The following is a 277,120-nucleotide window of genomic DNA, read 5'->3' as shown; positions in this document are numbered from 1 at the left end:
GTTATCGGTTATTGCGAGAGTTTCGAGCCCTCCAAATAGAGATAATGAAGGTGATGGCCACAATGATAATTACAGGGTATTTGTGGATTTCTTAGACTTTAATTTGTTTCTCTCTTTGATCGGCTAACCCACGGCGGACTAACTAGAGGTAAGTAGTAAGTAGCGCTTGCAAATTGCATTCTCCATTTGACTCTTTTTGTACCGTGCCATGCCATCGGTGGGAACCGAAAGGTGGAGAGCGCTGGGAAGCAACAATGGGAGAGACGGGTTACTTTCGGTAAAGGTGATAGGCACTTCTTGTAACACCGTCCCCTGCCTTTAGGTGATAAGCACTGCAGGAAAGCTGGTGTTCCACTAACCCAGATCACAGTACTGCCACAATTACTTATGCAGTCCTCCTAAATTTCATATACTTGAATTTGCGATTTTTTTCAACCGATCGTGTGAATACAGTGACATAGCGACAGGTTGCTGATGGTGGTTTTCCTGGCGGGGATTCATCTGATGCCAAGTTTAGAGGGAGGTTGGCGAGCGGTAGGTGGGACTGACAGAGGAGGCGGGCACGTGACTGCAAGGCGGCGGGGATGCCGCTAACATAAGTGATGGAGGACCGCTAGATGGGCTAGTACTAAGGTAAAGGAGGCAAGTCGACAATCTGGATAGATGAGAGGAAGAGGCTAGAGCGGAGGAGCCTCGGTGACACGCGACAGTCAGGCAGAAGCGAGAGGAAGAAGACGACACTAGGAAGAAAAGAATAACGTCCAACTAATCTTAATCGCACAGTAAAAATCATCGACTGAGATCAACACTATTTTTAGCCGCTGAAATATAGCATCACCCTTAGTGTTATGCAATTCACCCGTAGCTTTGCTCATGCTCTTTGACTGATCCCTCTTGCTAGGCAGCTTCCTAGCTGGCTAGGTTCGTGGCTCGTATCCTACGCGATACTTTGCGTCTGGACATGCGAAGTGTCTCTCAGCGTCTCACTGTCGCAGTCGGAATGAGCCAAGATCGCAGGTAACCTTCCTCGATCCCTTGTCAGATCGATCGATCGATCCCTGGCGCTGTATTTATGTAGGAAGCGCATGTACATGTACTACCCATAATATGTATATATGAGCACAGCTTGCTACGCTAAGGAACTAATTAATTCCGTGCATGGATGGATGACGATGCAGCAAACACGTAGAACTAGACGCCGAATCGACAGTAGCTTGTGAAATGGGGGAATCGACAGTAGCACTCTGCCGCGGCAAGACGAGCTAGGCAGCTGCTGCCAAAACGGCAAAACACGCTAGGTATTCGTGCGTCCGACGAGCGGTTCGAACACGATCGGAAGGCAGTTTCTTCTCCGAATGCGATGAGGAGCTCCACAAACCCTGCCGTCGCGATAAAACGAGAGAGAGAGAGAGAGAGAGAGAGAGAGAGAGAGAGAGAGAGAGAGAGAGAGAGAGAGAGAGAGAGAGAGAGAGGGCGGATAGGGGAGGAGTTCGGCAAGGCGTTTGTTGCTCTCCGTTCTTGCAATGCTCGAGACCGCCGGCGGCGGCCAAGCCCAGCAGCACCGCAGCAACAGCAAGCAAGAAAGCGAGCTAGGCCGGGTGATAAAGCAACGGGGTCATTGCCAGGGCTCGCAGAGCCAAGCTTCCTGTCGCTCGGGATCGTCGGCAGCGAGGAACGCCAAATTGTTACTATCCCTTATTATATATATGAATTTGTATAATCCAGTATACACATGTTCCTTCCATCCCGTTTAATGATAAACATGAGATTTCGCCAGGAAAGGGCTTAACTTCTTGACCTTGCTAATCTTCTGGAAGATTCAGTTGTCCCGCAACGAGTTGGTTTTCCATAATCACCGTATTTATCCGAACTCTCTGGTGGCTATAGTTTGTAATGAAGTCGAATGTTGGTGCGGGACTAGGACGAAACATCTAGCAGTACTCAGAGAACGGTTGTTTATATTTAGCCCTATAATCTAATCTACGATAACTCTTAGTCTTGTAGCTTGCCTTGGCCTCATGCCGGGGGCTTCGCAGGTCGTTGTGTAATCTCAAATATTATTTTTACTTAATTCAAGGATACGTAGCTCTCCTACGTATTTTAGAAAAAAAAGATTTCACCATGCCTAAGCTTAACTAATCAAAATAAAATGATGCAACCATTTAAAAAAGCAAAACGAAATAAGAAAATTGTTGTACTTACACATAAAACACATCAACCAGTTGCTATAAAGGCAAGTGCACTAGCAAACAATTCAGCAATCGTGAACCGTGTGAATACAGTAAGTATGATTATTCCTGCAATAATCCCAACAGCAAGGAGGCCCTGTAGAAACCGAACAAAAGTCGGCAAGTCAGTTGTCAACAAGAAAACTTTTTTCGTGTTGTTTCTGCTGACACATTTTGAGTTTGAAATTGAAATTCGAAAGAGTGCTAAAACACCCCATGGAGTTTCCGTAATTTTCCAGGTTGATTTGATCCCCGAGCGGAATGTGAACACACAACTACACCCTAAAGGTGGATTGAAGCGAATACATCATAGTGTTGGACCCCATCCGTATTTTTAAGGATCCATGTCAGTCCAAATGCAGCCAGAAATACAAGGGGGGAAACAGAACTGATCTAGATCTAAGAGCAGTCCTGTTAAGACAAAAAGTAGATCAAGATAGAACCTTTGATAGATGAACCTACCGCTGCCATAGTTTCATATATTGGCCTAATTATGTTCTCCAGACATGAGGTGGAACCATCACTAGTACAACTCTTTGTGCTTTGCAGGTTCAGCTTCAGATGAATCAAGAATCCCATCGAGTTCCTTTGATATCTTACTATATGCCAGTAATGGCATTAAGCTGAATAAACTGCAGTACTGTACAACAGCACATTGCTAGAGAAACACAGAGAACTTATTTGCCTGATAAGGATATATATACAATCACAGCAACAAAAGGAGCCAAGCTCAAGTTTTGACATAAAATGCAAATTTGGTTACTCAAGGACAGTGTTTTGTTCCATCAGATGAATTAATCTATTTTTCTGCCGGAAGTGAGGAACTATACAAAAAGAATATCAGTTTGATACCTATTTTTGGCACATAGCAAACTTCCATCAATCTTATAGCACAACAATTGCTATCCAGGAACACAAATGTTCCATGAAAGAAAGGCAGCTCAGCAAAAAGGCCAAGTAGTCCATCATTAACAATATCAGTTATTCTTACAGTACTCCAAAATTAAACATGAAAGGAGCACCTTGCCAAGGAGAAAGCTAAGATAAATGTTTGCTGCATTCAACCATATCAGTCTTCCTCAACCAACTGATAAGACCATCTACATAAAGGTCCAGACTATACTGAACTCATTTCTAATGTTGTCTCTCTGAAACTACTACTACAACAACAACAACAACAAAGCCTTTCAGTCCCAAACAAGTTAGGGTAGACTAGAGATGAAACCCAACATTCGCAGCACTTGGAAAAAGGCCCAACCATATCAGTCTCTGAAACTACACCAAAAGAAAAAGGCCAGCACTTGATTGGACGGGAAGGGACTCACATTGTGGAAAATGTAGCACAGGCATTCTGGGAGGAAACGAACATTCGCAGCTTCACCCCAAATCAGAAAGTAGAGCTCAACCAAGCTGTTTTTTCTGTTCTTATTTACTGCTTCAAGGCACCCAAAGAAAAGGTGGTAACTGGTAAGCTTCCTGAAAGATTATAGCATGCACACAGAAAGCTCCCCCACAAGTATTTAAATTACCTGGTCCACACAACACGCTTGCCCAAGTAACTACACCATTTTATGTAGTTGTCCAGAACTTTGCAAAAAAACTTCTGTGACAGCCCTCTCGTCGATTTTCTGCAAGAGCCAATGTCCCATATAGTGTGTGTTTCATATATACACATAGAATTTACTGACAAATGGACACAAAAGATTATTGGCAAAGATTACGTACATGTCAAATGTCTGAAGTTTACTAGCAACACATTACACAACAACAATCAACCTAGGCATTACTGATTAATAATTATGTAAAACCCATTCATTACTTCAGGATTCGATTTCCTTTGACAAAACTTCAATCTCCCAAGGAAATTGTACTAACAGAACTAGATTGAGAGGTAATAGGCTTCTAAATTTGTATGCGATAAACTAACAAACACAAAAACTGATTATCCATATTTTCATCTTTTGTTCTACAAACCAAGCTTAATTTACATGAATTACACACAGGAAGCTAAGCAATAGATGAAAAATACTTCAGCAAGGCCATTGTGAGACATCCAGCTACAGTTCATACAGTTTTCAAGACTGGGTTTATGGCAAACGTTGTTACTGTCTCATAAATCCTACGATGGAAACCTTGTCAATGCCACACTTATTTAGTAAAACCTAGAACCAGATGATAAGTTGTCTAATAAAAAGAGCAAAAGAACTCACTGGTTCTGTCCCAACAGGCAGGCTGAGCTGGGACTGAGCACTGGCTAGGGAAAGTATGACATTTTCACGCTGGTTCCGAATATTATCATCCTCGAAGAACCACCCAACCGGATTAGATACTCAATACAAAGGCAATATAAAATTGGATCACGAATTAGAGGACAAACAATTGGATCAGCAGCTAAAGAGAAAGAAATAACTTCCTGCACAGTTTCTTAATGAGTAATTGAGCCATATAATACAAGATCATCAGGTCAAGCATTACAAACCACAAACTTTTGCAACAGAGTCTAAGACGAATCAGGACACTTGGTTCAGTTGACTTGTTTTTGAAAAAGGTTCTTGTATGAATCGTAATGTGAGAACATCTGCATAATATCAAATTGTCCATGTCCAAACCAATATAACAGAGTAACCCAGTGTCTCAAGACTCAAGGTGGCTTGTCAACAAGCAAAAGAAAGCTGTCAACAGGCCAAGGCCAGTTAGTGTTCTAGTCCTTTGACGCTTCCAAAGTAGAGTACAAGCACTAAGCAACTTACATGTGTTTTTGGCAAAGCTTTCATTTATGCCAGATCTGAGCACAGATTGCCCCATAATAATATTAGCTAAATATCACGGTGCATGACATCACAAGACAACTATGCTGCTCAGAACGAACAGCAGTTTAACTGTAGCATATGTACATGCAGGATAAATTATTAAACCATTCAAAACATTTTCCTTACCTAGAATCCAAATACATATTGCAAAAGGTCAAAAATGACCTTTTGTCTTAGCTGTGGTGCATCATAAGGGAACCGTGGCAGATCCACACAGTTTTGAATTGCCGCTGTTGCAGCCCTGACCTAATAAAATTGCACGAAATTTTTGTCAACAACACAATGATATTTTTAAATCTGTTAAGGCATGACAAGAAAATGAAAGAGCTCTTGAGTCTTTAGTACCACCATAGACAACTAATGTTGTAATTTGTACCACCTATTTTCTGCTCTTTATTAGCTACAAGTAAATCCCAAAAACATTTTAATGCTCCGGCAATCAAAGTAATGATTCAGAAACATGTCACTGTCCAAAACATTTATTTATGACAGGTGGGAGTAGAGAAAAACAGTGGGAAGTATATAGCTATATACATATGCATTGACTGCATGGTTCATTTCACTGCAGAAACTGAAATTATAAAAAAGAAAGATTAATACCTGGGGAAAACCCAATGATATTTGCCACCAATGATGGTGCATCAAGGGGTACAATATTGTACGGCATAAGTTCACCTGGCAGGGTTGCATCAGATCTTTTGTTTTTTTATCTGAAAAAATCCAATGCAAAAGAATAACAGTTCAATAATAAAACAGCAAGTACACTGGGAATGCGATCAGATGCAAAATCATGAAAATGATTCCTGAGAATTCTTGCGAAAGAGTAAAGGAAAAGGTCACGAATTACCTCTAGAATTTGCCTACCAAGTCTATCAGTAGGTGATTGGCCAACAAGAATTTCCAGAACATCAAGCAAACCTCAAGGTAGCATAAACCTTTCTCATTTCCACAGCTCTGGTTCCCATCCTGATCATAGCAAACAAAATTGAATACTGATGAGTAATATCATAATGTACAAAAGATGTTTCGCCATGCATAAGGCCATCTCCAGCAGATACTCTAAAAATACACCCCCTATAATACTATTACAGCATCCTTCAATACTATTACAGTATTCCCTATTTTTTTCATCTCCAACAGCTATCTTATTTTCTACCTTTCGTTACTCTCATCCTCCTCTCGGTCCCACGTGCATCATCAGTCAACAGTGATACAGACTCCCGTTTCTATCGGTATTTTTGCCGAGCAATACTGGAACCCGCTTCCCTGTAGCCGTTGGAGATTCGTTTTTGCCGAAGCTGTTGGAGACGATACGGCATGCAAGGATCGGCAAAAGGACAGGAGTACAGTGATACGGAGAGGGATACCGATGCTCCTGGACATGGCCTAACACAAGGGAAAGTAAGTACTAGAGGAATATAGTAGTTAGGAGGGGGGGGGGTAGGCCGAACAGCTTTCAATGCATTAAGAAAGAGAATAATTAAAAATAGACAGCATAGCCAAAAGGCAAATTTCGATGCATACTATGTACTAAAAGCCCCTGACTCCCTCAGTCTCTCCTGCTCTAATTGCAGGTCATCAATCCGCCGACTGTTGTATTCCAGATAGAAATTCCACAGGACTTGAATGCCATTTTGTCAGTCAATTGAAGCCCCATCCTTCTTAGCAAGTTTTTGCTGCCAAATGCCGTGATATCCATGGAAGTTAGAAATGTTTAACTGGGAAAGAGACTGAACGGAAATGGAAGTAATTAGTATGTGTAGTCATGTGGTACAATGAGAGCAAGCATACACCTTGATCACAGATGCTAAACCGGTCTTGAATTGTAAAACTACTCGCCCCTCGCTGCTGGGATCCAGGTTTTGAGCCATTGCGTATGCTTGGTCGCGGACTGGAGAGCAACGAGAAAAGATATGTGTTGCAACGATATCAAAACACCAGCCTTAATAAAGCTACCGATTTCCATTACTCAAAAACCCTTGATTAAATTTTGCCAGGGGAAATTCTACTAGTTTGTCTCTCATTCTTGTTGTTAAATCTATCTGATCTACTCTGCTGCTGCTGTGTTTCCCAAGTGACCAGAGGACCGGAATCAAGAACAAGTCAGCAACACTAAAAACCTGATTTTGCAATATCAGTCTATCATAGCGCCTGGAAACCCCACTCACTCCGACTGAGTATCCTTTGATGACCCAAGGATTATCTCAACACCAAGCAAATTAGTTGAACCGAAATCAGCAGTTCGAAAACCCCACCCAGATCTGTAATTAGCCCACAAATCAGCCGCCACACGGCAGGCACAGCAGCTAGCTGCAACGAAACTCCATGGATCCTTGCTAACTAGCCCAACAGAGCGACACAGATAAACGCGAGAGAGAAGAGGGGCGTACGGATCGGATCCGAGCGACGTTGGCTTGGGGCCCTCGTCTTCGATGTTGGTGGCGGTCTGGAGCCTCCGCGCGGGCGGCGACGGCAGCCCCAGGTGACAGTTCGGCATGCCATTACTTTTCATTTTCTTTTTCCCTCTCGAGGCATGAAAAGACCAGAATGGCCTCCCTCCCCTCTCCTGAGCCCGACGACGACGACGACGACAGAGGAGACAGGCAACAACGACCACGAGCTACCCAGCCCAGCCCTCCACCTCCACTCTCGCCACGAGGTTCGCCGAATCTAGTGCTGTGGTGGGGGCCGGCGACCACCGTCCTCCGCCTCTGCTTCTTCTTCTTCTTCGCCGCCCAACTGACACGTAGCAATCATAGGTTCAAGTCAGCTAAAATGCCACCCAACTGACGGCGGTCAGGCCAGGCATTTCTTTCAAAAGCTGCATGAATTGGATCCTCACCACCGCCTCCGATGCCAACCTTCGTGCCCTCTACCCCACGGTGCTGCCTATGAAGTGAGTTCAGTCGTCGGACTGTCGGAGGAGATTCGTTTCCCGCCGGTGCATCCGTCGAGGCCTCTGAGCGAGGAAGAAGAAGAAAAGGGTCTCCTTCGGCAATTCCTCGGTGCCAATCTCATTTACCGTCCCCGGCGGTCGTTATTTCGTTTACCGACCACCAATTGCTGTCTCGACGGAGCACCGCCGCGTCCTGGTTGTTCCCTGCGCTCTCCCTCACGTTACCCATACGGAGACCTCCGGGCCGGCCGCAAGCCTGTGTACGGTGTCGGTGCGGTGAGTCCCTCGCCGGCCGCATTCCGAGGAGGCGCTGTACGTCGCCAAACGCCGGGCCTTCTCCATCTTGGCCGTGGACACCTTGGCCTTGCCGCGCTCGTGCGCCAGCTCCTTCTCCGCGAGGCGTCGAGCGGCGTCGCAAATGCGCTAGTCATGTCAAGCGGTTCCTCGGCGCGCACCGCTGCGAAGCCCGTCTGTGCCGTCCCGTTGCAGGCGGTCGAAATTTTACTGTCGTCAAGTTCAAGCGGCGATGGCGGTGGCGGCGGCGGGACATGGCTCTTCTTCGCATGCGTACGAGCAGTAGTTGATGCTGAAAAAGAAATTCTGGCCATAGCTGCCCATGGCAGAGCCGTAGCCCCCCGTCGTACTCATACTCCAGCTTGGGCCATAGTTGCATGGCGGAGCGTGCCTACAACGACACGGCCGTTTGTGGCATCGGGGGTAGGGCTGTCATCAAGCTGTTCTCGACCGAGCTCGTCGCCTCAGTTTGAGTTTGATAGAAATTGGAGCCGAGTTTACCATCAAGTTCGAGCTTCGACTTGTTGGGTCTCAAACCATGTGTATGCAGTGACGTAATTTTGAGGTTAGATAATTAAACTTTATATTGATTGTGAGGTTAAAAAAATAAACTTAGTTAAAATGAATGCGCACCTGCTTTGCCTCAACGGATAACAGTTGTAGTTAGCCGAGTTTTTGACGAGCTATTCGAGCTCGACAAGCTTGTAAGCTTATGGTTAGACTTAAGTTTGGCTTGTTAAGGTCTTGAGTCAAATTCGAATCAAACTTATAACGAATCGAGTTAAGTAGCTCGCGAGTCTTAAGCTTTTTTTAATAACCCTGATTGGAAGGGATGTTAGCATCGTGAATTTTAGGTCTCGAGACTAGTAGGCACCTTTACTTAATTATGTACTCTCTTCGTTAAAAACACATAACACTTTTATTTTTTAATGCTCTTTAATATATAACTTTGATCATTATTTTTTATTAAAATATATAATAACAAATAATATTATAAAAAGTATTTTTTAAGATAAATTTGCACGTATGATTTTTATATTTTTGAACTAAATATATTAGAAGCTAGTTACGATTAAAATTTTAAATTTTTGATCGGATTGTAGTTAAAGCCTAAGTATTTAGGATCAGGAGGAGTACTTATTATAGGCCCATGCATGTTTAAATGGAGAAAACTCGGTCAAAGGGGCGAAGAAATTCTTAGGCGCGAGTGACCAGAATGAGGTTGAGATCTTGGGCCTTCCGGGGAGAGCCAGGCGGCAAGCTGTGTTTAGCGATCGCCAAGGCCGACGCCGAGCAGCAGCCGCCGGCATTGGCAGGTGGGTCAGCGCCGGATGCGTTGCCGGAACAGCAGCAAGACGGTGCATAATGCATGATCTAGGATGTCATGAGCCGTTTGGTTGTGACAAATCAGTGAGCACGTCTAATCCACATTGCAAAAAGAAATTGCAAAATACGAGTTGCAGGTTTCAAATATCAAATACTCCTAAAGCACAAGGCTATTATAATTATCATCGACATTAAAATCAGTGCGAAGAGCAAGGATGTAGACAAGTGTGAACATGACATATTTGAAACTCATACTGCTACTAGTATAGATTCTTAGCATAGTTGTCTCGGAGATTTGTCAGTTTGTCACCAGAGCAACTTGTCAAATGATTAAACGAGCCCCGAACATCCTCTGAATCAAATACTGCCTCCGTCTCAAAATATAAGATGTTTTAAGATTTTTTTTTAAAAAAATCAAATTTTATAAATTTTAACCAATAATTAATTAAATTATACATATATTTTAATATACAAAAGTTACACCAATAAATCTGTATTTTGTAGTTCTTTTAATAAGATATTAATTTTATAGTAATTAGCAATATATTATAAAATAAATTAATAATCAAAATATACTTTCAAAGATTTTTTAAAATCCTTATCAGTCTTATATTTTAGGACGGAAAGAGTATATATAAAAAAGATACCGTGAGTTAGCACCAGGATGCTAACTAACTGTGACAAATATGACACAACAACCATAACAAAACAACAAAACCGATGTTCTAAATAAGTTGGGATAGATTAGAGTTCCATTCATATGAAGACTGATAATAATAATAATAATAATAATAATAATAATAAATATACTAATAATAGTTAAAAAATGATAATAATAATAAATATACTAATAAAAAAACCGACTATATAAAAAGATGATGATAATAATAATAATAATAATAATAATAAATATACTAATAATAGTTAAAAAAAATATGACACCAGACAAAATTAGAAATGTTGGTGAGTTCATGATAGTATTAGATGCCATTTCTTCAGTTTTTATCAGCTGTAAGTTCGAAATAAATACATCATCTCCCAAGACTTCCATTCATACAATTGACGGAGCAAAGCCACATGGACACCATCTGACAAAAATGCGCGAACATTCAGAAACGAGGCAGAATCAGCGCAAGGTGAAGAAGACCAACTCTCGGAAATCAGAAGCGATTCCTTGTTAGGTGATTATGTCTCAGTTTTACAGGTCTGCACCTACGGACATAGAGCTCACTATAGAAAGAAATCACAATCCATGAGTCTGGCAACACACGCAACATGTTAAAACGCTCTCTAGAACTGTTGTATGCCCGGACCCCCACAGCGCTCGAACACAAGCTCAGCCAGTCCGAACTGCTTACTCCACATCGAGTTAGGATACGGGCACGCGAAACTTGTCTCGCAACAGTGAAGAAGCCACTATAACAGGGGTACAGGGCTCAGTAGGTGTTCTGGTGCTGCCAGCTCGGGTGAGACGGCTGCGATGGCGCGGTCTGGAAGCCGTTCAGGCTGCCATCAGCCAAGTTCTGGGGGTGCTCCTGCGTAAGACCACCCTGAGAGCTGTAGAAAGTTGGGTACCCATGACCTCCAAATTGGGAGGGTTGTGGCTGCTGCGCCTGGCGAAAGCCACCCTGCTGACTCTGTCCCTGGTAACCATAGAAGTGGCTAGGCGGAAGTGCTGACGCTGCTCTTGACCCCGAGCCATGAAGCCACATTGCAGAGTTGTCGCCCTGTAAGAAAGACCAAAAATCAACATTTCTCTACGGACTAAACATCAATCAACTGAGATGAAATTAATAAAGCCAGATAGCACAAAAAAATTTCCAAGGTTACATGAGGCAACCGGCGGCAATTACCTGCTGTAGGGCCATGTATTGACTGGTATCTTTGTATTGTCTGCTCAACGCTTCATCAAACCCAAGAGGTGTTGATGCAGAGCCAGTACTCTGGTTAAGGGTGAAATTTGCTGGAAGATTACTAGAGCTTCCAAAGCCTCCATAACCAGACATGACTGACGAAGGTTGTTGTTGTAAGCCTGTAGCAGACAGGTTGTTCTTGTACTCTGGTATCGAGTACTTCATACCAGATCCAGGCACAGCAGCAGCAGACTGATGGAACGGCCCATTACTTGGGTATGCTTGCTGGAATGCAGCTGATGGTAGGTAAGCAGCATAGTTTTGAGCCAAATATGGATAGCCAATTATGTTTGCAAAAGGTGTAAGAGGTACAGTTGGCTGAGAGTAAGGGTGAGCAGCTAATTGCTGAGGGAGAGGAGGCCCTGTCGCAATGCTTGTATTTGGAAGATTCTGTGTGGACTGAGTGTTGGAGAAAACTCCTGTTTTCAGAGCCTGGGAAACATGTTCACAAATACAGACTTAGCAAAAGGAAAATGAGACAATACTAATACCAAGCAATACATACAACATCAAAAACCTGGATGTCAATACTTAAAATAATAAAGTTCGACATTCCCCGAAAAGAAAATCAACAGGACAACTTCAGAATCTATAATTTCCCATTTTAATCAGGATAGATTTGGCTACCTACTAATTTTATATCACTGATCTAGGATGCTGCTTCTATGAATTTTCTGGTTAACTTAATAATCGATATTGACTGGTCAAGCATGTGCATGGGAACTGGATTTTTCTAACACTGGCACAGCCACGTAAATCCATTTCTACATGAGATAAAGAATACAAGCCATTTCATAACATTCTAAAGATACAATATAATGACATATATATCGAAATGAAGGAAGTCAGAAAAAGATGAATCAAATATTTAACTAACCTCCTGCATGGAGATGGCCGGTCTAGGATTAGTAGTTGAACCAGTGTTATATTTTGCTGCCAGATAAGGTGGTAGAGAAAATTCTAAGTCATGAAGAGTTGATTGATTGGACCCCAATAGGCTAGTGCTCAACGGATTTGCTTGCTGGGGGAACAAATGACGAGAGTGAGAATTGTGCACAAGCATAATCAAGTGGATCAAATAAATATACAGGCAGATAAATAAATTCTAGCATAATACTTTTCAGTAAGAATAAGGAAGTTTGACACGAAATACACCAGATATGGCCGTATGGGAACCAGGAAAAAAAACATCTGGTCTCAATGATTCCAGAAATGACCAATGTTTTTCAGAAGCGACAAATTTAAGGCAAAGTACTTGTTTTGTACAGCGAGCAAAGTCCTTTCTTCCCTTTATGGTTTATTTTCCAATAAAGTAAAACTAGTACATGTCTCCTAATGGTTTATTTTCCTATAAGGAGTTGACCATTACCAGCAGTAACTGGCCAGAAAAGAAATTCTAATTCCACCTTCTGAATCCTTATTTCAAAGGAATTAGTGTAAGATAAGATGGTTTCAGGAAGATTGCATATTTCACATACACTTAGTAAGAAAACTGTAATTTCTCATCTAGTTATCTTTTTTTTTCTCAAAAGGCAGTTCAAGCTTTTTTTCTTAGATAAAAAGGGAAAATATGCTGTGCAGAAGACCAATTTGGTGAACAGGTACAAAAAACTACTTCAGGGTGTTGTTTACAAGATGGGTGGATGAGTTACAAGCATCATTTTTCACACTTCTTCACCAAATTACCTTTCATTACCATTGTTCAAAAAATCGGTGATCGGTAGCTGCTCGGCTGGCCGGGAGTAGGGAGTAATCGGTTAATCTAGGATTAACTGAATTAATCGATCAACCATTAATCGGTTGGTATAAAAACACGTGATCCAGACAGACCCTTTCGGCCGCTTGGCCCACACACGCGCAGCGGCTTGAGCACCGGCACACCTCCATGGCGCTTGTGACGTCAGCCTAGAGAAGCGGCTCCCGACCCAATCTTCCTCCTCACCGCGCACCGGCTCGAAGCAACGTGGAGATGCAATCTAAGCCGTCCAAGAGAATTCAATGGTTCACCGCCATTTTCGCCCGGATCAAAAAACACGACGCACTCCCAGGAACCCTAACCCTAATCACTTTTCGCCCCTTTCCATTTCAGCTGCGCCGCCCGCGAGAGAGAGAACGAGAGCGGCAGCCCGTGAGGTTCCTAGCGGCGCAAGGCCGCCGGCGAGAGCCAAGCGGAGGAGGCATGACGGCGCTGCCCAGGCCTACCCACCAGCGCGCGCTAGCGACTAAGGTCACGTGTGGCCCCATCGGTGGAGCTATGGTGGCGCCCAACGCACGTGCGGTGAAAAGGGAGGAGGTGCTCCAGCGAAGCCCGACACTCAAAAGGAGATGGCGACCGTGGGGAGACCACCAAACTGAGAAACTCGCGTGCGCGCCACAAACGCCGAGAAGGATGGGTCCCCGCCTGTGAGAAGGACATGAGATGGCAACGGTCCTCCTCGACGACAACGACAGCAAGCATAAGATAAGTCTCACGATGCCTGCCCCGATGGGATTTCTTGAGGTAGGGTTCAAGATTTTGGGATGTTAATTTGGGGAATTTTACAACTAGGGTTTCGGATTTGGAGGGGTTTGGGGATGTTGACCACCGATTAATCGGCCAGCCGATTATCGGCTTATACGCTAATCTACTCGTTGCCCTACCGATCACCGATTACTTGGCTGATCAGCAAATTTTTTCATCACTGTTGATTACCAAATATTTTGGATAGCTTAGAAAGCAAGACCAAAACACAACATATTACTTGAATTTGCTTAACATAAAGCAAAAAGGACAACTCTAATGGGTCCTTAATTACTTTAATTTACAAAGCAACCTTTTTAAAACAGCAAACATCAAAAGAAAACTACATAGTGACCAAATATGCTCCCCAGCTATATATATGATTGCCTTACTACAAAAGGTGATATTTCAATTACCTCCGCTGGATTAATATAAGATAGCCAACACTAAACTTTAATGCCTTTCTGTGATCCAGAACACAATTCATAAGAGCAAATTTCAAAAACAACACTAACTTTGTTGACATTTCATATCAACCTGATGCTTTTCTTCAACATTGTATTACATGTTTTATTGTCTATGACCATGTAGATTATACTGAACATTGCATGCAGATACAACATAGCACTAGACACAGACAATGGAATATCAGTTGTCATTGCTGTACGAAAGATCAAAAGAGGGGCCAGCTTACCATCAAGTTTGATAGATGGGAAAGAGTGTGTGCTTGGTTGTTTCCTTGTGGGTCCTCCATTGCGCTTGGCTGTGATGTGTTCGTGTTCGAATATGCATGACTTGATGCGGATGACAGGTCATACTGAAGACCAGATGGATCAAGTACTTCCTGCCTCAGCACATCAGCCTGTGAGACAGAAGGTGCATCAACATTCTCCATGGTAGCTCCCATAAGGGCCTCAAGGTTCTCGTTTGCTGATGAATTCACAGCACCAGTGTCATAGTAATCTTGATTCCTGCAACAGGCAACTTCACAGTGTCAATAGTCCTTTTACAAAGAGATGCAACCAGTGCAGCGAAACAACAAAAACAGCTGTAAAGCGCTTGACCTTGCATCTATTTGATCTACTGGTGCAGATTCCCCCCCAACAGGCAACTCCGCATTGCTATCAGTGGTCTTTTGTGGGAGGAAACCCGAAAATGCACCGGACTCAAAACTGCCAAAGCTCAAACTAGCACATTCTGTGTTTGTAACTTGCAAATGATCAGGAATTATCACTGCAGGGTTATCTTCGGCAAAATTATTTGCAGCTAACTCTTCATTATGTAGGCTTAGACTCTGGAAGTTTGCTGCTGCTGCTGATACATCAGCATTGGAATCCTCAACTGCAAGGAGATGCCATGATTAGAAGTTACAAATATAAATTGAGAGCTATAAAAGGAATCAGAACTCATTGCAGACCATGCCAACAAGCTTATTCAGCATTAAAATCAAGACCAAGCTACCACAACACAACATGGTTTGTAAAAATGTTTAATGAACAGCACGACATGTGAAGCAATTTATGCATACAATGCATGCTGCATGGATAAGCTCAAAAGTGTAAAAAAAACTAGAAGCGGCATAACTTTCCTTTTTTTTTTGGAAGCACAGAATAACCTGCCAGTCCAAAGTTTATTATAAAAAATAAACAGTATGATGTCTAGAGTTATTTAATATGCATGAACTATCATATATGTTCTTAAAAAAACTAACTATATGTTATCTCTCTCAGTCCAGAGAGATTGATTATTTGGCTCTTTATTTGTTCCTACCTTCCGGATTATGCTTACAAGTATCATTGCACAGATAAATTCATCCTGCTCAGGGTGAAATATACAGCTGATGAGGTGAGACTAGCAGACAAATGGTAGATAAGCCATTTGCACTGAACCATCATTAGATATTTGAATTATTTTACCATAATGACTTATAATTAACCCAGTCTTTCTTTAATTTTAACCAAGACTGACCAACCTTTTAGTGGAATATCAAAAGCATCTTCTATAGAAGATGTTGTACTGTTTTATCCATAGCTAGTGAATAGAAAACAGTGACAACATATCCAGGTTCTCCACATGGAACAGGATAAAAGGATGTTTCAAAAATAAAGATATGGCCTCTCAGATGATTAACCAACAGAAGCTAAGCGGATTTTCTACAATTAGTTCTACACTCACCTTCACCCTCTGTGTAAGAAAACTGCTGAGGCTGGTAGGAACTCGAGTTCTTCAATAATCCATCATTATATTCAGAATTACCTTTATCATGTTCCAAGTGTCTCTCAGAAGCAGTTACTGGTCTCACTGCCGAAGTGTCATTTTCATCTAAATGTGAATTTTCATGTGAGTGAACCACACAATCAACCAGCGTAGATGACTGTAACAATGCCTCATATGGGTCACCAGACGTCTCAGGGAAGGAGGATTGATTCACTGATGGTGGCTCGTCTTGTGAGGACCAGTCATTCCCATATGTGTGCTTGTTGTCAGCGGCAGAATGACTGTAATTCTTAACCTGAACAGAATCTTGGACAGGAGGTAATCCCTGGTCAAGCTCTGTTGGCGAAGCTGTGCTGGCAGATTGTTTCGGATTCTGGCTTAAGGTGTTTGGCAAAGATGGGTACTGTCCAGCATATCCTCTGTCAGCTGTAACCACAGGTTTGCTAGAATGCTTTGCCTGAGGCCTACCCATTTTCACAATATCAGCCATCGACAACTGACCTGGCGTCCCAGACCAACCTTGCTGAAACCCAGATGATGATTGCAATGGTACTGCTGGTCCATCAGCAATATGTTTGTTTGCAGAGGAACTGCAGGAGACAAGAGAGGACATGAATATCCAACAGAATGTAAATAAAAAGCAAATAATCTGAAATCGTCCACAAATACAACAAAAAAGGAGGTTTTTAGCAATAGGCATCCTTCCAACATCTGAAAAACATATTGTTGATTCTGACCAACCACGATATTACAGATTATGTTGTCGCCAACAACATCATGCCATAATCCAAATCAAAATGAACTACCCAACAAAAGAATAAGTTCAAGTCCAAAACAAAGAAGTTAATGGAAAGGACTCAAGCTATCCTAAGATGTTTTTCAACATGGCAGGAGAATCAACGGTAACATATCTAGGCATCTCAAAGGCCATCAATAAGAAGATTTGAGTGGAAATGTAGATCAAAGTAGATGTAGGTTTGCCAAAAAAAAAGGATAAAAAGCACAGATATCATCCTTCGAATAGATAGCAGAAGGGATGCTTTTCTTACCTTGGAATTGTTTGCTTCTGATTGGAATTAGTAGATGGCATACCAGGTCCCGAGACTGATGATTTTGAGGCCGCATTATCTGATTTTGAGAATGAGACAAACAGAGGTTCAGAAGGAATAACAACCAAGAACAATAGCCTTGAAGGTAAAGGGTGTTCATTCTATTACCAATGGAGCTCGAGTGTACAGAACTGTTCCGTGCACCACGATCCGCACCACCTCTAGCGCCTCGACTTGTAGAATTATTTGCTGATCGAGATCTTGGTTCGGGAATCTCTTTAATCTATGTAAATGCCCAAAACTATAGTTGTTATTTCTACTAAGAGTAGAGCTTTTTCTAAACAGCCCCAAAATTGTAGTTGAATATCCTAAATTTTGGTGAAATGAATCATGCAGAATAAAAAGAATTGATAATGTAGACATAGAAAGATTTTTTTATTCATCTAGCAAAACCATACGATACAAGATGATTAGCTACCAATTTATACGTAGCCCAACCAAAAGTTATAAAACGAAGTGACCATTTGAGGAACATAGGGTAATCATTTGAGAAAAAAGTTCTGTGTCAACTGACCTCCTTTTTCTTGTCGCGCTTGCTCTTTACCTCTTGAAAAGTATCTGAAAATAATAATAATAATAATAGTGGTAAATGAGATATCAATGTTCATAAATGTGTTGGATTCCATTAACATAACAAATCAATCTTGGTATTACTGCCATATACACATAATGTAAGCTAATGAACAAAACGGCAGGATGGAATTGGTATAACAAGATCAGATGATATCCAAACAGCCATTTAAATTGACAACAAACAACAACATCAACGACAACAAAGTCTTTAGTCCCAAGCAAGTTGAGGTAGGCTAAAGATGATTCCGACAAGAGCCACAAATAAAAAGGATCAAAAGTAAAAAAGAAAGTAGTTGTAGCAATAGTAAACTCAAATTTGTATCCACGTTAATAGGTTGCAGAAGTACTTCGCTAAGTTTAATAAGCCACGATGTATTCATAAAATCCAAAACTATACCTTCACTAAGTTCGGTTTTCTCACGTCTTTAAAAATTGCGCTGAACTTCACAAATCAAAGAAAAGCATGCAGTCTGAACTCTCAGGTAGTACAAAGTTTACCCTACAGTACCAGTACTAAAATATAAGCTCATAAACTCTTCCTGAAGCAAATATATAAACATAGTGTAAATTAAAAACTAAAAGCAAAAGCAGCAAAAATCATTCTTCTTATGCATATGAATGATGAGAACTAACAAAAGAAGATGAAACATCCCACTGGTCCGAATTTGACGAGTTCAACACAGCCTAAAAAGTAAAAATAAGACGTATATCTGAGACGAAACCCAAGGCATACACACCTTCCTCTAGATTTTATAACCAGATGATAGGAAACAGAATCTAAAAGAGTAAAAGTTCAAAATAAGATAAGAAAAATCCCTTACACTTTTTTCAAAAAGTCTTAAAAAATAAACCCTATCCCTGAAACTCCCATATGAAGTAAATAAAGATTGCAAAAACAGCAATTACATATATCCTTATTTCCCATCCATGATATAACAGAAATAGATAGACAGTACTCATCCCACAGCAATACAGCAATGATTAACAGATCTCGGATAAATATAGGCAACAAAACAAGCAGCTTAGCGGTGTTTCCACTTTTGAAACTTAACTAAAATGACAATCCAGAAGGTCCACCTCCTTTCCCAGTCTAAAGGCTGCCTTTCTAAACCTGCTAGCTAAATTTACCACAACGGTCCTTTCTAAATCTAGTAGGTAAACTTACCGCAATCGTCCAAGAATCAAATATCAATTGACGAACTTGTGTCAATTTCCCTCCCACGTTGGAAAGCCAAAAGGTCCCGACAAATTCAGCTCACTTATCTTCCGTTCTCCCAAGTCCCAAGCTGATTTCGGTGTCCACATTCTCCTCACCATCAACACATTACATCGGAGAATAACAAGTCCTCCTCACAGAACAGCCACAAAAAGTGGAGCATTCTTCAAGTGATTGGCTGACTGACAATTTACACCATAGTAGACTCAAAAGGAGGAACAGCAGAGACATAACCAGAATCTACCTACACGCTCATCCAAAAATGGAAACTCTTACCACTATTAGTATTTAGCAGTAAATCTAAAACAGAAACCCTAAATAGGGTCAAATGAGAAGAATATTTGCCACAGTCCTTACAACTCCTAAAATCTAAGACTACAATTTGATACCGAATTAGATAGCTAAAATCGTGATGACAGAACTCAGAGCCCCGAAAAAAGAAAAAGCAAGACAGGTTCATCAGATTCCCACTAATCCGTAGAGGCGGCGCTCTCAGAACGCAACATTCACGGCGACGAATCGCCCCAGATCGACAAGAGCACGCTGGTCCAAGACCCATCCAAACCCTAACTGACGTTCTCTCCAACTCCATCGCGCATCCACGGAATAACCGGTGACGGAACAGCTAAAAAGGAACCAAATCGTGGGAGTAGGGGAGACAGCGCGTGCCGGGCCCGAACCTTGGGAGAGGAGGCGGCTGACCGCCTCGTCGGGGTCCATGCCGCACTCGCGCAGCGCGGCGTAGATCTCCGCCTCGGGGCGGTTCACGATCTCCTTCAGGCTCTGCACCAGCTTCCTCGAAGCGGCTGGGACGGGCGCCGCCGCCCCTTTCCCTACGGTTCCCCCGCCGCTCATCCTCGCTGCCGGGATCCCCTCCTCGCCGGGAAACCCCTCGTACTAGGGAACAGGGAGACGAGACGAGACGAGGCGCGGCCCGGCGTTGCGGCGGCGGCTGGTGGTGGTGGTAGCTTCGGGTTCGGCTTGGGTTCGCTTTGCTCTCTCCCACGCAACGCAACGCAACGCAACGGCGGCCTAATTCCAAAACCCTTCCTCCCCCTCCTCCGCTGCGCCCGTTTATATAGCTGGACAAAGGCTGAATGGATGGATTACGGAGAAGGGGTTAATAAGGGGTGTCTAATTCTCGCGCACGTCATCAGGCACGGTCTTGTGTGATTTCGGATAGCAAAACTATAATCACGCGGGTTAGTAGATATTTTTTTCCTTGTCTTCTTCTGCTTCTTTTTTCTCTAATGGCTCGCCCCCACCTCGTCCTTCTTGATCTGTTCATGCTCCTCCTCCTCCTTTTTCGGCGAGCTCGCTCCCACCCCGCCCTCCTCCATTGTCTTCGGCGGCTTCCCGCTGCCGGATCCGCCACCATCGACTGTCGTCATGCTAACCTGGATCCGCCTCAGCCGCCCCTCTCCACCTCCTCCGCCTCAACGGTTGCCGCCCCAGACCTCCCTTTAGACCTGCTGGGACCTCGAACCCTAACTCTGAACCTCAAATCCTAACCATAACTCTAACCCAGACCTCCCTCGTCGGCCACCAGCCACGACCGACCCGGACACAGATGAGCACATCGTGACTTCCCAAGTCGCGCGCGCTCGTATCAGTCTTTTCGGTTAATAAGGGATCCGAATCCCCTGACTTTAGGGGTTTGAAGTCACGTTTAAACAGTAAAATACGAGATAATAAACAGTACCATAACTTTAAATACCGTAGCAAAAGCGTTATAGCAGTAGTATTGTAGCAATTTCGTTATTTATTGTTCTAATTTTACTGTTCATAATACGTTGTAGCATTGAATCTAGTCCATCCATTTGCAATCTATCAGTCTACAGGGCTTTGAAGTCACCTGACTTCACCTATGAATGAAGTCAGAGGATCCGAGTTAGTTAATAAGAGGCGTAACTCTTTTCATGAACGTGTTTGATACAAGGTATGCAGTATTTACTGTGGGTCTCTATTTTTGTTCTAAGGACGCCATATATATGATTTGTAAGGACCTTTTATCCTTTATGCTATAGTTTGTATTGCCCGAGTTTAACCATCATAACTCATAAATTGAGTATATCTTATAAGTAACGGATGCACCGTCAGGCTATAGATATATTGTTTGAGTTCGATCGTTGTTAATCGAGAATATCTTTGAGGGAATGTTCCCTCATAGCGTGTATTTCACTCGGGTAGACGGTAATAAGTGTGCCAAAGTTGAAGTCATTTGTGTAAGGAGACAATAATGAATGTGCTCTAGTTTGTATTGCTCAAGTTCAACCATCATAAAGCAATTATATATTATAAGCAACGGATGCACCTCCAGGTTGTAGCTACATGTTTGAGTTTGACCGCCGTTAATCGATAATATCTTTGAGTGAATGATCCCTCGGAATGTCTTTTACTTGGATAGACGTTAATGAGTGTGCCAAAGTTGAGGTCATTAGTGCAATTTGATGTTAATGAGTGTGCTGAAGGAGTGTGTCTTTTACTCGGGTAAACGTTAATGAGTGTGCTTTAGTTTATATTGTTCGAGTTTGATCATCATAAATCGAGTATATTTTATAAGCAACTAATGCACCGATAGGGTGTAGCTGTATTGTTTGAGTTTGACCATAATTAATCAATATATTCGAGGGAATACTCGCTCAGAGCATGTTTTTTACTTAGGTAGACATTAATGAGTGTGCCAAAGTTGAGGTCATTGGCACAATATAATGTTAATGGGTGTGCTTTAGTTTGTGTTGTCCGAGTTTTACCCTCATAAATCAAGTATATCTTATAAGCAGCAGATGCACCGCTAGATTGTAGTTGTATTGTTTGACTTTAATCATCATTAATCGGGAATATCATTGAGCGAATGCTCCCTCGAATAGTGTCTTTTACTCAGGTAGTCATTAATGAGTGTGCCAACGTGAGGTCATTGGCACAATGTGATGTTAATGGGTGTACTTTAGTTTGTATTGTCCAAGTTTTACCATCATAAATCAAGTATATCTTATAAACAACGGATGCACCATTAGGCTGTAGCTATATTGTTTGAGTTTAATCATCATTAATCGAGAATACCATTGAGTGAATGATCTCTTGAATAGTGTATTTTACTCAGGTAGTCATCAATGAGTGTACCAAAGTTGAGGTCATTGGCACAATGTGACGTTAATGAGTGTGCTTTAGTTTGTGTTGTTCAAGTTTTACCATCATAAATCCAAGTATATCTTATAAGCAGCAGATACACCATCAGGCTATAGCTGTATTGTTTGAGTTTAATCATCGTTAATCGAAAATATCATTGAGCGAATGCTCCCTGAAATAGTGTGTTTTACTCGGGTAGTCACTAATGAGTGTGCTAAAGTTGAGGTCATTGAAGCAATGATACATTGGCGTTTGACGATAAATTTGGAATCCTCATTACCATTGACCATTTTGTGGGGAGGCGTAAATAAGCGTGTCAAAGCTAAGGTCATTGCACAGTAAGATGTTGACAATAAATTTGGTAACATCTTCTAATCAAAAGTTTAGGACCCTAGATATTTGGTCATATATAGGATTACTTATTGATGATGTTGCAAACTACGAGTTTAATGGCATGTAGTGGGCGATGTTAACAACAGCTCATGAAAAGAGGTCAAGTCACGCGACCAAGTTAGGTTGGGTTGGTGGTGATGCTCGGGAACAGGAGCGGAGTGGCAACAACGGCACCCAACCATTGGTGCTAAAAACAGGTAGCAGTAGAATTAATGCCGTTAAGGGCATCTTCAATGTATAGTACCGCCCTTGGTTCTAAGCATGGTCCACTGAACTCATGAAAACACCACAATATATAGGACTTTATTGGGCCATAAGCTAGGTGCCAATCCAAAATAACAATAATAAATGGTCCCATTCCAACCACCATTTCTTCACACGAGGTCAAATCCCCTTTCACCCCTATCCCTGTTCCCTCTCCATGCCAACAGAGCATGGAAACTCGACCCCCACCTCCACGTTAGCAAATCGCTCCCTATCTGCATCCTCCATGGTGACAGAATGGCCATCTCCCAATCTCATGTGCTGGATCTAAAGGAGATGGCACTGACAACCCCATCCCCACCTTCACATCGATGGATTTGGAGCAAATTATCATCGGAACGCTGATCGGGTGCCGACGGCGCCGTTCCCTACCTCTATGGGTTGGATTTGTTGGCGGTGTCGAGGGACTCATCCCACACCTCCACATAGTTGAACCCGAGCAAACATGGGCACATTGAGGAGGAGGATGGCATCACTGGCCTAGTGCAGCTCATAACGGCGGCGACATCCTCGACCGCATGCTATTCCTTGCTTCCTTTTTTTCAATCGGTGGTGACAAATCAACTATCATGCGCTATGAGATGTGGTGTCATTTTTTATTCCATGGAGACAGGTCTCGAGCATGGAGTCAGCTCCTAGTCTTTTTTTTTTGCTTTAACCGACTGGCACAATGTACATAACTTGATCACAAGGAATTAGGACCATATTTCGGAGCACATTGGAGATGCCCTAACAACTATACTTGGCTGGTAAAAGCATGCACATCCGTTACCCTCTAAATTAGGTGTCAAGGTAGCTACCTAGCATCACCTCCCTTTTAACAACATCCCTCTTTTAACAACATCCCTTAGCATCCCATCATAGGTGCTAAGATAATTTAAAATATTTAATTTTATTATTAAAATAAAGTTAGCACCGGTAGCAAACTTTAGCATCAATGTCATGCATTTTAGCCGTAGCACACATGCCTACATCTTAAAGTTTCAAGTGACAATTCTGCAAAACAAATATGTAGAGTGGCAAAACCGTGAAACCCGTTATTTAGAGTGACAAAATTCCAGATCTCTTGCTATTGGGGCTGCCAATCCATGACCACTCTACGGCTATTTGGTTCATGGTCTGGCCTCCCCCCCCCCCTTCACATATAGCGCATGGCCAGATCTGTAGACTATTCCCAAGGGATTCCCGTCGTGGGCGAAAATTCCGTCGTGAAGGGATTTTCATTCCCTTCAGCGCTCCAACGGTTTACCTTCACGGTTCCCATCATGAAGGGATTCCCAGGGTCATTCCCTTCAGGACAGGATTCTCTCTCATTTCTCTTCGCGATTCCCCTCGAAGAGAAGCTGTTGGAGATGAGAGAAAATAAAGGGAATGGGAACAGGAAAGGGAATCGGGAAGTGAACGAAATGAAGGGAATATGGTTGAAAATGATCTAAGGTACCATACACTTCAACACGGACGTGAAAGGAAGGAAAGGAGTAAAAATAGCCATTCAGACAAATATTTTCATGGTTTGAGATGAAGAGGTTAAATACAGAAAAAACACTTCTTTGTTGGAACGGTGAAGTATGTGAGTTTGCCTCAGAGGGGGTTTAGGGGCTGTTTGGTAGAACTCAAGCTCTAAAATCCATACAGGATTTAAACCTTATAGAATAAAAATGTATGATTTAAACATCTATTTTTAGTCTAAAATAAAAAAATATGGCTTAATCAAATACCATTAATTTTCTCATAGCTTAAGATCCAATAATTTCTAGAGTTAGAGATGAACAGATCTAAGAATTTTTGGAGTTGAAGCTCTGACAAACATATACTTACAATGAACACAAGTTTTAATCTGATTCTGGTCAACATATGATCTATATGACACTGGATATGTCCCTAGGCTTTGATTGTCTCTAGAAGAGTCAACAAAATAAAGCGTAAAAAACCAAATAATAAAATAAAAGCAAAGAGTTTATCGCTCTTTCCTTGACTTAATTACTCTCAAATTTTTTTTACCATGAGCCCATGGCCATTCCATTTTTTTGTCTTCGTGTTTACTTGATGTCTAGAGCATGTATATCTATTGGTGCAAGGAGAAGCTAAAGGAGAGAGAACTGAGTTAGACAATAAAAATGCCCTTGCATGAGATACCATTAGGCACCTTTCATTTTGTTATTACCATATTCAATGGTATAAGCAAGTCTCGGTAGCTAAGTTAATGGAATCGTTTCCCACCAATATTTTCTTTCAGGTGGTATCTAACCGGCTTGAAATTGATCGCGTGAAATTAATTGACGGTATATCTCACCAACATCACTTTGTCGTGAGACTGAGATGATTTTGAATGGAGCTTAAATCAAAAGGGAAGGTTCATAGTTAGCTCATTGTACAAAGTCATTGTGCAAGGGGATGAACCAATACATAATAGTCAAATGTGGAAATTAAAACTACCTTTAAAAATTAAAATATTCCTTTGTTATTTACTCAAGGATGTTCTATTAAGAAATAATAACTTAAGTAAAAGATAATGGCTCGAAAATCAGAAGTGTTATTTCACATAATTGAGACAATTAAGCATATTTTCTTCGATTGTCGTTTAGCACATTCTGCATGGTTTATAGTCAATGTGGCATAGAATCTTTACCAATCACGAAGTATTCAAAATATGTTTGGGATTTGACTTCAGGGTCTTAGTAAAAATTGAAAGGATGTATAATGGCAGTGTCAGTCACATTATGTTGGTCTATATAACTATGCAGAAATGATAGCCTTTAACAAGAGAAAATATATTTCTCTTTTACATATTATTTTTGCTTGTACACATTAGTTTTGTTCGTGGTATGCACTACACCGACAGGAGCAACATGAACTGGTTACTACAATGTATATAAGACTGGAGTAGGCAGCTAAAGAACTCTTTATCTAGTTTGAATGACACTCTAGACTTTGTATCCAAGCCCAAGCAGAATAACCTCAAATGAAAGAAGGTGTTGCCATCTTGTCAGACTCTTAATTATTTTGTGTCTCAGGCATCTTATTGCTCTATTGGTTTGACTATGTCACGTAGAACTTAGGAGTAAACACTTAAGTGATTATATCAATTTGATGTAACCATGAGAGTTAATAAAACTCTATTTTCAAAAAAAAATATCAGCTAATATTATGTGGTCAAAACAGAGCACAATTGAATGGTGAAGCAGGTGATTGAAGGAGGAGCACAAATTTTATCTTTGTAGTGATGTCTCAGAAACAGTAGTACCGACGAAAGCTCTTGTATTTTCAGCATTTCAGTACAGCAGATGCATATTTGTGATATATCTCTTTAGATTTGGTGATACAAGGACGACAGGCGTGCGTTTCATAATGTCATGTCATGGAGGTTGTAACAGATGGATGGCTCTTCATGTCATGGAGGTTGTATGATATAGATGGCTCTTCATGTTGTGATGTTGGCTAAGTTATTCAATATTTTAGTATGTAGCCTAAGTAAGGTCTCCCCTGTAAAATTTGGATAACCTCTAAAGGAGAACATAAAGCAAATTGGAATACCATTTAAATTGGTTATGGGCATAGTGACTGACTTCATACAGGAAACACATAATCTGCATTAAAAAAAGAATAAGAATCTTAACTATAGCTAACTATGCTGAACATGGATCTGAGTTATTAAACGAAAAACGATATGGACATTAAGTTGGAAACCTATATTGGGCTGGCCATTTACAAAATGGATGATTAAAGGATAGCGGCAAGGATCACCTATCCTTTTTCAAGAACACAAGTATCATACATCGCCAAATTTTTGAACTTCCCTACCGGCTGGACCACCAACTCATTCCTTCCACTTGCAAGCTTCAATATAAATTAATGAAATAAAAATACAAAAAGAATACTGAAGAATAGGCATCATACATATTGGCAAGAGCTAGAAAAGATTTGTTAGAATATAACAAACAGGAATAGACCGTGGATAGAAATCAGAACATGATAAGCAATTAATTAATAAACATCTAAACACGGTATGGAAAGAGAACAAATCACTCTAAAGACTTTAAAAACTACACTGAGTAGGATTTAAAAACAAAGAGGCTAAAAATCCTTATCAAAATGGAAAAAAATGAAGATGGATCATATGGAAATGACTATAATCCCTCAAGAGCCACCATGAAACTTAGAAACTACAATTATCTATCTGAAAACTCACGATACACAACCGCAATAATTCCCCAAGCAGTACCATAGCAATATTAACCAACAATAAGAAAACTAAGGGCATATGAGACCAGATCACACAACAAAATTATAATGTGTGTGAGATCAGATATTATGTGTAAGATCAGGTTCAAAGCAAAAGTATTTAACATAAAACCGTTTGCCTCATTGGCATGTGATGTTCTCATATTCAATTTGTGCAGAGAAGGTGAATGGAGCAAAATTATCATATCATATCTTTGCAAAGAAAGTTTTCATGTAACTGTTCGATATGATACTTTGATGTTCTGTTTACAATCATTTGGATTAACTTGAGTGCAAAAACATGGACTTAAATTAGATCTAGAAGATGCATCAACTATAAAATGAACAACCTCCGTATGTGGATGGACAAAACTAAACTTCAGTTCAAAAAATCCACGCAACAAAGATTTCATTTAAATTTACCAACAACTAGCAAAGACAACAAATCAACGTCTATGAGACGGCTTGTGAACTGTACTGAAAATTTTATAAGATGGATCCTTGAAACGGGAGTAATGTTCTTGCAGTTTCTATAATGCAACCATGCATTGTTTAATCCATCAAGTGGTTGCGTAGGAATTATGACTATCATCTCTACTCCAAATAGATGCAAATTCAAAAAAACTAAAACTACATATAAGCGAGTGAAAGGGTACATAATCTACCTTCAGAAGATCTTAGTGTGTGGGAGGACCTTCCAGATCCAACAATATATTACCCATGCGGAACATAAAAACAGATGCAAACCTTAGAAATGAGATTTCTTACAGGAGTTCTATGATCCATTAAGTGCTAGTTGCTAATATCCACAAAGATAGATAGATCTTCGTTCCAATAGCTATTATTCAGAATCTCGAGTATAGTTAAAACACTACACAATGATATGAGAGCAAGGCATGTAATTTTTTTTCATTTTGGACTGGCAAATAGAAACAGTTCTTAAAAAACCCGAGACACATAACTGGATGCCACTAAAATAGACACATCAACTACTTCGAAGCAACAGTGTGGCAGAACATGTAAAAGGGAGATAAATGAAGCCACGTTTTGCAATCCCTGGAGGAACGGAAAAGGCACGGTTAGTGTTGCAGTATGTGAACTTCGTTATTATATCTGTCTGCAAAACAACCACAAAAGGATAGAGTAAGGAGAAGCTAAACAATCCTCAGAACGTACACCCCAAAAAATATCCCAAGAAAAATTGAGAACTTAATTATCATAGCAAGGCGTCAGATCCAAATCATGTAGCACACATGACTCTTCTTTGGTCTGATGGGAAGGATACAATTTGGAGCGGATCAAAGAAACAAAGAAGAAAAAATGGACCTCATCTATACTCATCCTTTGCAAGGAAATGGTCTCTCTGGTCATCTTGGTAGCAGCTAGCATAGATCCTGCCTCATTCCTCTGATTCTCTCCCAAGGGCCTTCGGAGATAATACCTGCATGTGGCAACGTAAATGATGAGTTGTCTGATGGTCTAATGCAGTTAGCATATGACTATAGAGTACAACTGCATATAACTTTGATAAGCGTTTTGCAGCAATGTGGATCAGCAAAACACGTGCACATAAAGATGACAGCAGGAACATGATGTCTCTGCTCAGTCCCGATATAAGCCTCCAGTAGGCCATAGATGTGCTTGTCATTTGTCAAAAAATAAAATCCTATCTAGATGGAATATATGAGAAGCTACAATCTGAATGACCACCCTGAGTGAACACCATGGTGGTTCAACATATTGGAAGATGACACTGAAATTGGTGGTAACTTGCTTCAATCTGACATTATCTTGTACCACTGAAATAAGTTCAGAAAATGGAAAAAAAAAGTAAGAATATCAAGAACGTAATGATTCTCTGCTTGTATCATAACGTAATAAAAAAATCAGATCAAAAATTAATCCTTCAAAGGGAATTTAATCAGATGATTTGCGGATATCTTCAAATGACTCGTGGTCATCAAAAGGACTCTCTATGCAGATAACTTCAAAGTTTCTACAACTATCCTGGTGATATAACTCGAAATAACTTAGTTACAGACAGATTTATTTTTAGTTACCTGAAGGAGAAATATGCGCTGATAACTGTAAACTCCATTTACACTCCGCGATTCGTATTGTCTAAGAAAAATGTATATATATTACTCTACTGTCCTATCTAATAACAGTTCATAGTCCTATCCAAACCATGTTAGCCAACTTCAATGATGGCATGCAGAATTGATGGCATTGTAATCCACTATTGACGTTTAACATCCATATACAACGCATCAACTGCGAATAAAGATTAAGACTAGCTTTTCCATCTAAAAGAATGTCGAGCAAGCTGGTTTGACTGAAGCACCCCATCTAAAAAGCTGTGTACTAAAATTGTAGCTTCACATCTGTGTACAGAGTGCAGGTCAAAAAGCACAAGCGAAATTGGTCATAAGTTCACATCGATTTGCCAAGCAAAAGCAAGCAAAGATCACGTTAACAACTGAAATTAAACCATAATATGTCAGAGCTTCGTTTTCTACCTATATCGAATATCGGTTGCGCAATAGCTCGACTAGTCCGATCGAAGTAATTCCTCAACAATTTAGCATGCAGCTGAAACAGGGCCTCTACTGTTCCCCCCCCCCCCCCCCCCCCCCCGGCTTGTTCGAGGTATGGGTTCACGGGGAGCAGGATTTTAGAATTTATGTCAACCTAGAATGACACTCAAAGAATGAGATATTTAATAATTTGTTACTCTTAAGATGTGAGTAGCAATAGATTTACCATTCCGGTCCACTGTCAATTAATCAGTTAACCCTGCATATCAATGAGAGTTAGAATTGCCACTTTTTAAAAATGGTAAAAAGTTAAATACCTTAAAGAGAAGTTGAACAGAACTGAATAGTGTTAGTTCCATAATCTCCATCAGGTAAGCAGATGTCTCACACATAACTCGGCATAAAGGGAAACAAGAATTGAGCAGACTATAGATCCGTTTCGCATTCCCTATGATGCTTCGTCTAATTGATGTCAAATGTAGAATCAACAAAATCTGATGCACTAGATTGCCTAGTTACACAAAAATTTCACTATAGCATGCAGACATATGACTTATTAGTATGGTTTATTTGCGTTAAGATTCATGCTAGAGAGAGTAAGTGAAAATCTGAGTACTAGTTATAAGAGATGAACGACTAAGTTAGACTATGTGCGTAAGGTCATGCCGAGTTGTATTTCGTCAGCCAAACAGTCAGTACTCTGCACAGCAGCACAAGAATCGCCTACAGATAGCTACTATGTCTCAGGCCTCAGCTTCATTGCATTATATGCACTTGACTGTTTAGCACACTCCAACTGAACACATCCCATGGCCAAAGCGTTCAATCTGTTCCAAAACTGTAAGGCTTTGGTGCTAAGGAGGGCAGAGGCGAGAGTGGAATTAATCGTCGCCGGGAAGTGGGCGCGGCATGTGGTCGGTGCCGGATTTAATACCGAAGCTGCGCGGCACGCTGGCAAAGCCGAGCGTTCCTCCCAGTCCTAGCTGCGTGGCTCCGGTTGGCCTCTTGGAGTCGCCTCCGGCCATGCCAGTGGCTGATATAGCCGGAGGATGTACCGGCACCTGTGTTCCGCTGTGCTTTAAGGTGAGAAGGGACTGCCTCCGGCCATGCTGGATAGGCCTCAGCGACGGCGGAGATCGCCGGAGGCCCGGAGGATGTTCGGGCACTCCGTTTCCTAGAGCCTTCTCGTATATCTCGGTCGTTTTTTTAGTTTCTGTTCATGTCGGCACGTTGCTTGTCCGATTCTGTCGATCGCCACTTGCAAGGCATGGAGGGTGGGGCGTGAAGAGCTGGAGAGAGCAATGGGCGAAGAGCGAGAATGAGGACGACTCGCCGGAGATTGAAGTGATCGGAATCACCGGTGATTTGCAGTGGCTTCAAATTGAGGCGTCGCCAACGAACCCTGCCATGGGTACCCGCGCAAAATTTGCAGACTAGAACCGACCACCGGCCGAGTGATACCAGAAAGTATTGTTCTGAGCAAACACCCGATTGCTCAAGCAAAATCGACGGCAAAAGGAAAAAGATAAGCTTTAGTAGACACGAGACGATGAACACAACAAATCTTTCTCCGATAAATCCTCGTATTTTACATCATGGTACAAATTGAAACCAGTGCGCGCTCACTTCCGGACACCTTCGGATCGCAGTCGTCGCATGCGCCTCACTTACCGGGCACGAAGTTGGTGGCGTAGGCCCAGGCATTGTTGTTGACGGGGTCAGAAAGGTGGTCGGCGAGGTTCTCGAGCGGGCCTTTGCCGGTGACGATGGCCTGCACGAAGAAGCCGAACATGGAGAACATGGCGAGGCGACCGTTCTTGAGCTCCTTGACCTTGAGCTCGGCGAAGGCCTCAGGGTCGTCGGCCAAGCCGAGCGGGTCGAAGCTGCCACCGGGGTAGAGCGGGTCGATGACCTCACCGAGCGGACCACCGGCAATGCGATAGCCCTCGACGGCGCCCATGAGCACGACTTGGCACGCCCAGATGGCCAGGATGCTCTGGGCGTGGATCAGGCTCGGGTTGCCAAGGTAGTCCAGGCCACCCTCGCTGAAGATCTGGGAACCAGCCTTGAACCACACGGCCTCGCCGAACTTGACGCCGTTGCGGGCGAGCAGCTCCGGGAACACGCAGCCGAGCGCGCCTAGCATGGCCCAGCGGCTGTGGATCACCTCCAACTCGCGGTTCTTGGCGAATGTCTCAGGGTCGGCCGAGAGCCCGGCGGTGTCCCACCCGTAGTCACCGGGGAACTCGCCAGTCAGGTAGCTCGGGGGCTCGCCGGAGAGCGGGCCGAGGTAGAGCACGCGGTCGGGACCGTACCACGGGCTGCCGGAGGCGGCCGGCTTGGGCTTCGCCGCGGTCTTGCGCATGGTCACGCGGGCCTCGCCGAAGAGAGCCAACGATGACACGTTGACATTCTTGCCGGCGAAGACCGGGGAAGAGAGGGCCATGGTGGTGGTCGCCATTGCACTGCTTCTTGTGTGTTATTCAAGAGTGAGACTTGAGCTTCCAGATGGCTTGAGATGTGTGGAGACGACGACGGTATTTAAAGCAGTGGAGTGAACCAAGCAGATTGGCTGCAGCGTGCAATCTATCTTGAACGTTGCCAAGAGAGACAGAAAAATCTGTTGCTTCGATGCTATTGGTGTATTTGGGATCCTGGAACACTTGGCGCAATGGGATTATTGGAGCCTCAAGCAGATGAGATGCTTGTGGCTAGCGCTAGGAATCTCCTTGGAGAGGGGTGATTGGCCGCCCTGGATTTTGTGGTGGTTGTGGATTTTTCTTCAGACTTCTTGAGATGCCACAGATGCACTACCTCCTGTGTTGATACTTTTGCAAGTGAGCGGTCACTTGGGAGGCATGTTTCACCCGTGAGGAACGGTTAGAAACCAAAGTGTTAGCGAAAGCGATTGTCTTGGTGACAGTGAGACAAGTGAAACATGTTGGTCTCCATTCTAATGGTTATTGCAGTTCTACACTACTTCCTTCTCCGAACCTCAATTGACAATTGACATTTCCGTGTTGCTGTTTACAACCACTAGAAATTTCTGCGCTTCAAAAAAATCGCCATATTTATTGGATTAAACCTGCAAGTACGCAGTAACTTTCAGAAATTGGTGTCCAATGTTCAGAGAGTAAAACGATACGAATGCAAAGCATCTGTGCCTTTGCCATTTCTCCATCAGCTTCAGCTTCAGCAATCATGGGCTAGGCCTCCTCCAATTGCCCAGTAATGAGGCCACTTCCGGCCGAGTCGGTTCACGGGCCAGCCCAAGGCTTTTTACAGCCGCATCCACGGGCGAGACTCGAGAATCGCATCACATGAACAGCACATGTCCTGCACATCGCTTGCGCCCGTGGCAGGAAAACCCCCGGCCCAAACCGTCCGTCCGCCACTACTCGCAACGCTCCAAACCTCGGTACACCGCACGCAACGGAAAAAAAGCACCTTTTGGCACCAAATCACAGCAAAAAACACGCAACTTTTCCCACGGAACCACCGCAAAAGCACAGCTCGGCAGCAGCAAGACCAGCCTCACGCGGGCACGCCGACCCCTTCTCGTGAAGCGCCCGCAACGCCAGGCCGCCCCTGTGTTTGCGCGCGATCAGTTCGCCTCGCCGAGTCATCGGATGGTTCAGATGCCGACAGAATCACACGAGCCCGAGCCGAGTCCCACCTGGCCAAGTGGCCAACGCAAAAGCAAGCAAGGACCGGCGCGCCCGCCCGTCCGTCCGTGCGTTCCCTCGTGGCAGGCGACGGGAACGTGCGGCCCCTCGTGGACCGTTGCCTCCCCGCCGCGGCGGGTACGGCCGTCCGCGGACTCTCCCCTGCTCGCGACTTTTAATCAAAGCGGCTCACTCGCCCATCGCTCGTCACCATCACATCACAGCCTCGCAGCTCACGGCTGCCACTCCACTCCAGTCCTCGAGGACGAAACGAACTTCTCCAGGATCCTAGAGATCCCGGCTCGGAGGGACAATCCCGCTTGGAGGAATGCCCATCTCGATGCGCCTCGCGATCCCGGCGCTCGTCGCGCCGCCGCGGCTTAGGGTGCGAGCGGCCGGGAATGGGTGCGCTCCCGTCGCGCGCGTCGCCCTGCGGACGGACGCGCTCAGGTGAGGCCTTGGGGGCTTGGGGCTGTGCGCCCTCGGCCTCGGCCCGTCGACTTTTGTGTAACTAACCCACGCTGCCGTGGTGTTGTTCATTTGTGCAGGGGATGCGCCTCGCTGCCCCTGAAGCCGCAGCCGCTGGGCGCGGGCGAGGGCCAGCCGTGCCGGCGCCGGGAGGCCGCCACCGTGTGCCACTCGTCGGCGCACCTGAACGCGCAGACGATGCAATGGATCTCCGCCGGGGCCAGCGCGTGAGTGCCTCCTTGCTCGCCACCCAAAAGTCTCTCTCTCTCTCTCTCTCTCTCTCTCTCTCTCTCTCTCTCTCTCTCTCTCTCTCTCTCTCTCTCTCTCTCTCCACCCAAAAGTCCCCCCCCCCCCTCTCTCTCAGAATACGTAGGAGAATTTCCACTCTTAATGCGATGGATGCGATTTACCCATTCAAAAGTATGCGCCTTTTTGTGCCTTGCATCCGTTCGCTATTTTGTCTCTGAGGAACCTGAGCTATTTGCCAGTGTTGACATGCTGATAGCTGCTAGCCCGTAGTCGATTGTAAGACGTCCCATCCTGTGAATTGTGGTTTTGATTGGATGAAGTGATGAATGAACATTGCAAGGGCATGACACCAGGTGCTTAGATTAAATATGTTCATGCACTGATCCTTTTAGAGCGGGACAGCGGGTAAAGGTCTAGCTAGTGCTACGAACTAGCGCTAAACTCCAAAAATTGTCGTCCTAGGATGTGTGGAACTAACAATATCTCTATGGATGTTTATTGTTCATACTAAAAGGTACGAGCAGATCTGTCTTGATTTTCCCTGTAGAATTATATTAGGCAAATATGGCAGACTTTTCATATCATGGTATTCAGAGGTTGGTTCACTTGCCATGACCACTTAGCTTTCTTGTGATGTTCGTGTTTTGATGAGGATGAACAAACACGTAAAAAAGTAACGCGAAGGTCAACTAGCTTCAGATCTTTGATGAGTTACTAGAACTGTTCATGTCGTTTAAACAATTCTTCTTGATGATGGACAGTCAGGTAAACATGGAATTAACAGAAAGACAGTCTATATGGAAAGTCAGGAACTGCATCCTGTGGAATTTCTATTGTGCAACTTATTTAGTGACTATGACGAAATACTAGGGACTGTGAAACACATACACAGTTTAACGTCGCTACCCTGTATGATTACTATTTAAGCACTTATACTATTTTGTCTTTTGCAGAGTGCTATTGCTTGTTAAAGGCACGGCCATACACAAATCTTTCCTTGTGCCGTTTTTTGCTCTGCAAGCACCTTGCAGCATAATCTCATGGATCAAGTAAGATGCTGCTATTGGTGGAAACAATCGTTTGATATATTTTTTTCTATCTTCCTTTGTCTGCAATGTATAATGGATGTTTTTAGTTCTAAAATGAGAATACTCTCTTGAGGCCTACTTATTTTATGGTATCAAAATCCATTGCCAGGAGTGACTATGGCCAGTGGACTGCTTTTCTTGCTCTTTTGGTGCGCTTGTTCTTCTTCATTCCAGGTAGAGTAACAAACAAGATTCCTATAAGGTTACTCATGGTGAACTTTCTTTTGTCCTGCTAAAAAAAGTTCTCATATTTTTGGCGAGATAATGGACCACTTGCATTTAAAATACCTCTATACAGCCTGAATTGAGATATGTTACACGTTTACAGTTGCTTATACCTACATCTGACTATCATAGGTGAACTGGAGCTTCCGTTGTCAACGATGCTGCTTGTGAGTGTTGCTCCTTACCAGTTGATGAATCTGAGGTATGGAACATTTCAACATTCTTCCTGTTTCGTTAATACAAACATTTCTTATGCACATCCTTGTGACCTTTATTTGCATATTCTTTGTCAACTATAAATATAATTCTTTTCAGTGCTACTCACCAAGTAACCATCTTGCCATCACACTACTGTACTCTGTTCTGTGTGTTGTATGTGAATAGCAGCAAGCATGTATGTATCTATCTGACAACGGAACCGCTTCACATTTTCTCACTATTTCAGTTTATGTCTTGATTGTGAGGTGTATAAGCGTATTGTTGAGGCCACGTGTTAGTGAGGCATGGAGTAGCATATCGCAACACCGCTTGAGGACTCGCATATTCTCAACTTTCCCTCGCGAAAGTTGTCATTTGTTTTTGCTCATGCACACCAATTCCTATTTTCCATGTACAGGGGAACTCAAGGTGGTGCAGTACTGTCTTTGGCAATAGCCGGGTATCTCGCTTTTCAGCACTTCACCAGGGTGGGAGGTTTAGGCAAAGTCTTTGAGCAGGGATCAATAATTGCAACCTTGGCCATCATCTGCATCACAGTTATCCCACTGATGTTGCTGTTCTGATCTGGATTAAGCTGGCAATAGTTTGCGCCTCTTTGTGGACGCAGAGGGACGGTTAATGTTATGCAACATTCTATCAGACTTCCTAGCTCCTTTTCCCAAATAAAAATGATGTGTGGTATAGTGTACTAGTATATGCACTGATATATCCTAATGTATGGTATGGTTTCCCAAAAAAATTTGATACCGTAGTAGCAGCGAGTGTTCTTCATTGGTTAGTGTTTTTTCTCCTTGTTGACTCTCTTGTTCACTTGTATATAAAAATCTTGGCATCTGCTGGTCCGGGCGAATTGACAAAACACATGATAATATGGAACGGGCACCTTTGTTCCTACCTGAGTGAATGCATTGCATAGAGTGGTTGTTAAACCACATGTGATCCCATTTAGGCGTCGTTTTGTAAAACTAACCCAATTTCTATGGGCTGGCCATGGCCCAAACACCCCTGGCCCAAGGCCTGCTCGGGCCGAAGTGGGGGCAAGCTAGGGTTTTCAACCCTAGCCGCCGCTGCTGTTGCCCGAGCCCACATGTTGCGCGGTGCGTAAAGATGGCCAAATGGGCCAATCGGGCCGGCCCGGCACGGGCCCATCTCGGCACGGCCCGAAATCGGCACGGCCCGATTGGCCCATTTACTGTTACGGGCCGTGCCGTGCCGGCCCGCGTGCCGAGCCGTCGGCCCACGGCACGGCCCAACTGTCACCGTGCCGTGCCGGGCCGGCCCACGGCACGGTCGGCACGATGGGCCCGGCCGGCACGATGGGCCCGTTCGGCACGATGGGCCCGTTCGGCACGGTGGAGGCACGATAGGCCCGTTTGGCACGACGGGCCCGATCGGCACGGTGGAGGCACGACGGGCCAGGTCGGCACGGGAAGGCACGACGGGCCCGGCCGGCACGGGAAGGCACGACGGGCCCGGCCGGCACGGTGGAGGCACGTTGGGCCCGTCAGCACTCAAAAAAATAGGAAAAAAATCAAAAATAATAGCTAAAAAATCAAAAAAACAATAAAAAATATGGAAAATAAATACATAACATCTTTATTGATTGGTTGCCTCGTTAAAAACCTTTCTACTAGAAGGAAAAAAGAGTACAACCAATGATTATGCTCCGAAAATTACATGGTTTCATTAGAAACCCCAGAATTTTGCTTGCAATTTTTCATATGCTTCCTCAAGTGTCCCGTTCCATGTGAAGATCTGGCACCTATTTCTATACTGCATATATTACACTTAGCAAATCTTACCTGTTCCCCGTTAATTTCTTTGAAGACCTTTTCAAAATGTTGCCACACTTGAGACCATACACCTGAGTTCTCGGCGCCTTGATCCATGAATTGAAATATGGAATTAGTTTCTTGATGTGAAGTGAATACTGGCTACTTGGCTAGCAAATAGGAAAAGAGAGATGGGTGGGCAGGGTGGAGTTTGAGATGGAGTAGATGGTATTTATAGGGATGAGAGGAGAGGTAGGTGGGGGTGGGGCCGCGGGGGGTATTTTAAAAAAATAAACAAAAAACATGAATAAAAAAACTTAGAAATAATAGGGGCACATGATTAATTCTAAAAATGAGCTTTATTGATAGGTTGCCTCATTAAAAACCTTTCTAGCAAAGGAAAAAAGAGTACAACCTAGCTCAGAAAATTTAAAATTACATGTTCTCATCAGCATCTAGATACAAATTTTGGAATGATTCTTCAAGCTCAGTATTTTCTGCAGTGTGTTGCATTCGTGCTTCAGCTTGTTCCCAATCCTTTACTATGGTGAGTATTTCAACCATCTCACTTGACAGATTTGTTCTTCTCTCTTCGATTATCCTTCCTGTAAGACTGAAGGCAGCCTCAGAAGAAACTGTAGATACAGGAACCGTTAACAAATCTCGCGCTAACAGTGAAAGAACTGGATAATTCGTCTTGTGCTCATGCCACCATTGCAGTATGTTGAAGTTTTCTTGTTCGTGGCTGATAACGTCACTGTCGATGAAGGTAGTTAGCTCCCCTCCGGATGTTGGAATTCCGGTGCCCGTAGACGATCGTGACGAAGAGTCTGAACTTCTTGATGAAGAACCTGCACCAAATATTTTTCCCCACGTTGTCGTCTTCTTACTTGTTGTGGGTGCTAGTGGAGGTCGTTGCAGGCGAACTCCGCCATACTTTGTTTCATATTTACTATAAACTTCGAATAACTTAGAACGAACATTAGTATAATAATTAGAATAATCATGGCCAAGAGCATCACCTAGAATTGCGAGAACTCTACAGAAAGCTGCAATTTTAGCTCTAGGATCTAAAATAAAGGCAAAAGCGTATAACAAAGGAATTTCTTTCCAATACTTTAAGAATTTAGATTTCATAGGAACTACACAATCTCTTAAAAGATTGTCATTTTCATAGTTGTTTAAATGAGTAGCAATTTCAACAATATTATGCACTACTAAACAAGATGTTGGATAATAAACTCCTGATAAACTCACAGTTGAATCATAAAAAAATTCAAGAAACTCCAGTATCCTTTCAGCAACATACCAATGCGCTTCCGTGAGTAAAGTTTGACCCCCATGCTGATGGTAATGTGTATGAATAAACACACCAAATGTGCTCTTATATGGTATCAAATTTTTAAGCATCAAGAAAGTAGAGTTCCATCTCACCGGCATGTCCAGAGCAAACTTACGTGGACGCACACCCATTGCAACACAATACTGTTTATATGCTGCAATTCGTTGGTTAGAGGAGTTCACAAAAGATATTGCAGTACGAAAATCTTCTAAGTATCGCGATAACCTCTTCAAACCGGATTTTACTATAAGATTGATAATATGACAAGCACAACGTTGATGTAACAAGAAAGATTCAGCATAGGTACTAAACAACGGAGTAAGAATATCCATTGCTCTAGAATTTGCACCGGCATTATCTAAAGTGATAGAAAATATTTTATTCGTGAGGCCAAAGTCTGCAACTACTTGAGATATTTTTTCAGCAATATTTTCACCGGTATGCGCGTTGTCAATCAAGCGAAAACCTATTATTCTCTTTTCTAATTCCCAATCATTATTAACAAAATGAGCAACCACACTAAGATAATCCTCTCTAGCCCTACCTGCCCATATGTCCGAGGTCAAAGCAACTGAAAATGTACATGTTTGCAACATTTCTTTAAGTTTGCTACGACACGTATTGTAGTATTTTACCATATCCCTACTAGTTGTCTGTCTAGAAACATGCGTGAACCTAGGATTATGAGCTTGCTTAATGTAATCTTCAAATGCAGCAGACTCACCGATATTGAGTGGTAGATCCGCTCTTGCAATGAAGCGACATAGCTCTTTTCGAGCATTGGCAGAGTCGTACTCCCAATGATGAACAGAGCCGTCGGGGTTGTACTGCAACACCGTCTGCTTCATGGCTGCTCCACTCTTTCGCTTGCAACTTATGGCGTGCCTCTTCAAGTGCCCCGTTCCACCCGAGGGCTTTGCAGATAATTCATTTTTACAAATATAACACTTAGCATACCTGACACTTACCCCATCTTTCTCTTTGTAGATCCTTTCAAAGTCTTGCCAAACATCGGAAGTACCGGCTCTTGATCTTTTAGACCCGCTGCTTGCTAATGTGTGCGCACTTGTAGAGCCTGACGATGGCACTCCTGCTGCATCACCTGGATCTGGATGTGAACCAACCGGAGGTTCACCGTCGGGTCCATCATCACCTGCAGCACTAGTATCAAAGGGGCCGTAGTCCCCTGTGAGTCCTTGGAGAAAAAAATCATGATCTATGGATGTATCATGATCACCGGCATCCATGATCAATGTCGAATGACACTACAAAAATTGCAAATATTCAGAGTTAGAAATAATCAAATAATAAAACTAATAATAAAATAAGACTCAACAACGATGCAAAAAAATCACCAAGATTTCTTCAACTTCAAGATAGCAAATCAGCAGGATGACGATTTTGGAATTGCTCGGATTTTTTTGCAATAATTCAAACTAATTTTGCCAAATTATCGCTAATTCTCACGAACTTTGAGACAAGAATGAGAGGAGGAAACAAGAGAGAAAATGGTGTTGCTGGTGTGGAATGGAAGGGCAAGGTGCTCCTCTATTTATAGGTGAAAAATGGTGATTTTTGCAATTTTTTTCGAATTTTTTGGAGCTCAAACGGTCACAAAACGGCTATAAAATTCAAAAATATCGGGTTAACGGGTTAAACGGGCCGTTCCCGGCCCGTTTAACCCGTTAACCCGCGTGCCCCCGCCGGCCCATCGTGCCCCACGTGCCGGCCGGGCCGTGCCCCCCCGCGGTGGGCCGTGCCGTGCCGTGCCGGCCCGGCCGTGCCGTGGGCCGCCGCGTGCCGAGCCGGCACGGTGGGCCGTGCCGTGCCGGGCCGACCGTGCCGTGATGGGCCGGCCGTGCCGTGATGGGCCGCCGCGTGCCGTGCCGGCCCGGCCCGGCCGTGCCTCCTGGGCCAACCGTGCCTGAGCCGGGCCGTGCCGGGCCGTGCCGTGCCCGTGCCGCCCGTGGGCCGGGCCGTGCCGTGCCGGCCCGTCTCAGCCGGGCCGTGCCGTGCCGGCCCGCCGTGCCGCGCGCTCGGCCCAGGCACGGCCCGTGGCCTCGTGCCGTGCCGGCCCGGCCCATCTCGGCTCGGGCCGGGCCGTGCCTGGGCCGTGCCTACAGTTCCGTGCCTCGGGCCGGCCCAATAAGCACGGCCCATTTGGCCATCTTTAGCGGTGCGTGTGCGGCAGTGCGCGACAATGTGATGCGACGAGCGGAGGAGTGCAGCACATCGGCCGTGCAGTAGCCGGAGCAAGTTTGGTAAAGAGTCCCTCTACTTGGGAGAGAAGTTTGGTAAAGAGCCCACACCGGGTGAAACACGGAAGAGGGTGTCCGGTGGGCCTCACCCCTTGACGCGCCTGGCTCGGCTCAGCCTCCCCTAGCGGGGTCGGCTTCACAACAATAGGAACTCAAAACTTCTCCTGTTGGATGTGAGATTTCTATAGAAGGGGAAGCCTATTTAAAGTAGCATGGAATAGTGCTTGTAGAAAAAATCTTGCCTTTAACTTTGTGCCATAGGCATACCTAGAGGAGGTTCCAAGACACTCGTGTAGTCGTGCTTGTGAACATTGCACCTGAGGCTTCATCAGTTCGGGACATTTACTCAATGAATTTGCATAAGGGTTAATGTTGGCGAGATTGTAGTCCCTAGACATCAAACACAGCAAGTTGGCACTGAACAAGCGTATGTACTCTTCTACTTTCATCATCTTTTCTGCCAAACCCAATGAAGAAAATGGGAAAACTTAATGCAAAACTTGCTTGCACCATTCTTCTGCTTCAATGTTATCACCGAGCAAATGGGAAAGTCTATCCCACGACGCGTCCGATGCTCACATTAGCGTGCAACCCCACTAGGGACGAAGATGATGAGCGCTGCTAGGGTTAGGGTTATGGGGGCCTGCCAGGTGATAAGAATTGTTAGACTCTGATACCCATAATTATGCGTAGCAGCTCATCGGATCCAGTTATGATATTGCAGTATGGCACGAGTGTACACCATATCAAGAACGATTGCAGTATGAATCTCGTAGAAGCAACCATGACAAAAAGATAAGATTGTCGCTCTCTCACAACCCTACTCGAGCCGTGAGGACCCTTGGATTCTTTTCCATACATGAATCTAATGCTAAAGAATTAGGTAGCCTAATCCTCTTAAGCGCTCCTAATTGCCCTTACAAGCATTAGATGAGACTTTGTGTTGGTTTAACTTTTTTTTTTTTTTTTTTGCTCATATTACATCCACCCCTTTGTTTATATAGTTCCCTCCAAGACGTTTTCTCTTTCAAGTAGGAGTCCTACACTCCTAGTAGGATTTGGTGCTCATCACCTAGTAGAATTAGAAATCCTAATGTCACATCTCAAGAGACCTAATCGAGTAGAATTTGAGTCACCGTACAATCGGTTCTGAAATCTCCTCCATGTCGACCAAAATGTAGCCAGGTAACGGGATCGCCAGTCAGCGCTAGGACCAAAATGCACGGTATTGACACAGGAGGACGGAGCCGGTGGCTGCTACCAAGATGAACCCAAACTTTGGCCTTTGGTTTTCAAAGATGAAACAAATTCTTTGCTTTCAGATCGGCTGCAATGACAAAGATGCCCCTTTTCATTTTGATCGGCTGCCAAGTTGATCGCTTGTAGAGTATTTTGTAAAATCTGAAATTCCTGTAAGACTGAGAAGTTAGTGGAGTATGGAATATTGAAATAGGTCTCACGAAATGTTGAACATAGTGTTTTTTCGAAAAGTTGAATGAGATCTTTAGAATCAATGAATTTGGTTTTCGAAGTTTTTGAATCAGGTATTTTAAATTGTTGAATGCATTATGATACAAATTTATAAACCTTAATCACATGAATTAAATTGTGTATGGAATATAAACAAAATCGAAAAGAAAAAAACTGGAAAGAAAATTGGAAGAAACTTTTTTTAAGGGAATCGAAAAGAAACTAGCAACCAACTTCGGCAGTTCGGTCTTCTGAATTTGGTGCAGCTCGTTCATGGGGAATAATAATAACTTGTGGTTCAAAGTTTTTATATATATATTCGCTTGTGGTTCAAAGTTTATATACGTTAATTTCATATGAACAAATTCAAAGCCTGCGGAAACTACCAAAGAGTCCATTTTTAAAAAAAAACTGGTGTTATTATAGTATACAATAAGGTGCTTGGAGGAGATGTTCATGAAAAAAAATGGGTTTTTTTCTCAACTGCACTGGTGCATGCGCTTAGAGGAGGACGAGTGCTTATTTAAACATCAGTACTTATATTAATGCTAATAAGATAGTTAATCATCTTTAAGCAAATGTAGACTTTATTTGTATTGAAAATTTTAATTTTTATGTAAATGTCTAACACTCTCTTTCTTAAACATCTAGCCACAAACACTTAATATTGTTCACACCCTTAGTTAAACTTTAGATAGTGTTTGGTTAGAGAGCTATTGGGATGAGATGACTTTATCAATATATTTAAGAATGTGATAAATACAGATGCTTATTTGGTAATAGAGATGAAACAATCCTATTTTAGGATCTTAGGACTATCGTCATCCTCATATCCCAAATGAGATGATTGTATTTCAAAAAAATTCTAGGATCCCTTCTTCCAGCATCTTGAAGGAATATATCTATGTGGGAGCCATTCCATCATACATCGCTCTCCATCATACATCCCTGTGGGAGATCTCTGCCGTTAGCTAGGCTTGCATATTGATGCGAAAGGCATCGTTATTTGGGATGGATTTTCCAAGAGGCATAATCGACACAGAAAACCAAATATTCATGTTCGAACTGCTCACACAGGAAAGCAAATAACGCTGTGGCTTTCCAAATCGACAGTAGAGTTTCACCCCCTTAAACCTTAGCTGATCATTAGCTGGCGAGCTCAGCTCAAAACTTACGAGGAAGAAACCACCCAGAATGCAAACAACAAATAGGAACAAGATCAGCATAATGACAGAAGGAACAAGCAATGCAGGTAAGAAGACATGACATAAATTTTCTCTTTAATTCCCCAGTCTCAGACTAATCCACTGGTACCACATAGGAAGCCTCAGATTCTCAAATTTCATTTTTGTTTGCTCAAACGTCCAGTACCACAACATCGTGATCCACAAATGTCCAATTCCATCTCAAATTGTTACATGTATCAAACATGGAACAACAGCCCGCAGTAGGTACCACATGTCTCGAATGCATTTCAAAATTCAGGTCGACCACACGAGGGCATGGATCATTACATGCACCCGAGTACTTATTACCGAAGCAACAGATTGGCATGAGCATAGAAAATGGCAAAGTCCCATGTACAAAACTTGGAACTTCTCATTGTACTCATTACTTGTCCTTGCCTTCGGTGCTATCCTGGTTCTGGCTCGCATCCTCTGTAGGCGAATTGACACCCTCTGCAAGTCAAAGGTGATGCTTGTAATGATGATGGTGTACTCATACGAAATTGCTACTTGGCATCTCATGACATGGAGTACCTTCGTTCTCAGCAGATGAAGAGGGGAATCGACGTGAACGAGCTTGCTGTTGAGTAGGCTGAAGAAGAATGAAAAACATTTAAGCCAAGAAATTAATTTGGTATAAAAATTTCATAACAGACAGAAGAATTTAAGTGAAGAAAATGTATTTGTATACTCAATTCAGTGTGACTGCTGGGCCAAAAACTGAATACAAATATTTAGGTGTAATTATTAGAAAGTATCAACAGTACATTCTTATAAGCAATAAGGGTTAGTTTTAGCACCTGCCATTTTGGTCGAAGTGCTTCAAGTGGTCCTTTAGGTTTTTGAGGATTTCCTCCTTGCTGCAGGATACAAGGATCAGATGAATACGATTCTATTGTAAGAGCTGCATTGGTTATCCAACACAGCGCATGGTTGAAATTTAGTTTTAGCTTCTCAAAATATCAGTACAATACCTTGCCCAGAGCCCAATCAGCAGAATCGAAGTAAGCTCGTTCATGGTCCTGTAAGACATTTAAACACAGGTAAAGGAACATGGTTATAAATTAAATTAAACTCTTAAGTTGTTTGACTGGTTAATGTATAGATTACGTAAATTGTATCTGTACAAAAGGGCACAAAATTTCTAAGGCAATGATAGTAACCTTGGATATAAGTGGTGGCTTTCTGGGCACTATTCCTCCATATTTTTTCTTGATTGCTACTTCCTGCAAATACTCAGTTAAATCGCATTGTGCAAAAGGATAAAAGAGTTTCACAAATAGAAGCTAAATTAGGAAAACCATACAGATGAAAACATGCGATTGTGCAAAAATGCTAGGATTAAAATCACAATTGTTAAAAAACCACGATACCTCTTGTTGTGGTGATGGCATACCATCTCCTTCATTCGGATCAGGAGTTTCTACTTTCTCATCAGAAACATCTCCTTCAGGCCTCACTTTATTAGCAATATCATCAGATGGCTTCCCCGACATACCGCACTCAGAGATGTCCAGACCAGCTGCAAGCAGATAGATTTTTTATCAGATAATTTATCTTCAAACCACAAAAATTATCCGGTATAAGCACCATAGCATGCCCAAAATGGATAAGAAATCTGAAACAGATGCTGAACACGTTGTCTCACATTCGAACTTGATGTAGTGATATGGGGAATATGTTTCCATAGGTAACTAAGTGTTAAGATATCACAGTAGAAGACACATACAAATCTGCTCTGGCGTAATAGTAAAAGAGCACAGTAAAAGACACAAACGACCAACTTTACCTGCCACTAGTAAGATTTTGCATATGTCCTAACTCCTAACACTAAATTTAAAATTAGGATGCTATATGTTGCACCAAGATTACTGCTATGTCAGGTACCAGGAGAAGTAGGAAACTGTACAATGCCAATATTTTGGACAAGGCTGACGTCCTTGAAATGGCTAGAGAAGAGCAGCCCAACCTGGTACAGAATTGTTCCCAAGACAAACACAGTTCTCAATGGGCTGAGTAAATATCGACACAGTATTAATTAATTACGGCTCTATTCAGGAAGAATACCAGTGCTACAGAACATAAACAACTGACAATAAGTATTAAGTAGAAAAGACTCATGAAAGTATGAAACACAATGCATAAACGTAGCCACTTCCCACCACAACCCGCTCCCCCTCCGTCCTATTTCACCTCACATCTGAGCAATGTACAATAAACCTCTCATTTACAACGAGCAACGGAGCAAGGTCAAATCCTTACCATTACCGGTCAGCATTGCACATTGCATTCAACAAAATAGCATACCAGAAGCACATCAATGTGGTCAAATAAAGCTAACGAAAATCCGAATCGCACCGGGTCTAAAAATTTATTAATCACACCCAAATTCGAGGCCCCACTTTGAAAGCGCATTTGAGAGTCTTCCAAGTGATTTGTTGTGCGGAGCCTAGCCGTGTGAGCACGCAACACTGATCCGCACGATTCCAACTCCTGTTCTACGGTTGAGACCATCCAATCTCCACACCAGGGAGTGCATGCGCAGCCGTGCAGGTTAGGTTCAACAGCACCCGCGCCTCGGATCCCAAGTCCTGTGGCGTCCACTGAGATCGATCCTGCTCGCGCTGAAGAAGAGAGCCTAATCGAACCGAACCAGGGCCGTGGATGGATGGATTGGATCAGTACGGTGTCGTGGAGCAAGGGAATCCGCTACTAAGTGATGGAGAGAAATGGAGATTTGGATTTGATTCATCACAGCAGTTAAAAAATCTCCCAGAAAAATCCACCCAAATCCAATCAGTTTAGGGTCCTTACCAACAAAACGAATCAATCCCAAGTCCGGATCGATCTCCACACGACGCCGATCCAGTAGCAGTATGGGGGAGGACAACGGCGAAGATTACGAGCGAAGAGTTTCTTCGCGATGGCTGGCGTGCTCCGGCGAGCTCCGGTGGCTGGATGGGGGGTTCGACGGCGCGCCGGCGAAGAACAGAACGACGGTGGGATGCTCTGAGCCTCTGAGCTTTGTGGTCTAGTTTTCTCTTCTTTTTCCTTATTTATGACTGATAGAGTTGGCATTTTCCAGGTCGGGCTGGCTGACCGGTGAAAATGGAACTTTTTTATTTTTGTATTTTTTAAATCAAAAAATAGAAATATATACATTGATTTAAAAAAATTATAAATCTGAACTCATATTGCTAATTGAAAGCGTGACAAGTTTAAAAATTAAATAATATTCCGTACAAATACTCTTAAAATTCAAACCATTATTGAAAGTCATGAAAAATTCAATTTTTTCATGATGGTGAAATGTCACCTTAAGTCTAAATTTGTAATTTTTGAAAAAAATATATATATATTTATAATTTTTTATTTAAAATATAAAATAAAAATAAATTATCGACCGAGGGGTAGCCCAACATCGGCCAGCCCACTAGCCTAATAGAAGTGGGCCTACAACCTACAATCCAAAGACCGACATGTGGGCCCTTCAAACGCACACTGGTTCGTGGGCCATACATTTTTCGTAAGACTTTAAATATTAGAGTTTTTTTCCCCAAACCCTAAAGCCCCCTCCTCCCGTTCTCAGCCTAGCCCTAACCCACCCTCGCGCCGCCGCCACCTCCAACCTCCGGATCCAACCCGCCGCCGCCGCCGCCGCAAATATGGGCTTCGATGTGGGCTTCGTCCCCTTCAACTCCGACGGCTGGGGTCCTCCTGATGCTGCAGCTGTCCCGCCGTCCCTGGGCGGCGGCGCCTCCATCCCCTTCGCGCCCTTCTCCCGCTCCGACAAGCTGGGCCGCATCGCCGACTGGACGCGCAACCCCGCCGGCCCCGCCGCCCTCGCCGCGGCCTCCCGCGACTCCGTCTTCGACTTCACCTCCGTCGACGACTCCCTCGTTGCCGGGGCCGAGGACTCCTCGTACCGTCTCGTCGACACCAAGCCACCGCCGCGCCAACCGCGCTTCGGCCCCAAGTGGCGCTTCAACCAACGACCGCAGCTCCCGCAGCGCCAAGACGAGGAGGTGGAGGCGCGCCGCCGCGAGGCCGAGAAGGAGCGCGCCCGCCGCGACCGCCTCTTCCAGAACAATCGCTCCCACCACCACCCCTTTTTCCGGGGCAACCAAACCTCGTCGGCCAAGCCCTCGGTAGACATCCAGCCTGACTGGACCATGCGTGAGCAGATCCCCTTCGCGAACTTCACCAAGCTCTCCTTCTCCGTCGCTGACCAGCCCGAGGACCTCCTGTTCTGCGGCGCCGTCGAGTACTACAGCCGCGCCTATGACCGCGTCAACCCCAAGGCCGCGCGCCGTCTCGAGCGCTTCAAGTCCCGCAATTTCTTCAAGGTCACCACCACCGACGACCCTGTCATCCGCCGCCTCGCCGAGGAGGACAAAGCCACAGTGTTTGCCACTGATGTCATCCTCGCCGCGCTTATGTGTACGCCCCGCAGCATCCACTCATGGGACATTGTCGTTCAGCGCGTGGGCAACAAGCTCTTCTTTGACAAGCGTGATGGCTCCCAGCTCGATCTGCTCACTGTCAATGAGACTGCCCAGGAGCAGCTCCCTGAGAACAAGGAGGACATCAACTCGTCTCACTCGCTTGCTGTCGAGGCCACCTACATCAACCAGAACTTCTCGCAGCAGGTGCTGCACCGTGATGGTGAGAAGGTTACCTTTGATGAGCCTAACCCATTTGCTTCTGAGGGTGAGGAGGCAGCATCTGTTGGCTACCGCTACCGCCGCTGGAAGCTGGATGATGAGATAAGCCTTGTTGCTCGGTGTGAGGTACATGCTGTCAATGCTGATCCAGCTGGTGGTCGCCAGTTCCTTACCCTCAATGCTCTCAATGAGTTTGATCCTAAGATTACTGGTGTTGACTGGAGGCAGAAGCTTGAGACACAACGTGGGGCTGTCCTTGCTACAGAGCTCAAGAACAATGCAAACAAACTTGCTCGATGGACTGCCCAGGCTTTGCTTGCTGGTGCTGACATGATGAAGTTGGGGTATGTGTCACGGGTTCACCCTCGTGATCACTTCAACCATTCCATACTTACTGTGATGGGGTATAAGCCAAGGGATTTTGCTACACAGATCAACCTTAACACTTCAAACATGTGGGGAATCGTCAAGTCAATTGTGGACATCTGCATGAAGTTTGAAGAGGGCAAGTATGTGCTTGTGAAAGATCCAGCGAAGCCGCAGGTGAGGATCTATGAGGTGCCTTCTGATGCGTTTGAGAATGATTATGTTGAAGAGCCACTTCCAGAGGAGGAGCAGGTTCGCCCACTTGCAGATGTTGATGCCACTGCAGAAGAAATGGATGCAGCTGCTGAGGCAGAGGCCAACAATGCATCAGCTGCTAATGGTGGCCAGGGTGAGAAGAGCGCAGAGGCTACTGCCGTTTGAAGGGTATAAAGGTTCTGTTCCCTTTGCAAGATAGGTCTTTTTTTGGGCTAATTATCTGTTTTGATGGATACCTTAAAGAGTTGAACTGCCTGTTATTGGCACATTGTCTCGTTTTGGTCAATGAGAAAACCGTTGCTCCCGTTTTTCATGCTTAGGCATGCTAAGTTTTGTTAGCACACCTCGTTTAAAATTAATGACTATGTTGGTAGTTTAATATCGTCTCTGCTACCATGTTTCTGTGTTTGAACTTTGAGTCCTCTTGAATATCTGTTTCATGAGCCTTGTCAACAGATGCATCGTTAAGTCTTCTAATTATAATTGGTTATGTTTGGATTTTTCATATTAGTTATCTTGTAATTGGTTAAATGCTTCACTTGAACACTGGTTGCAATGGCTTGAATATGTTGCTGCTGGTGCATTCTAGTTTTTTTTATCTGCTGGTGCATTCTAGTTGAAATAAGACTAAAGAGGGCTTTGAATCCTCCTTTGTTCACTAAGTTTATGCTTGCAATACCTCCTAATATAGCAAACCAACATTGGCTTTCACTACCATGCGACTATTTGGCAAACCATAGACCTTGGCGCACAAATCCCAGATGAATCCTAGTCACACTGTCGCGTATATGCAATTATGCACTGCAAGCTGCTTGATTGCAACATGTTTACACTTGACCTTTTCACATCTTGTGACCTGACTGCAAGTTTATAGTGTTTCCGACTACATTTTGCATGTTCATGTCTTGCATTTCTCACATTGAGGCTTGAGAGTGTTTAGTTTTAGATATATGCATACAGGAATTTACTCCTTTCATCCTCGTTTGTGAGTTTTGTCAGTCATGATAATCCTGGAGATCTGAAATATGGTTTGTTAAAGGAAGACATGATCCTCGTATTTCCTTGGCAGTTTAATGTTCAAATACAAGTTTAGCCATACTAGTTTAAATACAGGTGTAACACCACGTCTTCAAAATTCGTTTACAGCCAGTCCACCTGTGAGGTGGGCACATACCACATGTGGATTGGGCTGTAAGCGGATTTGGAGGCAGATGTTACAACAGGTTCAGCCATACTCGTCCTTTAGGGACACTGAAGCGTGTGTGGAAGCGTTCTTGAAATATCTAAAGCTAATTGGTTATGATCCCTTCTCGTCGTCTTAGCCTACACAGCATGTGTGGAAGCTTGTAACCAAATCACCAAATATGCTGCAAAACTTTTACATTTGTCGTCCTATCACTTACTTTTCTATTCGGTAATCTGCAATACAATCTAGTTGTGTTTCGGAATTTGCCCCCTTTGTACGGAGAGCAGGCCATCAATCGGCTGCAGCTCTGGAACCCATCACCCATTCGGCCGAGTCCGCCGGGCTCAGTGACTGAGTCCGCACAAATTCATCCGAACTTTTATGAATACATATACAAAGTACATGTGCATGTTTGATTAAGTAACTGAAACATTATAAAGTAACTCACTTTTTAATCAAGTAACATAGAGTTGGAAATAATTTTAGATATTATTAAAACACATGAGAGGAATATTAGTGATTTTTTCTAGAGTTTTAGAAAGTTCTTATTTTGAAACGATTTTTTTAAAATGCATTTATCATGAATTATAGGTCCTAGAGAAAAAAATTTAACTTTGAAGCACGGCAACCGTCTAAATAGAGAAAGAGGAAAAGAAAAAATTAGGAAAAAAAGGGCGGGTAAGATGTCTGATTCTGTAAATCTTTTTATTAGAGTATATTTATTTAATTATTTATGTTAGAAAATATAAAAATAAAAAATTCTCCCTTGTGACACCTGAATTATGATGAAAGCCTGGATGGTGACTTTTGAGGAGAGATCAATCGGCCGATATGTAACCTCCGCAAATCGCGGCCCGTTTCTCTTCTTGGCGAACCAGCTCGCCCACCGACACCGAGGTTGTCATCTACTCTCGTGTGTCTTTGCACCTCGCTCGGTCGCCACGGTTGGACCGTACACCAGACACCCGGCACACTGGCCCGGAACTCCATCGGTGGCTGTTCAAACTTCAAAGTCAAAAAAAAATTACAATTTTTTTTTACCAGCGAAAAGATCAAAATTTGTGAAATTAGATTATTTTTCATCTTTTTCCTCTATAGGTCTCACATGTCAGTATTTTTTTTTCAAAATTAGATATTCCGTTTGCTTCTGAAATCTTATTCGCTCCTTCAAACACCAGACACCCGGCACACTGGCCCGGAACTCCATCGGTGGCTGTTCAAACTTCAAAGTCAAAAAAAATTTACAATTTTTTTTTTTACCAGCGAAAAGATCAAAATTTGTGAAATTAGATTATTTTTCATCTTTTTCCTCTATAGGTCTCACATGTCAGTATTTTTTTTTCAAAATTAGATATTCCGTTTGATTCTGAAATCTTATTCGCTCCTTCAAAGCCCTTTCTCTGCAACCCACAGAACGTTCGGGAGTGCCTCTCGTAACCAATCCTTTCCGTCGCTGTCTGCAAATGCTCATACAGTTAGACATCGCGTCGCGGTGCATCATCGATCAGCAGCTCCCGCGTTCGTCTGACGGCTCCGTATGTTGTGTGTGCTCTCCAATTGCACTATACGTGGCTGGCTTACCCAGCAAATGTTCAGTTACATGACACCCATGGCACACCCAGTTTTGACTACTACTACTACCACTGAGGCACCGCGAGAAACTGATGGACAAAGCGCGTGCCACCGCTGCCTCGATTTCGCCTCGGCTCAAGCACCCCGGAGCCGAAAGAGAGGAAAAATCACAGCACTCTCGCAGCCAAATCACCAGTGAAAAACCATGACATTTGGCAGCCTCACTAAGGGGCGGATCAACATTGAGGCTAGACGTGCATAGGATATTGAATAATTTTTATTTTCAGTTATAGATCATATATATTAGGTCCTTTATGGTACCTCTGACTTAACAAATGGAAAACATATATATTTAACTTAATAAGTGAAATATTTGGTTATTTTTGTTCTTAGTCTATCACTAAGCCTCACAGTGTGCTAGTACAAACGAAACTAAGATCCTTTCGCACCATGCTGATGAAAAAAGAGGAAGCCGCCACCGAAGATGGCGATAGATGACTTGTACCGAATTCAACATGTAAGCTATGGATCACGATCCTCTGACTTTAATGTTACCGTGATTTCATCACTAACGTACGGATTTAGCTCCATACGTTATTGACAAACAGTAAAATCCGAGATCCTGATCCACAAACTAAAGGGGAGGCGGAGTGCCCGACCACAACAGCGTAGGACAAGAGGAGGTACCATCAGAGAAATGGCACGGGCACAAGCACTGGCTCCTATCGCTCCCTTCCTTCCGGAGAGCAGCGAAGAAAGTGACCAGATCAGATGGGGTCCTGATAATTGACACATTGACCATGCTCCTCGCTTCCTCCATGCCCCGGCGGCCCCTGCGCTTGCCAAGCTCCTCTATTCCTGTCCATACGTACCACACGTCCGCATCAAAATAATTTGGATGTGAGCGCCCAGCTAGAAAGCGACGACACGAAGCCGAAATGAGCGGATCTTCTCTGCGTCATCGTATCATCGAGACATCTACAACAATCCATGTCAGCCAAACGTAAGAATGTATATATCATATTTTTGTCTATTGTAGAGTTAATATATTTAGATAGAAAAACTATCTAATATTCCATCCGTTCATAAATAGTAGATATTTTTTTATAGTCAAACTTTATATAATTTGACTAATATTTAATTAAATTATAAAAATATCTAGTATATAAAAATTATACACATATACTCACAATTCAAAATGATTTCATACTATATAGTTTTTATAGTTATACATGATATATTTTGTAAAAAAATCTTAGTCAAAATCTAACTTCAAAAACCGAAAAAAATACAGCTACTATTTCTTAATGGAGGGAGCAGTGTAAGACTGTTTATAATGCATTACAATATATATGTAGGCTTTAACACCTATTATATGTAGACCTGCTTTAAATTAGGAGTAAATGATATAACTAATTGGTTAAAAGAATCATATATTGTATCATCTATGGATAATTTTTATAACTGGCATTTGACTGCATTGCTCCTACCGGCAAGCGGCGGCGGTCACTCACCAGCCACCCCCGTACATACGGAATCACAGACAGTGAGACGGGACGCGTCAAGCTGCAGCAGCCGTCGTGCTGCGTCGCATTGCAGACGTGCTTTTCCTGGCGGATACCGGCACACCGCCACGGCGCCACGTACGGCCGCATATGGAGCCGTCGCACGTCGGGACAAGGGAGCGTAGGTTCGGTCTCGCCTGTCGTGGCTCTCGAGGCGTGCGTCACTGCTGAGTGCTGACCAGTTGGTGTGTGTGTGGCACCTGCTGCGAAGAGAGGCATGCATCACTCGGTGTGCGTGCGTACACGTGTACGCGATCCGATCGAGCGGCTGCAGATACGCCCCGTATAGATCCTTAGATATTTTGGTTCTCTATGGAATGGATTCTAAGCCTCTGAATCGGTGGGTGGGTGGCTCAACGGCTCAATTCGGCGCAGAGGAGGAAAAGGAAAAAAAAGAAGAAAAAAAAGAGAAAGAAGAGGAAAAGGAACCTATAATTTTTTAATGTATTGATATAGTATGGGCAAGATATCTTTAATAATTTAATGTAGGCATGCAATCCGACACTGCTAATCCCCGCGTGCAAGGAGGTTTCGCGTGCCACCCCAACAGCCCCCTCTTTTCCTTTTTTGGAAATTTTTTCCCTCCTGTCTTTCTTTTTTGGAAAACTTTACAAGAGAAAATTTTGGTTTAATCTTTTTTAGAAAAAGTGTGCACGAGAAAAGCACAGCTCAAAAAAGTTTTAAGAAAAAAATAATGAGAATTTTCGTTAAAAAATTACGTAGGCCTCAGGCAATAGTCATGTGTTTCGAGCGCGGAAATTTTCCCATGCAATCAGTGCAGTATGAGGAAACGTCCGCCAGCCATTCCTTTGGAGAGACAAAAAGGGACGGATAGAGAAAGCTGACCAATCAATGGCCGACAGCCAATTTTCCAAAAAAAAAAAAAAACGGCCGACAGTTGCGTGCGCAATGAATTGGCGGGTAGCGAAGGCGAGCGCTTGCATGTCGTGCGTCTCGTTTTGCCGTAGACTACAGCCTGATCGATGCTCGGTGTTGACTGTGCAAAGCATCCACGTGCCGTGAAACCCACTCGCGAAATCAACCGCCCCCTCGCATGGCGCCATCGGCTGATCACAGTACTCGGCGGACCGAGCACGGCGCCCGCCGAGCCGCGCCGCGCCGCGCCGCGCTGCCCGGAGCCGGAGGGTGCTGCGGTCGGCGCCCGCGCGTCCGTTTCTCCACATCAGAGCACGCGGTCTCAGGCGTGTTCCGCATGCCGATTCGCTCACCCCGCACAGACCACATGCGGCTTCGGACACATGCGCGTGGCCCGGCGGATCGCACGCCGATCGAGCGCGACCGGCAGACGGAGACCGCCAGGGGCCGTGCGGGCGGCGCACATGCGAACATGCCCGGGATCTCGGCATGTGCGCCGTGGGGTATAGCTCGTACTCACGGGGTGGAAGTTTTGGCACCCCACCACAGCTGTAAGTTTTATTCGGAGCTCGTTTGACTATAAGGTCTGATCTTATATATTTACAATTTAAATTTAATTTATATTATCATACATAGTAAAAGTTATTATAAAATTTATGTGGATCAAGAAAAATTATATACAAGAAAACAAGAAAAAATATAAATTATTATATATCACGCTATAAATTAAATATAGACTAAAAATACATAAAACCAAGGTTTAATAATATTATTTTCTCCCGATGGTAGAAGCCACGTTGACAAGGGACGCCTTTCTCGCTCTAAGATGAGGACGATGGACCGATGGCAGCTAGCCACGCTGATTGAGTTGAGAAATATCTACGCGGTTGAGCTGAGGAGCTGAGGCTGCGGAGGCCTCAGGAGCATGAGGGCGATGCTCCACGGTGGAGCTGAGCCCAATGAGGACTCATGCCTTCGTCCCGTCTCAAATCTTGAATCTCTAATGAAAACCGTGCAGAATCACAAAATTTTTAAAAAATAAAAGCTAAGGCTCCCGAGCCATTCCAATTCACACGCTGCGAGGGATCGGTGCTCAGTCAACGTGTGTGCGTGATCCATGCCGCTTATAATTTAATCGCTGCCCCAGCAACTGACAATATCCGGATCCGGCAGGTTCCATCTGCTAGCACCTCAACGTCAAGCTCTTGAGGACGGCGTGTTGATAGAGGAAGTGTGACTGGTCGTGTTCTTAACAGTACCACGTCCATTGGGAGACTCAGATGAGAGCATGTTGGGCCCAGTTTATATACTCGTTAACTCCTTTTGAGTTTTGATTGGCGTGTGAAGATACAATGATTGATATATATACATATCACCGTCCGGTAACTGTTTATTGAAGAATACCGGGCACATGCTTATTACTTTTGCAATGTATGCTTTCAAAGAAGGCTAAATTTTGTTTCACACCTATCTCTAATTCCAAGGGAGCTAATATACTAGTTTACCTACTCAAGAACTATATACCATGCTTTGCCAGCACACCTACTCCATCGATTGGTGCCACCGACACCCCACCTTCTCACTTTGGCGTGTTCCATAGTGTCATAGTGACGCCACTAAAACTATATGCATAACATATATATATAGACAAAATTGGACGAACAACTTGATCGATCACAGTTTCATATATGGAGAAAGATAATATATATCAATGGACCCTTTGCCTAAAAAAATTGTATCCGAGGAGCCCACTGAGGTGAGTGGGCTAGCCAACTTAGGTGTGACGGGAACTATTTCCTCTGACGTAAGGTCATATGAACGTAGTTACTGCATGTAGACTCACGCGTGTAAGGGCTCATATATCGATGACCACGTTACAATGTCAGAGAATCTCAATCGGATGAGATTCCTCCCTTCTACAAATTTATTGAAAGATATGTCTCTCCCTTCCGATCACATTTAGTTAAAAAAAATTATTGCATCTACCATATTAAAGATGGCCAAATAAATCGTGTTTACTAGACTGACCCGAGGCAGGATACTGTAGACACGGCTCAGTCACGGCACGGCTCGAGCCGAGACGGGCTGGACTGGCACGGCATGAGGCCACATATGGTGGCTGGTCCGAGCGCGTGGCATGACGTGCGGGCACGGCTAGGCATGATCCAGCCCAACACGTATAGGTCCAATTATTTTCTATTTTCTATATATATTTTAATTTTATAGTTACTTTCTATATTTTATCTCATTTTTATCTATTTTTTTATATTTTAATTTTGTAGTTATTTTTTTATTTTATCGGATCTGCTGTGCCGACAGGTTACCTGTGTGCCATTGACCACTCGTGGCGTCGTATCCGTTGTGCCCGTCGGGCCGACTATGCCGCCAGACCGCAATCGTGTCTGGACCAGTCCGATACGACACGGTGTCCGACGAGCCGTACAGTGGACCGAGAGGGAGGCATGTGGACTAACACGGCACGACTCAAGCTAGACCCATACCGGGCCAGCCCGCGTGGCCCATTTGACTATACATCCTATTAGAAAAATCTCAATATAGGTCACAAGGGTCAAGAGACCGAGGTAAAATTATGCAACAAACCTACACTACTTTTTGTTGAGAAATCAACAACCCTACTCGGACGCTGCATGTAACTTGCTTAAAACAGACATGTGAACCCATTATCGAAATTATCCTGCCCACAACAAAAGTTAAGACTTAACCACCGACTCGTGCAACTGCAAGGCAGAGACGACGCAGAGTCATGCCGCTGGAAAAAAGATTTCAGAATCCGAAGCGTGCCTAAACTATTCCAACAAGTTGCTTCAACGAGAGAGCAAAAGCATGTGTGCCACGCAACAGTTTAATCAGAAAGGGTCAGTGGCCAAGCATCGAGGTGATAGCGAAAATTGCACCATTAACACAAGGGATAGTTGGGGTATCGGCCTCACGCTTCAGCGCCGACTGAACGCACCACCTACTCCACCAGGGAGGGGCCTGTCACGCTGGGAATAGGAAACTTCCCACTAGCCCTTACGCACATATATTTTTATTAAAATCAATTATTTATGTTAGAATTTATATTAAAGGGTTAGAAAAAAATAAAATAGATAAGAATCAATAAATAAATGAATATCAGATAAAAATAATAAATAGACGAGATAGTTAATACGCCCATACAACATATAAAATTGCATTTCTCAGCATGTCACTAGCAAAATTGTACCGCACGGAATGGTACTTGGCTGGATCCCAGGTCACATTCATTACAGAAACTCCAATAAGATTCTAGACACATATGCTGCGGAGAATCATGATTATTTTCCTTGAATCATAGAGAAGAATCAAGGTTGCGAGTATAAGGAATATTCCATTTTCACGTTGGCGATGACCTATAATATTGGCCCCCCCTAAAGCTTGATGAAGTTAAATAAGACTATAAATTTCATGTTTAACTCTCATAATTAGAGTCTAAACCTATGCAATGCCTAATTCATAAGCAAGTTTTTTCTTCTTATTTTTCGCCGGATTGCTTATCCAAACAATTATAAATTTCAAGTATTTTTATTTATTGTTTTGAGGCGTTCAAGACACATATTCTGGACATGTAAAATAAACCTTATCCGCATAGCGAGTTAAACCCTGCAAGGCAAAGCCACGTCAAACCCAGCTAGGCAACGGAAGGCATCCAGTAAGAAAAATAGTACCAAAACTACCCCTAATATATCCCCGGAATTACTACATGTACCACAAACAAGCTCAGCTTCCACTCGAGGGGCAGAGCCGTCCACCTACCGAAAGAACACCCACCCCTGCACCGCACCACGGCGAGCGGCATATAACCAAGCGGCTCTGCTGCTCCCCGTCCATCTCCTCCTCGTCTTCCTTGCCCGCGATTTCGCTGCGGATTAAAGCGGGCAAGACTTCACTTCTCCAGCGAGATCTCTCGCAGCGGCCGGCGGTCTCCAACCATGCCCGAGGCAAATGCGGGCGGGCTCGCGCAGGCGGAGCAGCGGAAGAAGGTGGGAGACCTCGGTTCCGGAGTGAAAGATTGCTTCTTTTCTGCCTTCTTGCTGCCATGGATGTGGAGTCCTGCGGGGTTCGTGGGCGGTGGTGCCGTGAGCTGTGGCTCTCGTGGTGGATAAGGATATGGCCTTGGCCTTTATCTTTTCCGGATTGGATAGGCTGGAGCTGCTGGTTTTGCCGGGGATTCCTTGCGGTTCTGATCCAAACTATGTTGCTTCCTGTGGGCGAGGATTTGCTTCCTGTGATAATGGGATTTACCATAGTGATTTCTTGCCTTCTTAGGAGATCCTGTCTTATCCGAATTATCCTCGTCTTCCTCAAAATCCTCCTTGGCGTATCTGCAAGAAATCCACTCTGTCTTCAGTTAAGGCATCGAATCCCCAAATTTTGGGCTCTTTTTACGCTATAGTTAAGGGGGCACGGTAATTCTTGTTTACCACGCAACACCGGTGAATGAGGAGTCTTGGTAAACGGGTATTGGATTCGGTGACTTGGTATGTTTATCCTAATACATGTCGGCGTATTTTCTTTCTCTAGTTGACAAGGATAGCTTAGCGCTGCACATATAATCCGTGGCCACTAGGGATGCTTATTTACTGATGGTTCAAGCCGAGGAAGGTATTTACAGTGGTGATCATTAGCCTTGACCAAGGGCTTGAGCGATCATTTGTTCTTTGGCTGAAGGCAAAGGTCAGTCTACGTTGGGTCAGAGGGGGTAGAGGCTGCAGTGTTTTGGCGTTTGAGTTATTTTGATTGCTGGCCTCAGTTTGTGGTGTGGCGTGGGTGAGTAGAAATCAGGCTAAGACTCTACTGTTTCATTGGTTTACTTAGTGATAAGAAACTTTCTCTTGGCGCATCTCAGAATCTGTAGTTGTCCCTTGCTATCTCTGGAAGAGTCGTTGCATATGTTCCTCTTGGGGATTTCATCTCTATGCTTATTTTTGCTGTGGAAATTGTTTGAATCAGGTATTCCAGTTTGGTATAACCGTATAAGTTTCTTGCTGAAGTAACCACATTAGGATTCTGCTAGGGCCATCTAAAATAATGCACCAAAACTTCTTTTGGTGTTTCAGCTGTTTAACAGACGAAGAAGATGTAATTCCGTTGAATTTCTCCCCCTTTTCCAAGCCAAATGTCATTGCCTGCATTCTGTAATAGTTGACTTTGACATATCTTTCAGAACAAGAACGTTTATTTTGTGAAACGTAGAACAAGAAAGTTTATGGTGTGCACATTGTTAACGTTTTCACTATTAAACTTTCAGAATTCACCAGAGATGGATTTCTTCAGTGAATATGGCGATGCCAACAGATACAAAATTCAGGAAATCATTGGTAAAGGAAGTTACGGGGTTGTTTGTTCAGCTATTGACCAACATACTGGTGACAAGGTAGCAATCAAGAAAATACAGAATATCTTTGAGCATCTATCTGACGCTGCTAGGATCCTCCGTGAGATCAAGCTGCTTCGGCTTCTAAGGCATCCTGATATTGTTGAGATCAAACATGTAATGTTACCTCCATCGAGAAGGGACTTCAGAGATATTTATGTTGTCTTTGAACTGATGGATACCGACCTCCACCAAGTTATTAAGGCTAACGATGACTTAACAAAGGAACACCACCAGTTCTTTCTCTATCAGATGCTTCGTGCATTGAAATATATCCATACCGGTATGCAACTTCAGAGATTCCTTATTTCCCCTGAAAGGTCTTCTAAGCTCTATTCATAGTGTGATGATGCTGCTTTTCTGTTTTCAATCAGGAGTATGAATGGTTCTGAGTTCTGATTAGCATTTGCACACAAATTCCACTTTGCTAATAAACGACAAGGACTTGTTTTGTACTCCTCATTCTTTATAGTAGTTGTTTCTCCTACCTATCCCACTATTGTCATGTGTGTATCGTGTTCTTGATCATTCCTTTGCTTTCTCATGTTAGCTTTGAGGCTTTGATTACGTAGTATTCTGTTATTTGTGTCGAAAAAAGAAAATATCTTGCACATTCTCCGTGCTTAGATGGAAATATAAATGCATATACTCTTGATGTTAAAAATACCCTAGCAAACTTAGCAAATTTAATTTGCATTCTATGAGTAGATACATCAATTCCTGAACTTCTTTGCGATAATTTCGTTGCACACACTTTCAGTTTATTAATTTCTTTTGTGTAAATCCTTATTTAGATTCTGCGAGATTGAAATGTGTGTACTGTTTTTACATCGAATCTGCCATATGCATTTTCATCTCTGTCATAGAGCAGACTGTTGAGCTATTCTCTGATGACTTGTTTATTTGGCTGCAGCTAATGTTTACCATCGTGATTTAAAGCCAAAAAATATATTAGCAAATGCTAACTGCAAACTCAAGATATGTGATTTTGGACTAGCAAGAGTTGCGTTTAATGACTCTCCTACCACAGTTTTCTGGACGGTATGTTATTTCATCAGTTTCACTATATTTGATTCACGATACTTCATTTTTTATCAAATCCTCTATGACAACAAGAATCCTACTTGAAAATGACTTGAAACTGAAGTCTACTTGAAACTGAAGTCTCACTGTTTGCTTCAAAATGACTTGCAGGACTATGTTGCTACTAGATGGTACAGGGCTCCCGAGCTGTGTGGGTCTTTCTTTTCTAAGGTATAATCAATTTCCTAATACTTCAGCTTTGCTTATTATTGCAATTGTTTGTGCTGCCTTTTTATTTTTATAGCCTAAGAAATATATTTAGTTTTAGTTATATTCAGCTAATGTTGAATATCTATGCTTTTATCCCATATCACCATGTGGATTTTTGTTATTAAGTTGATTCTTTTGTGCAGTATTCACCAGCTATTGATATATGGAGCATTGGTTGCATTTTTGCGGAGATTTTGACTGGAAAGCCTTTATTTCCTGGTAAAAATGTGGTTCACCAGTTGGATTTGATGACTGATCTCTTGGGCACACCATCAACAGATACTATTTCGCGGGTATGATTTATTGTTTATGGAAATATCAACATATTCAATACTCAAGCATAAATGATTACAGAGTCTCAAATGTTTTTGTTCCTACAACTGCAGATTCGAAATGAGAAAGCAAGGAGGTATCTGAGCAGCATGAGGAGGAAACAGCCGGTACCCTTTTCAGAGAAGTTCCCCAAAGCAGATCCTTCAGCGCTCAAGCTCTTACAAAGGCTTCTAGCATTTGATCCTAAGGATCGACCGACTGCTGAAGAGGTAGGTTTGTCTTAATGAAACATATATTTTATGTTTGCACTGCTATCGTTCGTGTTAATTCACAGAATAATATTATAACAATAAGTGTGTTGCATGCATGATCAGGCGCTGGCTGATCCCTATTTTAAAGGCATTGCAAAAGTGGAGAGGGAACCATCTTGCCAGCCAATTTCAAAGATGGAATTTGAGTTTGAACGGAGACAGTTTACTAAAGAGGACGTCAAGGAACTTATATTCCGGGAGATACTGGAGTACCATCCTCAACTACTAAAGGATTACATGAATGGCTCTGAAAAAACAAGCTTTCTATATCCTAGGTTTTTTACCTTGACCATATCTTTTAGTTTCTTTTCCCTCTTGTTATTTTGTTTCTACACGGTAGTATTCACTACATATGTCCTTAATAGTTCTTGATTCTCTTTTATTATGCAGTGCTGTCGACAATTTCCGGAGGCAATTTGCTAGCTTAGAAGAAAATGGAGGGAGGAATGGCACATTCGACAGGAAGCATGTTTCTCTCCCAAGGTAGCTTCATTGATTTTTTTCCCCATTGTTTTCCAATGATTTGTTCTTCCATGTATTAATTATGTTGAAATTGAGAAAAAAACGGTAAAATGTGTTAGTTACTTATAGGATTTTCTGCCATGTACATGGCATCTAACGTATTGGACGATGGGCTGGGGTATCACAAAATCCAGAATTTTTTTGCTCTAACTTGACTTCTGACCTTGATTGGCTGCTTGCAGGACTACAACCGTTCACTCCACTCCAATTGCTCCGAAGGAAGGTCCGGCTGCAACATCCCAGGTTCCTCAAAGGATTCCAACAGGTCAGTGTTTCTCTTTACTGGTGACTACCCAGCAGCCTTTATCCGATAGCATTGATCTGACATGTTTCATCTTTGCCAATCTTGCAGCTAGACCAGGAAGAGTGGTTGGCCCAGTACTACCATTCGAGAAAGCAAGCGTTACTGATCCACACAATGCGCGAAGGGTGGCAAAGAATCCAGTGGTTCTTCCAGCAACCACCAACCCATCAGTCTACTGCTACCACCTGAAGCCGGACTGCTCCGACAGACAGCATCAACAGGAGCTTGAGAAAGATCGCCTGCAGTATAGGCCAGGGCAACATCTCGTGGATGCCAAGGTGGTGCCTGAGATGGCCCGGGGCATGGGGTCGTCACGATACTATGTTTCGAAGGGGGTACCCAAAGCTGATCTGACAGACAGAGCTGCCCTCCAGCAGGGGAGCATGCTACACGGTATTGCTCCCTTCAATGGGATCACGGCGGTCGCCGGTGCTCTTCACTATGGAGTTACAAGTTTGTACTAGAGCAAATGGCCAGTCTGTTCATTGTGCTTGCCCTTGCTTGAGGTTGAGGGTAATAAGATTGGAACCGGAGCGACGCTCCAGCTGCCCTTCCAGTTGGAAATTCAGAGCGCCGACGGAAGGTGCTTGCCTGATCAACTATGCAAGCGTCCTGAAAGGATTTTTATGGCGAGCGCTGTCTTTTTTTTCTTTTTCGAATACGCAAGAGAATTGCGTGTCATTATATTAAGATAAAGAGATAACTAAGTACAAAATCGTACCGATGACCGGGTTAGTTTTTAGTTACATTTACGCCCTGGTCTAATAGACGCTACCCCGACCTAGGACTCACCGCATCAAGATCCTCGGACCAGCTGCTCCCCCCACGCACCACATTCGTTGCTGTTGTTTGATAAGCAATGTGCCAATGATCTCGTGCCAATTTTGTGTTCTTCCTGATGCCCCAAAAAGTGTAAAAGGAAGGAGGGTGAAAGGGTAGGGGTGAAAATTCTCAGAGTCGGTTTTGAAGAAGGGGAAGGATTATCCATCTAAAAAAGGTTGTGGATATGTGTATATTACAACATTAATTTTGTATTTAACTATTTGAAATAGTCCGCTTCATGTTCAAGGAATAGCTTTATGCATGTTACGTCAGGTAAAAACGTCCTTGCGGGGAAAAAATATGAAGAAAAATGCTAAAAGCCTCTTTCGAACACATGAAACAAATGAAACAACACGAGAATTTTAGAGAGAGGGGGGGGGGGGATATTTGCATTCGACGGAAAGAAATCTTCGAAAATTTCAATGAAAACACCACAAGCAGTATAAGTCAGAATGGAAGGATCGAGGATAGAATTATAGTGATTTCTCATTATGATTTTAGGACATTGATACCGGCTACTACTGGCTTTGTATTCCCGCTGGAGTAGAGCCGGCAAAACCTAAGACTAGGGATGGCAATCGGATACGATAGGTACGGGCAGTGCTCATCCATGCCTGTACTTATCGTTTTACCTGCCCACTGGTGAAGTGGCTGGCTCTAAACTCGTCGCCCGCAGGTATACCCGTTTACTCGTGGGGCGGTGGGGCGGGTTGGGGCAGGATGGCAGTGCGAGATGTGGCAGCACGACGTGGCGTGGCGGGGCGAGGCGTGGGGCGGCGGCGTGATGAGGTGGGGTGGCGGGGTTGGCTGACGTGATGGGGCTACGCGGGGTGGCAGGGTTGGTCATCACGATGGGGATGAGCAGGGTGGTAGGGCTGGCCTGCGCGGGTCGACGCGACGAGGCTACGTGGGGTGGCGGGACTCGCATGCGTGGGGCGACAGGGCTCGCATGTCAGTTCTTAAGGCATTCGGCCCAGCTCAGGACCCAACCGCGACTAACCGCATCGAGAAATCATGGCATCTTGGTCCAGAACGCCTCGAACTGGAAACGACGGCGACTGGGCGTGCGCAAGGATGTAGAGAGCAAGAGGGGATAGTGGTCGGAGCAGTCAGTTGACAGCGCTTGCAAGAAGCATTCCGGGAACACAGTCTCCCAATCCGTGGAGACCAACGCCCTGTCCAGGCGTACGAGCGTGGGGTTTGATGGTTCATTCGACCACGTGTAGCAGCGCCCAAAGAGTTGTAAGTCCTTCAGCTCATGTTCATTGATGAAATGTCGGAACCTCGCAATAGACCGTCGATTGATATTGCCATTGTTTTTGTCGGAAGCAGCAGCAACCATGTTGAAGTCCCCGAATAACAGCCAGGGTCCCATCTGGGACGCTCGTATTTCCACAAGCTCGGCGAGGAAGCAAGTCTTGAGAGCCTCATAAGTAGAGCCTTATACAGCCGTCAAGAGGAATGGAGGCTCGTCCGGCAACGAAAGCATGACGCTAATGGAGAAGCTTCGCACTTGAACAATAGACATGGACAACGGCTGACGACAAGCCACAAGGATGCCCCCTCTAGTCTCGGCAGCCGGCAAAAAAGAGTAGGCAGAGAAAGCGGATCCACACATCTCGTTAACGAGGAAGGGCGAGATTACATCAAGTTTGGTTTCTAACAAACACACAACCGAAACGTTGTGATCCACTAACTGCGTACATACAACGTCACGTCGGGCTCGGCTGTTAAGCCCGCGGACATTCCAGCACATGAAGTTATGGTTATCCATCAAGAACCATCAGCGGGAAGGAGCGGCACCTAGCATGCCGGATCATCGTCGGCGACCGAAGCAGTCGAGGTCGCGCAGCCGTGGTTGGGGAATTACTCACGGATCGCCTTAAGGTGCGAGTCAGACAAAGGCCTCTCGAATAACTGAAAGTATTCCTGGCGGAGCTGTGGAGTGATCGATTCTCCATCCCGAAGGAGACCAAGCCTCTTCATCGGAAGAGCCTCCCCGCGCTTGGAGGGACGGAGAGCAGAGAGGCCGGTGCGAGCTGCAATGCGATTGCTTTGTCTTGGGCCTTGAACAGAACTTGACGGCCGGCGCTGTTAGGGGAGTCGGGACTTCCTTGGTGAGACGTTGTAGAAAGGAAAGCACCGGTGTTTGGGCATAGGTAGGCGGCGGTGCGACGTCTGAGCTCCTGCTGCCGGCAGGGGCGGAACCAGTTGCCGAACCGAGCGATCACTGCTGCTCGTCGTCCAGAGCGAGTGCCAGGCCTTGATGCTGATCCCCGCACAGCACGGCAGAATGCGTACCTTCATTAATTCACAAAAAGAATTGAGAAAACTCAGAAACTCGGCAGCAGAGTCAGAGCCATTCTAACAAGTACAGTAGCTGCTTTCGACTTCAGAAGAATCTCAAGACCTTCTTTGAGTTCACTACTCAAGACATGTTCCACTTTCTCTTCATGGTCGATGAGAGTCTTGTATGGTATTCTCATCACTTTTTTTCTTGACAGTGAAGAGTTCGCCAGAAATTTTTTTGAAGAGCTGAAAATGACAGGTTTGGAGGGCAAGTGAGAGTGTGAGACTAAAAGTTCGGACATATCACTAAGGGCTGTTGTTTCACCAAAAGGAAACGAAGAATGAGATACTTTCCCATAACCGACACTCGGGCAGCGTAGAAAAAGGGTGTTACCTTTCAATTTGTTTGCTAATATACAATGCACTGCATGCCGGAACAACTGGAAGTCAATGCACCCAATCTGCTCTGCAAGTGAAGCCTTCTGGACCTTGTCTCCTGATACAAAACCTTCCAGAACATGGCCCTGGTCCATTTCAGAAAGCACCATCTTTGCTGCAATTACACGACGTTGCAACTTCTTCCTGTCCTTCCACTCCTGTGTCAATCCAAACTGGGTCGTGTACTCATGCAGTATTTGAAAAGAGAACACAATACAAAACATCAAAATGGCTGAGATCATCACATTGATTTTTGTTAGAACCTAAAGCATGAGAGTTCAATGACTTCATCACATCTGTTCATTAAACTAAATGCTACATATAAATCTGCAAAACTTCAATAGCCAGGACAGCTGCTGCTATCAACATTTCAGTACTGAGGTATTCTTTGTTTCTTTTAAGATGCAAATCATGACTGTAGATGGGAACATGGCATGCAAGAAAAGGATGATGCAGACCTAATCATCGCATGCCTTTCTTTCTTCGATCTCTTATCAGAACGTGAATTGAGCTCAAGCAGTCCTTTTGGAGGTGTAATCCAGATCTCTCCTTTCCATATCAACATCAGGTACAATTTCTTCAGCAAATGGAATCTAAGCATGCTCATGTGACGAAGTTGAATCTTGTTTTTCTGAATTTGGCTCAAGCAGTGCCCTCAGCAGAGCCAATCATCACCTGTAGAAGATCTCCACCTCCAAAATTGAAAACCTGAGCAACTGTTCCTACAAGCTTGCCAGTGTCCTGTGAGACGAACAAATTTCAAGCCTGCCTGTGCCCATCTTGCAGCTTCACTTTCTAATGGAACTCAACAAATGAAGCAACACGAACTTGAAAATAAAACATGTTGCAAGACATGTACCTTGACAATAACTCTCATGCCAACAAGGTCGAGTGAATAGAATTCATCTTCCTCAATTTCTGGCCTATCTCCAGCTTTCACAAGTATAGCTGAACCAACTATTTGCCTAGCCTAAAAAGAGAATGACAAACGAATCGTATCAGAAGCTAAGTGTATGGCTAGATAAGGTAAAGCAGTGAGACATCGCACGCTACTCAAAGAACAATTATATGCCAGAGACGTGCACGGCAAACAAAACATTAGCTAGCTTGGGATGGAGTACTAGTATGCAGCTTGAGAGGAACAGAAATACAAATACAGAACACGAATGTTGCATTAAGTCAGGCGTTTCCTGCAAGTAGCCGACTGCAATTCTACACCGGTGCTAGGCTGGCTGCTCGTCCTAAAACTTAAAGCATGGCTAATTACCACGCTTTGTCTACGACTAGCTGAGTTAAATAGATTAACAAAAGCAGCTGATTCGGTGGGAATGCAAAATAAACAGACCTCATCCAGATCACCGACCCCAGCAAAGCTGACGATCCAACTCTTCTTCCCCGTGCGAGCCCTTCCTCGAACAAGCTCGAATTCCCTGACCTGTTTCTTCCCAGCAGCACGAGCCCTCAGCCGTATATCTGCACCTGTCGGACCACGCCGCAACAGTAGATGCAAGCAATCAAACGAACCTCTTCTCAAGATTATACACATACATCGTGCTAGACTGGGATAGATTCAGGCAACCAAACACAATTCCTCTTGCTGTACTCGCGCGTCGCTGAACAGGAGCACTGCTCCTTACGAGCCGACGTGAGCGCGACGTAGCGGCACGGGAGAAGGCGGGAGGAGGATGCAGGGAGGCGTCGAAGGGCGCAAGAAGGGTAAGGGGTAGCTACAGGGGCAGGGAAGGCAAAGCGGCGCCGTGACAGAGGCGATACCCAGAGACGCCATGCACATCGTGAGTTCTCATTGCCGCCGGAGAAGTGGCAACAATGAAAGACCAAAGCGGATAGGCAGGGTAGAAGAGACCTGACCTTTTTATTTTTATATTTTTAAATTAAAAATTGTAAATATATATAATCGTTTTGAAAATTTTCAACTCTATAAAATTTCACTGTACTAATTTCCTCAAAATTCGAAATATTATTGAAATATATTTTTATTTGTTGGATTAAAAAATAAAAATTCTGTGCTGCAGCATTAGATGGTTTTAGCATGAGGCCCACGGGCCGCTGCAAGCCTGGGACGTGTGATTGGGCTGTCTGCTACGTCCGAATGGGCTGTTTTTAAGGAAATGGGCTGCACTTTCTTACAACGTTTTCGTCACAATCCTTTAGTCCCAGCCCAAATTTGATTCTATTTCCAAATATATATGTCTTTTTAGAGAACCTGCGCGTAGCTGAAGGATAGGAACGACGTTGCTCGCCCCATCCACCGGAGTTCCGTTGCTCGCCCCATCCACCGGATTTATTCTCTAGCAGAGTACATGCGCACCTTTAGTAGTAATACGTATTCTAGTGCACTGGAGGTCATGAGCCTCACAATCCCTTCCTAATGTGTATATAGACACGTGTATATATATATATATATATATATATATATATAAATGATGTATGATGTGAGTATGGAGTATGTGAATAGTATGTATCCTAGTTACCTTCTTAAAAAGAGAAGTTCTTTTAGATAATAAAAAAAAAATCCTTGCCTCGGACTCCACGGGAGCTAGTAGCCTTTACTTAGGTGTGTTTGGTAGAGATACGTGAGAAATTATCTAAATAATATTCTAATAATTATTGAGTAGATCATTTACATGATCACAATCATAATAATTAGCCAGCAGTTTTGATATGTGTTTTGTGCTAAGATCGGAATACGCCATCACAACCCAACTTAATAAAGAGCGAGTAATGAAATTATATTACAAGCTTTTAGAGAATTATTATTTACAACAATTTATAACACACGAACACTAAGAGGATAAAAGAACAGTCTCATCTCCTAACCACCTAGAGGTAATACGCAACGAAAAATAAAATCTATAAACAATAAAAGATGGGTGGAGCTATTTGTCCTGAGGTATCATCCAAAAACTCATCACTCGAGTAGTTTGTACTACTCTGCCCGTTACCTACATCGACAGATGTGAAATAACCGAACAACAACTACTCACCTGTAAAAGCAGCGTGAGTACTAAAGTGCTCCAAAGACTTAATACATAACAAATACATATAATAATATGACTCCAAAAATTATGTATTTGGATGAATTAGTAAGAAGTTAGCCACAAGATTTAGCATATTGATATGCAAAAGTAATTTTGACATTAAAATGTGAGTATCTACACTTAACCATACATATCCTTTTATACTGAGATCCATAACATAAACATATATATAACATAACCATCTTATCTCATCAATAGTCATCACCGATCATTTCCTAACATATCATATCATGCCACACCAGTACTTGCGCCTGCTGCAAACGAATAAAAATATGTTCATAATCGAGAGCGTAGCAATTCGAATTGTTCTTACACCCTATATAGGTATATCTTTACTCACATGACTCAATGAACATTTGAAGTATTAAGTCAACTTGCGTGACCTGACAGATCCACATAAAGGGGTATTTGCGTCAAATTTTTCTAAATAAACTCTGATCAATTGGGACGTGCCTCTAGGAGTGATAAGTCATCATCTAGAACTACTGATATTTTTCGGAGATCTATTAAATTTGTGAACCTGCCTCTAGCCCCGCATTTGCAGGAATTCAGTACGCGTGCTACTGAAATAGTACATGTCCAGTGATAGCCCAATTGAAACAGTAAGCAATAGTAATACCTGATCGAGAATATGATGACCTGAAAGGCCGGTTAAGGTCCAGGGTGTCTGGATCTCTTCGTCCTAGCTTAGTGGATGCGTAGGATTATAAAAAAGTCACATTTAATTGTTTGTATCTATTATTATGATTTAAATTGATGGGTATAAATATATAGTTTTATTTTAGCTATTTGAGTTTTACTGTACAGTCTAACCTAATGATTGTAGGCTCCATAACCATTCTGAAATGAGACTTGTCAATATTATAAAATTATTTTTACATGAGTAAAAAATCATAATATTAAATATTAAATCTACTTATACAGTTTTAGATTCAATCAACTAAACATATCCAGATAGATACAACTAAAAAAAATATTTTTTTTAACAAATATAACTCCGTTCAATCTACTCCACCTAAACTAATTATAGGATACAATCCTGCGGAACCGAACACAACCCTTATTACTTTTGGACCAGCAATTTTGTCGACCCCAATCAGCTATGCTCCATCGGTGCGCGAGGGACAAGCTGCAGCTCCTTTGTCGCTGTCCCTCCCCAGCTTATCCCACCAAATCTAGCCTTCGCATTCATTGCCATTACCCGGATGGATCCCCCGCTGCAAATACGAAAGCTCGATCGGTCGGTCCATTTCGAATGCCGTAGCTGACGCTGGCGCAAGCCCAATCGAGCAACTGTGCCCGTCGCTCGACACCTCCCTTTCGGAGCAGCGCACAGAGAGGCTTCGCCTGCCGCCTGCCGCGCGCGATAGATCGCCCTGTCGCGCGTCGTCGTTGCGACGCAGCCGTCGCACGGCCGCGCGCAATTAACGCTTCGGCGCGCGCGTGCACTTTGAGTCTCCGCGAAGGCGCAGGCAATAGCTTAGCTCGCGCCACCGGCCATGGCCGGCCGTTGATCGATCCACGCGATGCACGGCGTCGCTGTCTCGGATCGATCGGTGGCTTGCAAAGACAGTTTCCTCCCGGCCAGCTCTCCGGCACCAGCATTAATGAAACCCGGCCGAAAAACGCCGTACCGTGCGTGCATGTGCGACCGTTGCGAACTTGCGATTCGCTGGCGCGCCGGATCAGCGCTTAATTCGCTTTCGACAAGATGATCGCTGTCCAGTATCTGACTGGGTTAGAGCCTAGCCTGTTGCAACGCATAAAATTTATAGAGACCGGAAAAAAAGAACTTGCACTTCAATTCTTGGAAAAATTCTCACGCTACAAATGGGATCTTAATAAAAGTGCACTGCTTTACACTGAAGCTAATGCGGCCATTAGGCGTTAGAATTTCGTTAAAATTTTAGGAATTTCAAAGGAGAATGGAATATCTAATTTTGAAATTTTCTTTCACCAACATATGGATCTCACGAAATTTTACAAACTTTGATCTTTACTCCCATGAAAAAAAAATTATAAAACAAAATTAAAATCTATGGCAACGACTGAGGCGTGCCCTTCCGGTGACGTAAATTTCGTGGCGATGGGGTTTGACGGCGGCGGTGCGAGCCATGGCGCCGCCGTGCGCGGCAAGGTTGACCGCTGGCTCGTTGGTTCCGATCGCCGTCGTAACATTAACAAGCGCGTACATACCCAGGTCGATCATTTGACCAGGTTAATCCCACGGGCTTGCCCAATCAATACTAAGCTTACGGCCACCGCTGGTTTCACCGGCGGTAGCCAAATTGGGTGGAGAGAGTAAACGCACGCACGCAGGCACGTATAGCTAGGCCGCCTCGCTCGGTCGTCGCTGTTACGTTGTCACGTCTTCGATCGGAGCTGACTTTCCTTTGGTTCAAAGGTATCCGGCTTCTGCTGACGACGATTAATGGTCGGTGCAACCGCTGCTAGCTGCCTTAATTAATCACGTACGTGTTGAGCTCGTCTCCGTTTGTGTTGACGTTGATGACTTAAATGCATTCTAAAACATGGAAAAATCCATAAATATCCCATAAGACATAGGAGTTTTCTGAAATACGGATCGCAGAGATTGCCCTACACGAGAGAGAGAGAGAGAGAGAGAGAGAGAGAGAGAGAGAGAGAGAGAGAGAGAGAGAGAGAGGCCATGTCATGTCTAATATATTGGCTGGTTCAATTACCTATATTTCATGTCACATATACGGTGTACTGACTTCGTATAGTCAAAGAGATAGAGCAACTTTGTTTCAGAAATTCAGTCAGGTGCCCGTGTGTGTAGTCTATGGCATGATATCGACATAGCATTCAAATCATGCATGCCAGCAGTAGATCAAGCTTTTAACAACCATACCACATAGATAGAGAGAGGTTCATAGATAGCTGTACAGATTAGATCAGGCCGGAAGTACTAATACGAGCTAGCCTGAAGTTTCAGCGCTTGTGCGATGTGCTTCCGCAAGAGCAGACTCTTGTAAAATTAAAGACCAACCACAATAACATGCATGCTCCGTCATGCAAGTTAAGTTCGTTTGCCGCATGTAGCACATGATCTTATCATCAAGACAATAATGAGCACGACAGCTTGCAAGAAGTAGCACTCTTCTTTAATTTGTACCCTGAGTAATCAAATATCTTAAAATTTGTACTTGATATTTGAAGTCAAGCAAATGGAATCATAAAATTACCACACAGCTCATCAGTACAGTACTGCATGCATGCCCATAGTGCAATAATGCTGCTTGAGCTCATCAGAATTAGGTGCATGTACAACAAACTTCTAGTACTAACGTACTACTGATGCTACTACTAGCTAGCTAAGTTCATATCATCGCTGAATGACGCAGAAACCATAAAGTTAACAAGAGCCAAATTAATCTCTATCAGGCTAGCTAGCTCTCAATCATCATCATCATCATCCATCGATCGTTTCAAAAAAACAATATCTCAATCATCAAGGGTGGCGGTTGTTGTCGACGTCGTTGTTGTGAACGAAGGATGGCAGCATGTCCTGCAGGAGTCCAGCATAGTCCTGCGCCATGAAGTGCTGCATCCGGAGTGGAGCACTAGTAGTAGCCACCGTAGCAGTGGCAGTAACAGCCGTACCGACAATGGCAGACAGGCCATGCTGGTCAGGCAGCGCATGGCTCGACACGGCGGCGTTCACCTGGTACGCGTGCACTCCGGTGGCGACGCCCGCGCCACTCACCAGCTTCTGCATGGCGTGACGGTGGCCCTGCTGCGGCTGCAGGAGGCCGATCGAGTCGAAGGCAGTGGCGCCGGGCTGGAAGGCGAAGCCAGGGCCGCGAATTGGCTGAGGCGGCGGCGGCGGCATCCGGAAGTGCGTGTGGTGGAGGTTCGCGTGGTGCGCGGCGAGGAGGTGCGTGCTCCCGCGCAGCGTGACCGGGATGGGGTGCGTGTGCTTGCCCTCGTACGTGGTGACCACGACCGCCGCGTCCTGGTACGACCGCTCCACCCGCTTCTTCACCTGGCACTTCTGCGTCGTGCACCGGTAGTAGCTCCTGTATTGTTGTGATTGCATTGCATCAATCACCACGATCCTCGTGAGAACCCTAATTCGTTGATGCGTGACGTACATGGTGAAATGGGACTACCTGATTAAGCAAATTAAGAAATACTACATAAATATACGTACCTTGGAAATGGGCTGTTCTTGACGGCTTTCTGGCCGTACTTGCGCCACCGGTAGCCGTCCTCGAGGTGGTCGACCTCGCTCTTTGTCATGAACGCGAACCGCGGCTGTCGCGGCCGCTTCTCGCCCTTGCCCTTGCCCTTGGCCGCCCTGCGCAGATCACACATGCCAACTTGATCAATCCATGCAGGAAGTGGGAAATGATCGGTCTCACATGGCGGTAGCTAGTAGCAACCAGCAAGATCTGAAAGTTTTGGTGTGCTAGATACTGCGTTCATACTAGTACAAACTACAAAGACGATTAGTTAGTCCATTCAAACATGCATGGCTGTAAACGCGTAGGTACGTATGTACGGTCCGGCACACATACATGGCTTTAGGTTCACACCGTACAACCTGTTCTTTTTTCTTGCTGGATTTGGAGATCCATCATGGTCACAGGTTCTCAACAAAAAAGGAAGTTGTAAAGTAATTTTCGATGAAATTTAAGGATCAATTGAGCTAGCTACTTATTAATTGATAGATCAAAAGTCGTCTGCTGATCTTACATCCATCCGGGGAGTGGTTACTAATCAAGAAAACTCCAGGCAGTAGGTGCAGGCAAATTGGAGGTAGATTTCTAGACAAGGAAGCAAAGCAAACCTATCGAAGCAAAAAGGTGTGAGGAACAAACATCGAACAACTTTTTAAAAACCCTAAAGACGATCAAGTTCTTCTTATTTTTTGGATTTTCTTTTCTTAGGCATGCAGCATGCTGATGAGAAACCCTAGAAGAGTTCACATCATGGCCAAACCAAAGATGGAAACGAAAAGGAACAATACTAGTTATGTGGAAGAAATATATATTCACTAATGTAATGAGCAAGCAAGACACAGAGAAATCTGCTAGTACAGATCGATAAACCTGCTCCGGATCTTGATTCATGTTCTAATGATCAACAAACTCGCTAAACTTTTTCAGAGATGAAGCATCAAAGACTTGGCAAATCAAACACCTATAAGGCTATAGCTGATCTAACTCCAAGATCAAGAAGAAACAAATTTTCTGAAGAAATGATCGAAATCTGATCAGATCAACTCACCCTTTCTTGCTCTTGTCCTCTCCTTCCCCATCCCCCTTGGCCGCAGCCGATCCATCTTTGCTCTCCTCCATCTCCCCCTCCTCCTTCTTGCACTTCCCGGCCGCCGACTCCTCGCCCGCTCCGGCGCAGGTGCCACAGGCCTCGCTCGACGTCGATGACATCGACATGCTGTTCGGCGTCAGCGGCGCCGTCGATGTGCCACCCCCGCTGCCGGGCATCCCGCCGCCGGAAGCAGCGCCAGTGTCCACGACCAGCTCCCTCTTCACCTCCTCCACGGCCGGCATGTCGAACTCCCCGGCGAACGCGTCGTAGTCCAGCGGCGTCGACGCACTCGCCTGCAGGTAGTCCGTGAACAACCACGGCTGCTGCATCGGCGTCGCCGCGTCGAGCCGCTGCGCGAACAGCGACGCCAGCTCGTCGTGGAACTGGAAGTCGCCGGAGAGGTGGTGCTGGTGGCCGCCGCCGTGGTCATACCTCGCGCCCGACATGGATGAATCGGCAGGAGGTGCACGCTGCCTTAGATCAAGCCTCCAAGGTTGCAGCCTAGCTTGGCGTGTGCTCTCTTCACATATAGATTGTTCTAGCGAGCTCCTAGCAGTATGGTGCAGAGAGAGAGAGAGAGAGAGAGAGAGAGAGAGAGGTGTAAGCAAGGGAGCTGAGCTAAGGTAGAGAGTGTGATCATGGGAGGGCGGGCTAATAAGGGCTTGGTTTGGAACGAGTAGTTAATCGTGGGCTTGCCTTAAAGTTAATGAATTGATTTGATTTGCTTTGTCAATCACTTAACTTTCTTTAAGTTCTAGTAACATCAGACTTCAGCAATTCTCCAGTGCATGCACTAGTCGCTGCCAATTCTTTTATACTGTTAGACTTCACCGTTTTTCTTATCAAATGTAACAGAAGGAACACGTCAAATGTTCTGTCATTGGCGGATCAAATTTCGTGCACTTTCTAGGCTTCATTTGGAACATAGGATTTGTCGCGAATGAATTTCGACAAAATTTTTTTTGATCCTGTTCATTCCAGAATCCAGTAAGAATTGGGAAATACATCTCCGTGTCCATATGTGCACACATGCATAATCTCATCCCTTCATTTTTCTACATGAGATACATCCACTATTTCTCTTACATACCTCATGGTTTTTTCAATTACCTCTTCAATATGAATCACGATGCAAATCGACGATCGTGATAAGCCTTACGTGCACATTTACGTGTGAAAATTTTCATTTCACCGTAAGAATTATCTGTCCCTTTTTGTTTACTGGTTGCCAATTGTGGATCTCTTTGTTTCCGAAAAGGTTTGTCTGTTTCTAAAAAGTCATTACCAACAATGAAGGAACGGAGTAGTTGGTTAGCAGTGGTCCAAGGGCATATACGGCATCTGGTGAGTCAGCATAGGCATCAGGTGTAGCCGGTCACGTAGGTTAAACGTTCAAACACATCCTTCACCGACACGTGTCCGTGGAGATTTGACCTGTCCCACTTCTTTGATCAAGCCTCTGGTCCCCGACCAGGAGTGCCCCTTGGTTGATGCACGTATGACGTTGCAGGTGCCTACCCTAACCGCCCACCGTCCGATGCCGATCCGAGAGTTCAAATCCGGCGGTGTTGCATAGCAGCGTGCCCAATAAAAACTGAAGAGCTCCGGCTCCAAATATTCTTATAATAGAAATTCATGGATCAAGAGCGAGTATGTTTATATAAATCATATTATTTTCATTCTAAACTAAAAATAAAATTTTAAACTATTTTACATTAAACTGCAAATACCAGCCCTATAATGAAACTAGGAGTGGGAGCCCTGCCGAGGTGGCAAAACGCGCAAACCGGCCGCTGGCAAGTGGACCATGCCATCGCTACGAGCCTTTCAACCAAGACGGTGCGAGGCGACCAACAGCGGCGAGAGATACCTAGTCTGAGGTTCTGAGCTCTGAAAGCGAGCGACGCTGCGGGCGGTGAGCCCGTGTTCGGGACAGGCCACGAGGTTGGTCGCGGCGGGGCCGACCGCGGACTGCGGCGGGGCCGACCGCGGACTGCGTCGGGCAAGCGGCGGCGGTCGATCAGACGATCGGCACACCGGAGAAAGCAACGCGACCTGGGGCGTTCAGAGTTCAGAGTGCCAGCTCTGGTCTCGTGTGCGTTTCTCTTGATTTGAGGCGAGAGCTGGCTGTTTTTGCGCGACTTTTCTGCTGCTTTCTTCTGCGCTACCTAAAAATGTTAGATTTGGCACGATCGATCGCGCGGCCGGCCGACCGGGTTCCGTTCTGCTCTCACTGAGACTGAGCCGCTCGATGCGTGGCGTGGTGTTGGACTGCTCACGCAGCATTTTCCTTCAGATTTCGACGACCCGGGTAGCTATGTGCGCCTGGAAAATCTGTATGCTCGGATCGGTCGCGGTCGTAGCAGTTTAGATGGCTTACAGGTTTCTTCATGCTGCAGAAACTCCATGACGTCTCACGGCTTATTGGTTAGTATTATAGTTATGTTGAATGTATTGGAGTTCACATTATGATTCGACGCGCGCCTTCAGTTAAGCAAGATCACTCTGTCACGGATGATCAGCATGACATCGTTTAAATATCGTTTAATTATTCGTAATCGCGTTGAGTTGCATCGACTAAACCAATTTTTGTGATGCAGCTATAGCGTTGTTCGTGCTTAGAATAGCATATCACTCGACAACCAGCAATTATTGACGTTTGAAGATTGCAGGAACTTGCTATATATAACTCCAATAGTTGGATCATCTACGTATAAAAGTCCTATTTGTTTATGTTAAAGATTATAAAAAACAGTTTGTAAATTGTGAAATGTGAAAAGTTGAATTGGTATAATCTGGATTGTAAAAGTTAGAGGTTATTTGGCAACCTAGATTCTGAATGAGTGAATTGTTGCTTTTATATGTTAATAGTTGTAGGACTATCTTCAACAGCTTCTCTTTGTAAGTCTAGTTTCCTTCACAAAGAAATTCTCATTCACTTTAACATTTCAATGACTTCACTTCGCAGTTCCCTTCATAGTTCCCTTCACAACAAACCTCATTCTTCTGTGTTACCAGGATGCAACGAAATTCAGAGTTCAGCAGCACAAGGTAGCCTTAGTTCCTACAGAGGGAGGAAGATATATTGTAAAGCCCTATGCTATTTTGGGTTAGGTGAGTGGTAACGGTGGGTAATTTCTTCAAAAGGCTAATGGTCATATTGGTCTTTGTGAATCCACAATTTGCTGCAAACTGGTTACATTCTGTAGGGAGAAGAGGTCTATTTGTTTGAGTTAAATATTGTAAAAGCTATAATCCATAATCTCTAATAAAAAAACAGGGCCTTAAACAGTTGGATGTTGAAGCCGATCAACGTTTGGTCCAATGGGAGTGCTTGATCAGTCAAGACAGTGTTGGCACGCCACAACAAACTTCATTCTTCTGTGTTACTATGATGCAACAAAATTCAGAGTTCAGACTTCAGCACAAGGTAGCCTTAGTTCCGACGGAGGGAGGGAGATATATTGCTTCTACCAGTACAACAATGGGGTAGGAATCTTTGCACTGTTTATTTCTTTTTTAAAAAATTAGGCAGTGTTTATAATTTGGCTGTTGCTTAAAGACTTTGGCATTGTTGTCAATTAAATTTATAGGATTGGTAGGAAGCGGCCAAACAAAAGTCAAATTGCAAATCTGCAGATGCAAGGTTAAGGACAACTGCAATCCACAGGAAAGACACTTTTGGTCCCAATAAATTTTACTTACAAGCTGATGCAACTAGCCAACTAGGAAGACAACAGCCTACTACTAATCTACTACGTATCCAGACATCTTTGCCATCGCCCTAAAAAAAACCATTTCTGCCATTGTTAATCCCCTGCAGGACACGGTGACTTGCGGGGCTCATGCAACTGATCTGCCAAAGGTTTGACTTGCGCGAAAGTCCCTATGGGTTCGTACACGATTATGTAGTAAAATACTCTGGTCCATCACTTTGATTAATCCAAGCAAAGACGCTGTCCTCGCCTAATCCGAAACACTACGACAACAAGCATCATCGTCCTGTATGAAGTCAAATTATTTTATCCCTTCGGTCTTGGCATCCTATCTACTAGCACTGGCGTTCATTTTCATGCATCTATGTTTATTCTCTTACGCTCAATGCCCACCAATCAAGTTTTTAACTCACGAGCTTAGGGAAGGATGTACCTTTCTCTAAGGATGTGTGGTAGATTTCTCTAGGCAGATTGTATAGCTAGAGATAGCAGTATATATGTGTAGAACGTTCAAAAATCACAGGTTAAACTATCTATGAATGTTGGATAGTAAACGAACTGTGGTTTACTATGTGCTTAGAGTAGTTTCTCGTGCTTTGTTCTAGATTGAAAGATGGCAAAGAAGCATCGTGACTATTGGGGCGTGAGAATGTTGACCAGATCGACCAAGAAGTACTCGATGGCGATACGCATTAGTACGTGTTTTGGCCGCTAATTCCATAATGAAAAAGCTCGACAGACAGGTGACTGAAACTCTCGCCTTTGAACGGGGGAGGCATCCAGCTCCGCTTTTCGACTTCAGTCCACCACCGTCTCTCTCGCCGCTCACATCGTCGATCTCCGCCGGCCGACGTGCCGCCATCGCCGGCGCCATCGTTCTGGCGATTGATGTGTAGTACTGATCAAACTGCCAAACCGCATGGGAACTGGTAAAGGCTCTATAGAAGGAGCCGGTCGGCGGGGCTTGAACCTCGGCACCCAAAAAAGCCTTCAAAGAAGGCTGGGTCAAAAAGACCCTTTTTTTTAAAAAAAACTGCCAAACCGCAACTGCCACCGGATATCCGAGCTGCATTTACATTAGTAACATACTAACATAATTTAGGCTCCATCGGAATGAGTAGCATGTCAAAGTCAAAGGACAGCAAGTATCACTTGATCAACCTCTTTTCTCCTTTTTTCCCTGAAAAAGATCTCTCTTTCTGCTTGATTTTTTTAGGAACGTACGTTTCTGCTTGATGGTTTCTCACCTGCAGAAAGATGGATCAAGATGTACTTGCAAGCAAGATATAGTATATGTATCCAGTTCTCTGCAAGACTGCGATTATGCCTAGCTACATCATATGGATCACTAGGCTGCCAAACACACCGGCCGCTAGCTAGATCATCCGAAAAAGCAGTAAAGATTCCAGTGCAAGCACCAGATCAAATATCCCTGTATGGTGTCAACAGTTAAAAAATAATGATCTTGCAGGAGGAAATCATGGACACGCAGTATATTTATTTCACAGGCTTGACTTGATCCGGTTAAAATTGGAGTAACCTCACCAAGTCAAGTTCAGCTCTTGGACTGCGTTTCAACATGTTCAACTTGGACAAGTGACCATCATGTCACTGTCTTCAAATGGTGCGCCTTTTATATTTATTAATCCGTCCAAGAAAGGCTAAGCATTTCGTATCAATATATAGTCAGCATTTTTCAAAAAAATACCTTAGCATCCGGATGGTTGCTAACTGCATGCTCTCAGCCTTGAAGCCTTCATGATTCAGGCATCTTCGGAAGATTTGGTTTTACTTATTCATTTCTTTTGTACAGAAATAACCTCGAACCTTTCTGGCACATGGTTCATTCAGCATCCTGTTTTTTTCCTGAATTTCTCTTCAGACAGATTTTCCAAGCTAATTCTTGTTCGTAATAAGCATCTTTGAAAAGTCCCTGTGATGAAAACAACGTCTCATTTGCCTGTCCTGCCGAACACATGAGATACTCAGGCGCATATAGTTCCTCATGGAGAATAAAAAAGCTGGCATCTTTTTCATGTTTTTTTTTCTCAAATATACAGGAGAGTTCTGTATCTTTGAATTAAGTAGAAGGATAGAAAGCGATACACAGTGACTGAAAACCGGTTGAAAAGAAGATGATAATAGAGAGCTATTACATGAAATCAGCAACCGACATCTTTTCCATGTTCAAACGGGCACCAAGTCCTACTAGAAGTAAAGGCAGCAGCAGTATAATTACCGTATATAACCCACTTTAACGGCAGTACAGCACGTTCATGATCTCGTCAAAAGCTAGAAATGCCAAAGATTTCAGCTGTTGACAAGCTCGGTCAAATCGCCTCTCGGAACGAATGAAACCATCAACTTGACTGAGTCGAAAAGCTGGGAAGGTTACTGGTGGCCATAAGAAAGGTATGCGCAGGAAAAAGGCTGCAGCTCTCAAGTGCTAGTTGCTGGATAATGGGTAGGAAGATCTCGCATTTCAGTATTATCTTTCTCACCCCACTGAGAGACAAGACGTAGAAAGGTTCGCTTTTCCAATCTGAAAAACTCATCCTACTTTTGTAATCTGAAAACTCACGCTCTGTATGGTGAAAGTGATGTGAGTTGGAAATGCCAGGGCCATACAGATCCTACAGTACTGAAAAGCCTCAGTTTTTGGCTGAAGAAATTATCCATCTGCTTGGTATGTTCATGCGGATCGTAGAACATGTTATATCCGGCGTGCATTTATGCTTTTCCAGAAGAAAACCACAATGGTTCTATGGCTGAGGCAGCTAACCAGTATTCTACTTTTTAACGGAAGCTAACAATTACTGACCGGGTAAAATTGGTCACAGGTTTGTCTCAGCATCTATATATTTATTTTGACAAAACACAGGTAGATCATAGACCTGTGTCGCTATGTCCTTTTATTCACCCTAACGTTCAGACTTTCAGAACTTTAGTTTGTCTGAACATTCAGTAAAAACTAGTTGTTACTAGGGAAACACTTCTTGGATGAATGATTATGTGATTGGTCTGCAGAACAGATATAAAATTTAAGGGCACATATAGAGTACATCTTGTGGGCATGGCATGCTGAAGTTTGGTGGCAAAGTCAACAGATGAGATGACCCCTGTTGCAAAGGGCGTTTCTGTGGAGATCCACTCTCTCCTTGTTTATTGTTCTTATTCCCTGTTGGGCCAGTGCCATGACACCAGCCAATCAACCTTGAAAACTTTTCAGCGTCATGTGATCTGCCCGTGAAGGATTGTTAAAGCAGAGACTCTGAACCAGGCAGGGTTTCTATATGTGGCGGGTGAATGGTTTTATTCTCAAATAATTATGTTTATGCTTGGCCCTTTTGACCTGCTTCTTGTCATATCATTATGTTTCCTCTAGTATTTATTTCCCTCTTTCTCTGTGGCTGCAGCCTCGCAGGGAATCTTCTTGCATGAGCCCCATCCTTGTAGGTTCACACTACAATGCTGGGGGTCCTCCAAATGGTTAGCCTTGCTTAGCTCAAAAAGGCTGGAGAAAAAGAATGCAATTTGTTACTATTTCTTTCTTTTTACTGGGCGAGAAGAGTGATGTTTCTGTGTATACAGTTCGTGTACTTACGGTCCTCATATGTGTCTGAAACTCTGAATGAACAGAAACATGATGATCGATCTGCATAACAGCACAAGCCCTTCTTTCCTATATATTCCCAACCGTAAAACGAAATGCATAATGATGCTAACCATCTTTGTCTAATCTGGGACAGCTGAAGCATTGAGTAAAGAAGTCCAGCTTCTGAACTTATATTTACCGGCCTTACGAGGCATCAAGTTATTTGACAGGGACAGAGCGATGGGCGCCTGAAGGTGCACACATCCCACATGAACTGCTCTGCAGTCTGCATGCAGCTGCTCCTGCATGCGCTGTACCGAGCCCTAGCTGCATGAACGCGTGCAACCACATTCCCTCAAGTCTACTGCAGGCCACCACTTTCACACTCGCAACCCGGTTTCCAGAGTTGACGATCACTGAAGCACAAAGACCGAGCAAGCTCAAGCTCACGCCCTAGCCTTGTACTGTGGGCACGCTGCACAGCCGCAGCAGACGCAGCAGAGACGCGTCTGCAGCACGGGGACAGAGACAAACGCGTGCGCCCTTCACGATGCATGGCCACATGCTGCGGCAGTCAGTGTCCTCTCGGCTCACTTGGCTAGATAGATTCTTCTCACGTCCGGCTGCGGCTGCCCATGCATCCGAGCTCAGATGGTCAGATCGCCGAGGTCAACTCTTGCGAGCTGCTCTACATCGGTCACTGCAGTGACAGTTTAACAACGCACACGAGGATTAAGATATCAGCTACGCTTTGCTTTGGACCTTTGGCTGTACTCACTGCACGAGCACACATAGTAAGATGAGACGAGAGATGTATGTTCCTCCTCTGAGTTGGCGCCCGGCCGCGTAATTTGTGCTCCTTGGTGTTGCTTAGCGGCCCTAAACAATCCACAACATGTCCCCCCAAAAGTCAGAGCGCATGCCCTTCCAAGAGGCCATACTTCCAGTGGAAAGTTACGGGTAAAAAAGGCCTGGACTTCTGCTGCGGTGAATGGAGACAAAACGCCCGGGTCAAATGCAGCCATGGTGGCGACAGTTTTGTTCTCGATTTCTTTCCTCGGTCTCGAGTAGGGGTATGGGCGAACGGGATTGGGTTTGGAGACCAAGGGCACGTTTGGATTGAAGCAGCGCTCGTCCCGTTAAAAAGTCGCGCGCTGCTGGTTTGGATGGGCTCCTCAGAGATAGTTAAATAGGTCACTCGGGCCAACTTAATATGGGCGTGGATCGGTACGGGTCTAGCTATGGTATGGTTCGAACGACATGTCTACTGTAATTGGTCGTGTCATGTCGATCTATGTGCCTTCTTCTCAGTTCATAGCACTGTTCATCGATCACCGTATCGTGCCAGGTCAAACCGGGCATGATTGCGATCGGGTGGTATGACCAGCCTGCCGGGCACGACAGTCACGACATCGCAGGCAATCCAATTGCACATAGGTGACACGTTGGTATAGCCGATCCGAAAAAATAAAAAATAACTACAAAATTAATAAATATATGAAAATTGATAAAAAATGAGATAAAAATATATAAAAATAGCTACAAAATTAATAAATATATAGAAAATTAATAAAAATGAGATAAAATATAGATAATAGATAAAAATAGCTACAAAATTAAAATATATATAGAAAATAGTAAAGCCCATGCGTATCAGGCCAGATTGTGCTTGCTCGTGCCAGCCTCTGGGTTGTGCCTGTGCCGATCTGGGCTGGACTATGCCTGTGCCGATCCGATTCAGCCGTGCAGTGCCGTGCCAGCACGCTATGCCGCGCGCTCGGCCTAGGCACTGCTTGTGATCTCATGCCGTGCCTGATCTGTACCTACAGTATCATACTTCGGATCGGTCCAATAAACACAACCCACTTAGGTATCTTTAGGTGCCAACGCTCGACTCGACCATACCCCTACTTACGTTCACAGTTTGGTGAAAGCACAGGAATCTCCATAAAAAAATTTGGCTCGCCAACGTTCGACGGGGCTGGCGTGAGCTCAATCCAAACAGCCACCAGGGCAGATGGTGAGCTGATGGAGTCAGAGCGCTTGACTCCATCAAGCTTGCCGCGCTTACTTTTCTCCGTGCACGACTGATCTTGGACTGACCGCTTTGGAGTTTGGAGGCGACAAGTCCGGCGCGGTCGCCAATTTGGAGTCCGTCTTTTGCTGCTCGTGGCTGCACGGCGCTTACCGGGATGGCTACTGCTACAGAGAAGTGTCTGGCGTAGCGGCACACGTGTGACTTGTTCGGTTGCACACGTTTTCACCGCACCGCCAGGGCTCAAAAGCGATTTTTTTTCTCAGAGCCGGCCTTGTGCACACATGATTTATTAGAGTCACTCATTTATATTAAAATTCGTATAGAAAGATAGTTAAAAAATTATAAGCTCGGTGAAGAGAATTAAAAGATTGACGAGTGTCAGATAAGAGATGGACGATCCGGATAAACTGTGTATACACAAGTGTATGACGTTTTGTATTTCTCCGCCAGGGATTTTTGAATGGACGAACTTCAGCGATCTGTGTGCTACACGACGCAAGCCTTACTACTGTTTTTCTTTTGAAAGAAGAACAAGAACTAGAAGACGTCACTTTCAGAAGAAGAACAGGAAGAAGAGATTGGCGTTTTGATCAGCACAAACCTGAGGCCCGTGAAACAAATAATAAGTACAGGTTCCGGACCAAATGAAATTTAGCCCGACTATCATCGTAGCCCATTATATATTAGCCCAAACAAAGAGGCTTAGAAGTTTTTTCTCATGGGCTTCGTGCATGTAACAATAGGTTGGGCTGATTTATTCCTTTTGCCTGGGCGCAAATGTTCATCGAAGTTGTATGGGCCTCAGGACCTACTAAAAGTATTTTCAGCATAAAAAAGGAGTATGTTTCCTGCTTAAATAAATAAGAAAAAAATTGTAAAAACCTACAGAGTTTTTCATTTATCCACTCATAAAAACTTTTAGTTCAATTTTATACCTGTAAATTTAAAATAGTTTCAAATACCCTTTAGAGTCATATATCGCTTTGACTGCCGCTATGAGATTCATATATCGTTTTGGTCGTCGCTGTGAGATTCATATGTCGTTTTGACCGTCCCTATGTATATGAGCCAAGCCATCCATCTACCATGCTGGACGAGCCAACGAAGGCCATGTGGCGCACACGTGTGAAGGTCAAGGGTGTGTTTAGTTATAAAAGAGGGGTTGCATAGTATAGTTTGGCTAGGTAGAAGCAGGCTAGGGGAGCAGTATAGCTCTTGAGAAGAGTGCTTATTTGGCTGCATGAATAGATGATGACAGATACAGTGAACCTGTGAAGGTATTTGGTTGCTTGTATGAATGGATGCAATGACCCTATGATTTGAGACTGACAAGTAGGTCATGCCGACACTATAGCTTATACAAACTGCATCTGTCTAGCCTAGCCTGTATGCGAGTGAAACTCGATTTAGACATATCGTATAGTCAGGATGACTAATACAAGCTGCATCCGCTTTGCAAATAACTAAACAGAATTCTGTATAGGAATGTATGAACGAAAAGTTTCTCATATATACAGGCTCGTATACAGCAAATCAAACAGACCTCAAAGCGGTATATAGATCCAAGAAAATATCTGAAAATACTTTAAATTTACATATGTAAGACTAAACTAAAAAAATTTATAAGTAAATAAATGAAAAAAAAAACCCATGTCATACAAATGAGTTTTTCAATTATCCCTATAAATAAAGTGGTTCCACGAACACTTAAAAAAAAGGCGACTCTAAATCATGACAGCGCCATGAATAGGCTTCCAAAAGCAAAATACTAGTCCATGAACTTCGCTGCTGCTTGTTGCAGATGCATAGAGAACTTCAGTGGCATCATTCGATTATACCGTGGTATCGTGTCATCAGAGCACTTTGTACAGAAATATAAGTGGATATTTAATAGGTAGTTATGATTATTATTTAGTTTATTTTTTTTTATCTTAATTAGGTTAAAGTGAATCTTTTTAAAAAAATAGGTCGATCTAATAACTAAAAATATAAACCTTGCATTCCTACCTTTCGGTGTTGAAGGCTAAAGGTAGCGTCGAATATATTGCTACTGGAACTGGACTGATCATTACACAGGTTGGCAACATTCGCATTGGATTAAATTTGATTAAGCAGCCACCATTAATTCTCCAAACAACCTATTGAGCAACATACTATAACGAGTTGCACTAAAAGCCTAAACTAATGTTCAAAGATAAATAATTCACTTATATTTCAACACTTAGATGTAGAAATAAGAGTCATCTATATATTTTTTTAATTGCATACACCAGAACTCAAACTTGAGATATCTAATTCTAATATCATATTGAGCTACATGCACAAACCAATTGCACCCAAAAGACTAAGCTGATGGGAAAAATTACGCAATTCACTTGTACTTCAACACTCTTTTTCACGTGAAGGCTCCCTCAGACTTAAGACGTGGAAATATGAGTCAACTGTAATTTTTTTAATTACGTCTACAGAACTCGAACTTGAGATATCTGATTCTAATACCATATTAAACTATATGAACCAACTAATTACATATAAAAATCTAAAAAATACGAACAATTCATTATACCTTAACACAACCATCGCAAACGTAGAAATACCTTTTCCTTATCTTGATGCGTACAAGCTGGGAGGCAACAGTACAGGGGTGGCCTAATAGTTTAATAGACATATTTGGCAGAGCTATCAAAATAGTTTCTCTAGTGAAATTAGCGGAGCCCTATCAAACAATAATTTTCAGTTTTTAGTTCTCGAGTGGAATTTGTATGAGTGATTCTCTAAAATAAACTAGATGTTGTGAGTTGAAAAAAATACCTTTATCTAATTCACTTCCTTTGTAGAGATTTAAAAAATCACTTTCAACTCTAAATCATTTTACTCAGAGAATTACTCTTAAAAAAATTAGATCATACGAGCTCTACCAGACCTTGTGTACTCTGCCATCATTATACCCAAATGCCATTGTCAAATGCTACTACGAGAAGGGGCAGGAAAGTGACAAACCCCAAATTATACTCGAGTACTTCTGTTTTCTCGCGTAAAAAAATTTCTAGTTGTTGTCAGTAACATTAGATAGTATGTCGTGTATTCTGAATCATACTTAATTCAAACTGAGATGAAAATACTGCGCGTCCAATTCCTCTGCCTTGAATTGTGAGCCTGAGCAGAACATCCCTTGGAATCAACTTTTCAGATGCGTGCTCAATTCATCTGAAAATTTTCTGAAACCTCAATTCATCCGAATCTTTTTACTGAAAGTTCAATTCATCTGAATTCTGCGTAAAGTGGAGACGTTGCCTGCGCAAGTATTGCAACACAGGACATGAGAGTCGATTGCCCGAACGTGTCGATGGGCGTGGCCAAGATTACTCCCGGTCTCCATCACTCTGAAGATGCAGAAAAAGAATAGGCAGCCTCCACCGTCCTGCACTTTCTTTCGCACCATCCGATGCTGCGTGCGCGGCGCCGGCGCGGTCATTTTTGGCTAGCTCTCCATCCCTCCAGAGAAAGAAAAGGAGAGCCGGCAATTTTCTAGAGACCTGTCAGAGTGAAGCCTCTACTAGAGAAGCGTGAACCCCGCGTGATTTCAGCCCAGCCTGCACTTTGGATTGAGGTTGAAGGCCCCGGAGATGGAAACAACGAGTGAGTAATCGATGTCCCGGCCGCGTGCACCTGTCCAACCTCTATCTTTTGCTCCCCCGCAAGCTAAAGAAACGCAATCTGCTTAGCAACCACTGAGCAATCATTTTTCTTTATTCTGAAAGAATACTACTTTTTTTGGGCTCTGTCTATGTACTGTTGAAGTAGGTACACAGAAGTAGAAACTGCTTCGCTGCCTTTCTGAAACCAGAAACTGCTTCACTGCTAAGTTTTTACTGGTTTGGTTGATGACAAACATGCTTGCATTATTCTCGCGCCCCTGTTTTCGTGCAACTGGTGCAAGTTACAGGCTAGTGCGTGCATGCACTCTGCATACGAGGAAAAATAAGAGGACATATTCTTTCACTAAAGAGGGAAGAAAAAAAGCGAGGAAATCCTACGCGCAGAGATCAACTCATTGGCGAAAGGTCGAAAGGAGATGTGATCGCGACCATCGCTGGTATTGGAAAACCGATGTGGTTTTCCAAGGGGTATATATTCCACAGCTCGAAAGTGATTTTCGCAGCTCGTTTTTGGCGCGCTAACATCGCTTTCGTGAGCTAGATAGGTAGCTGGTCACACCTAACCAGGAATCGGGCCTCTTGGGTCCAACCAGTTGTGGCACAACACACTACCACATGTCAGGCTTCCACTGGAACAAATTGCCAGCAGTGTTGCATTCAGAAAGAAAATTTGTTCTTGAGCTTGATAATTGGAAGCAGCATGCCTGCTGCTTTGTTAGGCCAAGTGCTCCCATTCATGCATGCATGCATGCGGGATCCTCGCATTGGCGCGCCTGAAAGTGTCGTGGTTCTCCAATTATCAATGCCTGCTGCTTGTCTCTTCTCAAATAAAAACTAGAATATAAATTCAGCTTACATCTGCAGCAGGACAAGTGCGGAGGTACGTGTAGATGGTAACTGTTAACGGCTAGGGCATCAGGTTACTCATTACTCTGATGATCGTAGGATGAATGGTGCAGCTGGTTCTTGATTTTTTTTTTCACCAGATGGGTTAGGAGAGAGGTCCACCGGTGCCACCGAGGCCGGTAGCCTGGGAGCGGGCACAAGAAGCGCAAACACACACCCACACGGTTATACATATGCTTATGGTCCGTTTAGCAAAGCTCTCAGAGTAGTTTTTTGGCTGGAATTAGAGAGAACTCTGCCAAACAGCTTTCCCTGAGTGAAATCCATACAAGTGATTCTCTAAAATAAACTAGAAGCTAGGGAGCTGAAAAACAGCTTTATCTGATTCACTTTCCGCATAGAATCAATTCTTTTATATATTTTATTTTAGAGAATCAATAGATAATCATTATTAACCACCAAATCATTTCCTTAAAAAATCACTTACTGTAAAGAATTTAAATAGTAAAGAATTCTACCAAATAAGCCATTAGTCCTGCTCTACAAACCCGGGCAGGCAACGCTCCACGCGGGGCGCGCAGCTGGTTCTTGATCTGCCCATTAGTGTAAGTTAACTGGAACCTTGAAACTCTACAATAGTATATTTCTTTCACAACGACTTACACTAACACATTCAGTGTAAGTTAACTGGAACCTTGAACAAGTCCTGATCCGTTTGGATAGAGACCGAGCAATTCTGAGTTTTAGACTACATATGTTTGACACTGTCCTCGGAATTAAGCTGTATCAACATCTGGAGGAAACTGAACTCAAGTTCGATGCAGTCAGCACTTAACTGCAAGCCTGCAACAGTGTCCAGTACCTTAAAACGCGCCAGATGGGCCGTGGAAATGGTGACTTTAGGTCCTAGGTCACGCACATCACTGGTCCTCGATCCAACGGTCAAACCCGGGAGCATATTAAAAGCAGAAACTTCTGGAACAGCACAGCCGCTGTACTCAAACACGAGTAGTGGTAGCTGGCACTCAACTGAACTGAATATGCTCTGTTGATCCCCAACCTAATTCCACTGGCCGGGCGAGCTGCATCGCAGAGGGGCTGAGCAAAAGGTATAGGCCGAGGACTACTATGGCTCTTGATGTGTCGAATGTAGGGATGAATGAAAAGCTTAAAACTCGCACACTAATTTAGCTCTTGTCTGATTCAGCTTGACTCGAATCGATTTGTTTCAAATCTAACAAGTCAAATCAAAGTTTTAGCCCATTTATATAAAAAATCAGCTTGCAAGCAGCTCGCAAGCAAAACGAGTCAAAAGGCAGTTCATACAACATTCTGCAGCCCTGTAGCCTATTTGCATAATCAAATACATATTCTCACTCCTAGAAACTATAACGTAGCATTTCATTGTTCTCCCGTAGCTGCCACCGATGCTCGAGGGATGAGAGCTCGAACGCTTAAGGCATGCGCTCAAGGGCTATGAGGTCTAGGGCACCGAGTCACTAGCTGTCGATGACTCAATGAACGGTGAATCAGTTACAACATCCTTTGTCCACAGCAGTCCTTTGTCCACAATATCCGTGTCGTCGGTCACCCAGATCCCCATCCACCTCAGCTTCTCGATATCATTACGGACCTCTGTTCACATCATCGATAGTCCTCCACCAACTAAACGAGCTAGCTCACGAGACAAATGAGCCGAGCCAAACTGACATTTTTGCTTGTTATCTAAATAAGCCAAACGAGTCGAGTAAGCTAACTCGTTATCTAAATAAGCCAAACGAGTCGAGCCATAACAAATCAAGCTGGCTCGTTATACCGCCCTAGTTGAATGGGTGTCCCCAACGACGAAATTCTGGCTACGCCACTTGTCTCCGAATCGTGGTGTCACGCCGCCGTTGCGCCTTGTAAAGAGCAAGCGAGCAACCGCTCTCGTCGAACGTCCGTGCGCTCCATGGCTACACGGCTACTAGCTAGCATGCACCCTTGACCAAACCGCTCGATCGGAGGCGTAAAACGAGCCACGGCCGGTGTCTCGCAGGTCTCAACTGCCTCGCGCGGTTCTCCTACTTGCTGCGTCGCGTGGCTACTGCTCGTGCCTCGTGAGCTGTGAGCGCGACTGGTCTCGTGAAAGCGAAGCAGATGGGGACCCGACCCGTCTGAACCGTGAGATAAACAAAGTTGCCATCGGCATCGCATGAACAAAGTTGCAACCGGCATCGTAAAAGAGCCCGGGCTGGACAAGCCTAATCGCTGCCTGCACGCCTCGTTGTGTCATCAGCCAGCGCGTCTCCAGCCGTGCGCACGGCGTCCGGTGCAACCTCCTTGAAGCTGGTGGCCTGGTGCTACTCTGCTAACCGCTAGCTCTTCACACCCTGCAGGCCGGTCTTCGAAGAGCCTGATCGCACAATCTTTAAGCTGCAATTCAATAGCCCCGTGATCATCTCCTGTAATCCAGACCGCGTCAAACTTTTGGCCAAAGAAAAAGTAGAAGTCATAGTAGTTTGAAAATAAAACAATTTGCAAGAAACTGTAACACTACTAGTCGTTGCATTGCTGTTGCCTCGTACACAAAGCAAAGCCAAGGAGCATATCGCCATAAAATCGAAACTCATGGGGCAAGGTGCAACAAAAACCTCCCCCGCCGGCTCCCATATATTGCCGGTCTTCCAATCCTCCGCTCCCCGCAGCCGTAGCGCGCCGCCTACCACGTCTATTTCCCCAGTTTCCCAACCAAAATCCAATCTTTACCAGCCAAACCAAACCCCGCGAAGGCAAGGGCAAAGCCACCAATGGCCATCGAGACGGACGCAGTGGCGGCGGCGAGGGAGGGTTCGGAGACGGCGCCCATGTCCCCGGAGGCCGAGGCGGCGATCGAGGCGGCAGCGGGGCCGGCGCGGCCGCGCGGGTGGCTGCGACGGCTCATCCCGCTGGAGTACCTGACCCGGAGCCGGCGGTGGAGGCTCGGCGGCGCTGTGGGCAGGGGAGGCGCGTCGAGGCTGGCGTCGTCGCTGTCGCGGTCGCTGCGGTGGAAGCGGCTCCCGGGGTTCTCCGCCCTTAGCCTGCGGAGCGGCTCGGCGTCAGCGGTGCTCGACGCGGTCGCGTTCCGCATCATGTACGTTGTGGAGGCCGTGGTGCTCGGCCTCGCGCTCTCTTGCTTCTTCCTCTGCTGCGGTTGCCACCTCTGAGCTATTCCTTCGCCCTTCGCCAATCGCCACTATTGGGGGTGTAACAAATGCCATCTTTTTCTTGCTTCTTCGGTTCTTCTATTGATGATGTTGCTGTAAATTTTCTACCTTTCGGTACAAAGATGTAAATTGTGGCTTTCAAAAAAAAGATGGAAATTTGCAATCTTTGTTTGGAGTTAATTATATTAATTTGCGAGTCTTTGGATGCTGTGATGCACGAGACTGCGTTTTGGAAGCCAACGAGTTCTTGTTTTTTTAATATATATATATATATATATAGGACACCTATTCTATACTCCTAGGAGTATGTACTCCCACATGCAATATACCATCTAAACAAACACTTTATACTCTTTTATCATTTTTAGTATACTCTAATACTAATTCTAAGATACTCCAATATGAGTTGTATGGAAAAAAAATCAATGTTAGCCTTTTATTTTTGCTATATACTCTTTTTTATACATAAAAGAAGTATATATGCAAATTAAGATAAAAATTATGAAATTTCATAAAAATTTTCGTGGGATTTGTATTGTAGTATCTTATAATTACTAATGAAGTATATTTAAAGTGATAAAAAAATATAACTTATGTGTAAAAATGGTATATGAGAGGTGGGAGTACATACACCCAGGAGTACATACTAGTTAATATATATATATACACATGTGTATATATATGTGTATATATATTGTGTTGTCCCTTGGATAATTGGGAATTTGAGAGTGGCTATGTAAGGGGTCATGGAGGAGGGGTGGAAGGGGGAAGCGGCGGCGTTTGGTTTCCCGACGCCGGTGCGGCCGGGGGCCACGCGGTTGGGGTGGATCGGCATCGGTGTCATGGGCGGAGCCATGGCCAAGCACCTCCTCGCAGCTGGGTTCGCGGTCACCGCGTACGCTCGCAAGCCGGCCAAGGCGGAGTGCCTTGTCGCCGCCGGCGCGACCCTCGCGGACTCGCCTGCGACCGTGGCTGCTGCATCCGATGTGGTGTTCACTATGGTCGGAAACCCTGGTGACGTCCGCGAGGTCATCCTGGACTCCGCCACCGGCGCCCTCGCTGGCCTCCGCCGCGGCGGCGTGCTGGTGGACTGCACGACCTCCTCCCCTTCCCTCGCGAGCGAGATCGCCGCGGCCGCGCGCGCGGCAGGCTGCCACGCCATCGACGCGCCAGTCTCCGGCGGCGACGTCGGCGCCCGCGACGGCACGCTCGCCATCTTCGCCGGCGGCGACGAGACCGTGGTCGCCTGGCTCGCCCCGCTCTTCGCGCACCTCGGCAGGCCGACCCACATGGGCCCACCCGGCAGCGGACAGAGCAGCAAGATCGCCAACCAGATCGCGGTGGCCGGTGCGGTGGTGGGCCTCGGCGAGTCCGTGGCCTTCGCCAGCGCCGCGGGGCTCGACGCGCCGCTGTTCCTCGACGCGGTGTCCAAGGGCGCGGCAGGCTCGCGCGTTATGGACATCTTCGGCGACCGCGTGCTGCGCCGCGAGTTCGCGTCCGGGGGCAGCGTGCGGTACATCATCAAAGACCTCGGCATTGCGCTGGAGGTCGGGGACGGCGGGGAGAAGGCGAACGTGCTTCCCGGAGCGGCGCTGTACCGGCAGATGTTCTCGGCGATGGTGGCGAACGGGGACGGCGACATGTGCTTGCAGGGACTGATCACCGTCATTGAGCGCCTGAACGGCATTCGCAAGTAAGGCATGGCAGTTGGCAGATGTTCGTCGAAATTACCACACTGGATTTGAAAACTTCTGTATTTTTCCTGAATAAAATTTGGGGCTATGGGTTTAAGGGAAACACTGCATAGAGTATGCCAGCATGTATCAATCTTGAATTGCTTATTTGTGAATGTCATTTTGCTGCTACTTGTTGTAACATTTTCTTCGAACTGTGACCATGACCATCAGTAACAAGACATGGCTGCCATAACAGGCACTAGTCGTCAGTTGGCTGGTGATATAACTTCAGCTTCCATGTGGTAATTGTGATACTCTGAATGATTAGCAGCCACTATCCAGACTGGGCTCTACCGTTTTATCCCAGAAAATACTGGTCGAAAAGAGTACATGACAGCATGATTGGCACACAACTACACATGAGTACATGGCATCATTTTCTTCAACGGATAGCCAACGTGTGGAAATGTCACCACAGCAACCACCTCAACTGAAACCTTGGCGATCAGCCACTGGACATACTGGAAGTCTGGAACCAATGTGATAATCTTACTCCTGAGGACTAGTTTGCAATGGCTGTAGACACCGAGGGCCTTTCTCGCTCAATCATGTTAGATTTTTAACGTGTCGGACAGATATTTGCACCGAGGGCCTTTCTCGCTCAATCATGTTAGATTTTTAACATATCGCACGGCCTTTTCTGTGTAGTGCCATCTTATCTCTTTCGCAAGAATGGCGGCACCGGGTTCACTAGCGCTTCTCCAGGCTCCGTCCTTCACTGCGGCCAAGTGCCGGCCAGTGGCGAGCCGGTCAGCCTCGCGGCGAGCGCCACGAGCTCTGTTCGCCGTGCGCGCCTCGGCTGCTGAGGCCGCCACCAAGGACGCCGTCCTCAAGGACTTCCGCGAGAACAGGGCTCTCAAGGTCTCTCTTTCTGTAACTCCTTCACCTAGTCCATCTCCTGTAAGATCCAGTAATTTTTTTACTATGCTACTTCATGTGGATTAGAATGTGTAGATGTGAAGTTGTGTTCAGGGTGGACAATAGGAGCGTAACGTCATAGAACTGTTATGTTTGGATGGGCTATCCTTGCTGAACGCTGATAGCCATTGGCTCTTGAACCGCAGATCATTTCTGGGCTTCAGAATTTCGACAGGAGCAGTGTTGCATCTGTTGTCACAGCTGCAGATAAGGTGTGTGCTGTGCATTCGTCGTTCAGATTTTTGTTCATTTTTCATTCTTGCAGATGGGTAAATGTGTTAGATTTTAAGTCTTCTTTGAGAGTAATTAGTGTAAGAAAAAAGAGCGAGAACGTTTGCCTGGTTTCTTGGGAAGACAAAATGGTATCAAAATCTTTCACACAACGTAATAAGGTTGCGTTGTCTACTGGTGTACTCTGGAGCTGTGAATAATATAAGATTGTGCCGCTGATGATTTTGTCAACGCAGAAGTGTAGAATCAGACGGCAGCGCATGTCCATTGCCCAGGATGCGTTGTGTTATCTGCTCAGAAGATTCTGAACAAGTGCTCATTATCCTTGACCTAGCACCTTAATTCTGAATCTTCTTTTGGAGAAGTCGTTATCGTTATCGATGCAAGTTAGCTGCATCATCAAACTACCCCCTTCAAATGCAGTCAACATCTACAAAAACCAGGAAGCAACCTACAGTGTCATCTCATAATTTTCACTATCCATTGACTTGGTTGGATTTTTTTTAAGTTAACTGTTTTTCTAATTTTTTTGAATGTGCAAAATTTGGATGGAGTTCAGTAAAAGTGCCTCTTTATTCTTTTTTTTTTTTGGTTTAACCAAACATTGCCTGAGTTGGGCAACCCGTGCCTCATCTCACTTTAGATCAATAAACATTTTTTTTAATTGCTGGACTCCCTTTACCCAAGGCCTTTGTTGGAGGCCATTTTAACGAGGCGTGCGACACCGGGGTGCGAACCCCGGCAGGCGCTGCCGCTCCCATGCGGCTTGCCATTGGGCTACCTGCCCGTTCGCGTTAGATCAATAAACATACGCTCCACTTCTCTAAATATAGCGATAGTGTCATTTATGCTATTACTTTGATGCTCTTGTTATACTATTAATCATCATTAAAAACTTGCCTTATTCTTTTTAATGTCTTCAGGGAGGTGCCACCCATGTTGATATAGCATGTGACCAGGGCTTAGTAAAACTTGCTCTGGTTCTTACTACCCTTCCAGTGAGCTAATCATTCTTAGAGTAATTGGAACTTGTCAATTGTAATTTCCTTTGCGGCTTCAACCAACCATGGAATTCGCTATGCTAAGTGCATTTTGGGAATTGCATATTGCAGATCTGTGTCTGATCTGTATATCCTTCAGCGTTTCATTCTGCAGTACAAGCTGGTGCTAAAATGGTCAGGCTTTAAACTTCGGATGAGGACTATACAACACAATTCAAAACAGCGGGATTTATTTTGGTAACTGTTGTCCTTAATGAAACCTTTTTCATGTAGGTTGAGATTGGGAATTATGATTCTTTCTACGAGATGGGCATTGAGTTCACTTCTGAGCAGGTGATCACTAACCTTTTTTATTCGAAATTGCTAATTTGCTAATTGTGCATCTGTTCACTGCAATAAAATCCAAAAAAATTGGATCTGGAAGAGAAACGTATGTATAATCAATTTCAGATACTAAAGCTGGCAAGGGAGACTAGGAAGATGCTTCCAGGTATCACCTTGTCAGTAACTGTTCCTCACACACTGAGCCTGCCAGATCAGGTATATTATCTCTTATGATTATCACCACTTCTAGGTACAAGTTTTCTGAAACGACAATAATTGACACATGCTTTTATCTGGCAGATTTTGATGCTTAATTGCAGATGAGACTTGCGGAGCTACTCAAAGAGGAAGGCGCTGATATCATCCAAACTGAGGGTGGAAAATGTTCTAGTCCGATAAAGCCTGGAGTGCTTGGATTGATTGAAAAGGTACGGTGAATCTAGGAAAAAAAGAGAGAACATGCAGTACCAAGGTGGTCCTTTATTGTACCCGAATTACTAAATTGTGTAAAATTGGCAGGCAACGCCAACGCTGGCCGCAGCATACTCCATCTCCAGGGCTGTCAGCATTCCAGTGATGTGCTCATCAGGGTTAAGCTCAGTGACTGCACCAATGGCAGTAACTGCTGGAGCTGCTGGTGTAGTATGTACTCCACTTATACCTGAACTTCTTACGAGTTACGGGGAACCTATAGAACAGTAGGGAACTCATAACCAAAAGGAAACCGATGGTTCCACAGAGAATCTGGGACCGTCGTGAAGTATAGCTTCTTAGCTCTTGAGGGTTTTTCAAGTTTCAAATGCATGGTTTCAGCAGACAATCTTGCTTTTGTGAGTGTCTAAGAGTTTCTACAGGAGCTGAGAGTTGAAACTTCAGTCTTCGGACTTCAGGCCTTCAGGTCACCCCCGTCAACCGTCAGCGGCTTGCTGCCTGCGGGCTGCGGCGGCAGACGTCCAGACGATGAAACGAGGAGTCGAGGAGATGAGAAGACACCAGATCAGATCATGAGATCGGCACTTCGGCTAATCAGCAGACGTGGCGTGCTATTTGCTATTGCTAACTGCAAGCGCAAGATATAGGCTGCTGAAAACCGAATTGCTGATGATACACTGCACGATATGGGTCATATATGGCCTATAGGCTGTGGCCTGATGGGCATATGGACCGAAGCGGCTATCGTACGCCATTGGTAATGTATATCTTTAAATCGACTATAACATCAATGACTCCGTGGCCCAATGGATAAGGCGCTGGTCTACGGAACCAGAGATTCTGGGTTCGATCCCCAGCGGAGTCGATAGTTCTATGTCAGTTTTTGTTTTTACTGTCCTTTTTTGCCTTCCCTATCTCCACTGGGCCCCAGTTCCCAGTTTCTGCATTGCCGCTCTTTGCACCGGCGGCCGCTGGCACACGCCGTTCAAGCTAGGCACACTTCGCCGCAGCGGTGGCTCGGGCGACGGCGGCAGCAGCGGGTCACGCAGAGTTACACACTTACACTGGGTGCCTCATGCCGCGAATCAATCTGCTCATTTTGTCGGCAGGATTGGGGATTAAAATTTCGCCCGAATTTCGGAGGGGAACGATTCTAGAATTTTCTTTTACTGATATATAAAATTCACATAGTAAAAAATGAAAATGATCAAAATTTAGGTAAAACTTTATGAATTTTGGTCTTTTCGTAAGAAAACGAAAAAAATTGTAAAACCAAATTGAAATCCAGGATTCTTATCGATCAAGCGCCGCCGCGATAGGATGGCCGGATGGGCGTGCTTCCTCGTAAATAAAAAATAGCCATCCTCTTTTTCCACAGTTCTGAAGAATCTTCACCTGGCTGTAACTGAAGCACACTTGCAACCTCTGAAATGTCATGCCCTGATGCCCTTGGTCTCATTTGGAGTCGCAAACTCGTACTCGAGAACAGTGACAACTTCAGAGTTCTAACAAGGTATCCTCATCAGCAGAAAATGAAATTTTTGGAGCACAGGCATTCACATCATTGTCCACCCCTCGCCCAGATTTGAGGGAGTAGGCGAGCTTTTCCTTATTTTCCAAGAAGAAATAGCTTTCAAGACTAGCAAGTCTATAGTACAATAATACACCTTTCGGCAACACCAAATGATGCACAATTTATTTAAAACCCAACACATGATTTATGCAAGTCGAGTTCATCAGCTTTGCAACCAAGATACAGCAAAACCATGCGATCTCACCGGCGCTTATTGCCAGTCGCGATTTCCCATGCTTGCAGTATATGATTCACGATTTCCTCCACGCCTACTCCATGTTTCACCTGCAAACCGTGCAATATAAAGAAATCTTTATCCATGGTTTCAACAACAGTAGGTTCAAGGTTTGGTCTCTGGTTTAAAAATGAAGGTGACTCAATATATAGGGATGTCCCTTGCTATTTGCATGGATTCATGAGAAGATAAAATTAAACATGTGGATGTTTTGATCCTCAACCTGCGCAAACACGAAAGGCCCTCCTTCACGCATGCGAAGCGCATCCCGTTCCATTACAGCCAGGTCAGCTCCAACAGCTGGTGCAAGGTCTGTCTTATTTATCACCTGAGATCAGAGTTATCAAAGTTGATGAAAAATGCTATATAACCAGTGTGTCAAAAGAAGTTCACACTGTCATTGGATGAACTGGAAAATATCACGCACCAAAAGATCAGCTTGGGTTATACCAGGACCACCTTTTCTTGGTATCTTGTCCCCACCAGAGACATCAATGATGTAGATTATGTAGTCTGCTAATTCTCTGCTGAAGTTAGCAGCTAAGTTATCTGCATAAGAAATGTACAAATTGCCTTCTTTAATGCTTGATTACGGAGTTGCTGAAAAAGGGGGTGGGGGGGGGGGGGGGATGGGGACACAAGGATACTACCCAGGACTCGGGATACCCATTATTATTCAGAAGCAGAGGATGGTTGAGATGTTCAGGACACATGAGATATTCAACTAACATAATGCACCAAAAAACAGCAGAATATACTTGGAAGGTTTTCTTTTCTTATTTCTTTGTCAGGCTTGAAAGAAGCATTCTCCGTATTCCCTATTATATTAGAACAAGTTCACATGATTACATTTTCCAAACATTATACAGGTAGGAGCTATTTCTCCCAAATCGCACCTAGATGGATGGGTTGGTTTACACAGCTATACATTACGAGAGAAATATCTGACTGTTTCCGTTGTTTGGGTTCAGTATAGAAAATACCTCCTCCAGATTCACAGAGTAGCAAATCAGCTCTATACAAGTTCGATAGCTCCTCCAGAGGACCAAGGTTTATGCTGATGTCCTCGCGTATAGCTGCATGAGGGCAGCCTCCAGTTTCCACTGCGCGTATGCGTTCTTCTGGAAGTGCTCCATGCTTGATTAAGAATTCCCCATCCTCTTTTGTGAAAATATCATTAGTGACCTGAATGTGGGAAAGTGTTGAAGTATAAGTAAATTGTCCACCTTTCCCCCATCAGCTTAGTCTTTTGGGTAAACTGTTTGGTTCATGTAACTCAATATGGTATCAGGATCAAAGGTCTCGAGTTCGAGTCCTGGTTGACGCAATTAAACAAAAAAATTGCAGCCGACTCCTATTTCCACATCTGAGGCATGAGAGAGCCTCCATGTGGGGGGAATGTTAAAGTATAAGTGAATTGTTCACCTTTCCTCCATCAGCTTAGGCTTTTGGGTGAACTGTTTGGTGCAGCAGCTCAATAGGACGAGCAAATAAAAGAGAAAAAAGTGTATGATTCAAGCTCAATAGTAGATATTCTTCTATGTTTCGGAAATATTGCAAGGTACAGCAAGTTTTTTTCTTTTTACTATGTAAGTGCAATGCAGAATCATTTATTGAGACATGCAAATAAGTTTTGCTTTAAGTTGAATTTGCAGAAAACCGATTAATTAGACTTCTTTTTTACAAGTGAGAACATTACATTCCAGATCAGAAGCAGGCCAAAAGTTAAGCTCTAGATGATCGATTGAATGTCCAGAAATGGTACGACAGTGCATGCAAAAAAGGATGATGGCCAAAGATGTGGCATTGGATCTTTAGTCTGGCCAAGAAAAGTCGATAACTTCTGTAAAAGAATAAGAAGTCAGAATCATGCCACATACCGCCGCAAGACTATACTTCTCACGTAGGAATCTACATAGTGCTAGCATCAGAGCAGTTTTCCTGAATAAGGTAAAACAGTTAGGAAAGTGTTAGAAACAGTATTACGGTTATGTTGCTCATATGCAATAATTGGTTATCAGCAGGACAAGGGCTATTCTGCCAACAAGAAGAATGCACACAAATAGATTGTTCCTAGTTAATTGGATCAACTCACCACTCTAAATGTTAGGATGGTGTTTCAGGAACAGAATTCTAAAAGCATGAACATAATATGTATAGGAAAGGATGCATCTTTGTTGGCGAAAAATAAAAATCAGCGAAGATCCTAAATCTGTGAATATGACCAGTAAGCACACCAAGAACCACGATGAACCAATCTTCTTGGCTCAAGGCCATACCTCCACTACAGTATTTAAGTTACAGCACCTAAACTCTTGAAGAATATACTATATATTCACATCAATTAAAAGAAAGCCCCTTTATTGACAAAGGTCCCCAAGACGATCAAATCTCTCCACCCAGACCAACCTTAAGCTGCAATTTGCACCAGTGCTAGGCGGGAATGCCTATATTAAGGACGAATGTAAAGGAGACGCCTTTGTCTCCGTCCATCACAACTCACAGCCTTCACCAATAAGCGCACCAAAATTCCCAAGATGGGGAGAAAGCTAATGCAGTAGACTATTAGCCTACTATACTAGCAACCGGAAGGTGTAATTGCAAGTACTAGGAAACAGCCGAGCGCACCCGGTGCCCACGGGGCCGCCGATGCCGACGGTGAAGGCGCGGTCGGCGAAGGTGCGCGAGGCGAGCGGCGGCGCGCGCTTGGTGAAGTCGCCGGGGGAGTAGATGGGCTCGTGGGAGTGCGGCGCGAGGCCGTCGTGGGAGTGCCACACGCGCCCGTCCGCCCCGACCCATGAGCCCCCCGCTGCGTGGCCGCCGCCGTCCCTGAAAGCGCAGAGCCAAGCAGGCATTGAGTCAATTCAGATGTACAAACAGCGAGGACGAAGGCGGCAAGGGGAGGGCACACGCGCGCACCCGTGGGAGTGGTGGTGGTGGTGGTGCTCGTCGTGGCCGTCGTGGTGGTGGTCGTGAGACGCCATGATTGGAACCTCGAGGTGGACTTGGGAGGCTGGAGGTTTTGGAGGAGGCGGCGGATAAGTTTTGTGGAATACTTTTGTGACCAACTTGATACTCACTGACCTTGGGAATCTTTCTCTTCTTTCATTCTGTTTTTTTTTTTCGAATCGCTGACCTTGGGAATATTCAATATACTATGCTGCACAATTTGGTATAGTATATTTTCTAGGGAAAATACTTGGTGGAAACAAGCAAATGGGATGCAAATACACGAGTTGAACATTTAAATACAGGTCCATTTGATTTGGCCATTTAAATAAAAAATATTTAATTTTTTTTTACTCTATCAGAATGATAATTCCTTGTTGAAGATGATAAATAGATCATTAGATAATATGATAGAAAAAATCAAATACACCCTTTGAATAGACCGCTATCTCCCAATCGTACATGAGTTGAACTGTAAGCTCGATGTTCTCTAGTGGTTCCTGCGTTTTGAAATGTGTCAACTGTAAGCTCGTCTAATGACCAGACCAGAATTAGTAGATTTTTGCAACCCGTGAAGGAGAAATTAGCACTTCTGCAAAGCTATCTCCAAGGAAAACGTGTCGTTCGCTCGTAGGATAGATCCTCGACCCAAGATGCGCGAATCCGTTTTGATTTGGGCCAGAGTGATGCTTAGAAAATCCGGTCCATCGGCATCCAAGTATGGGCCGCATGGAGTACTCGCACTGATGGCCTGGGCCGTTCGCGCAGCGGTCCGACGGGAGCGTGTGCCGGTGTGCGTTGGAAATTTCTCTTTTATTCCTCATTGTACAATTAATTTTTTTAGCTGAAAATTTTCTGAGATTTAGATGATAGCATCCTCTGCACTATAATTTTTTTAAGAATTTTTATTACTATTTACATAGTGTTTTGAATTTTAAGAGCAATATAATGCTGTATTTTTATTTTTTTTAACCTATCACCCATTGGAATTTTGAGACGTCTATAGTTGCAATCTTTTCATAAAATTGCTACATTTGAAAAATTAAAATATTAGAAAAATGAGGAATGGAGCACACAAGGTACGCGACGCAACGCCTGCTTCTGGCCGCCGAATCCAAACCACGCGGGTGCACGGGCCCTGATTTTTGTGGCCTATGGATTCCCAGCTGCCGTTCTCGCCGCAGCCGTCGTCCACCGCTGGGTTATGGAACGCGCGGCGCTGCGGTTCGCCGCTTGGCCCTCGCGCTCTGCCCCCTCGGCGGTGGACGGCCGCGGGCGTCTGCATCGACAATACGCTCATGTTGGACACAGTTCGATCCAGATTTCCTGGTGACGAGCCATTCGCACTTAACACTACGGTCTGCCGAGTCTATAAATCAGAGCAGTCCCATCTGTTTATTTTTTATTTATTTTTTGCAATGAATAATGACCGCGATCACACAAGATTAGCATATCTCGTTCTGAGACCTCTAAGCCCAACAATCGCGTGTCACCCCGGAGAAATGCAAATGCCTGCATCTATATCTATCTATCTATCTAGTCTAGAATCCGTCAGAGTTAACACCACGACTACACGAGAAACCCAAACGCGAGGCATGGCCGCGACAAGACTTATTCTTCATTTCAAGCGCATCACCTGTACAAAATGCAATTTTTTTCCAAGACGGCTTTCTCGGTGTATATGTTGCATCGGCTGGATCGTCGGCTAAGCTAGCAATTCGGGGTTCTATCTCCAAAGCTCGCTAAGGCACCACGACGATCTCCTTGTGATCGTTCGCTGGGTACATGGATCCTTCACTCTGCTCGTCGACGAGGGCAGCCTCTTCCTGCCGCACCACGTAGTTCCATCGGTCCTGGAAGAGGTACACGAACGCCATGGCCGCGACCTCGACGGTGAGGAGCACGGTCCACAGCCTCGCGCTCCTGCCGGTCCGCTCCTGGTACGTGTGCAGGCCGATGTAGACGTTGGCGACGCCCACCACGCAGATCGAGATGCCGAGGAGCCAGTGGGTCAGGTACCACGCGCTCCGCATCTTCACGCCTCTGAAGAAATCAACACAGCATGTTCGTTCAGGCATCGTCGGCTTGCTTGGTCACAAGAAGTATGGAAAGAAGGTGCAAGATTCAGACACGAGCTCTGCTCGATCTACCTGTCAGGCCGCAAGAAGCCGATGAGCGGCTGGAGCCATATGAAGCCGTACAGCGCTAATCCGATCCTCTGGTGAGTGTTGTTGAATGCGTTCTCGAAGTTGCTTATCGACAGGACTGCCCCGGCAGTGGCAAGAACAACGGCGACAATCTGTGAGGCCCAGTGCACCACGTAATTTGCATCTGAATATCTGATGGTTCTGTGAGAAACCGAGTGATTGCAAGAAGTGGGAGTTCATGCCACAGACCTGTGAAGCGACATGGCAGTAGAAGAGAACCTTGATGCTTTTGGCGCTTCTGACATTGCTCGAGACTCTGATTAGCAGCACTCCTATCGGCATCAGGAAGCCAACTGAAGACCAGAGCAGGAAGGCATGGAGCTTGAGTTGCATTGACAGTTTGGGTGTGAGCTGCAAGATCAGTTCAACTGTAGCAGTCAGTAATACATCTTCTACTGTCAGATATTCAGATTCTAGTAAAGATGAATAGAATTCATCTCAAACAAACAAACAAAAGATAGATAGAATTCAGGAAAAAATTGCTAAAAATGTTCGGGAGTAGAGGACATGAAACTTACCTCTAAAGGCTGAGCGATCTTGTAGCTTTGCTCTGAATTATCCGAGCTGTTTGAATCGCCCTGGCTTGGGGTTAGAAGCAAAAGAATCACACAACATGAAAATGTAGGGAGCAGTCTTTTTCTTCTGAACAGTACCATTGATGCTTGAATTTAGTCTCTCATTAGCAGAAACAAACACCAAAAAACGGCAACGAACTGATCAAAGCTCCTGAACAGCTCCCCAAGAAAAAAACAACAAAAGCAAAGATGATGTGCCTGTGCTAACAATGACAGAATAAGGACATGCAGGCTCTCACAATCTCTCTCTCACTATCACCTCATGCTACTACGCAAGTCATTCCTTTCTTCCAAGGCCTTCCCGGCCTTAAGTACAGGCATTAGAAGAACAAGAGCAGAAGAAGCTTATCTGCACTAAAGAATGAACAAAAAGAGCGGCAGAAAGCCAGAAACCAACGCCTTCTTCCAATTCTCTGCGCAATGCGGAGGTGTTCCAGAGGGATGAGTGGATGGCTTGTAGATGAATGAAAGAATCTGCCAAGCAAGTTAAGGAATTGTAAGATTTGGTCGGTCTTGGGGCATAACTTGAGAGGGATGCCCTGTGAATGATTTGGATATAAGCAGCTGCTGCTTTTGCTGTAATATAGTATGGTGGACTTTTGTGCTGTTGGGGAATGGAATGTCATCAGAGATGGGTGCTCTTTAGTTCATTTGGCTATGCTTTGACAGCTCTGTGGTATGATGGTATAAAGGATGGCTTTTGTGGTGGTGCTGCCGGAAGCACCAAGATATTGTTGGCTGCTCCAGTATCAGCATCCAGGAAATTTTTTAAAAGCAGGTCTGAAAGGAGGGCATCCTCAACTGTTCAAATGTGTATGCGAGGGGTCTAGGTCCAGTGGCTAACAAACCTTCTAGACCAGCACACACAGGCAGCAAAGCTATCTGCTTTGCGTCACATTGCTTTTTTTCAGATACGCCAATGACATTACTTCCTAACTACATTGATATACATGTCTACAGAAACTAAACAAAAGAATATCGTTAAAAAAACTAAACAAAAGAAAAATGTGTAGCTCTGCGTGAATGAAATGAAGCCTGAATTCTGACAAAAACATGAACCAGCAAGGATATTTGTAGGATTTCGTCAGAAACATCTAGAAATTTATCATAATGGAGATATCAAATGCATTGTAGGATTTGATCACCAATAAACGGAGACTATTATATTGTGATTACAGTAGTGCCGCTCCTAATCTGCTCATATAAGCTCAGAGCCACAGGTGCAACATTTTCTTTAGCCCGCGATGTTTTCTTTTTTTTGAGGATATTTTAGTTCTCCATGTCGTCATAACAAAAAACCCGGGATCTGAATCTGCTCAGTGGATCAGTTGAGATCGCTTAAACAGCGGGCTAAATGCAATGCAAAAGCAAAACACGATCACCTTAGACCTTGACGGGAGCTAGTTTACTCCCGGTCTCCCGCCAACTCCATGCCTGCATGCTTGATGCCAACCTTTGTGCATGGCAATTGTGCAAGATGCCTCCTAGTCCTGTATGTCTGATCAGGAGTAGCCATCACTTCATTTTTTTTTCCTTTCTTTTTTTTTTTTTCCTTTTGATAGTGAAGTGGCCATCACTTTAGCTCATGTGATTTTCGCGGGAAAAGAAGATCGAGTGGGCAAACGGGAGTGGACAGGCTGACCAAGCCGAAGGATTTGCATGGCGTCGGACGATGGATCCATAGCTGAAAGCTCTCGTAGTAGTTGCTAATGGGAGGATCTGTTAACGAGTCCCTGTCAATCGCAGACAGGGATGGTCCTGCTCTGGTCAAGAGAATTTCGCTGTACACAAGCGGAACGTGACGAGTTTACCTAGCATAATCAGGACCCTATGTCTCGTTTTGTTCATTTGCTATTGGCTTGTCCAGGATTAGGGGTTTCTCCTTGTAGAACTACACACTTGTCCTGTGATATGCTGGATACGTTATTGATGAGGTAATGAGGTCCATATATTTAAATATATACAGGCATATGTTTGGTTCCCGAGATAACTGAAGCACTAAGATTGTATGAACAATAAGCAGAAATGCAGTCTTATTGTAATGGCTAAACGAACAGCTCAACCTTCTTTTTTAATATGTTTGTTTGGGCTTCTGGTTTTATCTTTTAATTGAAAAATTGTTTTGGCCTTTTTTAAAAGTTACTTTTGGATTTTTAGCTGTTGGTTTTTAAATAAATTTTTAATTTCTCGGTACAACAAAAACCAGAAAAGTTACAAGAAGCTTCTATTTCATTTCCTAAAAATAGACATTTAGCTTCTCTAAAACTACTTTTTAGCAACTCGTAGTCTTTTTTCTCAAAGCAGCGACGATGCGTTGCCAATGGGGAAAGCAGGCCGGGAAGAGTCCAACAAGTATACCGATAGAGAGATCATGCTGCATATATCCACACTCGCATATATGGTCACATGCAGGACCAACCATGGTTCGGAGACACAGGAAAAATAAATTCAGAAAAGACGCATGCATATGTGTCAATGGATGCGTTGTTTCTGCAAGTGCACTCATTGGGTCGTGGCCCAGCACTCACTTGAGTCCACACTAATCAAGTGAAAGAAAAAGTGAAAATTGGGCAGCCTTGGAATTTCCATGCCGTGTGCCACTACTATCTGCTTCCTGAAATTTCGCCGAAGTTTCACAAATTTGGAAGCGAAACGGATTATTTAATTTCAATTTTTTTCACTGACATTTAGGATCTACAGAACAGAGAACGAAAAATGACCGAAATTTTAGCAAAAAAATTGTAAAATGAAATTGAATTCCCTGATACTGAAACCTGCTGCTACTTCACTACAGAGTATGGACCAATCTCCCCATCAGTATACTACTGCCCCCTTTTACTTTGCAGGAGTAGTTTGTACAGGAGAAGTTGACGTATCGTTATTTCAACGTTTGGACAAAATGATCGTTTTCACTGCAGGAAAACCACGCCTGTCTCCTCCTTTTGGATGCTAAAGGTATAGAGTTTTGATGAGTTACGGCCTACACAGCGCGTTCATCTCGCCTTACAAATTCCTTTAACCATTCCACTCCTACTGCAGCGTGACTACAGGGTACAGGCTACAAGAAAAGCCCCTGGAAACACCTGACTCGAGCATACCGTCTCTCTACGGCCTCTTCAGAATTCAGATGCTAACAGCTACGTGCTATCTTAGGCTGCAAGTTCGTCACGGGGTCATGCAAAATGCAGCCGTCTGATTACCTGAAGCGTAATGATGAAAAGCGCTGTGATCTCCTTTTCCAACTACCACTATTCGCCAATTGTCAACTCGTAAAAAGCACCGGATTGATAGCCAATTATCCGCAAAGCCAAAGCCAGCGATGATGGATCACTCGGATCTGCTTTGCAAGCAGCCTGAAACCAAACCATGGACGTGTGCCATCAGTGCACCCTGATTAGCCGATTCGCTTTCGGGTGGTTACTGGTTAGGCTATGCCATGCCCTGACGTAGCTAGCAGCAGCTAGTGCGCTGTGCTGCCATGCACATCTGCCGCTGATGTCGCGTTGATGGGATGCAGACGTTTTTCACGTCCGGATGCGCATCATTTCAGCAGTAGCTCAATTGTGCTGCTCTGCCGCAAGAAGCTGCATCAAGCCTACCTAGCGCCTACCGCCATAGATCGTCTTCGTTTGAATCATAAGACCACCACCAAAAGGTTTCTGTCACGGTACTAGTTCCCTTTGCAATGGAAAAGACACCGTGAAGGAACGAAACTGGTGCTCTAACTCTTCCCGTAGGGGCCTGTGCGGGATGAGAGAGAGGTTTCTAAAGGTGCAGAACTCTCTCCTACCCCTTCGCAGATACGACGAGCGGAGTGTAGGCTCATGTGCTCGGGTAGAAGAGGCGGAAGTTAGGGGTGGCAACGATCGGGTCGAGCAGAGCGCCAAGCCCCCTCCTCGCCGTCCTCTCTAGCCATCAGCTACCTGAGATCCACGACGAGTCGTGCAGTACCTCATCCTCGACCCCTCCCTCGAGTCGAGCGACCCATAGCCACAGTGTAGGATTGCACCTTGAGCTACATCACCTTGATGTCGACCTCCATCGCCACAGGCCATCTCCACCCAATCTAGAGCCACGGTGAGCTCTGCCGTGCTTCAATGAAGCTCTCCAACCTCTCCTCTCCCTACTTCCCCCACCTCAGTGTGCCACCGCTACCGTCACAGATCTCCACTGCTGCCATCGTCATCTGCGAGCTAGCTTGTTGGCGTGCATGTCGCCGCCGACCACCCAAACAGATTCAACTCGTCGCAGTGATCCCGTTGGTACCCTTCCCCGCTCGAGCCCCACTACGCGCTCAATGCCGACAAGTCGGTTAAAGGCTGGTCAACCTCCCCCTATAAGATTTTGATCGAGGTCCAATTTTGACCCGGTCAAGTAGATATCTAGACCCACATGCATGTGTTGGGTTAGATGATGCTGTGTACCGAAAAGAATATTAGAAGTTATATGAAAATAATATAATATTAGAAGTTGTTGAGTGAGGGAATGAGGAAATAAATGTTGTGATAATTCAGGACCTCAAAGGAAAAGAGAATCTCACCTTAGGGTAATTTGGGCTAGGAAGGAAACTGGTTAGGATAATCTTCAATCATATCCTCTTTATTTTGTTTTATTTATTATTACCCATACCTTTTATTTTCCCTAATCACTAACTGCTTCGTTTAAATGGATTCGTAAAAATAAATGAAGGAAAGTCCCAAAATAGAATAAATGAGAGGAGAATCCTTCGTGAAAAGAAAACGGTTGAAACATAAAAAAAAAAAAGCAAAAATCTCTTCACAAAGGGAAAGAAACCCGCCAAGAAAACCCGCCAAGAAATGGTCTAACGCTAGGAAAAATAACTAACAGAGTGCGTATCTTTCCCATGACAACACAAATGGACCACTTCTTAAATCGCAACCAAGTTGTATCACACAACAGAGCACATTCAGCAGAGAAACACAAGAAACAACACTGCGAACAGGTGAGACATAATGATGTAATGAGGAGTCTGCTTGTAACTAATTCGAGGAAAGTCGAGAGTTTGCATAGCATCATTTGAAATGGTAACTGGAAACATCGAAGTGCTCGATCCGCAGGGCATCAAAACTTCCACAGACACAATCTTTCAACTCTTGCGCGCTAAGACACAACATGGGTAGCATCCTGCCGCTGACCTATCACATGAACAAGTTCGGCCTGGACGCCTTGAAGGTGGTCTTGAGCTTCCTGGTTGGTGGCCTCACCTTGCGGTACACGAGTGGGAACTTGATCTTCGAGTTGTGGAACTGCTTGGTGTTGTCCCTCTTGCAGAGCTTGAAGTGGACTGTCGCGGTCTTGATGATCTGGATGCAGGGGGACCTCACACGGTGACGGGAAGCCATCTCAGTGTACATCTGCTCCACAGCACCGTTCAGAGTGGTGTCACGGTATTCCTTGTACATGTTGTGGTAACCTGTCCTGCTCTGATAGCGCAGCCAGATGCCATAGTTCTTGATTGTGGTAGGGTTGCGCTCAAAGATCTGAGAAAAATTAAGCACGTTTAGAAGCAGAATGACAGAGAAAACAGCAATTTTAAGTATTAAGAGAAAACCAGTGCTAGATGGGGGAGAAGGTGTATAACATGAAGGGATGACAATAAACATTCAAAATTTCTGTAAGGCAAGATCAGTCAGTTTTCCCATGGTTTTTGAGGCACCAAGCACCATGGGACTCTGGGGTTCAAGCCCATCCTTATCCAACTTTATTATGACTAAGACTACCTAGGGCTAGTCAAAATGCCACCAAGGAAACCCACTCAACTACTAACGAAATTACTAAATAGTTAAGTGTCACTCAGTCAACAGCCAAATATCGATTCACCATGTCATAACTGTGTCACCCAATATGATGCCAGAGTACCACATGTTATGACAAAGTCTGATCAACAGGGTTCATAAACTAACGAGCAAGCTAGGGCAACATATGTTGCAACAGGATGGCATGTCTTACATCGGACACTGACATAGCTCTAACAGGCTTTTGACATGCATTAGAGAATTGGAAGCTCTACATGATTTAAGCACTCTAATTTTGTCATTGCCAATTTTACTCGAACTCGAGTTTGGGTAATTACTTCAACGTTTCGAACACAAATCATAGAGTACGGGCTAAAGTCTGCTGAAAATTGGAATACATGTACTCCCTTCGTTTGCATTTACTTGTCAATATTTTCATTGACTGATCAAGCTTTGACGAAGATTAACTTATAAAATATCTAATTATGTAGCATAAAAGTGGTATAGTTAGATTTGTAATCAAAGTACTTTGCTAATATCGGATATTAAAAGGTAATAGTCAAAGCTAAAACGGAAAAGAAAACTAGGTAGTATATGATATCACAACTTCTGCAAAAATGGATCCATTGGTACATGTGTCTCAAATGACCAGTTGACCAGAGTACCAATTCATGCAGAACAGCAGCCGCCCATTGCTCAAGCAATTCAAAAGGAAAACTAAAGGCCACACAATTGACAGATTCGGCAAATCAATACATAGAATCCCAAAAAAATCCAAGATATCCTATATATTGAAAAAATAATCATCTTTACAATCTCTTGCTTTTATGCTCTAATAGACAGCATATACGTACAAATCACTACTCACTAGTATTAAGCAAGGCAAACATACACCGTTCATCTATTGCATTTAGCCATTCAGTAATGATCGAGGTAGCGAGGCACATCATGACTTATCAAGCCAGGAAGGCCACCGACTTTACGACAAAAAATCAGCAACGGCAACACACCAACACCACCTATCCGGCATAATGTCATTACTAAACCATTCGATTCCACCAAATGGACTTATAGCAGCATTCCTGGTAATAAGTAAAAGGGTCGTACCTCGTTGAAGGCGAGCACTTGGCCATTGCTCTTCTTCACCTTCTTCAGCTTCCTCAGGAAGTACCTGGGCGAAAACAAGCCACAAGCCATCGTCAGAAAACACACACCAAAGCAAAAATCGGAGAATCATCGCATCGGCACGACGGTGCACGGCACTGACCAGAACTTGGACTTGGCGCGGACCTCGTTAGTAGCCCAGAGCTTCATGCGGTAGATCTTGGGGTGCTCATCGCCGGGGGTCGGCAGCGCGCGACCCACCACCTGGTACTGATGGAACTGCGCGCTCGAAACAAATCACACGAAAGCGAGGGAGATCAGACATAGCGGGAAGAACAAGGACGCCGTGGATCAAGAGGCGGCGGAGAAGACGGCGGCACCGAAGAGAACCTTACCCTGTGGGCGACCATTTCGGCTACCTCGCGGGGCCGGAGGCGTCGCAGAGGAAACCTAAACCTAAGAAGGGAGATGGCGGCTGACCGAGGGCGGAGGCGTTGGCGGAGGAGTATTTATATGTTGGGGCTCGAAACCCTAATGGGCTATGGATTATGGGCTTGACTAATTTGTTCGATCCGTTGGTGTGTGTTAGGCCTATAAAGTATTGGGCCTTTTCTGGCGTTTGGGGTGGTCACATCGTTCGAAAAAGAGTTTTTTTATTTTAAAATTTTAAAATTTTAAATTTAGCAATTTTAGACGCTTGTTTTCAAATGGGAGACATACACTTATAAGTTTTAATTTTTCGAATGGTGGTCTAAAATTGCTAAATTTTAAAAATAAAAATAAAAAATTCCGAAAAAGGAAGTAAGTTGGGCCCGCATCCAGTTCGGTCTTCTCTCTGGTAAATGGGCCGTGATTTGCCTACTCTTTTCTAGCTTTTCCCCTTCCTTTCTTTACTTTCTGGCCACTTTGATCCTTCTTTTGTTACTGACCAGTGCTGCAGCTGGCAAATGCTTCTTATCAGAAATTTATGTAGAATTTTAAACTTTTATTACAAGGTAGACGAAATGTGGATACGAGAGTACATCGAAGCTGCTCCACTCTTGTAGTCTTATAGTATACATAGATGTACAATACATGACAAGTAATACAGCGGCGAGTGACACTTCATCATTGACAAATCTCGGAGGCAGCTCACCGTATGTGTGTTCCTTTGGTTACCCCAAGGAGGATGGCAGCCGCAGCAATTGCAGCCTGTTTGTGACACATCAAAATTCAAAGCAGGGTCAGCTCCAGTATTCGAAAAAAGGAAGAATTCGTGCAAAATGATACGGCCAGAAAATTACCAGATTCGACGATTTCAGTAGTACTCGAAACTAGCTAATTGTGTACATTTAAACATATTTCTATGTTGAGCAGCCAGTCAATACAACCATACTAGTCTTTGAGCAGATTATAATTTGAAGCTGCATGCAGTACCTGAGTATATTTGACTATTTGAGTATGTTTCTATTTTTAACTTTTTATTTCAGTTAATATAACAAAGACGATCAATCAAACAGTTTGCTTCCATGCAATTTATGATCTCAAAATTCCAAAGTGAAATAACTGAACAGCAGGATTGCATTGCATCAGCAGAAAGGAACTTGCAGCAATTGTGCAAGCAACATATCCTGGTTTCTCTCTGTGGTCATGTACCCGTACACAGATTAGAACAAAAGCTCCAACGTACCATGGAATGGCAGCAAGGAAACAAACCAGCAATAAACCTTTGTGAGGAAGAGAAAGAGATTTTGTTAGTATACGGCATAAATAACAAATGTACAGGGACACTCACAGAAACCAGCCTAAGCCAAGGCCACAACATGGAAGATGCCGCATTCTCACTGGTCTTCCTTCAACAACAGGGCCATAATCTGAGGCACCAGAAACCATATGATCTTATAACACAGATTTCTATTTTCATGCTACGCACACGTTTATTTGTTTTTGCCAGGTAATTCATGCAAACCAGCTCGAGTTACATTTCTTGTATGCTTGTAGACAGGTATAAGGTGACAACAGGAGATAACTCCGAGCATGCATCATCATCAATTTAGACCAGTGAATTCAATTATCTTAGAATCAACTGAATTATGTCTTTGCTGCCCTAAAAATGTTTCCCAGTGCCATTACCACGTTTCAATTGACGATTAAAGTACTGGTCACAAGGTCACAACAACTAGAACAGTAGCAAACTAGCAACACCTTGGAGCTTGTAAATTTGAGTTTAAACATCAGGTACCCCCTTTCCCTTATCATAACTAGCAATCTACCCAAGAACAAAGGTGCTAAGGTTCTGAATCAGTTCACCAATTCTAATCAGATTTTCCCATCGGTGGAGAAAAGGTGAGGACTTGAATTTAGATCATCCACACAACGGATAGGGGCTTTTGTCCCCCCCCCTCCCCCTCCCCCTCCCTTTTTAGGTTATTTTAGGAATGGCTTTTGTCCTTTTGATCACGAAAAGTAGCGTGAGAATCTGCATCAACATGGAGCAACTGATTCCACCATGATAGCATAACTACGTTCTAACCCTCCTGAATATTCTGAATCGCAAAAATTACTCATTTCCCGACCATACCTAAGCTAGGAAGCACGAGCAAAAAAATCTCAGTAGAAACCAGCACAGTGGCGGAGCTTGAGCTCAAATCAAGAGGTGGCCAATTTTAATTTAGCTGTTAGACCTAATATGCACCATATTTACTAAGGGATTGCAATATTGAGGAGGGCATGACCCCTATCGGCCATAACTGAGCTCCACCCCTGGACCAGCATACCTTGCACGGCATGGTACCCCTGGCTGGCCCTGAGCGCAGTACGGCTCCGCGGACGCGTACGGCTGCTGGTGATAGTCGCCGCCGCCGCCGAAGCCGGGACATATAAGATGAGCTAAAACTAAGCATAAATTTTGTTGCTAAAATTTTATCCATGCTTGACAAAAAAAAAATCCATCACTATAATCTCTCAAAGATGACATATAACCTTCAAGTAGGGAGGTTCATCTCCCTTCTGCAAACCAGCCCAAAAACGCATCTAATACGTACCTGAAAACAAACTGCGTAGAAGAAAGAAATATATTTTATCAAAAGCTACCTCATTTCTAGTCAACCAAATGACCTAATATATAGCATTTGACCTAACAAAAATTTATTTCTATAAATTATGATTGATCGCTCCTAATTAAATAGTTAGAGGACTCAAACCGCATGATGTTTAAACAACCCTATACTCGTACTGGTGCGGAGGCTGGCCCTGCAGGTGCAGCGGCGCCGACGGCGGGAGGCCAGAGGAGGAGTAGCCGCCGGCCTTGCCGCCGCAGTCAGCCTCCTCGTGTCCTCCTCCCATGAGTGATCGGTTGGCCGTTGATGGATGCGACGAGCAGTGGCGCGTGCATGTCGCCGCGGGAGACGCGCAGTGGGATCTGGAAGGGGAGTGATGACCTGACGAGGCGAGGCGAGGCCAGGAGGAAAAGTAGTTGCGAGTTGGGTTGGGACCTACCGGCTGGTGGCAGTTGCGGCCGTGAGGCCCAATAGTGTTGGTTTTATAGGCCCAAATTGCGGCCCAGTGGTTGTGGGAGACCGGATTAATGGGCTTAGGTGCGAGATGGATATCGGTTTGTACTCATGGGCTGGGCCGGGCCATGTCCTGCATTTAGAAACTCTTGATGGCTTCGTTTCGAATAAAGAGTTGTTGGGAGCTTTTTCATTTTTATATTTTGTAAATAAAAAAAGGTAAAGATAGGGGTCCATTTGAAAAATTACAAAACTAGACTATTTTTGTCCTTCCAACTGATAACAATTTTAAAGAATCTTTCAATTGCTCTCAAAATTCAATACACTGGTCAAGAAAAATTCTGAAAAAAAATTGGTGTTATAGAGGATACTATGATATCGCTCTTAAAAAAGACAAATATAACAATGAGAAATAAAAAAGATAAATTTTATTGTACATAGTTTTTTTTCATTGTATAGAGTTTGTAAGACTATGTATAATGAAATTTCTCTTTTTTGTTTTTCATTGTACAAGTTATTATTTGAATTGAATTGTTTTGAAAAGCTAAATTATAGCATCCTCTATCCTATTTTTTTTTTCAAAATTTTTCATGACTATTTCTATAGTGTTTTGAATTTTAAGAGCATTAGAATGTTGTATTTTTATTTTTAACCCGCCATGGTAGGCTAGTTTTGTAAAAAAAAATCAAACATATGTCTATTTTGTATTTTTTTTGTTTTCAAAATATAAAAATAAAAAACTCAAGTTGTTGGTCCTCTGAAAAAAGAACTAAAACCACTCAAAAAAGAAGAAATGAAAAATGCGTTCTTGGTCGATCTAAGATGCCCTGCTGCAAGAAGTGCTTCTCTATAATTTTTTTTTTTAAAAAATAAGGGTTGATAGTTTCCTTCATGAGAGTCAATCAAAGCAGTCGTGCGGAATTTTCTGTGGAAATGGCGATCGGTTTGCCTAGCCAACATGAGTAGTAAGGTAAGCTCACACCATGCAAGATTGCAAGTAGATGTTGGGGCATGCTTGGTTGCAAGATTGCAAGTAGATGCAACGATTATCAAGTTGGAATTAGATGTACTACTTTCACCTCGACATCATCTTATAACAAATGTCCAAATGCATCACTCATGCATCCCATCTCGACTCACATACCATGACTGAATAATCCTGTTCCGCTGAGACTGTCTGGACTCAGCTCAACCGGCAACATGATCAACACTGCAGAAATGAATCACACATTGGTCATCAGAGATCATCAAGTGGGTTAGTGGAGGTTCAGTAACTTTGAGCGATTTCCAAGCGCTAATCCTCGTGCGTCATGCACACGTCCAGGGACAGAAATCACAGACATTCTACCGCGACCTCTCGACGCGATCTGCCCTCTGCGGCCGTGCGACGATGATCAGAGGTTCAGAACGCATATCGACATCACGGTCAGTCCCTGCACCCGGAAGTGTCTTGACATTTTCTGCTCCAACGTAGGAGAAGCGCAATGGAACGGCACACGCCATCTCCTCCAGAAATGCAGGGCTTAGACACTGCTTCCAGCTGCAATGAAGTGCATCCAACTCGAGACCCGATGAAAATATCCTAGCTTTCAAATCAAGCTGAATGATAAACTAGTTAAACAGTTTGCATCATCAGAAGCAACCTGATACGTGCTATCTCTGAAGATAAAGTACTCCGTGTATATGTTCAGGTTGAGTGGTTCTGTAAGTATGATTGACTTGACAGATAAGGATTATAAATTTATGAACAGGGCGCGTTCAAAGATAAGACCCACAGATCAATGCGGATGCAATAATAGAAACAAGTGGCTGAAGCGAATGGGTTCACAGCCCGATGGCAAAGTCCAGGAGGGACCGAGCCATCTGATCTCACACGACTCTGTTTTCAATGAAGTCCGTGAAAATAGGTCATATAATTAATAAAAAATAGAAACAAGTGGCTGAATACGGATCTGTGTATACATACGCATATGACTTGGGAAGCTGGCGATTGGGGTCAGTGAAGATGACCCTCCTTCCCTGATGACCCAATCATTAGCAGATTTTACTCGTGAAGGGTATCATATTGGTCAGAAAGGAGATGTGTGCTCCGGCCTTGATGACCGAGGTGGTAGCTTATTCTGTTGGAGAACCGATGGGGATGTTGTGTGCCGTGCTAATAGTCTATCAGTAATATAAATGATCTTGAAGGGACTAAAATATTGTGGTTGCCATGAACATTTGAGTATCAGATTTCTCTTCAGATGACCTATGCATAATGTAGCATGGCATAACACAGAAAAACAATGCTCCAAGAACAAAAATCTGCAACTCAACTGGAGAAATCTGCGCGAACCAAATTTAATAAATGCTATTTTCATGGGGAAAAAATACAAGTCCAGCGACCAGTATATGTAATTCTGAATACGGAAATCCTACTTATGGTCAACAAGAACAGATGCTGTCTGAACTCTGAAGCCTGTAAATTAGAACCTTGGGCACCGAAAGTCTGAACTCTGAAAATAGTGAAGCCTGTAAATGGAACTTTGGGAACCTTTGGCATCCATACTTTTAGTCAACCCTGCAACAACAAAAAAATGCATATCTAGAGCACAAAATATCAACCGCGCAAGATACCATGCACAGGAACGTCCCTGAATTTCTGGGAGATCTTGCACACAAATTAAATTCTTCACTCGTTTAAGTTTGCACGCCAGCTAAGTTCCCCTCTCATTTCGCGAGCTCGCTTGACGATTGAGCCACACTGACTTCATTTGTCAGAAATCGCAGACTGCCAGCTGCCCGTGTCAGCCATGACACAACTAGTTCAAGGCAGATATATATATAGGCCGGTGCAATCCACGGTTCTAATCTTCACAAGAAAAATTTCAGATTGATTCCACAACGCAGCCATGGCGATTGGAGCACCAGGTTCCCGTCAGCCCAACGAGGCAAGCAACATCCTCGAGAACGTGTGGGCTAGCATCATGACAGGGTCCACTACTCCGGCGTCGTCGGAGGTAGGGGAAGAGAAGCCGGAGGCGATCTTGCAGAGGCTGCCGAGCCTGGGGAGGTGGATTTCCATAGGAGCAGAGGAGTGGGACGAGCTCTTCAGTGGAACGGCGCTCACGTCGGACGCCTGCGGTGAGCTGCTCGCCGCCTCACCGGCGAACCCAGAAGATCGGCATGACCGGGCCAGCTCCATGGCGGCGGCCGCGTACAAGAGCTACAGGGGGGTGAGGCGGCGGCCGTGGGGCAAGTTCGCCGCCGAGATACGCGACACGCGGAGGAAAGGCGCGCGCGTGTGGCTGGGCACGTTCACGACCGCCGAAGAGGCTGCGCTGGCCTACGACAAGGCGGCGCTGCGCATGCGCGGCCCGCGCGCGCACCTCAACTTCCCGCTCGACGCTGTGCAGCGCGAGCTGGCCGTGGCCGGGAACGGATGCTCCGAGCCGACCCGCGTTCTGCGCCGGAAGAGGAGGAGAGGCAGTGCAGCTGATACATCAAGAAGCCATGGCAGTGCCAGTGTGGCGGCAACTGGTTCTGATCAGACGATGGCGTCGTTCGCTCGCGGGAAAGATCAAGGGACAACGATGAAGGAACGCTTGATCAGTGATCCGGGAGGAGTGATTGAGTTCGAGGACATCGGTGGCGAGTACTGGGACTACTTGTTCGCGCCTCCGGTGTCGACAGGATGATCATAGATATTGCTTTGAAAATGAAAATGTGCACATAGATAGGGTTGTGCATGCATGACGAGAGAAGGCTAGCTAAATTCCATCAGTAATTTGTATACATCAAGATAGACGTACTGTTCTTGAGCACGTCGTGTGTGTGGTATGGTTTGCTCATCATATGTGTGTATATTCATTTAGGTTGTTACAATAGAGAGTTTACATCATCTTTCACATAGAACTAGCAAGGTGGCTCACTCTCCCTGTAATATTTTGTCACGATAATAGTTAATTATTTATAGTCTACATAAACTCTTTATTTAGGTAATTGATTTTCTAAATAATTTGATTTTTTCTAAGACTATATTTGATATGGATCCTTCTTTTTTTCTATTTTAACCCCATGTTAAATTATTATTTATTTTATTTTATTTGAACCCTTTATTTAGATATTTTGCTTCCTAAACATATGGAAATCGAACTACTAATCTTTAATAATTTTTAATTCTGAATTTAGTTATTTATTAATCGTATTTTATATACACTCTTTGTTCAATCTAGATCGCTAGATATTCATAACAACGAGTGATCTAGATTATTTTTTTCGATTAACGTGATAATTTTATGACCTTCAGAGTGAATATGATTTCTCTTTTTAACACTTAAATAATAATATAATAGATTGTTGATCCTGTTTGTAGCACAGGAATTAATTCTTGTAAATTCTCACGTTCCAAACATGGTCTGAATTGTTTACGGCCCACACATCTTGTTTATGCTCAGTTATTTAGAGTCATTGTGGTGAAATCTGCTTGCCTGTGTTTGAGTCCTAGATTCTGCACAGGTGTTTTTATTATTTTGAGATTAAATTTTGAGAGAAATAGAAAACTTACTCATGTTACATGAAGTTATACTTTTTAATCTCATTTAGATGCGTGTTAGGACTCACTTACATGAGTATGTGCGGGCGTAAGTGTTGTGTGCGTCGGACTCGTAACTAAAAAACAATTACACCTCTCAACTTGATGATTCTTGTGTATATGCTTTCACACATGCATTCTCGGACTGAAGCGAAACTAATGCTCTGAATTCCCCTGAGCTATCCTCACAAAAAAAAAATCCCCTGAGCTACAATGCTGGTACGTACGTGGATGTGTGCATGATGTATGAAGCTCACATCGGAAGCATGAAGGCACATGAACATCGGCGCACAAAGCGAAGCAACCAATAGCGAGCTCACGAATGAAAGGTCAGAGGGCCGTGCGCATAATGAAGTACGCCGCAACGCAATAGTAGTCAGCGCAAGAAATGGTAACCTGTGAAGCTCAAGTAAAGTGACAAGATGTTGGTGTTTACAGTTTGCTGATTACCCGCCGCGCACCGTACGTCGGACCTCCGTATATGTTCGGGGCAAACGACAGGAGCAAGGGGAGCGCAGCTAGCTGTGTGTCCTCGCGGGCGCCGCGGCCACCGTCGCCGGAGGAGGAGCGGAGCAGAGTCGGGGAGAGAGGCAGGTGGCGAAGACGAGGTGATGTGTGTGAGAGAGTGAGACTGCAAGCCTGTGACGGACCGGGTGGCACGCGGAAAAACGAGCAGACCGGGCTAGATGGGCCGAAAATTACCCAGGCTTCGAAATTAGGTGGGCTTCAGACCGGACCGGGTGGAGGCTGCAGGGCTAGCTGGTACACCACAAACCCGGACCAAGCTTTCTGTAGGCCTGCTCCTCCAAGTGGTGTTTTGTGGTCTGGGCAGTGGCTTGTGGTAATTTTTTGAAAGGTGGTGCTATTTATCATATGCCTAAAAAAACGGATCTCTTTGGACGATAGCTTTTAACTATTCTATTGCAATCGGACCATCATCCTTCTTTCTTCTTCCTCTCTCCCGTAGCAATACGCTTCTTCTTCCTCTGACGGCGCCCTACTCTCCATTTTGGAGCTCCCTCACCCTAACACCGCCCCATCCGGTGATCCTCCGCCGCCCTCGTGCCCGCCTCCTCCATCGGACCGGCCTTACTTCTCAGGAACTCTTCTAAAGCCAGCGACAAAAGAACCCCAAAAAAATCAACCCTTTCCTAACCCCTAGCACTCTCCTGCCGTTCTTCGTCGCCTGAGACATCGATCTTATTTTCAGGCATCTGATCATTAGGATCCTACCAAGAAAAAGAAAAAAAGTCACCACCAATCTTAGGTTCAGTTAACTGCGGCTGAGCTCTACATCAACCAGTGAAAAATTGCGGCATGGATGTAGCGCAGGTCAAATTTCCAAAAGTTGAGTTGAAATACCGGCAGCCCAACGGCTAAATCGTTGCGTGCATTGTTGCTGCCACACATCAATGGACCATGAAACATCACCTGTACCAGTGTACCACTGATTGCTGAGGACTGAGGTCAAAATCCCAGCTGCATACCGGCCGGTGTGGTGCTGCAGGCACGCCTGCCACTTTGTTGACGACAAACCTTTGCCTTTTGATTCTCTCTCTCGCTTTCTCTCTCTCACTCTGTGTGCGTGTGATAGAGCGAGAGAGAGAGGCCTGGACGGAAGGGCAGATCGATCAGTCCCCTGCCCGGTCAGCTGAGCAAGGCAGGCCACGAGAGAGGCCTGCCCACACGTAACGTATGTCCCCTACATCCACAGTACAAGTCCGCGAAAAGGCCGCTGCACTTCTGAAAACATATCATCAAACCTCCCCCCTGCACCCTGCAGACCATAGTTTCTCCTGCCTCTCAGAGAGTCAGAGACCATGACACGTTTCAGGGAGCTCAGAGTCTGCGTTTCAAAAAATAGAAAAAGAGGGAGAAAGTCTCGTAGATCAGAGTCTTACTACTCCGAAATTTCAGCACGAAGAACTTTGGATGGCTTATTGCAACGAACTAAAACAAACACATTGTTGTTTGAGTTGGGCTCCAAGCACAAAGACAATTTAAATTTAAGTTTGATCCATACTGAAGGGAAAAAAGAAAAAAAGTCAAATATAGATTCGCAGCAAAGCAAGACTTTTCCAAACGCATGCATTAGAAATGCCATATGACCAACGTAATTGAGGCTCTTCCGTCTCTTGGTCGATCGCTTCACTCGACGTACAGCGTCCTCAGTTAGTCGCCTGCTCACAGAAAAGGATTAAAGACCTAGATTAACTCGAGAAACGCTAGCTAATGTTTGCTTATTTATCTTGTGCAAACACTGCATATGTATTTCCTAACTGGTGCAGTCAAAGGTTACCAGCACGTAGTAGAGAGCATCCTGCTGGAGCGGCTCGACGGTGACACCGGAATCGTCGACGAGGACCTGCTCGCCGGTGTGGCGCAGCAGCACGGCCGCCTCGCCGAAAGCTAGCTTCACGTCGAGGCGCATCGCCGGGACACTGAACTGCACGGTGCTCGCGCACATCACGGCGTCCCGGGCCACGGCCACCACCGTCGCCGTCGGCGGCGCCGTTCCCCCCATCAACCCACCATCCAGCAGCGCTGCTGACAAATCAATGGAGGGAAATGAAATCAAACGTGCTGCGGCTTTTCCCGTAGCTGCTGCCATGCGCACACGTCCAATTGATCTTGGCAGAAACGCCGCCCTAGATGATGATGTGAAATCAGGAGCGAGCTTTAATTTCAAGCGTTTGATTGGAGATCGACCAGGAGAAGATTTGACCACCATCACTTCAATCTCTTCAACAAACGTACGCATGCAAACTAAGCCCTCTCGATCTTTCACCCCCTGAAAAGAAGCACCACGACAAGACTACACAAAAGGGCGCCATTTATGACCTCGACCGAGACCCAAAGTTGCTAGTGTTCATCGAAGATCTCCACGGTTCATTTCATCTTTTAGTGAAGCCCACCTATCCAAGTATCCATGTCTTTTCGCACGATCGAACCAGGTGACATAGCGTTGTACTAGTCCAATTAACTGAGCGTAGTGTGTACATGATCTTTTTTTCCTAGTTCATGCATATGATGAGCAAACAATCAACATGTGTGAAGTAATGCCATAAAGTCTTCTTTTGGAATCTTATGCTTCATTTTTTCCTAATATTGCTAGGTAGTTCTTTTGCATGAACATGTTTCCATAGTCTGATAGTCCTATTGTTTAGTCTAAATGTGTGTAATGTACTTCTGGTACTGTATATGGCATGCACGATGCTTTCGAATCATGAAATGGAGAACAGCTCACAACATTTTGGTTCTTTCTACCATCTACAGCTATCAGCAATGCATGGTTACAAGCTGACAAGTCCACCTGAGTATCCTTGTCGTGGAAACGTCGATCTCTACGCATCAACAGCATGCATGTATACACAGGTTGACAAGATCGGTGCATGTACAGGAGATTTTACATGCGCCTAACCTTGTCTCATTGCCTGGAACACACCATGCATGCACATGTATGTGGGCATCCGATGCGAGTGGAAGAAATTGGAGCCACCCCCATGCATGCATGCAAGCTACTCTATCTAGCTAGCACAAAAGACACGTCCCCTCTCTTCACTCCTATCATCAAAGTGGCAAGTACTCTCCTCTCTCCATCCATGCCAAGCTCGCTAGAGCCAAGGTTTCAAGTAGATCGAGACAGCCCAGCCCAGGCATGACGATGCATGCATGCACGACGGAACTTAGCGACCCCCCAGGAGGAGGAGACGCTTCTATGCACATGCTTACAAGCTTGCATGAACAATGCATGTGAAAACCCAACAAAAAAAGGGAAACAGACAAGCATTATCTAAGTTATCTTGCATGCAAGCACTGCACTGCACTGCACATACCTTGCAACTGATCAGTCAGTACGGCGCTCGTCGTGGCAGCAACGTTGCTCGGCGTGGCAATTGGAAGCATTGCCGTACTAGCATCTGCAGCAGCGACAGCAGAATGCACAGGAGCGGCAAGAGGCACCGAAGAAGTGGCAGCAGCAGCAGCGGTGGTGGTGGTGGTAACACCGAGGCCGTAGTGCAGTAATCCCAGCCTGGCCTTCTCATCGTCCCTGATCACGGCGCTCACCGCGTCGGTCTTGTTGTTGCTGAGCTCAGTACCGCAGGTGTTGTTCCAGTACTGGCCAAGGCCAAGTCCCTTGGAGCAGTTCATGTCGATGCAATCTTGCCCTAGAGCTTCGTTGCATAGGCCTAAGAGCATGCTGGGTGAGACGGCAGGCTGCATGGCCGGCGCATGCGTGTGGGCGTCGAGGATGCCGCAGAGCTCGGTGGCCTGCAGGTACTGGCCTTGCTGCCACTGCAGGAGAAGTGGTTCTGGGGAGGTGATCATCTCGGGCAGCGGCGGCGCGGAAGGCGCCATGAACTGGCTGTGGTAGTAGAGTTGGCGTGCGGCCAGACCCGGCGTCGGCATAAGCATGTCCATGGACGTCGCCGTCAGCACGCCCTGGATGGCCGCCGCGGGTGACGCCAGCGAGCCGGCCGGCTTCACGGACCTGCTCGACCCAGAGGACCGGTCAGAGGATGACGAAGAGGAGGAGGTGGGCGCCACGGGAGCAGCGAGCAGGTGCCGCGGCGGCGTGACGGGGGAGGGCGCCGGCGACACAGACGCGCACGCGCGCGCCAGGGCTGCGCGGCCGGACGGCTGCAGCTGACCGGCGGCGCGCAGCTTGTGCTTGGTGCGGGACTTGCGGTTCTGGAACCAGTAGAAGACGTTGGCGTCGCCGACGGGGCCGTACTCCTGCAGCTGGAGGCGGATGCGGCGGATCTCGTCGCGCGGAGGGTTCACCATGCCGGAGTTGAAGATCCCCTCCAGGATCCTGATCTGCTCCGGCCGCGGGTTCCACCGCGGCCTTGGCTCCGGGTTCCTTCCACTCTCCTCGCACCCTAAGCACACATCACAACAAAATTAAGCGACACCAACGGATTCCTTCCTCGCTGGTCGCTGCATACAACTCCTCAAGAAGGCAAACCCTAGCTACGTAATCAGCATGCAGCAAGAAACAGTAACATGCAAGTTACAGGTGCACCATGTCGAGAGTCGAGACATACTTGAGGGCATCAAGGAGGACTTGTCCCCGCCGCCGCCGTTGTTCGTGTCAGGCTGCGGCTGCTGGAAGTTGCAGGCGAGATTGGACCTGTACATGCTCGGCCAGTGCCTGTTTGAGGACGCCATGCTTCTATCTGCTCTGCTGCCCTTTTATCGACGGATTCCTGGTGGTCCTTCCCTTCTTGCCTCCAGCAGACAGGGCTCTCGCTGTGGTCTGTGCTCGGTCGATCGGTGCTGGTGACTGGTGAGATGGTGAGAGGGAAGCAGAGATCGAGTAGGGGCTGGCCGGGGCCAGGGCCCAGGGGTGTCTATGTCTACAGCTGTTGCTTCTCCTGTAGTCTGTAGAGGAACAGTGGAGGAGGAAGATAGAACCTATGGATTTGGCTATGGCTCTTCTCCTGTTCTTCCTGCTGCTTATAATGGCCTCACCTAACCCCAGAGTGCAGTGCAGAAGAGTCACAGCACAGTTAATGACACCACTGTAGCTCCTCCTTCCTTTTGTTTTGCTCCCTTGGAATTGTGCATGTGTAAACTGGAGGGGCGATGACTGATGGGACAGGGGAGCAAGCAGGGTTGAATCTTGCATAGTGAAGGGAAAATTGAAGAGATGCTTTTTACTAGTACTAGTACTGATGGATGGGGACATGCCTAGCTACAATGTTGAGAGCTGGCCGAGGTAGATGAAAGTACACTGTAATTTGATCCTTCTAGTTTGCCAAGCAAGGAAGACATGGCATGTGCCTTTCTGCCTGGCCATCTGTTAGTACTTTTGCATCAGAAAGTATGAGGTAGGAATAAGGTTTAATGAACTGCTAAGAATGCAGTGTGTATTCACAGTTAGTATATATTTATTTTTCTTCTTCTTCCGTATATTAAAAAGTAATAGGAAGAAATCAAGTTAAAATATGTCTTGATTTGTATGTGATGAGTTATTGATAATATTGGATTTGAAATAATTTTGGTTGGTATGTGCTTGTGTGTGTTATGTTATTTATGGCTAATTAAAATTTGAATTAGAACAAGCTGTTTCAGAGTTCATGAAATTATGTCTTACCGGAACATCCGTTGTGTAGTTTTTTTTACCACACCGGATAGTCCGGTGTTACAGTGAAGTGAACATCAGAGTATTTTCAGTGCTGAAGCAGAAATAGAAGCAAACACTGGATGATCTGGTGATGGACTTTGAGAACATCGGAGTATTTTCTGTGGAAAGGAGATTTTTAACGCCAAGTTTGATTATATACGTCAGATAGTCCGGTGCTAAGATTGTGAACACTGGAGAATGCATCGGATATTTTGTTGCAAAGAGTTTACAAAAGGGTGGTTGGATGGATTGGCACACGTCAGATTATCCGGTGATGGATATGAGATCGTCAGAAAATTTTCATTGTAACTTTTCTTGCAGAAAGCAAAATTTTCCTAGAACATGCAGTGTTACACTCATCGGATAGTCTGGTGTTCAAAAGCAGAACACACTAGAACATCTGGTGTTCACATTTTTTGTAGGATGTGCTCTGAGTTGAAGTATTTGATTTTGTGCTAACCTGTAGATATTTTGGAGTATGAAGAAATATATTTGCTTGTTTCAAGGTGAGCTGATAATGGATGGAACTTGACGATTGACAACAGGTGATCAGGGCTAAGCGGGTGCTTAGTGCTGGACGACTAAGTAGGGTCGGGTGGAGTCAATGATGATCCTAGTTCTATAAATGAAGGTCAAGAAAAATATGAAACAGAGGATGAAGATAGCATGTTGATAAAATCAGGCGAAGAGGATGCCGGTGAAAGTGACAAGACAGCCCGAACGATTAGGAGCGGGAGAGACTTGCCGGTGGTCAAAATCGTAAGACGGAGGATATGCGTTATCATCAGAGCATTTGCTTCAGGTAAAAGCAAGTGGCGGCTAGTCACGCCTTGAGAAGTGTGCTAGGGTTCGCGGTTTGACCTCAAAATCGTGGGAGGACTGGAGGAGTACGTGATATCATTATAAAGCTTACGTTGAGGCAAAACCAAGTCATGAAGGCAACAAGACCGTCCGATAAATAGAGAAAAAATAGACCAAAATACACATGGTGGTTGGTAGGAGTGTATTATAAGAGAAAGATATTTTTTTTTAAAAAAAAAGCTAGCTAGAAAACTTGGTGTCAAATTTTATAAGCCTATAAATAAAGAGATAGGACTATGAGAGATAATGAATTAGCTATTTGAGCTTCTTATGCCACTCATATGAGAGCATTGTGCTGGAGGTTTAGATAAAATGAGGATGATTGCTTAGCCTATGCAATAGATGGGAGTTTTGAGATAAAAATCTTTGTAATTCATTTAAAATAAGGCTGATCTCTTTGAGTATTGAAGTTTTATTTTGTTTTATATGCTTGAATTCCTCTCCTTTTAGTTTCCCTTTCTTGGTTCTCTTGCCTTGTGTTCAAGTTTTTTCTCTTTAGTGTTGATTTTTATTTTTGTTTTTGAGCTAAAATTTTAATAGATTGGTAGGTTGTTCTTCTTAATACTAAAGATATAAAATTCACATACACATGCATATGCGATGGGGTCTTGAATTTTCTTATCTTTAGATCATCATCCTGGAGATTTTTTTCACCCGGTTTTCATCTCTTGTTACTTAAGTGATCTTTTCTCAAGATTCAATATTTGTGTGGCGTTGAGTCATTAATTTATTTGCTGTGAAAATTAGTGTTCGATTTCAACGAGACCCACATTTTATTGAATCTTCTAGTTTGGTTTTTGATTTTTCTTTGGAGTTTTCAAAATTTCTAAGTAAGTATAGTTTTTCTGCTGCGTAATTGTGTTACGTTCTATTATAATTTTTATAGAAGTGTGTTAGATATTCGAATATGAAAATACCATCTATTCACCCCTTCTAATTATCACTGACGATCCTACGAATAATCGCATGTGTTAAAAACCGTATCGACGTGCTAACTGCTAAAGGACATGTGGAACAAACTGGATGAGGTTGAGTGGTATTGGCTTAACAGAATGTATATACGGACAGTACTAGAACACGTACTGGTACTAGAATTAGTAAAGCCCTAAACACTGAGGCCCTGTTTGGAAGGGAGGTTTTAGGATTTAGTACAAACTTTAACTACTAAAATTTCCTAGAAGCCCTACAGATTCCCAAATTGTTAGGAACAACTCGAAAACTAGCTAGCTAGAAGCACAATGGCGAACAGGCATTGGGCACACGTGAGTCGAGTCTAGCAGAGTTCGATCCTCTGGCGTGTATCTCCGTCAACAAGTCTGGCGTCGTAGCTCAGTCAAAAAGCCTCCAATGAAGACTTTGGGAAGGGGTCCGGTCTTCAAAAATAAAGCTAGAAGCACAATTTAATTAGAATTTAATTCACTCCTTGTTGTAACTTGTATGCAGTCAAATCGCAGCGTTAATCAAAGTGGAATTGGTCTTCCATCCCAGTATAATTTCCCCACCCTCCTTCAATTCATCGCTGCGTGAGCGAGAGAGAAAGAGACGTCCCTTCCAGATGGAGATTGGTTTCCCAGTTACTTGCCTGATCTCACACTCGCACGAACGCGCGCACGCACGCTTGGTTTCTTGTTGGTATTAATGGCAATGGGGAGATCGAGCGCGAGAAGTGCCGGGCTCCAAGCGAGGAGGATCGCAGAACTTGCAGTATTCTAATGGATGCATGCAGCTGGTGTGCAGACTGCAGAGTAAATGAGGCAGAGCTAGGGGTCGAGGGAAAGCCGGAAGGTTGCGCGTGCGTGCGTAGTGCACGGATGCGTGTCGTTTGCTCCCGGGGAGTTAAGACGAGGGGAAGAAGAAGACCGGCCGGGAAGAGGGTGAGGAAAGGCCGGCTTTTGATTGGAAAATGGCAGCGATAGCGGCAGCATTTGCGGCCGGCCATCGGCATGCACCGACGGCACGGGCGTACGTGCGCGTGGTTGCGAGTGGATTGACTCGCGAGGAGGTGACGATGCATGGGCGCACGCGTGGTGTGCTGTGGCGGAGCCGCGCGCGCGCCTCGATCGGTCGTGCGCGCGGGCAAAAACGCACGACGACGACGCGCGTGGGCACGGCGCACCGGCGGGCAGAGCACGGTGGTGCGCATGCACTTTGCTCTCGGCTAGCGTCTCCCGGTGGTCGGCCGGTCACTGCAGGGGCACGAAAGGCAGCCATCAATGAAACCTTGCATGCAGTCGTGCATGGTCAATTCGTGCGCTCGTGCGAGCGCAAACCTGCACGACTGTTGTGCTCCCCAGTGGGGGACTCTGACACCTCCTAGAAGCATGGCATCGAGAGACTTGTGGCACGCACATATCTAGAGAGAAATGGAGGCCATCCCAACGACTGCGGTAATGACAGATAGAGTAGGAGAGGAGCGTACGGTCGCCGCGCAGAATGCAGCTGGAATTGCGCGGTGGACGCCATCGATCCTGTCGCTCGTGCGGTGATGCAATGGTCCGCGAACCCAGGAGGCCACACTTTACAATTCTCCCCCGTTCTTCTCCAAGTTTCTTCGGAGCCTCTTCAATTCACATCACTTGACCACTCCATTCGTGCCACTGTCCCGATTGGAGGTACACGGTTTACGGTTCAGTAATCACGGAAGGTTTTTCTTTAAACGAAAGGATTGGAGATTTGAGGAACAGATCATGCGAGTAGCTTAAGTGACCGGTGGAACTGTGACAGAGTGTCTGCACAATGACAGCAACCAACAATGCCGTACCAAACCGCCAGCGCCTGGCTGGCTCTTTCAGGTGAAGCACAAATCGGGAGAGCTTCTCCTGGCTTTTGGGGAACCAAACCAGGGCCACAGCCAGGCGCAGCCATGGCAGTGCTTGCATGGCGATTAGGCCGGCCGGAGACGTCTGTCATTCAAGGCATCTGCTTCGGGAATCTTTCTAGCTGCTGTTGCCGTGTCAATTGCGACAGCATTTACGGGGGAGGGAAAACAGAGCGCTGCTTCTCGTGGAGGAGACGACGGACAGGTGTAACAGTGAGACCACAGTTGATGTGGCTGCTGGGGAAATGTAACTTGGCACGCCGGTATATTTTGGTTACCCATTTCACCCATATAATATATATTTATTCGTTAATTTATTATATATATTATAATTTTTTGACCTACATTTTAAATATTAATCTCAAACGATGTCGATAAACCATATATCCGCATGGATAAGTGGAAGGCCCCTGCATACTTATGTGCCATGATTGACAACTTGAAAATTAGAGCTCTGTACCAGAGTAATGCTTTGGGTGGATAGACAACTTCATTGTTGTGAAACATCTGGTAGTGAAGTTTACAGACTAACTTCCTGCATGCTGGATGCTTAAGAAATGGTATGTATGTGCTCGTGTATAGGGCATCAACTGCTAGCTACCACGTGGTTCCAAGCTAAATACTCCCGGGAAACATGGCCATAACACACACCGACCGATCCAACCAGTGCCATCTACCTCAGATCTTGAGATGATATGTGTATCGTACAAATATCTTATGAAATCTTATCGTACGGAGACACAGAGCCGTGGGGGGAAGAAGAAAGAGAACAGCCATGCACCATATCTTCCACATGCAGCGCAAAACCGGAAACCCACCGTCAATTTTACTACCGAACAAGGATTAAATTCGTGTGTGCCCAGGTCTACGTACCTACGAATAATCTGTGGCACCAAAAACTTGATCATGTACGCGGACTTTTATTTAGAGGATATATAATGATGTGTTTATAAGTGATGTTTATAGAGAAAAAAATCATGTTTATAGAAAAAAAATCAGATTTTTTCTTTAATCGTTCTAGCACATGTGCTCAGAGAGAACAATGTGCTTACTTCTAAGCATAACTGTTTATATTAGTGCTAATATAATAATTAACTATATTTAAACATATATAATCTTTATTTATATTAAAAATTATAATTTTTATATGGATATTTAACACTCTTTTCTTAAATACATAGCATTGTTCATGGCCTTAAGTGCGCCAGCCAAACGCCCGGGCTTCATTTGATCTGAGCGGTACCATTTGATCCCTCGCGGACCTGCTCGCTCATGGCCATTTCCTACTTGGCCTGTTGCAAAAATAGCCAGCCTCCGAGGAGGGGCGACGCCACAATATGGTTGGAGGTGCACGGCCATCCCCTTTCCATTTAAAACTACTACTTAAAACAGCTATAATAGGCAGTACTTTTTGCAATTTTATGGGTTTTTAACAGTAGTTCATCCAATTTATTTAGATCTCTGCTCCCAGCCCAGAAAGCACGTCCTCATCCGCCACCAGCCCACCAACACGTTGAAGAAGACGTTCAAAAGAGAGTCACAGCGAGACTGGGTTTCATATATATATATATACTTGTCTCTGTTTGATACGTATTTTTCACTATATCTGTATGTATATGTGCGAATTGTTAGATTCAAATATATAATACAAATAAATATTTTATAGGAATATTTCTACCAAATATCTTATAGAATTTGTTTCCCGTTAGCACAGCCGTTTCGCTCGTTTTCTAGGCCTTTTCCCACGTCGTCCTCACATCGATCCCCTCTCCGGTCTGTGCACGGCACCGCTCGGCGTGCGCCCGACTAACCCAACCGACCGACCACGACGCACGCTAGCACGCACGAAGCCAAACAAGAGGAGGGGGGAGAAGCTGAGGAAACCCGCACCCGCGTCCGCGTGCTCTGCTCCGCCCCTGGTCCATCCGCTCCCCTCCTCTTCCGCCGCCGCTCCGCTCCGCGCCTCGCCCGGCCTTCCCAGAGGAAGGAAGGGGCGCCGAGGCCCGCCAAAGCGTCTGTTCGGCAGCGTGCTCCGGTGCTCGTCGTTCGGGGGATGGCGTACCGTGCGGACGACGACTACGACTACCTGTTCAAGGTGGTGCTCATCGGGGACTCCGGTGTCGGCAAGTCGAACCTGCTCTCGCGCTTCACGCGCAACGAGTTCAGCCTCGAGTCCAAGTCCACCATCGGCGTCGAGTTCGCCACCCGCAGCATCCACGTCGACGACAAGGTCGTCAAGGCCCAGATCTGGGACACCGCCGGCCAGGAAAGGTACGACCCCCAGATCCGTGTGCGCCCTGCGAGTTTCATTGATGGGCTAATCCTCATTGATATTCGAGGTCTGATTGATCCAACCGTTAGCGATTGCTATGCCTGCGCCGTATGGATCTCTCTGCAGCTTTGGTCGGATCCTTAATTGTTGCTCCTGCATATGCCCACAATTGAATTGCTTGGATCCTTGAAAGCGAAAGGAATTTGCACTCCTTTGATTCATGACCTTCCATGATTGCACCTACCATGCCTTAGTCTATCACATTTCTAGCTATCGGAATTTGCAGTTAAAGATCATATATGGAATCATATACATGTAAATTGAGGACAGAAATGATAGCCATAGTCCTGTGCCGAACAGTTAGAATATGTGGCATTATTCCCTGTGTTTGATAACGATTGTTCATGTTAATTTTGCCCTCCAACCATTTCCTGCGCGGCAACTCATCATCAATTTCTGTTGCTTCTGCAGATACCGAGCTATCACAAGTGCGTACTATCGTGGAGCTGTAGGGGCACTTGTTGTCTACGATGTCACACGGCATGTCACCTTCGAGAACGCGGGGAGGTGGATGAGGGAGCTCAAGGATCACACGGACGCCAACATCGTGATCATGCTTGTCGGGAACAAGGCGGACCTGCGCCACCTCAGGGCTGTCCCGACCGAAGACGCGAAAGCGTTTGCTGAGAGAGAGAACGCCTTCTTCATGGAGACGTCGGCCCTGGAGGCGATGAACGTGGAGGACGCTTTCACCGAAGTGCTCACCCAGATCTACCGCGTCGTGAGCAAGAAAGCCCTCGACATTGGCGATGATCCTGCTGCGCCTCCCAAGGGGCAGACCATCAACGTCGGCGCCAAGGATGATGTGTCTGCGGTGAAGAAATCTGCCTGCTGTTCGTCTTAGATTGAAATGATAGAGCATGTACTTGATACTTTTGTAGTAGAGGGCACACGATGTTGTTGCAGTCATGGTCCTCGTCTGTATTCTTGCGTTACCAAGTGTTTCGTGTTCATTTCGCCATTTGATACATTTATTCATTCAGGACTTCAGTTTGCTGGTATAGTTTAGGGATTTGAAATTGTGCGGCTATCAGATTTTCAAACAGGCCTTCTCTCCCTTGTTGCTTTTCATGGGCTCATGCGAGACAGTTCGTTCGTGGAATTATTGTGCATTTTTTGTTTGCGTATGACCAATGTATTGGATCCATACCATACCATACCATACTCTGTCGATTATGTCAGAACACTTTAGGCTCTAGCATGCCGCACAGGCATGATGACGAGAAGCCGTTTTTCGGATAAGCACGAGTGTTTGCCCATGCTGTTTGAAGCTTCTGCAGCAAACCACCAAAAAGGTAAATCCTTATTTGGATGCATCTAGCTGAAATATTTATCTCAACGTACCCAACCACTGAGAAGCATGAGTGATTAGCAGAGGTAGTTATAACTCTTACCTATCAACAATCAAGCTTTATATTTGCTTTTCTGTATCTTATTGAGACAGAATTTGGTATCTTACCTATCAACAAGTGGAGAGAAAATGGTAGGGAAAAAAAAAACACGCCGGGCCCATGTTGTCTTTGGAGTTCGGGGTTTAATTACCTTATTTCTATTTTAGTCTAAAAGTAAAAATTTAAATTATTTTATCTTAATCTATAAATATAATATCTAATATAAAACGGGAAACTAGAGTTTTGTTAAACATAAATGACTAGCTATAGTTAAGTTAATGGTGACAAGTAACTATTATAGCTAGCAGCTTTATATAACCGTTCTAAGGGCAGCTTCAACAGCTTTCGTATCCATTTGCTGTTTCACTGTGCCGACTGGTCTGTTGTCCTTTTGCCTCCTCTTAGCGTCCGCAAAACTCTAACAACAGATATGGTATTAAGCTCTACAGTGTTGCGGAGTGAGAAGATGGTGCTCTAAATTTGCGGAGTACTGTGCGGAGTACTGTAGCAGCACTCAATAGTGTTTATATAGTATGACTTGGATTCGAAGTGAAGAGAAGAGTAATGTAAGGTAGTAAATAGGATAACTGTTGGAGATGAAAAAAAAATAGGAGATGATGTAATAGTATTAGAGATGTTGTAATAGTATTATAGAGGATAAATTTTTAAATATTTATTAAAGATGATCTTAAGTGCGCTCATACATATCGCAACGATAGGAATACCAAGACGGCATCCCCAAAGCCAACAGCCTCGGCACATGGCTGGCTTGCCTTGTGGTGGTGTGGCCACCACCAAACCACAAGGTCGCTGCACTGGGTTTTCCCACTTCTCACTGGGAAGATAGAGTTAGGCGTGAAACGCGCGGTCTTAGCTCCCAAGCACCGGAGCACATGCTTTTCACCTCTGTTTTCACGGACTACTGAGGCAGAGATAGTTGTTCTCTATACCTATCTGGGGCACCTCTCCTATCTAAAATAACTAATACAAATACAATAAACAGTAATTTATTGTAGCTACAATAAACAGTAAACCCACAGGCACCTTGACGCTGGCTTCGCCCCCCTGCATACCCATCCCGCCCAAGTGCACAAATGTGGATGGATAGTACGAGCCGCGCTTTTTTGCCAGGTCGATTTCACGAAACAATAGAGTAAAACCCGCCCTAATCAGGGACAGATCATCACAGTATATTACACGAGTACTTTGTGCAGGGGCCGCACCACGGGATGTGCATCCTGTTTTCAAGTCAGCCTACACTACACCGAGTCAGAACTCATAAGTCGACAATTTTTGGCCCGTGGCTTCCAGTTTTCAACTCAGACTAACACCGATTCAGAAGTCAAACAAAGTATGATTAACTGTACAGCACACAGCAACTGGATGACATCAACAGGCAGCAGTATCGAAACAAGCAAAGCCCACGGCCAGGGTGACTTACTTCAAGGCAAGACCGCAATAGTAGCTTTGCTTAGCTGCAAGTTTGCAACAGAAGAAGCAAGAAACTCGAAACCAGGCGCTGCCATGACAAAAGAGGATCTCCGAACTTGAAGCACATCTGCTGCAAGTTACATGCACAGGCCAAAATGCCAGCATATCTAGGGCAATGAAGAAGACTTCAAAACCACCTTGGAACAACGTGACACAAGTTGAAAACCAGATGGTGAGTCGTGTGTACCTGAAGAGGTACAAGGAGCCGCCTCCAAAGATGATTGCGGCCATTGCGATCAAGAAAGCAGCTGCAACGCTGGCTGCTGAAGGAGACGAGGAATTAGGCACTTAGTTTCTTTTGCCTTTCTTGTTGCTTCCAGTGGTCGTGAGTAATCGCTTAAAGGTTTCTTCTTGCTCGGTAATCCTTGCTGAGCAAGCGTTTTGGTTTTGTTTGCGCCCCTGGCGCATGTATCTGCTTCCTTCGTATATTAATACTGCTTCCTTTTATATTAATATACAAGCTGGCATTGCCGGATCTTTTAAAAAAAAGAAGAGTGAGCCAAGGATCAATCACTACTGGCATAATGCTAAAACCACGAACGATTTATACCAATGCTAGCTTAGCACAGCACGACAGCATAACATACTGGCAAAAGATCCGACACAACACAGATGAAAACAAATGAAGGTTTACATGTCTGACTAACCGAAATAAACAGAGGAATCCTGCACTTAAGGTTACTTAGCCAAGCATAATATCAACCCACACACGACTACTAGAATATATAGTGGTAACCAACGAGATAAGCAAGAACTCCAGCGAATAATGCCCCTGTCGCGACACTTGCAACAGAAACCTCACTGCCTTGCCTCCCGTTCACGGTTCCATTGTTCGATCTTGGCCCTGCGCTCCTCGCTGCTTTCCCTGACTGGGCTCCTTGCACGCCTTGGGGGGCTACCATGCCTGCGCCTTCCTCCATCGTCATACCTGTCAGGCCTGCTGCCTCTACCCCCTCCATCATCATACCTGTCATGTCTGCTGCCTCTACCCCGTCCACCACCACCCCCACGGTAGTCATCACGTCCACCACCACCCCCACGGTAATCATCACGTCCACCACCACCCCCACGGTAATCATCACGGTCCCGGTGGTAGTCATCGCGATCACGATGGCCCCTCCTGTGGTGTGGGCTTGGGCTGCGGCTTCTCCCCCCATGATACCTCCTGGAACTGGAATGCCCATAGAGCTTCCTCCTGAGATCCCTGCCTATCTGCTTCACATGCATGAAATTACAGTAGCCACCACGGTTGCAGCTGTTCTCCTCAAACTGCCTACAGGTTGCTTCACGGAAGTCGGTCACAGGAGAATACTCCACAATTATCGGGCGACCGGAGTAAAAGCGGCCCTGAAGAGCATTGTATGCTGCAGCTGCCTGTTCTTCCTCCCTGAACTGGACATAGACATTCCCTATCATGTGGTCAGCAAGGTTATCGCAGACGTTCAGGTTCTCAATCTCACCAAACTTGCCCAGTTCCTCATAGATGTCTTCGTAAAAGTCCTCAAAATGCTCCTGCATCTTCTCAGGATCAATAGGTTGGCCTTGAGCATCAACACCAGGGGTTATCATATCAGGGCGCTGATACATGTTAGCAAGCACAAGAGTTGGAGATATGGTTGGCCTGTTGTGCAGACGAGAGCAGCGATCCCCATGACGACAAGCCCCAATCTTGAAGTAAAACGGGCAGTTGACCCTATCCTTCTCAGTGCCAAAGATCGAAGCCAAGTGCTCTGCCATGATTTAACCCTCTGATTGGCACTAAACCTGAAAGTACGAAAGTATTAAGAAAGAACAGTATCAGAACCCTTCTTCAATATAAGGAGAATTAGAGTGCCTATACATTCATGATTTTGTTATCTGAAAACTACAAGGATCAAGGAATACCTCAATTAAGGTCGTCAGTGTGCAAGACTAAGTAGACAAAAAGGAACATAGGCAGCTAAAACAACCAGGTTCACAAAACATATGAATCTTTTAGGATCACCAACAAGTAAAATTCCAGTTCTCGCAAGAAAATCCTAATCCCAATCCCTTTTTAAACCTAATCTGCACACTAACTCAAAAATGTTAATATCAGGAGAAAAAGTGAATAGAATGACCAAATGATCTGCAATCTAGTTCAGGGATTAGGACTCTGTCATCAGGGCTAGATCTTGCTCCTGGTAAACTGATCACTTTTTAAGCTAAATCTGCACACCGTTCAAAACGGTTAAAGCCCAACAAATCAACTAATGTAGACAAATGAAAGTGCTTCTCCACTAGAATGTTTAGTTTCTCCCCCTGCAACTGCAAAAGAGACCAAACAATGCGGCACAAGGAGACAGTTTTTCGCCTGCTGCACAGGGGTATTCCTTCTGGGGTAGGCCTTGTATTATCCGCTCGATAAAATATTATTTGATTTTAACCTAAGCTGCACACCATTTTAGATATTATTAATCTCCAATCGAAGAAAACAACCCAAAACAGAGCAAAAACAACTACTAAAAGCAAATCCACACATAGTTTGAAGTAGAGTAGTAGACTACCGTATTTTCTTCATAATTTTCAGTAATCTGACAAAATCCGTATCACAACACATAATTCCAGCTGCTAACAACCAATAGGTGCAAATCTGACCGAAGATAAGCTTCTTTTGATTCTAAAAATTGATTCAATCGGCCAAAAGGGGCAATACACCTCATGCCTATACCAACCATGCCAGCTCCCAAACTGCAAGACGAAGAACTCGACAGCAGGGAAGCAGTGAAGAGCAACAGCGCAGGAGGCGGCGTGGCTTACACAAACCAAAAACCTAGATCTATCTTCGTGGGGCATGAGATTCAGCGGAACGCCTAAACCCCCAAAAAAATTGAGAAAAATAAAATTGCTATTACCCCTAAGCACATCTACCAAATCCGCCACAAACGGGATGGATTGGAGCATCCATCCCGTCGAGAACGGCGCGTATTCGATTGCTCACGGCAAAGGGGGGGAAACAAGCAAGCTAGGGCTTCCTTACCAACAAAAGAGGAAATCGATCAAGTCCTGATGGATCTGAGACAATGGGCCAGTGATCGAGGAGGAAGCAGGAAGTACTCGTCGATCTGTGGCCGGCAGGGAGGAGGAGGGAGCCGCGAGGAAGTAAAGAGAGGCGTCGCGCGACGTCGTCCCGCCGCCGCAAGGGGAAGAGGATCGATTAGTTAGGGCAGACGGAGCGAGGGGGTATATATATTTTCTGATGCTTTTTTAATTTGGTGGTTTCTTTATGGGTATAGTTAAGGGTGGCAATTTCCCCCATCGGGTTCCTGTGGGTTTTAAACCCGACGGGAGCGGGTTCGAGTGTAAAAAAAATTCCGCGAAGCTATCGAGTCGGGTCGGGGTTTTAACTCGGATCGGATTCGGATCTGTTTTTTTACCCGTGCGTGTCACACGAAACCCGAAACCCTGCCCACCAAGCGCCCGCGCCCACCCCGCCCCGCCTCGCCCGCCCGCCCCACCCCGCTCCGCCCCACCCTGCTCACCCACCCCGCCGCCCGCCCCGCTCGCCCGCCCAGCTCCGACCCGCCGCCGTCACACCGCTGGGTTTCGGGTTGCCCCGTCGGGTTTCGGGTCCCCGTCGGGGCTGGAGGGGGGTGGTTTTGCGTCCGATATTGATTTCGGGTTCGGGTCGGATTTGACGAGTCGGGTTTCAGGTTCGGGTCCGTTCCAGCAAAACCCGACGGGGACAGACCCGTTGCCATCCTTAGATATAGTTTAAGAGTTTGACGCGAAAACTTTCCCGTGTTCTTTTACAATTTTACCCCGGATGATAGTATATCGAGGTTTTTCTTTAAAATTGAAGTCCTCCCTATTTTCTTTTAAGTACAAGCTAAAACGTATATACATATATATAGATCTAGTATATATCTAAATAAGATTTAAAGTATATTCATATAGTGTATGCATGTATTTTGATCACTGAACATACCTGTATATGCATTTACTATTTGCAGTATATACTTTAATCATCTAATACACTCATACGTGCATGTACTATTTCTCTAGAATTTAATAAAATATATGACCACATTTGCTGAGTTTAGAACTCAAGCCCTGATAGACATGTTCCACCCATCCTAAAAACTATAACCAATCCAAGTATGCTTAGTTCGCAAGTCCTCTCTACTTGCCACAAATGGGTCTAGGGACTCGGAGATAAATTAGCCAAACACATCATATTGAATTATACACTAACAAGTGGGTGCCCGAGTTTTACATTCTGAGCTGGCTGCTCATTCGCAATGAAGACTCGAAGATCGCTGTTAGGGTCTGGAAGTCGGACATGAACTTCTCATAGGCAAGGTTCATAAATGCGTTCGAGCACCAAAAACCGAACCCAGCGCATTCTTCGAAAATTAGAGAATTCGGTCAAATTTGGCCAAAATGCGGTCAATTTCAATCAATTTTTTTAGATTTCGAATTTAAACGTAGCCAAAAATCGATCAATTTCTGAATGCGGACCGCAACGAATTGGTCGATAACCATGCATTTCGAGCGGTTACCAATGTATTTGTGAATCCTGCTCAGAGGACGCTCCATCGCAACATCAGAGAATAGCGCTTGCAGCATCCAAAACCGTGTAACAAAAAGGTGCATAAAAATACATAAGACCACAACATTTGAAAACAATAGTTGCAATATTTTAAAACATAAGTTGCAACATCATCCGATTTTTCTGCATCCACGGGGCATCCTAACCTAATCATTGCAAAACTCCAAACGTGCACTAAAGCATCCTACAGTATCCCGCATCCATGGGCCATCTCCAGCAGGTTTGGGTTCCATTGCTACATTATCCCGTAAAACACTGTAGCGCTCGAATTTGCTCTTCAGCAGATGCGGTATCCAGTGCTACAATATTGAGAAGAGAGAAACAAGTATCCCAAATTTACTAAAATACTATAGCAACCGCAATACTGTTCGTAGAGATTGACTATGAGTCCGAAAGTAGGAGAAGAGTAATAAAATGTAGGAAATAGAGTAACTGTTAGAGATAGAAAAAATAAAGAGTACTGTAATAGTGTAAGGGGATGTTATAATAGTGTTATAGAGAAGTATAATCTACAGTATTTCTCGAAAAAAGAAAGAGAAACCATGGTGTACAAAATGATTATCACCTGCCTCCTCGAGTCTCAAAAGGTCATTTTAGGAAGTATAATCTTCAGATGTCATTCTGGATTTTCAAGGCAGCTGTGTCCTGTCAAGTAAGCAAATGATCCCATTTTCCCCAATCGACATAAGATATTAAGATGCTTGAAGATGCACGTACATACATCACAAAATGCACCCATCAAAATCCTGCAGGACAGAAGGATCATCACCACATCAGCACTAGCTCATCGATCTTTAGTCGCAGAGCTCTAAAACAGGTACTAGAAGAAGCACTGAAGCAGTAAACGGTTTCAGTTAGTACAACGCATGGCGAAATGTACAGTGTCACGGGCCATCGTGCAATGAAATGAAATACAGGTAAAAGAACGGGCAGTAAACGATCAGCTCTTTTGTCAGACATAACTCCAGTTCTAGAAAAACCAAGTTGCCACCCCGGAAGCACACCAGCAAACTGCATATAGCTTCCCCCATTCTGGGCAAAAAGATATGCTAATTCCCAAGCATAACCGCATACAGCACTGAAGAAAAAGATAGTGGTACACAAAACACTACAGGCAGTATCACGCAATCACGCTACGACTGCAAAACATTTCAATTTTGCATATGTCATGTACTACGCCACAGAACACCGACAAAACACTACAGGCCTAACTGTCATGTACTACGCCACAGAACACCGATAAAAAGCACCCACCAGTGTCTTGAATACAGTCTCTGTCGGAGATTACTTGACAGGAACCTGGAAGCAAAATATGATATGTATGCTCAGCATATTTCCTCAGGAGCAAAAATGCTTCAACATTTGATGCCTGAGTGATACAACTTCCTCGGTGAAGAGATTACACGAAGCTACTATGGGCTGGAATTATGCATATGTGCAAGTCCACTGTAAGTCACAATCATTCTGAACTTTTAACCACATCAGTGTCCACATCCAGTGTTCCATGCACTTAAAACGCCACATAATAAAACAACCACATCGAATTCGATCAGTTATCAGGGAATGTGTACACTGGACAGAAACTCACAGTGCTACAAGCATTGCTGCATCCAGAACTCATGGTGTTTTACTAATCTTACCAGGCTACCAGGAGAGAACAAGTTCAACTATTGTTCTCAAGACTTAAACAAATCTTTCATAAACCACGGGTAACATAAAACAAGTCAAACAACAGAAGACACAATCCTATCAACATATTCAGTTTGGATTGCATATTCAAGGCTGGATGAAGCTCAATCTGAGAGCTCAAACTTTCTTGTCTCTTATGCTAGTTAGGAAGAGAAGCATTTTCACTTTTCCACTATGCCCATATATCAGCAAGAAAAAGGATAGAAGTCCACAAGGTTTGTTACTTACAGAAAATGTTCAGTTTTACCACAAGGTTGAACATTAAGATGCCCAGTGACCAAAAGTGTAAAAGTTAACTCTTTCATGTCTATCACACAGTTTAATGCATAAGAAGGCAATTACAAACATGAAAAACTTAGAATGCACTCAACATAAAACATCCTTAAAATCACTTAGTAAGCACTTCTCTCATCACAACAACAAACAACATAGCATATAACTTCTCCATATTGTAGTGGAATGCTTATCAACCTGATCTAATTCATCAAAAATATGTCGAGTTATCCACTAACCCACACACTGCATTGACTCATCAAGACAAAAAATCTGCAATTTCCATTACATATCCTCACCAGTCACCATAACTGAAAGCTCATAACCTGTGAGCTGAACAAGCAAAATTGCCGGGCAAATAATTAGCAATAGATCATCGCCTCACTGAGTCACTGCCGCGGTCTCCTGCGGAGTATGTATACATCTGATTCCTCGTAGGCGTAGTCAGAGTCGAGGTGCTCTCGCGGCACCTTTTCGATCACCGGGAAGGCGGCGGGGACGGCGTCCCAGAACGCCTGGAGTGCCTCGGGCGACCGGAGCTGGTACCCGAGAAGCACCACGCCGCGCTCGGCGTCGGCAGCGCGTCCATGGCCGCGACGAGGTTCGGCAGGGGGGGGGGGGTGCGCGACGACGAGGTCGAAGCGGCGCGGGGAGGCGAGCGCGGTGAGGTGTGCGGGGCAGTTCCAGTGAAGCTGGGCGAGGCGAGGCGCGCGCGGGAGGAGGCGGCGGAGCGCGGGGAGGACGGCGGCGATGTCGGTGAGGCCGAGGCAGGAGATGCCTAGCCCAGCCGGGCCGCACCCGGAGCCGAGCTCCACGGCGCGGGTGCCGGGGAACCGGAGCACGTCCGCGAAGGGGAGGGCCGGGTCGCGGAGGCAGCGCTCGGCGAACTTGACGAGGGAGTAGGGCCACACGGAGGTGCCCACCTAGAGGGAGTCGTTGTCCTGCTCGAACTTCAGCACGGCGCCGCCTACCGGCAGCTCCACCACCGGAGACGCCGTGAACCGCATCTCCTCCTCTCCGCCGCCCGCCCAGTCGCTGAACTGAAGCCCAACGAAGGGTTTTGGCCTACAACTCCGTGCGCGGCCGATCCGGTGGAGGCGGCAGTGGAGAGAATCTTAAGCGAGGAGGCTCTCCTCAACTTTCAAAATTAAATATATACCCCTAGAAATTCATGGAGGAAAGCAATAGCAGCGCAACAACAGGTTAGGGACGTAACTGTAATAATCACGAACTGCAGGGCAGAAGTGCAAATACAAAAGCAAAAGCACACCGCGAAACCTTCCCCCCTCCGTCTCCTCTCGTTTCGCACCTCCTCCGCTCCTCCCCGGATGGATCCCAAGGCGGCGGCGAAGTCGAAGCGCTCGCACACGGTGCACGGCCGCCGCGCGCACCAGACCCCCGCCGCGGCGGCAGCGCACAAGCAGAAGCGCGCTGCCGCCTCGTCCTCCGGCCCCCGCAGCCGCAACCTCCCCTCGAACTGGGACCGCTACGATGCCGAGGGCGATGCGGAGGACCCCACGGCCGCCGCGGAATGGACCGGCGAGGTGGCGCCGCGCAGCAAGGGCGCCGACTTCGCCTTCCTGCTAGAGCAGGCACGGGCACAGCCCCGCGAGGTCCGGGGCCTCAGCGCGCCGTGGCTCCCTTCCCAGGACTCGCCATTTGGTAAGCAAGCACCGCGACCTTTCGTTTCCGCTGCTAGTCTCATCCTTCGTTGCCACTATCTGTTCATTGAGTTGGCTCATTGGCGATTTGGCACGATCACTTCAAGCTAGAGTGGTAATCGCGTTATATGGAAAACTTTTATTGGGTTCATTAAACACCATAGTGTGTCTCTTTGCTTTTTGGTAGTGATATCAGTGTCATTTTCTTATGAGCATTTCAGTTCAGCACGTATCTCATAGACTGAACAGAGACGTTGCTGAGGATTCCTTCAACACTGTTATCACATTACACACAATCACTACATATAGTTTGTTCAATAGTTCTACAAATTGGTATGTTGAATCTATAATTTTCATGCTAAACCTGTGGCGTGTTGTTCGGGGAGTGACCATTTATTATGTTGCTTTAAGATTGTTGATTTGCTGTTTTTTCTAGATTTTATGCAGGTTTCTACGTCTATGCTCGAAGCTAAAGGTGAAGAGATCTTGTCCTGGTGTGCTGATGATAACTTTATATTAGAGGACGATTTAGCGCCAGATTTTGAGGTACAATATATCAACTTTGTGAATTGTACTGTCCTGTATAAAATATTCACGGACCTACAATAAGGTTCAGTCTTATCTTAGAATGTTGAGAAATGTTAGCATAGATAATGTACTAGCGTACCGGGTTCTTTCTCTAAAACCTTGATTCTAAAGGGATTCATAGGGTCGCACCTGAGGGCGGCTCGGGCGGCCCCCAACCCTAGCGTTGCCGCCACTCCCCCACCGCTCCTCTCGCCTCACCGCCACCTGAGCGCGCCGCTGGATGCCCGCGCGGCCGCACAAGGACAACAGCGGTGGGGTTTTTGACGGGGAGGTGGTGGCGGCGGGGTAGTCGGGCGTCGGCACAGGGCTGGCTGGGCGGGTCTGGGCTAGGGTGGATGTTTCGGCCGGTGGCCTCCACGCGGGTGGCGATGGAGGCCGGTGCAGCGGCCGTTGGCGATGGCTTTCAGGAGCGCGTGCGAAGGGGATGGGTGGTGACAGCGTTTCGGCATGGTGGCTGGTGGAGATGGAGTCGGGGACGACCTCTGGTGCAGCGGGGGAGCTCAGGAGTGAAAGGACAATGATGTCGCCTAGAGGGGGATGAATAGACTAAATGTACTCCTCATTAACAAGCGTGAATATCAATGTAATGCATAAGAGTAAGAAAACACGGAGATAAATAATTTGTTACCAAAGTTCGGATATTCATCGATATCATACGTCTCCGTTGAGGAAGCTCGGCCACACTTGAGTCGGATCTTTTTCAACTATTTTTCTCATGAGATTGCACGCATGCACTCCTCATCTTTACTATAGCCGACTCTTTCTCCACTCCGAGGATGGTGAGTTCCGCTACCACTTTCGGGCTTCTTCACAATCTTCACTTGAAGAGATCGCCGGTAATCCACCACCGAGCCATCTAAAAGACGACGGTCTTTAAGAGTAACAAACTCTCGAACTCGCGTATAATCAATGTCAAGTGCTCAACACACGCAACTTTCGATCAGTTCAAAACAACAAAATTGAACTTCACAGACCAACCTGATCCGGAACTTCCGATCAAAAACAAACTCCTAATCGAGAACCCCAACTCGGCACAAGACCGGAGATTCTGATCACAATCAAAACTTCCGATCACTACATCGGAACTTCCGATTAACTCTCGCACAACTAACTAAGAACACCAAGTTCTCAACAATCCGGACTGTACGATACATGTCGGAGCATCCGATCCTAATATCGGAACTTCCGATACACACAGACTTTTGTCAACAAAGGTATTCTAGGAACTTTCTGAAGCACACATTCGATACTTCCACGAGTTTAATCAATAGAGATTAAAATAAATGTCACATGGCATACCATACACCACAAAAGCTAATAACAACAAAAGGTTAAATCTAAAACACATTTTAGATACCCCGAACTTAAAAAACAAACTCATCCCGCACTAAGCATATAGCTTGAGTACTCGACACAACAATCCAGCAACGCTTTTGGCAGCTCCTCTTGATAATACGGCTATCAATCCTATAACTCGATCTCTCACCAAACTCCTTGAGACCGGCAAAACTAGAAAATTTATTCTAGTTATATCTTTGCCTTGAACAATCCCATCAGACTTGACGAACACATCATACACATATCGACGCTTCTCATAACTCTTCAAGGCTCATCATCAACTCTTTTTCTTTTGATGGCGATGATCATCCTCGTTTCCATATTGATCTTCACTTGATCTTTCAAAAGCTTGATAAAATTTGCTTGATTGCTTCCCTTGCAACAAGCATGGAAGATTTCTTTCTTTTCATCATCTTCATCTGATTCATCACTTAGACATTAACCACAAGCATCAAGCACACAAGTTATCCACGAAGCTTATCTTGATCTTGCTCTTCCAACTTAGCATATTTAATATCTTAATTCAACTCATGCCTTCTTATGGAACCTTTAACTCACTCTCAAGCATAAATCACATAGATTAGTTCGTAAAACTCTATTGCAATGCCATACCTTTAGTCACTTAGTTCCATAAGTGACTTAGTTTTAATGCATATCGTCAATCTTCTTGAGCTTCTCCTTCTCATGGGCATCACTAAGAGCTCAATGACATCGATGTATTTCTTTTGATCTCATGTTATTCCTCAATGAATCTATGCTTCATTACTTATGCATCTCATATGAAATAACCTACTAATAATTCTTAACATAATTGTTAGTCTATAGGTATTGTCATTAATTACTAAAATCACACTTAGGGCTAGATGCACTTTCAGGGAGAAGCGGATCTGGCGGGATCCACTCGGATCCGGCGGGATCAGGTGTCGGTGTGGCTTGTGGTGGCGTGCTCCTTGATGGAGCTTGATTGTGGCCAAGGTGGGCCGCACCCCCTGGTCCAACACAAGCATGTAAATTAATTGGTATATGAAGTGCTATTTAGGCTCACGTGTCATATATTTCTACTATCTGGTCCATGCTGTAGATCAACCCATTTTACTGGCCCCTGCTGATTTTTGGCCCAAGCTCTGCCACTGGGCGTGCTTCCCATGTCGGCGGCGTGGTTCCGGTGTCGGTGCGGCAGCTTCGTCGGTGGTTGGCCGAGGCTCGGCCTCGGTGTCGACCTTCGCCGTGGTGTCGGCCTTGCCGTGGTGCTGTGGTGCCTTGTCGTGTGCTCTATGCTGGGCATCAAGGCTCCATGCGGCCATGTGTGGGCGTCGGGCCGACGGCGGCAAGCCGTGGTTCTTCGCGGTGCTGGGGGTGGGGAGGCTCCGAGAGAAAACCCTATCCAATTCCTGGATGGGCGACGGCGTCGCCTCCGGCATCGCTTCCTTCTTGAAGCTGTTGCCTTGGAAGTTCCGCACCGCGTATGGTGCCCGGTCTGTCGCTAGGCTAGGTCGTTCGGCAAGGCCTCTACCCCCTCGGAGCTGCCTCTTGCTTCGCAGTGGTCGGCTGGCACATGTGTGTGTGGGGGGGGGGGGGAGAGGGGTGTTTGTCATGTGAAGTCGGAGTTGTTTCATCGTGGGGTGCGATAAAGCTTGGCAACGATGTCACGCGGCAGGCTCCCTCTCGCAGGTGCCTTGTGGGTTGCTGTGTGTCAAGGTGCAGTGTCGCGGAGTTAGAGGTTGTGGTCTGTCGTGGGATATCGAAGCTGCTTTTGTCACTTCGACAAGCTTAGCAACGATGACTCATGTTGAGCTCCACCGTTTTGTAAGTCGTTGGTGTGTAGTGGTGTGTCACCCCAGGTGGTCGTCCTGCCCATTTCCGGCCGTTGTCGGGTTTTCACTGGTTTTTCTTTAAAATAAACCGTGCAGTTGTGTATGGTTGTCAGGCCCAGTTTTCCTCATAAATTAGATCAACTCCTTTCTTCTTTAGTGAATTGCAAGAACTCCTTACCCTTTTCGAAGGTTCTTCAAAAAAAGATAATGTACTAGTAGCTAATACATTGTTAAAAAATGGATAGATCATGGCAGACTGGTTGTAACCACACTTTGGGCTTCTTGCTTAACTTCTTGTGGATTTTGTGGAAGAAAGTTTTGTTTGGGTTAAACTAGAAAATGGTGGCCTATTAGAGTATCAGTGAGAACAGGGTTCTGAAGTAATGTAGAGGTCTATTTGGATTGGTGGACCTTCTTTTGTTCTGCCTTCTGGGCTTACCATGCATATAGAAACTCTTCACTGTTACAGCTTCTTCCTCTGATTGTGGGCTTACCATACCATACCGACTGTCAGGTGCCTTTTCTCTCCATGGATTTGCATGCGTTGGCCAACCAGCTTTCAAAGCTTAAGCTTTCTCAGAGACTTTTTATGGAAGAAGATATACTACCTGAGGATCTGGTATGTTCTTTATGTCTGCACTAAGACTAATATTGTCTTTTTTTAGTAAGCCACAACGACCAGCTCACTTTTCTGTGGTAGCCTTATTTTGAAAAGTTTATAACTTAGTGCATGAACTAGGGCTCTTGCTGCTTCTATTGTTGATATCCATCGGCTTTCTGTTTTTTTTCTCAAATACGCAGGGGAGCTGCACATCTTTGAATTAAGGTAGAAAGTAATTAGGACAAGTACAACAGCAGCTAAATCTTAGCCACTAACCACACACATAGAGAGGAAACCCGAAACACACATACGAAGCAATTACAAGAATATAGCAACTAATCTGGCAAATGTTCCGCCGAAGGCAAGAAGCTCATTGCAAGGAGCGCAGACTGTCTCTTAGGTCACCAAGGTGTCGTGCGCCTGTGTTGCACCAAAGCGTGATGTCTTCCTTGATAGACTTCACTAGAGCGTCCAATTCTGCCACACATCACTCTATCTTCTGCGACAAGGACAGAGTGCTTTGATACTCTACCTTTCATGCAGCTACAGATGCACTTCTTGCTATTTTGGCCACAACCAACTTCCTTTTGCAACACTAGTCATCACGGGAGTTGCCTGCATGGCTCACTCTGCCATCATTTGCAGCAGCAAAGCTTATCTCATCTTCCAAATTTTCTGATCAACTTCTTTTTTCTGTTAGATCACAACAGTATTGCACTATCTGACCCATTGCACTTGATGATTAAAACCTCTGTTCCTAGCTTGTTTTGTTCATGATATTGTTTTTCTGGTAAACATGCTATTATAGTTGAGCCTCTTTCATATCTATTCAGCTTGACTTGATATCCCTGGATTCCTCTCATTATTCCTAGGCCGATGCATCCGAAGACAACAAAATACCGATTGAGTGTGACACCTCTGTGGCAACTGATTCTGAAGGCAGTGCGGTTCAACATAACATAAAGAACATAGAGCCCTGGAAAGATGGAAGTCATCATGAGTACACCAGTATCATCCGTTCTGATGGTCAAACAAAAACAGGACATCAATCGCGATCTTTTGAACAAAAAACTACTACATCGCCCAAGATTACTACTCAACTAGTGCAATCAGACGGTGAAGATGATAAGAGATATACAAGGATCATGGATACTGATCCTGATACAGGCCATAGCAAAGGGTTGAAGTTTGAGGTGGGTGCTGCAGAAGAAGAACTTGACATGCTTCTCAATTCATTTAATGGAACTCACCTTTCTAACTCCGAATTGGATGAATCGCTTAGACACGATTCGACTTTGCAAGATATGAAGATCAGTGAGTCTAACGAGAAAGTTACTCCTTATATGTCCTCCAAATCGCCTGCACTTACACCTGTTGATGATGCTCTAGTTGACTTGCTTTCAGAGACTTCGGTATCTGTCCAGAATGAAGGTTTTGCTACTCCAAGTGTAACTTCTCAACAAACTTTGAAATCTGGTCACAGCATTGACTTCATATACACTAAGAAAATCGATGTGACGACATCTATTGATGATTCAGTGGATGAATTGATTGAAGACACTTTATCATGCTTGAATGAGCAGAAGCAAACTGCATCTGCACAAGGACAAAACAACACCTCAAATGACAGTGCCCCTCCTCAATCTGGCCCCTCGAATGTATCAGATGATTTTGATTCGTGGTTTGATTCACTATAGGGGGTAAAAAGGTTGTTGCTGTGAGGAATTGACAGTTGACTTCAGGGATTCTTCTCTGCAATGCAAAGGTCCTTTGTGCTTTTACTCACTCCATTCAGGAAGCTTAGTGGTAAACCTTTCAGGAAGCTGGATCTTGAAATTCCCATTTGATATGGAGGTCAGTAGAGAACAATCTCAACATTAAGTTCTCATGAGAGGTGGTGAAGTGGATAGGGCATTGTATAAAAGTTCAAGATCATTTGTGCTGGTTCATTGCAAGGCTTTTGGTATTACGTCACATTGTTGTCAATATTGACCTAGTAGACTGGCTGATGTGAAATCTGAAGCTTCCAGTGTGCACCATCGTGAACTGAGCTTAGCCATATTTGTGCGGTTGTCCCATTATTTGTTGGGGTTTTTTTTTTCCAGAAACAAGCTAATGCGAATGTTCTACAGTTCCTGCGCCCTTCGTAGAAGAGCGCTTTATGGTGTGTTCTCTGTTCGCTGATGCGTTTCTTTTATGCTACATGTAAACTAAACCATACTGATCTCTACGGCTGAAATGGGCCCCAAATCGCCTAACTTAAAAGCCTGCTGCTTCATACCTCTGTTCTCTAATTCAGATGTTTAGCCTGTGTGCTGCTGCATCCTGGCAATATCAGGAGAATGTTAATTCAGATGTTTAGCCTGCAATTCAGATATAAGACCAAATCGATGCGTCACTTCATGTCTTCATGGACCAGAAGCATAGTAAAGCACAATATCAGGCTCCTACAGAGCATTCATCACAACAACAGCCTACAGCTGACAAAAGAAACTGAAAAAGAGTTCAGGTAGTCTTCAAAAAGAAAACACATCAGGCTTCTTCTATTCATCAGACACCTGACCAGAAGTATAGTGTCCTGCAGGATCATCTGGGAAAGAAAAGGTGAAACATCTTTGTAAAAAAGGTACGACATCTGAAGCCCCTCTTATTATTCACCAGTTGCCGCTACGAATTGATCTTCCGAACAAGAAAAAGGTTTGATGGAAGCTTGCTTTTGACATTTTCATTCGATTTGGAACGGTAATTACAATTAACCGCATGGAGGTTCTATCAGATTTGCTTGCCTTTATCGTTTTCAGTGTCCAGCCTGTTGATTTCGTCATTCATTTGTTTTTCCACTTGTGCAAGTTTTGTAGACGTGAACATATCTTGACACCCTGTCCATGTCGAGATCCTGATATTATCATGGGGCTATAAACGATGTGCCTCTTCCATCATTCAAGGGGTTACGCGTGCTAGACTAGAGCCAAAACTAGTTACTTTCATGGACCAACCGAATGACAACATCGCTCCTGCCCAACCCATGGCTTCAGCTTCGTGTCTGGGTAAGATGCTTGAACTCAACATTGTCGATAAGTTCATTGAAAACTCTGCATATCGAATACAATTTACTTGGTCACCCTGTCGTGAAATCTGCCCCAAAATTACAGCTGATGAATCAGTGGGGGGGGGGGGGGGCGATGCCAAATACCTAGACACTTGAAAAGTCAACTAAAGCCGGCATTTCAAGTCTTCCTCACTATCTCTTGTGTTTAAGGCTCATCCGCCCTACAACGTGGACTGGTGCTAAAAACATAAGACTTCTAGCTTTTTGTTTGTATCTTAATCTTATAGAGTGCTTCTAAGTTTCTAGAGTCAGCACGACAGCATGGTGACGCCTCATCTGCCTGTCTAAGCTTCTGTTTTGCGCATCAAAGGCTGCCCGTTTCTTTCAATATCTTGTAGTATGCCCCGACGCAAGTTGTGATAGGCCAAACTCCAATGTGCGGTGTTCAATGGGAGTAACATAAGGTAGTGTTTATTTGGAGGATAAATTGAAACGAGATATCATGTCTATATATTAAGGATATAATAATTTAAAATACTTATTTGATGGGAGAGATGGAATGCGCTCATTTTAGGATTTCAACCCATCGTTATCCTCACGTTCCAAGTACGACAGCTGCATTCGAGAAATTTTCTAAAATTTCCTCATCCAGTATGTAAATAAATATTTTTCTATAGAAGCCATTCTATTCCTCTTATCCTCCAACTAAATGCCTGAAACATCCCATCCAAAAATATCATATCAACCAAACACTACTAGAAAAACACCAGCTGAAGAAACAAGAGGATGCTGCCAGATTTTCTGAACCAAATATTTTGTTTACAACACTTGTTGAACAAAGACCAAGTCCTAATTGTGCCCAAAGTCCTCCATTATGATGTGCTGGAAACCTCTGGCAGCGGCTAAAATTGATTATGCACAAGCTGACGTATTCTAATGCGAAGACGTACAAAGGCACGACGTCAGCTCGGTGTCATGGCGAAGCATTACTAGTACCAAGGTACGTTTGTTTTTTAGTCTGATTATGAATTTTAGCTTAAAAAATAAAAATAAATTCTCATAATGTAAAGCTAATTCTCATAATCTAACCAGTTAAATTATACTACAAAATCTTATAATTTATAATTAATAAACATCTCCACAGAATTCAGAACGTAACAATCAAGAGGAAAAAAAACAGTGTGTGAGTTGTATCATTCGCCATCCAATTACAACCACTTGCTACTCGTCAAACATGTTGATGTCAGGACGTGATCTCCCGTATCTTCGTCTCACGTCGTACCGTGGCCCTGTTCGAGACACGTAGGTGAGACCAAGTACGTTGCCGTCGTCACCGGATTACATCTGCATGTTTTTTTTATAAAGTGTTTAACTGTTAAGCTCTAGATGCCCTTGGCCTGCCACTGATTTGTCGGCACGTCTCTCAGTCGGTTGTGACGTGAATGTGAATTGCGAACCATGTGCTGCAGCTGCCATGCTTGCTTACGCCCAGCCACAATTAGACCTGGTTTGTTTTTCTATGTATTATCACAATTTAAATTTTGTAGTGAAGTTTATTTTCATCAAACTATGTATTGTGGAATTCTGTATTACAATTTGATTCTGTATTACAATTTTTTCTTTTGCTTTTGAGACGAAAATCTATAATCAAAATAAAAAAGAAAAATCTAGAAGTCTTTATGTTTCACGCTCTCAGCTTCTAGATTCTGGACTGGTTGAGACTTGCTTGAGTTCTTTATATTTGCATTTCTTTTTTCCGATTGGTGTCCGAACATTCTTCACTTTACAGCTCAATGTCATTTTCGTTCTCTCCCCGTATTTCCTGCCACGTGCTTCTCGAGACGGAGCGTGTACTCTGCTATGAGCTCAAGCTAATCTCTCTGCGATGGTGTGACGTGTTCACAATTCACAATTTTTTTAATTGGGCTAGAAGCATAGTCCACGTAGACATGCATGCATTTCAGTTCTGCAATGCTTTCCCAAATCCAATAAATTTAAATAATTTTTTAGGTACAACTTACCTTTCGATATGATTCGATGAGTACAACTAATAGATATATATATATATATACTTATATCACTGTATTTAACAGTGAGCCAACTAAGTTAGCACAAGTACTATTATAGGCACGGTCTGGATGCTAGCCAGGCTCGCCTCTACCATCGCCTCCCCCGTTGCTCTGTCGCCGTACCTATCGTACCACGGTCGTCAATTTAGTTAGATCTACCACACATACGTATTTACATAACGTTTATTAAAGACATAATTTTTTTACAAATAACTATACACCTAAGTAGATGTGCATATATACTTATGCAACTACACTTAAAACTAAAAAAAAACTAAGTCAGCACAAGATCCACTATTATAGGTACGGCGTGAGAGCGAGCTGGGCTCGCCTCTACCATCGCCTCCCTCGTCACTATTACAGGTACGGTCTGAGAGCGAGGTGAGCTCGACGAGCTGTCCAAGCTCGATACTTTGATTCGTGACCAATTCACCGTAAGGACGACAGATTCACACTTGTTGCAATGCACGCACCGCTCCTCAAAATTGGAAAGGAGATGGAAGTGAGTGTCGCTTTTTTTTTTATAGAGTAAGCGATACTAAGTAGTTGGCTTGTACCATTCAGGACAGTGCGTAATGCACGGTGCGTGCATGATTTGTCTGGTACGCATTGCATCTGACAGCAAGGAGGAATGGACATCTAATAATCCAAGTTTTCATTTCGTGCGGTTTTGTCTACTGACAACTCATCTCTTGCTATTTTCGCACCAGACGAGCCAGCAGTGGAGAAATGTGCCTACCCAAGCGTCCTTAATTCCGCTCCCTACTAGCCTTTGTGCTTTAGTGACCCGTACTTACATAGCAGTTGCCGTTGGTTTCTGTCTTGTTAGTTTTGGAAGCGGGGCAGATCTTCAGGAGCTATCCTCTGCTCCATGGAAATGGATGAGAGATAAGAGGAGGAGGAAGTAGTGTAAGTTTATCTCCAGTAGATACTTAAAATTTTATCTTCTATAATATTATTATAGCATCTACTAATACTATTACAGTATCTCTTTTTTTTTTCATCTTCAACAGCTACCTATTTCCTACCTTCTACTACTTTTCTCCTCCCTCCGGACCCACAATCAACATCTATAAACAGTGTTGTGGCTGGTACAGTAATTTGACAAGCCCAAGAAATTTCGAGTAGAGAAATTTCGAGTGCTACAGTACTTTACGGGTGGGGTAAAGTAGCACGGGATAGATGCCTAAGAAAAAAGGGTGAGAAAGAAGAAAGAGATGAGTTATTCTAGTAGAAATCTTGCGTCCAACCATGTCTACCACCCAGACTCCGGAGCATTCGGGTCGACGAGCGAAGTGTTCCTTTTGCCCGTTTCTTGTTGTCAACACTGTTTTTTTAATTTTTTTAATGACAATACGATAGAAGTCACTGTGTTATCCTTAATCTAGATTTAAGATCAAGCAACAATGACTAACAGAGATAGGATTATGGGTCTCTTGTAATTACTGACTGATAAGAATTTCCTGACTGGTTGTGTCGGTAAATGCTTTGATTAGAAAACTTCAATTTAGTTATATTATGCTGCCTAGTGCATCAGGGGGAATGATCGCGGATCCACACGTCCTTGTTGGATGCTTCCGAATAAAAAAAAATCGCAATCACACGATCTCGCAGATCTAGCCGGCGGCGAACGAATTTGTACCGTTCATGCATGGGAGATTGAGAGTAGTATGTGACCACTGACACGACCTGAAAAACGAAATGGAAAACTAGAAACGCGAGTGCAACAGCACACCGTCTTCCAAAAAGCTAAGGTAATTCTCAGCACTCTTCATATAGATTCACATGACCGAAAATAAATGTGTTTTCCAAAAAAAATATATAAATCGCTGAACATAAACGCTCCACTTCCTAACTGTTCTTCCCCTAAAAGAATCGAAATCCTACTTAATAACAAGTTAACAACACCATCAACAATTCGAAGCAAGGAAAAAAAAAAGAGGAGGAAGAGCGCCAGTAATATGCTACAACCCGAGAGAGGATTGGAAGCAAGAACTCCGTCTTTTCAAAGCCAGAGTGCACCGGCTTTCTTCAGTATGGGCACGAGCTCGCCGGAGATATGCACGGCCATGAGCCGGTCGAGCCCCCCGAGGAGCCTGCCCCCGACGAACACAGCCGGGAGCGCGACGTCACCATCAACGACCCCGGCGAGCTCCGCCTCTCCGGCGACCTCGTGCACGGCGGGGTTGACCCCGAGCCCTTGCAGCAGCCGCTTCACGACGTGGCTGAGGCAGCACCCACGCCTCCCCACCACCAGCACCGAGCTCTCCGCCACCGCCCGCCTCACCTCCTCCCCCCTTGCACCCGCCGCCTCCGGCAGCGCATTCAGAGACTCCTCGGCAACCGCTGCGACGGCATCGACGATGGCCGCCGCCTCGGGAGCCACCGACGCCGGCCGTGGCCGTGGCGGCCACGGCCGGCTGGCGCTGTACGGGATGGCCTGGTACATTCTTGCAGCCTCTTGCGCGATTTTTTTTTCCTTCGGTTGCGAGCTGCGAGTTGTCCCGTGTCGTGTGATGACCCGATGGGCAAGAGGCGGGATATATAAAGGGCGGTGAGGTCAGCGGGGGAGGGGGATGGCATCAGCAGGGGGTCGTTTCGCTGGGGCCCACACGGTAGGGAAGACGGCGACCGTAGCGTTCGCGCCAACCGCGGCGCGGTCACGGACACGGCAGTGTTCGTGGGGCCCGGGCGTGGCGTGGCGGCGCGTCAGCCGCGGTTGAGGTGGTTCGCTGGGCCCGGTCGGACAACCGATCCGTGACGGCAGGATGCCGGGGGTTCTGACGGGCGCGAGGAACGCGCAGCGCGTGGGAGGTGACGTGGTTGGTGACGATTGGAAGGATGCAGGCCGCCGAAGGCTCAGGATGAGCAGATCTATTTTAGTTTTTTTAGCTGTGCGGATAAAAGCGATAGTATAGGATGGTTTAGAATTAGAGAATATTTTTAAAAAAATTAGAATAAATCTGTTAAAAAATGATACAATATAGTGGTATCATTTTGAACGTAATATTAACGGTGAGTCCGAGATATAAAATAGACTCGTTGTATTTTACTTAGTAAATGAACATGTATATTTGAAGAGAAACATCTAATCCTTAAATATATGAATCAAGTTATTTTATTCTACATCGCTCTTCAATCTAACACTACTGAAATAACTATGGTGTATCGCTTCCTGTATATCTAATACATATAGTTTACTACAGTTGATATAAGTATGGTATTAGAGAAAAAAAATTCACTAGTATGACATACAGTGAAGCAGAGCAAAGCTACATGACCTCATCTCAGTGCACATGCATCGGAGAAAAAAAATAAATCTCAGTTATCAGTAATTCAATTTCACCTTATGTATAGTATATAGTTTTAAACATATGTATCATCTACACCTAGATATGCTGAAGTGTGCATCTAATACTTTAGAGATCTAGCCTGGCGCACTGTAGTGAAGTTATGATAAAATTAAAAGAAATGATGTATAAGAAAATATAGAAGAAATAAATTAACACGTGTCACGTTACGGATCACATCCGTGTCGCAATGATTGTTTTCTGGGGTCTGACGGGCGCAGGGAACACGTAGCGCGTGGGAGGTGACGTGGTTGGTGATGACTGACCAGTGGATGGATGCGCCCCCCCCCCCCCCTGGTGGGGCCTCGGGACGGCCGCCGGCGACTGCAGCGTCGTGCAAGTTTTGGAGTCGTTTTCACAGTGCCATCTGAATCATGAGAGGTGTATCAACAGCAGCGATCTGTTCCAACTTCAAAAATGCATGGCGTCGGCCGTCGGCAAGAGCAGCGCGTCTTGGTCGGTCGACTGCTCTGCTCCCCTCGCGTTATGTTCCATCTGCGTGTTTTCTGAAGTCAGACTTGGGCTACCTGGAATGCTACGGCCCCCTTCTCGAAAGGATCAGTTTACCTGATTGCTTACGTGTGTGCATGGCGGGTATTTTTATTTGTTTCGTCGCGTTCCGATCGCAGCGTACGTACATGGATCTCACGTGTGACGTCGTCGCGTACTCGCGTTGCGTTAGGTTGGCCCGTTTCTTTGTTCGGATAAGACTGACTCAGGCATCGACAGCTAGGTCGATTGATTGTCTGCAAAATCATAAAATATACTCTAAGGTTTTAAATACTGGTCATTTTAATAAGACATATCTATAATATGCAGCTTTGACTATTATATTATATTAAAGGAAAAAATCTATTTTGCTCCTCCAAACTATACCAGTAGTCCTGATAATCCGTTAAACTTTTAAACCATCCATTTTACTCTCTCAAGTTTCAATGTCGGACCAGTTAACCCCTTAAAGTGGTTTCCCTAAACGATTTTGATGACGTAAACACCATATCACCTGATTTTTTGCCACATTACAGCCACCTCATCATCTTCCTCCTCACTATATCTCCTCTACACCTTGCTCATGCCCTCCTCTGCTCTTGTGCCGCGTCGCTCAGCAGGCCCAGCCAATCGGTCTCGCTGGAGCGCTGCGATGTAGCGCCTGCGTGTCGCACTGCCAACCAACACGCCGCCGAGCCGACCCGGCTAACCTCCTTCCTCTGCGGTGCTGCTTCCCCTCTCTGCTCTATCTTTCGCCGCCCCGACAGACCGAGGTCGTGCCATCGCTAGCCCGTGACATCATGCCTTGAGCCACCGCCTGACCACCCCTGTGGCGCCCCGACCATGACCGCATCACACCGCGACCTCCTATGTTTCGTCGACCACACCCTGACCACCTTCGCGGGGCCCCCGACCACACCTCCCTCACCCTCTGCGAGGCCCCAAGTGAGGACCTACGCCACTCGCATGCCTCCTCTCCCTCCTCCCTTTACCCTTCCCCTTCGGCCCGGGCCGCCACCGTGTGCGCCGCCTCCCACCAAGGGCAGCCCACCTCGGGCTCCCCCCAAGCCCCCTCGGTCAGGGCATTGCCTCCCCTCACCGAGACGGTGCTCGTGCACATGTCGCCTTGGCCGGGGAAGTGCTGGAGCGGGGTGGCCAACGACGGCTCGAGGCTCCGCCCCACCGTGCAAGCCGTGAGCACATGTGCGTGGGTGCGGCCTCGCCGTCGGGTGCCATGCCCCTTCCTGAGCTCCATGGAGCCCACCCCCAACATCCCCTCCCCCTGCGCGCCACCGATTGCCGCCTGGCCGAGCCATCGCCTCCCCCTCTCTCTCCACTTCGGTGGAGAAAGGAAAAAAGAAAGATAAGAAAAGAAGAAAAGAAAAGAGGGACTGACATGGCAAAAAAGCTAGGCGACATGGTATCCACGTCATCAAAACCGCTTAGGGAAGTTTCCTATAAGGGGTTAAGTGATCCAGTATTAAAACTTTAGAGAGTAAAATAGACGTTTTGAAAGCTTATAGGATTATTCGGACCATTGGCATAGTTCGTAGGAGTGAAATAAACTTTTTTCTATATTAAAATATATATAATATTTTTTATATGAATTTATGGTATTATAAAAACATTTTTCTAGACAAATATGTACATATAATTTTAATATTTTTAAATTATATATTTTGAAAGCTTCTATTAATTAAATTTTTCGAAACAAAATGTATTTATGACGGGAGGAATAAGACCGAATTCGTCCTTAGATGTATAAATCTTGAAGGATTCCCCCGAGACTTGTTATATGTTTTGTGCGAAATCTTTCAAAAATTCCTGCTTTCGCAATCATTTAGCTTGCATGCATGGCTTGTACCTGTTAACTTGCTGTCACTATGATTTGGTCGACTGATTTCGTACTGGCATGCAATGGGAGACATTTCGTCTAGGTGCAACCTTGCGCTATATCTTCTGGAAACAACCGGCTTTACGTTAACCCAACTCTCGTCCTCCTGTCCATATTATTTGCCTGAGGTTTCCTTCAAAACCACTGAACCTGTGGACGAGCTAGCGCACACCATTGAAACCTGGACAAGATAGCATCCATACTCACGTCACTGAGGCGTGTGTACATGCATGCACGACACACAACCGCCACCTCACGATTCGGCAAAAATTCTCAGCTGCCTCCGTCAGATGGATGAAAGACAAGTGTACGTGATACAACATTGGAAAATTGCAGAGATGACAGGGAAAACGAAATGAATGAGAGATAGCAACGAGCCAACGATCAAGGATCGACATAAAATACCAATCGACGTGAAGCTGCTTCCATCAGTGTGATCATTTTTAAAAAAAAAGAAGTGCGTGCCAATTCTACGTACGTATTTGAATTCATCCACGAGTTGAACGAAAATTTAAGTATTTAAAGTCGCTATTTTTTTAGTATAATATAATCCCCTTTCGAAAAAAAAAGTCGCCAGATTTTCAGTCCAGTTTCTGAGCTTATGAGTTGCTCAACCTTCACCTCCGATCGACCTGTAGCTGTAGACTGTCATAGGATAGCTGATCCAGGATTATTTCATATTTTCATCAATCAATCACCGCGCCGAAGTCACTTTCCTGTGACGATTTGGATGTCGTCGGCGGAGCTGCCAAGTGCCAACTACCGATTCCGTTCGTGAGCCAGTGAGTCACGTCGGCTCGCTCGATCACGTGACGTTTGACGTGCTCGCGCGGCCAGCGACTGCGAGAGAAAAAATATCTCCCAACCTGCTGTAGGCGAGTGCAAGTAGTAGTACTAGTACGATGAACAAACCCGCCGGCTCGAGCTCGATCGCGCGCGGCGGTGAGACCGGGGCGCCCGGCCGTACGTCCTCGAGCGAGGCGGAGCGCGTTGGCCTGCCTGTCTTATCAGGCCCGCGTCAGCCATGGCGCCGGCACCATCTCGCTGACGTGCCATGGATCGGGTGAGCACGGCTCCCCTGTTTGTTTATCCGAGCAGGAGTTTTGGCTAAAATCCAAAAATAACAAACATACGTGACATGTTTATAAATTTAACATATGTATTCGATACCTTATTCATCGTAAACTTGTTTTCAATAACTGTTCGACATCTCATGCGCCGAATACACGTTTTTGGGGAATGATATATATAATATACATGCTAAATTTATAAATATGATAATATGTTATCTATTTTATTAAATACGATCGCATATGCTAGCTAATTTTGGATTTTTATCTGAGTTTTTGTTTCGCCGTACCGTATGCATGTATCAGATGGTTGTCCGGTTCACGATCTGAGTATGCCTGCTGACAATTGCATGAGACATGGAGGGTTGGCAAGGGCGAATCCACCGGGCGGGCTCTCTACCCCTTCAATTTTTTCAGACATGAAAAATGAAGAATAACAGAAGAAGATGAGAAGAGTAAGGGCCTGTTTAGTAGAGCTCTCCTTGATCTAAATTCTTTGCGATGAGTGATTCTCTAGATGAAGTGATTCTGTGATTAGTCGCGGGGCATCCATACCTAACTTGTCTAGTCGCATTTATTGATATCTACTTAAGTGGTTTACTTCCCGAGACTCCTCCTCTAGCGAATAAAGTCGTGACCGGCGCAGATGGGCATTGCCCCGTCTCATAGCATTAATTGTTGTAGAGTGAGGTGTTACAAACCGACTTAGCACCATGCGACAGATGGGATAGGGCCTACAGAATGACCAAACAAGTGGACGAATTTGCAGGCGGGCTCACGGAAGGCTGGGACAAAACGACTTGGCAGATGAGCTTGTAGTGCACGGCGAGGGAATAGGCAAATCAACCGCAGTAAGGTAAGAGTGGAGGCGTCCAGGAGGATGGGATGGGCCCCATAGTACCACCAACGCAAGGTACGGTGTATGGCTTGAGAAAAGTACCTCTAGTTAGGTATGAGTTAGTAGAAATGGGCCCACTTGTAATTTCTTATTCTCTTGTATATAAAAAGGAGAATGGGTCTATCAAAGGGAGACTCATATGTAACCAGTTCACAAACACTGATAACAAAATACACATCTGTAACCAGTTCATAAACACTGATAAAGAGGAGAATGGGTATAGCAAAGGGAGATTCATTTATAACCAATTCACGAACACTGATAACAAAATATACAGAATGTATAGCTGTTATCTTTTGAGAGGCCTGAACCTGGACAACCCATGTGTTCTTGAGTTCATCACAAACACACGCACACCGCAAGCATTATTCACATGCACATCGACCGATATACCCTGAAATTATTATCAGGGACTAACCCTCGATAGTTGGTGCACCATGTAGGGGGTGTGTTTTTGCATTTCGGTAAGTGTTGGATATTAGATTGGGCTACCCATGGTTGGATCCACGGTAACCGCTAAGTCCCGTTACGAGGCCCCCAGTCACATTGATGTGTTCGTAATAGGTACGACCCATATAAGCCCAGTGTGCTCTAGGTATGGGACACTGAATCAGAGTTTGAAGGCTCTGATGCTCAACTGGAAGTTTGCATTGCAGTTCATGCAACAGGGGGCATTAGAGGCTGTCGTGTTCCGGGTGCTGGCGATGATTCCAAGCCATGTGCCCAGAGGGGAAATAGACCGGCACCGGACATGAGGACGCTCTGGCACAGCCCAACCGCCACAACGTCGCCCGGAGGACCCATCGTAAAGGACGTGGTCCTTAGCGGTGTTGTCACCAAGGTCGTGAAGCCGCACAAATGCTGGGGGCTCTCCCCCTCTCACAATATGTTGCCACTTCGCGTTCGATAGCTTGACTATGAGACCATGATGTATGAACAGAATCTACATACGTGCGAATGCTTCTTAGACACATAATCTGCAGACGTGCGAATGCTTCTTAGCCACAGAAAAAATATCTCCCGATCTGCATAGAATCTGCTTGACCTTGAGATTGTTTGCCACTGGGGGCACCACAGCAGCGGAGCCGGTGTCACAGGCAACTCGCCCCTTGCTAAATCCTCCAAAATCATCGACCTTCCCTATGAAGAATGGGAGGAAGACGTCATGATCCATAAGAAGAGTTGCCATCTTGCCTTCCAAGAAGCATCGATGGGTGGTCGGCTGGGTAAACTCCTAGTTTTTTAGTCTAATCAGCCATTGATTCACGCATGGGGTGGAAGGCAGAGCCATTACAGGAAATGTCCCTGATCCGATCATTTACTACCCAGGGGGCTCATGGCTGCTTCCCGGTCAAAATCGTGCATGCGTGGCTGCGTTTGGACACCAACACCTTAGTTTTTTGTTCATATCTCGTCATGACACCTCACTCTGGGAAGTACTGAGGAACCACAACCAACGTGGAATCCGAATCGCACGAAATTCAAGGGGTTGTGCATGGGAAACTGAGAGTCCCTCGGGCCTAACAACAATCAATGTTTCTCTCTATTTCTCAGGACACTTAACCTCCCCACGTGACGTGAAATTCAAAGTCAAACTCTGAAAGCTAACGGCATCGACGACCACTCTCTATGTGGACTATGTTCCCTCAGGGCCCAAGTGGTACGATCAAATCTGACCAGGACCACGGGAAAGATTAGGGGTTACTATCGAAATATTGAGTAAGGGGGCATCCTGTGTAACAGGCCCTACATGGGATATGACGTCCAACGGGGATATTTCTTGAACCCTGCCCTATCGCGCGACCAGCCCTTGGCTCGCATGACCAGCGTGAGGCTTGCGTGACCAGCTTTCTTGCGTTTTAATGTGATTTTGCGATCAATCCTTGCTAGTTGTAGAACTGAAAGTGCCTAGAGGGGGGGGGGGTGAATAGGCTTTTCTGAAATTTAAAACTAAAAACAGCGGATTAAACTGCCGGATATTCCGGTGAAGTCCGGATACTCCGGTATGGTCCGGAGTATCCGGTCTAGTCCGGAGTCTCCGGCCTGACAGGAAATTTTAGAATAAATTTGAACTGAGGATCACAGCTAGATTCTATGAGATGCACTAGGTCAAGTAGATATTACTAAGCTAGAACAACAATTAAAACTAGCAAGATTGATACTATAGCAATTTAAATGACAAATAATCAAATGCACACGATCAAGTGAGTTTCACAAGAAAGAACACGATATATCCCGGAGTTCGGCCACCTCACAAAGAAGTGCCTACGTCTCCGTTGAGGAGCTCACAAAGAGCCGGGTCTTCTCCAACCCTATCCTCTTCTAGCGACCACAAAGATCAAGCTAGAAATTCTTACTCAATATGAAGGTGCTTACAAACTTCCCGAGGCACACCACAAGTTTTGGGTGCTCTTCGGGCAACTCATTTCCTTCTAGAAACCCAAAGCTTCAAAGGAGATGATCGCAGTAAATGCTCGATGAAGAACTCAATGCTCAAGTGGCTTGAACCCTCTCCAAACCCACACTCTCAAATTTGTGCAAATTTGGCTCTAGAGATGATTGGAGAGGCTTTGAATGCTCTTAAAGTGCTCAAGAGGTCTCAAGGAAACCAGCCACAGCAAGCTCTAAATGATATGGAGAGAGGAGGCATTTATAGCCCTCTCTCACAGACTAGCCGTTACTGTTTTTGTCAGAGCTTACCGGAGTATCCGGTGAACACCGGAGTCTCCGGTCCCAATTCCAAAAACGGCGTCAGAACGGTCACGAACGTGTCAGAACTAGCCGTTACAGTTCTGTTTAATTACCGGAGTCTCCGGTGAACACCGGAGTCTCCGGTCCTGACAGATTTTCCAAAACAGACTAAGTCCGGAGACTAGCCGGATCCTCCGGCATCTCCAGGTACCGGAGTATCCGGTGAACACCGGAGACTCCGGTCTTTCCTTTTAATTATCAAAAAGATTAAAAGCTAACCGAGAGCCTCTGCCGGAGTCTACCTCGGAGACTCCGACTGCACACAAAACATTTTACCGGAGTATCCGGTGAACACCGGAGACTCCGGTCTTTTTCTTGAAAAAATTAACCCGTAGCCGAGACTCTCTGCCGGAGGCTAGCACGGAGACTCCGGCTGAGCGCTGAGTACCGGAGACTTCGGACTCAGAATATTTTCAGAAAGAGTTTCGTGTCCGTGAGTGAATGTGTCTCTCAATTGGGCGATTCTAAAGGATCTCTTGAGCATTGAGACACTAATCAAGCAAATAAATTCATCCATCTAAGAAAAAATCTATCCTAGACTCAATTGCAAAAGTAAAAGGAATTTAAGCCCTATCTTATATCCTTCGTTGATTCTTCAATTGTTTCGACGGGCGTCAAACGTCATTTACCTTCACAACTAATGCTCATACCTGTTCAATACTCACAAAGTATGTTAGTTCTTTAATCGTTTTGTCATCAATAAGCCAAAACCCACTTAGGGGGCCTAGATGCACTTTCAAGAACGTCAATACCTAACCTGTCTAGTCACATTTATTGATATCTACTCAAGTTTTTTTCTTTCCCGATGCTCCTCCTTCAGCTAACAAAGTCGTGGCAACGCAAATGGGCACTGACTCGTCCCATAGCATTAATTGCTACGGTGTGAGATGTTGCATACCGACTTAGCACCACACGACAGATGAGACAGGATATGCAGAACGATCAGGCAAGTGTACGAGTTTGCAGGTGGGCTCACGGATGGTTGGGATAAAGCGGCTTGGTAGATGAGCTTGCAGTGCATGGCGAGGGGATAGGCAGGGCTACTGAGGTAAGGTAAGAGTGGATGCGTCCAAGAGGATGGGACGGACCCCGCAGTACCACCGGCGCAAAAGTGCGGCGCACACGCTTCGCATGATGATAGCCTGAAAAAAGTACATCTAGCTAGGTATGGGTCAGTGAAAAAGATCCCACTTATAAGTTTTTTCTCTTATATATAAACAGAAGAATATGTCTAGCAAAGATGAATTTATATGTAACCAGTTTATAAATGCTGATAATAAAATACACTGAACGTAGAATTGTTACCCTTTAGCAGGTTTGAACCTGAATAATCCCTATGTTGTTGAGTTCATCACAAACACACGTACACCATAAGCTTGGTATACGTGTCCATCGACCGATACACACCGAAATTATTATCATAAACTATCGCTCTATAAATTTAAGTTTAGTGAAGTTGAGATTCAATCTTAATATTGATCATAGATTGGACAGCTCTGGATTCTAAAAGAGGTGAAGTCACAGGATCTGATGCGGCCTGGGCCTGCCTTTCCGCTCTGCCTTTGTTCCGCATCGTGGAAGTGAGCTACAATAAAGGGCGAAGGCCTTAATATGTCGGCTCGATTGATGTGGGCCTGTAAACGGGCCCTAACAAGGACGGCCCTTCTAACGTTGCGCTCTCTCTTTCCCATCGGACTATGTAGACCAGCCCAATAGTAATTTTGCGCCGGGCCTGAGCAGAGTCATAGCAGACCAAAATGAACCGAGCCGGTCAGCCAGATCAAAACATGATTAAGAAGAGCCTGACCATGTGTCCCAAAAGATTAAGAGCCTACAGCCTGCTGATTCTGGCCTGGGCAGCAATTTTCGACCCAAAACTTGGTGAGCTTTTCACAGGCCCAGCCCAGCTGTCAAATCCTCAGGTCTTGTCGATTCTAGCCTCAAGGCTCTCTCAGCCATCAACTCCTTGACAAAGATAGCACAGCAGCATCACAGTTCTACCTTGAAACGTGGTGGACCAGATTCAGTGGGCAGGAGGTCTCTCCTTCCTCCATCTCCTCTTCCTCTTTTTCTTCTAATCTTCAATGGAATTCCAGCCAGCAAGAGGTTGGAGCCCCTGGGCCCGGTAGATCCGCCCCTGACCTTGAACAGGTCGCAAACTCAATCACACAGTTTCAGTATCACATTTTTTTCTCCTTGAACAATGCAAACCCGCAATCACACGATTTCAGTAGTACAATTAACGTGGCGACTGACAAAATAATATAGATCTCACTCAGCAACGGACGAATCCTTCTTAAAAACACTGGACCAGATGTGCCAGCTTAAAACTTAATCTGCTCGATGACTAGGATCACATGAACGAGCTGCATCGCCACCAATTTATTTCCCACCGCGAGGACAACGGGAAGCCAGATCCGGAGTTGGTAGGCTCCATCGGAGACAGAGCAAAAGGGATCGAGATGCCCACTACCTCCCTCCCTCTCGGTGTACCCGAAATACTTCAAACGCAGCAGCGTACCCACTAATAATGTGGCCCCCGGCCCGGCCGTGCTGGATCCATGCTTCCACTTGATCAAGACTGAACACAATTGTTTTGCTGACAGACCCGAAGTGTTTATCTGAAAAGATGGAAATTCTGAATTTTCACCTCATGCTTCAGTTCTAAAAGGAAATCATCTGGGTTTATTCTGTTTTGCCTCCCAGCAGCATTTGCACGTCTTCGATCTTCGGGGTGTGAAACGGTCACTGCATCGAGAGACGCAATGGATTTTGGTCAGGAGACAACACAACATTGCTGGCAAGCAAGGCAAGATCTACCGCTGTGCATCGCTGTACCACACCACCCATGTCTCATGTCTTGGATATCTTATCTTCAGGGGGATCGATGCCAGGGGACCGCTTGCACTGCCCCCTGTTTTTTTTTTTTTTTACCAGAAAATACTTAAAACACAAGCGAAAGCAGACACCAAGCTACCAGCTGCGTGCAAACAAAATCAGTTTTTTCAGATCCAGATCACGAGGCCAATAGAATCCAATGAAAGAAGTACTAGTATATCACATAAGTTGCAAATACAAATAAGAAGAAAAAAAGAATAAATTCGACGGACAAACACAAAATGGTACAGAGATCAATAATCGGGGTACGCAAACACCAACTCGATCGTGCATGGCAATGCGCAACGCACGATGCCGTCGAAGATCACACATTCACACCACCACCACCACCGCCACCACCATCACCCTCTGATCTGATGATTCTGTTCTCCTCAGAAGAGGCCGCCAAGGACAGCGCCGCCGAGCACCCCGAGCGCGGCGACCCACCTGGCCACCCCGGCGCCGGGCGCGGCCGCCGCCTTCACGTTGTCCGCGCTGGCGTCGTCGGCCGTGGGCGGCTCCGCGATTCCGGTGGACTTCTTGTGCTTCTTGGTCTTGGACTTGGTTGGCGCTGGCGCCGGGGCTGGGGCCGGGGTGGGCGGCTTGGGGCCGAAGAGCTCGTACGGGAGCGGCCACTTGTCAACGGGGTAGACGGCGAGCGGGAAGTCCTTGCTGTCAGGGCTGCCGAGGAGCATCCAGTTGACGCCGGTGGAGACGTTGACGTTGTCGCCCGAGCGCTTGATGCTGTACTTGTAGGGCCCGTCGTGGCCGGACCCCTGCGTGTTAACCTTGCCGTTGAGGGTGCCGAGCATGGAGAGGCTGTAGAACCTGGGGAGCACGCAGTAGAGGACCATCTGGATCTGGTCCTGCGACGACAGGTCGTTGAGCGTGCCGGACTTGAGCGACGCGAAGGCGGAGTCGGTGGGCGCGAAGATGGTCAGCCCGTTGTAGCTGTCCGTCAGCTGCGCCTTGATCTGATCGTCCACGCGGGTGTCGTGGAGCAGCTGGAGGAACTTGGTGTAGCCTCCCTTCTTCTCCAGCACCTTCGTCAGGTCGGTCGGCGGGCCGCTGTCCGCCGCCTCGGCGGCAGGGCCGGGCGCCGGCTTCGCCTTGGCCTTCTGCGCCGCGGCCATCACCGACGACGCGGCGAGGAGCACGGCCAGGATGGCGAGGCGAGACGACATGGCCATTGCGGTGGTGGTGGGCTTGTAGGTGCTTGCGTTGGTGAGGAGGCGGCGGCGATCTGAGGTCGTGTTTAATAGACTTATACCAGCGGTTGGTGGCCTGGCGAGCTGCGCCACAGTGTGAGCGGTGCTGTGCGGCGCGAGTGTTCGTGTGCGACACAGTGAGCTGGACGTGGGGCGGGGGTGGAGGCGGGAGCTTATAGGGGCGAGGGCCCTTGCGAGTGTGGCAAGCCAAGTGTCACGGCAACCTTTCCTTTTACTTGCGCGACGATGTGATCCGCCAACTACCTGAGCCTGAGATCGATGAACCAGCCGGTACTGATGTACATGGCATCTAGTTACTATCAATCTACTGTTTGGGACGCAATAATCTCAAAGCAATTTGCGCGAATTTCACAGGGAAAAAGCTTAATCGCCGTAGGGAACAGGAACGACCTCTCCGGAATATGCATCGCCAGATTGTCCGGCATTGCAGATTTGGCGGTTTGCAACACGTATCCATTGATGTACCTATCGTGTATGTATGTGTGCATGTAAGTACGTACTTCGTGGCTGCTGCATGTGGCGGCAAGTCAGGCAGCACAGCTTGCGAGAGAGTGATGTTCTACCTGCAGGGGCGCTTGAAATATCTCCTTTCTTTTTTCAAATATCAACTAGGCTACAAGATGATTTTGAATACGGTTACATGCTGGCCTGGGATATGTATAGAGCTCTGTACATGCTGATCGCAACAGTTTTGTCAGCCGGGCATTGTATATTCAAAAAAGCGATGCTTGTCAATTATGCCAGGAAGTTTTTTTGGAAAATAATTAGGCCAGGAATGACATTATATAATCGCTGATAATGCTCAACCATCAGCACCAGTGATGATCGAAGAATAGTAGCTTTACGTACGTACGTGTGCTGAATTGTTAATCATGCATTGGCATAGACGCATCCCACCGACAGTCCATGCGGTTGTAGTTCTAGCGTTCTGCTGCAAGCTGGCTGTCAATGTCGAACCATTGCTGCAATGACAGCGTCCGCACAACGTTCTGACGTGCGCGACAATATGCAATCTGAATTCTGAAATCAATTTGCTGGCTGAAGACTTCATCCCGCATGTAGCTAGCAGCCGAGTTTCCTGGCGAATTCACATCATGTACTCAAAACCATACAGCTTTTTTTTCTTCTCTGAATTACAGTGAAATTTTACTGACGATTTGGTGCTACTGCTATCGAAATTTGGGAATTGTGGCCATGGCAGTGGGACTGACTCTAATCCAAATGTGGTTATCAATTTCAGTTTCTGTTCAAGTAAATAAGTGTTCGGTTGGATATGCAGATGCAGGCAAATCAAGTACTGAAGTACGTAGCAGCAGCAGTCTACGTACGCCAATGCAAGTAACCAGCTGATGACGAAGAATATGAGATATGGCGACAGCGACTTGGCAGCGACTCGGAATCGACCTCCGATCCATCGCACGCCAATCGACCAGCACAACATCTTGGGCTTCAGGGAAACACCACATTGGAATACAAAACTAACTACATACCTACCCACGCAGCACGGATCTGAAGCTCTGAACTTATTTTTTTCGAGTTCTGAACTGATGAACGAGAATTTGTGATGTGATGCTTAAATCTTCGCCATGATTTCAACAAATTAATCCTTGCGTTAAAGTACGAGTCGATCCACACAGCCCATGTTGGATTCGATTGCCAGGTGGTTCGTCTTCGCCTCTGGAGATCTCATGCAGCGCCATGTGCGTATGAGACCCTCGCGAGATTAAAATAAGTCCACGACAGGTGAGCACCCGTCGCCACTTGAGTTTTCCAGCTCTGCAGCTGCCTAAACACTGCTGCCTTGCACAAGCTTCAGAGAGAAATCGACGGCTCAACGAGACCTTCTTGGCAGGCAACCACATGCTGACATGCTGTCTCTCTCACCTCGCCCTCCATCAGCTCTAAAATGTGCTACGCAACACTCTGCATCACCAAACCCCTTGTCTGCTCGCCATTCTCGCAAATCACGAATTAAACGAGAAGACCTGAAACTAGCGTTTGGACCGGGTTCTGGGCCGGGCTCGCTTTCCTCCCTGAACCTGCCTGGGTTTTGGGGCCGGGCTCAGCTCAGCCTGCATTTTCAAGCAATAGTAAAGTAGCCCGGTGAATTGCAAAGTTTGTTGTCTAAGGCCTTTTTTAAGAGAGATTCAGCTTCTCCAAAGGCAGTTTTCAGAGACACAACGTCTAGTAGCTTTTTTAGATAATGATGTATAAATCATATCCCAACCTATACATCCGGACATCCGGAGATGTACTGGCCGATAACATCTAGTTCTGAGTGTCTTTTATTTCAGAAAAAAAGGCAGGTCCAAAAACATGTTCGAGGAACTTCTGCTTCGCCACGGAAAGAGCTGGACGAGAAGCAGTGAACAGGATCTAAGCCGCAAGTATATATTTTTTAGATAATTAGCTAGTAGAAATGAAGATGCGAAATTGTCCAAGACCAATAGCAAGTTAGCAACTACTAATACTAATAAGAGCACTAAGAAAAACTAATACTAGTAAGAAAATGGAGAAACAAATAGCTCAATAGTAGAGCATCATTAACATTCAGATAAGAATCACATGAGAGATTTTTCCAAACCAGGTGGAGCAACAAATAAATCCAAAATCAAGAGAAGAAAATGAAAGAGCAACAAGAACTGCTCATGCACATGCACGTAGGCTAGCTCTCGCGTGTTTGATCTCTCTTCTCAACAATTTCTCACAACAAGCTGGCTGCGGCACCCAGAAGCAGAGCGGCCAAGCTCCACCCGGCGACCCTGGCGCCTCCCGCGGCCGCGCCGGATGGCGGGGTGTCGGTGGCCCCGGCGGGCGCCTGAGCCACAGAGCTGGAGTTCCCATTGGACGGCCTCCTGGTGGGCGCGGGTGGCGCGGACGTCGGCGGCTTGACGCCGAACAGGTCGTTGGGCAGAAGCACCTTGTCGACGGAGTACACCGCGAGCGGCTGGTCCGAGCGCAGCGCGGTACCGAGGTTGGTGGTGACGACGCCGGTGGATATGTTCACCTGGTTGTTGCTGTTGGCGGTGATGTTGAGCGTGTAGGGCCCGTTGGAGCCCGACGCCTGCGTGCGGACCGGGTTGCTGGCCGTCTCGAAGGCCGCCATGGAGTAGAACTGCGAGATGATGTGGTACTGCACAAGGGAAACCTGCTCCTGCCGCGACAGGCCGTTGAGCGTGCCGGTCTTGAGGCTGCTGAAGGCGTTGTCGGTGGGCGCGAACACCGTGTAGCCGTTGAAGGAGTTGTTTAGCTGGCTGTTGAGCTGCGTGTCCTGCTGCGTCGCCTTCATCAGCCGGATGAACGTGTTGTACTGCTGGCCCTTCTCCAGGATCGCCGTCACGTTCGGCGGCCCCTTGGGCGCCGCCGGCCCGGGAGCCTGGCACAGCACCGCCGGCAACGACAGCGCCAGGAACGCCGCCGCAAGCAAGCTTCTTGTGGCCGCCATTGCTCTAGCTGCTAGTTAACTTCTAAGCAGCGATGGATTGACTGGTCCTCGATGAGATGGGAGGTGGTGGTGTTCGCTGCACTACTGTTAGCTAAGCAGGGATCGAGACGATGGCGTTGATGGTGATATATAATAGGTGGAATTTGGATTGATTTTATCGATGCAAATTAGATTTGGACTTGTCAGCATGTGCGAAGGGAACAGTCTGGAAGGAGAGGCCAGTGTTGACCACATGAATCGGCAATATGGGTGATTGATTACGAGCAAATTGCAAGTACGATTCGAGATTGTTTAATTTCTTCTCTGACCTGCAGCATTGTTCAAGATGCAGGCCAGATCGATTTGAACTGTTGAAGCCTTCGAAGTCGTACATGGATTCTGGTGGTACCATGAAACTAATGGGTCGAATTGATGCTCTGGATTTGACCAATGCAGAGAAAATCAGCTTCTGCTATCAATTTCAGGCTCGTCTGTAGCGCCGAAATTTCTCGATCATGCCGAAATGGAACCGTTTGCTGTAGAAGCTCTGCATCTCAAACAGATACTCGGCATGTCTCGAATTCTTTGTGCATCTTTTCTAATCATCCCGTTGCACAGCTTTCAGATGGTTTGCCTTGCCAATGACAAAGTGTAACCCGCGGTGCAGAAACCTTTTCCTAATCGGGGACCGGCAGAAAGAGCAGCTGGCACCGTTTGCTGCTGCACCGCTCTGTGCGTCTCTGCAGTGCAAGCACAGGGATGAATGATTTAGTTAGGTTTAGTGGGATAACAAGATGAGATGATATTTTATTTATATATTTAAGAAAAAGATAATTCTAGATTTTTATTTGGTAGGAGAGATTAAGCGATTCTATTATAGACCTCGGTTTCACCATCATCCTCACATCTTAAGTGGAATGATTGCATTCTAAAAATTTTCTAGTATTCTCTTGTTTAGCATCTAAAAGAATATTTTTCTGTAAAAATTATTTCATCCTACTTCACTCTCGAGTCAAACGTCTAAAAAGTTAGAATAAAATCATCACATACTATCTCACTTTCTAATCAAATACTACTACCTTAGTACGCATGACAACCATACATCCGCCAAGGAAAAGAACCAATCACTGTGCGATGGGATAAGCAGAAAAGATTCGATCTCCTACTTATTGAGTATTCCTCAGGTTATTTCCATTTTTTTGGAAAAAAACATTCCTCAGTTTTGTTTCTGTGAAGTCTGAACGAGAGTAAACCTGATGCACAACTTCGCATAAGATCACAGATTCAGATCATCAGATGCCATTCGTGTTTGCACGACTCCAAAATGTCGCAGAGAGCACGCCGAACTCAACTCAGTTGTACTAGCTGTCGGACAAATTGATTTCGCGCTTCACCAGCAGCATATGCCACAGGTCGTTCTACCGACAAAAACGTGCCTGCCAGCCAACCATAGTTTCTGCTGCGCGCCTAGCACGACGAAGGAAAAGCAGGCGTGCGATTTCCATTAAAATTGTTCGCGCAATATGTGCCATGATCGAGCAGATAATTGTAGGGATTAACATGATGTGGCTGTACTTTACAGCTAATCGGCAGTCATAATTTTTACTATATAAAACACAAGTTAATTCATGTAATTTCTTCCGTTTACTTTCTTTCTATTTAATAAAAACTTCTAAAATTTAAATAATTTATCTATTTTTTGTTGGATATGATCTGAATTATCTCTCTCTAACGTATGATAACTAATGTACCGAGAGAAAAGAGAGAGCCAGACTCACCCACGCATTCCAGGAGCGCAACCAAAGTATAGTTACGGTCTCACCTCGTGCTGCGTAATATAAATAGAAAAGAGAGGTGTAGTGCCAGCTCGACTAGTTGGTGCTAAATTTTGACTCTCTTCCCCACAATCGCATGTACGTCTGATCCTTATGTGTGCAGTGATAGGTGAAGGCCACCATCGCCTTCATCCAGGATCTTGCACCGGCGACCACATGCTCGACTACACCAAGCATTACCACGTTGATGAGTGCATCACCTACTTCAACGAATAGCATCGACTCTTCACCAAGTACACCTACATCCTCCCTATGCCCCAAGACATCACTGATGCCCTAATGGCCTCACCTTCATAAGTTAAGGGTGTTCAACTCCTATAGCTAGGTGTTAACGTGAAAAGTTATTATGCTAAATACTGAGCACTTTATGTGTAATATTTGGCGAGCGGCACCCAAGGGCACCCTGGTCATGGCGCTGCATCGTCAAACATAAGTCATTACCCATACTGTCGGAGGATGAACTCCTGTCGCAGGGATCCCGAGAGACCCCTTTTTAGAGATTCGGCCGGGGGATGATCCTGAATGAGTTCGTCGGAGAAATAAATGGAAGTGGAAATAAATGCAACAGCCGGTGGTGGGGGATGGTCGACCTAGTGCAAAGAGAAATAAATGCACCGGAGTTTAGACAGGTTCGGGCCGCACGGGGGGCGTAATACCCTACTCCTGTATGAACGTAATATCCTTCCTCGAAGGGAATCCCTCAAGAATATATCTGGTTACAAGAATATATTGTCTAACAGAGAGCTTGAGGCTCCCTTTGCTCTAGCTCTGCTCAAGCTTGCTTGCGGTGTTCTTCGGATGATGCCTTTGATCGTCTCGATCTGTCTTCGGATGTTTTCTCGTGTATCTCTGTCGTGCTTCTGCCTTGCTGATCCGATTCGCCCTCCTTCCTGTGTTATCCATCCCTTCCTTTTATATGCTCGCCGACCACGACTTACCCCAAATGGGAAAGAGGGGGCTCAAGTTCCAAGACGCCACGACTGAGAAATGCGTCATCATTCCCTCTGGGCGAAGTGACAGGGGTGGTGAAAAAACGCGACGTGCATCCGACCACCCGTCACTGTGGACGTCCTGACGCCGTTGAGAGGGCCCACCGGGCGGCCACAGAGGCACCCGGCGCGCGCACCCTGTCTTTTTCTTCTGCCAGGGCAGGGTGGCAGGTGGAACGCTTTGATCCTGGCAACCTTATCCCGAGATACCCCGGATGATACGGGGCGGGACCCGTGTAATTAATGGACCCACGCCCCTCTGCCAAAGTATGGCAGGGACTGACACTGCGGCGGGAGCAGTTGGGAATGTCAGGGTGTCAGGATGTCAGGACGCGCATGCCCATTAAATGCGGCATCGGACCTTTGACTGGTTGACACCTCGTCGACGGGCCCTTCAGGGTCGTCGGGGCATCGGGTGTTCTCGCGCGAACCTTCGGAAAACTGAGTGCTCGGGGGCTGCCACGTGCAGCCCCGAGCACTCTCTCCCGAGCCCTTCTGTAGAACCTTCGGGGAACCGAGTGCTCGGGGGCTGCCACGTGCAGCCCCGAGCACTCTCTCCAGAGCCCTTCTGTAGAACCTTCGGGGAACCGAGTGCTTGGGGGCTGTCACGTTCAGCCCCGAGCACTCTCTCCCGAGCTCTTGGCTCTTCGGCCCATCGGGGGACTATGGTACTCGGGGGCGAACGGGCACCTCCCCGAGCATTTTCTTCCCGGTACTTGGACTCTGCGGGTAATCGGGGAACTGGGGTGCTTGGGGACCAGAGGCTGTGGCCCCGAGCACCTTCTCCCGGAACTTAGATTTTCCTCATCCTACAGGAGGGACCTCGCGGGATGGTGACACGTGGCGGATGGCTGGCCTGGTCTCGGGACTCAGGGACCCCCGGTTCCTGATACACCGACACATACTCGGGAGGGACTCGGTCGAAGTGTGGGTAACCGGCGGCTTGTCCTTGGTTGTCAAAATAAAGAACATGAAGCAATCTTATATTTACTAATTGGAGGCTCCTTTTGGTGCCTCCACGTTAATTCTAAAAAAATCCTAGAAATTCTCATAAAAAACAAAACATCCAACCGTCGAATTAATTGATTGGCTAATTGTAACCATAGATCAACAACCAGACGAAACAACATAGAAGATTAAAAAACAAATCATAGAGTTCAGCTCCAAGATTACTTCTTGTCTTACCTTTCCTTCCCTTTTTTGTTGTAGATATCATTTATCCAACAAGATTACATTAGCAAACTCTAACTTAGTTACGTTAACAATCAACACATTTTTCCAAATCAATTATAATCAAACATTACAAAATTAAAACAACAACACACAAACATATTACAGATTATCGTACAAAAATAATATCAAAGAATTTATAATGTATTTCCAAAAAAGTAATATGCGATACGGTGACGACATTAATAATAATAATAATTTCAAAAAAATTAAGAAACAAATAAAAATCAATTTGCATAACACATAAAATGAAAATTATAAATTAGATATATTCATAAATAATAAACATGATTCCAATATTATATACAAAAATTACATTTATATTTTATATTCTAATATTTAAATATAAATAGTTGATGTATCTTAGCATACAACTATTATTAACACAAATATCTACAATTCAGCCGTAAGCTAAATTTCTAACATGTGCAGTCGCGCGGGTTAATGCGCTAGTATAGAAAAAGAGAACTGGATTACAGGAGCTAGGCAAAAGATAAAAGATAATGTAAATTATGTTTGATCAATTGATTGATATCTTTAATCAGCCATGACTCTCTCATATTTAAAGGACAGAATATCTTAGCCGTAAGAGATCAAAACTTCTAATTTAAATCGAACAAGACTTACAAATATGATTCGACTATACCTATTTAATCTCCAAACTTTCTATAATTAACAGATATTTTCTATTTGATTACGTAAAACTCCCATATATCTACCTAAATATGCTTTAATGTAGTTTGTCCTTCTTGGATTTGACCAACTATTCTATCTGTTCAGAGACCAACTGTAGCAACAAACCGTGGTCGTTGATCGTCTGGTCATTGATTGCGACCACTGGTCGTGATCACATAGATATTGTTCACTGGTTGGAAGTTACTGATCACTGTGTAGGAAGTATTTTTCATCTGGTCAAATGTACTGTTCATCGAGTTGTGGTACTGTTCATCTGGTTATTGTATTATTTATTTGGTCATAGTACTGTTCATCTGATCGGCTATTAAGCTAATCATCGCTGCAATGGCCACTATAAATATCAAATCTTGTCATCAACACTATTCCTTTCATGTTGTTTATAGGGATAACCAGTTCTAACACTTTTGTCATCCATTCTTGTCCTCTAGCCTCCCGTTTTGTTACCAGCTATGAAAGACTTATTTTAGTAATCAAAATAAATGAATAAATTAGAAGAAAAATTAGCGAATAATCTTTTTTTTTTCTATTTGAAATTAAACTATAACATCGCTCCTGATGTATTTATTTGACGACGCTCTCACAGGGCATCGACACATTCGTATCTTAAGTTTGCAATTGCTATTACCATATTTAATATTTATAATTTTGTTGTAACGTTGTAGCACTTAGCTAGTGGAGCAGTCCGGAAGGGAGAGTTAATTCGTTTTACCTTTTGGGCAGTCCAGCTGGGGGATTGGCTGTGCTTGCTTGAAAAAGATTGCTTTCGGTTTTTATATTGCTCGATCACGAATCCACGATGGCAAGAATCTCCCCAGCGAATCGAACTGTCCGAAATGCGTGCTCATGACTCATGTGCCCGCACAAGCTTCAGAGAAAGGGAAGAGAAGCCAGGCGTGTTCTTGAGCCCCTGTCCAGTGCCCATAACAAAGGGTCTCCGTTTCCCCCCTTTGATACACCCAACGGCAATATTTGTACGATTTGGTGTGCCTCCAGAAGTAAAAGCTGCTGGCACCGGATCCAAAGCAACTCCATTTCCTCACAAATCAGCGCGAAATTCTACTGGGGCAATGAGATTTCGTGACCATAAACTATCTGTGTCGTTTAGTCTGCTGTCTGCTCGCCTCCAAGACTAAGAGTAACATGTGGACTTTGCTTCTCCCAAGATCTCTTCTTGACCTGCGCAAACTAACCGTAGCAACAATAGAGAACCATTTTGCGTTCTGAACTTGGTCAGAAGCAGCAATTTGATTGTGAGACTTGCAGGTTAACGATGCCAGCATACGACAACGGCAGAAAGTACCCGTTACTTTACAAGCACAAAAATGTGAGTGCAACTCCCGGTGATCTGATATGCATGGTTAAGTGTGCGAACCATTAATTGTTCAGTTGCAACGTAACGATCACTGAACTGCATGGATAAAATAAGATCATGCACGCATACAATTCAATTCGGCCTCTGTGATTATTGAAAATATTTGAAGCTGCTAGCTGCACAATGGGGTAGCTAAAATATCAGTGTAGCATTTGCAACTTGCAAGTTAGTTGACCCATGCAGAGTAGAGCACTTGGCGCCTTGGTGGCTGGCATTCACATGCCAAGTTGCAATAGATTAATTTATATGTTCTGATTATAGTTTCAAAATAGTTTTTCTCACTTGTCACTGAGTTGTACTAAAGGAGTTATTTGATCTCTTTGCTTGAAACTTTAGATGAGCAGTGCAGGCAGTACTAATCAATTGTGCTACTAGCATACTCAATAAAAAAAAAGGAAAATAAATTGCGCTACCAGTACTTCCACTCTTGATCTCATTTTTCTATCAGTTCCGCTGAAGATTTTTTTATTCTTCTATCAGTCCTACTGAAGAAAAAAGAGGTGAGTATCTAGTATAACCTGAAGTCAACAAACATATGGCACTCTTCGTTGGAGTGCTTTTCGTACGCGTGAAGCGGCAGCTAGTTCATCTATCATCAGATTGGTGGCTGCTCTGGCCGGAGTCTTGTGCGTTGTCATGGAGGTATGGTGACACCACAGCATGTTCATCAACAGGAGAAGTTCGATTATTCTAGCTGTGCAGTCCGATCCATATGGCTGCAGGCAATGTCCAGGCTTGCGGCGAGCAGGAGACCAGGCAATCGATCACATGAATGACACGTCAGTTCAGAACGTTCAGATCCAAGCAAGGCTCAGGGTCAGGAGCACATCTAGGCCTGCCTTGTGCTTGCTGCGTGTAGACCGTCCATCCATCAGCGCCGGAATGACTTTCCATTCGTCTGATCAGCACTATCGTTTATTGCCATTTCTAGCTTTCCTAAATTCACTGACTCATCGGAAACAAATTCAGTCAGATCGAATGCGATTCTCGTCCTGTCCTTCGCATGGTCGAACAACATAACTTAGCTCTATGATACTCTGCCTCTCCCCCGCTCTACAAAATTCCCGTGCTCTGCCTGCAGCTTGTAAAAGCTCCCCCGTGCTTACGGGCCTTTGATCAATCAGAATTATTCAGGTGGGCGCTTTGCCCTCCGTCGATTCGTCGAAAGAAAGAATTCATTTCATTTTTAAAACAGATTCAGTTCGAATTTGGACCGATTTTTGAAATTTCTAAAGCGACGCCTGTCCCCCAAACATGCTGTTAGTGTACTTGGTTTAGAAGGCTTTTCCCATCGTGTCTGGGCTAATACACTGACGTGGTTATATATACGTGCATTAGAAAGAAAAAAAGGCGTTCAAATTTCTTAAAGAAATTGCATAGCGTGTTATATAATGTATCTGGATGCAAGTGGTTATCTATCTATTGTATTATTATTTGAGTCTTAAAAGAAGTCACCATATTAGCTTTTAATGTCACAAAATTATCATGTTAGTCGAAAAAGAAAATGGTGCATACTATTATGAACATCTAACAATCTAGATTAAATCAAAAAGTCCATATCAAATACGATTAATAAATAACTAAATTCGAAATTAAAATTTATAGAAATTTAACGGTTCGATTTCCATATGGTTTGGGAAGCAAAATATCTAAATAATTAGTCAATAAAATAAAATAAATAATAATTAAAATTGGGGTTAGGATAGAAAAAAAAGAAAGATCCACCTCAAATATAGTCTTAGAAAAAAATCAAATTATTATAAAAATCAAATAAATAATTAAATATTCATATAAAATATAAATAATAAAAAATATTATGATAAAATATTATCAGGGATGCTAGCCGTGCTATTAATATGAGCTACTTGCTAGTCTCAGAACATATCCAAAGAAAAACTAAATTCTATATTGGGCTCACAGTGAACCAAAGGTATTACAATACCGGCTGATTCGTATCCAGCCCATTGAGAACTTTGTATTCATGGGCCTTTAAAAGGGCCATCGAGTCCATTACTCCAGTTTCCACCCGGCCACCTCTCTCTTTCCCTCCATTCCCTCACAGAGGCGGAAAAAAGGCGCGGGGGTTCCGGCGGAGATCGCCGGAGATGTCGTCGGTGGCCTCGAAGCTCTCCAGAGCCGCCGACGTCTTCTCGTCGGACGCGCAAACCCTCGTCGTGGTAAGCACCGCCCTCCGCCGCCAACCCCTCCCGGTACTAACCCCCCTCTTCGTCGTGCCCGCAAAACCCTAACCCCATTCGAATCCCCAAATCCGCAGGAGATGCGCAAGGCGCTCGGCACCATGAAGTCCCTCGCCGTCGACTACGAGAGGGACGGCAAGTCTGGTCAGGCACGCAAAGCTAATCATTCCCCGTTTGGACCCCCATCTCGCCTCACCTCGAAACCCCTAACCCTCTAACCGCGTGAGCTTTTTCTTCTTTTCAGGTGCAGAAGCTTGAGGAGATGGTGCTGGATATGGTGGCCTCGTATGAGGACTGCGTGGCCCTCACTGAGGCGGTTAGGGCTGTGCCTGAATCGTACCAGCCGTCTGATCAGGTAATGGCGCTGCCAGCCTTTCGAATTGAAGCAATTTGAGGCGTTTGAGTTGGAACAATTTTTGCTAAGGATTTTTTTCCTGTGTTGTCTCGGTACGTTTTCCATTTGAAGCCGACGGATTTCAAGAGGTTGATCGAGACAGAGGTTAATAAGATCAAGGAGGGCTCATCAGCAGCGGGACAGGACCACCCGCTAGTTCGGCAGTTCAGGGAGTCTGTTTGGGTATGTGGTACAGAGTATTGTGTGTTCATGGTCAATGATAAGATCATGCAGGACTATGTACTGTTATTTATATTCCTTGCATTGACTAGGTGCTCAAGTATAATCTAAGATTGGTAGAAAGATGAATTTCAAAATATCAGCTTCCTAGAATGATGTTGTGCTACATTTCGGTAACAATATATGTTTCTGTTTAATTTCAAGACCCTTGACCTTTGGTGGTGTTATGTTATTTTCTGCAGAATGTTCACCATGCAGGTCAACCAATGCCTGGTGAGGAACAGGAGGACATTGTCATGACTAGCACCCAGATGAGCATCTTAAACATTACATGCCCATTAACTGGGAAGCCTGTGATTGAGTTGCCAAATCCAGTGCGCTGGTACGAGAAATTTATTTTGTAATCCTTTGGAATTAATAGTGGGTTCTTCCAACCCAAAAATTCGAAGAATGAGCACCGTGCTATTCAACTTTATAAAAACAACTAAATATTTTGAGCCCTGTGTCATGCTAAAATAGATAGATATTCACATTTTATGTTCAACTGATTAAAATGTAGTGATGTTTTAGGCTCAAGCCACATATTCTACCAGAACTTAGAAATATGTTTCTTAATTACTATATTTTGCATCATGCCCTTTCGGTGACTTACTGAAATCAAGATTTCTTTGGCCTCTTGTACATGGCATGCATGTCATTAGAATGATTTGTTCTCAGTGTTGAAATCCCTGTTGGCACTATTAGTTTGGAATTGTTAATTGAATATCAGTTTTGGAGGCTAGATGTCTGGTGCTACTTGTACAAACTTTTCCTCTAACCCGACTTCGAGGCACAGCCCAAAAGTTATCATTCCCCCTCTGTCGATGAGGTTTGCTTAGATATGGCTATGAGCCATTTTGACTGACCAAACTTCAATTGACGACTACCATTTATTCTCATTAATAAAGGGGATTTCTAATTAGGCATTTTATCTTTAAGCAAATTTCATGAACTGATGATGTTCTCATGTGCAGTGTGGATTGCCGGCACATATATGAAAAGGATCCAATAATGCATTATATAAGGAACAAAAAACCACCAAAGTGTCCTATTGCAGGTATATCATTGCTCTCTGCCCATTCCTTGCTGGTTTCCTTTCACAAGATGCTCACTTCAATTTTTCCTGTTCAATCAGGCTGCCCCAGAGTATTACAAATAGGGAAGGTTGTTTGCGATCCCCTCCTCCGTGTTGAAATTGAAGAGTTGCGCTCGTCAGAGCCTTCTGCTGCGAATGCCACTAACATAGAGGACTTCACCGATCTACCTGATGATGACGAGTGAGGAGCGTCCGGGTTAAGGATGGTGGCAGTCGTTAATTTGTAAGAGGATTGGTTCTAGTATTGTTCAGGATGCACCCTTTGTCTTGTTGAGTGCTGCATCCGATGACCTTGGTATGTTTCATGGCGAATGCAACTCTATGGTGATTAGCGAACAACTATGGCTGTGGACTATATATCTCGTTGTTCTGTGCTCCGTAGCATTTTTTTCATGTATCAAATTGCATTTTGTTCAAATGGGTCGAGGCCAGTCCTGAAGTGGATGAACTCCTGAAGGTATGCCTCTACTTGTTAACAACCTTCTTTCTCTAAGATATACAAAAACTCTTACTAAGAGAAGTCCTGAAGCAAACCCCGATCTATTTTCACTAAATATGCTCTGTCACCTGCATCTCCCTGTTTCCATCGGTGTATGCGCAACGCAACACAGACCGTATATATTTATATCAAATTTTCACTATCGTTATGATCACTTCGCCCCAAATTTCAGGTACCGGGAAGGAAAGAAGAACCACAACTAACGGAGGAAGTCATTGTGCGCTAGAACGGCCGGGTCGCCGGTAGGAGTAGTGTTCCGCTCGGTGGTGATGCGTGGAGCGTCGACGACGGCATCTGGTGGCACGGACGGAGCCGTTCAGCGCCGAAGGAGGCACCGGCTCGTCAGCCCCTATGCCATATCTGCTTGGCCCGCGCCGTTGAGCAATGTGCTGGCCCAGTCCTAACCCACCGATGTCCGGCCTCGGCTTCTCGTCGTCCTCGACCCTCCTTTCCCGCCGAGAAGGCTTCGATCCCGCAACTTCCGAAGAGTTCACAGGGTGCAAGCACGCGCTGCAGATGAATGGAATTTATGGAAATAAAGAGGTGCACCACGTCCAACCTATCGCAATTTTTTTCATGCCCCCTACATTCTTAAGGCAAAAAATTATGGGATTGGCTATCATTCTCGACGTAGGAGTCAGGATTCCGTTGTACAGCTTAGAATAGCACTGCTCTAACAACAAAACTTATCGACGGTGCTAAGCAAGCGCATAGATAATGATGTGATGATATGCACAGCATGAACGAATTCGTAGAATGCTCTAAAAATGATGTCTAGAACAGATAGCAGAAGTGACCAGCTCTCAGATCAATGCTGCGAACGTCATAATACATGTACTGGACTCTGATCAACCAGCCAACATAAGAATAGGCGAAGTAAGATTGGAGCCAATGGAGCAAAGTAACTCCATGCAAATTATGGTCTCGTAATACTTGGAAGTCTAGAACGATGCTAATACATACAAACCCTCTATAAATGGGCTTGTCATAGGATACAACTTAGAAACATACAGTTAAAGTTCATAGCAGCAACAAAGGCTGATAACAAGCAAGGCACATGCCATACTAATAGCTCCAACACTTACAACTAGGATGTAAACTTTGATCGATCCATCCATCTTCATCAGGCCCAATATTTAACCTGAGCCTAACCACACTACACGACAGCTTAGTCCCTGAAAAATATCAAAGCTATAATGAGCACATACAACAGGAAAAGATCAGCTCATATGCTTAGATATGCTGTAAGTATCACTAACATGAAGACGATAGCAGGCCTAGCATTTCTTCACCTCCAGGATAATTTGAAAACAGTAATATATAAAGCTAACAGATCAGATCATCATGTCCATGGTCGAAACGTCAATCACCCTGCCAACAACTGGCCTTTGCTCATGAACCTGCAGGATTTTTTTTTAGTTAAAGAGCAGTTTACCCTAGGATGACATCGAAGTTTCAGACCATAGAACACTTACAGTGGCACAAGTGTTGCCCAGGGATTTCGGCACTTGTTGCTTCAAAGACTGGAACGGAGATGGATAATTAGCATCACCACAATCCGTTTCTTTTCTAGCCGGAACCTTTTCAGTCAAAGAAATGCCAAATATTTTGCAACTATTTGTGCGAACTTCCCTGTTATCTGGTCCATCCTTTCCAATACCAACAATTGAGGGCAATTTCTCAACTGTGACATGTCCATCTACCGCTTGTCCAGAAACATGATGAGGCTGGAGCATCAACATTTGCTCTGTTCTTTGAATACCTTCAGCATGGACAAACATAGCATGTTTAGCACCCTCATACCTATCCAAGTGGCCATGCCCAAATTCAAATTGGGACATCTTTGAATTACCTCGTTGAAACATTAGGACAGATGGTGATGAGGATTGAGATGGAAGCACTGGTGCTGGTGACCCACGAAAATCACATCCATGAATTTGTGCATGCCATTTATCCACCATACTAGGCGCACGAGGACCATCTTGTTGATGAAAACCACCATTTCTCATACACGCATCAACCAGAGTTCCCTGGTAAGGACGAAACACTTCTTGACCTTGCAAGACCTTTTGGAATCTTTGAGACTCCCCAAAGCCAGAGCAATGGTAGGAAAACCCAGAGTTTCCTAGTGGTGTTCTACTAACACCTAATCTTGGAACCCTGGGGATACTGTTACTCACATCATTGGAGCAACTTCGCTCATCAATGTACTGCATATTCCTTGCTTCACATGGCTGAGAAGTAGCAACAGCAGTACTGTCTTGAGTTCTATAACCCAATAATTCTTGACCTTGCAAGACCTTGTGGAATCGGGCAGATTCCGCAAAATCGGGGCAACCACTTCCATCTAACAAAAGGGGAAAAATCCATCAGGAAAAATGAACACATGATTATATTAAGTAAACAGCTCTGGTTGACAAGAAGAACAAACATACGTTGAACCAGGTGGTCTGGATTAACATAGGGAAGACATGGTTTAAGCCGCTTCGAATTTGGTGTAGACAGATGGGATCCTGAAACTGAACTGGTCAGTTCAACCTCCCAAGGAGAAACCCTGTTTTGTCGGCGGAAATCTACATCATCATCCCATCTCACCTGCCAAAATGGCCATCAGCGAAGACAAAACATGAGTGTAAGGTTATCAAGAGGATTTGATTGCCACCAATTCAGAAGCGTCTCAAAGAAGTCTAAGAGAACAAATTTTCTTCACCAACAAAGGGGAGTTGAAGTCAAAGTGCATTTCAACATGCCTAATTCTGGAACATAACAAGCCAAAATAAATCAAGAACTGTTCCGCTTATTAGCTTCCCTATAAATGGAATATGGCTAGCACACTACATGACTTTCAATTAGTTAATGAAAACTAACATGAACTCCTCATGTACTCATTCCGCCAAGACAACCACGGCATGCCAATACCTGTTTTTCTAGATAAGGAAGACTGGTTGAATTTTAGTTATAGCCGAGATATTACCACGTAAATCACTAACTGAAAACTAAAGCAGATGCTGTAAGACATACATTGCTCGAAATATGAGAAAAGACAATGTACCATCAAACATTTCCACTTTGAACCGCGCCATATAGGGTCCGCGTCGCCGATTCCTGTTATTATCCCGGTATATCTGCAGAATAATCTCATATACGTCAACAATACATCATAGAGTTCATAAAAGATCAGTGGAACTGTTGCAGCATACGAACCTTCTTTCTGTAGCATCTTCACTTTCATATCTCATTTTGAACCTCATCCCAGCAGAAAATGGTTGATTGAAGGTCTTCATAAACTTAGAGTAGGGTATGATGAATTCAGACGGACTTAACCTGTCAGTTTGTTTATAGGCAATGACTGAGATCAGGATCAGATTTATTGTTCAAACTAAAGGCAGGGCTTGCAGCAAAGTTTATGGATATTTATGATTCTAAATTTCTACAGTGTGGTTAAGAAGGAAAAAAGGCAAGCAAGCAATACATGGAGAACCAAAAGGAGGTCACTACTTTATTAGTAGATTGAAGGGCCAGAATAAGTAGCCAAAATAATTCCAAAGGTAATAGCAAAGTACTGAGATAAAACCATGTAATAATACATGCTGAGCTACATTTAAACAATTAAAGCAGTGACTATCAGGATGAATTTCAGATCCTCATCAGCTACCAGCAAAAAATTGTTGTGGCACAACTACCATCTCAAACCACAAGACTTGCACCAACATGAGAGTGCGAAAGCATCAACAAATCAACCAACATGTTCTTCGCTACCTGGGGTTATAGTAGATGTGGAACACACTTTTCGTGGCCATAGCATGTGCAACATTAGCCAGTGTACCAAGATTTGAACACTGCTTATAAAGCGCGGGAAAAGCAGATCCAATTTTAAGCTGAGCTGCACGGCGTACTCCAAGTCGTAGCTCCCCATCATCTCCTCTGCAAATTGATCGAGAGTCTTTAGAAAAGAGCAGAAGCAACATGTGATAATTATCTCAGATGTCCACTATCCTACCGCAGAAATAGTACGGCATCCCCTGAGACAAGCTTCTTCTTGTTGACAAACGCACTCCATCCGGTGGTTAAAAGGTGCCTGCGGGGTTGGCCTGCAGCACATTCAGATGTAGATTCATCAGAAATGAAGGACAACATAACTTCACATGTTTGTCATTCACATTCCTTAAACAGAGACCATAACCTCCCAACAAATAAGTATTTTTCCCGAGCTAAAGGGTAAATGTTAATACAGTTACCATAACTTATGAACAACCGTGCAGATATTTGGAGACAAATAAAGAAAGTAGCACGCAAGAAAGCAAATGCAGAGAGCGTTAAACATCGGCACAGTTTGTCCATAGTTCCCGCAGCATATAATCATTATTGATCATACAATGATGAGATAGATATTCCGAAAGGACAAGTGGTCAAGCATAAATGCAAATCCTGGTCCTAGCCTCCTAGGTGAGGAAAGATGAAGCATTTTCAAGTGCTCAATCAGAAACAGAAGTGCAGGTCCCGCGATAGCACTAATCACCAATCGATGAAGCGATGAAGCAACTCGAACTGGAGATGCATGCACTGTTCAGAAGCCTAATGAAGAAACCGGGAGTATGTACAGGGTACATATCTCATTGACCAAAATAGGGTAAAAACATGCGTAGTATAGTTGTTGATGTACCTCGATAGATGTGGCGGAACCTCCACTCGGTGCCGTGCAAATCCTTCGCGACAAGCTCCTGAGACGGCCGCTGCTGACTGTAATCCTGCACCCCCGAAACAAACATGATTCAGCAAAGCAGCTTGCAAGACCAACCCGCTACGAAAAAGGTGAGATTTTTTCAAGCCAATGCAAGCGCACCAGGGGCGGGAAGCAGTCCTCGGCGGCGCGGCGCGGCACGGAGAAGCCGCCGTGCGTGCTGGTGTCGGAGGCCGTGAGCGTCTTGCAGAACATGTGCGGCATCCGCGGGAACCGCTGCTTCACGGTGTCCCCGTCCTCGGCGTCGCCGCCGCAGCTCCCGTCATCCGACACTCCGCGCAGCCGCCTCGCAACCTCCTGCAAGCGTAAGAGACGGGCACGCCAAGAAACAAATCGGACCAAAATCTTTAACCACCGCACGGGAAATCGAATCGAAGCAAATGTTGCGGGTGTACTGTAGCTATCGCGCACCTCGTTCTCGGCGACCAGCGCGAGCTGGGCGTACACCTCGTCCGTGGACGCGTCCGCCTGCAACAAACGCACAGCACAAGCCAATCAGGCTTCACTCGCACTGTAAACACACAGAGACACATTGAGCTCAGAAGCAGCAGGCCGGCGCACGCACATGGAGGGTGACGTCCACCACGCGGCAGAAGACGTGGGGCGGCACAGCGGCGGCGGCGGACAGTGCGCCTCCGCCGCCCGCCGCGGCGTCGCCGAGGTGCTCGAGGTGCCCCTGCGGGAGGTACACCACGACGCTCCCTTTCCGCGGTAGCGGCGCGACGGGGCCGGCGCACGCGTGCCACAGCTCGAGGCACACCGCGCTCGGCGGCCCCGTGGCCCCGGAGCTGGTCCTGCCCTGCTGGGACTGTGAGCAGTTGTTGCCTGCGGCGGGCGCCACCTCCGCCTCCTCCTCGTCCTCCTCCACGGTGTCGTTGAGGTCGATCCCCGTCATCGCGGCGGCGTTGGACGCGAAGCACGAGAATGGAAGCAGCCGGCACCTCACCACGCGGAGCCGAGCGAACCGAGGGAGCGAAGTGATTAATGAGACGGGTGGGGGTGGGGGTGGGGGGTGCAGGGCAACCAGGGTTAGGGGGGCAGCAGCGGAGGGGGCGGTGTGGTGGGGTGACACATCGTGGTTATGGCCATGATGGGGGGTTATGGGGGATTGGGGGGTGAGGCTTCTGGCAGCTTACCTATCGACTACTTAGCTTAGTGAAGGGAGAACCGGAGAAGAGCCGAGCTTGTGACTGTGAGCAAGCAGCAGCAGCAGCAGCAGCCGGGAAAGATGCAGGGTGAGGGGGACGGGTGTGCGTGCTACTAGAAACCAATACTTCTACTTCTTCCCTGGCACCACTGCTATTTCTGGGGAGTAAAAAAAGGGCGAGTGGTGTCATGGTGTTGGGGGTGGGAGGGGGGGGTCAGATGGTAAAGATGGGGATGGTGAAAAGGAGAGCGGAAGAGGCGGGAGACGAGTACATTGATGGCGCAGGGCAGGCAGGCAGGCAGGAGGAGAGAGACGAGGTGGATGGATGCGGACACAGACACACAGCGTAGCAGACTGCTCAGTGCTGCAGCGTACCACACTACCACAGGAGTATGGTAGAGGGAAGAAGTTCTCGTACGGGTATACTACCTCCGCTTAAAAATAACGGATACCTTTGACTTCACTATTTGACATTTGGCCGTTTGTCTTTTAGGTAAATATATATAAAAATCTTTACTATATAAAATACAAATTAATTCTTATATTATATATTTTTTTTACTCCTCTATCATCTAATAAAAGCCTGTAAAATTCAAATAATTTATCTACTTGTGACATCTATACTCGTCCACTAGCTTTTTCGTCCTGTTATCGGCTAGGAATATGATATTGGTTTACTTATGAAAATAAAAAAATCAAAAAAATAAGTAGATAATCCCCTCTTTCTTTTTCAAATCTCATCTAGATTCAAACTACAATATCTCTCCCGACGTATTTGTTCGACGATGCTAATATGATATATCCATATTTTCATACCTTAAATTTATACTTGATATAACCGTATCTAATATTTATATTTTCGTTACAATGTACATGCATTTAGCTAGTAGCTATAAATATAAGGCATGCTCAAAGCACTTTTAATAAAAAAAATCTAGTGATACTTTCTGCGCTTTACTTAACTAAATATGTAAATAAATATTTTTAATCAACTTTAAAATAGTAAAGGTTAAAAGTGATAATTATTTATAAATAGATGTAGTAATAATTTGATAATAGTTATATTAGGTATGTTACGATTTACATTTTTCTACTTTAAATAATAATATAATAGATGCCTCAACTATAAATGTGATCCCACAGCACGTATAAGGCCATCTCTAGTAAATACTTAAAAAATCGTCTTCTATAATATTATTACAGCATCATATAATACTATTATAGTATCATTAATTTTTTATATCTACAACAGATATCATATTTCCTGTCTTTTATTACTCTTCTCCTTTTCATATACCTACATGCATATCCTATAAACAGTGATACGGGAGCCGTCGAGCTTCCGCAAATTTGCTGCTCCTGTCCCAAAAAAGCTGTGCCTGTATCCCTATATCGGTAGAAAAAGTCTCCAATGGAGCAGCGCACAGTAATACAGAAGCTCAAATTCAGACGCTACAGTGCAGCACAGGGAAGCCGATCGCTTTTCAGGCTCCGCTGGAGCTGGCCTAACATCACATGTCAGGCAAATTGGTTGATGATCCGGTCTGATTCGAAACTCTGATACCATCTGAAAACCTTGGAACAGAGGATTTTAGAAACCATCGGCTTGGCCTGCCAGCTGCGCGTAAGTTTCGTGCACCAGTTAGACATCTAACGAACACTTCATTTGAAAGCTTGAAATGTCCATCGATTTTTACACTTAAAATGTAATAGTGGTAACGTAAGTATAGCCTATTCTTCACTTTACTTTGATACCGCCCATCGATTTTTACAGTACCATGGAAGAACGTACGTCAGTAATACACTGTATGTGCATACTTATACAACCTGCTCAGTTGCTATACTTGGCCGTGATGGTGCTAGTGCTACTCGTCGTCAAGACGGGTCAAAGCGGTTCTTTACCCCTGCAGCCATTTTGCGCGTCCGTGCCAGCGTCAGTGCCGCTGCCCCGGTTTCTCTCGGTGGAATTTTTAGATTTTAGCTATTTTGAAAATCTTTTCCTACTTATCAACTTATGGAGAAATAATATCTAATAATAGTTATTTTTACAACGTCACGATTATTGACATCGTGGCAGGTGACATACGTAATCTTACAAATCTAACATAGAAGATTATATATAACAGGTATCACAACATCAATTATCACGGTGTGCTATTCAATCACCATGCCAATTGTTGCGTCGCCGTGTGTACATGTCTATTTTTAAAAAATATTTTATAGTGATCTATTTATAAAATACATTTTTAAAAATAATTTAAAAATTCCACGTCTCTCTATAGCAAAGATGCCTACATATATAGAGAGGGAGCGCCAGAGCGGTGTAGAGCAAGGGCGTTTTTGCGTTTGAGGACCTGATTTGTTCAGCTGTTTGCTCCCAGGCGTCCGTGCGTTGGCACGCCACCTCGCCATTATTGGCGGTGTGGAGCGGTGGTCCTTGCGGGCACCGCATGTGCCTCTTAAATCAGTGTTAAGACAGCGATTCGAATTGTCGCGTTTTTAATACACGCCGTGTGCTAGCAGAAAAAAAGCATTTCTTCTTATCCATTGAAAAAAAAGCCGGACAATCTGGTACGAGTTAGATTCAGTTACCTTTGATATTACACATGTTTTAGTTTCAGGTATTTTGAAAACTTGGTCGTGTATACATGCGTGTATGTGTTGTTCACAACTGGTACTACTCCACTGTGCTTTCAACACGGTAGTTTGCAAAAGATATAACTACAAGTTTATTGAATAATTTTTAAAATTGGTTAAGTCAATGACTAAGTTTCTACAAAAAAAACTATTAAGTTTGAATGGGATGAAGTATGTGAGAAGAGTTTCCAATAACTCAAGAAAAGACTGACTACCATTTCGGTGTTAAAGTTAAGAAGGCAATATTGTAGCTAACGCATCCAGGCAATTAAAGACGTATGATAAAAATTATCCAACCTATGACCTGGAGTTAGCAACAGTTATGCATGTACTTAAGATATAGAAACAATATCTTCTTAGAAATAAGTGTGAGATCTATACAGGACACAAAAGACTGAAGGATAGTTTCACTTAGTTAGAATTGAACATGAGATAATGTAGATGATTAGAGTTGATAAAGGATTACAATTTGAGTATCTAATATCACTCGGACAAGACTAATGTTATAGCTGACGCACTAAGTAGGAAAGCCTACGGTCATAACCTACAAGTGCAAGAGTTAAGACCAGAACTTCTCGCAGAAATGCAACATTTGAACATACATATAACCCGATGACAAGTTCACACTCTTACTAGGTACATCAAACACTGCAGGATAAAATTCATGAAGCCCAATCAGAAGATGAAGATGTTTTAGAAGTCAAGAAAAATCTCGGGTTAGATAAAACACTAGGGTTTAGAGTAGATCAGTAAGAAACTGTATGGTACAAGGATCGGTTATGTGTACTGGATCGAAAAAATCTTAAGGAGTTAATCATGGAGGAAGCCCACAACTCTCCAAATTCCATTCATCATGCATGTACCAAAATATTCACAGATCTAAGGATCAAGTATTGGTGGATAAGAATAAAGTTTATCAAAGCAGAGCAACAAAGACAAACAGAATTACTGCAACCATTGCAAGTCCCAACTTAAAAATGGGATGAAATTGGTATAGATTGTATAGTTGGATTACCCAGGACTCAGAAGGGTAACGATTCTATATGAGTTATCATGGATTGTCTGACTAAAGTGACTCACTTCATACCTGTTAAGATAACCTATAGTGGAGACAACTTGTCTGACTTGTATATTGATAATATATTGAGATTGCACAGAATCCCAAGCAGAATCGTCTCCGATAGAGGCCCCCAGTTCACATCAAAGTTCTAGAAGAGTTTGCACACTGCCTTGAGAACTAGATTAGACTTCAGTTCTACTTACCACCTACAGACTGATGGTTAGACTGAAAGAGTAAACTAGATTCTTGATGATCTTCCGAGAGCTTGTGTGATAACCTACGAAAAAGACTCGAAGAGAAGTTTATCATTTATAGAGTTCCCTTATAATAACAGTTTTCAAGCTAGTTTAAAAATATCACCCTTCGAGACATTGTATGAAAAAAAAATGTAGAACACATCTACTATGGTCAAAAATTGGAGAGCGTTCGCTCTTTGGACCTACGTAGATTAAAGACATAGAAGATCAAGTTGCTAAGGTCAGGAAGAATATGAGAGCAGCTCAAAGTAAACAGAAAGGTTATACAGATAGCCGAATGAGAGACTTAACCTTCAAAATTGGAGACTACGTATACCTTTAGGTATCTCCAATAAGAGGCACTCGGAGATTTCAGGTTAATGGAACATTGGCACAAAGGTATGTGGGGTTGTATAAGATACTCGAAAAGATTAGAGCAGCGGCATATAAGCTAGCTCTACCGAAATAAATATCTGATGTATACAATACGTTCCATGTTTCACAATTAAAGAAGTGTTTGAGGATTCCGGAGGAACAAGGTCCCTTAAAAATTATGGATCTACAACAGGATCTTCAGTATGAGGAGAGACTCATCCGAATTTTGGACGTGGCAACTCGTCAGACTAGAATGACTACAGTCAGGTTCTGCTGAGTACAATAGAGTAATCGCACAGAAGCTGAAGCTACATGGAAACACGAAGAGAATCTGATGAAAGAGTTTCCAAACCTTTTCAATGAGCTTTGAGCTGCTATCATATCCTTCCTGACCTTGGCAACTTGATCTTCATCTATTACTTGAGGGAGTAAGAAGGTGATAGACAACTATTGAACTAAGCACCAATTAACTATATTTACTTAGAGCAAAAGCATCAGAAGTCTTTTATGACACACCACAGAATAAAACTACATGAAACAACGAAATATCCAAATGATCAGCACACAACAGTTCCGTACGATAAACAAATGCACATTATATAACTAGGTACGCTAAAACAGCACAACGATATAGCCTCATGAATGGCACAACTAGAATCGAGCAAACAATGGATCGAAACGAGGCGGGGAGAAGGAGAGGTCACCTCGTTGATGGCGATTGTCGAGAATCTAGCCGTTGCTTTTCTTCACTTTCTTCAGCTTGCGGAGGAAGTGCCTGCACACAGCGGAACAAGCCAAACTAGTCCAGGTAATGAGGTAAGCGACGCCTTGACAATTTAGGGATAATCTGAGTTGACACCACCAAATGCAAACGAAGTCATACCTGATCCAATGCGAAGCATCGGGAATGGCGGCCCACCAACAACGGAGCCGCATATCTGGCACCGCGCCACCGGTCGAGTCAAATCCACTACGGAATCCAAAGCGCTGGTCACCCTCCCATCTAGAGGACCACCTCGCCCCTCCAGCCCGAGGAACGATGACGATGGTTGGATTCAACAAATGGATTCTTGTGCACTGGTGCAGATTGCTCTGACGAGGGGATTTATTTAGGGTTTGGGATTTAGGGAGGAAGCGGCTGGCATCTGATGCGCCTAGAGAGGAGAGAGGCGAGGAGCAGAGGAGGCACAATCGCGTAGGGACAAGACGAATGAGAAGCGCAGCCGTGCAGGAGAGAGGCAGGAGCGAAGGCGGCTGCTGCGCCCGGCGGCCGAATCGAAGGAGGCGCATAGACCCAAGGGAATGCCGTGGTGCGACTGCTGCATCTGGTTTTGGATACTATTCAAATATATCCGATAAAAATATTGGATATCCGGTATTTGACAGATAACCCTGTATTCACATCCGATATCTGATACATCTATCCGTATTAGCATCCGATATTCGAATTTTTTTTCAGATATCCAAGTTTTTTGGATCGAATACTATCTGAACCCCTTCACACGATCGACCGGTCAGAAAATATCCGTCCGTTTGTAGCCTATCCTAAATGTATGTTATGCTTGATTGCTAGGCACGAACATGGAGTATTTGTTTCACTTCAGGTGTAGTAGCGTACCGGTTCGCAAAACACCCGCGTACCAGGGTGCGCGGCGCAAAGCCTCCAAACAAAGACAAAATATTGATGGCGCCCCATGCTCGGCGGTAAGACTATTGACGCATGCAGCTGCCCCAGAGAAAAAGTTTCCGCTAGTACGCCGCTGCCAAATTTGATGGTGCTTTCGCTGCCGCCGCTGCAAGAGGCCAGTGCGCAAAAGAAAGGACGAGAAAGACCAAAAGCAGCGCACAGTCACCACGCCAGGTTCGCCCACGCGTACACATCCACCCATGTAGTCTCCAGAGAGGCGTCTCGACGTAGATCGTCTCATCTAGTGCTCTTCTCACCTAGCCAGGTCAGAGAGAGAGAGAGGTGAGACGTTGCGTACAGAAATCGTGTGCCAGGCGATGGAATGGGAAGGAAAGGCTCAAAGGAGTAAACAGAGTAGAGCAGGGCGTGGGGCAGACAGGCATCGAGTAGGCTGACCAGCTACGCAGCAGCAGCAGTGAAAGTGTGAAACTGAAACGTCCCACCCAAACTTTCTCCTCGCTGTTATCGGGCGCGCTTGGGGACCTGGGCTCGGTCGCGCGATTGTTCCGTTCCCGCGGATCACGCCCGGTCCGAGCGTATCCACCCGATTGTTCCAAGCGTCAATCGTCATCTCCCCGATTCGACTTGGCTGGCTCACGAGTGCCTCTGGTACACGACAGTGTACGCCGTATCTGCCTAGGTAAATCGGTGAAAACACATAGCATGCTACATCTGCTCACCGTGCGTCCCATTTGGACCTCTTTTTACTACGACGGCTCACATCATGTTTTACCGTATCTGAGCTAGAAATCTAGTGACTTAGATCATCTTTAATAGCTATTTTAAATTTGTATTTTCAAAAATACTATTACAGTATCTCTTATCACTATTACAGTACCTCTAATTTTAAATTTTCAGCAGCTATCATATTTCCTACCTTCTACTACTCGTTTTCTCTCTCCGATCCCGCTGTCAGCCACTATGAACAGTACTGCTACAGTGTCGCGTGCTGCCACGGTAACCCGCCAAAAAAATACAACTCCAAGCTCTCCGCACCTGTAGCAGCACTGCGTGACACTGTAGCACCGGATGGGGTATCGACTGGAGACAGATTTGCAGGGGTACGTTACTTTAGGGGTGCTGTACTGTAGCACTAGATACCTTCTCTGTTGGAGTTGGTCTTAGTGTCTGTTTGTGCATGTGGAGTAAATATTATATTGGGTTGGTATTACCACAAACACCTTGAGGGCACAACATCAAACTCGCACATGTTTGAACTATCAAAATTTTGCTGAAAAATGAATCGGTGATAGCAACCAAAATTTCTTCGAAAAAAAATCCAAGAATGCGAACACATCTCTCTAAAAATTTTACATGGTGTATGCGTGTATTTTCTGATGGATCCCACGACAGCATGAGCCACCATCTAGAGCTCGGCCAAGTCGCAGGCGTCGGTGTGTTCTCGAAGTGTCTCACCTGCGGGTGGAGATGGGGATAATTGCTCAGTTACCCAAATACTGCTAAGTATAGTATGTGAGCCGCCCTGAGTCTATGGATATAAGACAGTGTGGCAAATGAGCGATTGCCACTTTCCTAGAGTTGCAAAAGAGCGAATCCCCCGCTGGAGATAGTGCAACGTGGTATCACTTTTGTCTTTGACGATGAAGCTAGAGAACACCGAGAATGATGAGTTTGACGACGCAAGCATAGCATCGGGAGAAGGTCCTTGCGGAAGTAGACCGATGACGGTGAACACGACGTCGTGAGCATGTCAAGGTTGTGTGCGGTGGTGACCGTGACCTGCTTGCCCACCCCGACCTGCACGATTGCGTCGTGGAGGCATTGCATCGCTAGGAGGAGGTAGCACGAGAAGGAGGAGCTGTTGGCATCGGGGAACACTTCATTGCCGACAGTGAGGAAGGCGGTCTTAGTGGCCACGAGCGCGGGCGGCACTAGCAGGGGTGGAAATTGAGGCGAGGCACTCGTCGTGGGACGCCAATAACGAGCTAAACACCCATGTTGGTGAGGCACTCATTGTAGACACGTACATAACCCACACCGAGGGAGGCAAGGATATGTGACATGAAGGTGGCAGGGGGGAGATTGGTGCCCACGCGGCCGTAGCTGATGCCCAGCAGCGCCGACGATGTAACCTCTAGGGTGGACGGGAGCAACGAAGGAGGGAGCTAGGCGACAAAAATTGGAGAAGTCCCACCATTGCGCCTGATTGCAATGTGCGCGCAGAGGACGAATCGGGGAGAGTGACGAGAAAAAAATGGTTCGACGTAATATTGCAATACACTGGTAGGTAAATACCACCTAATTTTGATGGGTATTTTGATCTTTTTACAAAGCAAAAGCTGAGGGAAGTTGTTCTCATCGAATTATAGGATTATGATAATACAGAAAGCAGATTGTGGAATCTAACCCCTAAAAACTGCTGATTTGTTTTTCCTTTTTAACTTAGCTGTTTCTCAAAATCCATAGTGGAAATAAACATACGCTTAACAGCTGCCAAGCGCTCAGCAACTAGAGCCGAAACTGCCTGATGTCATTTCACTCTACATTTAACAATATATATAAAAATTTATATGATTGATATGAACAGATTATTAGTAAAAAAAAATATTTAGCCTGGTGTATGTGCACCATTCCAACTACATGTAGCTTCGACTCTGTAAGTGCTCGGTTTAGGCGAAAAGCATGTTTAGATTTGGTACCAGCTCTCTGTTGCTGTAAGCAACGGATGGCATCCGGACGGACCACGGACAGAGCAAGCCAGAGCTGTTCCCCCCGTGCTGCGTTCCCTGCTGCTTTCGCTTTGGGCTGTCAGGCTCCTGGGAACCCCAGCATTGGGCGCTGGCAAGTGGGCCCAGCGCTGCACGCCCTCTCGGGGCCCACCGTGCAGCTGATCGGAGGAGTACTTGCACAGTCAAAATGGACTTGTTGGCTTGCGACGGGAGCCTAGCGACCTGGGAATTAATGGCGAGACATCAAGGGTGACAAGACGGGGGAGAGGCCGCTCTGCTTTCCCGGAAGCGAGCAGGAAGAGAGAGAGAGAGAGAGAGAAGCAATGGCGTTTGTGACCAGCAGCTGGTCTGCGTCCCCTGTGGCTCTGTTGCGTCCCGTTGTTCGCTTTCGAATCAAGGACGCGTCGCCTGTGCCTCTCGTAGGGCACGCCCGTGCACCCGAGCAAGATGATGGGGGGCTTTTGTACGCACTCTGAGCTGTGGGGCGCGGATGTCGGCTCGGCTTTCCGGCTCGAGCAAAGCGAAGCTGTTTGACTCGAGCTTTGTGCCGCTACCAGTACATGAAACACTACGGACTGCCACTAGCAAATTACTCTAAGAGCAAGCTCTCGTTTCAATCACATTTGTCTCCTTTGTATGTAGAGGCTTTTATGACTTTAACGCTTTGTTTATTTCGTGAAGTTTGAGTACATTCTACTCTAACCGATCCTAAATATAAATTCATATAACCTTCATTCAAATACAACAAATACAAGTATATCCTAACTTTAATACAACCTTTTGCCTCATTCTTGCATATCAACTCCTATTTAGCTGCACCTTAATCAATATAGTAAACTTACCATTAATCTTAACTCGATCAATAATTAATAGACAACACGATCATCGTACCCATGGCATTAATTCTTATTTCCAAGTCTAAATAAACGTATGTTTGGGATCGAGAAAGTAGCCTGTATATTTACTCACCATGGTACTCAGAAATACAGTATGCCACTCCCTCACTCGTACCGGTACATTCTGACTAGCTGGCGAGACTTGTACTCCTGTGTCAAGTCGCAACTCGATACTTGTACTCCTGCGTCAAGTCGCAACTAACGTAACTAACAGAATGTGCTAAAATAATAAGCACAAGTCGCACATGGTTTTCAGTGGAGGTCATGAATCAAAAACTAGTTAATGACGACAGGACCTGGCAGACAATTTGGCCCATGTCATCCACATCTCAGTTGTTGTTCCGATTGGTCCATACTCCATAAAACATCACGTTAATCATCCGTGTCCAAAACCGGTTACTCGAAAACAGTAGCTCGTGCTCGTGCTCGTGCTCGGCCACGCATGCAACGATCTGGTACAGCACCGTCGTTCTACCCTTCGGCTCCCGGACGCAAAACCATTTGGATCAGGGTTATGGATATGGAGGGGTAAATCCGTCTATAGTATGCGAACAATACGAGTACATATGATTTATCAAAATTGTTTATTTATATTAATATTAAAATTTATACTAAATAATAAATAAAAATTATAAAGTAAATAAAAGAATAATAAGTAGTCGAGGTACACTTATATATCTTACACAACGTGATAAGTTACATTTCCCTATTCATAAAAGCGCGCCATTCGCAGCTTGCCCTTGCTGTACAGGTGCAATCGTACGCACTTGTACCACGCCGTTGGCCGTTGCCATCGCAAACGGATAGCAGCTTCGTACGGTAGTACAAGGGCAAAAGCAGCAGCCGTATCGTCGCCAGAAATGTGACAGTCAAATGGACACGGCGATTGCTATGGCCTGTGGCTGAAAAATCTCCGTTCCCAGCGTGCGAATTCGTGTGATCCGGAGGATCTAGTCGCAACATCCAGTGAGACCCACATGATCCGGCATGGATCCAGCGTTAGACCATCTTCAACGGTTACTTTAAATTTTTATTCTCAAAATACTATTACAGCATCCCTTATCATTATTACAGCATCCCTTATCATTAACACTATAGCAGTACTGTATCACTGGATACAGACTCTGTTAGAGACGAATTTCTAGTGCTACAGTACACCACAAAGTACTATAGCACTGGAATTTTCAAATTTGTAGATCCTGTTGAAGATGGCCTTAGTAAATGAGCATGGTTAGCAAGAGTACTAGGTAAGGTTAAAGTCTTCAAGAGGAACATATTTACACCGATATTTCGTTGGTTTAGCAATAGTATACATATTTTTTTAAAGTTAATTTTATATATTATAATTATTATTTAATTATTATATTATAAGAATATCTAGTGTATAAAAACTATACATCTAAATTTATAATTTTAAATGATTTTATTATATATATATTGTAGCTATAAATAAAATATTTTATGAAAAAACCTTAATTAAATTTAATTATAAAGATCGAGCTAAAAAATAAACCTATCTACAGAGGGAGTACTGTTCTATCTACAGATGCCCATGTCACTCGATCTCATCCCGTTCGTGTAAACTATTCATGCACACCAGCTGATCGGGGCTCTAGAAACTAATCTGCCCCGAAGCGTGCGGCCAGGAGCAAGCCGGAAGTTTCTGCGCGGCGTCACGTGGTGGCCGTCCACCGCCGCTGCGACGTGTGTTTGTATCGTATAGTTTTGTTAACGGAAATAGATTGGGTACGGTTATATTTTTTAAAAAAGAAAAATATTTATTTATTTGTATTTATCTGTATATAATAAATTGAGTTTATGTTTGTTTGGCTCAATATGAGATAACATGAGTAGATATAAGAGTTGGAATTTTAATTGATTGCTCGTATAAAAAATTATTTTATAATAATGATAATTATCCATGTAAGAGGTTGTATCTGTCGGGTCAAAATATGAGTTGAAAATAATTTTATAATAATAATAAGTGAGTCCAGGTAAGAGGTTACAACCGTCAGGTTAAAATACGGGTTAAAAACATATATTTATATTTGTCATATTAGATTGAAATAATATATACGAATAGATAAATACATTTTTTAAAAATTATATGTATTTAATAGGTTAGATCTAGACAAATTTAAACAAATAAACGCACCCAGCAATCAATTGCTGGGACGTTAAATTTGCCGGCCCTCCGTCGTCGTCGTGGTCTCTCGATCGATCGATATCTCGTCCTGCCTGCCCCGCGCTCGCGCTCGGCCGGGCCCTGCCGATCGAGCAGCGTCTCGGCGGGGCGGGGCAACCCCGAACGGATACGTCCCCTCTCGTACGTCCGGGGGTCCGGCTGGTTGCAATGCTCGCTTTCAATACCCCATAAATCCCACTGCCGGCTGTCGGGGGAAGGGGAAAGGCGGATCAGAGCCGGCTGGAAATTAAGGCGGTTAATGGCTCGGCAAGGACGGGCTACGTAACAAAGCACCCAAAGGTTGCCGACCAATGTTACCACTTGTAGACCTGTGAAACTGGTATGATTGATTCTTGCCTCTTGCTAACTACTCCGTCCGTCCATTTATCTTGGGCGTGTTTTCTTTGAGCGCATAGACCAATACAGCTCTGAAAATAATCAAAGAGCCCCCACTTACAACCTCAATTATGTCCTTAGCTGCAACCAATGTACTCTATAGCAATCCTATCCACGGGTTTAGATATCCACAGGTACCGTGTCCGTCAGCGTAAGTATGGGTTTGAGATTTCATTCACAGGTACGGTAGATTAGGTACATGTGAAATAGCAGGTTAGGTATGAATATTTTAATACGTTCATGGGTATCCACAGTTATACCCTTTAAGCATATCATAGTATAATACTTTTAGTCCAACTCATCTCATCGAACCTTATCTCTTTAGTATTTAACCTATCTTAGCATAGCAGAGAGTCAGATACTTCATGTCCTAGGCCACTCCGCCTCCACGCCGAGGCCACCCCTGGTTGGATGCGCTGCTAGGGTGCTCAGCCGCGTCGGCAACGTGCCTACTGGCTCCTCCTCCCGACGTGCTCCACCTGCTATCGTCCGCCCAGTCAAAACCGCAGCTCGAGCTCGTCGCCCCGGCTTGGTCGGATCCTCCCACGTGCCACTGGCTTCCTCCCGCACCCCTTCCGGCACTCGGTTGCGTCGCGTCGTTGCCCGACTAGATCTCATCACCGGCTGCTCTACTGATGGCTCCCACCGTGCGAGTCTCACCCTCTGCTGGCTTCGCCTGCCGTCGACCTCTCGCCTGCACACCACCAGCTTCGGATGCCAGATCCATGTCGCCACCCTCAGCCACCCCCTTCCCTAAGCGTCGCCCCCATCCCTGAGCATCGCCTCGGCCACCACGGTACCCAAGCGCCACCCTCGCCCCCCCCCCCCCCTCCCTGAGCACCTCTTGCCAATTGTTGTCCTTGAGCGTCGCCCCAGATCGACCCTCGTCCCCATGAACGACCCTCAGGTTTCGAGCACCTGACAGGCATGAATATAGGCACAATATTATGCCAATTACCCTTCGCAAGCACGGATCAGGTAACCCGAATCGGGTCACGGATTGGATGCGGTTGTATTTCTTCTACACATGACCCTATCTGTTGCCATCCCAGCCGTTTCATTCACCTTATACGCATGAATGCAACGGTTACAACTTCTTTGCATCGAAGCAGCCAGCGTTGGCCAACAAACGTGGTTAATGAGCTACGGCGGGTGGGGAGTCAATAGGGATACTACTGACCAAAATTGTCAAAACATGAAGCAAACCACGCCTTGGACTACAAAATCAGAAGAGAAAGACGCCCAAGATATTTGGTCGGAGGGAGTCCAACTGGAGTACTACAGTGGACCGTATATAGCCTGTATCGGTGGTGGAGACAACTAGCTAACTTGTAGCGAGTAATGGCGGCGCCAAATCGAAACATCAGTACTGTAACGGTATTAATGGACAGATATTTCTTTTTCAAAAGACATCTATCTACTAGCTACATACAAGTTGGGGTTAGTCCATCAGAAATGGATTAGACGGTGCATTATAGTTGCATGCTGCAGCGATAGTGTCTGAAAAGCACAGGCTACAGTCTACAGATAGTAAACATCATTTTCTTTCTTCTTTCTGGACGCTGCAGATGAAACTACTAAACTAATTCAGCATGCAGTCAGCCCTGGCCTCCCTAAACAAGCTGAAAGCACGGCACACCGTTTGCGCGCCTCTGCAGTCTGGCACATATATGAGCCTCTGCCATGGTCCCAAGTGCTAACTTCTAACTATACAATGAAGTCATAAATTTCCCCTGAGAGATCCAAGTAGCGAGAAAGGACATGCATGATACTACTGCCTGGCTGCAAAATAAGCTACCGACGCATGCCTTATAAAAATCATTTATTTATTTTGAGATTTCTACTAGAGTGATACATAAAAAAATCATAAAATAGATAAATGAATCAGTGGATTAATAAATATTATGTTAATGAAATGGACGGCCCAATAGATCTTGCATCCACAGGTGTACGTGGAGTACTGGAGTTACATCCCCCTTTATGCACATGTATGTTTGTATACTGATTTGGTTTTCGACCAGAGCTTTCAGGCCCGGCATGTCTCTCCTCTTTGGAGGGCCGAAAGACACGGCAACCTAGGACAATGAAGAGACGAAATCCTAGCGTAGAGTATAGCGTGCTTGCTCGCGTGCTTGCTGTGCCATTGGTAGTGCTCTCTTTTGGGTTGTGATGATTTGTGACAAAGAAAAGGAAGATAAGGATCGGCTAACGACTCTGGTACCTAGACTTCGATCATGTGTAGGATATCACTATTTTTACTATAGTGCACAATTGGATTATTAGTGCATTTTAGATTTGTGACAACTAATGGAGCAATCGTTACGAGGCTACAAGCTATACAGTGATCACCTATATATTGCCTAGTGCCTACAAAGAGAAAAAGGTAGCGGCAGTTATAAGGACCGACCCCAATAGCTAAAAGATGTGAACTGATGGTAGCTAGTTTACACAAAAGGAGCATCTATCAAAGCTAGCAAAGTTGCTCCATGGAAAGACGCTCTTGCAGTTGCAGGGGACACACGAAATGCCAGTTTGGAAGCGCTTCAAGTTAGAAGTTTTCCTCTTCTAGGGAAAGACACAAAGGGCGAATTATAAGGATACCTGATGACAAGAACAAAATGCAAAAAGAGTTTGAACTGTGTACGGTCATGAGCGAGAAGAAATTAAAGTCATGGATGTCAGTAACATGCAAGGCGGCCTTCCCAAATAGCGTGGCTAGACTGTTTCAATATATTTTTCATCGTAACCTCTTTGATCGAAAGTATGAACTTGGAATTTGCATAAAATCAGGAGAAAAGAAACTTTATGATCCAAAATGTAAATAGTGATACTAACACATTGTTATTTCAGACTTTTAGGGTGAAAACTAATTGTTGTAGTTATAGGCATTATAATAGTATATGTATCAATACAACTCTATTTTCAGCCATAAATATCATAGCTATACAGCTAATGCAATTGTATTTCAAAACTTGTTACATATGCGTGGACTACTAAACTAGTTATTTGACAACCGAAATTAGTTTTCCTTTTCTTTTGGGCGTGGGATAGCATGCACTGGACCTAACTTCTGGATCATTCTAGTACGGTATATTCACGGTATTGGCTTAATCTTGAGCTTTACCTTTCTTTTTGGAGAAGTAAGTTCTTAAGGTTCGCTGAACCCCTGAACTTTCAAACGGCTGCTCCCACTTTCCTCCTGTCCGTTCGTGATTACTCATCTTCAAGGACGCCAGTAATAAAGGGTGAGCTAACTCTGATTTCTGTTCATGTGACCACCAAACAGCAAAAAGTGATTACTGCTGAACGTGAAAACACTCAACACGCATGAATTGTTTCAGTACGATACTATGTTATCGTGGCCTCGTAGGCCAGTGGGTGTCGTAAGACGTGCCTATCGTCGAGAGATGTAAGCATGCACCGATGTATTTTCTAAAGTTGGTTACTTCGGTTTTAGTTGATTTAGTTCGGCCCTTAGACACAGCCGGCATTAACCGAGACAGATCAGGGAGCGCCTTGCGCAAAAAAAAAAAACGCCGCTATGTATTATGGATACATCGTTCCATTACGGCTGTCAAATTCCAACCGATCGGATTGTTCAGGTCTCCAGAGTAGATCGATCAGGCAAAGCTGGAGGCGGTTCTCGCTGCAGTTGCCTTGTCCGTATTCATGCTCTTAGGTTGTAAGCAAGATGGGCAAAACTCGTTAAAAAATACTATATCTCGATGTGTTGATCTCGTACTTAGTTTGTCAATACTGATGATGCTTCCGCTAAAAACTTAACAAAACCGCCCATACTGTCGCCTTTGACGGATGCTTTCGTCGACTTCCGCTGGCTGTTTCCACGGCGATGGGCACATTGCTGTTTCCAATCACCGAAGGCCGAAGCACGGCTGGAAATTCTTGCCGCTAGCAACTCTGACGCACACAAAAGAGTTAACCCGACCTAATGATTTCGATCCCCAGCTTATAGCAAAAGGTTGCGTGGCCTTTCAACTTTATTAGCAAATGCTGAACCGGGGATAAAAAGGCATTCGTCTGTATCCCCACTTTCCCCCTATATCGATCGAAGCCAAAAGGAAATATGGATGCAGCATCGAACAAGCCAGGTGACCACCTTAGTTGGAGTAGTAGCATCCAGACAATGCGATACTAGCAGTGAGTGCTGAGGCCATGCATCCAGTTGTGCTAAGACCAGACAGTCCCTAACTAACCCAAATTAACATCCAAACGAAGCTCAAAACCCAAAGCAGGCATTTCCCGGGTAAACCGGGACGTGCACAGACAGGCACGCAAACCACTTCACAAACTAACATGACAAGCAAGCGCCACGACGCTATGGGTCTAGAGAGAGAAGGCGTTCTGAGTCACCAATAGCCCAATACAATACTGCTACTGCTCTAGTGCTCTCTGCACCAGCGTAGCTGGGTCTGGGATTGGCAATGCATCACGACCCAAACGCGCAACCGCACCACGCAGCAGCAGGGGGTGCAGGACCATGCTACGCGCAAACCAGGGGCATCGCGTCATCGATCCAGATGCAGCTGGACCCGGCGCCGGCGCGCACCCGCCCGGGCCGCGCGCGCTCCAAAGGGGTCGCAGGAGCCTGCCCGTTTCAGCCGGGGGGCGCCGCTAGCGCGTTGGTTCCAGCGTCAGCTGCTCGGCTACTAGCCCGCCTGCGACGGGCAGCAGCAACTGGCCGGCAGATCTTGGCAGGGCGAGCGGAGAGTGACCACACAGCACAAAAGCGAGATCGAGAGGACCGCCCGAAACTGTGCTCAGCTCTCCATTTAAAGAAGTGCGGTGAGACAAGTGGGTCGATCGTTGGTGATGATGAAGTCTCGGCGTTATTCGAGTAGTTCTGAACTTCTGATCACCTTGGCGACGGCTTGTGCCATCTCCAACAGGATCTGCAAATCTGAAAATTACAGTGTTACAGTACTTTGCGGTATACTGTAGCACTGAAAATTCGTCTACAACAGAGTCTGTATTCAGTGATACAGTACTGCTACAGTGTTAGTGATAGGGGATACTGTAATAGTGATAAGGGATGCTGTAATAGTATTTTGAGAATTGAAATTTGAGGTAGCTGTTGGAGATGGTCTAAATTTGGATTTATGTACAGTCTTGCTGAATTCAAAAACAAAAATCTGGAATCAGGAACAACCGATAGGAACAGCTGAATAGATAGATTTGGAGGGCAAAACTAACATGCAAAGCCATAGCACTTGGTTCCATAATAACACACTAGCTCTGCTTGTCTACAAAAAAAATGAAACTTTGCATTTTAGCTAGGTTCTGCTTTTAATAATGAGCAGCAGCTCGGGTTGGAGCTGTGTGAAGCGAGGTAATCAGGTAAGTGCTCTAGGTAATCAGGTAGGGAACCTAGCTATCTACTCTATCTTGTACACTGAACACCATGGAAATTAGTGTCAGCACGAGCCTCTTTTTTCAGCTGAACCTTTTTGTCTGGTAGCATCTTGCTTTCAATTCCTTTGGATTGGCCTACCCACTTCACTTTCCCGGCTTATAAGGATCAACTACTGATCTAATAATTCGGTGTTCTCTTGTAAATCCATCTCAGTGCTGTCGCCATTACTTAAAGTATTATTTAGCAGCTTATGTACTACTCCCTTCATTTAAAAATAATATATATATTTTTCAATCTTTGAAATTGAATTTTGATTAAGATTTTTTCATAAATATATCATTTATAGCTACAAAATCTATATAATGTGAAATTATTTTGAATTCGAAATTTAGTTGTATAATTTTTATACACTAGACATTCTTATAATTTGATTAAATGTTAGTTAAAATAAATAAAATTTGACTTTAAAAAAAATACATCTACTATTTCTGAACAGAGTGAGTACTTTAAAACCTCATTGTATTCAGTGCAGACTACAATGTGCTGAAGCAGTTGGGGTCAGTGTTCCCTTACTGTTGATGGTTGTGATTTTAAAAATCTTCAGAATTTTGGTTGCAACAAGCAAGGATTGGTTGCCATGGAAGCACTATAACAGTCACTGTACATTTTGGTATGGGGGAGATCGAGGGACATGAGGGCATCACTAATCCACCCCTCATCCCACAATTTACCCTATGTTTTAGCAAAAAACGCTCAAACAACCTCTCTAACCAGTCTTTTATCTGGCTCCCTGTTTTTGAGGAATCCCTACTTTCTACCCCTCGCTCCTCATATGTAGGAAGCAACTATTGGCTCCTCATCCCTCCACGACCCCTCCTTCCCGTCTCTACGGATGCCACATATATCTCCTTCGCGTCAGGTACGTCTTCTCCCCACGCCCCTGTCCCACCGTCGACCGTGCCGCCGGATCCTCCGATTGCCCCGTGCCACCAGCTCCTCCGTTGCCTCACCCCTGGCCCCTGAGGTCAAGCCTTCGCATACATTGGCTATCCACATGCATAGAACCGCGAGGTCATACCGCATTCATAAGCTCATATTGAGTGTGTGTATGATATGGTGTAGCAAAAATGAGTTCGTCGTCATCCTCCTTCAACGAGGATGATGAATTTAAAAGAAAACAATGACTTATTTCGGTCAGAGAGGAAACTACAAGGAATTGAGATTTGCTGAATGACAACTAGAGGACTGCCTGAGTATATGTAGAGTTGGAAGAAGTAGTTGTTGAAAAAAAATAGCAATTCAATAAAGTAGTTATTAGGATAAAATCGTTAGAAATATAGTCGTCAGAATAAATTTAGTAGTTACAGAATAATGATAAAATATAGGGATCAAATTTAACGCATCTTTTAGAGGAAAAAAATAGAGATCAAATAAAAACCCTAATATAAAAATATAGATGGTCAAATATTGGGGCCGGTTGGAGATGCTCTGACATCCGTCCGACCAAGCAGCGTCTGCAAGATTCTGTAGCGAATGGCGCTGCAGAAAAGAAAAAATAGCGGTGAAATTCTGGCAGGGCCACGTGAGAGTTGGGAGACCATCTTTTGCTAATTTGGTATGGATGGGACGTGCCTTTGATTCAGACAGGTTTACTTTGCAGATACGGTGAATCAATAATGGACAGATGGGAATAAATCATGCTCCTGCTCGTGAACAGGTGTGTCCACAGATATACGCACCAAAAGGTTACACCTGGAATAGCTCTTCTTAGACGCAAGCTTTGTTTAAGGATAATAATCTAATCTAGTAGTAATGTACAGCGTTGGTTGCTTTGTGGAGAACAGGAGAAGAACAAAAATGGTCTATGCCTCATTGCCTCTGTGCTATCCCGATTTTCGGATTCCTGAAAGGCAGCAAAGGCCGCACGGACATTGTGATCGAAGGCCCAATAGGCCCATGAACAAAATTTGTGCAATCTAAAGAGGCCCACGGACAGAAATTTTTGTTACAAACTAAAATTCAAGCTTCAGTCTTCTCTTAGCGCAACTAATGATACTCACTTCAAAATATTCGAGAAATATTTATCGGATGACAAAATTCAGTGAGAAAACAGCATATGAATCCATGATCTGCAAAAACTCATAGAAACCTGCGCTGTTTTGTACAGTAATAACGTCACGATCTGAATAATCAGAAAGTATATGAATATGAGCCATGGGTGATAGGATACACAGGATATGAAGCAAAGGAGGGGATGTGAGCATTTATCCACGTAGTGGCGGATCTTCAGTGGACGGGAGAGGCTCAAGCCCCCCCCCCCACCCCTCTCTATCGGCTACCACTCTTCTATAATTCTCTAAGCCTCCCTCTATTCTTTTGCAAGAGAAGAAGGATAATAATAGAGAGATGATGTGGTGAAGGAGAAAGAGAAGGAAGATGATCAGCTCTCATTATATGACTTCTTTGCGTCCACCACTGCACCCAAGTAGGGAGCTTAAACCATCAGAACCTAAAGTAATACGGTGTACAAAATTGATTAGAATGGGGTCGAATATACATCTATCAGTCGGCCGTTCGGTTCCTCGACGGTTTCCTGATGCATTTCGTCCGTGTCTCTTCGTTTGATATCGGTTGTTTCAATGGGTGGTGTCGAGGAGGCGTTGAGGGGAGGGCCGATCGCCTGTCAATGGATACGACAACAGAGACGAGGAACGTAACATGGGCGGTGGTGATCAATTAAACGGGCAGGAATGGACGGGCCTGATTCATCAAGTGACGTGGCTCGCTGAGAAGAGAGCTTTAGAGGAATTGAACGTGGTTAGTGTGGATGACTTGTGCAGAAATTATTATAGGTTTCCTTTTTTATTTTTGGAGAGCATTCAAGTTCTCTTTGGATTTTGCTTAATGGCAATATTAACAGTGTTCCAGAGCCAAATGTCTCATGGATTTGTTTTTCCCGAGCAAAGAGAGAGCTTTATTGATTACTCAGAAACGGAAATACAATCCTAGGCAATCAATGACTTAACGCAAAGGGGAACCTGCGTACGCCACACCGCCGAGTGTGTAGTACGTTTTGCCAATTGTGCAAGCTCATGAGCGACTAAATTCCTCTCTCTCTTTACAGCCTGGAATTTCACTTCCGGCAAAGAGCAGCTAGCCTGCATGGTATCCTCAATCAAGAAACTAAACGCCGACCTATCAGTAACCCTACAGCTAAGAGCATTAATGATCAAGGTACAGTCCGATTCCACAATCGTCTTCTCCCGAATCCAATCCGCCGCTAGATTTATCCCATCATTGCACGCCATTAGCTCCACCTCCTCAGCAGAAGAACCATCGAAGATCACCCTCCAGGCACAAAAGCAAAACAGAGCCTTTGTTATTTCGGATGACAATACCCACCCCGACCCTTCCCGAATCTGCCGAAAACGACCCGTCAACATTAATTTTGACCCATCCCACAGGTGGGGGAGTCCAACGTAGCCAATCTAGCTTCCCGCCGTTGCTCCGAGGCTGACAGCACTATCTTCTTTCCCTTACCATTCCCCATTCCCTCCTCTTGCCGGATCATGAACAATGATTCCAGGTAGCTAAAACAAACAGACATACACTAAGGCCGTGTTTGTTTGAGTTTCTGCTTTTGAGCTTTTTCTGAAAAACTGTGCTTTTGGCTTGTCTGAAAAGCTGTTTTTGGAAATACATAGTTGGTTTCTACAATAAATTTTTGACTTCTCAGCACATAGCTTCTCAGAGAAGCACATCTCAGCGAGCTTCTCAACTTTAGTTTATTTTTCTCAGAAACAGACTTCTGACTTCTCCAGAAGCCACTTCTCCAAAACCTCAATTGTTCTGGCTTCTAGCTTTTGGCTTCTGCCAGTAGCAGAAGCAGTTTCAGAAGCAGCAAACAAACACAGTCTAAGGTTGGCGGTCGACATGCATTGTGAATAATTTTGTTCCTCACATGCCAAGAGCGCCACAAGAGTAGTGCAACCTGCACACCAGATTTCATTCCTCACATGCCTGAGTCATTCTGCACAAAATTAACAGTGTTCCAGAGCCTAATATCTCATGGATTTTGAGTTATTCTGCACAACATTAACAGTGTTCCAGAGCCTAATATCTCATGGAATTTGAATCATGACGATAATACTAATTTGCAATCCATAATTTGGTTCATAATGATTTTTTTCAGAATTTTTCATAACTATTTCAATAGCGTTTTGACTTTTGACTTTTAAATTTTTAGCTCGTCGCCTGTCGCCTTTCCAACTAACCACATGAATTCAGATTTGTAATTTTTCAAAACAGATATATGTATATATTTATATTTTTTATTTTAAAAAATATAAACATAAAAAATCTCGAGCTTTCTGCACCGACCCAACTGGGCCAGCCGACCAACCCCAAAGTCCAGCTCAAATCTTCAAGGACCTCGACGCGTCAAGCCCAAAAGGTGTCCACGTGGCTTCCACGCTGCGGGAACCACCCAAACCGCGTCGCTTCGTTGCTTCGCTACGCTACCCTTCCCTCTTCCCCTTTTTGGAAAGCAGAAAAGCAGAAAAACAGACCCACGCGAACCTCGCCGCCGGCGAACTCGCGATGCTGCAGATGCTCGGCCTCCGCGACGCCGGGGGGAGCCCCGGCGCCGCCGACGCGGGCGCCGCCACGGCCGCCAGGAACGGCGACGCCCCCGCGCGGCCGCTGCGGCTGGTGTACTGCGACGAGAAGGGCAAGTTCGTGATGGACCCCGAGGCGGTGGCGGCGCTGCAGCTCGTCAAGGGACCCATCGGCGTCGTCTCCGTCTGCGGCCGCGCGCGGCAGGGGAAGAGCTTCGTGCTCAACCAGGTACGCGCGCGACAGGGCACACTTTAGCGTTGGGGAAAGTCTGAGTCTGGCCATCGGCGATATGCGGTTAGGGTTTTGGCGTTGCTAGCCGAGATACGATCCGCTAATGCATTTAGTCTTGGCGTGGGTGTTGGAAGTTGAAGTGATAAATTTGGCAACTTGAGTTGTTGAACTTTTGATTCTAGGGTTTATTTGCTGCTGAAATTGGAGCGTTTGCTCGCAATTTGTCTTGTTTTGTTGCTTATTCATAATGTTAGCCTGAAACATTAGGAGATTGGAATTCGAAGTATCTCCGGGGAAAAGGGGGAATTCAAAGTGTGAATTTAGCAATGCGGGTGGCTTAATTGTGCACACAATTGCGAAGGGTAAAAATTCGTTGTGTGCATCTATTAAATCCATTGTTTCCGTGAATACTTGATCAGTAAACCAGTGCTATGAATGTGGTTCAGCACTTGAGCTACGTTTTGGACATTTGGTTGGTTGGGTTATCAATTTGTTTTTTCTGGTATTAGAATGGTGTATTAAATTTCTATTAGAAAGTCAATCTTTTGCTTTTGATTGGATTGGGATGTTTGGTTAGAGTTATGCTATCAATGTTTGGTATGTCAAGTTTTGATCTCGTAACTACTATGGCAACCTTGTTTATCTCTCAGAATCATGGAAACATTAGATTGCTATGCATGGTTGGTGTTTACAGCCTCTCAGGATTAGGGTACTGCAGAAGTTAAATGAATTGTTTGAAATTGTGAAACATTGTTTGTCAACGGCTTCACAAGTCATCGGATTGCAATTCTTGGGTGCATCTGACAACAAACAGTGAACAACGCTATGTAGGATGAAAAAATGCTATCAAGGGTATAAGTTTGTTTTACTCATCACTACAGACCTTGACATGCTGTTGATCCAGTTATTTGATTTATAACTTGTAAAAGAGAAAGAAAATACAAAATGACACAATGAGCCGCACTGGTATACAGTATTGAGTTGCTGGACCATTGCTAAAATGCTATTACATAAACATAAACGGGAATCTGATGACATAATGTATATTGTGTTGTGTGTGCCGAAGCAAAATTGTTGACTTAAATTCAATCTGCTCATGATCCATCAGATGAACCTCATATCTATGTATGCACCCTTTTCTCACATTAGAGCTAGTGGTATACTCCTACATTCTGGTGAATTATCATATGGAACAGCAACCATTAGAGTGTGAGGTATGCTCCTACATTATGATGACTTAAATTCAATCTTGGATCCAGAAAACTGCTGTATATACCAATGTTTCGGTAATAACATTGTGGGTTTGGGGAGTAATACATCTACCAAGCATGAATTGCCACATTGCTATGTATATTAATTCCAATGTTTCATTCATCATTGGTCTCCTTGTACCGTATTACTTTATTTTGTCCTATTACTAGTACCTTTATTATCATTATTATTTTCTCATCTTTTTTAGTTGGATCTTTTGGGTTTCATCTCTAGCCTACCCCAACTTGCTTGGGACAAAGGCTTTGTTGTTGTTTCATTCATCCTTGCAATTTTTTATGTGTGTTTATCTGATTTCTCTTCAGTGGTTAGTGTATGTGTCATTAGCATCTTCGTGTTTTTAGTGTCATACTACTTATCTTCACTTGCTAAGCATTAGCATGGAGTCTTTACATGGCTGCAAAAAATTATAGTTTTAGTTAACTTTGGGAAGTTATCAAGGAAGAATTCCCAAATCCCAATTGTGAAATTTTGTCGACGAATGAACTCTATATTTCTTCTAAATATGCTAGGTTCCACAATCTAGATTTTTCTATTGTCTATTGTTGTGCCTCTAGGTTTTTTTAAGTGTGTATTTTAATGCTTCTCTATGTGCATTTGTGTCCATTGGATGAAATTGGGAGGTAGGAGTAAATTTAGATGACGTGGCAATCTTATGAGCCACTATGTACTCAGCTTTAATATAGATATATACTCCTTTGTCGCGCGTTGTTGTTATTTTATTCTGTGCCTCAGATGATAAAATATGGCCTCTGTATGTAGCTTCTGGGGCGAAGCAGTGGTTTTCAAGTGGCTTCAACACATCGACCTTGCACCAAGGGACTTTGGATGTGGAGCGCACCTTTGAAGAGAACTGGTCTTGATGGAACTGAGTACAGTCTTGTGTTGTTGGATACTGAAGGAATTGATGCTTATGATCAAACAGTATGTATTAGTGGTTTACCTTTGAATTAATGCCCTTCCATTGATACGATCTGTGCTAGGTGATGTTAAAGAATATGAACTTTTAATTGGAGCAAAACCTTTTGGGTGAGCCACATTTTTGGGTGAATTATAATTTTCACTTGTAAGGAGTGTCTGTTATCATTTACTTTTCTGGTAATTTTCTTATTTAGTTATTTTGTGCTGTAGGACATATCTTTATACTTTCTGTATTATTGTCTCATGCTCACTGTTTCCTTGTTGGCAGGGGACCTATAGTATCCAAATATTTTCCTTGGCTGTTCTACTGTCAAGCATGTTCATATACAACCAGGTACATTTCTGATTGAATGAATTATGTTCTACATCTTTGGAGCAGGAGGGATGCTAATCGCTGAGCCTTCCGATACTTCTTCCAGATGGGAGGTATAGATGAAGCCACATTGGATCGTCTCTCACTGGTCACAGAGATGACAAAGCATATACGTGTCAGGGCCTCAGGTGGAAAGTCCACTGCATCTGAACTTGGGCAGTTTTCACCTGTCTTTGTTTGGTTGTTGAGGGTAAGATATTGGATTTTTATGTGCTGATATCAGCTACGTTAGAATGCTCTAATTGTTCCGTAGTGATTAGTAAGTTGTACATGCATGTTCTGACTTCTGGGAAACTTTCTTCATTACGCATCAAATATTTTTTTATTTACAATGACATGCTGCTTTCTTTTCTATAGGACTTCTACCTGGATTTGACAGAAGACAACAGAAAAATTACTCCACGAGATTACCTTGAACTTGCACTGAGGCCAGTTCAAGGTGGAGGAAGGGACATATCTGCAAAGAATGCGGTATGGTAGTGTTTTTTTTTCTTGAAATGCAGTTCTGCTTAAATAACATGACATACAGACTGTCCTGATGCATCCTTTTTTACAATGCTCATCTGGAAGATCCGGGAGTCCATCCGTGTTCTTTTTCCAGATAGGGAATGCTTTACGCTTGTGCGACCTGTGAACAATGAGAAAGATCTCCAGCGTCTTGATCAACTTTCTGTAAGTATTGCTTCCTTTGAACTATAATGAACAATCTGCTATTGTGGGCTTGTCCATAAAACGCTCGACACATATCATATTTTGTGGGTTGCGTCAAACTTCTGCCAAGCTTTCAATTTGCGCAAGTACCCACGTGGCATATTGAATTTCTTTGCAGACTATGGGGTCTGATTGGATTGTAGTATTAGTAAAATGCTTGACAATTATCTTGCTGGTAATAGCATTGTCAAGTACCAGTCAGAAAGATTCAGCTTATCAGTACATAGTACTATATGTCCATTTGTCCCAATAATTAACTAATTTATGCCATGTTTTTGTTATGGCAATAAAATTTAGCTACATGATATTTGCTGATACTCCTCCAGCCACAAAAGAATACTATAACTTTGATCATTAATATTTGTTATATTATATTTAAAACCTAGTAAATTATAACTTTATGAAAGTGCTTTTTTTGAAACAAATCTGTACTTATTGTGTCGTTCATATGTTCAATCTCAATATCCAATTAGATAACAATAGTGTTTTTTTTTTAAAAAAAAAATTGACTGCACATATCACAGAATGACACTCTTTTCTGACTGGTGGGAGTAGTAAATATTGGCATCTGGTTCTTTCCTACCCAAGATGAATCAGAATACACCTTATTAGAAAATAAAAGTTTATGCAGGTATGTCTTTGGGCAATAAAATTTATAAATGATATACATGTCCTTCCCTTCAGGAGTTATAATCATATCACATGTTCTGCTTATAATCATATGGATCCAAGTGATTGATGTTGATGCAAATTTTCCTTATCTCTATATTGCAGTTGAGTAACTTCCGTCCAGAGTTCAGATCTGGTTTGGATGCTTTCACAAAATTTGTGCTTGACCGAACAAGACCTAAACAACTTGGAGCTAGTACCATGACAGGCCCCATCCTTGCTGGATTGACACAATCATTTCTTGATGCCATTAATAGTGGTGCTGTCCCTACAATATCTTCGTCATGGCAGGTATATCAAGTTGATTACAACGTTGTGACGTATGTTGGATCTTTTTCCTAGATTGTGTGACTTTTTTTATGTGAATTACAGCTTAGTTCATGCAATGCAATAGGTAATAGACCTGTCACTTAGTATTAACTTTTTCCTTCTATTGGTGGTACTATTTACTGAAGGAGGTCTGTGATAAAGTGCGAAAGACCGATGGATAAGCTCTGTCTGAAAATTGCAGACTGTATCAACTTAAATTTGTAATTGAGAGACTGTTACAACTTAAGTCTGCAAATGATAAAAAGATTCTCAGCTGTTTGGATTAGTGCAAAGTGACAAAAGCTGTTTGATGTGCCACCAGAATAATTATGCATTATTAGAGTGCTGATGAACTGTTTATATCATTGGTGTGCTTCTTCTATTCAACTATGATCTAGATTTCTTATTCCTTTCTGGGAGGAAGTTATCTGATGGTTTTTATTTATGCAGAGTGTGGAGGAAGCAGAATGTCGAAGGGCATATGATTCTGCTGTGGACACTTATAATTCTTCATTTGACCGCAAAAGACAAGTAGAAGAGGTGGGATTTACTAATAAGCGAGTTGCAGTAGTTTTCTCATTTGAGCCATTTGGAATCTCTACTGATTTGTGGGTGTCTGCAGGATTCTTTGAGAGAAGCACATGAAGATGCAATGAGGAAGACCATTAGTGCTTTTAATGCTTCTGCTGTCGGTACTGGATCAGCTCGTTCGAAATTTGAAAAGCTTCTTCACAGTTCTCTCAAAAAGGCCTTTGAGGTGATGTCATTACTCCTCATCTGCTGCTCGAAGTGAGCATGGCTGCATATTATTTGCATTTGACATGAACCATTGATCAATGCCTGCTAATTGTTGAAGTAAATTACTACTTGATTATGTTTTATGAGTGGGTAGGTTAACTGGTAAGAGCATGAATGCAGGATTATAGAAGGAATGCTTTTCTGGAGGCTGATTTGCAATGTTCAAACAGAGTACAGAGCATGGAATCAAAGGTGCGGTCAGCATGCAACTGTCATGATGCAAAGTTAGATGACATAGTCAGGGTAAGACAACTACAAACTTTTCTTCAGGTGTAATTAATGGACAAGCCTTGGTCTTCATAATAGTTTATGTTAATGTCTGTTCTGTTTTATTCACTGCAGCTCCTTGATGGCCTGCTCACAGAGTACGAGTCAACATCCTATGGTCCTGGGAAATGGAAAAGGCTAGCTACATTTCTACAGCAGTGGTATGCACCTCTTCATTCATCTTATTGTTGGTTGATGTGAAATGATGATCTCACATAATCATTTTACTCTTTTCTGGAATGATCACTGCAGTTTGGCGGGGCCTGTGTTAGACCTTTTCAGAAGACAGTTGGAGCATATTGATGCTGAAAGGAATGCTTTGAGATTGAAATGCAATTCAAGTGATGATAAGTTGGCATTGCTCAGGAAGCAGCTTGAAGCTAGTGAGGGTCATAGAGCTGAGTACTTGAGGCGCTATGAGGAAGCTATCAATGATAAGCAGAAAATTTCAAAGGATTACTCCGTTCGTATTACTGATCTTCAGAACAAGAGTAGCAAGTTGGAAGAGCGGTGTATGGGTTTGTCTTCTGGTCTTGAAGCTGCAAAACGGGAATCCAATGATTGGAAGAGCAAATATGATCACAGTATCTTACAGCAAAAGGCAGATGAAAGTAAGTTAAAATCCCAAATTGCTTCTTTAGAGTCTAGGGTAAATATCAGTGAGGGCAGATTATCTGCTACACAAGAACAGGCTGAGTCTGCTCAAGAGGAGGCGTCAGAATGGAAACGAAAATACGAAGTTGCTGTTAGTGAGGCCAAAACAGCTCTGCAGAGAGCGGCTGTAGCACAGGAACGCACAAATAAGAAGGTGCAAGAAAGGGAAGATGCGTTGAGGGCAGAACTTGCTAACCAACTTTCTGACAAGGTGATCCTTTCTTGCAATGTTATGGTGCATTGAATATTGTTTTTCTCCCATGTCTTGCGTGCCATTTTTTGGTCACTTAACTCTTGCTTATTCTGTATAACAGGAAGAGGAAATAGCAAGATTAAATGCAAAAATTAGCCACACCGAAATTCATGCTACGAGCTTGATCTCGAGGCTTGAGGTCTGTTTCTCGCCCTACCTCTCCTTCTCCCTCGCTTTCTCTCTGACATAATCTCATTTCTGCAATGATCAAATTCAGGCTACTGAAGCAAAGTTGAAGAACCATGAGTCAGATTCGTTGGCTTTGAAGGAAGAGATCAGATTGTTGACTGGTAACTTGGAGTCTATTAGAAGTGAAGCTGTGTCACGTGAGAAGGAAGTGAGGATCCTGGAACAAGAAAAGGACCACCTTCAGGAGAAGTATCTGTCAGAGTGCAAAAGGTTTGATGAGACAGACATCAGATGCAAGGAAGCTGAAAGGGAGGCCAGACGAGCAACAGAATTGGCTGATGTAGCTCGTGTGGAAGCTGCTGCTTCTCAAAAGGATAAGGGTGAAGCTCAGCGGCTAGCAATGGAGAGACTTGCACTGATAGAAAGAATGGAGCGACAGGTTGAGGCTCTAGAGAGAGACAAGGCTAAGATGGTAGAAGAAGTTGAGAAACTTCATCAGTCAGAGAAGGATGCTGTGTCCAAGGTCGCATTGCTTGAAAAAAGTGTTGATGAGCGAGAAAAAGAAATCGATGAGATGTTGAAACGGAATAATCAGCAAAGATCCAGCACGGTCCAGGTGCTTGAGAGTCTACTGGCAACAGAACGTGAATCTTGCGCTGAAGCCAATAAGAGGGCTGAGGCCTTGTCATTGCAGTTGCAAGCCACTCAAGGCAAACTGGATATGCTCCAGCAAGAGCTGACATCTGTTCAGCTCAATGAAACCGCGCTCGATAGCAAGCTTAAGACCTCTGCAAGGCGCCTAAGGGGTGAAGCTACCGAGTCTGTCCATGACATGGATATCGACGATGATAACAATGGGAGGCGTAGGAAACGATCGAAAAGCACAACAAGCCCATTTAAGAACAATCACACAGAGGATGGTGGATCTGTATTTATCGGTGAGGATACTTACAACGGGAGTCATCAAGGGACAGAGACCGAAGACTACACCAAGTTCACTGTGCAGAAACTGAAGCAGGAGCTCACCAAGCACGGGTTTGGTGCTCAGCTGCTTCAGTTGAAGAATCCCAATAAGAAGGACATCGTTGCCATATATGAAAAGCGTGTCGTCGGCAAGTAGTTGTTCCTCGGTAAATACCATGTGCTATTCTTATTTATGTGTGCTAGACTTTCCTGTAGTTCTGAACGTGTATGACGCGACTAGGTGGAAGTAAAACAATTGTGTAACTTTGTCATAAACTTTGGCGTGTGTTTCCTCAATGGTGCAGTTCGTTTTAGCATGCACCATTGGCAAGTACTTGTAACAGTTTGCAGTTAGGAACTATGGTGGTGCTTGGTTCAGGATATTGTAACGCAATCTAATTACGGAGGCAACTAATTACATTTGATTTTGTTTCGCCCGCAGCCGCAATCGGGTCCCCTGCAATCAGATACTGAGACCTACAGATCCGATACAACTTGGTTACCACTCAACCGTGTAATGTGATATCGCTACCCGTCGACTGATCACCCCCTTTCTCTTGCAATTCACGAGCAGTGGCACGAACAACTAATCACGTCTAGCGCGGCGCATCTTTGATGGTGAAGGGGCTTGACAATCGCCGTGTTCCCGCCGGAGCCGGCCAGCATGCCATCTCGCCGTGCGTGCGCCAAACCTGATTTCCCGCCCCGAACTAGTCGCCCTTGCCATCCATGCCACAGCTGCTCCATTCCGCCTCACACACCCAAGCCTTCCTGCACCGTCGGAGCTCCGCCCTTCACCGGCTTCCAGCCTCGCCGCCGCAGCTGCTCTCTCGCAACGCGACCTCTCCACCACAAAGCCTTTCCTGCTCGACGCTCACCGCCACCGTCGAGCTTGAGCAAATCCATACGGGGGTGTTCCTTGACCAGGGAATAGCTCGCACCGCCGCAGTTTATGCTGCCGAAGTCGCCGCCGGGGATCCTCACTCCGGTCCCAAAATCGGAGCGGCACCATCACCATGCCACATCAAGATGAATCTCTATTTACTCCCTTCGGTTCTTTCCTTTCCTACAATCTATTTCCATTACCAAGTTGAACCAAACAAAGCGGGTATTCGCTTAAATCATTTACGATTGCAGCGTATTTCGATTCCCTTTACGTTTACGTTTACACACACTAACCAAACACTGCCTATGTTTGATGAGCTTAAACCATCTCGTGTTGGCATTTCTATGCTTCTGATATGAAATTAACACACCTACAAATGCAACATGTGCTGATGAAGAGCGAGGACAGGTAAGACTGAACCATCCAAAGTTTCAAACTTCTCTAAGAAATGAACTGATTGGGTCTCCGGAGTAAACCGAACATTTTCCACATCTATGAATGATGCGAGTATTCGAACAACATGACGGAACCACAGAAGGTTAAACAAAATATAGTAATTAACAATTGGGAAATGAACGTCAAATTAGAGTGCAAAGAATATGACATTCCTACAGTCCCAACATGTATCTTTCCACCTGTGCTGTAGTTTTCAGGCCATGGACAATACACCAGTGACCTGGTCCGCCCCTAATTCCCTAACCTGTGAATTTGGTAGGATTGTAAATTTTTTGTCGTGAATTCTTGGTTCAAGGGCCAAAGCTAGCCCTTCCTGCATGCAGGGCAAAGTTAGGCATGAAGTAAGCAGCAGCAGCAGCAGGGTCCCTGTTGTTTGGGACGCCTTGGCCATACCCTACCATTGCTGGATTGTAGAGCTCCATGCCGTTTGCTTCCCTGAGAATGCTGCCACCCTGATGATGGCCGGCAAGTGCACCGCCGGCTTCACGGGTGTTGTTGTTTACCGTTGCGGCGAGGGTGGCCTCCTTGGCCGTCGTGGAGCCGCATTGCCTGGGCTGTGTCTGGAAGAAGACCTTGGAGACGACGAGCTCGCCGTCGCGCTCCTCCTCGTCGGAGCCGAGGTGGTACTGGTGCATCACCCAGTTGGTCTTCTCGGGCTTGCGCTGCTTGCCGTAGTTGGTGTAGAGCACCAGGATCTTCTTGTAACCCCTGGGACTGCCGTTGGACATCACCGGCCTCGTCTTGCCGGTCTTGTGCCACCGCGTCTCGCCGCCGTCCTCGTCTTCGCTGTGCACCTTCCGCCGCTTCCTCGTCCCCGTTGTGTACGCCTTCGATGGCCGGTGGAAGAAGTGCCGGACCAGCCCGTCCTTGCTCACACCTGAAACATCCATACGTGCAGTCACGTACACATGCGCACACGCACGTCGATCGATCGGCACGTGCAGAAGCACGCACCAGGAAGCCTCTCAGGATGCGTGTAGCAGATGCCGTTCTCGCCCTCGATGGTGGGGATGAACTCGTCGACGAGGGGGTGGAGCTTCCGGGAATCCGGCCTCGCCTTCCCCTCCAAGTGCTCCAGAAGCTCCTGGTCCGTCGGATCGAACTTCACGCCGGCAGGCAGCCCCGGCAAGTCCTGAATTGTGGTGGTCTCCTGAAATTAGTTTGATACATGCATGTCAGATCAGCAACATGGTGGAAGCCCACGAGTGTCCCGTGTCCGTGAGATTCTCATGCATGTTGGTGCATGCACGGTTTCAAGCTGCGACATGCGTAAGAACAACTCAGACGACAGTTAAACATATATGCGTGCACGGTGCACCGGTCCAGGCCCGATCTATCGCTCTCTGATGAGTAAGTCTCCACCATGCATGCTTTGCACGGGCACGTACGCACCTGTTCATACTGCGCGCGATGCCCGCACGACGGGCACATCTTGACCAGGACGGCGAGCGACGCTGCCGCCTTCTTGCCCGCGGCGGCCACGGCGCCAGCCGGGGACAGGCTGCTCTCCATGGCGGCGCGCACGTCGTCGAAACCATTGCACCACGTCATCCTCCTCGATCGCTCTCCTCGCGAGAGGCGGCTATATATGTATGGCGCCTCTCTCTGCAACCACACCTCTGCAAAATACTATCTAGCACTACCCCACCCCCGTGACAGGCCGGCAAAGCTAAGACCGTTCTGGCTGGAGAGGAATGCAGGGTTAAAAGAAGACGAAGGCTAGGCTGGGCTAGGCAGCTAGCTATAGAGATGTGTGTGTGTGGAGAGAGAGAGAGAGAGGGAGAGGGAGAGAGAGAGGGAACAACAAACAAATTAAGGGGGTTGGTCAAGGAAAGAGAACTGAGAGAGAGATAAAGAGGGATGCCGCTAGCTAGCTTGTCCCTGTTAAAAGCTACCTGCGATCACACACCACCGTACACTACTCTCAGTGGTTTCTCCATCTCCAGCCGGTACAAACAGCGTATCACATCACGCATGCAAATGCAGATTTTCACTGTGGCTTCCCAAGACGATCATATCGATCGAGAGAGGTATCACGCACTAGCACTACTACACAAAGGGAGAGACAGGATGAGCCTCCCTCAAGAGATACTTAGCGTTATTTTCTTTTCTTTTTTTATGTTCTGTGTCATGTGTGCAAGTGTTCACAAGAAACACACAAGGATACAGTAGGTAGATGATTTCATGTTGCTTGGTCCTCACGTATAGGGCTTGCAAGTTTTCCCGTATACGTGAGAAGGAAACCAGGGCCGGCGCCCGGTTTCTCTGCGGCGGGCCCGTCCCTGCTGGCGGTCCCCATAAGCCATAGGCCACGGCCAGCCAGCCAGCCGGCGATCGCGAGTTGCCGCAGAGCACGGACTGACCAACTCGATCCATGCTGGTCATCTGATCAGTGGCAACTTGCTTTGATTTTTCTACGGAAGTTAATAGAAGGAGCAGTGCACATGCATGTATGCATGCGTACGTGCACCAAACATAGTGCCATGCGTGCCTGCACTTGCCAATATGAGAAGCATGCGTGAATGCGATCTTACCAGGTAGTTGAGCTTAGTACTTTCGCCCGTGTTAAGTCTTGAGAGCAGCTGCGGGACGCATGGCCTGCATATATTCTCTTCTCTGGCTGGTGCCTGGCGAGGCCGTGCAGGATGAAAATATCTAAATCTGGAACCTGGTTCGTGGCTAGATTAGCAATTCGATCTCCGTCCATGCATCAATGAAACCATTCGAAGGTACTAACTACCATACATAGCAAACACGTGTGGAATTATGAAACGAGAGTACGAACATATCGGTTAGTGTAGGATCGAGAACGACGATTAGAGGGACGAATAGACGTCTCAACAAATTTCTTTCGAAATAGATGATCTTTTTCTATTTCTCATCTAACATATCTCAAAACGCTCAAACGGAAGCAAAAGAATTAGAGAGACTCCACAGATGGAATATGAACCATATGTTCCATTCAAGACTATTTCATGTGTCTTTATGCACAAAAATTCGTAACTTTCAAAGAAACTAGAGAAGATGGACACCGGACAAGATTATCCTCCAAGATGATACTCTAGTGGCAAGGGGACTCAAAGACCCGCTCAAATACATGAGTATGTGAGTGTTTAAGCCACTAGCATCAAGAAAAACAACACTGCAAAGGTGAAAAACTGCAGCTCAAAGAAAAAATCTCCGGGCAAGGAACCTCTCCAAGTTGATGATCTAGAGGCAAGGGTACTCAAAACCCATGAGCATACACTCGTATGTGAGTTTTTATGCCTCTAGCAACAAGAATAATGATCTCACAAGGTGCTGAAATTTCAGTCCAAAAACCAAAACAAAAAACAAAACCGAAAACCGAAAAACTTGCAAACTTGCAAGGGAACCAATAAAGGGAAACTAGAAGGAGGGGAATTCAAGCATATGTAAAAATATAAACTTAATTACTCAAAGAGGTCAGCCCTATTTTAGGCGGATTACAAAGATTTATCTCTCAAAACTCTCACCTATTACATAGACTAAGCACTTATCCTTCTCTCCTCTAAAACCCTAGCTTTAAGGCTCTCAAATGGGTTGCATAATGAGGCTCAAGTGGTTGGTTCAAAACTCTCTCTAGCTCTACCACTCTATTTATAGGCCCAGAAACTTGGCACTTAAGTTTCCTAACTTTTCTCCAAAATACCCCTCTCTTGTAGTGCAATTCTACCTACCATCGAGGGTATTTTGGTCTATTTTTTTCTCCATTCATCGGACGGTCGCAGTGACTTCATGACTTAGATTCGCCTCGACGCAAAATTCATAATGGTACCACATACTCCTCCAGTCTTCCCACGGTTTTGAGGCCAAACCGCGAAACCGGCTGCACGCTTCTTAAAGCGTGACTCACCGCCTTGCTTACACCTTAAGCAAGCGCTTCGATGTCAACGCGTATACTCTGTCATGCGATCCTGACCGCCGGCAAGTCTCTCTCGCTCCCGATCCCTTGGGCGGCCTTGTCACTTGCACCGGCATCCCCTTCGCTTGACTTTGTCGACATGTCGTCTCCATCCGCCTTCAATGTTTTGCTTGACCTCCACGTGTTCAGCTAGGATCACCCTTGACTCTGCCTGACCTCCTTGATCGTCTGGCACCAAGCACTCCGCTTGTCCTCGATCATCTCCCCGTCGACCGCCAAGTTGCATCCATCACCTGCACACCATGAGACAAACATACACATATCTCCAACTCAAATTCCAATTAGTTCATAATCATTATGCTCAAATGAAATCTCAAATCAATTCAAATCACATCAAAGCTCATACAAAATCGAAGATTATCAAACCAAATAAATAACAATATCAATCACTCATCACAATAAAACCAAAGCATATTTGAACTTGGTTTCCATACGGATATTCCCCTCAGAAACTCATGTTTGGATTTGACACAAATATTCAGTACATATACCTTTCTGTGCAGGGATCGAAGGGATATAGTACACTTGTCTCGAATTAGGTTTTTGCTAATTGTCATCAGACACCCGATATTTTCATGAAGGTAGTACGTCGAATTTTCTGAGATCTAGCTAGGTGTATCTATGTGCAACTATATAATGCTTCAACTGATGAGTATTGCCGATTTGATGCATTAAATTTGACATACCCGACAGGTCAATTGGATGGTTCAAACCATATATTTACATGCAACTTAGTCTCTAAAGGCCTTAATTGGTGTCGATCGTGACTCAAGGAAAAACGTAGGAGGACGATCATGGATGCGTGCGAGAAGCGGAGAGAGGTAGCAGGTGGAGTGGAGACATTATAAAAAAAAACCTTAAGCAGTCAATTCAAAATTAACCATCACAATCGGTTTTTAAAAAACACATATGAAAATAGTTATCTCAGTCATTTTTTCGCTCCATAGGCATCCACATTAAAAAGGTATTATCGATCCCAAACAGTTGGTGTAAACAACCGACTGTGATAATTACTTTTTTCAGTTGGTTTCACTTACAAGCCGACTGGGATAATGACTAGTATTATAACCGTCGGTTATTTACACAAACTGACTAGGATAATGCCGATCCTATTTAGTAGTAGTTTCTTCCCCAAGCAGCCATTGTTCAGACAAAGCAGCTGCGGTTCAAACAGTGGCTACTCGGGTGCTCCTTCATTCTACTACAAGAGTGTGTTATAAGTGTATATTTTGGAGGAGGAGGTAGAGGATGATTAAGGTAAGTGATCTACCTAGTTTATTGATTACTTAGCTTAGATCTAGATTCATGATTAGTTTGCTCTAGATTTATGCTAGTTTGCCCTAGATTCATGGTTAGTTTGCTCTAGGTTGAAATTTAGTATAATTCTTGATCTATGGAAGAGATCTAGTTGAATCTAGCAATCTTATATGCAGAGGTCCTAAATCTTGCTTCAATTTGACTTCTAATTCATTAGATGTAGATAGAATCTAAGAAGTCTCGTGAATGTGGAATTAAATTATTTAGACCAATATATATGATAATGTAGTTAGTAATCTAGGTATAATTCTTGATGGATCGAAGATATCTATTTGAATTTAGGTATAATTCGTGGTAAGTATTAGATGAGAAATTTAATTTCCATTTCATTTAGATGTATTTTTATAAAATTTACACTATATTTAGTTAAAAATAATTAAATTGATAATTGACACATCTTTTTTACTTAAATTTATATTTGGGCATGTGATGGATGTATGATGCGTCGCGAGCTGATGACAAGTACACTAATGGCGTGATTGGTTTTGTAAGTGCCATCAAGGAGGACATGCTAAAGAAGGAGAAGTAGCATATACTTTATCCATGTATTAATTGCAAGAATAAGAAGATGTGGAGTGAACCCAAGACTATCAAATCACACTTGATTTGAAAGGGGTTCATGGAGAAGTACACATGTTGGAGTGAGTACGGTGAATATCAAGAAGGTGGTGACAACATCACCGACGGTGAAGAAGAAGATCCCATTGAAGATGACATTATGGTGGAAAATGGCATTCTTTATAATGAGGATCAAATATTACGCGATGTGGAAGCTCTGTGCAAAGAGAATTTTGAGGCATTGATCGATGACTCAAAGACACATTTGTATCCAGGTTGTAATGAGAAGTATATGTTGTTACATTTGATGCTCAAACTTATTGGTATATCCGATAAAGGAACTCTAAAACATAGTATTACACACATAATCACCAAAATTACAACTAGCCATTGTCTCATACTGATATCCACTACAAATCAGCTCTTTGATGCTTTCTATTCTTGAAGTCCTTCATTATATCTTTATAGATACTTATCTATGATTTGACCATAAATGTGTACTACCAAGGTTTTGGCAATAAAATCATCTTCCATCTTGTTGCGTAGCCTTGTATTAATGATCTTCAAACTAGAAAATACACGCCCATCGCTAGCCGTGGAAACCGAAACAGTAACAAGTAAGTGAAGCTGTCGAGGGTTAGTCCCTGACAATGATTTCGATGTATGCTAGACAGTGGGTGCGTGAATGACGTCTCATAAATCAATGTGTGTGCGTACGATGGACTCAGGGACACAGGAAGCTATATAGGTTTAGACCTCCCGGAGGATAATAGCCTTATGTCCTGTGTGTTGTGTTATAGAGGATCTCAATTTGTTACAGAGGTAGTTCTAGCTAGTTACCAGACTTGATATGTCATTCTCTATAAATAAGGTCCTCATCCCTTTATATAGTAGGGAGGAGGAGAACTTACATGTGGGTCCAAACAGAAAACTTTGCTCATCATAATATCTAACCCAAGCCATCATTACGGAGGATCATCCTCGACCACCTGCTAGATCATCTTGCTGACAATGTCACATCCGTCGTGCGGCGCCGTGTCGACCTGCGAAAGTCCCACTTCGTAGCATTTAATTCTACGAGACGGGACAATACCCCTCTAAACCGTCCATGACTTCGTCAACTGGAGTTGGCGCCTGGAGAAAGAAAAGACATGAGTGGATATCAATAAATGTGATTGGACAGGTTGTGTCAGATCCGGCCTTACGACTAGTGAGACCAACCACGAGTTTATGTGATGACGCAGGGAGACTGGTCGCGTATGCCTTGTACTGGTCACGGGAACCAAACCCTGGTTGCCCAACCGATTAGTTTTAGGAAATATATGCCTCTACCCGTTATATCTCTCATGGGACCCATTTTCCAGGGTACCTCTTTACTCAATACACCGACAGTAATCCCCGAGCTTCCTCATAACCGTTACCCAGCCTGGTCACAACACCTGGGCCCAGGGCAGACGTAGTCTGCCTAGGGAGTGGTCATTGACGTCGTTAGTCCTCAGAGTGTAACTATGAACTTCACGTCACGTAAGGAGGTTTAAATGTCCCGAGAGGGAAAAAAGAGGGTATGAGAGAGAGATATTGATTGTCGTTGGACCTGAAAGACTCTTGGTTCCTTCTGTGCGCCTCCTAGAGTTTCGAGCGGTTTGAAGGCCGCGTTGGTTGGGGTGTCACTGTGGTTTAAAAAGATGAGTGTTTGATGGACTTTCGAATCACCCCTTGCATTCCTTCTCACCCTCATGCCTTTAGTGCCTAGAGTCCATTCGCCTCCATCCTGTCTTGCGTTCTACTCCATAGTGTCTGCAGGCCCTGAGGCCATGGCGCACTCCACTCCTTCATCACCGGAGAGGTTGATGATCTCGATCGGCTCGATGGGGGCAGAGTCGCCCCTGGCTCCAGATCCGCTGGTCGTGGTGCTTCCGAAAGCAGCAGTTGTCATGGGTATGCTTGCAAGTTTAAAGCCAGCGACCATCGAGCTCACGCCCTTCCAAAGAAGGTCATCCCCTGCTGGCCCATCTCGATCTCTCGCCCGGGCAGATCCCTCAACCGAGGTCATCAATATCTCCGATGACGAGGTGGGGGTCGATTGAGACCTTCTGGAGAAGGAGATTGATGAAGAAAAAGAGTCGGAGATGAAGCAGAAATGAGGTCTGCAGGGTGCATCGGCACCTGTCACTAGCCCCGGCAGGGTCTTTGTGTCAGCCACCTTCCCTGTGCCTTATGCCGGTCATCGTCCGATCCCTGAAGTGGTGAGCTGCCACTCCAAGGAGGAGTATAAGAGGTTCCTTGACTCATTCAATAGCAAATAGAGGCAAGAGTTCAGTAGACCCTTTTGTCAACTTTACGCTAGCAGCTTGAGTCGGGGAGGATAGGGCATGCATGTAATATGATAGTTAGTCCAATCGGATGTAACTAGTTGATCTGTAACCTAACATTTCCATGAATGAAAAAGCGTTGGGGTTAGATGCTTGTTCTTGTTCTATTCTGCACGCTAGTCAGGTTCTTGGTGCGCGAAACAAGACACGGCTCGACAAGTCCGTCGGGGGCGAGTAGCGCTCAGCCCTAGTGAGGACTTGGCCTTATGGTCATTATCTTCGGCCTCCTGGTCGTTTGGCATCTCGGTCATTGAGTTGCGTAGTGATCGTTGAGCGTGGTCGTGTGCTGTGGTTGGAGAATCAATACATCAGGAGCCCGTGGCTTGGTTGTGAAGTCTTGCAAAACAGAGAGTCTAGGTTTTTTTTTTGAATTTAAAAACTTACAAGCTGTATCCCATCCTAATATCTAACCCAAGATATCTTTACAAAGGATGGTCCCCGACCACTTGCTTGATCAGCCCGCTGACAACGTCCTGTTCGTCGTGCGACGTCGCATCGACCTGCGAAAGTCACACTCCGTAGCATTTAGTGCTACGAGATGAGACAATGCCCATCTGCACCATCCATGACTTCGTCCACTGGAGTTGGCGCATAAGGAAGAAAAACACTTGAGTGGATGTTAATAAATGCAATTGGATAGGTTGTGTCAGATCCGGCCCTGCGACCAGTCAGGTTTATGTGATGGTGCAAGGAGACTGGTCGTGTATGCCTTTTATGTGATGGTGTAAGGAGACTGGTCGTGTATGCCTTGTACTGGTCACGGGAATCATACCCTGGTCACGCGACCGACCAGTTTTAGGAAATACACACCTCTGGCTGTTATATCCCTCGCGGGCCCCGTTTGGCAGGGTAGCCATTTACTCAATACACCGATAGAAGCAATCTATCAATGAAATTGTAGATATTATGACGTCTTGTCTAGATAAGACATTGGCAAAATGCAGTTAAGGTCGACGCATTCTTCAATTATTCATCTTTGGAAGTCAAATATCTGGAATTAAGACATTAGGAGTAGGAATTACCACTTAAAGCAGGCATCGATCAATAAAGATTTGGCACAGTAGGCATTTCTAAATTCTAATGGTGTTGGCGAGAGGTGTTTAGTTCCCTTGCTTGTTGTCTCTTCTTCTCCCTCCTTTCTCCCCCCTTTTGACCAACACCTTCATGTAGCGTATGAGCTTGATTTGGGTGGTGAGTAGCTCAATTTGGGGATGTATGGGCAAGATTTAGCCACGAGGTGCTGGATTTGGTGGCGAGAGAAGAAACTGAGAGGAAAGGGCAATGAGGAAGTCAATCTAGCACGAGATTCAATAGCAAGGAACTCGATTCGGGGAGCTAGAAGGTCTATTCGGGTGTTGAGGACCTCGATTTGGTGGTCTGGTGAAGGTGAAGGGAATGAACGTTCTTTAGTCTTGGAGTGGAGCTCGACGGCAATGAGCGCTGAGAGAGTAACATAGCTTCAGAGCAATGCTGCATACCTGTATTAATTTTTTTTGGCAAAAAGGCTGAGGACACGACCCAGGTCCCTTCCACTATCTTATACAGAGTAAAGAAGATCATTTGTCCATTAGAATTGGACATCAAACAAATATATGCATGTTGGGACCATTGTGTTCTCTATCACAAAGAGTATGCAGACATGGGCATGTCCGGTGTGTAAAGCACCTCAATAAATGCCATGTCTAACTACTTTCTTGATTATAAACACATGTGGGTGTGATACAAAGCCTTCAAGGAGCCTGGCAGATTGCTCGACCATACCCCCAATCAATATGCCAGAACAATCCCAACAAGGACCTGCTGAAGTTGTGGAATACGCGACAAGTGATATGATCCAATTGTAAGACAATGAGTATATTGCTGGTACTTACGGGTTTAAGTAAGTGCTTCAATGATAATACTTTTGATATGGCACTTGGTTGAGAACCTAACCAAATTCTTGTTGGCTACGATACATGTGTTGTGACCACTATATTATGGTTATGTTAAAGTCATGTCAAAGCTTGATGGTGTTCTTCGACTCCACAAACTTCCCAAAGTTCTCGTACTAAGAACTAATAGACCTTTTGAAAAGGTAAAACAAATCCTCTACAAAATATTTATTTATGGTTGGTGATAATGGTTTGATCTCATTTATATATAGTGGGTTCAAAAGTTATGTCGCTAGAGGTGAGAACAACGACCCGAGTAAGAAAAAAAAATATCGTTCATGTTGATTTCTCAGTAATTACTAACACTTATGCATTGTATTCGCAATTTGTAATGGCAAAGACTTCACAAATGATGATACTATTACTACATTATGTGTGCCAATAGGCTCCGTGCAATGTGGGTATACGTGTGCCACTTTACGAGTAAAGTGAAGGGCTTTCATGATCTTAAAGTGGTTTATCACTGCATCAATACTTATACCAGTTTCAACTTTCTATGTTTTAACTTAATGTAACAAGTTTTTGTTATTTCTGCAATGCTAGCTCATGTCCCAAATGATTCAAAACTCAACAGAATATGCAAAGACATGTGTTACTTCATCTCGAGAAACGTCATCAACTCAAGCAACTTGTTTTATGACAATGACAAATAATGAATATGAGTTTGAAATGATTGTATATTATATATATCTTGCATTTAAAATGTGACTTGTGAATTCAACTTATTATTGTCATTTTTTTTGCTTTCTAGGTGTAGCACAGAGAAGGAAACGAGGAAAAGAAGAGACAAGGTGTATGTGAACCTCAGATTGATTTTATGTTGTGAAAGTAATATTTGTGAATGTGAAAAGAACTTTGGTTGTCTATGTTGATGGCATATGTAAATTCGTATGAAATTTAGAATTATACGTATATGTATATGTGTATTTGTCTAAAACTTGAATTTGAACATAAATCTGAATTTGAAATATAATCCGGATAAATATTATTACTGTAAATCGACTGTGATAATCTAATTATCACAATTGATTTTTTGCAGAAGTTGATTGGGATAATGTAATTACCCAATGAACTTGTGTGAAAAATTGATCGTGATAATTAGATTATTATAGTCAGTTCTTCCAATAAACCGACTAAGTATAATAATTATCGTAGTTGGTGCCTATACCGACTATAATAATTATTAATTATCACAGTCAATATGTTTTAGTCCGTTGGAAAATCGATTGTAATAGCCTTTAGGAACCGACTGGTATAAACATTTCTGTGCCAGTGAGACAGGTCAACCCGATGGATTCGCAGGACGTTCCACTTGGCCGAGAGGGAGCTGGGAGAGCTTTAGATGTGAAGTCGCCGTGGAGTGTCTTGCAAGACAGATACTAGCTCGATCGCCTCCCCCACTGCAGAAAAGGCCCGGCGAGCTGCGTGCGTGTGCATCAGCGCATAACGCATGTACACTCAGATTAGCTATGCCTAGCTAGTACGTACATGTGTGCATCATGTCAGGTATGAAGCGTTGGAAACAAGACGTGTTGGAAATTTGGTGGATGATTTTGGGGCGGCATGGCAGGTTATGATCCGGGATCTATTGGTCTTTAGTTTCTAGCCACAAGCTTTCAGAGACTAGCTAGCTAGCTTTCAGGTTAGGCGAACTACTGCAAGGCGCCTCGCTCGATCGCCGTACGATTATAGACTGATTAGTCGTGGCAAAATCTCAACGGAATGATCAGATCATGTGTCTTCTCCAGATAATTGAGATCGGGCACAGGGAGAGGATAGTACGCCTCTATCAGAAAATGACAGTGTACCCCTTAAAAGATAGCTTCATCCAAGGAACCACAACTTTCAGTAGTATAAGCTCTTTAATTTGGCACGAAAGGAACCATCTCATTGATTTGTTTCAGAATTTTCAATGACAAATTTCATTGGAAAACGAAGGGAAATCTGACTTGGGTGGTGGACGATATTTGAAACACCGTCCACCACGAGGCCATACTTTCTTCTTTTCATTTCTTCCACTACAGATTGCGGATGATCTGAAATTTTGTGTGATGTTTCTCCATATCATTCTCCGTCTCTATGATTTATTTCAAAAAAATTCGTGACAATTTTGGTTGACAAACGAAGGGAAACAACATATCAGGATGGTCGGTATTTGAGATACTGGCAACTCCGAATCTAGAATTTCTTCTTTTCATTTCTCCCTCCACAGGTTATAGATGACCCCCTTTTTTTATGTTTCTCCACTTCATCCCCGTATCTTTGATTTATTTTAGAATTTTTCGTTACAATTTTAATTGGAAAACGAGGGGAAATCTAAGATCAGAGGTGACCGGTATTTGAAATACCATCCCTAGTCTACAATTTCTTCTTTTCATTTCTCCCTCCACAGGTTGAGGATGGGCATGAATTTTTGTACGCTGTTTCTACACTTCATTTCCCCGCTATGTCATTTATTTCAGAATTTTTTATCACGATTTTAATTAAAAAATAAATATATACTTCTATAAAATACATGAATTATAACAGAATTAAACGATCACTAACATATATTATACACCATCAGACGGTGCACAGTCAAATATTTTTCCTCAATCCCTTCTCCGCATCTTATGCTAATTTGGAAACCCCACGTGCTAGCGCCCGGCGCCGGTCTTCACCGATTCGTCGGACCCGATGCGTGCGCCGCTCATCTCCACTCGCCACGCGACTCGTCGTTGCCACAGGTTCACAGATCTGTCGCGCGCCTCGCTCGTCATCCCCGTGCGCTCAAGCGCTAGCCGGTCCGCTCCTCGTCGCCGATCCGCGCCGCCCAGCCGCCGTTCACCGGATCTCGCCATCTCCGCTCGCCGCGCGCCGCGCGCCGCTGGCCCTCCGCCGGCGTCTCACTGGCACAGCCGCAGTTCGCCGTCCCGCACGACGGCATCCGCAGGCGCCGTCCGCCCAATCGACGCCCATAGCTCAAATCCGTTTCGGTGTGCCACAATCAGACCACACGGCCACACCCGTAGAAGATCCAACCGACGCATAACAGGTCCCGCTGACATCATCGCTGACGGCAGCACTGTTCATCCAGCGCAACACTGTTTGAGCACAGTAATGTTCAAGCCCAGTATTGTTCACCTTTGGTCCGGCATAACTGTTCGTGTTATTGTTCACACGAGTTTTGCTATGTCCACCCGATAGTTGTACTGCAGTTCCGTTTTCGGCTGAAATTGCTAAACGCACCTGGAATAGCGCACCAGACCTGATTTCTACCCTTTTTTTCTATAAGCGCACCCAGCCGCCGTACCAGGGAATTCTTTTTTCAGAACCTATAGTATATTTTGATATGCAATTTTTTTCCAATCAGACATCTCTTCTAATTTTATGTTTTGTAACTAAATGATTCTAACCTTATAAAAAACTAAACATATTAATTTTTAATTAAAAATTTATCATAATAAAATATTTCAACGAAACTAATCATATTATTAACATGCGCATATTGCTATTAACGTGTGCATGTTGCCAGTGGAAAATAGGAGATAAGGGGGTACCGACCACCCTGAGCCCAATGCCTAACGAACCAACGCACAAGACGCCGCTTCTTCTTTCTCGAACGTCTTCGCGCTGGAAGCCTGGAACAATGATTTCCAGAGCGCGTCCACTCGTCTTCATTGTTGCGGCGCCGCCACGCTCCGCGTCAACCTGGGATGCGCCGTCGGTGACGACGTTTAGGGCGCACACCGCGGGCGGCTGCATGTGCAGGATGGACCCGATGTTCCCGCCGCGCGCTGTCCAAGAGATGGCTGGCGCCAAGCGCAAGGGCCAGCGCCACGCCCGCCCACCATTAGCATGGTCTCGGGCAGTGTCAACGGCCCTCCTTACTTCTCCGGCGCCTAGGCATTCGGTTCTGGCACCGGCCTCTGGGCAAACAGTACGGCGGCACGGCGCTCAAGTAGCGCTCGGTCGGTGGTCCACGCCGAGAAGGGCCACGTGTCGTGCCGCTCCACCTTGGACTGGAATGTGGATCACCGGCGCCCTCGCCTCTCGCAGACTTGACCACTGCGTCTCCATTAGGCGCCATCGATATGGATCACGCAAGCAAATCAAAGAGTACCTACTTACGATGTTATCTGATCAATCTTGTATCGATAACACATATAGTTGAAGCAGCTAACGCTTAATTAACAGTTCGGTTGCAATGCTTTGCCTTGCTCGAATGCGAATTACGGTAATGTTACTAGACGATCTTTATATACGGTCGAGGGTGGCTTGCTGTGCACGGAAAAAAGTGTGGATTAGTGGAGCAGCTACTTCGTTAGCTCGTGGCATGATCGAGCTGGAAAAAGGAAAGGGAGAGAGATCGAATCGAGGGCGCTTGAAAGCCCTAGATCTCTCCACATCCGCGACCGTGATCGATCGGTGGAGCAATGGCAGGCTAGCTAGCTAGTTAATCTAAATCAAGTGCTTAATTAGTTGCCTGGCAGGAGAAGCTTAAGCCTCCTCTCCTCCATGAACTGGCATCGGACCTGAACCATGTAAGCATTGCTAGCATCTTCAGCGATTGTCAGTTTCCCATTCGTCAGCCTACAGCTAGTTTATTTAAAGAAAAACAGAACATAACAACCGCCTGGCGTCCGATTAGCCGGCTGCATAACCCTGATCGCTGTCCGGGAGATACGCCGATCGTCAGAGAGGAGTATCAGAGAGCTAGCACGTTGCCTTATCCGCACGAGGCGTACGTGTAGACCATCGCGAAAGAAACGCACCGAGAAATCTGAACGACCCGACAGGAAGAGAGCTAGCACGTTGGCCCTAGCGTTACTCAACCTCGCAAGCACGGTGTGTCATGTGTGCACGCGCTAGCTCAAGCTCCCCGATTTGTCTATGTTAAGGTTCCTGTTCCTTGCAAGCCAAGTGCCAACCAGAAAATGCTTGACACGCTCGGTCGAACTCGCCTCCATGAACATGCATTTCTGTTTCCAAGGCCTAAATCTCCTCCCTTTCCATTGGCAGTAGCACAGACCATCGATCGATCACATGCTCCAGTATCGATCTCTGAGTAAGAGAAGATCGATGCAAGGTGGTGGGGAGGGATCGGTGGCGATGGCGGCAGCGGCAGCGGCAGCGGAAGCGCGGCACGATGACGTGGAGGCGCTGCATGAGCATGATGATGATAGCCGTGAGCAGAAGCGGCCTCTCTTGGCGAAGCGCTCCGTCACCGCGGACGACGGCAGCGACGGCATGAGCCCAATCCAGCGGGCCATCAGCCAGACGTACCAGAGCACGGCGCACCTGGCCAAGCTTCTCCCGACGGGTACCGTGCTGGCGTTCCAGCTGCTTACCCCGATCGTCACGGCCCAGGGCCGCTGCATTCGCGCCAACCGCGCCATGGCGAGCGCACTCGTGGCGCTCTGCGCGCTCTCCTGCTTCGTGCTCAGCTTCACGGACAGTTTCAGGGACGCCAAGGGCGCCGTTCGGTACGGGTTCGCCACGTTCCGGGGCCTCTGGGCCATCGACGGCGGCGCGCCGCTGGACCCGCAGGCCGCCGCGGGCTATAAGATCCGGTTCCTGGACTTCGTGCACGCGGTGGTGTCCGTGATGGTCTTCGCCGCTGTCGCGCTGTTCGACCGGAACGTGGTGTCGTGCTTCTACCCGGTGCCGTCGGAGGACGTGAGGCAGGTGCTCACGGTGTTGCCGATCGCCATTGGCGTGGTCGGGAGCATGCTGTTCGTGTCCTTCCCGACCACCCGCCACGGCATCGGCTTCCCGCTCTCAGCGCACTAATTTTGGACGAACGCTAGCTGTTTGTGTTCGTTTCCGTTTCCAGTTTCTGTGAATAAATTACACGAACTCATTGTAAAACTCCGCCAAGAGGAGACGAGTAGATACACGACGCTTTTCCGTGTATTGCATGCTGTAAAATTGTAAAATAGCTTGTTGATGACGTTGAAACTTCTCTGTAATCTTCGGTAGTAGCAGTAAGCTACAAGGAATATAAGAACATGGAAGCATACATACCACACCAAAATAGCAAGAAACAAGATACTTGCAATAACACCGAAGCATACGTGTCAGATACCATGCACTGCTATATCTGTGGCACGACCTTTGCTTGTGATACCTGATGTTTTCATGTATTGGGTAGTATCCTGCGAAAATAGATAACTCGTATACTGGAACTCTGTCGCAGGAGCACTAATAATCAGCGCTGTGACAGGGAAGAGAGCCCAATCAAGTCGCAAGCAGCACCCGCCAAGTTCACCACCAGCCGTGGCACACAGTGCAGTGTGCTGTCCTGGGCTCCTGGCGAGTCGCGCGCGTGTCACGCGGCCGGTCAAGCCGTGACATGCCGTGCCGAGGCGAATTGGGGAGCGAGGATGGAGGTGGAAGTCGCGGTGGTGGGCGTGTTCGTGTGGCGCGGGCCAAGCGGACGGCGGGGCTGAGGTTTTGGGCTCTTTTTGGACCTTTCTGGAGTCCTGGCCTCCTCTGGACTCTGGAGGGACATGGAAGGGGTTGGGCCACGGCCTTACAGGCGCCGTCGTTCCGGGCCTTCCGGCCGAGGTGGAAGGTATGGCAGTTTGATTACTGGCCTACTATGGACGTGTTTGGTAAGGTTTATATTTAGACCGTGTTTGTTTGAGCTTCTGCTTTTGAGTTTTTCTAAAAAGCTGTGCTTTTGGTTTGTCTGAAAAGCTGTTTTTGGAAATAGGTTGTTGGTTTCTACAATAAATTTTTGACTTCTCAGCACATAGCTTCTCAGAGAAGCACATCTCAGCGAGCTTCTCAGCTTTAGTTCATTTTCCTCAGAAACAGGCTTCTGGCTTCTCCAAAAGCCACTTCTCCAAAACCTCGTTTGTTCTGGATTCTAGCTTCTGGCTTCTGCCAGTAGCAGAAGCAGTTTCAGAAGCAGCAAACAAACACAGCCTTAGTTTACAAAATTTTGAGAGCTGAGCTATAAATAGATTGAGAATATTTAATTTAGATATCTTTTTTTTTATTTTAAATAAAAATATATATTAAACTATTTTATTTTATTATAAAAAATCTATCTTATATGAATTTTGGAGTTATAACACTGCTAAACAGGATTTAGATCCCGCTTGCGTGTCTCATCGGTCTGTCATCAGTTCACGGTTTGTGTGCATCATACATGCACCCAACATTCTTTTTTGTGATCTCTCCATGCGAGACCATCCAATTTCCTAAACTTAATATGTGATTTATAATTTAAATCGAACGATTGAACGCTATTTTTTCTCCATCACCTTTCCCTGGTAAAAGTCCTAAAAGAATCGTTCTCGGTCATCCATTTCCGCTAGTGTACAAAACCCATCCTCTAAGCTTAGCCTTACCCTCGCTCAAGGCCTCAAGCTGCCTCGGCACCATCCCTTTCACCACGCATCGCCTTGTATTGCTTTTTTGGTGCTGCAGCGATTCTCTTTTACCATCTCTACGACCACCTTGCGTATATACTAAAGATGACGATGATGCTACTATACTTGCACTCACCTTCTTTTAACGCCCTTCTTCATAGTGCTCTATCAGGGGTCTCATTCTTAGTCTAATGTCGTGATCGAATATACCACCACTAACCACTACTCTTGGCCTGGGACCATGTGGTTCTCCACCAACTCCTTGGTTATAAACCTCTGTTGCTCCTCTATCCCTCTAAGCGTAGTGTTCGAGTGAGCTCAGATCTTAAATTCATCACAAGAGGCACCAAATACGCCGGGTGATAAACACTGATGCTTTATTAATTTTTGTGTTGTAGTTTAACAAAAGACTTCTATTACGCTGATACTATGACTCCCTCGGTTAAGATATCAAACTACTATCATTGATTGATAGCAAAATCTCTGATCCAAAAGTACTCAAGACAGAGAAAAATTATGCAATTGGTTACAACAGAAAAGAAAGGGTTCAAGATAGACCCCACACAGTTCATCGATCCCAACCGAGGATGTAGACTACCACTGTCACCATCGGAAAGGTCCGCTGCCATCTGGGTCCCACACCAGGGCAGCTGCCCGGGACCCACGAACCATCGACAGTAAACTCTCTACCGCCCGAACACCCTTGGTACGCGAAGCACGCCCATCCACCGGGTCCACCCCATAGGCCAAACATTCCCTCGTCACCGCAGAAGATCCGCGCCCAGTTCTACGATCTCATCACGCCAAGGCACGAACAGCGCAACCAGCCTACGAACACGCGCGCAACCAGCCCACACCGCGAGATCCACAACGCCCGTCCACGCACGCACGCACGAAATCCACACCCCAAAACCAACAAATCCGAGCGCCCACATCATTATCCCCCTCTCCTCCGCTCCCTTCCTTCGCTGCTCCCTTCTCCGCATCGAGAAAAAGATAACAGCGGAAGCATCAAAGACCAGCAGCGCAAGGCAATAATAAAAGTCGGGAGGCATCAAATCGGAAAAGGTTTTTATTAGCATGGAAGCGATCCAAACCCTCCCTGACCAATTCGGTGGAAGGGGGGAGGAGACGGAGTTGCATCTGTGGCCTCCCCTGTTGCTCCTCCCGCCCGCCCGCCCGTCTCTATTACTGTCCGCTTTTGCGCCGCGACGCATCCACAGCGATTTCGTTCGTCTCGCAATTATTACCGCTGCTGGAATTCTCGGCGCGGATCGAGCCGCGCATCGGGCGGGCGTCGTCGCTTCGGGCTCGGTTTTTCTCCCGGCTCGTCTATATATCGTCGCGGAAATTTCCGTCTCGTGCGAGAGGGGAAGGGTTAGGTTTGTCTCTTAGGTTTGTGTTGTGTTGTTGCATCGTGTTTGGCGGTTGGCGAATCTAGGGTTTCGGTCGCGGGGATGGAGTCCTCCGGCGATGAGGGCGCCGGGGCCCCGCGGGCGGAGCCTGGGAGCCCCGGCCCGGCGTCGGCACCCGCGGCCGTTGGTGGTGGAAGTGGAGCTGGTGCGTCTGGATCCGGGGGGAAGCCGCCGGTGAAGCGCGTGATGAAGACGCCCTACCAACTGGAGGTTCTCGAGAGGACCTATACAGGTTCGCAGATTTTTGAGGGTTCTGAGTTTTTTGGGTTTGTCTTGTGTTTGTTTTTGGGAGTTTTTGATTTTCGTGGGGATTTGTTTCGTTGTTTTGGTGCAGAGGACCCGTATCCGAACGAGACGAAGCGGGCGGAGCTGTCGGTGAAGTTGGCGTTGACGGACAGGCAGCTGCAGATGTGGTTCTGCCACCGGCGGCTCAAGGACCGGAAGCCTCCGGCCAAGCGGCAGTTGCGGGACGAGGAGGTCACCTTGCCAGTCATAGCGCCACCGCCTGTGCTTCCTCCGTCGCTGCCACCCAGCGAGATAATGGTGGGGGCTGTTGGGACTTATGGTGAGCCGCTGCTGCCCTGTTCCAGGAGAGGGCCCGGTCGGTCGTCGGCTGTGCCCAGGATTTCTGTGCCGGAGATTGGGAGGAGGTACTATGAGTCACCACAAATCATGCTGCCTCCTCTGGCACCGGTGCACCTTACGCGAGCTGAACACCAGGTGATCGATTCTGTGGAGACATTGATTGGGGAACCACTGAGGGAGGACGGGCCAGTGCTTGGTATTGAGTTTGATCCGCTTCCTCCTGGTGCATTTGGCGCGCCTATCGGTAAGAACCTTGCTCTCATGATTTCTCCATGTTGTATTTGACAAGTGCACTAATCTTTTGTTTTTATTATAAATTTATGGTGCATACATGAGCTGAAAACAAGCCTGTCGGGTAGACATCTTAGCTCACCTCCTATCACTCCAATACACTCTATGATTAAATACCATATTAATGAGATATCTAAGCAAAGTGTGTTGGATATAAACTACCATTTCTATTTTTCTACATTTTGTAAAGTCTTGGAGAGTTTTTGTGGGCATTGTGTTGCAGTAACAAAGTCAATGCCAATACTTCCTTGTCATACTTCTAATACGCTGACTTGTTTTCTTTTCCATGTTTTGGAGCAGTTCCAGAGCAAAAGAAGCAGCCATTCCGACCTTATGAAACCAAGACATTTTCTGGGCATGATCCCAAGCTCATGAAGGTACGCACTAGTATGTTTGCAGACAAATGTTTGGTTTTTATAATGACAGAGCTTCATGCGTCCCAGTCTCTGAATAGATGGTTTAAGTAGGTTCTATTCATCTATCCGGGTTTGCTTTCATTGATCTGCCTCTGCAGAATTAGCATGCCTTTGTCATGTCTGCAAATAATTAGTTTATGGAGACCAAAAGCATACTGTTGGCATTTGATGCATCATAGTTTTCTTTCTTTTGATGGCAATAGTGTGACACTGCAGGTAATGACACTTTTGGCATTTTCATAAGTTTGAGGCTGTTTAATTGTGTTTGTTCTAACATATATTTGTTTGGTACTCTTATCATGTAATGCTGTGTGACATGTTTATTCATTATGCGTATTGTTGCACTGAAGGGAATAGCACGAACAGACACCGTGTGCGCTTGCTTTGTTCGTGGAGCATCAGATGGCTTATTGGTGCTTTTTGTTCAGATTTATTACTGTACATTTGTTTCATGATCTCATAGGACTTGATCGTACTTCACAATTTTACATTGTTGGGATTTGCTTACTCCTATTCTATTCATCTTCTTGCTGTACTTATTTATTTTGAATAAGGTCTTTATTTTCTTAAATAATTTGATTATGGGTCAGTTTAACATCTGTTTGCCCCTTGTAGGCATCAGCATTCTTGCCTACCACGGACCCTTATGTTCCAAATACAGTTACTGGGAAGCGGAAGTCCTTGGCTGGAAGCTCTTCTCATCCTGGTTCACAAGCAGTTCATGAGTACCAGTTTCTTCCTGAGCAGCCAAGTGATAGATACGAGAGGGCAAGCCAGTCCCGCTTCTACGATGCTTCAACAGAGGCTTCAAATTCAAGAATATCTTCTCTGTCTACAGGACCACGCTTTCTCCATGGAGCTGACCAGGCACCTAACTATACATTTCATGGTCAAATATCTGGTTCTAACCATTTAACTCCACATGGCAGATCACCTTTTCCATCGGGATCAACAGATCATGAGATGGCTCTGCCTAATATTAATGTTAGTCCTGCTGCAATCCATGGCCAGTTTGGCATTCCTCAAGTTGCTGGGTTTGAAAACCCCCTTGCATCCTCTGAGAGAATGGGTTATCATGATGAAGATTCCTATCGTGTGGACAGAAAGCGCAAGGTATGTTCTCGTAGTTTTTATGGATGTATCCTTTTTCTTCTTCCGTGTAATTAGTTATTGATGTATGATCTCTGTTGTAACACTTCTCCAGCATAATGAGGAAGCAAAGATAGCAAGGGAAGTTGAGGCTCATGAAAAACGAATCAGAAAGGAGCTTGAGAAGCAAGATGTGCTGAACAGAAAGGTCTTCCTTAGTGACACTAAGAAAGTTCAAGTGTACCTTTCATGGCATCTCATTAACATTATATTTGCAGAGAGAAGAACAGATGAGGAGGGAAATGGAGAGGCATGATCGTGAAAGAAGAAAAGAAGAGGAGAGGTTGATGCGTGAAAGGCAGAGGGAAGAAGAGAGACTGCATAGGGAGCAAAGGCGTGAACACAAGCGTATGGAGAAGTTTATACTGAAACAATCCATGAGAGTAAGTTCGCTAGTTTCTATGACCTATACTAGAAATGGCATAAATTTCAGACTTTGGAATCCAGGACACTGGCATTTTTTGTTTACAGTCTGTTTTATGCACAGGCTGAAAAACTAAGACAAAAAGAGGAGCTCCGAAAGGAGAAAGAAGCTGCAAGACAGAAGGCTGCTAACGAAAGGGCTACGGCACGTAGAATTGCACGGGAGTATATGGAACTGATGGAAGATGAGCGCTTAGAACTAATGGAACTTGCCTCTCGTAGCAAAGGGTTGCCTTCAATGCTTTCTCTTGATAGTGACACATTACAGCAACTTGATTCGTTTAGAGGTATGCTCAACATTCATGGATCTATGCTTAGGGACTGTTTATACTGCAGAGTCTCTCAGCTTCCTTTGTTTTCTCTTGATTAAAGGATGAAAAAGTGCTTCACTCTAGAAAAAGGAAAAAAAACGCATTTGTTGATTGAATACTGAATTTCATCTTTCTTAATTTGGTACATGTAATTATATATGTTTATAGTTAGGTAAGCAGAATAGCAAAAGACCATGCTTTATGTCCAAAAAGAAGTGATCGTCAACTCGAATTAATGATGCAGTCGAATCCTAGTATATTTAAGGTTGAAGTTTTTCTCTTGTTAGGAACTTAGGATTATCCTTTTATCTAATATAATACTCACAACTGTATACACATTTTATTTATTTATTTATTTAATAAATATATATATATGGTAGGGACCTCCACTTCGCTCTCCCTTAAGAAAAAGGGGGAAACAATCAACTGAAATTTCCTCCTCTAAACAAGTAGGATTTAACTAGTGCTCAATATTTGAGGCAGCGAATCAGTATAACCTTGTTTGATTGAAATTTGACTGTCTAGTTAGGTACATTCATACTTAAGATGACAAATGATAGAACAATTTATGCAAGTACTATTTACTACTTGTATAAAGTACTATTTACTACTTGTTTGATCTGAGATCATTGGAAGTGTTTTCTTTGGTTTGAGGTAGCTATCACAAAAGGGGTAGGTTATTGTTATTATTTTTGCTCTCTTGTTTGTTACCTGATCATGGGATAAGTGTGAATTATAACTGCTTGATGTAATGTGATAATTTTGGTTTCTCCTTTTACAGGAATGCTGAGACAATTTCCTACTGAAACTGTGAGACTGAAGGTGCCATTTTCAGTAAAACCATGGACAACTTCCGAGGATAATATTGGAAACCTTTTGATGGTACCTCCTGATCTTAAGAACGCGCCTCTCCCTTAAATCATTTCCCCCCACAGTTAGCAGTTACTAAGAGCTTTATAATTGTCGCTGTACCTTTTTATTTAAGAAAAATACCTCCCTTACTAGATCATTCACTGTATGTTTAACTAGAAAACTGAAGTAATAATATTATAATAAGTCCTACTGATTTCATTGTTTTCTCCTCGAAAAGGCTTGTGATTCTGTTACCACAATTTATGTTTCTATCGAGTCGCGTATGAATGAACGATCTTCTGCACATGTTCAGTACATTTATATGTAGATTTCCCCCTCGCCAAATGCTGAAATACCACATCCTAGACTTGTTTCTCTTCAATGTGTATTACCTGTTAGACTTTATTCATTAATTAATGGAAGGTGCTGTTAATGGAACTCAGGTGTGGAAGTTCTTTATTACCTTTGCTGATCTGCTTGGGCTTCCATCGTTCACACTGGATGAGTTCGTGCAGGCTCTCCATGATTATGTAAGTGATTGATTTTTGTCTATCATGTTAAAAGGGAGTCTTGATTTAATGATTGGTTCTATGTTATCTCATGACAGATAAGACATGAACATGATCCTAGGCTTTTCCATAGTAGCGTCTGCTTGTTCCTTTGAGTACAGATACTGGCAGATTATGATGTCAGATCTAATATCTGCTTTGACTCCTGTGCATGATAGTTTTGGCTTCCTCTGCTTGTATATCCATTCAGTACTTAAGTATGCTAAAGCGTAAAGACTAAACTATAATTTGCTTGTTGGATTGTGACTAATTATGCAGAGCGTTATTTTTTTTGTTTTAATGCTTTTTAGTTGTATGCTATAACTTCTAAACTTCCATTGTTATTCATTTGATAGGATTCAAGATTGTTGGGGGAATTGCATGTTGCTCTGCTGAAATCCATCATAAAAGATATTGAGGATGTTGCCCGGACTCCTTCAGTTGCTTTGGGTGTAAATCAGAGTAGTTCTGCTAATCCTGGAGGTGGCCATCCACAAATTGTTGAAGGGGTATGTGTGGTCTCCTGGTTTTCTAAAACAAGATTTTTGTTCTGTTCAAGACCAGTAATTTGTATTCTGCTTTTTTTTTTTTGAAAAATTCATTTCTGGTTTCTTATTGCCAGGCATATGCTTGGGGATTCAACATACTTACCTGGCAGCATCACTTGAACTTTCTTACATGGCCCGAGATATTGCGCCAATTTGGTTTATGTGCTGGTTTTGGGCCTCAGTTAAAGAATAGGACCGCTGAAAATGTCTTCCGCGACGATAATGAGGTATTGATTATTGACAGTTTCCAATATAAACCTTTATGATACAATTTTAGTCTGACAGTTTAATCATGTGCAGTAATCTATATTTTGGTGAGTAATTTCTAGGAGACATGATTATCTTGCATGGTCATAATGTATATTGCATGCTAGAAAGTATTTGCGGATTCGCACTCCTTAGTTAGTCAGGCTACTGGGGGCAGGCTCTGCATTTTGAAATTATTTGGAGACGAAATATAACTAAACTCACTGAAGTACCTTTACATATTAACTTGTATCATTGATAACATACGGGAATTAGTGGCCCAAGGATTAGTCAACATTAAGGTGTTTACAGTAATTTGAATTGCTCAGAAACTGGTAGTTTTCTAATGTCAGCAGCATTGTTCAATTACCCTAAGAGTGGACTAAAATCTGGAATTGATAGCCTCGAGAATATGGGTTGGCAATGGGACTGTTAAAACTTACTGGGAATGCATATTTAAATGAATTACCAGTAGCAGCAGGGTATATGTTATGATTTATAAAACATTTAGGTTGACGTACTTGAAAATTGCTCGATACAAATCTTGAAGTAGAGTGGCATGCACTCTGTTCATGGCATTTCAAAGAAGCTTAGCTGCATATTGGCAGTATACTAGCTTTCATGAACATTTTCTTTTCTTTTCCTCTTCATGGCAAGAAAGAAACTTTTCCAAAACATGTAATCAATTAATTGCATTTTTTTTTAAAGGGCCGTGATGGTGAGGATGTTATTTCCATTCTACGAAACGGTTCAGCGGCTGTGAATGCTGCTGCTTTAATGAAAGAAAGAGGGTATACTAATCGTCGCAGGTCTCGACACCGTCTGACACCTGGAACAGTAAAATTTGCTGCTTTCCATGTATTGTCACTTGAAGGGAGCAGAGGTCTCACAATACTGGAAGTTGCAGAAAAAATCCAGGTATATCCACATTAAACAGAATTTTGAACTTGCACTGAGCGTCTATTGTTTTCGAATAAAACTTTATTGGTTTGATTATTGATCTCTTCAGAAATCTGGACTGAGAGACCTTACAACAAGCAAGACACCCGAGGCATCTATATCTGCTGCATTGTCAAGAGATACTAAACTTTTTGAAAGAACTGCACCTTCGACATATTGCGTTAAAACTCCTTACAGAAAAGATCCAGCTGACTCTGAGGCTGTGCTGTCAGCAGCACGTGAAAAGATCAGGGTGTTTCAGAATTCTGAGTGTGAGGAAGTGGAAAAGGATGTGGACGATGCTGAGAGGGATGAGGATTCTGAATGTGATGACGCTGATGATGATCCTGACGGTGATGAGGTGAATATTGAGGAAAAAGATGCCAAGTCTCCCCTAATCAGCACTCAAGATGGTGCGCCAATTACAGTTGCTGGTAACATAAAGGAGTCAAATAGTGTGGTTAACACATTAGCACCACCAAGTATTCAGACTAAACCTTGTGAAAGTGGCTCGTTACATACTTTAGACAGTTCAACAAGTACCTCAATTCATTCATCGATTCGAGATGATGCACGCGACACAGAAATAGATGAAAGTAACCAAGGGGAGTCTTGGGTACAGGGGCTAGCTGAAGGTGACTATTGTGATCTTAGTGTGGAGGAACGCCTCAATGCATTGGTTGCACTGATTGGTGTTGCCACCGAAGGAAATTCTATCCGTGCAATTCTGGAGGTAATGATCATATTGTAATACTTTTATCTTGTTATTTTCCCATTGAAAATCACCTGAACAAGTGACATTGCAGGAACGTCTGGAAGCAGCAAGTGCTTTGAAAAAACAAATGTGGGCAGAGGCACAACTTGATAAAAGGCGTATAAGGGAGGAATTTTCTAGTAAAATGCAATATGATTCTTGCATGGGTTTGAAGGCTGATGCAGAACAAGAAAATAATGCTACTGAAAGTACTCTAACTCCAGTGCGTAACCTTGTTAAAGACAATGATGGAAATGCCAGTACTGAAAACAATGATTTGCTTGTTGATAAGCAGGATCAGCTTAATACCAGCGATATAGCTCATCAGTGGAATGGTGTAAGCCAGGAATTGAGTGCTAATCCAGAAAGCTTGTCTGTTCAGCAATATCCTTCATCTGAGAAAACACGATCTCAGTTGAAATCATACATAGGTCACAAGGCAGAACAGCTTTATGTTTACAGATCACTACCTCTTGGACAAGATAGGAGACGGAATCGGTATTGGCAGTTTTCCGCTTCTGCATCACCCTATGACCCTGGTTCTGGAAGAATCTTTTTTGAATCTAGAGATGGTTACTGGAGGGTCATTGACTCAGCTGAGGTACTTATTTTGTTCAAAACTCTAGATGTCATTTCTTCAGCTAATATTCTCAATAAGAGCTACCAAATAGTGCAGTTCAGATGGTGATTCTTGTTATTTCAATGTATTAAATGTTAATTGGTTATGCAACCTGTGGGAGTTATCTCATAGGAGTCACCCTGAAAATAGGAGAATGGGAACTGTAATATCAGGCACCATATCAACTTTGAATGGTGGGGATTAATCACTAGAGGGTTGGAGGTCATAACAATGAAGTTGAATTATTCTGGGGTATTTTTGAAAAGTATGCAGGTGGTATTTGATGGTTCACATGAGCCATCTATATTCAACCCAAATGCTTATGTGGTAGTTCTCAAATTGTCATTCTCCTATTTTAAGTGCGTATTTTATATTGTAAAATGCTTCACTTAGGATTGATGTGCATGTTTGTCCATATCATGTTAGCACAACATTTGTGTCACTGACTAGATAACACTGGCAGTTAGCACCAGTTCATTGAGGAACCAGTGTTTTGGCTGGTGTATTATTCATTTGTGCCGAGTGTTGCTGGGAACCAGCTAGAAATTAGAGTTTTTGAACTTGTTTTAGTGGCTGATTCCTTGCTTAGTTTGTTCGTCAAGAACACTGTGTTTTGACTGGTGGGATGAATGCTGACAGTAAGCAGCTGTGTGTTGTGAACAGCAATTGCACAATATCTGGTACTGTTTCTAGAAAAACTAGACAGTAAATGGAGTGATGAACATATATATATATTTCGTCATTAGATAGCAACTGGACATGATTATACAGATTTTAGTGTCTTCTTTTTCACGTTTCTCTCAGATCCAGCTGTACTTTCTGGTTTACATGCTATCTATTTTAACATGATGCCTTGTTAAAAATGCAGACGTTTGAAGCTTTGGTAGCTTCCCTTGATTCTCGTGGCCTCCGGGAGTCGCATCTGCATTCAATGTTGCAAAGTATCGAGCCAACCTTTAAGGAAGCTATTGGGAGGAAAAAGTGTGCTAGTTTAGAACTCTCAGCTGGACTGCTTTTGAAAAATGGAAGTAATGAAATCATAAGTCCAAATCGCAGCAATGAGTTTGGAAGTCCATGCAGTACCCTTTCTGGCATTGCTTCTGATAATGCTATGGCATGTTCTGATACTTTCAAGATAGAGATTGGGCGTAATGATGTCGAGAAGATTGCTATTTCGAAAAGGGCTTATGTGTTTCTAAAATGGATGTGGAGGGAGTGCTACAATCAACAATCTACCTGTGCCTTGAAATACGGAAAGAGACGGTGCTCTGAGTTGATACAATCTTGTGATTATTGCTATCAGATTTACTTAGCTGAAGGAAGGCATTGTTCTTCCTGCCACAAGACATTCAAACCCATTCATAATTTCTTGGAGCACTCGTCACAATGTGAAGAAAAACAGAGAACAGATCCCAACTGGAAGATGCAAACTGCGGACAATTCTGTTCCCATAGGATTGAGATTGCTGAAGCTGCTGTTAGCTACCATAGAGGTGCAGTAACATGCTTCTGATCAGTGGCATCTATTTTGTTTGTTGCAAACAGTGCTGTTTGTGTGACTTGTTAGCATTGCGTTTTACAGGCCTCAGTACCAGCAGAAGCACTCCAACTGTTTTGGACAGATGGGTATCGAAAATCTTGGGGTGTGAAGTTGTATTCCACATCATCTGCTGAAGAAGTTTTCCAGGTTGCACAGCCTTTTCTTTTTCTATTTATTTAATATGCCATGTAGTTTGTTTTGTTTGCTAGACATGTGTTACATTTAGTTTTACTCTACCGGCAATAGCAACAATCTCATGCTAGACTAAGCTGCAATGAGTCTTCTGTGCTGTTTGAATCTCCACCAAGTTGCCTCCCACTTTGATTCTGTCAGTTTCCTATGTGAGATGAGGGCTTAAGTCCTGACCTGAATTACGTTTTTGTAAGAGAGATTGCCATGGTTGAAAAAATCTTTGTAATTTTGTATCAATTTTTAGATGATCCACCAAGTTGCGTAAGTCCTGACCTGAATTATGTTTTTGTAAGAGAGATTGCCATGGTTGAAAAAATCTTTGTAATTTTGTATCAATTTTTAGATGAGTTTTTCTGTGCCTATCTGAATTATGCTGTGTCATGTTTATGCAGATGCTTACTGTGCTTGAAGGTGCAATAAAGCGGGATTACTTATCATCTAACTATGAAACGACAACTGAGTTGCTTAATTCGAGCACGCAAGACTTTGCTACTCAGAATTCTGTTGGGGGTTCTGGATCTGCTTCTGTACTTCCATGGGTTCCTGATACTACTGCTGCTGTTGCCTTAAGATTGTTAGACCTGGATTTTTCCATCTCATACACGCTTCATCCAAAGGCGGGATCAAATAAGGAGAGAGAAGCTGGAGATTTCAAGGTGAGAGCCTTACAAATGATTATGGCATTACATTTTTAAGGTGGCAATGTAATGACGGGTTTACATGTTTTGGTGGTAATTTGTCCTCTATCTGCTATGTCTCGATCAATAACATAAAATGTTGTGTTTATTTCAAGAATATTTATTTGGAAAATATACTATTTTGTCTTCCTGACATAGGCACGTCCATCTATTAGGTGCCCTGTTGTGTAACTGTCTCATTTCTTCGTGCAGAAGCTTCTGCCGAGATACACTGCTGTTAAGAACAGACAAGAAATAGATCAGTTCGGAGCTATTAGTTTTGATCAACAAGATGGAGTTTTGCCAACTCACAGCAATGGTCGTAGAGGCCGTGGACGCGGAAGTCGTGGTGGTAGCAGGGGAGGTAGATCCCGTAGTCGTGGTGGCAAGGTCCCTAGAGGTGTTGGCAGCTCTTCCAGGATTCAGTTCAGGGATAACAACAGTGTGTCGTATGATAAAGTCCCGCGAAAGAATGCACCCCGTGGGCGTGGGCGTAATCGTGGCCGTGGCAGGGGACTTCGAACTGTTAGACCTCGGCAGACATCTGAGCTTGGCGCCAGATCAATTCCAAAGGCAAACTTATTGGGCAGCTTTAGCATGCTAAGCAAGGCAAACCATACCAGTACTGTGCATTCTCCCGAGAGCTCTGGCGCAGAAGAGTGGGCCTTGGAGAGAAGGGGATATGTCAAGGATGATGGCAACACTTCGGTATCTCAATCAGATGAATCAGAAGAAAATGAAAAAAATGGTGAGCCCATGAATCAAGAATATGATGAACAGCTCCCAGATTATCCAAGAGGCAACCCTGGGTCCAGCCCCCTACAGATGATGAATGATGGGAGCGAAGATGATGAGGATGCTGAAGGAGATGAAGAGGGTGAAGAGGATGGAGAGAGCTATGAAGTGGAACATCCTGTTGGTGACGAGGACGATGATGTTGAGATGGGCGAGGATGATGAAGTTCGTGACGATGACGACGACGATGGTGGAGATGGTGTCGAGAATGCAGATGAGGATGAAGGTGGCACATCATCGTATTCTTCGGAGTATAGCGAATAAGAGAAGCTGGAAGAACTGGATCGCGCCGCGGGAAATGATGTACCAAAGGCTTGAATCTCCACCTTGGCCTTCACTCTACTCTAACTGCCGAGTCAAAAAGCTATCAGAGGCAGCCAGGTAGTTCGTTGATTGTTGGAGTGCATTAGTATAAGGTAGTCAGTATTAGAAGATTTGCTTTGTACATGCTTATCTCGGTAGTTTACAAATTAGGCCATTTCTGTGTATACGACATACCAATGGTAAAAAAAAATCATGTAGCCGGCTCTCCTTATTTTCTTCTTTATTGATGGTTATCATTTTTTCACCCATTCCAAAGGGTCGTAACTGCGATCCACTAATAACAGTCCAACGCGACAGTAAATAAGGACAAATAATTTTGAGCAGTGAGGCAGTGTGGCTTGTTGCTGTGCGAGTTGTAAATGGGACCAATTTGGTAGCCCAATCAGGGACCTGCTCGAACTTACAAACCAAACAGTTACCATCTAATTCAATCCGTACTGTATTTAGAAACCAAGCAGTTATTGATCAAACTTAAATTTAAAAAATTTAAAAATTTGATAGGTTTTTTTTGAATTATATTAAATTACTATATGGTTACAGACCCCTGAATTGTTTTTTAGGGTCTATCGAATTAGTGATCCTTGAGCTCAATACGCGAAGATGTGAAGCACAGGCACAATATGAACGAGAGACTGCAAGAAAATTCACCTGTGTAACTGGGTACCGTTAATTCTCCTCGCGTCGGAAGCTTTTCCAACCTTGTCCTGGAGTCCTTTCCCTGACAGCCCAACTAACCTGTCAACGCACGCGTCCATCTCACGTGAGAGCTCCGCTCGGATCGAGAATTCGAGATCACGCGCGCATCCTCATGCACCTTCCAGAAGCTTCCACACTCCTCTTTCCTTACCCCTCCCCCTCTCTCTCCAGACGCTTCTCTCTTCTCCTTTTCTGTCCCTCTTCTCCTCGCCCCCGTACCAAACTTCACAACTACAACGACGAGAACGCCTAAACGAGCGCGATTCTCCAGCGACAACCAAGAGCACAGCCACGCCAAAGCGGCGAAGAGCGAAGGAAAGAAGAAAGTGGCCATGGGGCTGGACTACTACAAGATTCTGGGCGTGGACAAGAGCGCCACAGACGACGACCTCAAGAAGGCCTACCGCAAGCTCGCCATGAAGTGGCACCCAGATAAGAACCCAAACAACAAGAAGGAGGCCGAGAGCAAGTTCAAGCAGATCTCGGAGGCATACGAGGTAAGCATCCAAACAAGATCTATCGCGGATTCATCTCACGATCTGTTCAGTCGTATTCGGCGATGGCGTAACGTGTGCATGATATTTTGCGGTTGAGCAGGTGCTGAGCGACCCGCAGAAGCGCGCGGTGTACGACCAGTACGGCGAGGAGGGGCTGAAGGGTCAGGTGCCGCCGCCAGGCGCCGGCGGGGCGGGCCCCGGAGGCGCGACGTTCTTCTCCACCGGCGGCGACGGGCCGACGATGTTCCGGTTCAACCCGCGCAACGCGGAGGACATCTTCGCGGAGTTCTTCGGCTCTTCCAGCCCCTTCAGCGGCATGGGCGGCGGCATGGGGGGAGGGCCTGGCATGCGGACCGGCGGCACGAGGTTCTCGTCGTCGATATTCGGGGACGACATATTCAGCTCGGCGTTCGGCGGCGGTCCGGAAGGGCACGGCATGCACACTGCCGGTCGGGCGGTGAAGACTCCGGCGATTGAGAGGAAGCTGCCGTGCAGCCTGGAGGAGCTGTTCAAGGGCACAACCAAGAAAATGAAGATTTCTAGGGAGATTGCCGATGCCAGTGGGTAAGTGTCTCATTGCCTTTGCTTCACATCTCGGTATTAGCATATTTCAGATGAGTTTGAATGGGAAGTGCACTGGACGCCTTAAAACTGTTCAATTTGTTTGATTAGTCAGTGTTAGTCAGGATACATTCATCCACTGTCTGCGTTTTTGTTCACAAAAAAGGTAATCACTGGTGATTTATTGCCATTAGTTGTTGATGGCCTGGTAAGCTAAATCTGTAGTTACTTTGCCCTCTTCAGATCCGACCATTGTAGTCACGCACTTGTCTTACGGGAAGCTCGTCACTTTTCAGATTGCGGGAATGCTCAAAAGTAGTAGTATTAGTATAATAGTAGCTTGCCATTGTCGATGCCTGTTGAGCTAAATATATATTTACTTTGCCCTTCTCAGTCCCATGTAATAATTATAATCGTGCAATCCGAATGTAGGAAGTTTGTCACGTAATCACATCTCAGTTTTCTGGAATGTTAAGTTTTAGTATTAACAACTCGTTCAGTTAGTTCTAGATCTATTAGGATTTGGTGTTAATATTCTATCAGTCCATGAGCTCCAAGGAGAGAAAGCTGAGCACCGTCTTTGCAGTTTGTACAATGTACTGAAATCGACTCGTTGTGTGCAGGAAGACGATCCCAGTGGAGGAGATCCTAACGATCGATGTGAAGCCTGGGTGGAAGAAGGGCACCAAGATCACGTTCCCGGAAAAAGGCAACGAGACGCCCAACACGATTCCGGCCGACCTCGTCTTCATCATCGACGAGAAGCCGCACCCGGTGTTCACCCGCGACGGCAACGACCTCGTCGTCACGCAGAAGATCCCTCTCGCCGAGGCCCTGACGGGGTACACCGTCCACCTGACGACGCTGGACGGGCGCAGCCTCACGGTCCCGATCAGCTCCGTCATCCACCCGGGGTACGAGGAGGTGGTTCGCGGGGAGGGCATGCCGGTCCCCAAGGACCCATCGAGGAAGGGCAACCTCCGGATCAAGTTCGACATCAGGTTCCCGACGAGGCTCACGGCGGACCAGAAGTCCGGCGTGAAGAGGCTGCTCGGGCAGTAGAGCGAGCTAGTTGCACAGAGACGGAGCTCTGTTCTGTATCGTCAGACATTTTTCGAGTTCGTCCTTTGATGGGGCAATGCAGCTTCTGTGTGTGAGAAACTAGTGACGTTATACGGTGCATAGGATTCCTTGTAAAATCTTTCAGATCGATGTTTGTTCGGTTGTCCATAGCGTTGGAAGGGCTGGGATGAAATAATCAAGCGTAGATTTTGCAGTACCTATGTTAAGAATTATATTGGTAACAGTATAAGCGATATCGATATTTGGGGGCAAAAGTACGAAATGTTGGTATTGCGTTTTGCTAAGCTTCTACTTCAACCAAACTAGCTTGTCCTCGTATTTTGGAGTAAATTCCTCATTTGCTACTCAAAGTTAGCCCCTTCCAGAGGTACCATGAGCTCTATGATGCTCCGTTTTATGACTCGAACGTTATGGTAACTGATAGAGAATAATTTTTATGAAATTATTGCTTAAATAATTTTGTAGTTTTGTAAAACTATTGTTTAAATATATAGTTTTACAATAATTTTATTAAAATATATGTAGTTTTATAAAATTTACTCTATGCTGAATTTGGATGTAATATCAAGATCAATGTTTTTGAAAATATGCTGTCAGGTTGAAAAACATCTATGCTACAAAAGTTCTCTCAGATAAACATCGCAGGCAGCACTGGAGGCTCGCGTCTGTCTCCGCTGCACCAACCTTCCCTCGCCCTTCCGCGCGCTCCCCGCACTGCGCGTTGGCTTGACCGCGCGCATGCCATGCGGGATGACAGAGCCTCGGCCCTCCACCGTCGCTGCCGCCCTCACCATGGTTTGTCATGCAACAGCCGTGTATAGACTTACAAGTTGGTGAGGCACTTAAGAAATAGCAGCCAGGTTGAACCACTGCATCTTTTCCTACCAAGTTTAGTTTATGTAGAAATTGTTATTTGATATGTTTAGCAGCTAACTTTTTGTAAATGGGCCAGCAGGACATTTATGATGAGTAATGGTCTCATTAATCTTTCTTCCTCGGGATGTAAATGGATTTACTCCCTCTGATTGTAAATATAGGTCATTTTAGATTTATGTACAAGGATTAAGAAAGTAGATAAATGATCTTGTTGTCTTTCATTTATTCTGTATTGAAAAAGATAACTCATTCATTTATGAGAGTGGTGGCATTTATTAAATAAGGGCAAGACATGAACAAAAGAGAAAAAGATGCATAGAAGTTTGAGAATGACTTATATTTAGAGAATAGTTGAGGAGGCTAAAACAACCTACATTTATAACCAGAGGGAGTATTGTATAGCAGAATGAGCAATCAGAAGAAATTATGTGTTCGTCATTGCTTTACTGTACTTGAAGGATTTATTGTCCCTAAAGATGAATGTTTCTCATCTCAAAGTAACATATTTAACAAAAATATTAATTTAAAATTCATTAGTTGCTGTTTACTACTAAGCAGTCTAATTAATAGTTCTGCAGGAAATAGATAGCTGGATCTGAGAACGTTCACATGTTGATTGACAAATCAAAATATTTTTAGTAAGTTTTGCATTATACTTAGATGCACCTCTTGGCAAATCAAGAATGTTACTAACTCGACCAATCTAATTGGATTACGCCTCATTGGCATGGCTTTGATATTATGTACCTTGGATTTGGTTGGATTAGATACTGCGAGAGGTGGATTGTATGAACACACACGAGCATATATTGGATATAGTAGTTTTCTTGCTGTCAACAGTTTCTGATATTTATTCAAACGTACAAAAGGCTATAGCTGCTAACAACTTTTGATGTTCTAGATTTACCTTTTCACCATATAACTAGGGCTAGATTTTTTTAAAAAAATTAGTCCATCACATAATAAAAATATTAGTAAAAAATTTCAGATTTTTATGATTTTATTTGAGACTAACGATTATTAGAAGTTATAAAAGTAGTATTTTTTAGAGAATTTTACTTTACATTCTACATATGTTTTTTTTTAAAATCTAATTACAATGAGTTGCATATGGATTATGAAACACGTAAAAAAAAATAGGATTTTAAAAAAATAAAAGACCGCTATTCTGAATAGAGAAAATGGAAAGAAGAAAGGGAAGCTGTTAAGTACTGTGCTCACAAACAGTATAGGTGATCAGTATATTTTGAATCAGCATCCAAAATTAGACCATATACATGAGTTATTTGCTGAAATAGATAATATGTTATCGTATTTATAATTTTAGCATTCGTATTCGGCACATTATTTACCGAAAATAGAATTTCGGTACACCGTATGCCGAAAAACCGCAGGCCCAGTCATATTCAGCACACGTGCAGGTAAAGATCATATTCGGCATACCGTGTATCAAATATGATATTGTAGCTCATATTCGGCACACAGTGTGCCAAATACGGTTGATATTTGGTACACCATGTGCCGAAAATCAATTTTTGGTAAAAATTACGCTGAATACGGATACTAAATTTGTAAATACAATAATATGTTGTCTATTTCAACAAACACGCGCATGTATGTTATCTAATTTTAGATTTTTGCTGTATATTTCGACGATAGAACTACCAGAAAGTCTAACATAGTGGCATGAAAGAAAACGAAAATAAAACCGATGATAAATAAAGAAATCTAATTCTTTCAGTGATAAGAAGGGAAGTATTATCTTTTTTGATAGCAAATAAGAAATTTAGCTAATAATATTTGCCAACCTTTGAACAGGCCCGTGGGCTGAAAAAAGGGTGTGACACGCCACGCCTATTTTCTAATTTACTCTATTCTGGGCTATTGCCATATAATACGTCCAACTATTGTTCCCAGGCTCCAGCCACCCTCTCGCTCTTGCCAAGACACTCCTCCATCCAACGAATGATCGCCTACCCTATGCGGACCCACCCTGTTGTCACCTATAACCCTACCCGTCGTCCCCACCCAGAGCCTCACGACCGCACAGCTCCCTTTCCTTCGTCTTCGTGGCGCGCCACTCCAGACACGGTGTCACAGTGTGCGATCCAAGAGAATTCACTTTTCCCCAATCCCAAACCCACCTCCTCCCCCATGCAATTTTTCTCCTCTAGCGTACTGAGCCCCCTCACGTCAGAGGTCCACGCCACCGCGCGGATGGCAAGCAGCTCGCACCACCTCACTCGATGGAATCGGTTCCTCTACCGTAGCTGTTTTTATGTCAGGAGGACGTTAAATCTGGGAGGAACGTCCGACGAAAATCCAACAGTTGGGCTCGCTCCTGCCCTCACTCCGTCGCTGCCCGAGGCTCGTTCACGCGGGTTGGCCCAGTCTGGGCTGAGCGTTAGAGAGCTCACAAGGGCTGCTGCTGGCTGCTACAGTGAAAAGCTAGATAAACTAGCTATGCAAGTGAGAAGCACACTCGTGAGCTCTCTGAGGCTCAGCCCAGGCCGAGCGAACCCGCGTGAACGAGCCCTGAGCAGCGACCGAGTAAGCGTATAAGCGAGAGCAGCTGTTAGATTCCTGTCGGACGTCCCTCTTACGTAAAAACAGGTGAACACGGTGAGGATTGTGTCAGTGGGCGACCGGCTCTCGTCTCGTCTCGCCCGGGCGCTGACGCTGACGCGGCGGGGACGGCGACCGCGCGGCGAATAACAAAAAAGGCAGCGACGCCCCGTTCCTCACTCCTCCCTTCACAGTTCACACCTCACCTCCCGATAAGAAGAAGAGAGAAGCTTCTGCCTCCTCTCCTCCTTCACTTCAGCTCCTCTCCTCCAAAAATATCTGCGAGCTCCGATTCGAGTAACCCCCCCGCCGCAGAGGTCGCGGGCTGATCGCGGGGAGTCGAGGAGAGGAGAGGCGCGCGGAGCTGCCACCGCCGCAGGAGGAGAGGGGAGCGGAGGAGAAGAGAAGCCGTATCTATCTACCCGCGCCGAATCGATGGACTCGGAGCACTGGATCTCGCGCCTGGCCGCCGCGAAGCGGTTCTACGCGGCGCAGCTCGGCCACGGCGGTGCGGCGACCGCGCTCCCCTCCATGGGATTCCTCTCTTGCTCTGTGGGTTTGCTTGATTCTGATTCGGTTGACCTGGGCTTGGTTTGGTGGGTGCAGATCGGGCGGGGATGGAGGAGCTGGACATGGACGGGGAGATGAGGCCGGAGTTCGCGTGCCCCTACTGCTACGAGGATCACGACGTCGCCTCCCTCTGCGCGCACCTCGAGGAGGAGCACCCGTTCGAACCCCATGCAGCGGTGAGTGTCGACGCGCCAAGAGCCTTAATCCGAGTGTCTGCCTTCGATGGATGGATAGAGAGGATGAAGCCTGTGCTCTGATTTGGAGTGGTTTGACTTGGAGACTGAGCTTACAATACTAGTCATTGTAGGGGAAGATGCTTCGTTATGGGTTAAATTCTTGTGGCAATTAGGGATTGAAAGATCACCTGATGGCGTTGACCTGAAGAACGAGAATTTTTTTCTTCGACACCAGAAATAGTAGAACGATTGTATAATTTGATCAATATGTCAGTTGCACAAACGTCTAGTCTGGCTAATTGAAACTAGAGATTTGGGATACGCCTAAGGAGAATTAGTGTCATTGGTTGCCCTTCTCGGAGTTGGAAATTCGACCATAAAATTTTGGGATGCAAAAAAGCCTATGTCTTGAGTACTTGCCAAAAGAACAACCTTGGACTGGAAGACTACGAGAAGGTTTACAATTTAGAGAAGAAAGGTTTGAAGTTTGATCCAAAGAATGAACATCATTGTGGGTTCAACCTTTGGACTAGCGAACTGAATCTGAAATACCAGCTTCCGAAGGAATAGTTAAATTATGCTCGAGGGGCAGTAACTTTCAGCATTTTCTTAATTGCAGGTTTAAGAGCTCATGTGCGCTGCATATAGATTGAGGATCCCTTTTCTTTCCATCAATTGAAGTGACCTTTTGTTTATCTGTTTGGTGCAAGCTTTTTGTGTAAGCTAGTGGCCTGGATAAAACTTCCACACTTTATGATGTTCTTGCTCTTATGCTGTAATAATGGTTCATTTCACAGGTTGTTTTCTTACCCTGATGATTTCCAATTCTCATTTCAGCCTTGCCCTATTTGCTCCGATATGGTTACAAAGGATATGGTTAACCATATTACTATGCAACATGGATACTTATTCAAGGTACCCTCCCATTCCCCACATGTAATATGCATGTTGTTCACTTGTTTTGGAGTTCCGCAGAACTGATGTGTAAAATATATCGGATCGAATTAGAAAGTTCTTTTTTGCTGAAAGCCTTTTAACTTTTGACCGCCTGCAGAATCATCGCCGGTTGCGCAGATTCGTTATCCCAGGCAGCCAAGCCCTTTCTTTGCTGAGCCGAGATCTTCGAGAAGCCCACTTGCAGGTGCTTCTCGGAGGCGGGCGTAGGTCAAGCAACAATAACAGCACCACAAACATTTCAGCTGATCCTCTTCTGTCATCATTTGGCCTTAGCTTCCCAACATCAAATGCAGAGGAAACTTCAAAATCCACTATTTCCATTCCAGATGCTGCTGCCATGGTTAAAGAGACACCTGCTCAGGCGCGGAAGTTAAGGTATATTACATATGCATTCATACTAGACAGAAACACTGCTGTAGATATATTCAAGTTGATAGGCTTATAACCATATCCTTTGTCCTCAGTTTTTGGGAAAACATACTCTTTTGGTTACTTTGTGGACTAGTTTAGTGTCTATATCTGAATCATCTAGGCTGACAGGGAAATCTGGTCTGACCATGGACTCTGGTCCCATGGTTCTACTAGATAGGTCCATCTTTCCATTGATGAAAGCTTTGCATTGAATAAACAAGTCTAGCAGCAAGTTGATTTAACTGATAAGCAATGTGCAGCCACTTGAACTCTTTAAGGCATCTTACAATAACTTGAGAAAACTCTACACAGTTTAGTCATCCTCTTTTCTCTTTCAATGGCAGGATTGACTCATCCCTCACAAGTGAAGAAAGGGAACAAAAGCGGAAGCAAGCCAGCGTCAGAGCAATGTTTGTGCAAGACCTGCTGCTCTCTACTCTATTTGAGGATTAATGACCCAAGATGAGCCGAAGTTATCACTAGAAGGGTTTTTCCTGGTGCAAATCTGCAAAGGCTAGCGTGCTCCACCCCCCCCCCCACCCCCAAGTCGTTGAATGTGATATCCTTGTTAGGACAGGCACGCTTCTGGGGTTCTATCCTTCTAGCTAGGTGCATAGTGAATGTGGGCATGAGGTGTCTTTAAAGTTATCGTAGGTGGTCTTATCTTCAGTTCCATCACAACTCGCAATCACCTTATGTTACAATGTAAGTTGCGGTTGAGTTCGTGCCGCTTCTATGTCAGGTTTGTTGTACCAACATAATAATCATGTTATGCAACAGCGGATGGCTATGCAGTTTATATACTGTGTGGATGGCGATAAACGAGGTGTAAAACTGTCTGGATTTGGAGGTGAAGTCCATGTGCGCCAGCACAATCTGAGATATTTAAATACTGTGGTTGGGCCAGGGCTGCTCTGCCTCATTTCGTGATGTGTTCTGTATGGTAAACAAAAATGGGGTTCGATCAACTCGCTGTGGTTAGCGCACGGGCGTTTGTCTCCCTTTTGTGAATGTTGAGGGGCGTGTTTTGTCCAAGAAAAGCTGATATGCCGGTGCCAAACCCACCAGTGCTCAGACAAAAGAAGGCCGAACTGAAGCACTGTTTTCCTTCGTCGGCGTCGTCGCCGAGGAGGCCAAGCTGCGGAGGAAGGTTGCTAGAACGCGGCTGGCTGCTTGGCATCTGAGTGGTGGAGGGAGAGCTCCTCGCCGGCTGTCCATCCAGCAATCCACCATTAATGAGGTTCTATGGGTAAAGTGGTAGGCAAAAAAAAATACCGTCTAAGAGCAATTTTAGCAGACTAATTAAATTTCACTTTTTATATTTTATATACTATATTTTATTTATAATAATTGTTTTTTACAACAGTTTTATTCTAATGGCTATTTTGTTCAACAACTATTTATTTAATAATTATATTTCAACGGTTAATTTTTTCAAACGGTTTTTCAACGACTATATCTCCGCTCTATATATGGGGAGACATCCGGTTACTCCTCCTACATATCATTCTTCCTCCTCTTTGCTACTCCTCTTATATCGTTCAAAAATGAGTCATTGTGGATTAGTCATGCAATGTATGTTGGATTCGTCATCGTCAGATGATGACGATAAAGTGCTTCTTGTTGCAAGGCAGCTAGCCCACCGATAATACCAGCTCAGTAACTCTTGACGCCATGGTGGTTTCGTGCCTAAACGACAGGAACTTCAATGAGGTAGAGTTGTAGGCATGCAAGACTATATCAATATTATTTTTCAGGTAATCTAACCTACGACCCAACGTTCTTCCGTCGCAGGTTTACAATCCGTCTATATAGTTTTGTTCACCTTATTTGCTTAATCTCGTATGCTCATTTTTCTTTTTACCACCGGTTTAGAATGTCACAACCTCTGTGTTTGCGCATGGCACAAATCGTAGAAGCACATGACCCCTATTTTCTGCAAAGAAGAAATGCAGCTGGATAACTTGGGTTATCTCCTTTGCAGAGGATTATTGTAGCTTTACTTCAGCTAGCTTATAGAGTACCAGCGGATACTACAGATAATTATGTTTGTATTAGAGAAAGTACTCCTGTAGAGAGTCTTAAAAGATTTATCAAAGCTATTGTTGAAGTCTTCGGAGGTGAGTACCTGAGATCTCCAAATGAGAATAATATATCTAGATTACTTGCCATTGGAGAGCAAAGAGGTTTCACTAAAATGCTAGGTAGCATAGATTATATGCACTGGAAGTGAAAAAAATATCCTTCAGCATGACAAGGTATGTATATCAGCCATATACACGATCCCACAATTATTCTTGAAGTTGTAGCTTGACATGATCTTTGGATTTGATATGCTTTCTTTAGATTACCTAGGTCTCACAATGATATTAATGTCCTTGATCTTTTCTCGCTCTTTGCAAAAGCTGAAGGTCAAACTCCACAAATGAATTATAACATCAACGGACACAATTATACAATGAGATATTATCTTGCAGATGACATTTATCATACATGGATAATATTTGTGAAGTCAATTTCATCTCCTTAAGGGAATAAGAAAAAACATTTCAACCAAGCTTAAGAAACAGCTGGGAAGGATGTGGAGCGAGCATTTGGAGTTCTACAAGCTCGTTTTACCATTGTTCGAGGACTAGCTCGATTTTGAGATCAACAAACACTCGATGACATCATAACATCAAGTATCATTATGCATAATATGATTATTGAAGATGAGGCGGTAGAAGAATATTACTTCCATTACCATGGAATGAGAGAAGAAGTGATACATGAGCCTATCAAAATCTTAGATCCATTAGATCCTAGGATGTTCACTCTCAGCTTTAAGATGATCTAGTTGAGCATGTGTGGCTATGTTATGGAAGAGAGTAGTATGTTTTAGTTGTAATAATATATCCGGTTCATGTATCGTATGTTTTCGCAATGTATGTAACATTTCAATGGTTCATCTATGGTCTATAACACATATGATCCTTATGTACTTAGGATTGTAAATAATTTTAGAAATTAGTACATTAGCTTAGATGAATATTTATGATTTTTCTGATTTTTGAGAATTAAATTTATGCTCTAAAAATTCAAATGAAGTTAAAAAATAGTCAAATTTGGGAAATTTTCATTTAAAATTTGTAAGAGATTTTTAGTTGAAACCAGTTAAAATGAGTTCTCTGTTATTTATTCTATGAGCATAAAAATCAATGTGATTTTAGGAGCTTTAGAAGTTCACCTTTTGAATTTATAAAAGAGCAGAGAAGGAGTGAAGTTTTGAAGCAATTTGGCCAACTTCCTTTCTACGGCAGGGAACGGTGACGGGGACCAAGTGGGCATGGAGGGCGAGCCGCACAGGCCAGGCAAATTTGGCGATGGCGCCATGCTCGATAATGATGCTACAGTGATGCCTAGCTCAATGTCGAGTCTGCTGGACTAGTGTTTTCATGGGTGATGGCTAAATATGCCGATGGCGAGCTTAGTGGCGAGGCCGCCGGAGCTGCTCTAAGGAAATGGAAGACAATCTGCCAGCCAAAAAAGATAATTTGGGAACAAAATCTTTATCTTAGGTCGAGTGGAAAAAAGAAGATTCTCACTTCTGTGCTAGGATGATGAGTGCAAAGCAACACTTGCTACACTTTGGTACCTTCATTCTCAAAGATGAATCACAAATTAGATTATGAGAAGATATGTCGTTAGGTAACTCGTCACTATGTGATCAATTTTCCAGTCTGTATAATATAGTATTGCATAAAGAAAAAATAGTGACCCAAACGATAGAGCCACCTCATGTAAATATTACATTACTACGGAATCTATCTAGGCCAAAACTGGTAGCTTGGAACAACCTATTAACATAGCTAAATGGCATCAATATCACACAAGAACGGGATGAAATCAAATGAAATTTGACCAAAAACAGACAACAAATGAAAATAAAAATATATGGAAGTTGAAAATATCCACTAGAATCAAAATCTTCCTCTGTTATCTCCAACGAGGAGTTTTGCTAACCAAGGATAACCTAATAAAAATAAAATAGAAATGGAGTCAGAAGTGTTGCTTTTGTAAAAAAAAAAAGAAGACAATTAATCATCTCTTCTTTGAATGTCAATTCGTTTGGCATGGTTCATCATCTAGACTGCTATAAAACTTCACCAATCCCGTATCATATCTCATACGATAGGAAACTAGTTACGATGCCTTAATAATATATTAAAAGCACTTATAGTGATTGGAGCAGTGATGTTATCCTGATCACTATGGCTATGTAAAAATGATATTATTTTTAACAAGCGAAAAATTACATCTCCTTCGTATGTTATATATACATGAACATACTGGCTTCATACTTGATGTGGGCTTTAGCATACGAACTCTCAAAAAGTGGTAGCGGTAGCATGTATACGACTGGAGCAGGTGATCAGAAAGCTCTTCACCGGACGTGGATGAGATTCTAGGCTTCGGATCATGAACCCTTTATAATAATACTGCCAGCTCCGAGCTACCCCAGCAAATGAGTTTTGTTTTTGATTATGTTTTGTAGTGTTCGTTCTTATCTTTCAGGTTGTGTGTATCTTGATAGTGCATAGACAAGAACAAACTTTTATGTTGTTGTATCTCCTTGTTACAAAGATAAGAGATAATAAAGCTTTTTTTGTTGAAATTTTTATCACAACTTTATATCACAAACATGCATATGCAAATCACAACAGGGTTTTCTGTGAAAACCAACAAATTTATCACTTCTTTATATCGCAAACATGCGTATGCAAGTCCACAACACATTACAAGCATATATGTCCATTAAAAGGTAGGACACATGCCAACAATCATCATTTTACTAACCTAACGGTCTTATTTCATCGCGATCCTCCAGGCGAAAAAAAATAAGCTGGAGGATATGTACCAATCTGCTGGCTGATAAAAAGATGCCAGAGGAAATACCCGAAGAGATTCCGATGATAATAAGATACCATAATATATCACACAAAGCAAGTCACGAGAGCGCATGAAGTGATTTGATGCCGAGTTGTTCATTCTTGACTACCCAGACCATGCCTGTGCAGCCACCCCATTGCTAATAGAGCTCAGCCTGTCATGCATGGGGTTGAATTCTACAGGCTGGCTGGCAGTCGCCATACAGAGCACCATGCTATCAACTTGATCCTTTGAGTAACCCATTCGAGCAGCCTTTTCGACTATGTCTACCGGATGATTTTGCACAGTCTGAGGTCCTAAATGATGAAGCACCATCGGAGCACTGGCATGCGCTTGTTGATTAAGGACAGCAAAAACAGTGGCAGGATTGCTGGACGGGCTACCATAAGCAGTGTTGTAGTTTTGTGCACTCCCTTGTACCGTATATGCTGCAACACCACATGGACCAACCTTGGTTTGTTGAGGTCCGAATGAGCTATTGCTGAGTGGATGAAGTTGATGCGGCTGCTGACGGTGCTCTGCAAATGGAACAGAAATTGCGCTGCTTTGCACATAAACAGGAGCAACTTCATGATGCCGCTGGGCTGAGGAAATTGTTGAGTATGAAGGCTGCACAACCATGCCCCTTGTGTGTGCCTCGGTGTTTGCAGGCTGATGAGATCCATATGGAGGATATACCAGTGTGACCTGAGGTGCGCTATGAGCCTGTGGAGAAGATGTTTGCAGCTGAACCACCTGTGCTGGAACTTGCTGAATATTGTTGTACTGCTGCTGTTGTACCACCTGTGGTTGTGGTTGCCTTGCCTGGGATTGAACGTGCTGAACTGTTTGATGTGGCCATTGCTGCTGAGGTTGAAAATAGAACTCTGGTGCCTGACTAGTTATCTGAGGTATCTCAACTACAGTCTGTGGCTGAGGGTTCTGGGTTTGTGACTGCACAGATTGAGCTCCAGCTTGCAATGGTTGGGCCTGTCTGTGCTCCAGATGACTTTGGCCTTGCATACAGTACATGGTTGTTTGGTTCGAGCGCTGCTGGTCTTTTGGGGCACTCAAAGAGACTGGCACCAGTTGCTGTAGAATAAGGCCATTGCAACTTTGGAATTGCATAGCAGGAGACTGAACAGCATTTACTTGGTGCATTGGCACAAGGGTAAGTTCATTTTCTCTTGTCATAAGAATTGATGGGGCGGTACCTTCACTCTTTTGTGAAGAGTCCTCATGCACTATTTGAAGTTTGCTCAATTCCTTCTGAGTTTCAGCAAGCTCTTGCTTATCCTGAAGAACCTGCACAGATTTCTGAACCTGGCCATGAAAGTAGGTCCAATTATGAGTGGTGCTCTTAAAAATAATAATTGGCCAAACAATCGTCCAAATACAATATGGAAGTGCAGCATCTTAGTTTAACTAATCTATGCACAGTTAAGCCGATAATGGGTTGCTATTGAAGCATAAAGAAGCCCATACTGATTTTGATGCACCACTGTGCAGGAGCAGCACCTAAGACTAGGTTATTAACATAAGCTCTTTGAAAGTCCCAGGCAAGTAGTATATGCCTGAGAAATTCCCGCAGATTTATGAAGCTTATGTTTACAGAAACTGATATAGTTTGCAAATATCTAATGTTTAAACTGAAAACATCTCATTTTTCACCATAATTTAGTTGGGGAAAAAGCCCTCCATTCATTACATGCACTTTGCCCTGTTCAACCACAAATCAACACTATCTTTTAACATATGGCTAATTACTGCCTGAACTTTAGTCTATCAAGAGCAAGAAACAAAACCTATTTACAACAAAATCTGAAAACAAACATTAAATGTTCACAGTTCATGGTGATAATACTTCAGAGAGCTAGTGCATCATACTAAAGAGTTAAAATACAAAAAGCAAAGGATTTGGATATTTCAATGTAAAATAACATATACCTCTTTCACATGCTTTTCAAGGCAATGGAAATTAAGATTTGCTTCGCCATGATAATCCATCACGTCACTTCGTAATTCTCCAATGGACCTTTCCAGCTTGTAGCAATATAACTCCAATTGCGACAGCCTACCACTTATGACCTCCAGTGAATTCAACAAGTTATCTGCTTGTTTCTTCATGCAATTCTCAATAGCTTCTGTTATGATTCCTTTAGAAATTTTTTCTTGCTCATGGAAATTAACAAATGACATCAGAAATCTGTTCTCCTGAAAATCCTGCTTCATTGAGGAATAAAAAAAATAGTAAGACCACAGACAATGAACATAGTAGTTAAAAATATGAAGGAGCATCACTGCGTCAGGCACCTAAGGATAAATCGCCCAACGTTAGCTGCAAACAGCCTGCACCTCGAGCCATGGTACCCTAATCGTACCGAAACACCCATAAATCGGACTAGTCATCCAAAACTAACGTGAAATCTCCTCACAGAACTTGAAACAGGTTCGTTTATCCATTCGTTTTACTCAAATCGGCCAGAACGGCAACAGCACAACCAAGCATGTCCAAAGCCTACACTGCAAGAGCGGTCAACGAGCTTCCAAATCCGCAGAAACACACAAGCAACAGACGGTAATCGCAGCCGCTCACACAAATCAGAACGAGGCAGCAAGCTGCCCCCCCCCCCAACGACCCACCGTCCCTACTTGCACACCACGCACACACGAAACCACTCGGTTAGGGCACCTACTCCCAAGCCCAGACAGCATGAGGCGCGGAGATCTCGCGCAGATCGAAGGCGGGTACCTCTCGTCGGAGCGGCTGGTCGAAGGAGCACCGCTTGGGGTCGGGCGAGAGGCCGAAGGCGCCGGAGACGGAGACAGCGGCTGGCCGTGCCGGGGACGCCATGAGGGGAGCTGCAGCGATCAGGGGCGTCGGTGCGGCTGCGGCGGGGCTACGGTTTCGTTGCTCCGGGTGGGCTTCTGCGACTGCGTGGGTCAGAGAACGCAAGGGAAGGGAAGGGAGGCGACGAGGAAAGGGAGCGGGAGGAGGAGAAGGCGTGGGTGGGGAGGAGTGGAAGCGAAGAGAAAAGAGGAGTAAAAGCTAAAGAGGAGTTTAAAAAAAGCGGAGAAAAGCGAGGGGCGGCAACTGGCCTGGCGAGTTCCGTTCCGGGACGGGACGGAGGAGCACGGAATAAATACGGGGTGGTGGTGGGGAAAAGGAGCGAGGGGCACGGCGCGGACGCGTGCCTGCCCGCCGGGTCAGACTCGCTCGCCGTTTGGGTTGGTTTGGTACAGACCACAAGCGGGTGCGGTGCGGTGCGGTGCCGTTGGGTTGCTCGTGATCCGCGCGGGTCAATGCGCTTCAGCTCGAGCTTTACGTTAGATTTTAAATTTTTAGATTAAAATAAGATGTTTTAATCTTAAAAAATAAGATGTTTTAAATCTGTACTTCTATAATAAAATAAAAATAAATAGCTCACCTAAAGATCTGAATATACTAATAACTTTATAATTATTTAGATCTTGAAATATATAGTTTTGAATCTAAGACTCTACCAAAGAGATCATTTATTGCACAGCACGCGAGGCGTGATTGTGTCATACGTGGCCGTGGTCGATGTTCCTGGGACGAACGTGGATCGCTGGCTACCAGTGGTGTGTTTGATTTTACAGATGAGATTTTGTAAAGTTGCGTTGTATAAATAGATTGAGAGAAGCAGGTTGAATAGGGTTATTTGTTAAAAATAAAAGTGTTTGTTTAGTTGTATCTGTTTGGACAAGTTGAGTTAAATTTTTATTTAGTTAATTAAATTTAAAACTGTATGAACGAATATAAGATTTGAGATTATGATTAATTAATCGTATAAGTATGATTTTTTTTATTGATAAGTGAGCTTGTTTGCAAAAACATACATATGTTAGGCTAGATTACAGAACCAGGTCAAATCAAGACCATATATTTATACCCATTAAGAGATATTGAAACCACATATACGGATAGTTAAACGCACTCTCACTTAGACGCAAGCCGAGCGGGGCACGCATCGTTGTCAGGTGGACGTTGATCGTTTGATCCCACAGCTGTAAAGAGTCGATCGAACTCTAAACCAGCTTGAACTGTTGACAGGTGCGAGATGTAAATGCATCATATGCGTTCGAAATAAGCAAGCAAAATCTATTGACAAGTTGGCAGAAAGGAAAGCCCAATTGACAAGTCAATCCCATCTCTCGTTGCTTATCAAAATTCAACTTGTGCTCAATGATGGACTAAGATACTGCACCTCATTTAATAATTTTCTGGTTTGCCCTTTTCAAATCTCAGACGTTGATTTCCTGTCGCAACGCTGCGTACGCAGCAGCACCACAGGAAAAGTTTGTCTTGCGTTCTGGAGGGTGCCAAGACCAAGACAGCTACGCACCACCGACCGTACATGTGGCGCGAGCGAATCGAATGGGACGCCATGGTGACTGGCTCTGCGGATAGACATGGAGGAGGCGAATCTGGAAGTGGGAGGTGTCACGCTGACCTGGGCTCGGAGAATAAGAAACGGGGTTGGTGAGTGGTCACGGGTCACGCGACGTCCCTGCCACATGAAATCTGGTGGTCTCCGTTGAGCGGACACGCGAATACAAAAACCAAGCGGCTGGTGATGCCCCGTTGATCCCTTTCATCCACGGTGTTCGTCGCCGCCCATCGAAAAACATGTGCGCCACAGGGAATCGACGGAACCGGAAGCCAGTTTGTGTTCACTGTTCAGGCTAAAGCGTAGCCATGCATGTATATTCTGATTACAAGTTGGACAATGGCGATGCCTGTGACTTTTTTTAAATGTTTTATTAACTTTTATTGTTATATTAAGTTGATATAATTGTATAAAATTTTACTCATACTCTCTATATTTTTGATACACACAGTTACACACTAAATAACACAAAAGAAGCTAGAAGTTACATGGTACCTATAAAAGGGAAAGACCGACTAAAAGAACACGTCTCCTTTACAGAAATTATTATATTTAAGTTTGGATACGAAGTCTAGACTGTCATCCAAATCAAGTAAATAGTTCCTGGTCGCTCACTCCAATCTTGTACACACCATAGTAATCATCACGCAATGATCCTGTCAATGTAATACGGACCATAAACGAAACTAGTATGCACAAGTAAAAATAATCTACAAATAAGACATATTTCTTCTTGTTAAAAATAATGTGGTTCCTACGTAGCCATAACGTCTAACAAAATGCGGCTACTACTACCATTATATAGCATTTCATATTTTTACTAAGATTCCGAAACTAGTTACTAAGCATCTTCACAGTTGATAAATATACGATGCTACTAGACTATTAGCCATTCGAAACGTACGAAACAGCAATTAAAAAAGAAGTGTTTAATTATCTCTGTTTGTGATCACTTTTCGAGGGATTCTGGATTGGACATTTCTGATCTCTATACTATTAATTGTATTTTCATTAGGTTATGCTTCGTTAAGAGAACCCTTTGTGTGTAACCTTGTCGCGCGAAATGAATGATATGATTCTGGGTCCAGAGTGAAGATACATACTTGGAGCTGGACGCGTTCTTCTAGTAATTCCCGATAAGAGGTTTCAGAAAAAGATCGGATCTTTTGATTGCTCACGTCACGTGAACCATATTTAATAATTTGGCTATCTATAACGTACGACATGAGTTCGCGTGGACCGCATGGCCCGCTACGATGTGCGATCCTATTTATGTTCACACGTACGATCCCTGCCCGCGTGCAGCGAGTCAACGCCGTGTTTAAGCTACGACGCCGATGCAGAATCAAACTAACATTGCTTCGATGACAGGGTTGTTGACATTGTCACTGAGACTCGATCACGCGAAATGCACCCCCAACTTTCTTATGCGTTTCCCTACGCTACACGTTATTGCGTAACGTTCAACGTGCCAGTTTGAGTTCGTCTCCTCTACTTTATCGTACGTTCATAACTTCAGGTTGAACAAACACGTAATTATAGAGAAAAATTATAGGGAATCGACGTACTTTAGTCGATTAAAAAACAGCGCTCGCACTGTGTACCGAAGAACTGAAGAGAGGAACAGCAAGTAACGTAACTCTTGTTTTTATTACCTAACTAATATAGACATACACTACTCACCCACTTCATACTCATTACATTGTATATATGCGTACGCGTGTATACGCATATTCATACACACGTTAAGAATAAATTGAGAGGCTCGGGGCTTTTAATACGCGAGAACATACAATACTATCAAACGTGCACGTGTGTATCCGAGTGAGACAAGCGTCGAGCTTGGGGTTGGAATGCTCGTAGCCACGGAGCAAACCGACGCTGTACCACCGGGTTAACAGCCTGTTCTCGGCAAGTAACTCTTCTGGTCGTTCGAGGGAAGAGGTGATGGACGAGGATCAGATGGAGTCAGAATCATGTACTGTCTTTAAGCCTAGAAGTGGATCACGCTTCTGGGCTTTGAGTGATGTTGAGACGATTCCTACTCGGAGGATGGTGGGAGTGAGACTGAATCAATTTCCACGCCGGAGTTGGTTCATTGGGCGAAGGAGGCGGCCGGGCTTCACCATGGCTGACTTGCAGGCGGCGGAAACCGAGTTGTGCTCTTCTCCGGTGAAGGTAAGCTAATCCCCGGTGTCAGCAGGATCCAAGCGGCATGGTTCGTTGGCTAGGCGGATTGTGGATGCGATCGTTCAGCGAACACAGGTTCAAGGTCGGCCATGGCGGGGGCCTCTACCACCGCCACAGGTTTCGCCAACAAGAACGCTTGGCGATGCATTGGCTTCAGCGTCGATCGTTGTGCCTTGACTACGACGCTCGGACTCGCCAATTTCTGCCTCGTCATCGATGAAGAAGCGGCCGTCTGAACCTCGACAACGTTCGACTTCGACGGCGCACTAAGCCACTAACCGTACCGACTTCGACGACGACCCGGTCACCGGCGGTGACAGCGGCTAGATCCACGCATGGCGATGACCACGTGAATTTTCTGGAGCCAAATTCGAAACTCCGATCAAAGGTGGAGCGGGCCACGGCCTTGCAGCTTGGGCCGAACATTCAGCTTCGCCCTGCTGCATGTCTCGTAGCCTTTTTCTCGACAACCGGGACGTGGAGAAAAAACCCTAGGATGCCGTCTTTGTTTCTAGATTGAGATCCTCTAACTTCAGCCCAAGCCCGAATCTGCTGTCCGTTCAGAGAATCGCGACCCTGCGGCTGCAATCCTGCCTGTCGTCATTCTTCGCGGGAAATGCTGCGAACAAGCTGCTAAACCTTTGCGCCCTCGAGTGTCCTGAACAGAAGATGGACAATGGCGGTAAGAACACAAGGGGAGAGACCAACAGAAAATGACAGAAAAGCAAGTGATTAATTAAACCCATACGCATCTGGATCACCATAAGAGAACAGCAAGGACTTCAATCAAGAACTGCGGCAAGTAAATCCAAGAATGGCACATCTTAATCACCGGCACCATAGTTGTGACCCAACTCAGATGGACAAACCGAGCTCGAAGCTGGACCGATCGACCACCTGCTCCTTGGCGCCCACACACACAAAAACCTCCCCAAATCAGAACCACATCGCATCAAAGCGAGGAATCACGGACCACTCGAAGGGAGGCGGAATCGGGAAAGGGGGAAGGGAAGGGAAGGGAAGAGAACCACGGAGGGCGTCACTCACCTCGCTCTTTTTGTGCTGCCACATTGTTAAATAATGTTCCTCTAAATATCTTTTTCTGTAGAGCTATTGTTGGGAACAAGCTTTTGGAATGGCATCATCTTGTAACAAGAGTTGCAAATATCCAGCTTAATGATAGTAAAGATATATTCAAATGAAGTTTACATCAAGATGGACATTTCTCAATCCAATCGATATACAAATGTCTTTTAAACAATGGTTATATACATGCAAATAGAGTACTTTAGAAACTAAAACTGCCAATCAAAGTTTTTATGTGGTATTCGAAGAAGGGTGTTATTTTAATTAAAGATAACTTAGCAAGGAGGAATTGGAATGTAAATTTTGTTATTTTTTAGCAATAATAAAACTATTAGGCTTCTTTTTTTCACTGCCACTTGGCTAAGTTTATTTGGAGGACATTCCATATTGCCTTTATTTTAGACCCACCTAGTAGCATAAGAAACATGTTTGCTGACTGGCTTATTGGGGTGGTAACAAGATTAAAAGGACGATTGTTGTTGGGGGCTGCTGTATTTTGTTGGGCTTTATGGTTCAATAGAAATAATATTGTATTTGACAAAACACTAATTAAATTTTACATGCAGGTTCTATACAGAGGCACATATTGGTTCTGCTTCTGCGCACTACCACAGCTAAGTGAAGAGGACAAACACATAATGTGCCTTGCATGCCGTACCTTGGACTCTACAGTTATGCATATCTTTACCAACCATAAACATAGATTTAGTAATAGGATTTGTGTCTAATAATTTCTTTCATCCAAACTATATTGGTCGCATGTTTATTCATTTATATTCACATCATGGTTTGTGTGATGGTAGCAGCCTAGTACTGAAATCTTACATTACCTAGATGAAATATATTTCTCTTATTAAAAAAAGGACACATCTAAAAGTTACACGGGCATGTTTTAGACTTATGACATGCATATCTTTTTTTAGTAAAAAAAAATCTGAATATGAGCATTTTATTCTATTTTTATTTTTTACATATGAACTTACAACATTTATTTATAACCAACTTCAATACGTGACAAAAAAAAAACAGAGAAAACAGTTGATAAAAAATCCATTTGTTCGTCTGCCTCTAAATGCAGTTATGTAAGCAATTTTGTGAAAATTTAAAATAAATTAGAATGAATCTATGAGCAATTTAAGAAACAGTTTAATGCAATTCAGATCGGGTATTCAACAAATTTTGTGAACCAATTAGAACCATTCAAAGACAATATTAGATCTAGCTACTACATATTTTTAATAAAAAAGAATAATTTATGAACAATTTTACTGCAAGCAGCTTTCAAAAAAGCAAATTGTTTCAAACTAGAAAACAATTTTATATGCTTTTAGGGGCAAAACAGGTATATATGTTATAAGACTAAAACATGCCTATGCATTTTTTAGATTTTACCTTAAAAAATGGAATCACGCGGGCTGGACCATAAAAATCCTTGCTGCATCTGAGCCATTTCGGCTAGGCCAATTCAAGCCCAGTTGTTTCTACCCGGGCCGCACGTTTGGGGCCTTGGCTGTCGTACGCTCGTACAGTGTGTCATGTCAGTGTCTATCTAGTGCGCGCCGCGCGGATCCAGCCGACCGTGCCGACGCCGCAATGCCGATCTGCGCGTCGTCCTCGGACTCCTCGTCGTACTCGTCGGCTTCGGGTGGCCGCGCGTGGATAGTCCACGGGCTGGTGCTCAGCGCCGCGGTCGGGCGGTGGGCATCATACCCGCGCGGTTCGCCTCCTCCCGCTTCGAGGGCAAGCCGCTCGCGCACATCCTCGGCAAGCCCATGATCCAGGTACGCCTCGCGCACTCTCCTGCTTGTGTTATCGTATAGTGCGGCGCGGTTGCGATTCCCGCGTCGGCACTGACTCACTGGATCTGACTCTGAGAGCGAGTGGAAGCTTACGGTAGTAATTCAAATGGAAGAATTGTAATGGAAGCTCGCGGTGGGGATTCTGAGAGGAGCTTGAATTATGTTGTTTATTCGTCTGGAGTTGGGTTGAAGCGCATGACGGTACAGTGAGATTGCAAGATGTTTTTCTTTTTCTGGTTACCTATACTATAGTACTATACCATTGCCAGTCTGTTGATATACCAGGTTTAGGTGGAACGATGGTGCTGTGGATTTTGATGTTGTCCAGACCTTATACTTCATAGTGCAAATTGTTTCTCAATTCAGCCACTAGGGTGAACTTATAGGAAGCTGCTGTAGTGTGGTGTTTACCCTGGTTGGAGTAAGATGAAACTGGGTGACTCAATGTAATCTAGTTCAAATAGTGGATTCCTTGTGGCCAAGCTGATTACTTTGTTATCTGTGTTCCTGGTGAAAAAATGAGTTATAGATTATCGTATTATAGTGCCTTTTCTGCTTTTTTAATTGGCGAAATGTCCACTTGTCCAGTATTCATTTGGTACTATTGTTCACTAATATATGTGTTCATTTGATCCTTTCGGAAAGGGTTTTCATGTGAGAGCCCAATGACTAGAATGTACTTGACCTAATGCTGTACTGGCCATTAATATGACCATATGTTTTCAGTTACAGGTTAAGCTCCTGATTTCATTGTGGGTGACTTCAAATGAATTTCTATTTGATTGATGGATTTGGAAACAGTGTTATTTTCTACTTGGTTAGTGTATAGGTTTCAGTTTTAGCCAGTGTTATTTTCTTTTCTACTTGGTTAGTGGATCAATCTCTGTAGCTCCTAGCCTCCTACAGTAGTATATGTTGACTCAAGAGAGGTTGAGGTAGACCAAACTTGACATGGGAGGAGTCTGTAAAGAGAGATCTGAAAGATTGGAATATCACCAAAGAACTAGCTATGGATAGGGGTGCGTGGAAGTTAGCTATCCACGTGCCAGAGCCATGACTAGACTTGCAAGATCTTATGGGTTTCATCTCTAGCTTACCCCAACTTGTTTGGGACTGAAAGGCTTTGTTGTTGTTGTTGTTGTATAGAACTAGGTATTTCTAAACATTATTGCAATTTTGGTTTTATTTTTTTATCAGTTCAAAGATTTTACACTTCACATTTACAGAGAACATGGGAAAGAGTTATGTTGGCTTCTTCTCCGGACCATGTTGGTAAGGCCAAGATGGCAAATCTTAAGATGATCTTATACTTGGTTTCATTTGTTCGTCGTGCTCACAGTTTTTCTGCTCTTTTTTTCTTAGGCGTGGCAACGGATGATGAGAGAATTGCAGAATGTTGTAGAGGATTTGGAGCTGATGTTATAATGATATCAGAATCATGCAAAAATGGTACTGATTCTATTGTTTTGTAGTTATGCTATCTTCGCATGATTACTTGGTAAACTACTGTATGTGTTTATTGGCATATGTTTGACAATTTAGGATCTGAACGCTGCTGTGAGGCACTTAAAAAGCTCAAAAAACATTATGATATTGTCGTCAATATTCAAGGAGATGAGCCTCTTATTGAACCAGAGATAATAGATGGTGTAGTTATGGCTCTGCAGGTGGTTACTTATGTGACACTATCTTGATGTTTCTTGGACTTTTCTTCAATTAAATAAAATGGTTCTTAGCTTTTGTAGTTAGGGACTAAATCTTTTTTTAAAAAGCATACTCCGGAAAGTTATGTCTTTATCTTTCTAATTATGTTGGATACTACACATTTCCCCCTACCATGTACTCCTTATCACCCGGTACCTTTGCAAATCTCTTTTTTAACTGACCTTGTTTTTTTTGCACTTCCAATTTGGCTTGCAGCGGGCTCCTGATGCAGTCTTCAGCACAGCTGTTACTTCATTGAAACATGAAGATGCATTCGATACAAATCGAGTGAAATGTGTTGTGGATAATCAGGGCTATGCAATATACTTCTCAAGGGGGCTGATCCCATGTAGTAAGTGAGACAATAATGTTTTTTTAACTCTTCCATCAACCATATTTTCAGATGCGATATTCTAACTTCGAACATTTCAGATCAGGGAAAGTCAATCCTAGATATCCATATCTTCTTCATCTTGGAATTGCGGTATCTTATCAATCTTATGTTTATAATTGTTTGTGTTTGCTTCATTATATTTTGTAATTAAACCTGTAGTCTGTGATGCACCACAATTTGACTAATTAACTGACTATTTCTCATACAGGGCTTCGATTTGAAGTTTTTGAATATCTATCCAGAACTTCCACCAACTCCGTTACAGTTGGAGGAGGACCTGAAGCAACTTACGAGATAGACAGTGCCCGTTTGTTATTGCTCCGCTGCAGATTTTGCATGTTGAACTTTTTTTTCTCGAACACCATGATGAACTTGTCTGGCTTGATATTATTTTAGTTAAGTAGGTAATTGCTAGTATATATTCAACGTGTTCAGTATCATATCCCTTTATACAGTGGATACCCTGTGACAAACTTACAGTCTATACTCTATAGTTTATATCCTACATTGCTGAATGGAGTTTCGTTTTCTTTCCTTAATTGTAGGTAATCAAAGTGGACCATGATGCCCATGGTGTGGATGCACCTGAGGATGTTGAGAAAATAGAAGCATTGATGTGAGCGAGCATTCAGTAGCAAATGGAGAGAAAGGCTGTGATTTGGATTGAAATCAGCGTAAACTTAGTTGGGGACTCTGGGTTGTGGTACATTATTTTCTGAAGATAGCATGACGTAAGCTGTTGAGTTGGTCAGTTAGGAATGCTGTTTAGCTGTTCGGTTTGCAGTTTGTATGTGCATGTCTCTGAATTTTTTTTGGGACCCTCATGTCCTTGTATTTATGTTTGTATGACGTAACGTTTCGTGAAATGGCCAAATATCCTAGGTTTAGTTAGTGTAATTGCCAGATATTTGTCATGTTTCAATCAGTTCCTCAAGTTTGTGCTTGCTAAATCTTGAATAATAGCACATGCTTATTTTCACTGTTACATAACTCAGCAATCAGCACACAGGTGGTTTGTATGTGTACTTCAGGAGTCAGTAGAACTTTCGGTCTTCTGTTCAGTGAAAAGACTGGTTTCTGGAAATGAAGCAATTGAGCAATGTAATATATGTAATAAAAGGCTAAAAGTACATCCATGTTGTGAGTCGTGACTCGTGAGATAGAACTTCGCACTATCCTGGATACTTGTATGGAATGCCGTGTCCATGGTTATTTTGTCTTTAGAACAGGACCCTCAAGTAAGCTATTATGATAATTAACAAGCGATGCAAGTGGGGAACCAGATGAAATTAAGCAGGAATGTCGAAACAAGCCCTACTATTCGTGTCAATTTCAGTGGTGCTGCGGGTCAGGCCCGCCCGGGACTTCTCTCTTGCCGTTCCCGCCGTTGCCCTCCGGCATCGCCCTTGCCCAATTCCCCCAGCCGTCTGCCCAAGCTACAAGCGGCGCCGGCGCATGAAGAAGCTCACGCGGCCGGTGGCTGTCGCCGACCGCGCGCGCCAGTGATGTTGCCACTAAAGGCCCCGAGCCAACGAGCACGGCGAGCACGAGAAGGCAGGCTAGGTGAACGCGAGGCCCCATCTCCTTTGTTTCAGGGTGCACCGATAGGCTGCTGGCGTTGGCTGTGTGTGTGCAACCTATAAATTGCGATGGGATCAATTGCTCTTGATGATCACCAACGCGGTTTTATATATAGAGCGAGTGAATTAGTGGCCCGTGATCACATCATAATGCATGCAAAGAATAGCCCGACTCCGTGGGCTAGCGGCCTTCAAATCTCTATCCAGTGCATGCCCACTAGCCTGCACGACAGTATGGGTTTTGCTGCTTTGCCACCCGTCACAGCCGCCAATTTAGAGCGTCGCATCGAATGGTGCAGTGGCGAGACCATGAGGGGCTATGATTTCACACGGACGTGAAGCATTTTGCTACCGATCGATGGCGATCGCATTGCTAATCTGTCTGCAAGAACGGCATGTTAAGAGATGGAATTAGATCTCTTGTTTAGGAATAGAATCAAAATTGTATCTATATATAGAAATTTTGTATTGTTACGATTCTATACCTATCCGGACTCAGCAAAATATAGTTTGTTTGTATCTGTTCATGTCTGACAATATAAATAGTCAAGAACCCCATGTAAATTGTACTGTGAATTCAAAAGCAATTTGTTTTTTTACATAGTACCAGAGCCATGTCGAGTTCACTGTCCAATTCTTCCAACTAATCTCCTCCTTCAACTGCTACCACTGCAGTGTCGTCTTCCTCCGCTGCGATCAATATTGCAGCCATGGTGCCAATGAGCCATGCCATCACCATCAAGCTCGGGAAGGACAATTATATGCTCTGGAGGGCTCAGTTCCTTCCTTATCTTCGAAGTGACAATCTTCTCGGTCACATTGATGGATCAACTCCACCACCATTGAAGTTCATTGCTGCTTAGATCGAACAGCAACAAAATCAGCCAAGTTGAAAATACAGCATATACTTTATGGTACAATCAAGATCAATCGGTACTGAGTGACATATTTTCATCTCTTACAGAAGAGATGTTATCTCATGTAATGTTTGCCAATACGGCTCAAGAAGCATGGGAATCTCTTTTCACAATGTTCTCCTCGCAATCAAGGGCCAGAATTGTTCAGATAAGAATGCAACTTGTAAATCTAAAGAAGAAAGATTTGTTAGCGTCATATTACTATTGAAAACTGAAGAATCTGACAGATACTCTAGCTGATGTGGGACAACCTCTACAAGAGGAAGAAATTATTTCCTATCTGCTCATAGGGCTTGGATTTTATTATGATCCATTAGTGACTTCCATTATTGCAAGATCTGGTACAATCACACTTGGAGAAGTATATTCTCTAATGCTCAAGTATGAATTAAGATTATAACAGAATAACTCTGTTACACAGATGCATATTGGTTTTCCATCAGCAAATTTTTTTGGTAGAGGTCGTGGAAATCAAGGTAATGGTGGCCGTGGATGTGGTCGCGGTCATGGTGGCAATCAACAATAGCAAAATTGTAATGCCAACAGCAACTGTAATGTTTCTGGTCAAGGTCGAGACGCACGATCAATCTGCCAAATCTTTGACAAACCTGGACATATCGCGAGCAAGTGTTGGCATCGGTTTGATCATGCATATCAAGTTGATGAAGGGTGTTCAGCAGCTATGGCCACCACATCGAACTCATATCAGATTGACCCTAATTGGTATGTTGATACAGGTGCAACAGACCATATAACTAGTGATCTTGATCGCTTAACAATGAGAGAGAAGTACAATGGAGGGGACCAGGTTCAAGTCAGCAATGGAGCATGTTTGAATATACATCATATTGGTTTTGCTTCTATTGATACAGCATCACAACCTCTCATTCTTAAAAACCTCTTGTATGTATCACACATCTCTAAGAACCTGGTCTCTGTTCATAAGCTTGCGCAAGATAATAATGTTTTTCCTGAGTTTCACCCTGATTATTTTGTTGTAAAGGACCGGGTGTTGAAGAAAGAGGTCCTGCAAGGCAGGTGTAAGTTGGGACTCCATCCAATCAACCCAAATTGTGTCAAGAATGCTATGGTCAGTGCAGTCACAGGAAAGGAGCTATGTCATGCAAGATTCAGCCATCCGTCCTATCAAGTAGTCCAATTATATTGTGTCTAAATAAATTAGAATAGACTAGTTCAAATAAACCTGGAGTCTGTAATGCTTGTCAATTAGATAAAAGACATCAATTACCTTATTCAAACTCTATTCATAAATCTATGTTACCTCTTGAGTTGGTCTACTCTGATGTATGGGGCCCGACAACTCAATCTACTAGGGTTATAAATATTATGTCAGTTTTATTGATGATTTCAGTAAATTTACTTGGATATATTTACTTAAAGATAGAATAGAAGTGGCACACGTCTTTGTTCAGTTTCAATGCTATGTTGAAAAACTACTTGATAGAAAAATAAAATGTGTTTAATTTAATTGGGGAGGAGAATATCAAAAGATTCACAACAAATTTTTCCTTACTATAGGTATAGAACATAGAGTTTCTTGCCCCCCCCCCCACACCAACAAAATGATTCAGCAGAAAGGAAGCATCAACATATTGTAGAAACAGGTCTTGCACTTCTTGCTCACTCATCTATGCCACTCAAATTCTAGGATGAAGCCTTCTTAACTGTAACATACTTGATTAATAGGCTTCCAACAAGGGTTATTGACAATGGCTTCACCCTTGGAGAGGCTGTTTCAGATGAAACCAAATTACTCTATGATGAAAGTGTTTGGTTGTGCTTGCTGGCCTCACTTAAGAGCTTATAATCAACATAAATTGCAGTTCAGATCTAAAGAATATGTTTTTCTGGGATATAGCAATTTGCATAAAGGGTATAAGTGCTTATACACTTCAACTAGAAGACTATATATATCATTGATAGTAAATGGGTTTACAAAATTAAACAAAGGGCAGATGGCAGTATTGATAGGTTTAAGGTATGTTTGGTTGCTAAAGGCTTTAAACAAAGATATGGAGTTGACTATCAGGAAACTTTTAGCCTTGTCATAAAACCTACTACTATTCGGGCTATTCTCTCTCTAGCTGTTTCAAAAGGATGGCATTCAAGACAAATTGATGTACAAAATGCTTTTCTTCATGGTGTTCTACATGAAGAAGTTTACATGAAACAACCTTCAGGTTATGAAGGTGCTAGTTGTCCTGGTTTTGTGTGTAAAATGAACAAGTCACTATTTTGGTTTAAAGCAAGCACCTCGTACATGGTTTTCAAGACTTAGCTCCAAGTTGCAGGAAGTGGGTTTTGTCCTATGAAGAGCTGATGTCTCCTTGTTCATCTATAAGTATAAAGGAGTAACTATATATATGCTTATTTATGTGGATGACATGATCTTAATCAGCTCTTCCTCCTCTGCTGTTGATGATCTACTATGTCAACTTTGTGGTGATTTTGCTATTAAAGATCTGGGTGATCTTACATACTTTCTGGGCATTGAGGTTTCTCATCTTCATAATAGCATTGTTCTATCTCAACAAAAGTATATTACAGTCTTTTGCTACGCACAAACATGACTAAACCTAAAGATGCTACTACTCCAATGGTCTTGTCTGAAAATTTGTCAGAACATGATGGTACACCTTTATCTCTTGAAGATGCCTCAAAATATAGTAGTGTGGTTGGCGCCCTTCAATATCTTGGTTTAACTAGACCTGATATTTCGTTTAGTGTAAACAAAATTTGTCAGTTCCTACAAAATCCTACGGATGTTCACTGGTCTGCAGTAACACGTATCTTTCGCTATCTCAAGGGAACATCACAGCTTGGTCTTGTTCTCCGATGTTCTTCTTCTTTGTTACTGAGTGCCTTTTCCGATGCGGATTGGACTGGAAGTTTGGATGATCGTCGGAGCACCGGGGGATATACGTTTTTTTCTGGGTGCCAATCTCATTTCCTGGAGCTCACGCAAGCAACAAACAGTTGCTCGTTCCAACACTGAAGCAGAGTATAAAACAATGGCAAGTGCAACTGTTGAAGTCATGTGGATTCAGTCTTTGCTGGGAGAATTGGGTATTTGTCTTGATCGAGCACTATGTCTATGGTGTGATAATCTTGGTGCTATTTATTTGACGAGCAATCCGATCTTTCATGCACGAACTAAACACATCGAAGTTGATTATTATTTTGTTAGAGAAAGAGTGGCTAGAAAGGCTCTGGATATTCGATTCATATCCTCACAAGATCAGATTGCAGACATTCTTATTAAACCCTTGCCAGTTCAACTG

General features: G+C 44.5%; 28 protein-coding genes, 1 long non-coding RNA gene, 2 other non-coding genes and 5 pseudogenes across 43 annotated transcripts; 17 read left to right on the top strand and 19 right to left on the bottom strand.

The window, feature by feature from the left end:
- Positions 1-3,169: 3,169 nt before the first annotated feature.
- On the bottom strand, positions 3,170-8,044 carry LOC133885886 (uncharacterized). 3 transcript variants are annotated; one of them, XR_009903275.1, is made up of 9 exons: positions 7,429-8,044; positions 6,832-6,929; positions 6,563-6,714; positions 5,886-6,004; positions 5,639-5,748; positions 5,165-5,284; positions 4,439-4,528; positions 3,758-3,856; positions 3,170-3,660 (listed from the first exon to the last, which is right to left on the bottom strand). It is a non-coding gene; the product is annotated as an uncharacterized LOC133885886 (long non-coding RNA). The 3 variants fall into 3 exon arrangements; XR_009903276.1 differs by lacking the exons at positions 6,563-6,714; positions 6,832-6,929 and having other exon boundaries at positions 7,429-7,777; positions 7,881-8,042; XR_009903274.1 differs by lacking the exons at positions 6,563-6,714; positions 6,832-6,929 and having other exon boundaries at positions 7,429-8,039.
- A 2,665-nt stretch (positions 8,045-10,709) lies between these two features.
- On the bottom strand, positions 10,710-20,148 carry LOC133884869 (GBF-interacting protein 1-like). Of its 2 annotated transcripts, none has more exons than XM_062324446.1 (10): positions 19,763-20,148; positions 17,808-17,851; positions 17,402-17,516; positions 17,234-17,312; positions 16,143-16,774; positions 15,032-15,308; positions 14,662-14,938; positions 12,345-12,488; positions 11,408-11,899; positions 10,710-11,281 (listed from the first exon to the last, which is right to left on the bottom strand). In XM_062324446.1, the coding sequence occupies exons 1-10, from the start codon at positions 19,935-19,937 to the stop codon at positions 10,991-10,993; spliced, it is 2,526 nt and encodes an 841-aa protein (XP_062180430.1). In that variant the 5' UTR covers positions 19,938-20,148; the 3' UTR covers positions 10,710-10,990. The 2 variants fall into 2 exon arrangements, with proteins under 2 accessions (XP_062180430.1, XP_062180431.1); XM_062324447.1 differs by having other exon boundaries at positions 16,224-16,774.
- An 11,028-nt stretch (positions 20,149-31,176) lies between these two features.
- On the bottom strand, positions 31,177-32,163 carry LOC133884867 (chlorophyll a-b binding protein of LHCII type 1). The gene has a single exon (XM_062324444.1). The coding sequence runs from the start codon at positions 32,085-32,087 to the stop codon at positions 31,290-31,292; it is 798 nt and encodes a 265-aa protein (XP_062180428.1). The 5' UTR covers positions 32,088-32,163; the 3' UTR covers positions 31,177-31,289.
- Positions 32,164-33,375: 1,212 nt separating this feature from the next.
- Positions 33,376-36,382, top strand: LOC133884865 (cold-regulated 413 inner membrane protein 1, chloroplastic-like). Its single transcript, XM_062324442.1, has 6 exons — positions 33,376-33,741; positions 33,840-33,986; positions 34,962-35,057; positions 35,206-35,270; positions 35,454-35,523; positions 35,938-36,382. The coding sequence occupies exons 1-6, from the start codon at positions 33,620-33,622 to the stop codon at positions 36,101-36,103; spliced, it is 666 nt and encodes a 221-aa protein (XP_062180426.1). The 5' UTR covers positions 33,376-33,619; the 3' UTR covers positions 36,104-36,382.
- A 7,332-nt stretch (positions 36,383-43,714) lies between these two features.
- LOC133884866 (uncharacterized) lies at positions 43,715-46,685 on the bottom strand. The gene is made up of 7 exons (XM_062324443.1): positions 46,423-46,685; positions 44,982-45,130; positions 44,772-44,834; positions 44,583-44,630; positions 44,409-44,468; positions 44,143-44,200; positions 43,715-44,061 (listed from the first exon to the last, which is right to left on the bottom strand). The coding sequence occupies exons 2-7, from the start codon at positions 45,102-45,104 to the stop codon at positions 43,994-43,996; spliced, it is 420 nt and encodes a 139-aa protein (XP_062180427.1). The 5' UTR covers positions 45,105-45,130; positions 46,423-46,685; the 3' UTR covers positions 43,715-43,993.
- Positions 46,686-47,100: 415 nt separating this feature from the next.
- On the top strand, positions 47,101-49,359 carry LOC133884863 (eukaryotic translation initiation factor 3 subunit D-like). Its single transcript, XM_062324441.1, has one exon. It carries the CDS (start codon positions 47,274-47,276, stop codon positions 49,017-49,019), a length of 1,746 nt encoding a protein of 581 aa, XP_062180425.1. The 5' UTR covers positions 47,101-47,273; the 3' UTR covers positions 49,020-49,359.
- An 8,553-nt stretch (positions 49,360-57,912) lies between these two features.
- LOC133884862 (mitogen-activated protein kinase 7-like) lies at positions 57,913-63,240 on the top strand. 3 transcript variants are annotated; one of them, XM_062324438.1, is made up of 10 exons: positions 57,913-58,075; positions 59,344-59,752; positions 60,383-60,510; positions 60,664-60,723; positions 60,906-61,055; positions 61,149-61,304; positions 61,410-61,621; positions 61,737-61,829; positions 62,051-62,133; positions 62,221-63,240. In XM_062324438.1, exons 1-10 carry the CDS (start codon positions 58,025-58,027, stop codon positions 62,634-62,636), a joined length of 1,758 nt encoding a protein of 585 aa, XP_062180422.1. In that variant the 5' UTR covers positions 57,913-58,024; the 3' UTR covers positions 62,637-63,240. The 3 variants fall into 3 exon arrangements, with proteins under 3 accessions (XP_062180422.1, XP_062180423.1, XP_062180424.1); XM_062324439.1 differs by lacking the exon at positions 57,913-58,075 and adding an exon at positions 58,126-58,573; XM_062324440.1 differs by lacking the exon at positions 57,913-58,075 and adding an exon at positions 58,602-58,862.
- A 1,364-nt stretch (positions 63,241-64,604) lies between these two features.
- LOC133884861 (uncharacterized) lies at positions 64,605-67,303 on the bottom strand (annotated as a pseudogene).
- Positions 67,304-71,922: 4,619 nt separating this feature from the next.
- On the bottom strand, positions 71,923-74,757 carry LOC133883951 (probable WRKY transcription factor 48). 2 transcript variants are annotated; one of them, XM_062323358.1, is made up of 3 exons: positions 74,034-74,757; positions 72,955-73,101; positions 71,923-72,871 (listed from the first exon to the last, which is right to left on the bottom strand). In XM_062323358.1, exons 1-3 carry the CDS (start codon positions 74,519-74,521, stop codon positions 72,253-72,255), a joined length of 1,254 nt encoding a protein of 417 aa, XP_062179342.1. In that variant the 5' UTR covers positions 74,522-74,757; the 3' UTR covers positions 71,923-72,252. The 2 variants fall into 2 exon arrangements, with proteins under 2 accessions (XP_062179342.1, XP_062179343.1); XM_062323359.1 differs by having other exon boundaries at positions 71,923-72,820; positions 74,034-74,751.
- Positions 74,758-90,246: 15,489 nt separating this feature from the next.
- On the top strand, positions 90,247-91,313 carry LOC133885042 (uncharacterized). Its single transcript, XM_062324673.1, has one exon. The coding sequence runs from the start codon at positions 90,719-90,721 to the stop codon at positions 91,112-91,114; it is 396 nt and encodes a 131-aa protein (XP_062180657.1). The 5' UTR covers positions 90,247-90,718; the 3' UTR covers positions 91,115-91,313.
- Positions 91,314-91,826: 513 nt separating this feature from the next.
- LOC133885131 (uncharacterized) lies at positions 91,827-96,590 on the top strand (annotated as a pseudogene).
- TRNAR-ACG (transfer RNA arginine (anticodon ACG)) lies at positions 96,549-96,621 on the top strand. The gene has a single exon. It is a non-coding gene; the product is annotated as a tRNA-Arg (tRNA).
- Positions 96,622-97,259: 638 nt separating this feature from the next.
- On the bottom strand, positions 97,260-100,663 carry LOC133885587 (urease accessory protein G). The gene is made up of 7 exons (XM_062325312.1): positions 100,484-100,663; positions 100,193-100,393; positions 99,445-99,505; positions 98,548-98,749; positions 97,992-98,113; positions 97,788-97,892; positions 97,260-97,614 (listed from the first exon to the last, which is right to left on the bottom strand). The coding sequence occupies exons 1-7, from the start codon at positions 100,546-100,548 to the stop codon at positions 97,531-97,533; spliced, it is 840 nt and encodes a 279-aa protein (XP_062181296.1). The 5' UTR covers positions 100,549-100,663; the 3' UTR covers positions 97,260-97,530.
- Positions 100,664-101,971: 1,308 nt separating this feature from the next.
- LOC133885139 (cytochrome b561 domain-containing protein At2g30890-like) lies at positions 101,972-104,097 on the bottom strand. Its single transcript, XM_062324793.1, has 4 exons — positions 103,239-104,097; positions 102,910-103,071; positions 102,664-102,812; positions 101,972-102,556 (listed from the first exon to the last, which is right to left on the bottom strand). The coding sequence occupies exons 1-4, from the start codon at positions 103,374-103,376 to the stop codon at positions 102,256-102,258; spliced, it is 750 nt and encodes a 249-aa protein (XP_062180777.1). The 5' UTR covers positions 103,377-104,097; the 3' UTR covers positions 101,972-102,255.
- A 4,172-nt stretch (positions 104,098-108,269) lies between these two features.
- Positions 108,270-110,699, bottom strand: LOC133885162 (large ribosomal subunit protein eL20-like). The gene is made up of 4 exons (XM_062324828.1): positions 110,551-110,699; positions 110,319-110,434; positions 110,159-110,222; positions 108,270-108,796 (listed from the first exon to the last, which is right to left on the bottom strand). Exons 1-4 carry the CDS (start codon positions 110,563-110,565, stop codon positions 108,455-108,457), a joined length of 537 nt encoding a protein of 178 aa, XP_062180812.1. The 5' UTR covers positions 110,566-110,699; the 3' UTR covers positions 108,270-108,454.
- Positions 110,700-110,834: 135 nt separating this feature from the next.
- LOC133884179 (large ribosomal subunit protein eL20z-like) lies at positions 110,835-113,553 on the bottom strand (annotated as a pseudogene).
- Positions 113,554-116,391: 2,838 nt separating this feature from the next.
- On the top strand, positions 116,392-117,551 carry LOC133885737 (ethylene-responsive transcription factor ERF094-like). The gene has a single exon (XM_062325478.1). It carries the CDS (start codon positions 116,538-116,540, stop codon positions 117,321-117,323), a length of 786 nt encoding a protein of 261 aa, XP_062181462.1. The 5' UTR covers positions 116,392-116,537; the 3' UTR covers positions 117,324-117,551.
- Positions 117,552-119,370: 1,819 nt separating this feature from the next.
- LOC133884178 (WUSCHEL-related homeobox 12-like) lies at positions 119,371-123,391 on the bottom strand. The gene is made up of 4 exons (XM_062323527.1): positions 123,268-123,391; positions 122,056-123,102; positions 120,519-120,763; positions 119,371-119,448 (listed from the first exon to the last, which is right to left on the bottom strand). The coding sequence occupies exons 1-4, from the start codon at positions 123,389-123,391 to the stop codon at positions 119,371-119,373; spliced, it is 1,494 nt and encodes a 497-aa protein (XP_062179511.1).
- A 6,454-nt stretch (positions 123,392-129,845) lies between these two features.
- Positions 129,846-131,416, top strand: LOC133884857 (ras-related protein RABA1f-like). Its single transcript, XM_062324434.1, has 2 exons — positions 129,846-130,299; positions 130,772-131,416. Exons 1-2 carry the CDS (start codon positions 130,082-130,084, stop codon positions 131,202-131,204), a joined length of 651 nt encoding a protein of 216 aa, XP_062180418.1. The 5' UTR covers positions 129,846-130,081; the 3' UTR covers positions 131,205-131,416.
- A 2,348-nt stretch (positions 131,417-133,764) lies between these two features.
- LOC133884854 (splicing factor U2af small subunit B-like) lies at positions 133,765-136,445 on the bottom strand. 2 transcript variants are annotated; one of them, XM_062324432.1, is made up of 3 exons: positions 136,241-136,445; positions 135,127-135,652; positions 133,765-135,006 (listed from the first exon to the last, which is right to left on the bottom strand). In XM_062324432.1, exon 3 carries the CDS (start codon positions 134,977-134,979, stop codon positions 134,041-134,043), a length of 939 nt encoding a protein of 312 aa, XP_062180416.1. In that variant the 5' UTR covers positions 134,980-135,006; positions 135,127-135,652; positions 136,241-136,445; the 3' UTR covers positions 133,765-134,040. The 2 variants fall into 2 exon arrangements, with proteins under 2 accessions (XP_062180416.1, XP_062180415.1); XM_062324431.1 differs by lacking the exon at positions 135,127-135,652.
- A 3,403-nt stretch (positions 136,446-139,848) lies between these two features.
- Positions 139,849-140,969, bottom strand: LOC133884858 (uncharacterized; annotated as a pseudogene).
- Positions 140,970-141,006: 37 nt separating this feature from the next.
- Positions 141,007-148,127, top strand: LOC133884856 (protein ECERIFERUM 16). Its single transcript, XM_062324433.1, has 4 exons — positions 141,007-141,436; positions 141,872-141,981; positions 145,690-145,794; positions 146,649-148,127. The coding sequence occupies exons 1-4, from the start codon at positions 141,103-141,105 to the stop codon at positions 147,471-147,473; spliced, it is 1,374 nt and encodes a 457-aa protein (XP_062180417.1). The 5' UTR covers positions 141,007-141,102; the 3' UTR covers positions 147,474-148,127.
- A 4,506-nt stretch (positions 148,128-152,633) lies between these two features.
- On the bottom strand, positions 152,634-153,412 carry LOC133885497 (monothiol glutaredoxin-S9-like). The gene has a single exon (XM_062325218.1). It carries the CDS (start codon positions 153,341-153,343, stop codon positions 152,900-152,902), a length of 444 nt encoding a protein of 147 aa, XP_062181202.1. The 5' UTR covers positions 153,344-153,412; the 3' UTR covers positions 152,634-152,899.
- A 10,964-nt stretch (positions 153,413-164,376) lies between these two features.
- Positions 164,377-165,624, bottom strand: LOC133885651 (fasciclin-like arabinogalactan protein 12). Its single transcript, XM_062325384.1, has one exon. It carries the CDS (start codon positions 165,411-165,413, stop codon positions 164,616-164,618), a length of 798 nt encoding a protein of 265 aa, XP_062181368.1. The 5' UTR covers positions 165,414-165,624; the 3' UTR covers positions 164,377-164,615.
- Positions 165,625-167,967: 2,343 nt separating this feature from the next.
- LOC133885295 (fasciclin-like arabinogalactan protein 11) lies at positions 167,968-169,021 on the bottom strand. Its single transcript, XM_062324986.1, has one exon. The coding sequence runs from the start codon at positions 168,895-168,897 to the stop codon at positions 168,157-168,159; it is 741 nt and encodes a 246-aa protein (XP_062180970.1). The 5' UTR covers positions 168,898-169,021; the 3' UTR covers positions 167,968-168,156.
- Positions 169,022-177,029: 8,008 nt separating this feature from the next.
- LOC133884851 (E3 SUMO-protein ligase MMS21) lies at positions 177,030-179,280 on the top strand. The gene is made up of 7 exons (XM_062324428.1): positions 177,030-177,175; positions 177,274-177,345; positions 177,441-177,551; positions 177,663-177,773; positions 178,013-178,152; positions 178,784-178,866; positions 178,945-179,280. The coding sequence occupies exons 1-7, from the start codon at positions 177,104-177,106 to the stop codon at positions 179,088-179,090; spliced, it is 735 nt and encodes a 244-aa protein (XP_062180412.1). The 5' UTR covers positions 177,030-177,103; the 3' UTR covers positions 179,091-179,280.
- A 986-nt stretch (positions 179,281-180,266) lies between these two features.
- Positions 180,267-185,476, bottom strand: LOC133884850 (auxin response factor 15-like). Of its 3 annotated transcripts, XM_062324427.1 has the most exons (13): positions 184,711-185,473; positions 184,557-184,613; positions 184,248-184,442; positions 184,068-184,152; positions 183,405-183,495; positions 183,164-183,328; positions 182,609-182,728; positions 182,457-182,529; positions 181,840-181,999; positions 181,257-181,751; positions 180,880-181,166; positions 180,664-180,804; positions 180,267-180,579 (listed from the first exon to the last, which is right to left on the bottom strand). In XM_062324427.1, the coding sequence occupies exons 1-12, from the start codon at positions 185,038-185,040 to the stop codon at positions 180,739-180,741; spliced, it is 2,124 nt and encodes a 707-aa protein (XP_062180411.1). In that variant the 5' UTR covers positions 185,041-185,473; the 3' UTR covers positions 180,267-180,579; positions 180,664-180,738. The 3 variants fall into 3 exon arrangements, with proteins under 3 accessions (XP_062180411.1, XP_062180410.1, XP_062180409.1); XM_062324426.1 differs by having other exon boundaries at positions 180,697-180,804; positions 180,880-181,751; positions 184,711-185,476; XM_062324425.1 differs by having other exon boundaries at positions 180,880-181,751; positions 184,711-185,475.
- Positions 185,477-207,320: 21,844 nt separating this feature from the next.
- Positions 207,321-215,423, top strand: LOC133884849 (uncharacterized). Of its 2 annotated transcripts, XM_062324422.1 has the most exons (14): positions 207,322-207,670; positions 209,705-209,866; positions 210,132-210,197; positions 210,283-210,426; positions 210,594-210,707; positions 210,807-210,908; positions 211,722-211,907; positions 212,376-212,465; positions 212,548-212,682; positions 212,844-212,966; positions 213,066-213,151; positions 213,243-213,855; positions 213,959-214,036; positions 214,115-215,423. In XM_062324422.1, the coding sequence occupies exons 1-14, from the start codon at positions 207,425-207,427 to the stop codon at positions 215,144-215,146; spliced, it is 3,177 nt and encodes a 1,058-aa protein (XP_062180406.1). In that variant the 5' UTR covers positions 207,322-207,424; the 3' UTR covers positions 215,147-215,423. The 2 variants fall into 2 exon arrangements, with proteins under 2 accessions (XP_062180408.1, XP_062180406.1); XM_062324424.1 differs by lacking the exon at positions 210,807-210,908 and having other exon boundaries at positions 207,321-207,670.
- Positions 215,424-216,396: 973 nt separating this feature from the next.
- Positions 216,397-218,156, bottom strand: LOC133883857 (NAC domain-containing protein 73-like). The gene is made up of 3 exons (XM_062323241.1): positions 217,724-218,156; positions 217,286-217,481; positions 216,397-217,208 (listed from the first exon to the last, which is right to left on the bottom strand). Exons 1-3 carry the CDS (start codon positions 217,880-217,882, stop codon positions 216,622-216,624), a joined length of 942 nt encoding a protein of 313 aa, XP_062179225.1. The 5' UTR covers positions 217,883-218,156; the 3' UTR covers positions 216,397-216,621.
- Positions 218,157-231,472: 13,316 nt separating this feature from the next.
- On the top strand, positions 231,473-232,224 carry LOC133884227 (protein DMP6-like). Its single transcript, XM_062323576.1, has one exon. The coding sequence runs from the start codon at positions 231,478-231,480 to the stop codon at positions 232,222-232,224; it is 747 nt and encodes a 248-aa protein (XP_062179560.1). The 5' UTR covers positions 231,473-231,477.
- Positions 232,225-234,602: 2,378 nt separating this feature from the next.
- LOC133884847 (homeobox-DDT domain protein RLT2-like) lies at positions 234,603-246,659 on the top strand. Its single transcript, XM_062324420.1, has 18 exons — positions 234,603-235,460; positions 235,563-236,057; positions 236,405-236,481; positions 237,136-237,633; positions 237,725-237,817; positions 237,888-238,052; positions 238,157-238,379; positions 239,185-239,285; positions 239,699-239,785; positions 240,160-240,312; positions 240,426-240,578; positions 241,306-241,515; positions 241,607-242,269; positions 242,343-242,891; positions 243,778-244,401; positions 244,491-244,595; positions 245,033-245,296; positions 245,531-246,659. Exons 1-18 carry the CDS (start codon positions 235,271-235,273, stop codon positions 246,374-246,376), a joined length of 5,496 nt encoding a protein of 1,831 aa, XP_062180404.1. The 5' UTR covers positions 234,603-235,270; the 3' UTR covers positions 246,377-246,659.
- Positions 246,660-247,274: 615 nt separating this feature from the next.
- LOC133884848 (uncharacterized) lies at positions 247,275-249,557 on the top strand. Its single transcript, XM_062324421.1, has 3 exons — positions 247,275-247,629; positions 247,730-248,193; positions 248,814-249,557. Exons 1-3 carry the CDS (start codon positions 247,465-247,467, stop codon positions 249,250-249,252), a joined length of 1,068 nt encoding a protein of 355 aa, XP_062180405.1. The 5' UTR covers positions 247,275-247,464; the 3' UTR covers positions 249,253-249,557.
- Positions 249,558-252,882: 3,325 nt separating this feature from the next.
- On the top strand, positions 252,883-255,650 carry LOC133884844 (protein DEHYDRATION-INDUCED 19-like). The gene is made up of 5 exons (XM_062324418.1): positions 252,883-253,222; positions 253,321-253,460; positions 254,298-254,375; positions 254,515-254,792; positions 255,173-255,650. The coding sequence occupies exons 1-5, from the start codon at positions 253,150-253,152 to the stop codon at positions 255,279-255,281; spliced, it is 678 nt and encodes a 225-aa protein (XP_062180402.1). The 5' UTR covers positions 252,883-253,149; the 3' UTR covers positions 255,282-255,650.
- Positions 255,651-259,533: 3,883 nt separating this feature from the next.
- LOC133884843 (chromatin modification-related protein eaf-1-like) lies at positions 259,534-262,876 on the bottom strand. Of its 3 annotated transcripts, none has more exons than XM_062324415.1 (3): positions 262,489-262,876; positions 261,684-261,962; positions 259,534-261,059 (listed from the first exon to the last, which is right to left on the bottom strand). In XM_062324415.1, exons 1-3 carry the CDS (start codon positions 262,588-262,590, stop codon positions 259,863-259,865), a joined length of 1,578 nt encoding a protein of 525 aa, XP_062180399.1. In that variant the 5' UTR covers positions 262,591-262,876; the 3' UTR covers positions 259,534-259,862. The 3 variants fall into 3 exon arrangements, with proteins under 3 accessions (XP_062180399.1, XP_062180400.1, XP_062180401.1); XM_062324416.1 differs by having other exon boundaries at positions 261,684-261,959; positions 262,489-262,875; XM_062324417.1 differs by lacking the exon at positions 262,489-262,876 and adding an exon at positions 262,050-262,468 and having other exon boundaries at positions 261,684-261,959.
- Positions 262,877-268,989: 6,113 nt separating this feature from the next.
- LOC133885889 (3-deoxy-manno-octulosonate cytidylyltransferase-like) lies at positions 268,990-272,224 on the top strand (annotated as a pseudogene).
- Positions 272,225-274,068: 1,844 nt separating this feature from the next.
- Positions 274,069-274,208, top strand: LOC133885964 (small nucleolar RNA Z247). The gene has a single exon (XR_009903295.1). It is a non-coding gene; the product is annotated as a small nucleolar RNA Z247 (small nucleolar RNA).
- Positions 274,209-277,120: the final 2,912 nt, after the last annotated feature.

This window comes from Phragmites australis, chromosome 11, assembly GCF_958298935.1.
Source record: "Phragmites australis chromosome 11, lpPhrAust1.1, whole genome shotgun sequence".
Classification (NCBI taxonomy): domain Eukaryota; kingdom Viridiplantae; phylum Streptophyta; class Magnoliopsida; order Poales; family Poaceae; genus Phragmites; species Phragmites australis.
The sequence above is the reverse complement of the archived record's forward strand: the minus strand, read 5'-3'. Positions and strand labels throughout refer to the sequence as shown.

What these genes read in the sequence shown, in the direction of transcription:
- LOC133884856 (XM_062324433.1), top strand. Translation starts at nt 141,103, where the DNA reads ATGGATCCCAAGGCGGCGGCGAAGTCGAAGCGCTCGCACACGGTGCAC. An exon ending in ATTTAGCGCCAGATTTTGAG is followed by an intron (nt 141,982 to 145,689) that starts GTACAATATATC and finishes ACCGACTGTCAG; the next exon opens with GTGCCTTTTCTCTCCATGGA. An exon ending in ATATACTACCTGAGGATCTG is followed by an intron (nt 145,795 to 146,648) that starts GTATGTTCTTTA and finishes CATTATTCCTAG; the next exon opens with GCCGATGCATCCGAAGACAA.
- LOC133883951 (XM_062323358.1), bottom strand. Translation starts at nt 74,521, where the DNA reads ATGTCGGGCGCGAGGTATGACCACGGCGGCGGCCACCAGCACCACCTC. An exon ending in GAGGACAAGAGCAAGAAAGG is followed by an intron (nt 73,102 to 74,033) that starts GTGAGTTGATCT and finishes TGATCTGCGCAG; the next exon opens with GGCGGCCAAGGGCAAGGGCA. An exon ending in AAGAACAGCCCATTTCCAAG is followed by an intron (nt 72,872 to 72,954) that starts GTACGTATATTT and finishes TCAACGAATTAG; the next exon opens with GGTTCTCACGAGGATCGTGG.
- LOC133885737 (XM_062325478.1), top strand. Translation starts at nt 116,538, where the DNA reads ATGGCGATTGGAGCACCAGGTTCCCGTCAGCCCAACGAGGCAAGCAAC.
- LOC133884863 (XM_062324441.1), top strand. Translation starts at nt 47,274, where the DNA reads ATGGGCTTCGATGTGGGCTTCGTCCCCTTCAACTCCGACGGCTGGGGT.
- LOC133884843 (XM_062324415.1), bottom strand. Translation starts at nt 262,590, where the DNA reads ATGGCGTCCCCGGCACGGCCAGCCGCTGTCTCCGTCTCCGGCGCCTTC. An exon ending in ACCAGCCGCTCCGACGAGAG is followed by an intron (nt 261,963 to 262,488) that starts GTACCCGCCTTC and finishes TCCTCAATGAAG; the next exon opens with CAGGATTTTCAGGAGAACAG. An exon ending in TTGAAAAGCATGTGAAAGAG is followed by an intron (nt 261,060 to 261,683) that starts GTATATGTTATT and finishes TTTCATGGCCAG; the next exon opens with GTTCAGAAATCTGTGCAGGT.
- LOC133884178 (XM_062323527.1), bottom strand. Translation starts at nt 123,391, where the DNA reads ATGGCGTCCTCAAACAGGCACTGGCCGAGCATGTACAGGTCCAATCTC. An exon ending in ACTGACTGATCAGTTGCAAG is followed by an intron (nt 120,764 to 122,055) that starts GTATGTGCAGTG and finishes ATTTGTCAGCAG; the next exon opens with CGCTGCTGGATGGTGGGTTG. An exon ending in ATGCTCTCTACTACGTGCTG is followed by an intron (nt 119,449 to 120,518) that starts GTAACCTTTGAC and finishes TTTTCTTGGTAG; the next exon opens with GATCCTAATGATCAGATGCC.
- LOC133884867 (XM_062324444.1), bottom strand. Translation starts at nt 32,087, where the DNA reads ATGGCGACCACCACCATGGCCCTCTCTTCCCCGGTCTTCGCCGGCAAG.
- LOC133884869 (XM_062324446.1), bottom strand. Translation starts at nt 19,937, where the DNA reads ATGAGCGGCGGGGGAACCGTAGGGAAAGGGGCGGCGGCGCCCGTCCCA. An exon ending in TGTACACTCGAGCTCCATTG is followed by an intron (nt 17,313 to 17,401) that starts GTAATAGAATGA and finishes TCTCAAAATCAG; the next exon opens with ATAATGCGGCCTCAAAATCA. An exon ending in TTCTTACACAGAGGGTGAAG is followed by an intron (nt 15,309 to 16,142) that starts GTGAGTGTAGAA and finishes ATCTCCTTGCAG; the next exon opens with TTGAGGATTCCAATGCTGAT.
- LOC133884850 (XM_062324426.1), bottom strand. Translation starts at nt 185,040, where the DNA reads ATGACGGGGATCGACCTCAACGACACCGTGGAGGAGGACGAGGAGGAG. An exon ending in GATGCCGTACTATTTCTGCG is followed by an intron (nt 183,329 to 183,404) that starts GTAGGATAGTGG and finishes ATCAATTTGCAG; the next exon opens with AGGAGATGATGGGGAGCTAC. An exon ending in CAAAGTGGAAATGTTTGATG is followed by an intron (nt 182,000 to 182,456) that starts GTACATTGTCTT and finishes CCATTTTGGCAG; the next exon opens with GTGAGATGGGATGATGATGT.
- LOC133884866 (XM_062324443.1), bottom strand. Translation starts at nt 45,104, where the DNA reads ATGTCGGGGAAGCCATCTGATGATATTGCTAATAAAGTGAGGCCTGAA. An exon ending in CTGATTGGGCTCTGGGCAAG is followed by an intron (nt 44,469 to 44,582) that starts GTATTGTACTGA and finishes TGTATCCTGCAG; the next exon opens with CAAGGAGGAAATCCTCAAAA. An exon ending in CACTTCGACCAAAATGGCAG is followed by an intron (nt 44,201 to 44,408) that starts GTGCTAAAACTA and finishes ATTCTTCTTCAG; the next exon opens with CCTACTCAACAGCAAGCTCG.
- LOC133884849 (XM_062324422.1), top strand. Translation starts at nt 207,425, where the DNA reads ATGCTGCAGATGCTCGGCCTCCGCGACGCCGGGGGGAGCCCCGGCGCC. An exon ending in AGAGCTTCGTGCTCAACCAG is followed by an intron (nt 207,671 to 209,704) that starts GTACGCGCGCGA and finishes CTCTGTATGTAG; the next exon opens with CTTCTGGGGCGAAGCAGTGG. An exon ending in TCTTTGTTTGGTTGTTGAGG is followed by an intron (nt 210,427 to 210,593) that starts GTAAGATATTGG and finishes TCTTTTCTATAG; the next exon opens with GACTTCTACCTGGATTTGAC.
- LOC133884844 (XM_062324418.1), top strand. Translation starts at nt 253,150, where the DNA reads ATGGACTCGGAGCACTGGATCTCGCGCCTGGCCGCCGCGAAGCGGTTC. An exon ending in CGTTCGAACCCCATGCAGCG is followed by an intron (nt 253,461 to 254,297) that starts GTGAGTGTCGAC and finishes TTCTCATTTCAG; the next exon opens with CCTTGCCCTATTTGCTCCGA. An exon ending in GCTCAGGCGCGGAAGTTAAG is followed by an intron (nt 254,793 to 255,172) that starts GTATATTACATA and finishes TTTCAATGGCAG; the next exon opens with GATTGACTCATCCCTCACAA.
- LOC133884865 (XM_062324442.1), top strand. Translation starts at nt 33,620, where the DNA reads ATGCCCATCTCGATGCGCCTCGCGATCCCGGCGCTCGTCGCGCCGCCG. An exon ending in CTTGTTCTTCTTCATTCCAG is followed by an intron (nt 35,271 to 35,453) that starts GTAGAGTAACAA and finishes TGACTATCATAG; the next exon opens with GTGAACTGGAGCTTCCGTTG. An exon ending in TACCAGTTGATGAATCTGAG is followed by an intron (nt 35,524 to 35,937) that starts GTATGGAACATT and finishes TTCCATGTACAG; the next exon opens with GGGAACTCAAGGTGGTGCAG.
- LOC133884862 (XM_062324438.1), top strand. Translation starts at nt 58,025, where the DNA reads ATGCCCGAGGCAAATGCGGGCGGGCTCGCGCAGGCGGAGCAGCGGAAG. An exon ending in AAGCATGTTTCTCTCCCAAG is followed by an intron (nt 61,830 to 62,050) that starts GTAGCTTCATTG and finishes GGCTGCTTGCAG; the next exon opens with GACTACAACCGTTCACTCCA. An exon ending in TCCTCAAAGGATTCCAACAG is followed by an intron (nt 62,134 to 62,220) that starts GTCAGTGTTTCT and finishes CCAATCTTGCAG; the next exon opens with CTAGACCAGGAAGAGTGGTT.
- LOC133885497 (XM_062325218.1), bottom strand. Translation starts at nt 153,343, where the DNA reads ATGTACCAGGCCATCCCGTACAGCGCCAGCCGGCCGTGGCCGCCACGG.
- LOC133884847 (XM_062324420.1), top strand. Translation starts at nt 235,271, where the DNA reads ATGGAGTCCTCCGGCGATGAGGGCGCCGGGGCCCCGCGGGCGGAGCCT. An exon ending in AAGATGTGCTGAACAGAAAG is followed by an intron (nt 237,818 to 237,887) that starts GTCTTCCTTAGT and finishes TTATATTTGCAG; the next exon opens with AGAGAAGAACAGATGAGGAG. An exon ending in GAGAAGCTGGAGATTTCAAG is followed by an intron (nt 245,297 to 245,530) that starts GTGAGAGCCTTA and finishes TTCTTCGTGCAG; the next exon opens with AAGCTTCTGCCGAGATACAC.
- LOC133884857 (XM_062324434.1), top strand. Translation starts at nt 130,082, where the DNA reads ATGGCGTACCGTGCGGACGACGACTACGACTACCTGTTCAAGGTGGTG. An exon ending in GACACCGCCGGCCAGGAAAG is followed by an intron (nt 130,300 to 130,771) that starts GTACGACCCCCA and finishes TTGCTTCTGCAG; the next exon opens with ATACCGAGCTATCACAAGTG.
- LOC133885162 (XM_062324828.1), bottom strand. An exon ending in CGCGCCAAGTCCAAGTTCTG is followed by an intron (nt 110,223 to 110,318) that starts GTCAGTGCCGTG and finishes GTTTTCGCCCAG; the next exon opens with GTACTTCCTGAGGAAGCTGA. An exon ending in AAGTGCTCGCCTTCAACGAG is followed by an intron (nt 108,797 to 110,158) that starts GTACGACCCTTT and finishes AATTTTTCTCAG; the next exon opens with ATCTTTGAGCGCAACCCTAC.
- LOC133885587 (XM_062325312.1), bottom strand. Translation starts at nt 100,548, where the DNA reads ATGGCGTCTCACGACCACCACCACGACGGCCACGACGAGCACCACCAC. An exon ending in GGCGGCCCCGTGGGCACCGG is followed by an intron (nt 99,506 to 100,192) that starts GTGCGCTCGGCT and finishes TACCTTATTCAG; the next exon opens with GAAAACTGCTCTGATGCTAG. An exon ending in ACTCTGTGAATCTGGAGGAG is followed by an intron (nt 98,114 to 98,547) that starts GTATTTTCTATA and finishes TTTCTTATGCAG; the next exon opens with ATAACTTAGCTGCTAACTTC.
- LOC133884854 (XM_062324432.1), bottom strand. Translation starts at nt 134,979, where the DNA reads ATGGCAGAGCACTTGGCTTCGATCTTTGGCACTGAGAAGGATAGGGTC.
- LOC133883857 (XM_062323241.1), bottom strand. Translation starts at nt 217,882, where the DNA reads ATGACGTGGTGCAATGGTTTCGACGACGTGCGCGCCGCCATGGAGAGC. An exon ending in ATCGCGCGCAGTATGAACAG is followed by an intron (nt 217,482 to 217,723) that starts GTGCGTACGTGC and finishes AACTAATTTCAG; the next exon opens with GAGACCACCACAATTCAGGA. An exon ending in GCATCCTGAGAGGCTTCCTG is followed by an intron (nt 217,209 to 217,285) that starts GTGCGTGCTTCT and finishes TGGATGTTTCAG; the next exon opens with GTGTGAGCAAGGACGGGCTG.
- LOC133885139 (XM_062324793.1), bottom strand. Translation starts at nt 103,376, where the DNA reads ATGGTACTGTTCAGAAGAAAAAGACTGCTCCCTACATTTTCATGTTGT. An exon ending in AGATCGCTCAGCCTTTAGAG is followed by an intron (nt 103,072 to 103,238) that starts GTAAGTTTCATG and finishes CTGATCTTGCAG; the next exon opens with CTCACACCCAAACTGTCAAT. An exon ending in GGCTTCTTGCGGCCTGACAG is followed by an intron (nt 102,557 to 102,663) that starts GTAGATCGAGCA and finishes TGATTTCTTCAG; the next exon opens with AGGCGTGAAGATGCGGAGCG.
- LOC133884227 (XM_062323576.1), top strand. Translation starts at nt 231,478, where the DNA reads ATGCTCCAGTATCGATCTCTGAGTAAGAGAAGATCGATGCAAGGTGGT.
- LOC133884851 (XM_062324428.1), top strand. Translation starts at nt 177,104, where the DNA reads ATGTCGTCGGTGGCCTCGAAGCTCTCCAGAGCCGCCGACGTCTTCTCG. An exon ending in ACGCGCAAACCCTCGTCGTG is followed by an intron (nt 177,176 to 177,273) that starts GTAAGCACCGCC and finishes CCAAATCCGCAG; the next exon opens with GAGATGCGCAAGGCGCTCGG. An exon ending in TTGCCAAATCCAGTGCGCTG is followed by an intron (nt 178,153 to 178,783) that starts GTACGAGAAATT and finishes TCTCATGTGCAG; the next exon opens with TGTGGATTGCCGGCACATAT.
- LOC133885295 (XM_062324986.1), bottom strand. Translation starts at nt 168,897, where the DNA reads ATGGCGGCCACAAGAAGCTTGCTTGCGGCGGCGTTCCTGGCGCTGTCG.
- LOC133885042 (XM_062324673.1), top strand. Translation starts at nt 90,719, where the DNA reads ATGGCCATCGAGACGGACGCAGTGGCGGCGGCGAGGGAGGGTTCGGAG.
- LOC133885651 (XM_062325384.1), bottom strand. Translation starts at nt 165,413, where the DNA reads ATGGCCATGTCGTCTCGCCTCGCCATCCTGGCCGTGCTCCTCGCCGCG.
- LOC133884848 (XM_062324421.1), top strand. Translation starts at nt 247,465, where the DNA reads ATGGGGCTGGACTACTACAAGATTCTGGGCGTGGACAAGAGCGCCACA. An exon ending in AGATCTCGGAGGCATACGAG is followed by an intron (nt 247,630 to 247,729) that starts GTAAGCATCCAA and finishes GCGGTTGAGCAG; the next exon opens with GTGCTGAGCGACCCGCAGAA. An exon ending in GAGATTGCCGATGCCAGTGG is followed by an intron (nt 248,194 to 248,813) that starts GTAAGTGTCTCA and finishes CGTTGTGTGCAG; the next exon opens with GAAGACGATCCCAGTGGAGG.